At 44.8% G+C, this 236,373-nt stretch overlaps 2 protein-coding genes across 8 annotated transcripts in view; both read left to right on the top strand.

Moving 5' to 3' along the window:
- Window positions 1-3,339: 3,339 nt before the first annotated feature.
- On the top strand, window positions 3,340-200,914 carry timm50 (translocase of inner mitochondrial membrane 50 homolog (S. cerevisiae)). Of its 7 annotated transcripts, none has more exons than XM_041179312.1 (11): window positions 3,345-3,775; window positions 27,861-27,892; window positions 70,136-70,157; window positions 95,497-95,555; window positions 96,928-97,047; window positions 99,335-99,439; window positions 106,782-106,880; window positions 123,410-123,566; window positions 128,783-128,889; window positions 152,593-152,680; window positions 200,705-200,914. In XM_041179312.1, the coding sequence occupies exons 1-11, from the start codon at window positions 3,355-3,357 to the stop codon at window positions 200,788-200,790; spliced, it is 1,296 nt and encodes a 431-aa protein (XP_041035246.1). In that variant the 5' UTR covers window positions 3,345-3,354; the 3' UTR covers window positions 200,791-200,914. The 7 variants fall into 7 exon arrangements, with proteins under 7 accessions (XP_041035244.1, XP_041035246.1, XP_041035245.1 ...); XM_041179311.1 differs by having other exon boundaries at window positions 200,670-200,914; XM_041179310.1 differs by lacking the exon at window positions 200,705-200,914 and having other exon boundaries at window positions 3,340-3,775; window positions 152,593-152,820.
- A 34,746-nt stretch (window positions 200,915-235,660) lies between these two features.
- The window catches only part of dlc (deltaC), a 21,390-nt gene continuing 20,677 nt past the window's right edge, over window positions 235,661-236,373 (top strand). The window contains exons 1-2 of the mRNA XM_041179096.1: window positions 235,661-236,073; window positions 236,367-236,373. The exon at window positions 236,367-236,373 is cut by the window's right edge and continues 245 nt beyond it. Coding sequence (XP_041035030.1) covers window positions 236,002-236,073; window positions 236,367-236,373 — 79 coding nt within the window. The 5' untranslated portion in view covers window positions 235,661-236,001. The remainder of the gene's footprint in view (window positions 236,074-236,366) is intronic.

The following is a 236,373-nucleotide window of genomic DNA, read 5'->3' as shown; positions in this document are numbered from 1 at the left end:
GTGGGTCTCTATTCTGTTTATAAGAAATTGGAGCAGGAGTAGGCTTATACAACCTCTCAAGCCTTCACCACCACTCATTAAGATCATGTATGAACTTCTACATCGACTCCAATTACTGCCCTATCCCATATCCTTTGATTCCCTTAGTGCTCAAAATCTATTGGTCTTAGCCTTGAATATACTCTTGAATATACTCTGACTAAGCTACCACAACCCTCTCCAGTTGAGCGTTTCCAAGGTTCACAAATCTCTGTAGAAATTTCTCAACTCAGACCTAAATCCTTATCCTGAGACTGAGCCTCCATCTCTGCCTCACATTCATGTCCATGGAGTTTCCAGGAAGGAGTTGATGGAAAGAAGCCAAAAACAAGGAATCCAAGTTCCCCCTCCTTCCCTGACCTTTGAATGCTGAGGGAATTACAGGTGAGAGCAATTCCCCACACACACACACTGGGAGCTAAACTTTGGACCTCCCTGGTCTCAATGGCTGAGTCTTGCTGGGTAGGTGATGTTTTTACCGAATTAGCCCTTGGGAGGCTAAGGTGAGGATTCCGTTGCAGTCTGGACAGACACACCAGATTTACACCACAAGCTCAGTGTTCAGATTACTTATTCTTTCAATACTGATTTTCCAAAGAAAAAGTGGGCCCTGAGCTCTGACAGACCTGTCCAAAAAAAATAATTTCTTTGAATTTGAAGTAGTTAGAATAATCTACTTCAGAGTGGTCTTCGGATGAGTGACTTTAGCCCCGATGCAGAAAAAGAGTGAGCTGTTGAGATAGTATTGTGCAGTGGATTGGGATGTGGGTGTCACTGGCAAGGCCAGCATTGCCCATTCCTAATTGCCCTTGAACAGAGTGGTTTGTTTGGCCGTTTCAGAGGGGCAGTTAAGAGTGGACCACATTGCTGTGGGTCTGGAGTCACGTGCAGGCCAGACCATGTAAGGACGGCAGATTTCCCTCCCTAAAGGGGCATCAGTGAATCAGAAGGGTTTTTACAGTAGTCGATGATTGTTCGTCATGGTCACCGTTACTGAGACTAGCTTTCAATTCCAGAGTTTGTTAATTGAATTTAAATTCCACCAGTTGCTCTGGTGTTGGGAGCATTAGCCCGGATCTCTGGATACTAGATCAGTGATTTAACCAGTACACCATCTCCCAGTACAACATTGTTGCCCTGTTCCACTGCATTCTATGTTGAGGGGAGGTGGTTAGTGGAACCAGGGTTTGTAGCTTCTTGGTCATGGCTTGTGGCTCAGAGGGGATGAAAATCTGGAGGGTTATGTTTTCGATGACTCTCACTAGGGGTTGCAGTTCTACAGGTGGTGACACCCTCTTTGCACCTGAACAATAACTTGCATTTACATGGCATGCCAAAGAAGGAGACGCTAGGACAGGTGGACCAACTGGGCCAAAGAGGTAGGCTTTAAGTTGGAGGACGAGGTAGAGAGGTGGAAAAAGTTAAGTTGGGAATTCCAGGGTTTGAGGTCGAGGCAACTTGAGGGTACAGTTGCAACTTGGTTGCTGGGGTGGTGGCTGGCAAAGGATGTTGGGGGTACAGAAGAGGTCAGATGAATGGTTGTCAGGCAGGGGGAAGATTAGAGGGTGAGGCCATGGGGGGATTTGAACAAAGTGGTGTGTTTAAATAGCCACCTTCACATGAACCTAATCAGCCTGTGTTGGAAGGCTACTCAAAACGATGGATGGCACCTGAATCAAGTCTGGCACTGTTCACTCTCCAGCATTTGGATGTGGGATCACTGGGTAAAAGGAGCATGGATTTGGGGTCATGGATTTTCCCCATGAATGTCAATTGTAATGCCCCATCTAGTTTCTTGACTCAAGAAACATCTCAAACTTGACCAAGGATCATGCTGTACCTCGGAGCTTCTGGTTTGTACAACTTGACTTGTGTTTAACACTGTAAAAGGTTCATGGTAATTGGAATGGGCAGTAGTTGGGAGTGGAGGGTTAGGGGAGGTGAATGAAGTTTTGGTTCAAACAGTTTTGAAGGGGAGAAATTTCGGAAGAAAATTCCGCAGCACCAAGGTCGGCTTTGCCAGTGATGAATGGGGAATTGCACTAAATCCAGTGGTTACTAATCGGGTGAGTGCCTGAGAGAGGCAAAAAAAAATCTCAAAACTAACAAGGGGAAAAAATAGTCTGGAATCCCTCTGACCTCATTGCATTCATATAGCACCTTTCACAATGCCAGGACATTCCAATTAAGTTTCCTACATTGTTGAGTTAGTGCAAATACCAATTTGCATGAAACAAGACCTTATAAACAATTATGAAAATGATCAGATAATCTGTAATAAAAGCAGAAAATGCTGGAAATACACAGCAGGTTTGGCAGCATCTGATGAGAGAGAAACAGAGTTAAGGTTTTGAGTCGAATATGACTTCTTCAGAACTGCTAGACAATATGTTGGTTGAGGGATTAAACATCAGCCAAGACATTGCTCCACTGCTCTTCAAAATAGCACCACAGAATCTGTTAGCACCACCTGAGAGAACAGGCATGACCTTGGTGTTAACGCTTCATTTGAAAGATGGCACCTCAACAGGGCAGTGTTCCTTCAGTACTGCATGTGGATTGTCAGCCTGGATTTTGTGCTTAAGTCTCTTGAGTGGGACTTGACCCTATGTCTTTCTGACCTAGTGGCAAGCACTCTACAAACTTGGCCACAGCTGACGCCCTATATGCCACGCTATATCTGCCAGTATTCATTTAATGTCAAGTATCCCACTTTGGTGACTCACACTTCGTTCCTCCCCTCAAATCCTTTTAAATGCTTCTTTTTCAAAGATTTTCCCATTTCCTTTTTTGAAAACTATGCATTTTGCTTCCTTCAACTGTTTTGGTTGTGCCATAACTCTTTGGAATCTCTGCAGAATGTATTCTTCATTGGCCTTTAGGGGATGATTTTGAATTGGTGCCCTCTGGTTAACATTCTCTAACCAGTCTCTATTTAATTTATTAAGGCTGTGAGAGCTCTCGAATTCATGTTTTTAACAACAACAAAAAAAAAAGAAAAAAAAATATTTGTTAATGTTGCTTGGCCCTTATTTATATTTATCCCAACTTTAGGTGTTTTGAATTGGGTTTTGCTTTATGCTTTCAGGGCGTGTTTGTCCTTCTTCGCCCACTGTGGTGACCTTTGGCAGGGTCGGGCTCGCAATCAACCTAGTTTGCTGACAGTCAGGTCGTCTCTATCCTTGCTCTGATTGGGTGGATGACGTCACTGGATGCAAGCATCGCGGCTTCCCATTGGCCAAGTCCCACGTCAATCAAACGAGATGGGAGTTAGGCTGACCGGGAGGGGAGAAAGGGGCGGGAGATCGGCCCAAGATGGCGGCGTCGCTCTCCTGCATGTGTAGCCGCTCAACGCTGAACCTGTGCGGGAACTTTTTACGCTGCCGGCTCGGGACCGGCCGCAAAAGATTCGCGCTGAAAAGTTATGAGGTAAAGCCGGGCTCCCCGGTGGCGTGGCGGGCGCTGTCGGCGGAGAGAGGCCGCGGGCCGAGCGGCGCCGGGGCGGGCGGGCTGGCTCAGGCCATCCTGCAGGAGAAGCTTCAGCAACAGCAGCGGGAACGGGCCAAGGAGGAAGCCGGCGGCGGCAAGGCAGGGGCCGGGAGCGGCGGCGACGCGGGCACCGAGCAGGAACAGAAGCAGAAGCAGAAGCAGAACGCCGCCTATGCCAAGAAAATGGTGCTGAGGCTGGCGGGGCTGCTGGGGGCGGGAAGCGCCTTCGGGGTGGTCTACGTCTTCGGTGAGTGTGCGGCAGTTCAGTGTCCACATCTGGAAAAAAATCCCGCCCTCGAGTCTCCTGCTGATCGGTTATTATTGCCTGCAGTTCCCATTCAGTTTGGCTATGTCAACAGTCACGCCGCAGTTGCGGACCGCGGCCACTGGAGGGCGCTGTGGCGCGGCTTTCTGAAGTGGCTTCCAACTCGGCAATCCTGAACGTCCAACTGACCTGGGGAAGGTCCACAAGCTGTCTAGTATTAACATGCTGTTGTTAGACTGTAATTAAAAACTCAGTGAATAGGTGTGTAATTCAGCCACACTCTTCAGTATTGCTGAAAGGAGAGACGTTGCCAAAGTTCTTTTGTTTTATTCTCACCAGGACAAACTCAAGAATGCCAAATTTCAAACAGCCACCACAACTTATATTACAGGAGAAAAGAGTGCTGATTGGCTGAGGCGTTACCATGGAGAAAGCAGCAGGGAGTTTATAGGCTACCTAAGCTCCCAGGTAATTCAAAAAAGGCACAAGGCCGCATTTGTAAAAACCCAAACCAAAGCGTCATGTGATTCTGCAATTAGTCAGCACTTGTTGAACAACCCTGAGTGTGCTACTAGCTACACTAATAACCAGTTGAAGATAATTGGTTGCACTCTTATGCTTGTCAGGAGTGACATACATTCACATGCAGCAATTCTCCTCTGCAAACAAAAGGAATGTGTTCAAGGCCTGCAATTTTTTAAATTACCCCGGAATTTCGGGAGCTTATCATTCCCTGTTGCTTTTTCCGTGGCAATGCCTTGGCCAATCTGAGTTCACTTGCCAACCAACCAGCACCCTTTTTCTCCTGTAGTATAACTTGTGATTATTTGAAATTTTGGCATTGTTGAGTTTGTCCTGATGTATGCAAGATGAAAAGCTTTGGCTTAATATCTCTTTCAGCAATATTCACGTTCTGCACTACCAAACGACTGTTTATTAGTTATTTGCTGTGCAGTACAGCTGTCAAATGTTTCTTTAGTTTTTAAAATCGGTTGGCTCATTTCTAAAAATAAACACACTCCCATGTATTTAAATGAGCCTCTGATTTTGGTAGCATGTAATGTTATGACCCTCAGCTGAGGTTACCCCTGGACAAGCCCGATCCCAGGGTGGAACCCAGCTTGATAGATCCGAACTTTTATTTGTTTGTTTAGATACATGGAGAGAGGCTACTGAAGAGTCACCAGAATCAGCTAGTGAACTTTTAACAAAAGCATAAAACATTTATTAAACAAGAAAAGATAAGCAATATTACAATACTCCTTCACCCATACCCACACCTTTAGATATATACAGAGTTGTAAGGATAACACAGGTTACAAAGCTATCTTATATTCTAATGTTCACAGTAAGTACAGTCCATGTAAACCAATTGGCAACCTGTGGTCAGACACACCACACTCTGAAACCAAGTGACAGATGCCACCCCAGACAGATGCTATGGATCTCTCCTCAGCTCCCCACCCCAGGCGCTTGTCATACCTTGAGCCAACCAGTCTCACTGAACTTCGCCTTTCACACGAGGGTTTCCAATCTCCACTCTCGAAGGATTCGCTTTGGAATCATCTCTCAAACTGATGCTTTTTCTCAGACTCCTTCTGTAAGGGTCACCTCCAGGCTTTTGAACTCTTTCTGATGTTCCTCTCCTCCAGGTCATCACATGTACTCAAGCTGTCTTCCACACACTCTCTCTCTCTCTCTCATTGACGCAGCCGTCAACAGTGCAGCATGGCTTCACATGCCCGTAGCAAAGAGTCACAGACCTTCAGCTGTCTCTTTGGACCTTCTTGCCTCTTGCAAGTTGTTCTCAATTTAAATCTGCTTTCTGCAGCTTTTATCACTTTGAATCTTAAGCTTGGAGCCTTTCCCTCTGCCCCTCACTCTTCACTTAACAGGACCTTTTTTCCAGGTTCCTGTCCATCCCTTGACTGGAAGTCTGCGTGGGACTTTCTCCTGTTCCATTCCCTGGATTTGGGGTCTTTCCTTTAGCCTGGGATAGTCTTTCCTGGCAGCTACTTTCAAAACTAACTGAACTCAAAACAGCTTCCGAATCAAATTGCTGTTTCTAGTTTCTTCTGTGTGTGTATGTGGGAGGGACCTGCTTCTCTGGATCCCCCCAGTTTCTCTATTCTTGTTTGTTTAACTTAGCTGCAACAGTCATAAAAATCTCATTAGAAATGTAGGCACCTTTTAAAGTGAAACTAAAACTCAATTTGACCTTTTCTTAAACACAGATACAGAAATACAAATCAAATTTAAACTTTAAAGCTAAAACTCATTCCTAAACCCCACAAATACAAATATAACTCACTTAAACTATTTCCTAACAGTAATAAATCATCTATCAACTTCCAGCTGTTGCTACATGTATCCTGTCCAGCTTGTCTATCGCTCGTAACTTTGCTGATGTGTATTGCCTCTGCTTGTCCCAGTACAGTAATTTTTCATTTTGGGTTTTGAGCCTCTTCATTGCTAGAGCCCAACCTCTGCAATCTGTCTGCCTCTCTTTTTCAATATGGGTCTCGACTTTTCTTTCCCCCGGCAACCATTTGCACGCCTGCACAGATTTGATAGCTCAGCCTGGATACAAGCTCAGATCTCGGCTTAAAAGAGCAGTGAGGAATTATGTTCCCAAATTGTTCCTCATTTCATAGTGAGGTGTGCCTGTTACTGGTCTCTATAGTAACTGAATTTACGTGGAATTTTACGGTGAGGAAAGGGCTATTTAGCTCAGTTGGTCCGTGCTGGTGTTTATGCACGTGAGCACCCTACTTCATCTAGCCCCATCAGCATATCCTTCTACTCTTTTTTTTCTCCCTCGCATATTTATCTAGCTTCCACTTAAAAGCATCTATACTAATTGCCTCAATTACTCTCTGTGGTAGAGTTCACATTGTAAGCACTCTCTGGGTTGAGTTTCTCCTGAATTCCATATTGGATTTATTAGTGACTATCTTATTTATGGGGTGCTTGTTTTTATTTTCTCCCACGTGTAAACACTGCATAGACAGTATGCCCTAACACAGTAAGCACTTCGGATGCCTGTGTGTTAGGGCATGCAATGCTTTGATGGCTGTCACTGTACCAGTTCCAGATTTGGTGGGACATCAGTGTGCTTTCAGCAGTGTGGGAGGCTCAAAGTGACACAGGAAAGAGTTGATGACATTTGCTGCTGTTCTGTGCGTGTTTAATTACGTTGTAGATCAGTCACCATCAGTAGTGAAAGATCAAGGGGACTGTGCAGCAGGCTGTTCAGTATCTAAAAGAGGGAGGACAGGTTATCATGTCGGGTGAGACTTCTGATCAGAAAACTTTTTCTTTTCCCTGTTTTCCACAATCCTGGAACCCTACCTGAAATATTAATCTGCCTTTCTGTCAGTTGCTGAGTGACCTGTGACACACTTTGAACATTTACTGATTGTATTTCAGTTTTGTTTTTCTTTACAAACGGTTTGCTGTGTTGTGTTAGAACAGTTTTAATGTTGCTTTATGTTTCTCTCAGTAAGTGTATGTGTGGCGGGGTAGGGGGTGTGATGGGGGAATAAATTGTTGGGGAAAGATGTACCAAAGAAATAAATGACACTTGTGATGGTTCGTTCGGGGAGTGCGGCCAGAGCCAAAGCCAAATCCATGGTACTGTGGCTGGCTCAGCTGTACAGGGGGGTATGAAGAAGACTGGAAGAGCGATAGTGATAGGTATTTGGATTGGAGTTTCTGTGGCCGCAGATGTGAGGATTTCCCTCCCTGGTGCCAGGGTCAAGGATGTCGCTGAACAGCTGAAGAACTCCCTGAGGGCAGAGGGTGAACAGCTAGCAGTCGTGGTCCACATCGGTACCAATGACATAGGTGGAAAGAGGGATGTGGTCCTGCTGTCTGAATTTAGGGAGCTAGGTAGGAAATTAGCAAACAGAACTTCTGAAGTAGTAACCTCTGGATAATTCCTGCTACCATGTGCAAGTGAGTATAGAAATGGGAGGATGAAGCAGATGCATGTGTGGCTGGAGAGATCGTGCAGGAGGGGCTTTAGATTCCTGGGATATTGGGACCGGTTCCAGGGAAGTTGGGACCTGCGTAGGCTGCTCCAATTACACCTAAACAGAGCAGGGACCAATTACACCCAAACAGAGCCGGGACCAATCTCCTAGTAGGGTGATTTGTTAGTGGGGGACAGTTTAAACTACCTTGGCAGGGGTGTGGGAATCAGGAGGTAATATCAGAGAGGAATGCAAAGGTGCACAGAACACTGGGGCTAAACAGATAGTGGTAGAGTTGGAAATTGTAAGCTATTAGGTGTATTTCGCAGAAGAGGGTAAGTAATAAAGTCTAAATTAGGGTTACTGTGTATGTATTTGTCTGCACAGAGTGTGGTAAATAAGATTGGTGAGCTGCAAGTGCACATAGCCACGTGGAAATATGATGCTGTGGCGATGACAAGGACCTGACTCAATGAAGGACAGGACTGGATACTAAATAATCCTGGGTACAAGGGGAGACAGTGGTGTAGTGATAATGTCACCAGACTAGTAATCCAGAGACCCAGACTAAATGTTCTGGGGACATGGGTTCAAATCCCACCACAGTAGATTTGAGGGCTCAGATTTAAGGTAATTAGCAAAAGAAGTAATGGTGACATGAGGAAAAACTTTTTCATGCAGCAAATGAAGAAGATGTGGAATGTACTGCCAGAGAATGTGGTGGAGGCAGGTTCAATCAAGGCTTTCAAATGGAGATTAGATTATCTGAAAAGGAAAAAAATTGCAGGGCAATGAGGAAGTTTTAAGTGCGTAGCTTCTTCAGACAGCCAGCACAGGCACACATGGCCTCCTGTGCTGTAAGCATTCTAAGATTCAATACATTTAAAAAAAAACACACATTTCAGCAGCAGAATGAAAAATTAAGTGGGCTATTTAAAAAAGATATAAAATAGAATAATTGAAATTTAAGAATGAAAATGTGATGATTCCCTGCTTTGAGACCATGTTACCTCTCCATCCTTTCATTTTTCCAGATGTTTTCTGCTTTTAAAATGCCTTCCAGTGTAACCACAGTTCCCATTGCCTTTGTGTGAGATGTTTCTGACTGAAATAGTTACCTCAGTCTTCAATGTAGTGGATTGCGTAAAGTTTGGTCCTTTTTCAGCTTTTGTCAGCTACGAAACACTGAAATAATTTTTTATCTTAAGTTTGGCAGCCGCTGTATTTTTTTCAAACACTGTTTTCTGAACACAAATTTTTAACCTTTTACTGTTCTTGTACAATTTTCTGCTCTCTAATTCTGAAGGTCATGTATTTGGATCCATTTCCGGTGACTTGCTCAGTTGATCATTCCTCGTCCGCATATTTCCGATATGTGGATGATAAGTTTGCTATATTTAAATACGCAGCTGCGTGTAATAGTTTCCTTGCATGTCTTACTGAGCTCCATTCTGCACTCAAATTCACTTTTGAAATGGAGCAGTCAAATGAGCTCCCTTTCTTTGACATACTGGTTGAGAAATCTGCCAGGGGATTCTCTACCATGGTCTACTGCAAGCCGACCTTCACTGGGCAATGTACATGTTGGAATTCTTACAGTTCCACGCGCTATAAGATTGGTCTTATCGGCAACCTTGTAAATAGGGCCAGAGCCATTTGCTCACCATGCAAGCTTGATGCTGAAATAGGCACATCAAAGACATCCTGCAGGATAATGGCTCCCTGATCAGATCATTTCACACTTTGTATCTCACAAACTCATGAACGGGTCTAAGGGCGACACTTTCGGTCCTGAAAAGTGCCCAGTCTACCTCAAGTTACCCTGGAAGGGCAAGGTATCTCAAAAATATGAGCAACAGGTGAAGCTGGCTGTTTCACACTGCTACAGTGCAGTAGCAACATGAGTGGTATTCACCACTAACAAGATGCTGCCATCAAGTCAAAAAGACATTCTGCCTATCTCACAAATGGGTACTGTGGTATATGAATTTCAGTGCCAGTGTGATGCTGGGTATGTAGGCCGTATGTTCCAGAAATTGAAGGATCGTATCGAACAGCATGTCCCAGCCACTGGTCGCAACGGGCAAGATACAGACTGTACCCAACCAGCCTGCGCTTCAGTAAAATTCAAAAAATAGTGTCCAACATTAGATGTGATTGGACAATGTTTGCTAAATAATCCTCGTTGTGCTAACAATTATGCTGACAACCAATTAAAGATGGTCAGTCAGTCTTGCAGTGTGACGTTTTTGCATGTACTGGAAGCTACATATATTAATACACAGGGTCCTGTTCTTTGCAGACAGGAAGAACATGTACACACATTACGCCTGTTTCATCTAAACAAATAAGTGACAGCCATTCGCTGAATTAATCCTCAGGGCAATGCCTTGACTACTAAGGGTCAAGCTGCCTGATTTAAATTTCAAACAATGCTCGGCAGTTAACTGTCAGTCACCATCAATCAGTGCGTTCTCCATGGCAACACCGCTACTAATCAGAGCCCACTTGTCAACCAATCAGCACTCTCTTCTCATGCAGTGTAAATTGTTATTTTCCCCTTATATTGGTGGTCTTGCAAAGTGTCCTGGCACATTCAAGATGAAAAGCTTTGACATGTCTCTTTTCAGTAAATTTCCTCAAGCATTAACATGGGTGGTAAAGCTGCCAAGTTATTTGAATGTAGCAGGGCCTTTAGTAATGGGCCTGATGTCAGCTTGACTCAGTGGTATCACTCTCACCTCCTGTGTTAAAGGTTGCATGGTCAACTTCAGGTACTCGAGCACATAATCTGGCCAGACACTCCAGTGCCGTAATGAGGGGTTGGATGAGATGTTAAACCAAGGCTCCATCTATCCTCTCAGGTCGCTGTAAAAGATTTCATGAGACAAAGAGGTTTCTCTTGACATCCTGGCTATCATTTGCCCCTTATGAAGCAATGCTAATCTAGTCATTATCCCATTGCTGTTTGTGGGATCTTGTGTGTCAGTTGATTGCCACATTTACTACATTACAATTGTGACTACACTTCAAAAGTACTTCATTGATTGTAGAGTGCTTTGGGATGTCCTGAGGTCCTGAAAGGGGCTATGTAAAAGTTCCACTCATCTCAGGACATGAGATTGAAACTGGGAACATTTTGCCCACTGAATCTGTTCACTGGATAAACTGGTCGGGTATTTGGGGCATTCTGGGGAAATGTAGCGTTGCCTATGGCAGCCATGCCATAAAGTCTAGCTAAAAAACAAGGGGATTAGCATTGTGCTGCTTGTAGTTTTGGTGGAGTGGAGTGTGGCTGGATAGGACTCAGAAAAGTCATTGTGCTTTTTAACCTTTTCACAGTTCCTGTGTTAGGAATGGGAAGGTGAGCAAGCAACCACCACCCTGGGTTCAACTATCCTTAAGCAGTTGCCAGTAGGTACTGAAAATGCTGTGGGCACATCTATTCTGCCCTGCAGCCATCTCCAGTCTGCTTGGTTTACTCACCCCACACTGACTATCATCTATTCTGTTTCCTGTTTAATGAACTGCCTCTGCATTATATTTATCAATGTGACCTGGAGCAGTATCTGTGCAGCACTTTCTTTGCTAATGTCTGGTGTTCTGTACCAGAAAGCCAGTTGCTGAAGTATCATACTGGAGCCAATCTTTACTTGGTCTTGGAAAAACTCAGCAGGTAGAAAGAGACAAAATTTCTTGTTAAGGGGTTAGATGAGATGAAGAATAAAATGAAACTGAGGGCAAGGACAGCTTTGAGATAGGGTGAGTCGGTGCTGCTGGAGGGAGAGGTTGTGTGTTCATATGGCATAGAAAGAGACACAGTTTCTTTTGTTTTTGTTTCAGATTTCCAGCATCCGCAGTATTTTGCCTTTACTTGGTCTTGTGTTTGTTTACAGAGTGGAACGTTACAAGCATCAGTTTCTCCTAACTCAACCGCATCAGTTTCAGTAAACATATCTTTACATGTGTTCAAGTGAAACAGCCAATTAATGCCCTTCACCTGCATATAATTAAGCATAATTGATATATAATTAATATCTGGGACCTGTCGTTTTCTAATCTTCTCACATCCACATTGGTCTACCTCCCTCTTCATTTGTCTGACACCTGCATGCTTTGAAAGGTAGCAGGGAAGCTTATTATTCAAAGTCTAATGAGGCACACAACCTTCATTTGGAGATACGTGCCAGAGAGTTCTATTCCCTCAGGTAGCCTACTGTTATTTTGTTGAGTGGCTTCAGTACTCTCTCTTATTTTGGGATTCTGCACGCCTTCCATTTTAGGAAGGGTGAAGACTTGAGCATCGATAACGCTTATTCTGTTTACAGGTTTCTAGAAACATTAAACTGACTGGCCTGCCATTTTAATATATTGCCTCTGATTATGCTACAATAACAATTTATATAGCATGTTAATGTAGAGAAATGTGCCAAGATGTTGCAGAAAGGTGTCATCCACGGAGTTGCTCCTTCAGAGGGCAAAGGAGTGATTGAGAGCTTGTTCGGAAAGCTGTGTTTTAAGGAGGATCTTCAAGGTAGTAAGAGAGGCTTGGGGAGGGAAATTCTGTTGTTTTGTTCAAGGTAGTTGAAAGCACGGCTGCCAATGGTGGAGTGAAGGAGGCAGGCAGGAGATGTGAAAGGGGCCAGATTTGGAGGAATTGTGTGGTGGTGGTGGTGTGGGTGAGTGTATGTTTGGAGAAGGTTACAGACTCCTGCTGGGGGACAGTTCAACAGCCCTTCCAAACTTTCGGTGATTTTTAACCGAATTCAACCGTGTGTGTGGCATCACAGCCAGGCCTCGATCTGACATGCAGACCACTTTTTTTTCCAAAAGCATTTTGTTTCCTACTTTTTCCTGCTGTTCCTTCGGTGTCCTGATTTCTTCCGTTACGTCCCTGTGACGACACCTTGCTTGTTTTGGATCTGTGTTGGTGTCCTCGAAACAAAATTCTTTACATTTGCTGGAATGTGTTGAGTATTGTATGGTGTAATGCTCGCTTTATTAAACGGAACATAGACTTATGGAATAGAACCATGGAATGGTTGCAGCATGGAAGAGGCCGTTCAGCCTGTCATTTGCTCACTCTCTGAAGGAGCCATTCATCTAATGTCACTCCCCTGCCTTTTTCCTGGAGTCCTGCAAAGCTTTCCTTTTCCGATAATGATCCAATTTCCTTTTGAGGAATCGGCCTCCACCACACTTTAAGGCAGCGCATTCCAGACCCTGTTTTTTTCATGGGGTGAGGGCACATATGTTGCCCATCTCTAATTGCCCTTGCTCATTCAGCCATTTCAGGGGGAAGTTAAGAGTCAACCACTTTGCTGTGGGCCTGGAGTTGCAAGTAGTAGATTTCCTTCCTTAAAGGACATTAGTGAACTAGATGGGTTTTTACAACAATGATAGTCTCAGTACTGATGACCGTGAAATCAGCTTTCAATTCCAGATTTTATTATGGCATGGTGGGATTTGAACCCATGTCCTCAGGATATTATCCTGAGCTTCTGGATTACTAGTTCAGTGGCATTACCACTACACCACCATCTCCCCTAGCCGGTGGATGAGCAAGAGGCCAGAATAGAGTTGTAGGACTGAAGGAGGTTACAGAGACCAGGAGGCCTGAGGCCATGGAGCACTGTACTATTGATATTGTTAAGAACAATGTATGGCTTTAATTTTTAATTTATATTTTTATTTGGGTGTTAAGAAAGGTGCAACTTGGTTTTAGTTTCATTTTAGAGGCTTTTGTGAGCTGGGTGCCAGGTAGTTGGGGCCCTTTTTGTATACATGCGTTTTTATTGAGGATTTACAACTTTTGAAGCGAAGAGATGGGTTACCAAGGGGTTAGTAGTTTAGTGAAGTTTTTTTTTAAAAAAAACATAAAATAGAAAAAATGGTGCTGTTATCTGTCAACAGGGATACAGGGAAACGGAGGTCAGTTAGTGTGTGTGTGTTTACATGAGCGTGCAGGCAGAAGGTCTAATCTGCCTTATATATATCCTACAAGTCTGCTGGAGGACTGAGTTTAGGGAACTTGTGTTTGCTCTGACGTTGAAGCAGTAATGAGTTTTGTGGTTTTTGGGGTGTCTCGGAGAGATACCAACTGAAGAGAAGCATCTGGTGAGTGCTCAGAAGTCCTCCAGGAGAAAACTGTTTGAAACTGAGCAAATCCAAGCAAGAAACCTTGTTGTTGAGGCAGTGGTAAATCTTCACTGGGGTTTTGTGTCTCTAAGGGTTGTTGGGATAAATGGAATAGTGTGAGTTTGAATCATTTTCTGATATCTGTATTGAAATCTTTCCAACCTTTTTTGTCTATTGTACTATAGTTCATTTTTTCTTGTTTTAATAAATGTTTTATTCTTTGTGTTAACAGTGCGCTCTTAAACTCTTGTGAATGTGTTCAGTAACTGACCGCCGTGGTTTCTTAAGAAAAGAAAAGTTAGGCTTTACCAAGTCAGGTTTCACTCTGGGATCTGACTTGTCTCGTGTTAACATCAGCTGGGCTCATGACAATATGAACAACATTTCACCTTGTTGAAATCTGATCTCATCGCACTACTTGTGAATGTGTTGCTCCTTCCTCAGGACCAGGATTCTGCCTTACCCAGCCAGCTTGTAGAACATTGGAATACTTTGACGCAGTTGAGACTACTGCATCTTTTAAGAGAAAAATGGATGAATATTTGTAGGTATGGGTAGGTAGTAGAGCAGTTTGGGTTTGTTTTGAATTATTCTTGCAAAGCGAGCCAGTATAAATATGATGGGCTGAGTGGTGTCTTTCTGTATTGTAAACATCTGCTTTTCCTTCCATCTCCCCTTCCTTTGATAACCTACTGGCTTTTAAAGAACATTCCTGGCATCGCAGAATAGCTACTTCCTAATTTGTCTTTCCTATTCTCCTCAGCCTTGATGGTTGTTTCCTACTTTCTGGACAATGGGTCTTCAGCTAGGTTTCAAAATTTTAAAGCTTAGGTAAGTTGAGTCCAAAGGCAGTAATTTTATCCCTTTTAATAAGGTGTTATTTTTGTCGTGTGGAGAACGCCAGGAGATATTCTCAAGTATTAAAGGATTACCTTGGTGGAAATGAGCAGCTCAAAGCTGCAAACTGCAGGGAAGAAAGCAGATCTAGATATTGAAATGTGTGAATTGGACATTAAAATCCCAGGGAGTTTGGTTATCGTGCAGTCTGTTTACTCTGAAGAAACCACACTGTTTTGCTTTAGATGTGGGCTACTTAATTTAACAGATAAAAAGCGGGGGGGGTGGTGGGGGAAAAAAACAATCCAAGTACTGAAATCAAAACAGAAAATTCTGGAAATGTGCTGTGGGCCACTTGTGGTGCTGTCAATCTTGGGGTTAAGCCTTTTTGTAAGTGTGAAACCATTTAAAACCAAACAAATTTCTTGAAACGTGAGCCAGCGATGCAGTACTTTGTCCCTCGGTAGCGCATTATGTAAATGTTTCTTCTTCCAGTCCTCTGCTTTCATTGCAGTGGCCTGTGCCCAACCTGAAGTGTTTTGCTTTAGGTTCTGGGAGACTGGTGTTTGTGTGAATCAGCTCACTTGTTTCCACTGCTTAATCTGGCTCCTCCTTCCTGCAAATATATTTGTAGACTCAAGATAAGACTCCAGATTAAACTGGGCCTGGGAGTCTGCTGCTAGGATCAGGGAGCTGGATTTGGTAGTATCAATTCCAGGGGCCAGCTCTGGACAGAAGGGCAGTGTTTGAAGAGAGAGTTATGTTGTTGCTGGGCTTGTCATTGGAGCTGTGAACCTACCTCTGTTAGTCCCGGGCAGCAGACTTTTCAAAATTGGATCCACATGTATGGTGTCTGTGAGGATAGGAAATCAAGCTGTTCACACTGAAACATCTGAATATGATTTAGTGCAGTTTGAATCTGTTTAGGAGATTTTTTTGCTGGAAATTGACACCAAGTTGAGGCATTGCGGGTTTTCACAGCTCATGCGACCCAATATTTCTGACTTGCACTGTAAATATCAATTCCAATTTATTTGTCGGCCAAACTGGCGGGGCTACATGGGAAAAGCAGCAGAGAGGGACGAATTGGATGGTTCCTTTAAAGGGCTGCACAGACACAATGGGCTGAATGTTTTCTTCCTGCACTGAAATCTTTTTATTCCTTCATGGGATGCAGGTGTCGCTGGATAGGCCAGCATTTATTGTCCATCCCTAATTGCCCTTGAGAAGGTGGTGGTGAGCTACCTTCTTGAATCCATGTGGTGCAGGTACACCCACAGTGCTGTTAGGGAGGAGTTCCAGGATTTTGACCCAGTGACAGTGAAGGAATGGCGATTATATTTCCAAGTCAGGATGATGAGTGACTTGGAGGGGAACTTCCAGGTGGTGGTGTTCCCATGTGTCTGCTCCCCTTGTCCTTCTAGATGGTAGTCGTGGATTTGGAAGGTGCTGCCTAGGGAGCATTGGTGAGTTCCTGCAGTGCATCTTGTTGATGTTACACACTGCTGCTACTGTGCATCAGCGTTTTTAAATAGCTTGAGTACAGTCTGTACTTTGGGCAGTACTGTCGATTGGGATATGGAGGAATTAAAAATCAACAGAATAGTAATTGAGAAAGCAATGTCCTGAATATTTAAAAAATTTTTTGTATAAATTTTCAGCCTGCAATATCAATTTTGCTATGTATGATAAATCAATTTGAGAACTAGTTAATGGTGCAGGATTGGTCAGAGGGGCTTGTGGACAGGCAGCTATTCAATTAGGAAGAATTGAAGACTGAAGTATTTCACATAGAGTTCCTTAAATTACTCATTTGTCAAAAATTGTTCTGGTGTGAAATTTGGATTGAAATTTGGGACGGCCATTATGCAAACGGAGTCTTGACTATAGTAAATCTACATCTTCTGGTGCCCAGAACGCTGATTTCTGGACAATCGGTTGCGTGGAAGTGCCTCCCTGAGCTGGTAACCAGGCTCCTAACCTGAAATGGCCCAACCTCCTTTCAACTGGCGAGAATCGAATCTCCTCGTCATCAATCAACAAAACCAAGAGAAAGTTCAAACTCACAGCCGAAAGAATGGGTAAATTAACAAAGGCCTGACCAACTCTTGAGGACTGCACCGAGTCCTAGTTGAGACACAGAGAGGGGGCACAAGCTTTGGAATCTGGGAGAAAGAGCCACTGGTCTTGTAGATTTGAGTTACAGTGAAACTTGGGCTTTTCACTACAGTGATCTCATACAGATATACACAATAGCTTAGGGTATGGAAATGGTCAATCTCAAATAAGATTTCAAATTGGGTGAATTAAGACAAATAGAACCACAGGTTGAAATAGTTTACAGTGTCATTAATGACATGATATAAATGCAGAAAAAAGTCCCAGTCAGTTGTTCAGCAGTGAAAGGAAACAAATGGCCACAGGGCCAAAAAAGAGATCTGTAGAATATATAAAGCTTCATCAAAGATTTGTGTGTCAGGGACATGGAGGATTGAAGAGATGGAGGGCTTTCGGGAGGGAATTCCAGAGCATGGGGCCTGGAAACCTGATGGTGTGACCTTGGTCACCAGTGATAGGGTGAAGAGAGGCAGGACAGTGAAGAGACTTGAGTCACGAGAATGGAGTATTTGGGAATGAAGGGAATGTGGGGGGAGCAGTTGGTGATCTGGGATTCTAGGGCTGGAGGAGGTGGGTGAGACAAGGTGGTCTAAGTAAGAGGATCCGAATTTTAAATTTGAGGTGCTGAAGGACCGGGTGTGGATGTAGGCCTGTGAGGACGAGGTAATGGGTGAGTGGGACCTGGTGCAGGATGACGTGCAGGCAGTGAAACTTTTGATGAGCCAAAGCTGCAGTTTGACAGTGTTTCAGCTGCATCGAATGGTTGGCCTGAAGCAGGTGCTTAGGACAATGCTACGGAGGTGAAAATTGGAGGGCTTTTGTGATGAAGAGTTCTGCTCCGAGTCAAATGGGGCACTATGGTTGTGAATGGCCTGGCTTAACCTGAGACGGTGGCCAGGAAGAGGGATGGAATTGGTGGCAAAGGAATTGAAAAGTGTGATGGGACTGATGACGGCTTTGGCCTTTCCAGTGAGCGCTGTCAAAGGAGCAGCCTCGTGGGGGAAGGTGGGTGTGAGTGCAGGAGCAGGGAATTCTGCTGGTGGTAGAATCACTTATTGTGTCAGTAATGAACGGCTGGTTTGAGTTCAGTGCTTTGAAGGCTTCACACTTTCCTCAAACATGAATGAATGTAGTTCCAGGTATTCCACTATTTGGGACTATTCCACGATGAGGGAACAGGAACTACGTTCCCCCAGCCGCTTGTAACCTGACCCTGTTTGCGACCAATGTGTGCTACAAGGACATGCATGACCGATTCATACAAAACACGTCCAGTATTATTTTCTTCAAAAACTATTTGATTTGTTCAACATAAAACACATACTTTCACCGTGTCTGAGTGTCTGTAACTAAAACATGCACATTTGGTCATACTTAATCAGAATGCAGTTGGTTGTATTCTCAAAACCCAGCCACCCACATTATTATTTTTCCCAGCTGAAGTGTGGATGATGTCCACTGGATGGCAGCACACACCTTGTATTTGGACACAGGCCTTACACCAATGCTGGATCAAAAGTGATGCCAGGTTTGTTCTTGGCCACTCTGGTTTGCGAAGGGATCAGCCGCTCTAGCAAGTACGTTGGGCACTTGTTCATCCCTGGAATCATGGAATATGCCTAAATTTGAAAGGATTTGTTGTCAGACCCTGGCAGATGGAAATGGGGCACAGTCCTCTGCCAATAATCGAGAGAGCATGATTAAACCAAAAGCATAACTCAGGCAATTTTTAAGTGGTGTTGATGTATTGTGACCCAGGGGTTTAATTGATGAGATGGGATAGTAGGTCTTCAGCTGTTGCTGCTTTGAACTCCAGCGCGAGATGGTTTTCAGCTATGCCCGAGCCTACCTCTTTGTTTTAATATTGTGAGAACTGTTGAAAGATACCATGCAGGCAGGATGTTGAATCCCAGTGTGCCAAACTGATGGCTGACTATAGTACAGCATGGGAATTGTGCGGTAAAGATGGTGGTTCACAAACATCGGCCGGATCCAGTGAAGACGCCATTTTCTTTTTGCTCGGTTTTGTTTATTTGTGTGTGTGTGTGGGTGTCTCTGTCTCTAATTTTGTTGATGAATACGCTACACGCCAGCCTAGGTATGCTACGTAGCTGTGTGTTGGTATCCTCGGGGTTAAGTAAACTCCAGCAGAAGGGGTGTGCTCCTTCCATGTGATGCTCCGTTTGCCTGTGGTCCAACTAGAAGCGATGTTAACTTGTATGCAGCATTTTCAAGGGCTGTGGTTTTCACGGAAAAATAAATGCAAACATACAAGAAATATTTCAGCCTTCAAGTCTGCCCCACACGGCCTTGTTGTATCTACGCAACAGGACCTCCACCGAGGACCTCATCATGCTCCCATCCACCGTCCCCCCATTCCCAAACCCTTATCCCCTCCATTTAAGAAGGGAACTTGGCCAGTTCAGGGGAAGAAACCATTCAGGAACACCTGTTTTCAGCTTCAAAGCAAAATGGAGTTCTAGGAGATAGCACTGACCATGAGGTACGTCACCCAGTATCCCACCTCTCCTTCGTAAGCAGTGATATCCATTTCCATCATGAACTTGTCCAGCTCCCATTTGAACAGGCGTGATGAATTTTCACTTGTAGCATGAGCTGGTAACTTATTCCAAAGATTAGTGACCATTTGAAAAAGGAGAAACAACCTGCTATCTAACCTAGCTTTATACTCAAATAGCAAGTATGCATGCTGCTTCATTCTCCTTAACTTGTCTAGTTAAAATAACCTTACCACAAGTACACAGTCTGGTCCCTGTAATATTTAAATACAGTATTTTCAGTGAACTCTCCCCAAAGTTTCTAGAGTAAAAGGACTCGAGTTTCCTAAGGCTATTATGGGAGGTGAGAGCTTTGAATTGGGTGTTAATCTGGTGGCATTTAAACCTTTTCCAGGACTGACATATCTCCCACCTTGCAAGGGGCCCAGAACTAAGCACAGTGTTCCAGATGGGCCTAACCAAGATCTTGTACAAAGACTTGTTGGTCTGTTCTTGACCAGCCTAGCTATTCGTCCTCTGACTCATTTGATTTGCCACAGCCTCTCGCCACTGGTCATTGACTTTTAGAGACATAAGTTCAGGGGTTAGCTTGATAGATGCATCCCTTCTGTTAAATGTGAGCTTATTCCACCCCCCCCCCCCACCACCACCACCACCACCACCACCACCACCACCACCACCACCACCATCAAATCTAAATCGGATTCATTTTTCTTTTGCTGCTCGAAGGTTCTGATGCCAGTGCAGATTGCGCCGTTCTGCGACTAGCAGGCAGAACCCCGACACACCCTTCACATTGTTGCTGTAGGTCATGGAGGAATGAACCTAAACTCGGCCCCTGCAGGGCTGCTCTTTTTCTGTTCTTTCTGAGGGGCTGCTATCATTAATGAAAATCCCCTGCCTGAGAATGCAACCTCTTCCTCCAATCCGCGGCCTGCCCTTCAATCCCACAGGGTTACCTCAAACTATGTGTGGCACCTTATGTCTATCAGGGGTATCTTCATCCATCAAACTGGTAACCTCAAAGAATTCAGCTAGATTAGTAAGATGTGACAGGAACAGGAATAGTCTCCTCAATGCTGTTCCGTCACTCAGATTATGGCTAACTTGTGTCTTAACTTCTGTCTACCCACCTTGTTGCGGTAAGCCCAATACCCTTACCTAACAAGAATAATATTTTTTTTTCAAGAAGCGATGTCGTGTATTCCTAATAACACCTTTGACATCTCTGTCAAAGTGATCCCAAAACACTGGTCAAAGCCCTGGAATTTCTATATAATGGAATTGGACTTAATTTGACAGCTTGAAACACAGGTTTTCAAATGCTGGCCTTATCAAGCACTGTCAAGCACAATCTAGGTGATCACGTTTTTGTCTCTCTGCCAGCAGATTCCTGTATTTGTTGACGGGCTTGTGCACCATGTTTGGTAATTAATACGTGTTTGATCCGATGCTGCCACATTTTTTCCTCCTGGGTAGTTGTCACTGATGTATATCCAAAGGTGCTCACACACATAACCCCTTGAAACCAACTGGCTTAAATCAATGGCGCTGATTGGAGGAAACGTCAGTTATTTCATAGGTTACAGGCAAGGTAACTTGCTTCTGTTCAACAATTCCATCCATTTTTCCCAAGCAATCACCAGAGCTTCGTGTCATAACAGCTGAACAATTTTTTCAGTCACCTTAAACTCTGATCTTGAGCATTCTTTTTGTGCTTTGCCAGGTTGTAGCATTTGTTTAGATTCAGTTGATGTTCCAAACCATTCTGCCCATCTTGCGTTAAATAGTCAATAACATTTAGTGTGCATTAATAACAGTCCCATTGTTTGTGGGTAAAACATTAGCCAGTGTGGCACTAAGTCCCAGTCTCTAATTAAGCACACCTCATTTGGTGTGGCAGTTTGGGCTAATGTTGAGCTGGACTGCGGAGAGCAGGAGACCATCAGAACTACGTAGTGATCTATGTTGGAAAGTATGGAAATTAGGTGAAGTTAGGGCATATCTTGGCTGTTGATTTCCCTTCCCCTGCTTTGACAGCCTGCCAGTGCTCCTCATCTCAGATGAAAACGTGAAAAGTGGCATCTATGTGAGTTATCAGAGACTGTCGATCTGTACCTTAGGGCGAGTCAACACCTTCAGAAAAGGGAGACTTGAATTTTATCTTCACCTCGTTCAGAAATTCAAGTTGCTCCTGGATCTCAGTGTCCTAATATTGAGTGTCCATAAAACTGTCTCCTCCCCATCTTCTTGTCCTAGCCCCCAAACTCTCATCCACCCCCATGTTCTGAATTTTTGCTTATTTGCAGCTTCAACTCTTTATCTTCCCTCACCAATCTCTTCAAGCACATCTAAAAGATTGAACCTTCCCTCCCTCAATTCCCTCTGCAGTGATTATTAATTACCTTATTCCCCTTCTGGACTCCATGTTGCCCTTGGATTTTCCCCACATCTTTCACAACTCAGTATCAACCTCCTCAAAGATGTCTCGACGAATTTGTCCCCTCCAATGACAGCCCATCTTCAGTCCCCCTTTCCTGTCAAATATCCAGCTCTGTCCTAACCTCCTGAAACTCCCTGTTCAAATCCATCTTATCCAGCTTCTACCCTTGCTACAGCATTGCACAGCCATATCCAAAGTCAAGAATAGTATTCTCTGTACCATGACACTTTTGATCTTCCTCATCTTTCTCGATTTCTCCACTGTTGACCGTGCCATCCTCCTTTATCCTTAACATTCAGTTTAATTGGACTCCCTTTGTAGGATTCTATTTCTAAGATCATCTTTAGCAATGGGCTCTCCTCCCCTACCTGCAATAATCATAAAAGACCCTTCTCTGGCTTCCTTTTCTTTGTCAAATGCATGCTGGATCATTGTGATATGCTGGCAGGCAGTAGACTTTGGCATGCGTAGCAATGTTGTTGAGCTCTACTTTTCCACTGCCTTTCTCGACCTCTTTGCTGCCTCTGTGTTGTTAGACTGTTTGTCTAACGCCAAGTCTTAGATGAGCTACCATCCCCTCTCATCCTTGGGATAACTGAAACCCCTGTCACAGGCTCCACTCCCTTGCCATTGATTTCATGCACCTTCCTGACTATTCTCTGGAATAGGCCATTCACAACTGTGGCACCCAATTCCACCCTGAGCTAAGATTTAAATCCCGCTTCCGTGTCCTACGCAACATCACCAGGATCGCACACTTGCCACCTCTTAAAGCTCCCAACCTCCACCTTTATCACACACTCTCCTTTGCTGAAACCTTAATTATGAGCCTTTGTTACTTCCCAATTCACAACTATAATACTCTAAGTCTTCTTTGCCAATCTTCCATTCTGAAGCAGGTGGAACTTTTCCTAAGTTTTGCAGCCTGTATCCTGGACTAGATTGTCTTGCTTATCTTCGCTGACCCCCTGTGTCCAAACACATTGAATTCAAAACCTTTGTCTTTGGCGATCCCTCTGTAACGGACTCTTTCTCTGCAATATCCTCTTGCCTACTCTCCTTTCCAGGGAATTTAATTGCTTTGCTTCTTGTCTTTTGCACATTGCACCCTCAGTCCTTCTCAGGAGCTCCCTTGTTAAACTTTTCTACCTCCCTTGCTATATCTCTTCACCTTTTGAAAATTTCAGCATATCCTTTTAACCTTGTTTTCATTCGCTGTCACCTAATTGTTCTTTTTCCCGCTTGACATCTCTTCCCCCTTATTTGTGAAGCCTCCTGAGATATTTTACTGTGTTGAATGTATGACTAAACACAAGTTGTTATTTTAAATAAAAATCACCACTGTGGAGGGGACATGTACATTAAAAATAGTGAAGAAGGTAATTTGTCTTAGTGAGAAGAGAGCTGCCTAGTGAGCAGGTATGGTTTATTAAAGCAGCACCATCTTAGTTATGATGGCTAGTAAATAGATTTATCCTCACGAGTTGCCAAAGGGCCATTGTACCTTGCTGCCGTTGTTAAGCATCCTAATCCTTGGGCTGTTTCTACTTTACCAGCAAGTTGTGAATTTGTGGATTTCTTGACCTTTTCCAATCGAGGAGCAAACAGTTTGTGTTTCATTTAAATGAGTTTGACGACAAATCTGCCAAAGGCTTGCTGCCATGTGTTAGTGTGCGAGTGCCAGCAGTTAAAGCTAACAGAAGTATTAGCACCCCTGCATGTGGCACTCTGTCTGCTCTCCTGCTGCTGCCCTGCGGTCCCATCTGCTTCACCAGCTAACTTAATTGGTTCCTTTTGTTTTACATTTTTGTTGAGGAATACAAATCTTTCCCTATCATTAACCCCTTTGAGAACTGCTGTAACATTTCTTTTCTCCAACGATATAACGCGTGCAATTATTGCCAGGAAGGTAAACACTGAGCCACAGGAGAGCTTCAATTGTGAACTGAGTCCTTGTTTTCCCAAAAAGAAGAGGAGAAAAATCAATTTGATCTATTTTAAAGACTTTGCACACTGGATATTTTATTTCCAGCAGTATAATTCCTATCCCCACAATGTGATGCTTTTATTCAAAAATTGCAAGATAGTGAGGTTTACATTTCTTCATAGAATCTAAGTTTTTAAGACCAAAGTCTGGCACTGCTTTAACTATATCTCCTGATTTAGCTTGTCTCAAAATACATGTGCTCATATGGCATCTTATCACACTGAAATACCTTGACACTTCCACACAGTGTAGCACCCTTTAGCTACAGTAGCCTGTGTAAGTAGAGCTTGTAAAGTTGCCCTGTGTTGTGCATTTTGCTTTATTCTCTGAGGTGTCCTTCAACGTGGGCCTTGGCCTTTACATCAAGTCCCCTCGAATTTAAAAATAGTAGCTGAATTCCCTTTTCTTTTTTCACTTGGCTTGCTAAAGGTTTGTCTGGAAACCTGGATGAACTCTTCTTCTTTCCAATAAACATATTGCACAGAGCAGTCGTGGGTGTCAAAAGACCCAAGTTAGGGAGAGAGCCATTGCTGGGCCAATTCCAAGGCATGTGCAGTCTTGTAACTATAAACTGGTGGGTGAATTCTTCCCGAGTGTTTGTTGCTAGTTTGCCAAGTGTGTGTTTATCTTTGTTACCTTTGTCAAAATGTGCCAAAGTTTGAAAAGCTCCTATTAAAAAAGATTTCATAACGGACGATGTACTCAGCGTCTACTGTTAGAATCTTTTACGATTGCATAATTTAAGCAGACAGAAGTGGAACTTTGCCTGGAAATCACTGAATGCCCATTGGGCAGAAGTGGAGGAAGCAGTTTGAGCTCGTGCTCCTGTATTATTGATCTTGGCTTTTTGCCTAGCGCAATAATAAAAGTAAGTGAGAGGTTAGCATCAAGCAGTTGGAAGCTCGGTGAAAGGTCTAGAAAAGAGACTGAGAAACTATCTGATTACTAATTTATGATATTGGTGTCATTTGTGATTTGGTGTGTCTTAAGGTTTTTTTTCAGTGAAAACTGTCTTCGTATTGGTTAAAATAAAACAAAATCAGTTCTTTCCCCATGCTTTCCTGCTCTCAATACAGCAAGAATAGCTGTGTGGAAATGTGTCTGCCTTTCCCACAGTTGGAGTGCTACATGTTCCCAAAATGATTAGTAGTACATGTTGACTTTGTTCTTGGAAGACAGTTTAACCAAGATCTGATGAGGAGAACATTTCTATTAAATAGACCTTTTGGAAATCCTGACAAAAGCATGTTTCAATGAGCGATTCTCTCATGGTTTCCTTTATCAGAGAGCAAAGTATAAAATACGCACAATGAATTTGAGGGTCTGATAACTGTTTTGCTTACCGCGACACTAGTTTTGTGCTGACAAAGGAAAGATGATTTTTATAAGCAGACCAAGTCTGCTATGATCTCAACTTTGCTCCTAGAACTAATATTTACCTTCTGCCATCAGCTCCCCTACCCCACCCAATCCAACCCAACCCATGAACACTGAACCGAATTGTAATGATTCCTTGGCTTACTAGCTTTGTGATAGGTAATTGAACTTCGGACCTTGCTGATCTCTGGCTCAGTTATCCAGTCAGCTGAGTCATGAGAGGAATCTGTTTAGCCTTTCACATTCATCTTATTTGAGGAAGATGTGACATTGGAGCTAGACCATAGCCTAACAGGGAGCACATTTCTATGCACTGGACCTACTGAGAAACATCATAAAAGCAAGTTAATCACATGATGAATTTATCAGAGAGCAAAGCCTGGAATATACTCTAGATTCGATACATTTTAATATTCTGTAAATTTCATGTTTCATACTTAATTGTTCGTACAAAAGAAAAATGCAGCTCAACATTTTTATATGTACAAGTCCCATGGGAGTTGCTGTGTATTGGTACTACAACATTGGAGCTATTGTCATGGTGGGTTACGGCAGTCCATAGAGTGCTGGCACAGAAGCCCTCTGTCTCTTTCTGCACAGGGAGTTCTTGATCTTAGCCAATTGATTGGAGGAATTTGTAAGGGGAGGTGAGGCACTTCCATGTGAAATAGAGTGGGAAGGATGTCCATGCACTGCCTAAGGATCGGTAAGGAATGGTACTGAGCTCTGGGCTCAGCTTCCATGTGTTGAATCTTGAGTGGTGTGAGGAGGCCTCATTTTGAAGGCAAAATCCTCTCTCTAAATTGATGAGTGGCGAGTGTGATGTTATAATTGACAATGAACTGGGTTTCCCAGTTGCTTGCATACGATACCATCATGACAGCAGTGATGCATGGCTACTCTTGGATTTCAAGTTGGTGCCTTGCTATTTCTAAGCCTTGATCTTTCTGATAATTTCCCACACATGTTATGCAATTGAAGATACGGGCATATAATTGGCACTTTACCACCCATCTCTGATATCACCTGGAACTGAAGTGTGGTGCCACTGGCAGTGAGTGACCCGAAAGTTGCAGCCAAATAGCCATTATTCAGATATAGGCTTTGACAATGATAATTAATGGATTAAAAGCAAAATACTGCGGATGCTGGAAATGTGAAACAAAAACAGAAAATGCTGGAAAAACTCAGCAGGTCTGACAGCATCTGTGGAGAGAAAAAACAGAGTTAACGTTTCGAGTCCTTATGACTCTTCGGAGCTCTGAAAAAGAGTCATAAGGACTCGAAACGTTAACTTATTTTTTTCTCTCCGTAGTTAATGGATTATTTGGCTGTCAAAGAAGAGATTCTGTCCTTGAGGGCTCCACAAGGAGTTCCTGTCAGAATCACAAGAAAAACCTGGCACGTTTTTTTTCTTGCTAACCCCAAAAAAAAAAACTTGAGTTTAAACAATTTGGCACCGAACAGGAAATTTAAATGACTTTTTAAAGGGTCGGGGTGGTCTATTGTTGAAAAACTCCTGTCAGTCGAGTCCCCATGACTGAGGTGTTTTTGCAGAAATCCTGTTTGTTTTGCTTAACACTTTTTTGTAAAAAGAAACACAAGTGTTTTGGCAGCATAATCAGGAAATCTGTGCAGTAATTATTTTTGTCACTTAGACACGTGTGTTTGTATTTTGCTACTTTGCAGTATAAACGTGTCATGTAAATATTGCTTTTCAGTAAAACTGCTGAGCCAATTAATCTCTGCAGTGAAAGGCAACACTAATACCTCCAATACTGACATGAGGGCAATTCTGCAATGCTGCTTTTCCCCTCCCCTTCTCTCCTGAAGGTGCTGATTCATGCTGAGGGGAGCAGTTCGGCAACGCCAACAGCCAGGTACCCTGCCTGAGTGACGGTTGTTCCTGTGCAAGCCTAGACAGCAAGTGCTGGCAGATTGTTCTAATGTTCAGGGACATGGCAGCTGAGCCAGTTCCTGACCAGATGTAGTCACAATCCGGCACAGAATGGTCCCGATGCTGCTCCCCCATACACAAGCACTCTGTCCCACAGCAGTCAATGGATAGCTGCTGTTTCTTCCCCCTCTACAGGCTGATAGCAGTTATTGCAGATGTCCACTGCCCTACCTGGTAGCAGCGAACTCATGTGGGGGAATCAAACCATGCAATCTTCCACGTTTGTGTGGCTACCTGCAACACTGGGTTAGCACGAATGTGTGGGTGACTTAACCCAGTGGCGTAACTGAAAAGCTTTCACGTAAAAGTTTTTCAAAAATTAACTACAGGTTGAGAGCGAGTGGACTTGAGCAATAAGGAATGAGTACCGAATATGTCAAGTCCAGCTGGTGGTGATAACGGTGACTATAGGCATCCATTTAATATTGTACAGTATGAGCAAGGCTATGTAACCTGAATAAAAGATGCAATTGTTCCAAAAAAAATGCAATACTCCATGAGTCTTTTCACATGAATATGAAGTACCATGCTGAATTTTATTTTTAATAATGCATATTCAGTCTTAATTGTATAAAATATCCCCTCATTCTAACTTAACACATTTTAAAACATCTAATTGTTGCTTTTTGTTGTCAATAACTAATGTATTTCTTTTCTTTCTCCGTTTCTCCCACCCCCCCCTGCCCCCCCCCCCCCACCTCAAATTTTATTTTGCAGGTAGTAATTCAATAGATGAAGCTGGAAATAAGGTAAGAAATCTTTGATTTTGCTCGCTAACACTGGGTATATGTCCACAAGGAATTCAGTGCTATGGAGCATGTTGTCATCTTTCAGAGATTTGGAAGAATTTTATGCTGAAACAGCTGAGAACTGCTTAGCAAGAGAAAAGCCATTTCACTTTTCATGGGGCAGGCTACAATAACCAGGGATATTGTGAGAGATAATTAAAATCATTTTTTTTTTTTTATCTTTCGCTGTTGCTCTCCCCTCCGGGCTCTTTCCTTCACACAGGCTCTTAGCTCTGGTGATGGTTGAACAGATGTACGCTCTGCACTAACTCTCGTTCTTCTCCACGTTCAGTTGACAGTAGCTGTAGGCTGGGTTTATTTGCATTCTGACTGCTGCAAAGTTGACTTTTTTTTTCAACTCTCGAGTTGTCCATTCTTCACCTTGAGTGGAATGGATCAATATTCCCTAGAGTTTAGAAGAATGTGAGGTAATCTTTTTGATATATATAAAATCCTTGGAGGGCTTGACAAAGTAGGTGCTGACGTGTTGTTTTCCCTTGGTTGGAGAGTCTAGAACTTAGAGGCATAGTCTCAGGATTGGTGGCTGGCCATTTAGGACTGAGGTGCGGAGAAATTTCTTCACTCAGGTTTGTGAATCTTTGGAATGGCCTACCCTAGAGGGTGGTGCGTGCTGCATCATTGAGCACATTCAAGGCTGAGGTCGACACCTTTTTGGACTCTTAAGGGATATGGAGATAGGGCAGGAAAGTGGTGTTCAGGTAGAAGATCAAGCATGCTCTTATTGAATGGTGGACCAGGCTCAAAGTGCTGTTTGACCTACTTCTCCCATTCCTTACGTTCTTATATTCCTAAGCTGTGTGCAGCCACCTGATATTGACTTTGACTTACTCGTTTACACAGTTTGGTTCATTTCCCTTAAAAGAAAATAATTAGTGAAATGAGCTGAAAAATATTTGCTTAATAAAGTTCCCCCTCTCATTTGGGGATGTGGGAGGGCAGGTTTACAAATATTTAAAAATCAATCAAACATTCAGCCATTTTGGGGTTTAAACTTTCCACAGAGATGTCATGTTAGGTTGCAGATGTCTCCCCACTTACTGTCTTTCCTAGTGATTTTCGGCTTTGTCACCTTGTGATGTTAGCTGTTATCCCTCAACCAATATCACTAAAAATGATAACACAAAACAAAATACTGCGGACGCTGGAATAAAAACAAAATGCTGAAAATACTCAACAGGTCTAGCAGCATCTGTGCAGAGAGAAGCAGTTAACATTTCAGATCTGTGACCTTTCATCAGATGGATGGTGATAATCTCATTAGTATTTTCTGTTTTTATTTCAATAAGATGGGCTTGTCTGGTTAATTAGCGCATTGCTGTTTATGGGAGCTCTCTGTGTGCAAATTGGCTGCCATGCTTCCAACATTATTACAATAACTACACTTCCAAATATACTCCATTGGCTTTAATGCATTTTGGAGACATTGACGTTATGGAAAGCACTTTAATATAAAAGACTTGCATTTATAGAGACTAGAAAACCTGAGCTTTGAGTTCTGTGTATTCTTTATACACCGTCAGTGAATTTCCCTCATCATTTATGGTGTAGACTGGATTTTTTTTGTGCATCCTGAGCTAAAAATTCTGACTGTTGCAAAATTGACTTTTCGTTTTCAACTAAGTTGCCCATTGTTCCCTCTCCCCTTTCACCACTATCTCCCCTGTCTCCCATGGCTGACACTGTGAGAGACACAGGCAGGTGCAAAAGCAAAGGGAAAAGGATAACTGTAATTTATTCCAGATCTTACTATGTAGGCAAAGTTTCTGCGTATGAAGTTTCTGGTCTCCTTACCTAAAGGTTCAGTAGATTGATTACTGTGAGATGAGTGGGCTGAGAGGAGAGGTTGAATGCAATGGGTCAATATTCCCTAGGTTTTTTTTCTGATCTCTAATAAAAAAGATTTGTATTTATAAAGTGCTTTCCACAACATCAATATATCTCAAATGCTTTACAGCCAATTGGGTATATTTTGCAGTGTAGTTACTGTAATAGTGTTTGAAACACGGCAGCCAATTTGCACACAGAGAGCTCCCACAAACAGCAATGAGGTAATTTGCTAAAGTATGCTGATCTGGTTAAAAACAGAAAATGCTGGAAATACAGGAGCTGTGTTTTGTTATTTATCTTACAGTTTATGCCACAATGAGCTCCTCCTTGTCCGCTCACTGATGCCTTGACCTTGCATTGTGTTGCCCCTTTTCCAAACTAAGCAACAGTCTCCTCAATGTTGCCAATATGCTCTCCCCTTGCTTCCTTTGTGCCCTTTGTACCCATCTCCACCCCAATTGAGGCTTTAAAAAAAAGTAAATGCTTATTTTCAACCTTTCATTGACTTGTTTGGAAAGAGCTTGGACCAGCTTCTCCTTAATGATGAAATGCAGCAGGAACACAGGCAATAGGTGGGTGAACCAATGGACAAGCAAGACAGGGATACCAATGCAACATCTTCCTTCATCGGCAGCCCCCAGACTTGCCCAGTCCCTTGTTAGTGGCCCCTAACCAGGTATATCTCCTCGTTTAGAACCATTACAAAGTGGCACACTGAGCTTGTTGAATCCATTTTTATGGGGATGTTACTTCCAACCAAAATCCATATCCCAGGTTGTGCTGTTCAACATTGCTAAATCTGACTTCCCTATTGTTATGCAAAACATTTTATTTTTGTGTGTTTGAGACTGCAGGTCAAGCAGCAGCCAGATTTATCTTTGTGGATTTCAAATTCTGAATGAAAACATTGCCAATTTAAAGGCAACTTGAATGGCTGATGTAGGCGTCAACGTCTGACTTTATTGCACTACGAGCAAAGTTATGACTTGCACTTCATCAACATGATATTGTACTATAACTCGCAAGTGGCTGCCACGATGGAGTGATTAGAAATCTAAATCGTATCCATTATACATTCTTAAATGCTAAACAAAATATAGGGGTTCTTCCCTGGAATGTTTCTGATGTTTACAGCAGAATGGCATCAGAGTATAAAAAGGGGAAAAAAAGTGCCAGAAATCCGATTTGTTTCTCAGTATTTCCTTTTAAATAATATAAAGTGTTCCCACCCTCTTCCTGCTATGTGTGCTGAAAAGGAATCATGAGATATTTCATCCGTCAGATATTCAAACTTGTATCTTTTCCTCCTCCTCATTGAAGGTTGTCCAGTTTTTGACTTGTCCCATTGCCCTGAGCTGCTGCCGTTGGCGGTGAGTGGGTGCGAGTGGTGAGCAGCGAATGTTTCGTAAACTTGTTTCTCAGGATGTTTGTGCTGCTGGCAAGACTACTTTTATTGCCTATCCATCATTGGCCTGAGATGGTTGTGGTAGGCTGATATAGTCGCAGTTATAGGCTCATTACTTGCTTATTTTCTACAGCCGGGTGATTATTGGCCCATTTTGGAGGGCATCAGGAGTCCCTTACATAGTGTGGGACTGGAGTCAAATGTAGGTCAGACCAGGTAGGAAATGGCAGGGTTCCTGCATTAAAAGATTCAGTGAACAGATGGGTTCTTAAGGATGATCTGAAAGCTTTCATAAAAACAAAAAACTGCGGATGCTGGAAATCCAAAACAAAAACAGAATTACCTGGAAAAGCTGAGCAGGTCTGGCAGCATCGGCGGAGAATAGCAAAGTTGACGTTTCGAGTCCTCATGACCCTTCTGAGGACTCGAAACTTCAACTTTGCTCTTCTCCGCCGATGCTGCCAGACCTGCTCAGCTTTTCCAGGTAATTCTGTTTTTGTTTTGAAAGCTTTTATGTTCTTTTGCTCCTGACGCCAATGAACGGCTCCATGGATCAGCACACAGACAGATCTTAGAAACCATACTCTCATGACTGTATCACAGTTCATATCTACATGTAGCATTTAAAAATTGAATACCTCTGTCCAAGAATATGAATCTATTGTAAATAGAGCTATTATTAATACAGTGGAAGCTGGCATCAAACTGACTCTTTAAGTACTATTTGTTCCCAATTCAAGCTGAAGTTCTGATTTGCTTAATTTAAAAAAACAACTTTGCATTTTCCCACTTACCCAAGCCTTTTGAAGAAGGACAAGGATATAGTGCACTGTGTGGGAACAGAGTCTGTGGAACAGAACCTGTCAAACAGAGTTATCATTAAGTTGCTCTGAAGTACATTCACAGGTTGTTGTTACACTGTTCAAAAGCATTGTGTTGTGTTAAACTTTCAGACTAGGAGTTGCAATGTCTCGACATTTTGCAACACTTTAAGTATCATTAATGGTCAGACAAGATCAGAGGCATACTGCGAGAAGTGTGCCTCCTGGCACACTTCCTGCAGCACTGTGAAAAACAGCGTTTGCCCTTTGAGTTTGAGCTAATCATCAACAGCAGTTCGTGAGCTGGTGCTAACAGACATGGGAAATGCTCAGACCCCCTCTCTCATCTCATAGTTCACATAGACTCTAAGCACACTCTGTCTCCTCCTCCCCCACCCCCCAGACCCACTGCTAATAGTCTTAAGTGGCAAACCTCAGCCTTAGATCCACTTATCTGCTTAAGAAACTAGGGTTTGATTTTCGCAGGTTTCCCATGGTCAAGTCGTCATCTCTGATATATAAAGGTCTCATTGTTACCTGCCTATAGAATGACACCGCAGAAAGCAGGCCATTTGGCCCATCATGCCTGGGTCAGCTCTTTGAAGGAGCTACCAATTAGTCTCGTTCTGCTCTTCCCCCAGCCCTGCAAATTTTGCATTTTCAAGTATATATCCAGTTCCTATTTGACAGTTATGATTGAATCTGCTTCCACCATCCTTTTAGGAAGTGTTTTCAATTAAATGTTAAATCTGCTCTTTGGGCAGGAGGTCTGTGTATTTGTTTTAATTTGTCAAATAGGTGCCATTCCCTGTGTTATATTTTCTGTCCTTGATATGTGCATACTTGTGTAGTTATTACGGCTTTCATCTTACTCCTGTTCACAGTGCACTTTTGGATTTCTGCTTTTAAATAAGATGAATTCCTCCCTGCTCCTTCCCAATCCTTGGTTTTGTGAACCGTACTCCCAACTGTTATCGAAAAGGGTTCCATGTTTTCAGTTGAAGTTAGCTGCTCTGGTTCATAGGAGACTGGTTCAAAGGTAGTTCTCCCTGCTGTTCCCGTCCCAACACCTCACCCGAAAGATTTACTTCAGTCTCTCCTCAGCTGTTCCTCACAACGATGCAGGTGGAGCTGATAACTTGGCTTTAGAACATACGCCTTTGAACCCCACACTACCACTCATCTGCTTTTATGTTTTTTGTTCAAACTATTGGAGAGTGACACCACCCCAAACCATGTTGCTGAGCTGAAACTGGCTTCATTATCCTGATGTTGCAATCGTAGACCCACAAAAAGGGAGGTCTCCAATCCTGCTGCCTACTTAAAGGGGTCTTAGCAATGAAAATGCTTCCTCAGATTAAACGAGATAAATGAGTATAATGGTGCTGTAACCACCTCAGCAATTGTAAGCTTATTCTCAGATGGGCATGCTTGACCCTTTTATTGATTTTTTTTTTTTAATACTACAAATTAAAACATGTCTTCCAAATGGTAGCCTTCAAAAATTTCTTCCAATTTGACATATTAAAATTTTAAATTTGAAGCATTTGCTGCCAGCATGTGGCAGATGCAGCATGAGCACTATGCTCTAGATGTCCCACAGCCCTGATGACAAGGATTCACATTGTTTTAGGCTCCTTTAGGTGCTTTCATCGACAAATTTGTATTCTAGTAATTGCACTGGCAGTTGTGCAACATGGTTCTATGTTCCAGATGTCAACTTAATATTGGATGCTTGCCCCAGTCCTCTGGAGTGTTTGTGCTGATGTTTCTGTCAATGCTACATCACTGAACCTAAAAAGGATTAGCTTCGGGCAGTTCTTACAGTCACCACCTTCCCCAGTGCTTGTGCCTCTGGCAATGAGCTTTTCATGGAGCTGAACCAATCTCACTGGTACAGGACTTGAACTTGGTCCCAAACTGGAATATCTTATTGTAGTCTTATTTTTCCAGGATTCTCCCTCCTAACGTTAAATTTGGTCCAGCAAATCTCCAGTCAATTTTCCTTAGCCCCAGTCAGGAAACTTTGGTTGTGGGTTTCACTGACTCCTCTGTGATTTAACCTCACTCAGCATTTGAAGTTTGCTAGTCCTGGAAATAAAGGACATCTTTGTGGTTCCAGACACCAGGCTCTTTAAGATGTAGTTGCAAGCAGACCTTCTAACATGCTGGTCTCTGAGGTACTGCTTCACTCAGGATGTAAAATCAGCCAGGAGCTAGTGAGGGTTTTTTCTGGCGATTTTAAGACATTGCAAACCCTGCTATCATTGTCAAGACCTGCTGGAAAAGGTTTAGGAGCCAAAGAAAGGACATTTTGGCACATATCGGTAAGCAGTTTGGAGTGAGATATGGTGTCCACAATTTTATAAAAGATTCGGTCAGATAGATTTGGAGAAACTATTTCTATTTTCTCTGGGAAATCGATGAGATTTGGTCTTAAAGTTAGAGCTGGCTCACTCAGGAGTAAAATGAAGAAACATTTTTTCACAGTGGAGTAGAATTTTGGAACAATTTTCCCCTAAAAGGCTGTGGATGCTGGTGGGGATGTTGCAACAAAGATGAGAAGATAAAATTGAGGCATAGGTCAGACATGATCTGACTGAATGGTGGAGCAGGTCAGAGGGACTGAACAACCTGCTCACCATCCTATGTAAGGTCATCTCTAGAGCATTAACCTTCAAAATTAGATTACCTGCTCTGTAGTTGTCTACTTTGAAAATAGTTGATGGCTGATCTGAGGCAGTAACTGTTATGTATGGTAGCAGCAGGAAAGTATCATGTGGCTCCTGACGGTGAGACCTCCACCTCCCTTATATATGTTGGAGTGTCATACTGTTGAGGAAGGAAGAATGGTCGATATTGTTGCCATGGCCAGGCTGAGTAGCTGCAGAACTTTGGCCCATCTCTGTGCAAGTATCAAAACTTGTCACCAGGTCCTGTACCTTCACCAAGGGAAGGAAGGAAAAAGGCACCATTATTGAACAAGGCAATTGCAAAGAGCAGCTTTCAAATGTCTCTCTGTGCACAGCCTTGTGCAGGGCGCAGGTTTGATATTTTAACAGGCTGTCTGAGAAGCCTCCTGGAAACAAGGCGCTTTTATATCAAATGGGTCTTGGGATTTTTGTGCCAAACTGATGCCTGCGTGCAGCTCTGCTACATTTATATTGTCTTTGATTTGACGTTCCTGTTGGCAACGGGTTCAGAAAATGGGAGCTCAGTTCTTCACAGTTTTAGGAAAGGATGAAAAGCAATTATCAAGCTGGTAAGTTTGTTTAATGTTGGAATTGTCAACCTAACATTGGATGTGATTACGCCTGGAGCTTGAAGTCGGGCTGGTCACCTGCACCGGTCTGTTCTTTCTTGCAGTGCTGTTGTACCACAATGCAGCAAAGGTGACTTGGAGAATGTGTTTGTTGAGGAGCTCATTGTTATCGTAATGATTGGTAGTCTTGTGAAAAAGTGAATCTTGGCTGATGTTAGCTGAATAGTTATCAGTCTGTTTACTCTGAAGAGGGCCGTTAACTTCAGGCAATCCACATTGGCAGTCAGCAGCACTCTCACTTAAGCTCCAGGCAATGCTGTTTCCATAGTCGCTGCTAGTGGACATTTTTCACTATAAATAAGCAACATGCATAGATTTGGAATTTTAAATCATACACATCACATCCCAAAAGTTTCAAGGAGGTATTTAGAATAAAAATCATATTGTGTGAGCTGATCGGTGTCCTGCAACTGGCCTGAACTCCCCTGGGCCTAGCAATGTGAAAAATTACCCAGGGCTCTTGATCTTAATTGCCATCTATTGAGCACTGCTAGAAAAGTTTGTTTGTGGATATTGAGATTAATGCCCTGTGCAAATTCAAGTCTGTTGATAAAGAATGGCAGTATGGATGAGGTACTGGGAGGGTGTGCTACATCCGTGGAATTATACCAGCAAAACGAATGCATTCACAGAGCACTTTTACACTCGACTGAAAGTAACAGTTTTTGTTGGCTTGAAAACCAGAGGTTCTCACAGGTTCACCTGCAGCTAGTGTTTCACATGTGCCTGAGGCGGAAGTGCTAACACCTAATTCACAGTGTTACATTATACTCAGCACATGCCGGCAACACTCCATTAGGTGAGTCTGTGAACCTTGGCACTACCTAAGAGATTGAAGTGGTGCTATTGGGCAGTTCACAAAACCCTTTGATATACAGTCGCTTTGAAATAGTGACCAGTCATCAAAGAAAAGCTTTGATTCTCGCTAACATTGCAAGAAGTTCCCATTTGTGCAAGAATTTCCCAAGAGCTTTTTTTTTGTAAAAAGATACATCGCTTCTCGAGGTTTACCATGGGAACATGCATTACTTAAATAATAGACGGCTGCAAAGGAGCAGTGTCATGAAAGATGTGTTGGTCCTATGTGTCCATAATAATTTGTACATCTTTCTCTTAAATTTCTCCCCTCCTTTCCTCAAGGCACTGAATCTCACTGGGCTATAGGTCCAGAGACACTGACTCGCACTAAGGTGCGTTCTATAGGTACTGGCACCCATCTGATACCTCGCCCAAATCCAAGACTTCATGTGTGAGCCAGTGATTATCTAAAAGCTGAGTTGAGTTCCATCCTTTTCTTTCTTGCTTTACAAATATGGTTACTTTTAAACTGCAGGCACTGGATGGTAAGCAGTCAAATAGAGGTTTTTAATAGCTGTTCTTAATGTTCTCAGCATCGAAGCTGATTCTTTGCCCAAAGAGGATGAGTAGCAAGTGACCTGCCAATGCCACTCGTCCACAGGTTTAATTACTTCTGTTCTTTTATTCCGTGCTGTCATTCTGCACCTCCACTTGGCAGCAGGAGTGAGATTAAAGTGGTAGGATGTGGGAAATTGTCAACACAAACCTGCTGCAAGAACAACGTACCTGTAGTAGATGTGTCCTCTGAGCGTCACCAGGTGATGACGGGCTTCTTCACACGTATAATTGTTGCATGTTGTCTGATTTATTTTAGTGGGAATAGAAGTTTGTTTCCTCAAGAATTAAGTGCAACTTTGTAGACTCTCATCTTATCATCAAGTAGGCAGATGGGAACAACAAGAAGTTCATTGGGAAGAAAAACTTGCATTTATATAGTGCTTTTCATGTCCTCAGGATACTCCAATGAACTTCAAGCCAGTTAGGTCCTTTTAAAGTGTTGCAAGGTAATTAGTTTGTGCACAGCAAGGTCCCACAAACAGCAATGAGATAAATGACAGGATAACTTGTTTAAGGTGTTGGTTGAGGGATAAATATTGGCCAGGATGCCAGCCAGAGCTAGCCTCCCCTCTGGTAAGTGCCATGGAATTTTTTTTTTATATATCCAACTAAGAGGTCAGATGGGGTTTCGGTTTGGCACCTCATCCAAAAGGTGGCAGTGCAGCACTCCCTCAGCAATTCACTGGAGTGTCAGTCTCACTATTCTACTTGTCTCTAGATTGGGATTTGAACCAATGTACTTCTCAATCTGAGGTGAGCGTGCTACCTCTCAGTCACAGCTAACACTGAATAGGTCTTGAAACCTTAGTCACAGTTGTGTGAAGCCAATCCATTTAATAATTAACATTTCCCAGACCATTTACTGTAAGTGTTGTAATAAGCATGTAAACAGTTAATTAGGGGTTATGCCCATGGCATGAAGAATGGCCATTTGGATGCAAAGTAGAGGGTAGCCAGTACCTGTTGAGTTGTATTCCTCCACCTTTAGGAAAGGAGGGGTAAAAATTGGAAGAAGGAGATGAAAGATTCTATCCTACTCTTCAGATAAGAGCATGGAAATTCTAGTGCCATGCCCAACATTTATCCCTTGGTCAACAAAGTCATTTACTTGGTTGTTTGTAAATAAATTGGTGACAGTGTTTGCCTCCATAACGGTGACCACACTGCATATATAATTCATTAGCTGTGACTCACTTTTGGATATCATGTGGGCATGAAAGGTATTTTGCATAAATGTGCTATCTTTCTTTAGAAAGAAAGGACAATTTGGCACTTTATTCCGAAGGACAACCTTTTTAAGGGATAGGAATGGAGAAAAGGCAGATTTTGGGAATAAGAGAGACTGATGAGATGACGTAGAATGGACAGCTTTGGAGCCATACATGTTGCCGTCTTGACCATCAGTGGATACACTCAGTATCTGAAGGTTCATTGGAGTCTAAACAAGTGGATGATTTGGCATTACCAGCTTGGATAAAACTGGTCCTAGCAAGAGTCACAGGCTTCAAGAGAGGGCAAAGCCAAATACTTGAGGTGAAAGGATTTACAGAACTATGATGAAAGAGCAGGGGAATGGATGTAAGGAGTTGGCACAGACTCGCCAGGATGAATGCCAAATTTTTTAAAATGGTAGCAATTGCAAAACATCTGAAAGACTGTGGAGCGAAGCAGGTGACTGTTCGGGAATTTGAAAACTGAGCAAGCTATGTTGTGACTCCACTGCAACTTGGTTCTCACACTCGCACATCCACATTAGCTGGGGTTAAAGAATCAAGGTTTTTGTGCCTGTATGCGTGTGAGTTTGCAGCACACTTCTTGCATTCAGCTGTAAAAGTGACTTCCCCTTTGAACCTTTGGGTTGTAAATAACACCCTCCTCTTTAGAATGCAACACCCTCCTTACAGCAGATCTGAGTGCAGTTAAATCCCTGGAAAAGAATAGAAATAGAATGAACGAAATGAATGTTCACACTTGAGGTCACTTGTTGAATTCAATAATCTGTATCTGATGATTATTTAAACTCTGAGGAAGTGGTACTGTTTAAAGTACTTGCTCAAGCTGTAAAAAATTATACCACCTTTGGCACACGCCTTATACCACAATGGAGGTTGGGAGTACTACTGTCAGCTTTTAAAAAAGAATTAATTACAGGCCCATTTGATTACAATTTATGATCCTGCTATCTGGGCATTTAGTATATTGATGTAAGACTGTTAGATTTTTCTGGAGACACCTCCTCAGCATGTGCCAGGTGCTGTTAGAGATTTTGTGCTAACTTTCCCGCGATTCACCCTTTTTAGCAGTAAGCAAACTGGTCTGTTTTAAAACCTCGACAGTTTGCACTTTTAATTATTGAGCACCTTACCAAAACATTCTCTCCTGCCTTTTTCCAGGAAAGAAACTGAATTTCTGATAGTCCGCAGCATCAAAAACTGCAGGCCCCTTATTAAAAAAAAATCCAACTGCATAACAATTAACCACTGGTACAGTGTCTCAAAACCGGTGACCTGGGGACCCAGTCCGTGCCGGATTCCTGACCTGGTTGGTTTTCGGTTTGCAAGGTTTAGGTTGGGTGGTTCATTTCGGGCCGTGTCAGGTCAAAGGTCGCTCGGACCACCCAGCGCGGGAAAAGACAGGCGCGCGAAGCTGATAACTAGTTGGCGTGTTACTGCATCAAAGCAGCACCTAGCCCAACAAGCCATTAAGTTATTTTACTTATCCAATATTAATAAAAATTCATGCCTGGCAGCTTAAAAATAACCCAGTTTTTGGACAATGTTGGTTCTTGGATAGCTGGATTTGAGACACTGTACCCACAGTGTTTTCCTCTTGAAGGAAGGAGATGGCTATTGCTGGAATATGATTCCACTTTTACTGCCAACAAAAGCTGGACCTTCATGCCATTCTTAAGTAACTTCTCACGTATAAATCTTGATGGTAGTTCTGGAGCACATCTGCAGTGGAGGCACCTCCGTCAAAGCCCCCTCTGGCCTCTGCATGTTATCTGGTAAATGTTTCAGTCGGTGTCACTGCTGAAACCTGCTTTCTTTGCACTCCCTCTTTCAGAGGTGCTGAGGCCAAGGAGAGAATTGGGTGAATAGGTCTTTTAGTTTTCCCTTTTCTCCTGAGGACAATAATTGGTAGCCCACAAGTACTGTGCGCAGTTGGCCACTCTTTCCTTTGTGACCGTAAGCTGGTAAGATACTCACCACGGGTGTGATCACATCTCAATCATTGTACATTTCAGCAAACAGCGGGGGTGCAGCAATCAGAAGTGAATCTTGCTGATTTTTTTCCTCCATCCCAGGTATGGCAGTCCATCTGCAGCTTTGGCAGAGATGAGGTGACGAGTCTCACAGCTGGTTTCGAAACTGGGATCATCATGGCTAGCATGGCGCAGAACCACGCTGGACACTGCCATTTGCTGGCTGAGCGAAAGTCAGCCTTTTATGTTCAGTAGAGGAGTTCTGAATGGAAGCCTGGCCTGTCCGTGAGAGTTTCACTTGCATCGCTGAATAATTTTGAGAGGGGAAAAAAGCTTGGTGACAAATGTTCTTCTCCAATTTCATAATATACTCAATACCCTCTCTTGAACTGAGGAATGTTCAGCACAGCTGCCTGTGGTTTCTTACTGGGAGTGAGAGAACACCAAACTCTTCTCACTTTGAGATATTGTTTCTCTTTTGTGTTCCCAAAACCTTCAGTGGTAAGAAAAAGTAAAGGCAAGTTTATTTCTCTAGTTTTTGCTCTCACCCTCTCAAAGACGTTAGTTCCTTGCTTGAGTTCCACAGATTTTCGGTGCTTTTGAGTATCTTACCCGATTGTGTAATGTCATTTTGGTTTCTTCAGCTGTTAAAACCAAAATTAAATTGCAATTTATGGAAATTTCTATTTACTTTACTAGATCAATTTAGATCAATTGGAGGCACTTGCACATTAAAGCCCTCACGCACTGACCACATCCACGGTCCAGGCAACCTATTCGTTGCAATAATAATTACCTCCTCTGAGTAATGCCACAGCCTGCCAGGCCTCATCATACATTGTTTTAGTATTTGGTCATGCAACGTTCTCTACTTCAAATCCTTCTTTTAGTTTGTTTTTGCTGCTGAAGCTTTAGTTAACTGAAAGCACTCTGCTTATGCATGTCTTAATGGCGAGTATCAGTTTGACTCTGGCTTCGCGGATTGAGTGTGAACACATCTTGCATTTCCAGCCTTGTTTGCTGCTTGGGAGCTGGAACATAGGCCGACTTTCCTCTACCGAACCGAGGTTAGCTACAGCTAATCTTAATGCCTCCATCATCCCTCTGCTACTACATTAAGTCCTTGGACTTCTGTAGTGACCCCCAGGTGGCAGGAATACTACTTGGCTTACCATTAGTAAAGGGGTTAATACAGTGAATGCTTAGCATGAATAGAAAAGGGATAAAAGAGAGTTAAGGTAAGGGTGGGGTGGTCTAAAGTTGCCAAGGAGAAGGATTTTGAGGAGCTCGATTCTTTGAGTGCTCTACGAGTTGGGGACTAGACAAGATATTCCAGAGGGCAAGAGTGTAGTGGCTGAACAGTCATCACTGGTGAAGTGAAGAATGCAGAGAACAAGGAAAGGCCTGACATTGGAGACTACTTCAGTTTGGGTCAGGCCTGTCCCATGATCAGTTGCTATAGTCTTTTTAGCTTTTTTATACATGTAAAAAAACAGTATCATTCTAGTAATGCAAGAATCCAAACTTGTGCCCATTTTGACTCCTGAGTTAGCACTGGCACTATCCAGTATGGAACTGCAATACCCAGGTCTTGGTTTTCAGCTCCCTACTCAGTTAAATGTACAGCAGCTAGGTTGAGTGGAAGCATCTCTAGAACAAATTCATTTATCCTTGTTCTGAATTTTTCTCAGGTTATGCAGGAGTGCAGGCTTGGAGACTGACCGCAACAATAGACCAACTGAGCGTGTGCAGCTGATAGCAAGTCATGTTCACACCATGGTCAGGTTCAGGAGGTAGTGCAGTACTTCATATAAAATAGGTTGTCTCAATATCAGTGGTGCTGCATTTGGTTAGATAAGTGCAGGCGATAGAGGTGATAATGTGACAAGATTAAGGAATTGAGTAGGTTGTTGTACATTGAGAACTCATGTTAGCTAGTTAAATTTTAAGGAAGAGCATTGTACTGAAACATTCTTTTCACTCATAAGAGGACTATGTTTGGGCAACATGTAATTGCTCGATAAATTCCAGCATTCTCCTTTCGTCACTCCCAATTGCCCTCAAAGGGTAAATCTAAAATGCATTGCTTTCTTTATAGAAATTACATTCTGTCCAATTAAATTCCTTTGGTGAAACATTATCCTTTGTTGATCATTGTGGATCAGATGTGTAAATGTATCTAACCTCTTCACTAATTAAATTTGGCTCTTTATAGAAAGCTGTGGACACGGTAAATAATAGATTCCATTAATATTGTAATACTTGACTGTCTACCTTGTTTGAAAAAGCAGAAATGTTAAAACAAAGCTCTTGCGACTGTGTGTGAAGGTTTGTACCACTATCTCTTAAAGGCCTGTGTCACTGTAGCTGCTTTGGTATTGCACTTCATACTGCTGGCTCCTGATGTGCAATCCCATGCAGCCAGTGGCAGCCTCAAAGCTAATTTATGAAAACCAGCAGGCAACAAACCATTTTTTTTTAAACAGCATCTTCCTGCTGCCTTTACCTATGCGTGCGATAACTGAATCAACTTGACACTGGGTAGGAGAAAAACTTTCTCTGATACATAGAAATTAAAAACCCACTTATAAAGAATGGGTTTACCATTTGATTAACAAGTCCTCAATGTTCATGCTTTCGATCAGCTATGTCTCTGTGGGTTGGTATCAAATAAAGGTTTGGCTCAAGGGCTATCACGGGTAGGCGGAATGTGGAATTGAGGCCACAATCAAATCAACCATGATCTTATTGAATGGCAGAGCAGGCTCGAGGGGCCGAGTGGCCAACTCCTGCTCCTAATTGGTATGCTGTTCCCCAAACATTCTCCTCAGACTACCCCCTCTCACCTTCTCGCAGATAGTTGAACACTTGCATAGCTGGGAGCTTAGGAACACATCTTGGCTTAGAGGATGGGAAAATCTGATGAGCGACACGGAGATTAGGAAAAGTGAAGAAGGATCGTGTTGTCTATAGTGCAGCAAAGCTGTGTTTGTATCAAAGGTCTTATTTGTATCTTTCAAAATGAAACTTAACCCGTGTTTACTATCACTTGGAGATGTTGATACCTTCAGATTACTGCCATTCTGGAATTGGTGGGTGTGGGCTCTCGCTGGGCCAGGCTTCCACGGGTAAATATAGCCTCTGGCTGTGTGGCAAAATAGCCATTGTAAAATTGCAAACTCTAACCATGAGGCATTGGCTGACAATGGTAACTCTAAACCTCAACATCTACATAAGTTTACTTTCCACCAAGACTTGCTGGAAAGCAATTGAGTGGAAGCTCTAGCTGACAGATTTTTTTTCCTTTTCTAGCTCAGGGCAAGCAGACCAATTGAGACACCCCTATTGCTTAGCCAGCTGACTACACAGGCTAGATAATTCAACCTGGGATCTACGGTCTGCATGCTACCACATTATGCAGTACATTTGTCTACATTGGGAAAAGTGTTAGGCTATTTTATCATTCTCACTTTAGTTTTGCTCGCAGTAGGTGACTTTGTAGGCATCAGCTTGGAAATTCCATGCAATTTGAGTGTGATGACATGCTGAGTGAGTGATTTAATAATTATGATTGAAACTACATCTGGTTTAATGAAGCAAATGTTGCGGTTCGCCACTAGTAACTAGATATATGTCAAGAATTAAACTTCGTTGTTTCTGGGTGATCTCAGCAAATTGTTGGGAATTGGCAGAGATGAGTATTCTAATAGCCTTTTATAATCCAGAGTGCTTGAGTGAATTGAAATTGTTTTGCTATATTCTCTGTATGGTGTATGAATGTGCACACCTATAACTATCATCGCTTTTGGTTCACTTTTCTCTTTCTCGCTGGGGGAATTGGAATCTAATGCATTGTCCAAACTTGCCCCACATTTCAAACAGTGAAGAGCCCTCTGAGATGACGGTGTAAAATGGGGAGGTGTCCTCAACACACTTGTTTGAGTGCTTGGCCTGTAACCAACAGAAGTGATATGATGAGCAATTTTTGGCTGTTAACATTTGTTTGAAATGAGGATCTTTTCTCTTAGTATGCAGGTAGATCCTGTGAGATTTCACGCCACCGTCCCCATTCATTTCTCTTTCATCCTCCATGTGCCTAGTGCTGAACAAGGGGACCCGAAAGTGGGCACAGCACAAGCTCACATTTAGGTGTGAAAGCTATTCTTTTGATCTTGCGCTCGTGCTATCTGCATTTTACAAATGGACATGTTGCCTTTTAGCATGCAGCACACTTCTTTTCATGTACTGTGGGACAATAAGTGAAGGGATAGATGCTGAAGTGTTATTCACACTCCTTTGCCTGTCTGCTGCCATGTTAATTGCCACCATGTCCAGCTAAGGCTAATGGCCCAATTATTTTGCTGCCTGTGGCAACCCTGAAGTCAGGGTATCGCTAAATGAGATGATATTGGCCTGTGCATGCATGTGTTGGTGGAGTTGGTCATGTTTTGTGGCACCCTTGGCCGAGGGACTGAAGTGGTCTTGACGGAGAAGCTTCACTTGTGGTTTCTGAGCTGTCCCAGAGCAGCTGGGAGCTGAATGAACTCTGGCAAAAAAAAATCATAAACCACTTTAAAGATGTTTGACATGACTGAAGTGATACCCCCGGTGATATGTGGAATTTTGCACTGTCCCTGTGTTCCCTAAATGTGTTCACGTTGTTTATTGCACCACTGTGCTTGCATTATAGTGCAAAATGATGACATGATTTGCACAAAATGACACTCTGGACTGGTATGGAGCGGTAATGCATCTGATTTTCTGCTCTCTATGAAGTTGCTGAATGACGCGATATTTGTTTCCTGGAAGTGTCATAACAAAGTGACAATGGAAGCTTTTTCTCTGTGCCCAGTCTCCTTTAACCCTGAAGATAAAAGCACCTTAAACCGTGTTTCTGGCCTTGATATCGACTTATTTCAATGTTGTGTAAATGTAGATTCAGTACTTCAGAAACTGTTCAGAAATAAAATGGGGTAATTCTACAGCGCTGGGAGCTGCTGCCAGAATTTCAGAATCATAGGCAATAACATGTATTTATTTAGCAATTGTTATCTGCAGGGAAGCATCCCAGGAAATGGTTCTGCAGAATACAGACACCATAATTGACCCACTTAGGTAATCTGTGTATGTGTTTGTTCAAATGAGCATAATGTAAACCTCATTTCCTCTCTGAATTATTGAAGGAAATCCAACTTGATTCAGGTGAGGATGAGTAATTTCTCATGGGTAATGTCAGGGTGCGAGAGAGTACATGGTGAAGTGCTCAGTATTGGGGCCACTAACACTGTTTCCTATTTACAAAAACACTTTGATTTTGGTCCTCAAAGCAAACTGGTTAAATAAAGAAAGGCAGTATTGAAGGAAGCTGTCCAGAACTTTCAGGGAAAGTTGTACAGAATGTGTGTGCAGAACAATGCCAGCCAGGTGTAATGTATTGCACAGAGGAAGGAAAGATGGACTCTGTATGTTCTTCATGAATTATGTTGTAATTGCTAAGAATGAAGATGAAAGAGACCCTTGGTGCTTTTAAAATCAACATTCAAGCACTGCAGACAGTGCAGAGGGGACTGGTTCTGAGCATCCCTGTTCCAAATGACAAGGAGAGCATAGTGTGGCAGGCTTTTCCACCTGTAATTTCGCTACTGAGGTGGGTAGCTGAAGTGGAAAATTTCAACAAACAGTTATTCCAAGCGTTTCAACAAACAGCTATTCTAACTGCTGGAAAAGCGGCTGCTCCATCTGGCCTTCAAAGCAATACAGTAGTTTTATAAAACTCTCACTGACACCTGCAGCCTGTGTATTTTTCATTTTTAAAAGGCTGTAGATATAAATAAATTCAGATCATGACAGTTAAACAAACCTGATCTACCCTCAAAGAGCGTTTACAACTACTCCATAAATTTATGACTCCTACATTGTGGGCTAAGGCCCTTGCAACAGCCAAAATGGAGTCGTTTTGAATTCAGCAGGGCAATTTGAACTCAGTGCTGAGTTCAGTTTTTCCTCATGTCTGAATCACACCCCACCCTCTTTCCCCTACTGAGAAAAATTGGATCTGTTGGAAACGGGGACAGGACTTCTGCATTTGTGTCCCACCCGGCCTCTTTTTAAAGGTCCACAGAGTCTTCCTGACTCCACGAAAATCCGACCCTTGGAATGGAATTTCAACAAATTGGTGGAAGTGAACACCATGTAATCATTGATGAAACAACTTGACAATTCGATACAGCAATAGAGGAAGTGGAGGATTGTTATCAATGAGTTAAGGTGGATCAAACAGGTTATTTCTCATTGGGTGTGAAGGGATGATACTGTGCATTCTAATAATCTATGGAGAAGTGGCTGGAATGTGAATGTGTGAATGAATCTTGGACATTGACCTCTGCTCCACTGTGTGGTACAATGTGTTGAAGCTTTGATATGCTGCCTTGAGACTTCAACGTGCCGCACTATACAGTGGTGGGACATTGGTTCTGGAAATTCCCAGTGGTGGGAATTTCTGTCCATGGATTCACAACAAATTCATTTTTCTTCTGAGCAGAAGGCTCAAAATAAACACAAACTGCCCCAGCCTCCTCCATTGATGGAAAGACTTGCATTATGATATTACAACTGAGAAAGCATTATATCCTATTGGACCTAACATGATCCAAAAATGGAGTGGTTCAACATGTCTGCTTCGTAGGAACATAGGCCTTAGGAGCAGGTGTAGGCCATTTGACCTCTGGAGCCTGCTCCCCATTCAGTAAGATCATGGCTGATCTGGCTGTGGTCTCAACTCCGCCTTCCTGTCTGCCCCGATAACCCTTGACTCCTTTTGTCTATTAAAAATCTGTCCAACTCAGCCTTTAATATATTCAATGTTCCAGCCTCCACTGCTTTTTGAGGAAGAGAATTGCACAGACTGACGACCCTCTGAGAGAAAAAAAATTCTCCTCATCTCCACCTTAGAAGGGAGGTCTCTTATTCTTAAATTGTGTCCCCTAGTTCTAGTCTCTGCCACAAGAGGAAACACCCTCCCAGTATCTATCCTATCAAATCCCCTCAGGATCTTATCTGTTTCAGTAAGATCACCTCTCATTCTTCTTAACTCCAATGGGTATCAGCCCACCTGTTCAACCTTTCTTCATAAGATCACACCCTCCCCGCCCATCCCAAGAATGGGTTGAGTGAACCTTCTCTGTACTGCTTTTAACACACTTGTATCATTTTTCAAATAAGGAGACCAAAGCTGCGCACACTACTCCCAGATGTGGTCTCACCAAGACCCTGTAGTACTACAATAAACCTTCCCTACTTTTATATTCCATTTCACTTGCAATAAATGCCAGCATTCCATTTGCCTTCCTAATCACTTGCTATATCTGCATATTGACTTTTTGTGATCCGTGTACCAGGACACCTATATCTCTTTGTACCTCCAAGTTCTGCAGTCTCTCTTCATTTAAACAGTATACTGCTTTTCTTCCGGCAGAAGTGGACAAGTTCACATTTTCCCACATTATACTCCATCTGCCAAATTTTGCCCACTCGCTTATCTGTATCCCTTTGAGGACGCTTTAAGTCCTCTTGACAACTTACTTTCCCTACCTATCTTGATGTCATTGACAAATTTAGCTGCCATACATTCAGTCCCTTCTTCCAAGTCATGGATGTCAATTGTAAACAGTTCAGACTGCAGCACTGATCCCTGTGGCACTCACTAGTTACAGCTTACCAACCTGAAAAATACCCATTTATCCCCACTCTTTGCTTCCTGTTAGCTAACCAATCCTCTATCCAGGATTTTTCTAGATTTCTTCAGAGAATAAGAATGATTATTAGCAAAATGAAATGAATGCAGATGTAATGTTGCCTCCACCTAAAAGTCCTTACAATTGACTGCATTGCCATGAGGTCCTGGTGTACAGGTCTTGCACAGTTGATCAACATAAATTGATTTCACCCTTTCAATGGTTGATAATCATCCCCAACTCCATAACAATACTTCTGCCTCATGATACCTTGACTGTGACAGAGAAAGCTGCTCAAAAACATGCTGAGTTACAGTAAATGCAAGACTTTCAACCCTCAAATAGCTATAGTTGTCTCACTTCATTGACGGGCATTCCGAGCCTTTGTAACGGTGGTCTTCAAAATTGCATTTCTCTATTGAGTGAATTACTTCCACCCTTTGAACCGTTAGGCCTGGACTGGATTTATAAGCCAAGTAACAACAATCCAAGGCAGAATCCCCACCCTCGCCACTTTATTCTTGTGATGAGATTGCAGTTGAGAAGAAAACCATAGTGGATTTAAAACAAGTACCACACTAGTCTCTATTCTGCATCTGTGAAGTTAATAAAGGTGTTGTTTTCATACTGCAGTTCATGTCCTTAGTATGCCGTAAGATGTTTTACAATTCACTTTCAAGTCTGGTCACTGTACACAAATTTGTCAGCAAATTTATGTGCAGCAAGACCCTAGAACACAAATGATCTGTTAGTTTGTTTTTGGTGATGTTGGCCACTATGGGATCTTTTGCACTCTCTCCAGGCAGATGGGGCCTCGGTTTGCCTCATTTGAAAGATGACACCTCTGACAGTGCAGCACTCCATTATTACTCTATTACACTAGTACTGAAGTGTTAGCTTAGTGCCTGCTCTCAAGTTATGATGTTTGAAGCCATGACGCACTGATTCCTAGTGAGAGTAGAGGACACACCAACGGGAATGACCAGAATGGGAGAGTAAAAGTTTCAGTGGAGGCAAAGGATAAAAGCTGAAGTGCAGAGTGATTTAGTACAACAGTTGCAGAAATATGTGGCACATGGAGGGCCGAAGGCTAGTAATTTAGCATCTGAAAGTGTAATTGTAAGTGACTTTGAAATTCATATGTACACTTCCCTTATTGGGGTAGTTGATGAAGCAGCAAGCAACTGATCTATGTAGACCAGAAGGCCCTAGACTAATTTCTGGTCTCTCTTGAATTGTCTAATCTTGGTTAGAATTCTGCAGTTGATCACTATTCTTGGGCTAGGGCGGAGAAAATAATTTGAGATTATCACTCTTGACTACTTATCAGTGACTGAACTGGAAGTGTACAATTCTGAACATAAAGTGAGAGCAAGTCCAGGTCTGGCTGTGATGCCTAATACAACTGCAAGGCTTTTTGATGCATCCTTGCACAAGGCTCTGAAGCTGCCAGTGCCTCCAGAAACGCATCCCACACGGAGTCTGAGAAGAGGAGAAAAGAACGCCCATTTACGTTTCATTCATTTTCTAACTTTGATTACTTGTCAAACATTTAATGTAAATTGAGAATATAATGAAGATTTGCTTTTGAGCAAGGGCATCAGTCTACTCTCAACATGGTTAACTCTTAACTCTTGATCATATGTTCTTTATGGACGCAAGAGATTCCAAATTAGGAGCCTTTTTGTGCTTCCAAATGGGACTAATTGAAGTAATTCAGATCAGAGATGAAGAACGGGGTTAACTTCCTTTCTTTTGTCTCCTTGCTGTCCTTTTATTTCCCATCCCACCCCCTCCCTTTTATAATCCAGCCTGTTTTAAGCACTGACCAAAGACTCCTAACATTGATGTGTGAAGGTGCTTTCTTAATGACCTGCTTAAGTTCCTTTGTACACAGTGAATTTTATAGGTGCAATGCTAGTGACTGTGAGAATCTTCACCTTTTGAGTCTCTCTGGGAAACTAATTTCTATAGTCTCATCGTAATGCATTGAAAATGAGTAAAGTTGAAGAGCCAAGTGTATATTTGATTGAAGCACACTCCTTACAAGGTATTGTGAACATGTTCCCCTACTTTGAACCTGCATTTGTCCTAGTAAATGATGTTCTGTCTCCAATATGTAACACAGGCGTTGCATCAAAGCTTCATGTAGGTGGAACTATGAAAATGGTTCTTTTGAGACCCATTTGTAGGCCTTAAATTTTCAAATCTGTGAAGCCGGATTGGTACTCCCCAGCCCTAATTTTTCTCCCTGCCTCTGCTGACTCTTGCTCAGCATGGTTCCTCTGTTAGCTTGTGCAAGCGCATGTTTTATCTAACATTAAGTTAGGCAGCAAGTTTGACTGCAGAAAGCATCGCAGTCAACCCTTATTTTATCCTCAGCAGGTCTGGCAGCATCTGCGGAGAGGAGCACTGTTAATGTTTCAAGTCCGTATGACTCTTCAACAGAACTAAGTAAAAATAGAAAAGAGTGAAATATAAGCTGGTTTAAGGGGGGGGGGTGGGACAAGTAGAGCTGGATAGAGGGCCAGTGATAGGTGGAGATAGCCAAAAGATGTCATAGATGAAAGGACAATGAGGTGTTGAAGGTGGTGATATTAACTAAGGAATGTGCTAATTAAGGGTAGAAAGCAGGACAAGCAAGGTACAGATAGCCCTAGTGGGGGTGGGGTGAAGGGAAGGGATTGAAATAGGCCAAAAGGTAGAGATAAAACAATGGATGGAAATACATTTAAAAATAATGGAAATAGGTGGGAAAAGAAAAATCTATATAAATTATTGGGGGGGTGGGGGGGGGGGGGGGGGGGGGATTGGAAAGGGGGTGGGGATGGAGGAGAGAGTTCATGATCTAAAATTGTTGAACTCAATATTCAGTCCAGAAGGCTGTAAAGTGCCTAGTCAGAAGATGAGGTGCTGTTCCTCCAGTTTGCGTTGAGCTTCACTGGAACAATGCAGCAGTCCAAGGACAGACATGTGGGCACGAGAGCAGGGTGGAGTGTTGAAATTGCAAGCGACAGGGAGGTCTGGGTCATGCTTGCGGACAGACCGAAGGTGGAATGCAGTAGACTAAGTAGACTTGCTTGTCCTGCTTTCTACCCTTAATGTCACCTATTAGCACATTCCTTAGATAATATCACCACCTTCAACACCTCTTTGTCCTTTTGTCTATGACATCTTTTGGCTATCTCCACCTATCACTGGCCCTCTATCCAGCTGTACCACCCTCCCTTCTTCCCCCGCCCCCCCCAACCAGCTTATATTTCACCTCTTTTCTGTTTTTACTTAGTTCTGTTGAAGATTCATATGGACTCAAAACGTTAACTGTGTTCCTCTCCGCAGATGCTGCCAGACCTGCTGAGTTTTTCCAGGTATTTTTATTTTTGTTCTGGATTTCCAGCATCTGCAGTTTTTTGCTTTTATCTTATTTTATTCTCTCCTGCCTTCCACAAAGATGCGTTTACTAGTAATAGCTACTAGATAAGGACAAGGGAAGACACCCCTGTTGACTTACTCCTCCTCACCCTGTTCCCTTCCTCCTTCCTAAACCTTGATTTCCACCCCTACTTGGGGCCTTTGTAGGTTGACGTAGATGTTCTATCACTGCTTGTTTGTCCCTACACCCACACCACCCCCCTCCACTTCTTTCCCCCCCACCCAAACCCCCTCCCCCCACACACCTTAAACCAGCTTATATTTCACCCCTTCGTTGGATTCACCTAGTTCTGTTGAAGGGTCATGAGGACTCGAAACGTCAACTCCTTTCTTCTCCGCCGATGCTGCCAGACCTGCTGAGTTTTTCCAGGTAATTCTGTTTTTGTTTTGGATTTCCAGCATCCGCAGTTTTTTTGTTTTTAAAAATGTCCTAATGTTTGCAGAAGAAGCCCCTGTCTCTGCCATGATACCAGTACAACTGAGTTCCGATAAACCCTCTGAATTTAATAAAGAAATTCTGTGAGAGTTTTATTATATCCAGATTCCACTGTATTGCATTGCATAAAATGCACAGTGATTCCCTCCTGTACCTGGAATTTTAAACCGGTGCTCCACCATTGAATTACAAATTGGTTTAATTCAGGTACACATGATATTGGGAAACTAGTACAAGATTCCAGAATCATGACATTTCATGGTTCAAAATCTGCTGTCCCTACTGGCTCCCCTTCCTCTCCCAAAGGTACCAACTAAGTCTTGCATGTTATTCCATTGGTATCAGTCACTCTCCAGTAAATTGCCTGAGTGACTGCATGTGAGTGGCTGACCAGACAATTCCTTGTAAGCCATCTAAAGGTATGTACGTTTGGTTGAGCTACCAAAAGATTGGCACCCATTTGACTGTACTCCAATATGAAACAGTTCCTCATGGAACGGTACCCCAATACACCCAATATCTCAGGGAACAGTACCCCAGCACCTCATGGGCCGGTACCTCAGTACGGACTAGCACCTCATGAGCCGGTACCCCAATACGGATCAGCACCTGGACCATTGTTTTTAATTTTAATGCAATTTGTTTTATTGGTCACACAAATTATTGTCCGTTTGGCATCAAGGCTACATCTTCAACTGGCTGTAATACCATTTTCATTTGAAGATTTTGCAATATACTAACTCATCTGAGAATGTAAAATAGCTGCAGTTGTCACTATTTTTACATGTGGGAGAGAATTCTTTCACATCATTAACAACTTGTCATTAGAAACCTTTATAAGTATGGACTGCCACGCTCCTGTATCTATTCTATTGAGATATTTGAAAATGCCTGTTATGTATCTGACACCAAGTTTGGGAGCCTGACACTTGGTCTGTGGGAACACAAATTTCCTCCCGTGCCTTTAGTAAACCTGTGATGACATGTGCTTAGCACTTGCCTGAAGAAACATTCCCTTTGTTTTGATGAACAGTTTATTGTGCTGAATGGAAACTTGTGCCCAAAACTACTGTTCACACACTTTTTACATAGGTGCTCAAAGCTGTTTGTTGTGGTTTAGGCACTTTAAAACTTTAGAGGGAGGGGTTGAATTTTGTCATGTCATAATGTCATTTAGTAGGTCTTCCACAATATGTGTCTCACATGCAGCGATGCTGAATGTGATGCTATTTAATTACAAATGTTAATTAAAATACTGCTGAATGTGTGTTTGTTTCTAAAGGATAGACTTGATGTTTCTAATATCACTACCAGTCAAGCCTCCTGTGCGTTTTGTGCAGGACTCATTGTGACACAGGTACAGTGACACAAAACCAGCAGTCCCAGCACTGAGTTCTGTTGAAGAGTCATGTGGACTTGAAACGTTAACTGTTTTCCTCTCCGCAGATGCTGTCAGACATGCTGAGTTTTTCCAGGTATTTTTGTTTTTGTTTTGGATTTCCGGCATCCGTAGTTTTTTGTTTTTAACCGAGTCCATGCAGGATTTTGGATCTTGCTGGTTTTCAGGTTGAGTCAGACAAATCGAGCTGAGCTGAATCGGGTGGGGTTGAGAGTTGCTTGGACCACCCGGAGTGCGGGAAAAGACTGGCGCGATCCAAAGCTTATAGCTGGTCCAGCATGTCAGTGCGGCACCTAAACAAACAAGCTGGCTAGCTGTTTTACTAATTTAATAAGAATTAAAATTCATGCATGGTAGCTTATAAAAATGTCCGGCTTTCGGATAGCTGAATTTGAGACACAACCTGTATTGGAACTGTGATGCGGTGACAGACCTTAAGCTTTCCTTGTTATGGCTCTAATTCAGGTGAGGAAATGGAGCAAATCTAACATTTGCAACCTTTTCACTTTTAAATTTAAACTCTTGAATGATTTGGAAAGCATAGTCATGAAGATTAGTGTTATTGTGACTGGAGGGTTAAAGCTCTCCACAAAAGTTGGCTGCCAGTGTTTTCCCCCAATGGACACTGAAAGAATGTTTCCCCTTCTGGGAGATACTAGGACTAGGGGACACCATTTAAAAGTAAGGGTCTTCCATTTAAGACAGGGATGAGGAGAAAATTTTTCATAGAGTTGTGAGTCTTTGGAGCCCTCTTCCCCAGAGAGCAGTGGAGGCAGGTTCATTGAATATTTTTAAGGCAGAGGTAGATAGATTCTTGACTAACAAATGGAGTCAAAAGATGTTGGAGGTGGACGGGAATGTGGAGCTAAGACCACAGTCAGTTCAGCCATGAAATCATTGAATGGCTGAGCAGACTTGAGGGACCGAATGGCCTACCCCCTGCTCCTAATTCATATGTTTGTATGTATGTTAATTTGTGTTAAGAGACCGTTAGTCTGACAAAATAGAAATAAACTTTAAGGGCTCCTCAGTTGGCTCGGGCAGCCAGGTAACTCTGACCTATACAAAGCAAGGAATCCTCTGGCTCAATCCCTAATTGTTGCTGAATTCATTATCTCAGCAGGGGTCCAATAATTCAGCATTCCTAGGTTAGTTAGTGGGGGAATAAGCCAGGTTTCCTGCTTCAGTTTATAACAGCTCCTGCAGGGGAAATGCTATGTGTGAATGTCAGGTGAGGGTAGGATTGGCTTTAGGTTGAATACCACTATTACAGCTATGTTCATACATGAAGGAATGCATGGGGAAAAATAACAGGATGGCACTTGTGAGCCTATGACCCAGTAAGGAATCAGCAGCACCAGGAGAGGGGGAAAAAACGTTTTGTTTTAAATAATTGTTAGATCACAATACTACTTTTTTATATAGATGTGTAAACCTGGTCAGCAACCATACACCAGGTTCCTCAGGAATCTCCATACAATTTTGGAGGTGGGTATTAGATTTGTAGATTTGCTATTTGTTCGTGACTGATTAGGGACCATACTGGTACAGACTGTGATCGAAAATTGATTTATTTAGCAACTTAATGGAGGCAGCAATGTTCAGCTATGTCTTTCGTGACTCCGGTGCTTGCTTCCCAGATAGCTGTGGCACTGTCTCCTCAAATATTCTGTTGACTGATGAATTTTGATTATTCTGTCAGTGTGCACCAATGTCTCGAAGTGCTTCACCTATTATCCTCTCTTCTGGTGGTCTACTGTGTAATGGCATTCCCCAATCTTTCTTAGTCTGATGTTATAAACTCTTCACATTTCAGTCCACAGACCCTCAGATTTTCCCTGTTCTTTCTAGCAGTTATTGCAAAAGATTCCAAAGGTCACAACTCTGCAAAGCGTTTCAAAACGTTTCCTATTACAATAAATTTGAAATGTTTGACGAGATGTGAAACCACATTTGCTTCTTGAAGGCATTGATCCATATAGTTAGACCATTAATTCACTTCTCAACATAATGACTTGTTCCTTAAACTTCAACATGTTATAAACCACAATACTATATAATTGTTATTTCAGCATGAGGTGTCAGATAGACCATGTTTGTCAAATGCGTAACTACTTTTGTCTTCGTCACAGCTTGCTTAACCACATTATTCAACAACCACATCTTGACTTTTCAGGACAAGATTAACCATCATACTTTGCAAGTTGACCTTGGCATAAAAAGACAACTAACTTCATCAAAAGATCATAAAAACATATCTCAAAATTACTAAACCCTACAGGAGTGCAAAAAATAAATGCAAGCAGAAGTCCAAATTTTCCTCTTTCACTGTTATTTCTAGTGATTGGTACATTGGCACCACTTATCCACCAATTTCTACCTCTGCCACTCAGTTTTCTTTCCCCTTTCCTGAAGGTTAAATGTTCTGTTCACCCATCTCTCCTCTGCTCACTGACCAATATCGGGTCCCAGTAAAGCCGCACCTTGATTTTAAAATTCTTGTGTTTTAAATGCTCCATGGCCTCGCCTCTCCTATCTTTGTCATCTCCTCTAGAGTCACAACCCTTCAAGATATCTGCAGTCCTAGAATTCTGGTCTCTTGAGAATCTCCGATTGCCATTGGTGGCCATGTCTTCAGCTGCCTAAGCTCTGGAATTCCCTCCCGAAACCCCTCCGCCTCACAACCTCCTTTAAGATGCTTCTTAAAACTACCTGTTTGAAGCTTTTGGCCATTTGTCCCGATATTGTCTTAATGGTTCATGTCCAATTTTGTTTCATAACGCTCTTGGGTCATTTTATTACATTAAAGGTACTATATAAATACAACTTTTTTTGCTGACACTAGGTGCGAAACCTCAAGACCCATGAAAGAATCCTCCACGAGCTTGCAAACCCTAGCATCCCAGTTGCATTCTTGTCAAACTGAAGATTCCCCCATCCACCCAATCCCGATGTCTATCTCCATCTGGTGGCTCTTGCATACCAACTTGCTTTGTATTTTCAGCTTCAAAACAAGTTGGAGAAAAAAATTGCGAAGGCCATTCACTTATGGTCGAGGTAATGGACAGAGTTATGGAATTCGATTTCCAGAACACCAGCAAAATTTCCACAATGCCATTTAATAATAATGGAACATGAATTCTCCAGTCACAAAGTCCATGACCCTCATTATCCTCTACACTACATTAACATCCCACACTTGTTCATAAAGCAACATATCTTTTGATTTGCTGTGCACACCTCCACAAACCACTTACTAATTTTCAGCAGAGGCCAATGGAGACGTCCCTGGCTGAGCTGTGAACCAACCTGGTGTACATTTTTAAGTATTTTTAATACAGTTTCCTGTTCCACAGTGACTTAATGAATGAGGAGAAAGTTTGGAAACAATTAACCTTTATAAGAAACAAGAACAAAAATACCTGGAAAAACTCAGCAGGTCTAACAGCATCTGCGGAGAGGAGCACAGTTAACGTTTTGAGTCCGTATGACTCTTCATCAGAAGTTCTGGTTAAGTCATATGGACTTGAAACATTAACTGTATTCCTCTCTGCAGATGCTGTCAGACCTGCTGAGTTTTTCCAGATATCTTTGTTCTTGTTTCGGATTTGCAGCATCCGCAGTTTTTTGCTTTAACCTTTATAAGACTTTGTTTTTGCATGTGTGAAGTATTTGGGAGGGGTAGAGGCAATCTGGCCTTTTAACAAGGAATCAACAATTCAAATTAGTTATTAGTCAACCTTTATCGTCCTCTTCAATTCGAATTAAATTTCAGGTGTTACACCCTGCCTATGGGCTCAAGCCTATTTATCTCTTGGTGGGACAGTCGCAGATTAAGTAATAATTGGGTAAATAAAAAGAACTGCATTGAGTAATTATTTCCTCTTCTGCTTACTCCATGTCTTTAAACCTGTGCTACTTTTGGAATATGAACCAATTTCATCTGAAATCAGCGGAGTGGTCATTTGCCATTTCTGTTTGTGGGATATTCTGGCGCAGATTGACTGATTTGCCTCCTTACCAATTATGTATATCAAAAGTAATTCATTCCGTACATATGAAAAAATAGGGTAAGGAATATTAGTTATTTAAATATCCCTTAGTTTGTTCCTGGGCAGAGGAGTGGAGGTGGGGAACAAGCAGGAGGGGAAAGTTTCATGAAAGCAAAATACTGCGGATGTGGAAAATCTGAAATAAAAACAGAAAATGCTGCAAAAGCTCAGCAGATCTGACAGCATCTATGGAGAGAGAAGCAGAGTTAATGTTTTGAGCCCATATGACTCTTCAGAGTAGAAGGGGCAAGTTTGAGCTCAGGCAGGGAGAGGTAGGAGGTAATGTAGTGACAGTCAAGCAAAGAGATGAAACAAACAGGTGGGAGAGATGGGAAAGATATACAGGAGGTAGCAGCAAATGACGCTGAGGACTGGTGTCAGGAGCATGTTGGTGGATGTTATACATGTAAGCTTGCCTCTTTTGTCATGTTCGTGGCTGACACCACAAATGAGTTTAGTAGCAAAATGCAATGGTGACTGTAAGGAAATCCAAGCTTTTTTTTTTTAACTTGGTTTCCAGGAATTTTGTGTATTTAAAAAAAGAGTGAACCAGTACAGTACAAGGAAGAGGGAGCCAATGGCCTCAGAGGAAGACTTGAGTTTCTTTTGTCCGTTATAAATGGTTCACTGCTACTGTGAAAAGCTACTTTAATTAACAAAAATATATAAATCTCAGATTTAAAATTAAGAGTTTATCCAGCGTCAATTACTGTTTGCAGAAAAACGTCTACCACCTTTGTGTAAGTGTAGAAGTGTTTCCTAATTTCACTCCACGAATATCTGACGTGTTTCCAAATCCTAGATCCCAACACCTAGCAGAGAGAATTTCTGTCTATCTACCCATCTCTTCCCCTTAATATCTTGAAAACTTCACCAAAGCAGTCATCGAGCCTGAAATTCTAAGGAATACAACCTGTAATTTAACCCTTAGAGTCCAAATATTGTTCTGGTAAACCTTCGCTGTACTCCTTCCAACGCCAATATATCCTTCATAAGGTGCAGTGCCCAGAACTGCTCACAGTACCGGAATGGGTCGGTATCCCTGGGATGGGATAGTAATTTCCAGATAATGGATGTAGGGCTAAGTAAACTATAATTCTCTGCTTTCCCTTTATTATCTTTCTGAGTAGCAGAATGACATAAATAATTTTTCAATTTAAAGTAATGGTTCCTGAGTCAAAAGAACTTTGGACAATTATAGTTAGGGCATCTGCTATGTTCTCGTCCATTTTGTTCCCACCCCAGTGTTTTAAACAATCTGGTTTTGAATTTGTCACTCTCGAGCACCATTATTTTCTTCACAACTGTTTTGATTATATTAGTTTTGCTGAGCACTTGTCCCTGATTCAATATTCGTTTCCTTGGAATATCTGGCATTGTAACCCCATCCTTTACGGTAAATACTGACTCATAATTATTCAACATGTCCACCATCTCCTTATTTTCTTTGACAGTATGTATCACTATTATCAGTTTTCAAGAGGCTCACATTGCTCCCTTTTCCTAATATAGTTGTAAAATTGTTTTGGGTGGATTTTGATATGCCTTGCAAATTTCTTTTCATGCTTCCTTTAATAGCGGTTAATATGTTTGTTACCCTTAGCTGTTTTTTGTTTCTTTCCCATTTTCAGGGTCTGTGCTACTTTTTGTATTTTTTTTTTTAGCTTTTGTGTTGTCTCTTACTTCTTTAGTTGCCCATGGCTTTTTTGTTTATAGCAAATAGAGCTCTTGCCTTTCAGGGGTCTGAACTAGTTCTGCATCAGGTTAAATTCTTTTTTGAACACCTTCCACTTTCTCTCTCTTACCCATTAACAGATTTTGCTCAGTTTACTGGACAATTGAATTATCTAAATCTAGAATCTTAATAGCTGTTTCGTGTTTCTCTCTTTCAAACACTGTTGAACTCAATCATTTTATCATCACTTTTAGATAAATGTTCACACCATGTTAAACTGTTAATTTAATTTGCTTCATTTAATCTAATATATGGCATGCCCTCTTGTTGATTTTAGGACATACTGTTGCAGGAAACCACCTTGGACACACTAGAGAATTTCACTCCCTTTCTGACAAGTGCAAGTCTGCTTATCACAGTCGATATGAATGTCCCAATAAAATTTCCCACACGCTTGTCTATTTTCTTCATCTGTACAATCTATCATTTTACAGCTGCTATCTGTGGGTTATACACAACTCCCACTACAATGTAAAACCCTTTCCTATTTCTTAATTCTGAGTGTGAGAATCGATTTTTAATAAAAAAAATTTTGAGAGAATATTGTGTTATTCTCTGTTACAAAAATACCCAGCCATTTTTTTTTAGTGATTTAATTAAGCTGGGTAAGAGTTTGAAAGGAGTCATGTTGTCTGGGGGTTTGGAAACATGAAAAGGATGAAGATGTTAAGCTGAGGCACAAGTAAATAGGTTAGCTCTAACATTTGCATTTTTAGATAAGTTGTTTGAATTTCAAAGGGGAGTCAGAGGTGCCAAGGAAAATGAAAACAGAAAATGCTGGAAAAGCTCAGCAGGTCTGACAGCATATGTGGAGAGAGAAACAGGGTTAACGTTTTGAGTCTGTGTGACCGTACAGAGCTTTTGCTTTTACCTTAGTGACAAGGAAAATGTTTGCATCTTGCAGGAGTCCATAGGTAAATAGTAGTAGGGATATTATATTTTTATTTACTGGAGCAAAGGTGAGATGGAAGCATGAAAGATCTTAAATTTGGAAGTTATTCCTCTCTGTCTACCACTTTCCCTTTATTACCTGTTGATCTTATACCTGGTATGTTTGAATTTCAAAGAGGTGTGAGAACAACTGGACTAAGATGAAAGGGCAAAAAGGTATATTAGAGTTACCGTGGATAGCTGGAGTTTGCTATTGAACTGGGGAAATGACTGCACAGCTGTACAGCTGGAGATACCTGGAGCTGCCTGAGCCTTTGAGAAGTCTTGGGCTGCAGCAAGCAGTTTTATTCTGAAGTGGATACCATAAAGTGGAAGAGGGTAAAGGTCATGTGATGCACCTTTATTGAAGCTTCAGCAATTTGCCCTGTGTAATACTGAATTTCTTTCATATTTAAACATCTATAAGGGAGTGTTGCCAGGAAGGTGTTTACTTGCGGGTTTGACCAAGTAGAGAGTTTTTGGGGTAATGTTTTGTAAGACTAACCTTAATTGTGTAACTGTGATTTTGTGTGCTGAACTTTTCTTTTTTTCTTTGTTAATAAAACTTTTACTTATAATTTAAAAAAAACTGAAAGTGTTACTGGACCTCTTACTGCTGAAATTGGTGTATTGTCTTCTCATTACCAGAACTCAAAACAAAAAGGTTGGCCCATAAACCAAGTTTCCCTCTGGGATCTGGTTGTGCACATGAATTAACACCGGCTGTGATCATAACACTGAGCATAAAGCCTCCGGTGCCTGTTTACCTCTTATTATTGAAATGATTTTGCCCTTAATCACTCAAGTTATTCCTCTCCTTCTACCACTTTCCCCTTTATTACCTGTTGATCTTATACCCGGTATGTTTAGTTCCCAGTCCTGACTGCCTTGCAGCCATGCCGAAGCAATGACTACCATGTTGTATCGCCCCCCACGTTGAATTTGAGTCTGCATTTCATTTAACTTGTTCCTTATCACAGAATCACTGCAGCACAGGAAAAGACCATTCAACAGATTGTGTCTACACCGGTTCTCTGAGCATTTCACCTAATGCCATTCATTCTCTTGCCTTCTCCCCATAACCTTGCACTTTTTTTTTCAAATAATCATCTAATTCCCTCTTGAATGCCTCAATTGAAACTGCCTGCTCCTTAGCACTCGCTGTGTGAAAAAAATTTTCTAATATCACTTTTTCTTCTTTTGCCAATTACTTTAAACCTGTGGCTTCTTGTTCTCAATCCTTTCATGAGTGGGAACAGCTTCTCCATATCTACTCTGTCCAAACCCCTCATGATTTTGAATACTTCTATCAAATCTCCTCTCAGCCGCCTTATCTCCTAGGAAAAGAGTCCCAAATTCTCCAATCTATCTTCGTAACAGAAGTTTCTCATCCCTGGAATCATTCTCGTAAACCTCTTCTCCACTCCCTCCAATGCCTTCGCAACCTCCCTAAAATGAAGCGCCCAGAACTGTATGCAATATACCAGTTGAGGTCTAACTAGTGTCTTATACAAGCTCAACATAATGTCCTTGCTCTTGTACTTTATTCCTCCTACTGATAAAGCCTAGGATACTGTATGCTTTATTAACAGCTCTATCAAGCTGTCCTGCCACCTTTAATGACTTATGCACATATACACCCAGGTCCCTCTGTTCTTGCATCCTTTAGAGTTGCACCCTTTATTTTGTATTGACTCTCCATGTTCTTCCTACTAGAATATATCACCCCATATTTCCCTGCATTGGACTTCATGTGCCACCTATTCCAGCAAATTGCCTATGTCCTTTTGAAGCTCTACACTGTCATCCTCTTGGTTTACAATGCTTCCAAGTTTTTATCATCTGTAAATTTTGACATTGTTCCCTGTACACCAAGGTCTAGATCATTAATATATATCAGGAAAAGCAAAGGTCCCAATACTGACTCTTGGGGAACTCCACTACAAACCTTTCTCCATCCTGAAAAACATCCCTTAACCATTACTCTCTGTTCCTGTTACTCAGCCAATTTTGTATCCATTACTGCCCCTTTTATTCCATGAACTATAACTTTTCTTACAAGTCTGTTGTGTGGCACTGTATTAAATGCCTTTTGGAAATCCATGTATACCACATTAACAGCATTGTCCTCATCAACCCTTTCTACTACCTCTTCGAAAAAGTTAGCTAAACATGATTTTTCCTTAAGAAATCCATGCAGGCTACCCTTAATTAACCCACATTTGCCCATGTAACTATTAATTCTGTCCCTAATTATAGTTTCTAGAAGTTTCCCCACTACCGAAGTTAAACTGACAGTAGTTGCTGGGCTTATCCTTAATGCCTTCTTTGAATAAGGGTGTAGTGTTTGCAATTTTCCAGTCTCCTGGCACCACCTCTGAGTCTAAGGAAGACTGAAAAATTATGGCTAGTGCTTCTGCAATTTCTACTCTTGCTTTCCTCAGTGTCCTTGGAAGCATCTCACCTAGCCCTAGTGTCTTATCAACTTTAAGTTCAGACAACCTATCCAATACTCCCTCCTTATAAACTTTAAACCCTTCTAGTGACTGAATTTCCTTCTCTTTCACTGTGGCATGGGTAGCATCATCTTCCTTGGTAAAGACATGCAAAGTATTTATTTAATATCTCAACCATGCCGCTTGCCTCCATGCGTAAATCCCCTTTTTGGTCCTTAATCGGCCTTATTCCTCATTTACTATTTATATGTCAATAGAAGACTTTGGTATTTCCTTTTGTTAGCTGCCAACCTCTTTTCATACTCCCTCTTTGCTTCTCTTTTTTGCTTTTTCACCTCCCTTCTGAACCTTCTGTACTCAGCCTGGTTCTCAATTGTATTTTCTGCCTGACACCTGTTGAAGGTACACTTTTTTTTCTTTATCTTAATTTCTACCTCCTTTGTCATCCAGGGAGCTCTGGATTTGTTTGCCTTACCTTTCCTTTTTGAGGGAAAATATCTTGACTATGCCTGAACCACCTGTTCTTTGAAGGTAGCCCTTGTTCACCTATTGTTTTTTCTGTCAACCTCCTGGATTGTTCATTGTCCTTTTCCATAGTCAGTTGAAACATTATGGTACAATGATCACTATCCCCTAAATGTTCTGCCACCTTCACTTGATCTGCCTGGCCCACCTCATTCCCAAGAACCAGGTCTAGCAGTGCCTCCTTCCTCATTGGACTGGCCACATATTGCTGTAGAAAATTCTCCTCAACACACTCTGGGAACTCATGACCCTCTCTGCCCTTTACAGCACCTCTATCCCAGATGATATTTGGATAATTAAAGGTCCCCATTATAACTACTGTATAATTCTTGCACCTCTACAGATTTGTTCTACGTCCTTCCCACTAGTTGGCAGTCTATTGACTACACCGAGCAATATAATTGCACCTTTTTTGTTCATTGGCTCTAGCCAGATTGATTCTGTCCTCGACCCCACTGAGGCATCCTCTTTCTCCAGCACTAGCTAAAACTATGTATTTGTATAAAGAGTGAACCACACACCCTAGCCTGCCATTTTGTTCTAATGTTTTACTCACATGGTTCTTATTCCCTTCTCCTGCTTTAATTCCTTCACATCTTTTAATTTCTCCTTTACTTGTATTACCTAAAACAAAATTTCTGACTGATACTCCACTCACTTCCATTTTAAATTATTGTTTATACCACCTTTTCCCCTTTACTTAGTGTAAAGTCCTTGTGACTGCCTTATTAACACTTCCTCTTTGGGCCCTGCTTCCAGCCCACTTCAGGTGGAAATCCCTCCCAATGGTATGTTTTCTTGTACTGGCACCGTTGACCCCTGGAAGAAAACCACTCCTCTTTAATATTTCCAACCTTGCCATTTTATCAAGTTTGTATGTACTTTCACCCTTTGTCTAGGATTCTCAGCACCAATGTTAAGATATTGTGAGCATGTAGATGATTATTAATATAAAGAGTTCACTAATCATACTGTAGAGGTCCTGAGGTTTCATAAACTGGGCTTGCAAGCAGGGAGTGCTTCCAGTGTTTCACTGGGGAACTTGAACACTTCTACCTTTACTCTACCCTCCCTCTGCCCCCTGAATAAAACATAGCAGTGCACAGAAAGCATCTGAATTGAATATCCAACTGCAGGATTCCCTGGCCAGAAACTGGAAACATTCCACCACCCAATACAGTGACACAAATCAATCAATCCTCCCCAAAGCTGCTAATTAATTAACGTAATGTAATCTTGTGAAAATTGAGTGAAAGTTTGATGTGAATTGATGAGTGAAGTTCTGCAACTTTCTACCAGATCTATGAAAGCTAACATAAATAACGTGTGAAGACTTTGAAAACTGGGCTGCTATTGGGCTTAAGTGTATCGGCTTCCTGTTAAGCTAAATATACAACCTTGAAAAATCATGAACAGAGCTCATGTGTCCTCTGATCAGGAGGATGTCGAAGGGGATGACTGTGACGTGCTCCTCGAAGGCGTGGAGCTAGCAATGAGGCCATCGCACTGGCCAGATGAGGCAGATGCACTCAGGACGCCCTCATAGCTGCAAGATTTGTGGAGGATGATGACGAGGTTCAGTGAGGACAGTCCTGACATTCTTACTCTGCATTTGTGAATATTTGACTCCAGTGTGGCTGTTGGAAGCACACATGCCCTCATTACTCAGGCTCATGTCATGGAGATGCAGCAGAGGCTCTATTTGTTGCTGGATTCCAGAAGGTGGTTGATGATGTGCGTTTGAGATCTGTGATCAGGGTCATATCATGGAGATGCAGCCATAAAACTTTAGATGCGCCTGATCCTTTGTCAGCCTTCAGCACCTGAGCCCTTCGGGAGCACAGTGTCACTGATCACAGATTATGATGAGATGGGGGGGCCAGCCCCACCTCAAAGGTGCAGAGAGCACACACGCATAATAGCGGATACTCTGCGACGCCTGCCCACCACATCCTGACAGCAATAACCAGCACCATTGAGGTGCAGGCATCACTAATGTGTCCAGTGGGTGTGAAACCGGACATCTCTTTGGTCTGAAGGCTACACAGTGCACAGGGAAAAGGCCCTGGACTGAGACACCTGCCTTTACCTTGGGTAGGATTCAAGGTTTCACATCTGAGTGACACGAACACTGCTCATCATAACAAGAACCATAGGCAAGGAGACATTCTTGGGGGTTTATTTATAATAGTGAACATTATGTACAAGTGATTAAACACCTCTGCCCAGGCTGTTTTATCCCAATTTTGTTAATTTAGTTTGATTGTTTTAACTCGAAAGAGTTACATCTTCTTAACCCTACTGTTATGTCTTGGTGCTTCCCTGACACCCACAGCAGAGGTGGAGGCTGACTGCTGTCTGTGATGACCTTGGTCGGCGTCCTCTGGAAGAACGAGACCTGGTCTGCTTTTGGGATCCTGCTGTGTGGCATTGGCACCCTCCTTGGCCGCTGGAGCTGGTGGGGTCACAAGAAGGGATTCAGATAAACCAGAGACTGAGTGGATGGCCCTGGAGTGTGCACCTGCTGATCCTCTTCCCTATGGTTGCCCGAGGGGCCCCTGGCTGAGGGCTCCTCCTTCAGGAGAAGGGGAAGCTGGAGCGAGATTGAGCTGCCCTGCACCCTTCTCGCATTGGCACTGTTGGAGGACAATTATGGCACCAGCAATGGAGCTCAGCCCACGCAGCCATGTAGGACTGATGTCCTGGGCCAAGGTCTCCATGGTGGCTGCCATCCTGCCAGTGTTGGCCTCTGTGTATTAGCATGCCAGTACTATCTCCTCAGACTGAAGGCGGACGGACTCCTCCATCGTGCCTTGCAATCTGAGGAGTGCAGCGGACATCCCTTCCTGATGTACCTGAGCTTGCCTTTGCAGCTTCAGCAACTGTAACACGACCGAGTCCAGAAGCTCCTCATCTGACTCAGACTCAGCAGATTTCTGGCCTCCAGCAGTTCTCCGAATGCCAGAAACCTGGGAAGTCCCTGCCCGCCGCCTGCTGTGGGTCAGACAGTGCGATGTGCTCACCAGATTGTGATCCCGAGGCTACTCTAGAATTAGGTCCCACCGAGGTGTGTGTCCCTGCGCTGGTGGAGGGTGTGGGTGAGCACTGTGATGGGTCTTCCAGTTAGGGTGTCGTCAGCTTTTTCTTCCAAGGTGTCTTCGGGGCTTGAGTGGAGGACCTGGCTCGTGGACCCCTTGACTGCTTCACAGATGTGCCTGTGAAAGCAAGGAGAGAGAATTAGTGCATGGCAGGGATTGTGGAAAAGGGAAACTCACTCACAGTATAGCTGTCTGATGGTTGTTACACTGCTGGATCCTCACTTGGTTGAGGATCTTCGCCAGCCAACCGGATGACTCTGTTTTCAAAGTCTGTGAGGATCTTGATGTCAGACATTCCTCCACCAGCCTGTGGCCTCTCCCTTTTGTTGTGTGCCAGCTTGTCCTGCATGAAGACAGATGGAAGGAGCGTAAGCAGGATGATGCCAGGCCAGATGAGAAGGATGCCTGGCATGTGTGGGTGGTGAGCAGCGCCATGGACCGGATTGGGACACAATCCGCAGGGCGGATCAAGGTGTGCGTGAGAGAGTGAATGGTTATGTCCCTTGAACTGGCAGTGAGTGAGATCCCTGTGGTGTGTGTGGGGTTTGAGGGTGAGAAAGTGAGAGTGATGAGAAGAGTGACTTACCCTGCTCTTTTGGCACAGGGTGGCTGTCCTCTTTTGCAGGGTGATGGCACTGACCATCGATGCCACCGCCTCCCTTGCTGGATTGATGACCTTGTTTGCTGGTCTTCGCCCAGACCCAGGGTAGAGGACTTCATGGCGAGCCTCCACTGCATCCAGTAGGCGCCTGAGGGAAGCGTCACTAAATTTCAGGGCAGCATGTTTCGTCCCTTTGGCAGCCATGATTTTGCAGCAGCTTCCGATCCCTTAGAGAGAGCTAGCTCTGTGCAGCGGCACCCTTTAAATATGGTGCCCGGATTACTGAGGGCCTGAGGTGGCGGTGAGGCAGGTGAAATTGAGACCGCCCCGCCAATGATCTGGTGTGTTTCCCGTATGTATTAATGAAGCCGGGAATGGAATGAGACAGTGCAAAAACTCGCCATTGTGGCCAGTGGTTGAAACGCCCTTTTTCCTGCCCTCTCCTGCACTTTGTGCAAATCTGGGATGATTCCGCCCATAATCTTTGCTGTATTCAGTGTGTTCAACCACTTCTTATATCATATGGAGTGAATAGAATAGGAGGCAGAGATGGACAATCCACTCGGTGCATCTGGCCGAAGATGGCTGTGAACGCTGAAGCCTTGTCTATTGCACTAATGTGCTGGTCTCCTGCTTCATTGAGGACAGGAATGTTAATGGAGCTGCTGCCTCTGGTTAGTAGTTTAATTCTCCAGCACCATTCGCCACTAGATGCACCAGAACTGCAGTGTTTTGACCTGATCTGTTGGTTGTGCGATCGCTGAGCTCTGTCTATTGCATGCTGCATCTGCTGTTTGGCACACAAGTAGTCCTGTGTTGTAGCTTCACCAGGACTGAACCTCATTTTTAGTTGTCTGGTGCTGCCCCTGGCATGTTCTTTGGTACCCTTCGTTGAAGCAGAGTTGATTCCCTGGCTTGGTGGTGATGGTAATGAGAGAATGAAAGATATGTTGGACCATGAGGTTACAGATTGTGGTTGAACGCAGTGCTGCTACTGATGGCCCACAGCACCTGATGAATATGAACAAACCCATCGACTGCATATCCTCAGCCCTCTGGGCAGTGAATTCCAAAGATTCACGATCCTCTGAGTGGAGCAGTTATTCCTCTCAGTTCTAAATGGCTGATCTTTTAGCCTGAGACTATGACCCCTTGTTGTAGATTCTCCAGCCAGAGGAAACAACTGTGTGAAACCCCCTTAGAATTTTATAGGATTCAGTCAAGACAGAGGCCAATTTTGCTCAATTTTTCCTCATAGGCCAACTCTGCCATCCCAGGAATCTACAGTTTTTATATTGTTATGGTGCTGTGTTGTTGCTGCCTGCTTTTAGCATTCAGGTCTCTTACAGCTGCATGTTTATACCTTAAAAGAAAGGCTCTTGTCAATTGTTGTCCTACATGAATCTGCAAATTTCCTTTTAATACCTGAAAGCTGCACTCCAGACTCAGCAGCACCAACACAACACTGGAGAGGTAGACCAATGCCCTGCACCAACTGTACTACCTTAAAAGCTTTAATTTGTAAAGTGCCTTTCAGGATGTCCCAAAGTGCTTTACAGTTGTGCACTTTTTGAAGTGTAGTCATTGTTGCAGAGTAGGATATGTGGCAATAAATCTGCACACAGCAAGCAGCAATCGGCTTATAACCATATAGTTTTTTTTTAATGGCGTTGGTTGAAGAATAAATATTGACCAGGATACATGATCTTCTTTTCAAATAGGGATGAGAAATTTCCACCGTTTGGTGGATTTCAGACATGGGTGTCTGGGAAATCCGCCATCTTAAACACGTGTTCTGACCTTCGAGGCCAGTAAGGGGCTTAAAAATCACAATTGTGCTGTCAGTGTGAGCAGGAACTGACTGTGGAATTGTGATTGGCAGAGCAGTGAGTGCGAGAGAGACAGAGTAGCTCCTTCAGTCACAAATTCTGTCCCTGCCACGCTTGCTGCTTTAGCTCCTCAAACCGCAGGCCCCTTCTCCCCCCACCCCACTTGTGCTTCACCCCCAGAAAGGCAAATTGGAGGAGCAGCAAGGGTGGGAGGAAGAGAACCTGTGATTGGAGGAGCTGGAGCTGTTATTTTAGCCGGTCTCAGCCATCACTTTCGGCTGTGCCATTACAAATTGTTTGACATCTTCTGGGAGGTCCAGGCAAAGAAGCAGAAAATGAAAGAAAGAGGATGGAGTCCCTGCCAGGAATGAAGCCAGAGCAGGCTCAGCGGAGCTTTCACTCAGCCTTGTGCCAGGCCAGACCCAGCTGTCATCTGCGTCTGCAGCATGAACCACTCCTGGGGAACATTAGGGCACTAACTTGGTATCTTTGGCTTCTAATAATACTGCGTCAATCCATTGGTGACTTATCTGTTAACCGGCTATGGGGATGTTGATCAAGGTGACTATTGTGTCGGTGTGTGGGGCAGCTCAGGTATCGGGTCGGCCATGTAGACTTTGTGGGGTGGCAGTTGGAGGAGGGGTGCTATTAGTTAGGGAGGGAGAGAGAAGGAGTGTTTTTTTTATTCATATATTCATATTCATTATGCTTCCAACTTGGCTCTGTACCTACTTCGAAAATCCTCTACCCCCTTCTCCTCCCCCTTGGGCCCCTGGCCCCCTCTTATTGGAAATGCAGCACCTCCAGCCGTGCAGCATTCTCTCAGTACTGCACGCCCGATCCTAACACCGTGCAGTACAGCAGTGGAGTGTCTTCCTAGATTTCTGTCTCATGTCGCTAGAATGGGACTTAGACACATATCCTTCTGAGTCAGTGGCAAGAGTGCTACCACTAATGTTTCCCTTGGCTTGGGTGAGTCGGGGGGGGTCTCAGAATGAGGGGTGGACCATGTAGGAATGAGATGAGGAATTTCTTCACTCAGAGGGTAGTGAATCTTTGGAATTCTCTGCACGAGAGGGCTGTGGAAGTGCAGTCGTTGAGTAAGTTTATGACTGTGATTGACAGATTTCTGCATTTAAAAAAACATAAAGGAATAGCACAGGGAAAGGATATTGAAGTAGAAGATCAGCCATGATCTCGTTGAATGGTGGAGCGAGCTCGAAGGTTGGACAATAAAGCATTACAGGCAATGGGGGGAGTGGGGAGGTGAGCTTGATGGGATGGGGAGGTGGAGGTAGCCAAGTTACTTTGAACTGCTTAGCTCTTAGAAGTCCAAGAGTACAGCTCTTGATGGTTTGGCAACTGCCTAATGTATGAAACCATGAAGACCAGAAGGCGCTGAGTTTTATCCATGTCTGTCCTGTGATTGCTAATTTTATCTACAGCAGCAAATGGGCCATTAAAATTAGCCCTGGGCTTGGAAGGGTGGGGGGAGAAAATCAGCCAAGGCTATCACTCCAGATTGCTATTCAGTGCTTGCCCTTGTTTGGCCAACAGCATTTGGCATGGCTGTATAATGCCTACAAGTAACCTGCGGGCAGTCAGTCAGACACAAAGAATGGCCATTTGGATGAGTTGGTTGCAAAGCCAGCAAGAGCTCCAAAGCCTTCCGGATCGAAAGGGGTGTACAATAAATTTGTGGATTGACTTCCACTGCATGCTGCTAATCAATTCTAGGCCTAGCAGCAGACCTGATTCTAACCATAGTGAGGGTGTTGGCGGTGGTTTGGGAACCAGCTGCTTTCCCCATCCATTGACAGATGTATTTGAATATTCATATGTTTGGCGATTAATTTCTGTCTTAATTGGGAGGATGGTGTTGTGCTATGAATGCTCCCAACCTGCTGGTAAACAGACTGCAGAAACTGATCATTTTTTTTCTCTCTCTTTCCCCTCCACAGATTCCAGATGAATTCGATAATGGTGAGTTAAATCAATTTGGAATTGTTTGCACTGCTGGGTTCAGCTTGGGGTTGGCATGTCGATGCAAGCTTTTTTTCTCCGGGTGGCACAGTCTGGACAAAATGTCCTTTTTTTAATTCTTTAATAAATACTGCAAATGTTGCTTCTGCTCACAGATGGTCCCCTTTGCTAAAGTGGGATTTAAGTATAATAGAAATTGGGGCTCCTTCTGTCTATATTTTGAGCTATCAACTCTGCAAAGTGAACAGTTTGCAGAATGATGCTCCAGCCTCGACAACATAAAATAAATAGGACCTAATGTGTTCAGGGCAGAATATAGCCACTTATTCCTATACTCCCTGCTCCCTGTAACTATTTATACATATAGTGCCCAAAACACCAGCCTGTTTTGACACTGTTTGAAACAGCGACTGTGTCCTCTAGGGGGTGAGAAACAAACATCTTACATTTCAGTATCTGAGCTAACTTTCAGAGTCACAAGTGTGACTTCAGGAGGCAATGATAGATTGGTTTGTACATCTGAAATTTGAAGTTTTGAAATTACATCTATCTTTGAGAAAGCTGGCTTGATCTTTGAACAGGAACTGTATCTAATTCAGCACTAGAGCATGTAAGTGCTGATTTCAGGAGGGACATTACAATTGACTTTCACTCCCATGGACTATGGGAGAGAATTATGATGAAGTTTAACTATTCAGTGACCCCCCCCCCCCCCCGCCCCGCCAAACTGGAAAATACTCTTGTCAAGCTCTAACCAGAATTGAATTGGCTTGGCTGTGCAGCCCCCTCCACCATGGTCCCACTCGTAGCGCTCCTTATCTACATGGGAAAAAGTAACCATATGGGCAAAGCACTAGAATGTGTCCTTTAGAGGCAATGGCAGCAGGGAGAAGCATTGGCAAAGAAACTCGAAATTTGAATGCAGAGTGCTGATACTGCTTTGCGAAAGTGATTTTTGATTTTTTTTTTTCCTCGTACAAGAGTGGAATTGTCATTTTTGACTTAACTGGTGTTGCTGCTTGTAAATGGAAGCAGTTTAGCATTAGGATTTTTGGTGATTAGCTTATCAAGATTTGACCAACCCACGTCTTCTCAACATTTGCAGATCTGGTTGCTCCTCGGTATTTCAGTTTGAAACAAAAAATAATCACCCAGAACAAATAAGGCATAAGCTCATCTTTATGCCATTGAACTCATAACATTGCGTTGTGGAGATCTTAATGGTTTTCTGGAGATTTTACTTTGAGTGAAATGAAATGTGTAAAAGTGGACCCTTGTCTGGACTGTAGCATGGAATTGAGGACAACGCATCCATCTGGTGGATCCCTCTGTTAGTCTGCTGTCCTGAATTCCCCAGTAAAAGTGCAGCCGTCTATTATCACAATTCAATTATTTTTAGCTGGACTGAGCTGTTTCATTTCCCTGGTCTTCTGTAGCTTTCAAATGTTGCTGCCTGGGGCTGAAACAGTACTGGGGAACACTTAATTGATACTGAAATGCTGAAGCGGGTGATAGATTCACCCTACCCCATCACATAATGTACCAACTTAAGAGGGTTTTGCTCAATCAGGACCAATTATTCAGCCAATTTAAATGCTATGTTTTTAAAATCTATGATTGAACATAAAGCATTTTTTGTGTCATTTTCTGTTTCAAAAATATTTTAAAACTGTTTCATGTAAAATTCATTAGGATTTGGTGCTGTAATTGCTCCTTTTCATTTTTGCACAGAGGGCATTGATTATTGGCAAGTATCGTTACTGGTGCCTTTTTCCTAAAAAAGTATTTTCTATTTCAGTGCCGATTTTGGCAGAGCTTTGAGAAGCTGGGGGCGGGTGCACATGCGGTTGGTAAAAGGATGGGAGAATGTTCTGCACGTGCATGGTGAAAGGCCAGATGAGGGTTCCACGTGTGTGCAGTGAAATGCTAGGTCCGCAGTGCTGCGCTCCATTATTTATACTTCTGTGAGTTGCCTGACAGAACTGCAGGCTCCGAGTCCAGTGGCAGCTCTTAATAACCACAGAAAAACTGGGTATCTTTTGCTGTTGGATGAAAATTAATTTTCTAAATATTAGCTGCAATTAGAACTCTTCAGAAATATTCATATCAGCGGCTGCCATTCTAAAATGTAAAAGGCCATTAAGTTAATAATCATCTGCAAACAAACATCAGGTATTGTATAATTTCAGTGTAATTATCTCTTGATAAACCAATGATCATAAATAACTGAATTTAGGAAGAGTTTTGTACACATGGGAGTACATTGAAACCACATTAGATCTATGTCCCTGAGGGTCATATCCATGCTCACATTGGTGTAGTGCAGTGCTTCAAGCATCCTTGTCCACACCTTCGTGAAAAATTTACAAGCAGAGGCGAATAGCTTTTGCACAAGGAGAGAAGAAAATGCAGGTAGAATAGTCACCTCTTCCTCACCTGCCCACAGGCAACAGAATCCTAGAAGATTCTCGAGAACAAATAATGTTACAAATACAATACATTCAAAAAATATAGTTAGAATCGTAGACTATTACAGAACAGAAAATGACCAGTCAGCACAAATGTGTGTCTGCTGCCCCTTGAGAAGAGTTGTCCAATTAGTCCCACTCACTTGTTCTTCCCCCATAGGCCTGCAATGTTTTTCCTTCTCACAGAATCTCAGAATTTTAACGGTACAGAAGGAGGTCATTCAGCCCATCGTGTCTGCATTTTCAAGTGTTTAACCAATTACCTTTTGGAACTTACTGTTGACTCTCTGCTTTCCCCACCCACTTTGTATATTCCTGACCACAGTGACTTGATATAACTGGGGAAATAAAAGCTTCCTTATCCCCCTGTTTCTTTTACCAATTATGTCAAATCTATCTTGTCTAATTACTGACCCCCCCTGAGTGGAAACAGTTTGGAACTTGTTTGTTTCTTTGCTGCTGAGGACGATTGCAGTTTTTGAGTAACTTCATGTATCAAAGATGAATGTATATTCACATCCCATAAGGCATGAGGTGTGTACTTGCAGATCAGCAAGAAGGGGTTAATATAAATAGCATACCCCTTAACACTTCAATCCTAGTATGTGGTTTTGGTTTTCATATTCTCTTATATGGGTGTGTTCTTGTAAGTATTATGCCTTCCAGGGGCCCTACCTTAACTGAATCAAAGACCCACTGAGAATCTGTTCATTCACTTCAGAATACTTTTCCATTAAACAGTAATAATGTGGCTGCAGGTCAGAAAATACTTTGTGTAGGTATTGAGATTTTCCATCCCAATTGTCTTCCCACTTCCTTGGCTTTGGCTGGTTATTCAATAGTGGGGGCAGACTCTTGTCATCCAGCATCCCCCACACATAAATCCTTTCCAGCAGGAATCACTGGATGGTAATTGGGAGCTATTGCTGAGGTCAATTGCAGCCAGCCAGCTGAAATCTGTTTTGTGACATAAGTGCTGTATCTCACCCTGGATATCAGGTATTTTCCAAATACCTTCAGTTGTTGAATGGAAGAGTTGGAAAGGTGCCTTTAGCATGCAGGTGGCTGCCACTGATGTCACAATAGAATATTTATTCGTTATTGTGCTTTTCCATTTATAAATTTTCTCCTAGCGCTCCATCAATGGCTCAGCTGTTTGATTAGATCGCAGGTAACTGAGCCTTACAGGTTTATGCTAAAGGCACCTAACCAAGTCTCCTACATTGTCATTTTAAAAAAAAATCTTGGTTATTGTGGCTGCCATCCAGAATATGCGAATTTTTCTTTGGTGGTGTTCTTGTTGCTTATTATCCATGTGTTATAAGCTGATGGGACAACGCACAACACCAGACAAATTCAGATGCAGCTGTCATTCGGAAAGGGTGGCTATACTTGTGTCAGCGTAGAAGCTTCCGTTACCGTGACACTCACTGAAGGTATAAGAAATGTCTGGGAGAGTGAGAGGAAGTGTAGTCAAGGTTGCTGTGGGAGTCGTCAGGCTTGTAGTAGATAATGGTTGACAGCCTATCCCCAGAAATATGGAGAGAGGAGTCGAGGAAGGGAAGAGTTGGAAATGGACCATGTGAAGGCAAGGGAAAAGTGGAGATTGGAAGCAAAGTTGATCATTTTCAGTTCCGGGTGGGCAGTAAAGAACAGGAAACCGCAGCGATGCAGTCATCGTTGTACCAGAAAAAGAGGTGAGGCAGGGGACTTCTGAGTAGGACCCGAACACAATATGTTCTGTGTAGCCCACGAAAAGACAGCATAGCCAGGACCCATTTGGGTTCCCATAGCAACACCTTTTATTTGAAGGAAGTGAGTAGAGTCAAAGGAGAATTTGTTCACTGCAAGGACAAGTTCTGTTAGATGGTGGTGGATGGCGATTGACTAGACCTCCTTTCAGGGAAGAAGCAGAGAGTCCTCAGGAATGGAAATCTGGAACTGGATGTTCATGGTGAAATGCAAATAATTAGGGCCAGGAAAATGTTGGAATGGCAATGGGTATTGGAAATGACTTGGATGAGTGTGGGAAGAGACTGGGTAGAGGAGAAAAAAATAGTCAAGGTAGTAAAAAACAAGTTCTGTGGGACATGAACAGTGAGCTTTATTTATATAGAATTACATAGAATGCACAGTTGCGAACCAGCCCATTTGACCTGGCTGATGCAGTGTTTCACCTCTACTTCGATGGCGATGGTGGTAATGTCACTGGACTAGTAACCCAGAGGCCCAGGCTACTGTTTTGGGAGCATGGGTTCAAATCCCACCATGTCAGCCGGTGGAATTTAAATTCAGTTAATAAATCTGGAATTGAAAGCTAGTCTCACTGTGACTCATGGTGACTATAAAACTATCATCAATTTTTGTAAAAGCCTATCTGGTTTACTAATGTCCTTTAGGGAAGGAAATCTGCTGTCCTTGCCTGACCTGGCCTACGTGTGACTCTAGACACACAGCAATGTGGTTGACTTGCCCTCTGAAATGGCCTCACAAGCCACTCAGTACAAGGGCAGTTAGGGATGGGCAACAAATGCTGGCCTTGCCAGCGATGCCCACATCCCATGAAAGAATAAATTATAAAAAAACCTCACCCTATCTACATATTCTTCTTTTCCTTTCTCCTTCAATGTGCTGGTTTAGCTTCCCCATAAATGCTTTGACTAGAGGGACTGCTTTTGATGTCTTGTGAACCTGAACTTTGAAATTTCTTTGCTCTTCCACTTCACCTAACCTTCCCCATTTAAAATATAATCATAAAAAAATGTTTTAACCAACCTCACGCCACCATCGGCCACTTCGTCCATTCCCCATCTTATCAATGGGACCTATTCTGTTTCCTTTGGTACTCGATTTACTTTGCCCCTTAGTTCAATATTGTCTGCAAATGTTACCACCATTCTTTTCATTCTTGTATCCAAATTACTCATAAACACAATCAACAGAAGTGCTTCCAGAGCACAGCTTCCCACTTACAACTACTCTGAGAAACTGCTGGAACTATTTCTTGCCGTTTCCTCCCTTCTCAACAAGCGTTGATCCACGTTGCCTTTCTTCCGCTAATGCCTCATGTCCCACCCTTCAACTGTGGTAATTTGTGTTTTCTCCAATATATATACTGCGTTCGCTGCATTACCCTCATTCAGTGCTTCTGACGCCACCTCAAAGAACTTAATTTGACAAGTATGACCCTTCAGTCTGAAAACGGTCTGCTTGCACCGCCCTTTTCAGGCAGTGCATTCCAGATCACAACAACTCACTGTGTAAAAAATATTCTCATCTCTTTTTTTCATGAATTACTTAAGTTTGTCTCCTCTGGCTACTGACCCTCCTGTCATTGGAAACTCTGTCAAAACCCTTAACTTTCAACTCCTGTATTAAATCTTGCTTTAACCATCTCAAGTCTAAGCAACACAATCCTTGCTTCTCTAGTTTTCACATAATTCAAATCCCTCATCCCTGGTACCATTATAGTTAATCTCCTGCACACTGTCCATCCTTCCTTGGTGTGGCATCCAGAATTGAACATAATACTCTGCCTAACCACCGACTTAGAAAGATTTAAGCATAACTTCTTTTGTATTCCATACCTCTGTTTATAAAACTAAGGACATTGTGTGCTTTTTTAAAAAACTAGTCCTGCCATTTGTGTACATAAATCTCTAGATCGCTCTGTTTCTTCTTTTCCTGTTCCCCTTTAATATTATACCCTTTAGTGAATATTGTCTCTCCATAACCTTCCAAATACAGTGCTTTCTTTAGTTTCTCTATTGTCTTATTTTTATTGTTCCTGTAGGCTGACACTATTGTGGCTAGTTCAGGTGGTGCAGTCACACACTGAGTCATCAAAAAGAAAAATGCTTTTTTTTTTAAGGGGAAGTCAAAGGTGAATGATGAGCAGCATATTTCATCAGCCGCCTTTAGTAATTTTGGAGGACATTTGGCAGGTATAAATAATTTGTTGCTTAAATATGACGCATAATTTGAGTCAATAGCAGAAACTTATTGGGAAATATTAGTTTAAGATGTGTTCGTTGATTGTGATTACAATCTAAAATAATTCATGTACCTTGATGGTCTGGTCCAGGTTGTTGTAGAAATGATAACTCTTCTGGGAAAATGAAACTCCAGCAGTCCTTGAGTTCCACCATTTGAGGCCAGTGCTGTGTTGGCATATTTTCTGCAGCTAGCAGCATCTAATGGCAGGACCTGAGTAGTGCAAAAATGCAGGACTGGAGGAAGCACATAAATGTTTTATAGATGTTCTGATATGTCTGGATGGGGAGCAGAAATTAAAGCTTCCCCTATCTTTGGAGTTTGACCATCATAGTATGTAGTCGTTACTTGAGAACGTGTGTAGACCCAGAGTTCATGAGAGACTTGTTCCAGACCTCTCCCACTGCTGTTTTTCTTACCTTGCTGTTATGGATGTAGGCAATGCAAATTGTAACTCTACGTTCAGCTTCACTCAGTTCTCTCTTCTAACCGTTTCCCATTACCAGCCCCCAAGAGATAACTTGCATTCAACTGGGTCTTTTTCCTACCAACCCATTTTTTTTTCCCCCGTATGTATTAATGCATTGAGAAAGGGCAAGGCTCAAGTGACCATCTGCAAGGAGCACTGCTCCTAGCAGATATAATGCTGTAAGAGCTGCAAAAGGGGAATACAAAAAGAAACTCATGTGGGTTATCAAGATTGGCAGAGTTTTTACAATTATATTAGAAGTAAACGGGTTGTCATGGATAGCTGGGTCTGTTCCTGTTCCTAAGTTTCTATGGCAGTGTAACATTTGTGACATTGGCAGCCAACCCAGAGGTTATGTTTGCATTCCATTGTGGGAAGTTGTGAAATTGAGTTTGGTAAATCTGATAATTCGAATCTTGGAAGCAGAGGGGGAAAAATGGGCATTTTGCTGTTTAAAAACTTAACTGGTTTACTTCGGGGAGTGGGGGTGGTGGGGGGGTGGTCCCTTTCTAACGTGTCTCGCGTAAATGTAACTCCATTCCTACACTTTGTCATGACTCTGAACGCCCCCTGAATTGGCCTAGTAAGCCACTGAGCTGCCAAGCAACCAGAGCAACAAGCAGGTGTGTAATAAACATTACCTTGCAGTGGTACCCAAGAAGCACTAGAGGAGCTTATTGAGGCAGGAGAGTGAACTAGTGTTTGCTATATATGATCACTCCAGTGTAGTGATATATATATGTAAAGCCACTGTCAGACTGGTAGCTTGCCTTATTAAGGAACTGGAGGAGCAAACTTGTGCTACTTCGCTGTACCTGTTTGGTACAGAGACAACATCTGTACTTGACACCTTCTTTGTTATAGAGTACTGGTTGTGGTGAAATGGCTGCAGTAATAGGGAAGAAAAATCTGCTCCGCATGAATCACAGTAAAAACATAGTGATTCTGGCAGCCTTAATCTTCAGAAAAGGACAAAATTGCCTGGAGTTATTTTTGTTTTTTTTAACAAATGCTGGTAGTAATTATTGGTGCACACAGTCTGGCTACTTTTAACAGACTCATTTTCCTTACTGTTACACATTCAGACAAAAAAAAACTCATAAAAAAAAATTAGACTGGCAACAGAACAAAACCACCCAACTAATTAATCACTACCTCATTGTTACCAAAATCCTTTCAATTTGCATATTAATTAGCTGCAGATTAATACCATGATTAAAACGAGATGAATTGATTTTAATAGATTAACATGAAATGATCAAACTCAGATGTGTGTTTGCCTGCATGGCGCTCGTTCATTGTGTTATAGATGTTGTCATGTGTGACTGGAGGGCCTGAACATAGTAGGCTTGCCTTTCAGATTTGTTCTTCAGAATAGGCATTCAAGCTGTGACATAGCTGCTGCAGGTTGGAGCCTGGGTTAGAGAAAAGGTTATTTAGATAGAGGCGGCTGCAGGAATACATTATATTAACCTGAAAAAAACAAAGGGATAACCCTGGTAGCCTAGCTGTTCGAGATGGTTGCTTCATAATCCTGATGTTGCCATTTTGTCCAGAGTTGAACCATTTGCCGTTGGCTTACTGAATTGTGCAGCAGTTTGCCAGGTGGTTTGAAGGCACGGATATCCAGCCTTTACTTTGCAGGGATGCCTCTGACGACAAAAGAGATGTCACAAGCAACCCAGCAGTACGACTGGTGCAGTCAGACTAGCAGGTAGAAAATAAATGGCCAATTTTGGTGCCGCTTCTATCGGCCGAACTCAGAAGTTCCCGGCCAGAATAATTTTACTTCCGATCAGCTGTGCTCAAGCAAATCTTGCGCGTTCACTGCTTGGTTGTTAGTGTATCTGCTATTAGCATAAACAGAGTAGATTCAGCAACTATTGAAATGGCTTTGTGTTTTAAATATGGTATCAGCTGACCTCGGCCAAGATGGCAGTAAAAAGAAAACTTACGTTGATGTAGAGCCTTTCACAAACTCAGTGTCCCAAAGTGTTTTACAGCCAGTGAAGTACTTTTGAAATGTAATCACAGTTTTAACATAGGAAATGACATATGTAGTTTTAATACTCTCAAATTGCCCTTTACACCCTTGGGATAGCCCCCTACTGCTTTTCCTCTTTTCATACAGCACTGGAGGCCATTCAGCCCATCGTGTTTGCACTAGCTCTCCGTAGAAGAATTTACCAAGTGCCACTCACCTGCCTTTTCCCTGTAACCCTGCACATTCTTCTTTTTCAGATAAGAATCCAATTCCTTGGACACCTCGATTGACCCTGTCTCCACCACACTCTCAGGCAGCGCGTTTCAGATCCTAAGTTTTCCCTCATGTCGCCATTGTTTCTTTTACCAATCGCCTTAAATCTGTGCCTTCTTGTTCTTTATCTTTCTTCCAATGGGAATAATTTCTCCCTATCTACTCTGTCCAGACCCCTCATGCATTTGAATACCTCTATTAAATCTCCTCCCAACCTTGTCTTTGCCAAGGAAAACAGTCCCAACTTTTCCAATCTATCAGTGTAGCAGAAGCTCCTCATCCCTGGAACCATTCCTGTGAATCTTTTTTGCAATCTTTCTGAATGCCTTCACATCTTTCCTGAAGTGTGGCACCCGGTACTCCAGTTGAGGTCAAACCAGTGTTCTGTACAGGTTTAACACAACTTCCCTGCTCTTGTACCCTGTGCCCTGATTAATAAAGCCTAGGATGCCATCTGCTTTATTAACCACTCTCTCAACTCACCCTGCCACCTTCAATGACTTATGCACATATGCACCCTGGTCCCTCTGCTGCTGCACCTTTTTTGAATTGTACCTTTTATTTTATATTGTCTGCGTTCTTCCTACCAAAATGAATTACCTCACAGTTCTTTGCATTAGATTTCATCTCCCACTTGTCTGCCCATTCCACCGACTTGTCTATGTCCTTTTGAAGTTTTACACTATCTTCCTCATAGTTTACAATGTTTCTAAGTTTCGTATCATCTGAAAATTGTGATCTGTACAACAAGGTCTAGGTCATTAATATATATCAGGAAGAGCAAGGGTTGACCCCTGGGGAACTCCACTGCACACCTTTCTCCAGCCTGAAAAACATCCATTAACCACAACTCTGTTTCCTGTCACTCAGTTAATTTTGTGTTCATATTGGTACTGTCCCTCTTATTCCACGTGCTATAACTTTGCTCCCAAGTCTGTTGTGTGGCACTGTATCAGATGCTTCTATTATACTGTGCACTGCTCCGTCCTGTAGCTCAGTGAAGAGCTGGAAAAACTAACGTTAATCTCTCCTATGCTGGAGACCTAGTTTCGTGACTATCCTGAATATGCTGCGCTGTTCCAGCATATAACCCTGTCAGACTTCTAAAAACATGATGTATCAGGTGGATTGTTTAATGTATTCTAAATCTTGCAGTCATCAAGTTGGAACCATACCTGTGCAACCTGGTGCTGTTAGATTTTTGATGTTGACAGGTAACCTGTCCTTGTTCCACAAGCCATGTCACTTTGTTAGTCCTCCAGGTAGTCTTCAGCACGATCTACTCAGCTTCAGCTATCAGCTGTTGCTTTCATTTAAATTTTAACTATATGTTCCTTTGTGTAGATTAGGTGTGTGAAATTCAGTACTTGGCCCAGCTGTGGCTCAGTGGTAGGTAGCACTCGCCGCTGATTCTGAAGGTTTTGGGTTCAAATTCCACTTGAGAGACTTGCACTGGAAGCTCAGCGTAGATTGTGAGAGCCAGTACTGAGGGAGTGCTGTATTGTCAAAAGGTACTATCTCTTAGAGGAGATGGAACCAAGACCTGTCTGCCTTTTCAGGTGGAAATAAAGGATCCCATAGCGCTACTGGGAGAGTTGCAGGGGACCTCTCGCCTACGTCCTTGTCAATATCTATCCCTCAACCAACACCACTAAAATCGATAATGTGGCCATTATCACATTGCTGTTCCTGGGATCTTGCTATGTGCAAGTTGGCTGCCGCATGTCCTCCAACAGTGACTGCAATACAAAAACACTTTTATTCATTCATAGGATGCGGGCTTCACTGGCCAGGCCAGCATTTATTTGCCCATCCCTAATTGCCCTTGAGAAGGCAGTGGTGAGCTGCCTTCTTGAGCCGCCGCAGTGCATGTAGTGTAGGTGATTGGCTGTAAAGCATTTAGGACGTGCTGATGTCATGAAATGTGCTCTAGAAATTCAAGCACTTTTCTTTTAAGTATAGCTGGGCTGGAAACAGGAGCTTGAGTACTGTTTGCTGGGGATGGTGAGGGGTAAATCGACCAGGATTCCTCGTCACTCTTTGCGTTTTTAAGTGACACTTGAGAGTTTGGGGAAATTGAACAAGGATGGGATTGAACCTGAGCCGTGTCTCGGAGTGGAGTGATGTGCTGACACTCATCGTCTAGACTCGCCTGAAAATAATGGCACTTGGACCAGGTGTCCATGAAACTGCAGTCAGGCTGAGTTATTGGCTTCAGGACAGGAAGGAAGAAAATTGGGATGGTTATGGGGGTTTGAGGGGTGGAAAATCAGTCCATATGAGTATATGCATTGTGTATGGCTAAAAATATTTCTACAGGCAAACTGCCCCACAGAGGGTGTGCAGTTTAACAGGGTCAGTTCTGCTCAATCTGTCTATGCAAATTTAATATACTGAGTCTGTATTACACCTCCTGGTCTCGGTATAAGCATCCTATTATATTCTTTTATGAAATGGACAAAAACTCACTGCAGGGGCCCTGGGTTTGATTTATGGTATTTACACACGGGATGAAGCCAGTCTAATCCCTTTCCCAGCACAGCAGCAGAATGCTTAACTCACTAGTCTCAATAATGTAAACTATAGAAGCAAAGAGCTCTCCTAATGTACCTTCAGGTAACTAGTATTGATTGTGAATCAGGTACGAGTGTATAATTAAAGCTCTCGTGACAAACGTTGAGTTTGAGTGCCTGGTTAGCTAGGAAATGAACTTGTAACCCATTTGGGAGCCTGGTGTTAATAGTATATATTCTTCATTACTTTACTAATGTATGTTTTAAATATTTAACAAAGCTGAATTTTTAAACTGAGAAGCATGAGAATTCAGTGTGAAGATAATTCACAGTTTAGTTTAAGCACACACTGTAAATGCAAAATACCTACCAGGCTTAAATGAGCCTTCTGGTGTATGTGTTCAAAGGCTTTCTCATGGTAAGTAACTAACACAAGAAAGCCAGAGCAGAGAAATGCACTTTACAATTCTAATAAGATTTACGAAACATTGGATAAAGGAGCTGTTTACACTGCGCTGAGGGAACAGCTGTAGTTCTGCATTAACAGCGCTTGACCCAGTGTAAGGACAGCAGGTCAGGGTGAAGAAGAGGCCTGCCGTGGCTCCACATTGCCCTTTAGGCATGGCTACAGGGAGCATGGTGGCAAATGGTGTAATGAAGCATAATGGGGACCTTTGGGGGCTGAGGTAAAATGGCGATCCCCAAGGGCCCAGAGCTCAGGCCTCCCAGCTGCTTTGCTGTAACATATTGCACAGCAGAAACACAAATTTTGAAACATTCTCCCACAGGAGTCCAAATGCTGTTTAGGACTGGGGTCCGAGGCTGCACCAAAGGCATTAGAGATGTAAAAGCAACTGGTTTAGCAGAGAGTGGAGTGATTTGATTTAAGACTGCTTTGTGAATGTTTGAAGTATGAAAGGGAGTTGCTTCACCTGCTAAGTATGACAAGGTCAGCATATGTTGTACTGAGTGTGAGGCATTAATGAATCAGTAGATCATTGTGCACTGTCCATGCAAGCCTCTGGTCCTTTTAATATTTGAATGTCTTGCTACTAAGATGTTATCTGCAGTTACTGATTTTTTGCAATTTGGTAAATACTAGATGGTAAATACTAGATGCCTTGAGGTCAAGTTTAGATGCTTCATTTAATTTGGATTGAGCCTGAGCCTGTATAATTTTGAAACCTTTGAAGGTTTTTGAAAATATTTTTCAAAATAAGTAAACCTCTTTCCCTCCCCTGCCTCCACCCTCCCCAGGAAAAAAATCTGTTCTGCCCACTTCAGTGTGAAAGCAGTTCTGCAGCTGTGTCAGTTTCAAAATTTGCCACATTTCACCCATTTGTCCTGCAGCAATAAATAGAGGGACTTTGGTGCACTTGCAGTTACAATCAAGGTCCTGTTTGCAACTTTGTCATTCTGGCCACGCACCCTCTTCAGCGCTGAACAAAGTTTGCAAAAGTGCATTGCTGACCTTTTGTGGGCAGGTTGACACCTGAGCCTACACCCAGACTCAGGTTGTTGCACCCAACAAATGTGTAGGGCGGTCATTTGTCCAGTTTTATACTGGACAGTCCTGGTTTTCAACTGGCCTGTTCCCGTCCGGACTGGGCGCTGCTGTGTCCGGCATTTTTATTCTTGGCCACCCGGCTGGGCCGTGAGCTGCAGCTTCGACACCGATCATATCGAATCGGACCCGCGGTTCCGGAGTGCAACGCAGAGAAAGGGAATAGCGCTGCACCTGACAGCAGGGGGTGCCACTGTGCCTGCACGGGGGTCACTGGAAAGCCTGGCCTTAACGTTTTTGCGTGGTGGTTGCCAGGAGTGTGTCCAGTATTTTTGAGCTCCACCGGTGGCCATCCTACAAAATGGGTCAACACTGGCTATCTCACTCCCTGTCTTGTTCTTTTGCTGACCCACTGTCCAATTTGCTCTTTTCCCTCTCTAACCCCTTTCTTTTTGATTCTCCTTTCTCTCAGTCTCTCTCTCTCTCAATCTCTCACTGCTGCCCCTCTATCTCTGTTTTTTTTCTCTATTCCTTGTGTATATGTACCTTCTCTCCCACTTTCCCCATCCCTCTCTCACTTATTCCTTCTACCTCATCTTGTTCCCTTTCCTCTTTGCACCTGTGACTCCTTAGTACGGTGAACACACTCCCTCCTTGTGTACCTCTCACCTCACCCTTGCACGCCCTCACCCTTGCACGCCCTCACCCTTGCACGCCCTCACGCTTTCTCCCTCTCCACACACAGGTTAACACCTGAAACCCTATTTGGAATCATTAAGCAGTCGTCTGTTTCAGCTGTTCCTCAGCATTAACATTAGAATAAAAAACAAATCAGGGATCATTCAGCAGGACTCCGAATGATTGATTAACACTTCTTTTTTGTTTGAATAAGATCAGCCGCCAAAATGCTAATACTCACTCTCAAAGGAGCATTTAGTAATCACTGCGCAGTCAGTACTGCCAAGCTGGCTCCTCCTCCCAGCCACACATGGAGGAAGAGAATGGCACAGAGAATCACCAGCTGTACCTAGATTAGCAGTATACTGCTCTCCATTGTCTGACGTAGACAATCATATAAAACTCGGGCCTGTTTGCTCAGATCGTTTAACCCCTTCACTCATGAGTTTACTGGTTATTTCCTTGTCTGCAATGATGGGACCTGTTTGTTTTCTAAGTAACAATTTTCTTATCAGTTGAAGATGATGACTTAGGTTGGGCTAAGTTTCCAGGGACACCGACTGCCACTGGTATTTGAGTAGTTCTAAAAGTGGTCATTCATCATACACTGGTGAGTGTCAGTGGACTATTTGATTATAAAGGCATGACAGTTGAACTTGGTCCACAAACACGTGTTGGTGTTCTCATCTCAGTCCTCATCAACCTACAACTGAGTTTCAACCTCATGCCTTGTTTATCACTGAAACCCCCAATATTTAACTCCAGAAGATAGCCAGTTTAACCATTGTTACCACTGAAACTCTCATCCTCACCTTTATAAACCACCTTTATAAATCCAAATTCTATAGCCTGAGTCTTCTGCCATGCAAAGGCTGCCCTTCCCGTCAGCTTCTCATCACCAGGCTCTGTCAATTCACATGCAGAAAAGAATCAATTTTCAGAATCCTCACCCTAGGTTACAAACCCTCCCACAGACTGATATCATTCTTAATAAAAATCCTTTCTATTGGTACAGCATCTGATTATTAGTACTTCACCTCAGCATCCAAGGCTGTTCTTTCACCCAAGAAACTCTGAACTTTGGAATTGTATCTGAAACCCCTTTGCATTCCTACCTATTCCTCTACCTTTAAATGTCGATTTAAAAACCAATCTCTTTGAATATGCCGCCTCCTGTCTCAATATCGCCCCCGTGCTTCATAAAGTAGCCCAAGATTTTTGAAGACTATATCATAAATCACAATTGCTGTTGGCACGATCAAGATTAGGAGCCTTAGCTGATTTGTTTTTAATTTTGCTTCTTCCGCAGTTATGGATGCTGAGGCCATTTGTAGTTCCCCAGATGGGAGCACGGACCAGGAATCGAACCTAATTAACGCTCTCCCATTCACCAAGCAGCAAAGACTTAAATCCTAGCAACTCAGTGGTTGCACACTCATCTCTGATGGAGAAGATTGTGGGTGCAAGTCCACCCCAGAGATCTGAGTACAAAAATCCAGGCTGCACTGTCCGGAGTGCCATATTGCAGATGAGATGTTAAACCAAGCCCCTGCCTGCCCTCTCAAGTGGACATTAAAGATACCAAGATTCTATTGTAGAGATGAGCAGGGGAGGTGTCCTTGTGTCCTTGCCAATATTGATCCCTCAGCCTTACTCATTAAAACCGACTATCTGATCTTTAGAACATTACTGCCTGTGAGATCTTCCTGTATGCAAATCAGCAGTCATATTTCTGACATTTACAACAGTGTCTATATTTCATTGGCTGTCAAGTGCTTTGGGCTGTCCTGAAGATATGAAAAGCATTACAGAATTACAAGACTTTCTTTCTCACTCTGAATCTTACTTGTCCATATCAGCACTGTGATTAGTTATTGCATCATGGTAAAAGCCTTTAATTGTGCAGTGTGCACATCTTTGTTCACTTACCCTGAGACCAAAATGTTTTCTTTAAAATTTAGTTGTAAGTGCCCGTTTTTCTTAGTGTCCGCTCCCTTTAAATTATTTTATATGGCCACGTGCGCACACTGTTTATCACAGCACAAGACCTGCACAGTGCATTGTAGGTCGCTGTGCAGCCGAATAGCTTAGTGGGAATATTGTGACAGCTCTTCTGATAACTCAACGCAATATCAGCATGGTGTAATGTGGAGCTAAACAACAATATTTCAATTGCTTCTCATTCCGGACCTGATTCTATTATTTTTAAAAAAGCACTTCCATTTATACAGTGCCTTTCACAACCTCAGGATATGTCAAAGTGCCTCCTGGACAAAAGATTACCTTTGAAACGTAGTCACTGTCAATGTGGGGGAATATAGCAGCCAGATTGTACACAGCAAGCCTTAGGCCCATCTGTCCTGTTTGTTCCTCTTCCTGTCATCCAGTCTTGCCATCTTTCATTTCATCCCTCTTGGATACTTGACCCCACCCATTCATACCCAATCTTTTATGACTTACTTGCCTCTCCAGTTTGTCCCCTCACTAACCTCATGACTTTGATTGAATCTAGACCTTCTCTTTCACCCCTGCCTGCATTTTCTCTCTTGCACATGCGGACTCAACTTCATGTGCACATTTTCTGTTTTTCTGGTTCTCTTACTATTCCCTTGCTCCTGTTTCTTTTACTGCTGTGTTAGCTCTCACTGGCCTTCACAGATTTCCTCGTGGTTTTTCTCTACTTTTGTTTCTTTCTTTGTTCTCTCCTTCACCCATTGTATTTTTCTCTCTGCTTCAACTCCCTTCCCTCCTTTTCATGACTTTCTTCTGTCCTTCCTTTATGGTCACATTCTCTGTTATTTTCATCTCTCTCCGTCCTTGCTTCTCCCAACTGAGTTTTACATGTGCTGACTTTCTCTCACGCTTACCCTTCCCCACCCCATTCTCCTTTCTCCTTCCTTTTCCTTTTCTCCTCTTGCTTACCTTCTTCCCTTTCAAACTACTTTTTCACTCATCCCACAGCAATGAAGTTTCTATTTAGGAGCAGCATGAGGAAGTTGAGGTACCCAGAGAATGGGCCTCTACTCGATTAGCCAGGAAATGGGACTTTCAGAAGAGATTGAGGAGGCAACAGACTGGGGCTTCTGCAACAACTGAGAGAGGAGCTTTCAAAAGAGAATGGTTGGGGGCGGGGGTTGGGGTGGGGGGGGGGTGGACTTGGATATAAAGTGGGAGAAGTGATTTTAAAGACGTGCAGAGGTGTAGGAAATTGACTAACTGATCCTTCTACACTTTGGGACTGTTCTGACTGTTTCACACCACAATTGTGCTCTTCAATATTAAATCAGTCGTTCTGGGAGGTGTGTGTGCATGCAGGTTTATGAGGATGGAGGGGTGTAAACCCCTCCCCCACCCACCCTTCCCTTCGCTACCAAAGCCAACCAACATTAACGGTCAAGAGATCATACATTGTTGGATGTGAGGCATTGGAAAGTGACTGGTACCTTTGGATCAATACCCTAGCACAAGCACAAACAGAAAAAATGAGAATAGAACAGTGTCAAACCAACCTGGGATAAAGTAATTTTACCTACTGAGGTTAAGCACACTCACACTTGTTTTTTTTGCAAGTTCAAGGTGTACTTAGTCACCTGTGAACTGACCTATTGTGGCTATTGTAGAGCTTTTTGTATGTAAGGATAATAGATAACTAGAAGTGTGTCAGGTTATCTGAGACCTTCAGTGCATTACTACCTCCAAGCTAACTGCTATACTTTTCTTTCTCTAAATACAAAATTAAAACAATCGAGCAATGCATCAAAGTGGAGGAGGAATTGGGTGAGTGACACAAATGGGGGGTGGAGGCGGGAAATGGTTCAAGCTGAAATTAAGTTTTATTCTGTGATTAATACCATGATTTTAATTGTTAGCTGCATTGAATTGTAATTTAAAAAAAAAAATCTAAAACTGATATATGGAATCTTTTCCTCCTGGAATTTGCTTTGTTTCTTTCCCTCAAAAGACGTTGACCATTCCTGGACTCCTGTTTCATGGCTGCTGGTTTCTCCCCAGTACCTAGTTGAAATGGCCGCTTGTTGTTTGTAATCTGAGGCACGGGTACCGAAACTACGACCTTGGTTTCTGGGACACACACAACCCCAGAACTTCCATCCCTAGTCTCACTTAATGTTTACATGGAATCCACAGCATCAAAACAAGCCATGCTTCGCAGGCGTTTATGCTCTGGGCGAGTCTCCTCCCAGAAACCCTTCCCTCCTCTTAGCTACCAGCGTATCCTTCTATTCCTCTCTCAGTTGTGTTTATCTAGCCTCTCCTTCAATGCTTCTATGCATTTTTCACCTCACCCACTCCATGTGGATGTAAATTCCACATTCTTATTACTTTGTGGGTAAAGAAGTTTCTCCTGAATTCACTAAGTTTTCTTCTGTTATCCCTGCACCCCCCTCCCCACACACAAGCAGAAACAGCTGGTCTGTGTTTACCCTGCCAATTCCCTTCATAATTTTAAAGACTTCTATCAGGTCGCCCTTCCTTTTTGAGAAAAAATGTCCACTTTGCTGCTCTGCTTTCTTTTTCCCATTTGACTTTGATGGCCCTGAATGTTTCAAAAGGTCTTTTCTCAAACCTGCTCCTTCACTGATGGATAAACCCTAAATCTGAAAGGCAAGGTAAATAGGCATTGGTAACTTGACATCTGTGCACATTAATGGAAACAGTCGCTTGAATTTAATTTGACCTGGCAGGACCCTGTGGTCCACACTAGATGGTCTGTGAAAACTAATTTTCCCACTGAGTCCACAGCCAACCTGGGATCTTCCTCCAGTGTTCACACAAATATACTCTGCAGTGGACATGACAAGATGGCAGTCAAAGTTCTGAGCAGGAATGACTGGGTAACAATCCAGTTGCTAAACATTGTAAAGAGTCCCAGTAGCTAATGTATCCAGAGATGTGACACGTTGGAGATTTTTAGGATGGGCTGTGTGTCTCATCCACTCCTGAGTTGGTTACTTTTCCGTTATGACCTGATTAATAAAGAAACGACATAATTATTTTAAACCAATAGAATCTTCTCAAGCTACCATTTACTGTTTTTTTTTCCCAGTATGTTGTTTGCCTTTGTGACAGTGTAGCAATAATAATATATCACAATCAGCACATCACTTCTCCCTATATTTACATTAATTGACCCACGTTTAGAAATTCAGGGCATTGGAAATTGCCCATTATTTTTCCTTCCTCACAAAAAAGTTCTTCTGAAATCGTTGACTCCATACCCGGGTAACGTCCACTATCTTGCTGAAGTGGCCGTTGTTGCTGACCATGAGAGCTTAGTGCTGTTGGCCTCCATTGTGTGAGGCTGTGCAGCAAGCAACAACCCCAAAATGAACTTAGCGGCTCGCTAAGACCACGGCCAAGAAGACCTGTTCCCAGTTCTGGGCGTTCTCAGGCAGGTGGCCTTAACAAATCTAGTACATTTCTCTGGATTGGCAGCAGCTGCATGAACATCTTGAGTCAATGGCATGAAAGCCCAATGTAAAAGCAGCTTTAGAAATTCTAGGCACAAAATTCACTCTTGTCAAGTATTTCAGAGAATTTTGCCTTTTTCAAAAGCTCTTTCATCCCTCAAAATATTGGCTCCTACTGACAGTCCCCCTGCTACCACAGCTGAATCCAATTTTGTCCTCACTCCAGTAAGTTTCTAACGACAGCCTTAACTGAGATCAAATTGTCCGTGGCTCTGTATTAAGAAAGAGCAAACTTGCATTTATATAGCACAAAAGCAAAATACTGCAGGTGCTGGAACTCTAAAAACAGCAAAAGCTCAGCAGGTCTGGCAGCATCTGTGGAGAGAGAAATAGAGTTAATGTGTCAGGTCGTTGACCTTTCAACAGAACTGGGAAAAATAATTACCTGGAAAAACTCAGCAGGTCTGGCAGCATCGGCGGAGAAGAAAAGAGTTGACGTTTCAAGTCCTCGTGACCCTTCAACAGAACATTCTGTCGAAGGGTCACGAGGACTCGAAACGTCAACTCTTTTCTTCTCCGCCGATGCTGCCAGACCTGCTGAGTTTTTCCAGGTAATTCTGTTTTTGTTTTGGATTTCCAGCATCCGCAGTTTTTTGTTTTTATCTCTGGGAAAAATAATTACTGTTTCCCTGGCTCTGCCCAATTAATGTTTCCTGTCTTCTGCCCTATCAGAGACCTCTTTTTGTTCTTTTTCCACCCTGCCCCATTTTGCCTACTTTAAACCCATTACATTTCTAACTCTCCCCAGTTCTGATGACTGAAGAGTCTGATTCTGTTTATGTTCACTGGAATTTTCTGGCCCTGCTGTTGTCGGGCGTCATGGTGGGTGGCGCTGGACCATATGGCAGAAGGCCAAAGATTTGTTTCATGTGGGCATGGAAGCAGAGCAGAGTCATCCAGTGGTGTTCGCCATGGACAGGGGCTGGTGTGAACCTGCTTTGCTTCCCCCACGCCAGATTACGCCGGCGGGAAAACGCGCTGGCCCAGAACATGTCTGGACAAGCGTGACGTGCAAAAGTCGGGACTTATTGTGAGGGCGTTGCTCAGAACTTGGACTCATCTGAGGAGCAGAAAACGCTGGAGCCCGACAGCTACCGGACCCAGTGGGAACACGTGCATCGCATGTTGGGTGGATTCTCATGGACATGGATCCACCGCGAAGCAGCTCACGGGAGGTGGGAGGTCACCGTTTACGTCTGGGGTCTGCTTTGGAAGATCCCAGTCTTGGCTATGAGCTGCCACGGGTGATCGGCGAGTGGGGGGAAAGGTAGGTCCAGCTCTGAGTGGGAGAGGAAGGTGTACCAGGGTGGGTAGGAGAGGGCGGTATACTTTGGGGATGGGGAGCGGGGGTGCAGAAGGTGTCGGGAGGGTGGGGAGGTTGGAAGTGGGGAGCCAAAATGTTGGTGGGGATGTGAGGTTGGGAAGCGGGAGGAGGGAGTACGAGGGGAGAAGAGTGTAATGGGGAGAATGTGGATGTGGCAAGTGGTGGGGTAGGTGTTAGGGGGAGGAAGGTATAAGGGAGAGAGTCCGGTGGGGGTGGGGGGAACGACATGTCCAAGTGAATATGCAAAGGAGGGGTCTGTGGAGTCAATGACTTCCTCCTGGAGACGCACTGAGGGTGGGTGTGGTAGGAGGGAATGGTGAGTTTTAGAGGGGGCTGTCAAAATCAAAAGTGAGCGGAGCCTCATATTGAACGGGCACACATGCTGCATGGGAGTGCGATCGGTGGGCGGGTGGAGTTTATGTCAGCTCAGACAGTTGAAAGATAATCCCAGCAGGCAGCATTGATAATGCTCAGGACAGTGAGATGAGTGTGGTGGATGAAGGCTTCGTGTGTGCGGGAGTGTGTTTGCATGAGGCTTAGAAAAGCCCTGTCATGCACACATTTCTCCCTCCAGAATCACTTGCGGTCCAGCTATGTGCAGCTGACCTGCTAGTGAGGGGGTTGGAAGGGGATGCAGTGGGAGGACTCGCAAAACCTGTCAATGAAGCTGAGAGACAACATTACACATTATTCAGTGAAAATGAATATCTTTTCAGATTATAAAGTGAGAAAATGTGTTCACCCGTGCAACCACTTGTGATGCCTAGACTGGGCGAGTGAGTTGTCTTATGAGGAAAGATTGGACAGACTAGGCTTGTATCAGCTGGAGTTTAGAAGAGTAAGAGGTGACTTGATTGTAACATGAGATCCTGGGGGGTATTGACAGGATGGATGTGAAGAGGATGATTCTCTTGTGGAAAAATCTAGAACTAAGGGTCACTGTTGAAAAATAAAGAGTGAAATTTTTTCACAGAGTTGAGTGTCTTTGGAACTCTCTTCCTGAAAAGGTGGTGGAAGCAGAGTCATTGAATATTTTTAAGACAGAGGTGGATAGACTCTTGGTAAGCAAGGGGGTGATAGATTATCGGGGGTAGGTGGGATGCAGATTTCAGGTTACTATCAGATCAGCCATGATCTTATTAAATGATGGAGCAGGCTCGAGGGGCTGAATGGCCTACTGCTCCTTGTCCCTATGTTAATTTTTCTAGGTCTATCACTTCTAGGTCCTGCCCTGAAATCCGCAGCAGGGATAGAGACAGCCTGTGCATTGGTTGGCCCTGTTGCCTCTGATGGCTTCAGCATGTGTCCGTTAGTGAGCTGAGGCCTTGAGGGCCCTGGCCTGCTTTTGCTGTCCTTCTGTGGGCCTGCTGCTCCCTCTGCGATGACAGAGGTTGAGGTTGAGGAGGCCACAGGCAAAGGGGATGCAGAGGGAGTGGACAGCCCTTGAGATTCTTGAGTGCATTACATAGGGGTGTCCAGCTGCAGCAGCTCCTCCCTTTGGGTGCCTGAGAGCCCTGGTCTGACTCCTTGCTGGGGGAAGGAGCAGCTGGGGGGGGATGTCGAAACCTGCATCCCACCTCCCCCCGATAACCTATCTCCCCCTTGTTTACCAAGAATATATCCACTTCTGCCTTCAAAATATTCAAAGACTCTGTTTCCACCACCTTTCCAGGAAGAGAGTTCCAAAGACACTCAATCCTCAGTGAAAAAATTTTGCCTCATCTCTATTTTAAATGGGCAACCCCTTATTTTTAAACAGTGACCCCTAGTTCTAGATTTTTCCATAAGAGGAAACATCCTCTCCATAACCACCCTGTCAAGTCCCCTCAGGATCTTTTGTGTTATAATCACTGTTGCCGCTGCAAAAACTCACCCATGGCTACCGCGATGGAGTGCAGATCTGCGTGCATCTCTGCGTTCTGTTGGACCAGGGTCTCCATGGCGTCTGCCATCCTGCCCATGGAGACTTCCATATGTGCACATGGGCACCACTTCACAGCTGGTGGCAGGCGGACGCACTCCTCCAACTCATGTTGAGGGCTTCCAGCAGCTCTGTGTGATGCTCCCCCGCATCCTGCTGTCTCTCCACGATGATTTGGAAAGTTAAATCCAGAAGCTCTTCATCTGACTCGCACCTCACAGATGCCTCTTCACCAGCGATCTTCTGAGTGCCGTCAAGCTTGTCTGAACCTGCCTCCTCCTGCTGTGACACGTGTAGGTACAGTGACCATCAGATTTGTCTACCCGAGCCTGCTCTAGATCTAGGTCCCATCGAGGTGTGTGTCTCTGCACTGGTGCAGGATGTGGATAAGCGCTGTGATGGATCTTCCAGGCTGCTTATTTCCTGCACTCCAATGGAAGGGTGCTGTTTTGGCTGGAGGTGAGTTCGTGGATGGAGCTGAGAGACTGGCTGGCTGAGGGTGTCGGTCACTTTGCAGAGCTCCCTGTGAACCAAAATAGAGATAATTGGTTTATGGCAGCAGAGTCCAAAGCATGCAAGAGAGCTCTGTTATGTTGAGCAAGGGATGATGTACTGCAGAATCCTCAGTGTTTGCCGCTGACCTCACTGACTGCTACAGGCACAAAACACATCCTCACCAGTCAGCACGTCACAAAGTGAGTGAGGGGGCCTAATGTGGGCCACTCCAACCTGATCTGGGACCTCTCCCTGCTGTTGTGAGTCAGCTTCTCCTGCATGAAAACAGATAGTGTGAGCAGGAGGCATGGCATTGCATGGAATGTTTGTGTGGTGAGCAGAGCAATGGATGGTATGAGGACATGAGCTCCAGAGGATATAAGCCTGATGGAGATGTGGGGGTGTGTGTGAGAGTTAGCGATGTTGTCTCTTGAGGTGTGAGATCCCTGTGGATGTGTGATGGGTTTGAGAGTGTGAGTTGAGAACCTCTCTCTCGTGCTTGTGCGCCCCCCTTTCTGTCTCTTTCTCGCTTGCGCACCCTCTGTCTCTGCCTCTCTCTTTCTCGCTCGCGCGCCCTCTGTCTCTTGCTCATGCACTCAACACGTGTACACACCTGCACATTTATGCAAGCACCCAGGCCTGTGAGATTTGCACGCTTTAACTCAACAGGACCTCCTGCCATTTGGTAGCATTCTTGGACTCCACCCGCTCCGTAGACCGGGCCTCTGCCTCTCACTCCGCGGGCTTTCCTAACTTCCTCCCAACTGCTGAACACTTGTCACCATTCCTTCTTGCCACCCTCTCGCAGCCCCTCTCCTGAGCCCTTGCTTGGGAAGGCTGTGGAGCGATCAACACAATCAGGAAGCAGCATGACTTCATCTCATGTTCTCAGCCACCTCTCTGTGTATTTGTTTGCAGATTTTGATATTTTTGTTTTTCTTTAAATACGTCTGTGATCAATTAAATAGCAAACAACAAAGAGCGAGAGACACAGCCAAAGAAGCATATTCAGGTGAGGCTGTGGACTAGATGCTATTTGGTAGTTGATTGCCTGAAATGAACCAGACTTAAACAACTACATTGGAAAGAAAGTTCAGTGGTTGTCATGGTGCAGAATCGTGCTCCCTCTCTGTCCTGTCAGAGACTGCTGCTGCCATGGGCGGGTGGGCACTGGTCAGTCACTGTTGCTACGACTCTGCTTTTCCCCATGACCACCCTAACCAGTTCCGCCATCTTGGCCCTGTGCTCCTTTAGGCTGTCAGTGCCTGCACAGGAGGATGAGAGAGAGAGAGCGCACATTGTGTAAAGAAAGGAGAAGCCACTCATCTTCACACTGCTTGCTGCTCCTCCAATCATGGACTGCTTCTCTACCACATTTACTGCTGACACACTCGCCAGTGAGCCTATCAGCAGCAAACACAGGAAAGAAATGGCCTGTGATTGGAGAAACAGCTCCACACAAATCTTTCATTGACCTTACCCACAGTTTGAACAGTGAGTCCACGACCCAGATGCAGTGCCTTTGGGGGCCGGGTTGTGGCCTGTGGGCCAAGGGTTAGACAAGCTTGGCATAGATGGGCCTTGAAACATGCTGAACCAAGTTTAGTGCTTGCTTATGCAGTGCAGAAGTTTGGAAGGATCTTTTTAGTGTCCTCGTATTGTTTGTACTGACCACCTTGATTCTGTTTGCCCTGAGACAGTTCCCCATGGACGATCTGTTTCAGGATTCTGTTATCGTCCATGCGGGAGACATGGACTGTCCATCCCAGTTGAATTTTCTGGAAGGTGAACTCTATGGTGTTGAGCCCAAAACAACGAAAGACCTTGTTTGTGATTTTGCCCTGCCATCGAATTCTCATGATGGGCCTTGGATGCCTTTGTGGAAGCATTCTAGAGCTTTGATGTGGCACCTATAGCTGAGCCAGGATTCTGCGTCTTACATTCTTACATAGCGCTTACCTAGAATTACATGGAATATACTGTGCTGAAGTAGGCCATTCGACCCAACTGGTCCATGCCAGTATTTATATGTAAACACTGATCCTTTCTCCACCCTTGTGTCAGAGGTGCAAGTTTATGCCCTGGCTTGAATGTGGTATTTTCCTAGCAGCTTGTAAAGTCATTGCTGTTGCTTTATTGGAATTGTTTACAGTTCATTTAAAATGTTTTGTCCATTAAACAATTGTGAATAAAGTGTGCACTCAGTAGAATGCTTCTGCCCCTTGCAGATCCTCCCGTTGTACAGCAGTTACGAAGGACGTTTCGCTACTTCAAAGATTATAGACAGGTGGGTGAGTCGAGATCATACAGTATGTGCAACAGAACTTTCTACTATTCAGGCAGAACTTCATGGTACATTTATTCGGTAAACTTGTAGGTGCAGTTCAGAATGTGTTCATGGTTATATATTCTCTGTGAGTCAGCAGGCAAGTTTCTAACATCACAAGTCACTATCCATAAAGGCGATGAGAACTGTTGTGCAATAATGAAAATATTTGGCGGGTTGAGGTTTCACATTTGACAGTTTGCCAGGTGGAATTTGGGAACACTGGCCTGGGATCTACCTTCCCTATCTGTTGCTAATTATGGCCTCACCCTGCAACTGCCAATATTTGTCAAATCTCTTCATCTTCTGTCCAAATGCATCTTTAATCATCCCACTCTCCATTTACTCTTCTGAAACCTGAGATTCTGATTTCTTTTTTTGAGTCTCCTTTTTCCAGATTTCTTTCTGGCCCTTGAAAATTCCCTAAAGTAGCAGTTTTTATATGAAACAGAGGCCCCTAAGATGGATATCAAGAGTGCCAACTTTGTATCTCACTTGATATGGGGATAGAGGGGTGGTTCTCACCTCCAGCCCATGCGGTGTAATTGGATCTTGCTATTATGAACTTCTGAGGAACAAAATTTATTTGGAGCTGTTCTGCCAGTGCAAGAAGCCGGCTTGTTAGTTGGGATCCATACCTTTAATAAGTCTTTTCTGCTATCTTGCTGGCAAAACCAGGACAGCCATTTACAGCCTTTTTTTACTCACCGTTGTATTTTCGCTGGGGGTGGGGGGAGGTGGTGCCTGTTAAAATGATGACTTTGTTAATGCTGTGTAACCAATTCCATTGTCGATAACATTGAAATGAACTGAGTGGCCCTGATGATGTTGGGGTCAGAGGGAGATGCATCTGACCTCCGACGTGGAAATCACATTACTGACCGGCTAGGTTGAAGGCCTGGCGCAGAACAGCATCCCAGCAATCCGAACGCCAATTGCTGCTTTGCCTCTGGAGGCAGAGAGCAAAGCCAGCTGCATGGGTAATACCCACAGTCAATGGGGTATTAGGATTACTCATGCTAGCATCGACGGTTATTAAGATCCTGCTGTGTTTGGTTGTCCTGTGGTGCACGTCAAGGCTCAGGTGTGTAGTAATCCTCTGACAGCTGGGACCTGGACTCACATGCAGCAGATTCATGAGTGCAACAATAGAAAGCCAGTAGCATTGAGGTTGTCATCAATAGGTGGGAGGGAAGTTCTGAAAAGAAACTCTCCTTTCCCTGCCTCTTTAGACAGATCAAAGTATATTTTTTTTACAAATTTGCCCTTGTAACATAAGCTGTTGCACGTTTCTTTGATCCTACCCTTTTCCTTTCATTCCTTTTTTCCCCAGATGATAATTGAGCCCACCAGTCAGAAGTTGTTGCCAGACCCCCTTAAAGAGCCATATTACCAGCCACCGTATACTGTTGTGTTAGAGCTAACAGATGTGCTGCTGCACCCAGAGTGGTCGGTAAGTTTATCAACACCTGGCCGGACAGCATCTCTCGGCAACACTTGCCATGGTGAACACTCCTGCAACGAGTCGCCGGCTTGGGAAGGTTACTTTAAAGAAGGAAGAAAGTCTAAGGAAATTGCTTTCTGTTCAAAATATCCTTTCATTATTCCAACTGAAAGAAAACTTTTAAAAAATTTACCTTTAGGCCAACATCACTAAAATGCATTATCTGGTCATTTATCTAATTCACACATTGGCTTCTGCTCTTCCCTACACGGTCACAGTAGCCAGTTCTTCAAAAGTGCTTCACTGGCTCCTGACTTTCTGAAAAGCACCATATGACCAAGTTATTTCTGTTGATTTTGGGCTTTTCTTTTCATAAATGGAAACTATTTCAATTCCCAGGAAGACATTGCCAATTTGGCATCTCACAGCTTTTTTTGCCGATTCTGTTTCTGAAGGCGTTGCATCATACTGAGAGAGCTCAAGCACCACCTCTGCCATCCTTGTTTTGCCCCAAATCTCCCATCTTTTGTGTGTGTTGATCCAACCACTTGTGTGTTAGTCTTGTGGGCATCGAAGCTGAGCCTGCTCCCATTCCCAACCAGTAGCCCACGCAGAGTTTCAGTCAATGCTTTGGAGCAGGAGACGTGGCTGGTTTTGCTTCTCTCCCGCACGCACCGGGGTCCTGAGACCAATTGCCAGGCCTCGGCTGCCACCCCATGTTAAGCCTGGAATCGCCTGACTACACAAGACTGTGCAGTCGATACTCCTTGTGTCAGTGTGCCTAAGTGTTCCATTGTAACTGTTGAAACCCACACCTGTTGAGTGGGCAGTCCATTGTAATGTGGACACCTGAGTATGGAGCAGGTGGTTGAAAGGACTGAGGACTCCCCATATGGTGCTCTTCAGAGGGGAGAGATAGCAGTGATATGTATTACAGTACTTTTCCACAATGTAGAGGCAGAATGAAAGCATTTTCCCTTGGGCAAGATTAGTTTTTTTTATTATTTGATGTTTCTGGAAATGTTTTTTTAAAAATTGTATTGTCTTTGTGTTTACAGTTTGTTATAAGTTTCGGCAGTTTTGCTCCATTGCTTTTTAGAAACACTGTGAGCCATGTGGAGTCATTCCACCTGACTACATTGCATCACTTGCCTTCGGGGTGCAGATTGTCACACAGCAGCACGGCTCCATTTCAAAGGGCTGACTTGTATAGTCCTTCTGTATATTAAATGTGAAGATTGGATAGATGTTTAAAAAAAACATTTCACTTCTCTTGCCTGCTTCCACTGTTTCGCCTGCTGTTTGCACTTCTTGGATTTTGCCCTGGTTTAGTTAATGCTTGGAGAATGCGAATATTGGAGAAAAGGGACCCAACCAGGAATAACCGTGTGAGATTTTGTAGCTACAAAAGATAATGGAGCAAGATCTCCAAAATTTTGTAATCAGCCTTGGCCAGCTGTATTTCCTAAACAATGGTTAAAGCTGGGCAATAATGCTTTGGGTATTGAATGTCTGTGCAAAAGGTGTCCAAACTATGGCTCCTGGGCCCCATGTGTGCCCCAGTTTGTTCAGTCCTTTAAGCCTAAGCAATTCATTTATTTTTGCATTTGTAGTTCATCCTCACTTGCACTTCCTGTCAGAATTTCACGGCCTAGAAATTTCGAGAAAGCATTGTAGTCTACTAGATAGATAATCTTAAATAGGAAAATCAAGATTTGTTAGTATCCACCTCTTGAGAAACATATGAATGAATGAGAATGTGATTTAGACTCCTAATGTGGCCGTTAAGCAAGGCTCCATGAAATGCAGTAAGTGACCCACAGAAACAAAGCTTTGAATGCTCCACGTTATGTCACCAGCTAGTAATCACACTTCGCTTTCACAATATCTTTATTTGTGTATTGCCAAATTGGGATCATTTAAGATGCCTATTGCTTCCAGATGGTGGTATTTTGCTACTCTAGGTAAATAACAAGATAATCTCTTTTAGTGATGTTGATTGAGGGATAAATATTGGCCAAGACATTTGGCTTTCTCCCCTGCTTTTAATTGGGATCTTTTACATCCACTAGAGAGGGGAGACAGGGCCTTGGAAGAGAAGGCACATCTGACTGTGCAACTCTCCCTCAGCGCTACTCTGATGGTCAGCCTTGATTATATCCTCAGCTCTCTGGAACGGAATTGACCTTCCAACTCTGATGAGAGTGCTACCACTGAGCCAAGGCTGCACCTAAACCTTATTTCAAAAATTATTACCAGTAAAGCGACTCACTCTGTCCCTTACCTTTCTTTCAAGTTAGTCACAGGCTGGCGGTTTAAGAAGAGGCCAGGTATAGACTACTTTTTCCAGCAGTTGGCTCCGCTGTACGAAATTGTTATCTTCACCACAGAAACGGGAATGGTGAGTATCATTTATGCTCTGACTGGCGCCACAAGTGGTTCACAATCCTTCATGCAATTGTCTTCATGTTGATGTTTTTTTTTTCTCCTTTAACCTTGTTCCCTTTGGATGAGATGGTGAGTAACTGAGCAATGAATAGCGAGGTCCCAGGAGCAATCTCAAATCTATGCTGAATTAGCTGATCTCAGCTGGAATGTGAAGATGAATACATTGCTTAGGAAAGAATTAACTACTTCTGGATTTTTTTTTAAAGTGACAGGTTGCCATTCAAAACTGAAAAATAACCACATTTTCTTAATTTCTGATTCTTGAATAGCCCAGTCACAATGTTGTAAAAAACTGCAGTACAGATTGTAGTCAGTCTGCTAAATCTGACATTTGATTGCACTTATGTAATGCCATCTATGTTGTAAAAGTAAGATTTTTTTTGTTGTAAATACTTCAAAATTCAAACCCTCGGGGAGGAGGCACTAATTTGTTAGCGTTTACTGCTGATCATTATGCTGTAGGGAGGTGCTTTTATGTTTTAAAAGCTGCAGCTAACAACAAATGTGCAGCTCTTTCACCAGTTGCTGTTAGAAATACAAACTGTCCCAATTTCACGTTTTCCACCAGTGGCAGATCTCACTGTTTCATGGCGCTTGCTGCTGTGAGGTTCATGGGCTGCCCTCCTGCCTGGCAGTGGGTGAGGACTGGCAGTAGGTGAGGACTGGCAGTGGGTGAGGACTGGCAGTGGGTGGATTTTAAGTGGGGAGAAGCAGCGTCAGGCCAGTGCAGCGGCTCTGCCCTTCAACAAGTACTGCATTGCAAAAGCCCCTTCAATGTGACCATTTCATACAAGTGCTTTGAATCTGCCTATTTGTATATGTTTAAGAGAAATCATCTTTCAGTGCCTACTCAAATTAAAATCTGTGTTGATAATGTGCTTTGGGCAGCCTGCACTGATTTTAAAAACTAGGTTAGAGTGTGCCATCCAATTGACGACACAGGAATGAAGACTGGACAGATTAGATTGATAATTGGCTTGTCGAAAAATCATAGTGGTACATGCCAAATTGTGGTGACAATACAAATCATCATAATTCATAACATATTTATAGACAATCATTAAAGTATAAAATAATAAAAGAATTGCACAATTATGAACACTTAATTATATAAACAATTACAATACATTGCAAAATGCAGGCCTCCCTAATTCACAGAAGGGAAATGAAAGATTGACTGCACTCTGTTTTGTATTAAAGTCCATAGGTCATATGTTGTTAGGTTGAGTGTATTAAATTCTCAATCATTTACATACTATTTATAAGTTCTGTAGTTTGGGATTGGGCTGTCTCATGGCCTATTTGTTCTATATCTTATTTGCGGGATGGTGACTTTTCTCCTTAATTCCATTGCACATTTACTTGGGTATGGTTGTGGCAAGAGATGGTGGAAATGGGAGGTGAAGACCGGACAGAGCTTTTCCTGCCCTTCAGCAAGGGAACACCTATCCAGATGTTTGATTGTGTTAGAGTAGCTTTGGTAAGTGGTTTCAATATCAGTTTCAATATTATTTTCTGAAGGCTTGTTCACATGGCTTTTTGGTAAGTTCAGTTAAACTGGCTGTGCATACCCAACAATAAGGAATATATGTAATGGTTCAGTGGATTGGAAGATGAGGGACCATTATATAAGTTAGAGAAAATGACATTTGTGGGTGAGCGAAACATGATACAAGATAGGCTCCTGGTGTCTGAACTTTAGACAAATTGAAGGTTATGGAGGATGGCAAATGTAAGGCTGACAAAGAGGATTTTGGAGAAGTGCCTATGGAGGCGGTGGCGTAGTGGTATTGTCACTGGACTAGTAATCCAGAGACGCAGGGTAATGCTCTGGTAGAATTTGAATTCAATAAAATATCTGGAATTGCCTAAATGTCAGTTGTCGTAAAAACCCATCTGGGGCACTAATGTTCTTTAGGGAAGAAAATCTTTCATCCTTACCTGGTCTGGCCTACATGTGACTCTGAAATGGCCTAGCAAGCCACTCAGTTGTATCAAACCAGGTGAAACTGGATCAGCCACACAGCATCGACCTCAGCACAGGAAATGACAACGGCAATCACAGCCCTGTCGACCCTGCACAGTCCTGCTTACTAACACCTGGGGCTAGTGCAAAAATTGGGAGAGCTGTCTCACAGGCTAGTCAAGCAACAGCCTGACATCGTCGTACTCACAGAATCATACCTTACAGATAATGTCCCAGACACCACCATCACCATCCCTGGGTATATCCTGTCCCACTGGCAGGACAGACCCGGCAGAGTTGGCGGCACAGCGTTATACAGTCGGGAGGGAGTTGCCCTGGGAGTCCTCAACATCGACTCTGGACCCCATGAAGACTCATGGCATCAGGTCAAACATGGGCAAGGAAACCTCCTGCTGATTACCACATACCGCCCTCCCTCAACTGATGAATCAGTACTCATCCATGTTGAACAGCACTTGGAGGAAGCACTGAGGGTGGCAAGAGCACAGAATATACTCTGGGTGGGGGACTTCAATGTCCATCATCAATAGTGGCTTGTTAGCCTCACTACAGACCGAGCATTTCCTCCACTCTACCATTGCCATCAAGCCAGGGGATCAACCCTGGTTCAGTGAAGAGTGCAGGAGCAGCACCAGGCATATCTAAAAATGAGGTGTCAACCTGGTGAAGCTATAACCCAGTATAAGCATCAAGTGATAGGCAGAGCTAAGCGATCTCACAACCAACAGATTAGATCAAAGCGTTATGGATGGTGGTGGACAATTAAACAACTCACTGGAGGAGGAAGCTCCACAAATATCCCCATCCTCAATGTTGGAGGAACTCGGCACATCAGTGCAAAAGATAAAGCTGAAGCATTTGCTACAATCTTCAGCCAGGAGTGCCGAGTGTATGATCCATTTCTGCCTTCTCCGGAGGTCCCCAGTATCGCAGATGCCAGTCTTCAGCCAATTCGATTCACTTCATTTGATATGAAGAAACTGCTGAAGGCACTGGATGCTGCAAAGGCTATGGGCCCTGGCAATATTCTGGCAATAGTACTGAAGACTTGTGCTCCAGAACTTGCCACGCCCATAGCCAAGCTGTTCCAGTACAGCTACAACACTGGCATCTACCTGGCTATGTGGAAAATTGTCCAGCTATGTCCTGTACACAAAAAACAAGACAAATCCAACCTGGCCAATTACCGTCCCATCAGTCTACTCTCTGTCATCAGTAAAGTAATGGAAGGGGTCATCAACAGTGCTATCAAGTGGCATTTGCTTAGCAATAACCTGCTCACTGATGCCCAGTTTGGGTTCCGCCAGGGCCACTCTGCTCCGACCTCATTACAGCCTGGGTTCAAACATGGACAAAAGAGCTGATCTCCCGAGTGAGGTGAGAGTGACTGTTCTCGACATCAAGGCAGCATTTGACTGATGTGGCACCAAGGAGCCCTAGCAAAACTGGAGTCAATGGGAACTGGGGGAAAACTCTCCACTGGTTGGAGTCATAGCTAGCACAAAGGAAGACAGTTGTGGTTGTTGGAGATCAGTCATCTCAACCCCAGGACATCGCCGCAGGAGTTCCTTAGGTTAGTGCCCTCGGCCCAATCATCTTCAGCTGCTTCATCAAGCGACCTTCCTTCCATCATATAGATAGAAGTGGGGATGTTCGCCGATGATTGCACGATGTTCACCGTTCGTGACTCCTCAGATACTGAAGCAGTCCATGTCCAAAGACAGCAGGACCTAAACAATATACAGGCTTGGGCTGACAAAGAGCAAATAACATTCGCGCCACATAAGTGTCAAGCAATGACCATTTCCAACAAGAGAGAATCCAGCCATTGCCCCTTGACGTTCAACGGTATTACCATCGCTGAATCCCCCACTATCAAATTCTGGGGGTTACTGTTGACCAGAAACTGAACTGGACTAACCATATAAATACTGTGGCTACAAGAGTAGGTCAGAGGCTAGGATCGTGCAACGAGTAACTCACCTCCTGAATCCCCAAAGCCTGTCCACTATCTACAAGGCACAAGTCAGGAATGTGATGGAGTACTCTCCACTTGCCTGGATGAGTGCAGCTCCCACAACACTCAAGAAGCTTGACACCGTCCAGGACAAAGCAGTGCACTTGATCGGCCCACATCCAGAAACGTTCACACCCTCCACCACTGACACACAGTAGCAGCAGTGTGTACCGTCTAAAAGATGCACTGCAGGAATTCACCAAGGCTCCTTTGACAGCACCTTCCAAACGCATGACCACTACCATCTAGAAGGACAAGGGCAGCATTTAGATGGGAACAACACCACCTGCAAGTTCCCCTCCAAGTCACTCATTATCCTGACATGGAAACATATCGCTGTTCCTTCACTGTTGCTGGGTCAAAATCCTGGAACTCCCTCTCTAACAGCACTGTGGGTGTACCTACAGTACATGGACTGCAGCGATTCAAGGAGGCAGCTCACCACCACCACCTCAAGGGCAACTAGGGATGGGCAGTAGATGCTGGCCCAGCCAGCAAAGCCCACATCGTCTGAATGAATAAAAAAAAGTGCAGAGGAGATTCACCAGGATGTTGCCTGGGCTGGAGTGCTTCAGCTATGAAGAGAGACTGGATAGGCTTGGATTGATTTCCTTAGAGTAGAGAAGGCTGAGGGGGGTACCTGATTGAGGTGTACAAAATTATGAGGGGCATAGACAGGATAAATAGGAAGAAAATTTTCCCCTTAGTGGGAGGGGTCAATAACCAGGGGGCATAGATTTAAGGCAAGGCGCCGAAGGTTTAGAGGCAATTTGATGAAAAATGTTTTCACCCAGAGTGTGTGTGTGTGTGTGTGGTTGGGGGGGGCGGGGGGTGTATCTGGAACTCTCTGCCTGAAAGGGTGGTAGAAGCAGGAACCCTAACAACATTTAAGAAGTATTTAGATGAACACTTGAGATGCCATAGCATATAGGGCTACGGACCAAGTGTTGGAAAATGAGATTAAAGTAGATAGGGGCTTGATGACTGGCGCGGACACGATGAGCCGAAGGACCGCTTTCCATGCCATAAAGCTCTGTGACTCTATGACAATGAGATGATAACCTTCTAAAATGACTTTGGGTGAGGGATAAATATTTGCCTGTATGCTGGAAAGACCTCTCCTGCCGCTCTTTAACTAATGTCGTATTTTACGTCCACCTGAGAGGACAGACGAGGCCTTGGTTTAATGTCACATCCAAAAGATGGCACCTCTCTCAGTGCAGCACTCCCTCAGGCTTGGAAGTTTTGGAGTGCCAGCCTGGATTATGTTGACTGGTCTCAGGAGTGGGGCTTGATCCTGCTGCTTTCTTACTCGAAGGTTACCCATTGAATAATTGAATATAGTCAGTGTTTAGAAAATCTCTGTTTCTGGTAAAGGCTGTCAGTGTGGCACAGAAAAAGCTCTGTTGCAATGGATTCAGTTCCACATGAGGCAGCCTCAACTGCTAAAAATTTCAATAATGTCCTTTAGAGCATGATTTGAAACTTAAGTGAAGCAAATCAAATATATATGTTCTGGAATAGATAATGGTGAATGTGTACCTGCCTGGCAGGTTTTGGCCTGTCTCATGCAGAAGGACTGGTTTGTTTGCTAATTGCTACATGCTTATCTTACACTAAACCGCAGCACGAAACAGATTCTATATAATTACTGCAGCATAAACACTTTTTTTAACTCTACATTTCTCATCTCGTACTTAGTTCCAACGATTGTTAGTAATTTAAAGTCATTGTTTCCGGAATGCAGTTCAAAAATGCTTGCAATTACTTTGCACCTTTCACAACCTCAGGACTTCCCATAGGGCTTCACCGCCCATCATGTGCTTCTTTATTTTTTGAAGTGTGGTCGCTGTTGTAAGGCAGGAAAACACGGCAGCCAGTTTGCACACGGCAAGGCCCCACAAACAGCAATGAGATAATGAACAAATAAATTATTTTTTTTTAAGTGTTGAGGGATAAACACTGAATCACTGTGCAGGACACCAGGGAGAACTCCTTCAAAGTATCACCATGGGATCTTTTATGTCCACCTGAGAGCCGACGGGGCCTCAGTTTAACGTCTCTCCTGAAAGACGTTTAATGTATCCACACGGCAATATTATCATGCCTCTGCAGATTACTGCTCGCTGCTTTTAGCTCCCCTTGGAGGAGAAGTGAAGCTCGAGCAGTATTTTTCACTGTTCTGCCCTGATCTCTCTCTAGAAGCGGCGTTTTCCTAGGATTCAATAGCACTGGCTCATCACTTTGAAGCTTCTTTTCCTTCATTGTGACAAATTCAGCTACTAAAGGCCACATTGGTTCCTCTCAATCAGTGAGGTCACTGGAGTGATCTGGAGGCAAGGGGACATGACATGGAGGGGCTGCATTGTGATTGAAGGCAGTTGTTTCTAAAACGTGAAATGGGATTTTTTTAATAGTAATTTGTAAATCGCTAAATACTTCTTGAAATGGAAAGAAAAAACATTTCCACTTAGGAGGATCAACAATTAGAGGACACAGTTTAAAGGTGTTTGGAAAAAGAACCAGATGGGAGATGAGCATTTTTTTTTTCCTGTTATGTATTGTGATGATCAGAATACGGCTCTTGAAAGGATTTTGGAAGCAGATTCAATAATAACTTTCAAAAGGGAATAGGAGATATACTTGAAGTGAAAAAAGGTTGCAAGGCTATATAGATGCAGAGTAGGGGAATAGGCCCAATTGGAGTACCTTTTCAAAGAGCTGGCATGATGGCCTCCTGTGTTGTCGGCTTCTATGATCCCTACATCCTATTATAGCTTAGATTCTCCTTGTTTTATCCCTGAGAGTAAGGCTGGAGAAGTTACGTTATTGATTAGGATCTCCAAAGATCTTGGAGTAGCATCATACTAGCTGAGAGTATTATTTGGGGACACTAGCCCCTTTGTTAGATCAGTATCTTTGAATTTGCTTGTGGCCCCAGGTCTCAATTCATGGGTCCTGCGCCCCTGGCAAAATAAATTTCCAGACTTTTTATTGAGGCTTGTGGCTTGGAAGAGGCACAGTCTTCCTAGTTGCTGCCATTGGGGAATCCCAGCAAGTTTGTTTCTCAGTTGTAGGTGGCTGCACAGCCCTAGCACCAAGTTTCACATGGTATGAAAGCATGTTTATGTTTGAGCTTCAGATAGCACATAGATGCAGTGGTTAAACGGTGGGGGAGATTTTCGCATGTTAGGATGGGCTTACATCGCCTAGCTTCTGATTTGTTTTGATCTGAACTTGAAATTATATTCAGGGTGGTTACTGACAACTCTCCATGTTTCTCTTTTACAGACAGCATATCCACTTATTGACAGTGTGGATCCACATGGATTCATTATGTACCGTCTGTTCAGGGACGCAACACGGTACATGGAAGGTCACCATGTGAAGGTATTTTTGCCCTTTCTGCTTTTGCACTTTGTAGTGTTAAAATAGCAGTTGTGCCTCTGCAACATGGAGGTGTAGCTCCCTAGGATGTTTGACCCTAAAACATGTAATTTGTCAGTGAAAAACATCCTCCTGACCATCTTGGCATGAGCTGTAGTGGGCAATTCAATTGTAGAGCACTTGGGTTGGTGAGGGGCAAGTAGTTCTTTCCTGTTATCCCACCCACCTAAATAAAGTGACATTCCAACTTTTTGCACTGAGGAAGCATCATTATGTTGAGTGGGAGGGAGAACGGTATGTACCCTTTCATTGGCAGCCAAAATGAACATTGAATCACTATGGGACAACGTGTTGGTGCCATTGTGATTTGGAGCACTTTGTTGTATAGTCACCATTTTATTTAAAATAAATTCTGTCTCCTTGAAGAACTTAAACTTATAGAAATTTCAGCACGAGGAACTATTTGATCGAAAAGCAAAATATTACAGATGCTAGAAACCTGAACAAAAAATGCAAAACACTGGAAATACTCAGCAGACCAGACAGCATCTGCGGAAAGAAAAACAAGAGTTGATGTTTCAGGTCATGACCTTTCATCCGAACTGAGATGTCAGACCTGAAACATTAACTGTTGTTTCTGTCTCCACTGATGCTGCCAGACCTGCTGAGTATTTCGAGACTTTTTGGTCCACTGTTTAACCTCGATGCAAATTGTACGTGTACTCATCGTGGAAAGAATACCCAAGAAAATTGTCAAACACACTGAAAAGTTGAGTGACTAGATGACTTGTGTGCTTGATGTCAGAGATGCATTGCTGATTTTCAAGCCACTGAATCTTGAGCTCACTTAATTCTACAGGGATACACACTGGTTTGAGAATCTCAGGAAACCATTTCACTATAAGTGCTTTTGTTTTCCTGTTGCTGCCTCTCTACAGAGTGACCTGTCTGATTCTCTTCCCATTTACCTTGGGCATTGTGTGTCATTCTCCATTGGCATTCAGAACTCTGTGTATTGTAGGAACCCAGATCCTGACAGCCTGGGGTCTGCCCAGCTCCATGTCTTTACTTGCTGAGTCAGATGTTTTTAACCAAACGGCAGATTTGTCGACCTATATTTCTCTGAGTCTGAACTGGCTGTTTATCTGTGAGTGGAGAGTGAACCCCAGGTTCCTAGTCAGCTGTGAATATGAACTGAGCCTCCTGTTCCTCACCCAAGTGGGTAATGTCCAGCAAGAGTCAGCACCTTCAGGGGGGGACGGGAGAAAACCAGTAAACAAAGTCTTGTATTTGTTTATGCTGCAAATCTCTAGAAGTCCGTAAAGGGTTAAAGCTCTTAGTAAAGCTCTGTATCCCATCTGTCTGATGCCACTGCCTTCAATTCCACAATACCTGCAGCACAATATTTACAAAGCAGAGGTTTATCGAGGGGGGGGGCGCATGGGATGAGTTGTACATTGCCCATGCTCTGTAATCTGAGCTCCTCTGAAATGACCATGCCTACAATAGTATGTGTGGCCTGCATTACTGCAAGCCTTCTGCCTCGCCTCCTACCTCCCATCTGTTGTCCTGTGGCACCCAGGGAGTCTTTCTGAGCACACACCATCCCCTCGGGCCTCCTGAAAAAGACTGGGGTTTGCCGAGAGCAGCAGCAATGACAGACCTGCTGTGCAGTTAAGATTACGATGGTTTAAAGACTGTTGGTACTATAACCACAGTGTTAGAGACTGATTCCCCAAAGGACCTTTTCATTTCCAGATGAAAGACATGGGTAGTTATAGCCACAAGTGCTTAATTACATATCAATGTCTCTTCAGTACAACCGTTTGTGGCATTTTAGAAAGTGATGTAGAGTTGGCCCAAGTCTCTTGTCTGTCTGTCTCTCTTCCTCTGTTTTTACTTTGGTGTTGCTCATGCTCTTAATACTCAGCATTTTTTTTTTTTTTCATCCTAACTCCACTTTCTTCCTCTGTAATTCTTGGTCCTGAGTTTTTCTTTTCAGTAATATGCGTATTGATTCTGTTCTGTTGGAAGGTTGTGAAACTTAAACTGCTGTATGGGTTAATTACTTGCCTTCACTCCTACTTCATCTTCTGGATTACAATGTTTGTTTAAAATCCAACTTTAATTACAACACTATAGGCGAGGTGGGGTGGGGCGGTGGTGTGGATGCAGACATGTGCATGATAAAGCTGTGGTATAAACCCAAGTATACCCAAAATGAGTGTCTTCATCTAAATGTAAATTAAATGATTAGGTTCAACTGCTGGTATTATGCTGCATGGAAAATTGATACAAAATTGGTGGGGGGGGGGAAACAAGATTTTTCCCCAGTTTTCTCCCTCTTGTTCTTGTGATACTGATGTGGCTACTGGCATATTTTGCTATTGCACTACATAGCCTTTTTTTTAAACATATAACATGGTTAGTGAATGTTGGCAGGCCATCCTTCTGTAAGAATTTTCACAACTGAGCAGGATTTTATTCCTCATCCAACATGCATGCATTACATGTATTTGCATCTGGGTCATCTAGAATAAGAGCCCTGGCCAGTTGGATTGCCCCAAGTGAGATCAAGTAATTCATGGAGTCACAGAATGGTTACAGCACAGAAAGAGGCCATTCAGCCCATTGTGTCTGTGCCAGCTGTCCACAAGAACAGCTCGGCTAGTTCCACTCCCCCACCCATTTCCCCATAGTCCTGCAGCTTTGTTCTCTCGAGCTAATTATCCAAGTCTCTCTTGCAGGCCTTGATTGAATCTGCCTTCACTACACACTCAGGCAGCGCATTTCAGATCCTGCATAAAAATTTTATCTTCATGTCGCCATAGCTTCCAGTCACCTTAATGTGGTGTCCTCTGGTTTTCGATCCTTTTGCCAATGGGAAGGGTTTCTTCTCTATTTACTCTATCTAGGCCTCTCATGGTTTTGAACACCTCTAACAAATCTCCTCTTAACCAAGGAGTACAGCAGCAGCTTCTCCAATCTAGCCACATAACTGAAGTTCTTCATCCATGGAACCATTCTCGTGAACCTTTTCCACTGCCTCTCTAATGCCCTCACATCCTTCCTAAAGTGTGGTGCCTATAGTGGGACACAGTACACCAGTGAAGGCTGAACCAGTGTTTTATGCAAGTTTATCATAACTTCCTTGGCTTTTGTACTGTTTGCTGCTATTTATGAAGCAAGGGATTCCATATATTCTCTGGAGTTTAGGAGAATGAAAAGTGATCTCATTCAAACATACAGAATTCTTACAGGGATCAACAGGGTAGATGCAGGAAGGATCAGAGTAAGGGGCAGGTCATTTAAGACTGAGATGAGGAATTTCTTCACTCAGAGGTTGGTGAAACATTGAAATTCTCTGCCCCAGAGGACTGTGGGTAGTCATTGAGTAAGTCCGAGACTGAGATCGATAGATTTCTACATATTAAAAACACCGAGGGATATGGGGATAGTGCAGGAAAATGGTGTTGAAATAGATTATCAGTCATGATATCATTGAATGATGGAGTGTGCTCGAGGGGCTGAATGGCCTACTACTGCTCCTATTTCTTATGTTCTTGTATGCTTTTAGTTGCTTTCTTTACCTGCCCTGCCACCTTTAGTGATTAATGTATATAAACCCCCAGGTCCCTCTACTTCTGCACCTCCTTTAGAATTGTACCCTTTACTTTATATTGTCTTTCCACATTCTTCCTACCAAATTAAATCACTTCACACATCTCTGCATTAAATTTCATCTACCACTTGTCTGCCATTACACCAATCTGTCTATGTCTGCTGAAGTTTATAACTACCCTTCTTACAGTTCACAATACTTCAAAACTTTGTGTCATGAACAAATTTTGAAATTGTGCCCTATACACCAAGTCTAGTTTATTAACATATATCAAGAAAACTCAGCATTCAAATTAACCCTCTGATCCTTCCTGCATTCTTGAATGCCACACTGCTTGGTAGTACAGAACTTGAATGTTGCTGAAAAAAGAGACATGTCTAAGCTTTTCATCTTGCACTCATCAGGACACTCGCAAGAATGCCAATATAGGGAAGATAACAATTTACACTGTATGTGAAGAGAGTGCTGATTGGTTGCCCAAGTGGCATTACCATGGAGAATGCACCATTGATGGTGACTGACAGTTAACTGCCAAGCATTGTTTGAAATTTAAACTGAGTAGCTTGACCCTGATAGATCAAGAAATTGCCCTGAGGAATGAGTCAGCGAATGGCTGTCACTTACTTTGTTTAGCTGAAACAGGTGCAATGTGTGTACATGTTCCTCCTGTCTGCAAGGAGCAGGGTCCTATGTATTAATATATGTAGCTTCCAGTACAAGCAAATGTGCCACACTGTGAACCCAACTGACAATCTTACATTGGTTGTCAGCGTAATTCTTAGCAAGTTGAGGATTATTCAGCAAATGTTGCGCAATTGTGGAATCACATCTAACATTGGACACTGCATTTTGGGTTTTGCAAACACGAGCTAGTTGGGTAGGGTCTGTACCCTGCCCGTTGCGAACAGCAGCTGGGACATGCTGTTTGATACGATCCGCCAGTCTTTGGGACATGTGGCCTATGTACCTAGCATCACACTGGCACTGAAATTCATTATACTGCATTACTCATTTGTGTGATAGGCAGAACATCTTTTTGGCTTGATGGCAGCATCCTGTTAGTGATGAATGCCACTCGTGTTGCTACTGCATAGTTCACCTGTTCAGCCATTCGCCAACTCTGGCCAAGGCATTGCCCTGAGGAATATCAGGGTCAAGCTGCCTGGTTTTAATTTCAAACAATGCTTAGCAGCTAACTGTCACGCACCATCAATTAGTGCATTCCCCATGGCACTGCTACTTGTCAACCAATCATCACTCTTTTCACATACAGTATAAATTGTTGTCTTCCCTCATATTGGTATTCTTGCGAATGTCTTGATGAGTGCAAGAAGAAAAGCTTAGACATGTCTCTATTCAGCAATACTACACAGCTACTACACCACCATTGGAGCTCTGTTGATTTATGATTTTCGTTTCCAGTTTATCTAAAACATCTATGATCAGACCAGACTAGCTTTATGTGAAGTTATTTCTCAGAGCGAGCAGTGTGATGGTGTGCAATGCTGTAACAGACAACTGAACCTGCTTTCAATCTCTGCCTGGAGGCAGAACAGATTTTCAACTCATGGGAGTAGATCTTCCTATTTTCTGTGGTTGAACAGGTGACCTTTACTGACACATTAAAAAATTTGCACGTTCACCTTGCCCTTTTAAAGGTGTCCCTTATCTTGCTGTCTTAGCTGTCACTCAATGAATAGCACTCTCACTTCTATGTCAAAAGATCATGGATTCCTGTCCCACTACAGAGGCATAAGTATAAAACCTAGGCTGACACTCCTACTGCAGTACTGAGGGAGTCCTGCACTCTCAGAAATGCCATCTTTTGATTGGGATGATGAACCAGCAGGAGGCTTTATTAGAGAGAAAAACCATGGTGCACAGAGAATTGGGAAAAACAGACAGCATTAGAGTAGGAAATAGTAAGGCATTAGGGTCAGGGTAATAGGGAATGTAATAAGGTCTAAAATATGTTTGTCTTGCATGCATGTGAAGGCGCAGAGTGTGGTAAGTAAGGTTGGTGAGCTGTAGGTGCAGATAACCACATAGAAATAATTATGATGTGGTGATAATGAAGACCTCACTCAAAAAAGGGCAGAACTAGGTACTAAATATTCCTGGATGCAAGGTGTTCAAGAAAGATAGGTTAGGAAGAAAAGTGGGAGGGGTGGCAGTATTGATTAAGGAGAACATTGAAGCGCTGTCCCAGAGGAGCTGAGGACCGAATCTTTTTGTTGGAGCTAAGAAACAATAGAGGTACCATTACATTGCTTGGTCTATTCTATAGGCAACCAACTAGTGTGAAAGATATAGAGGAGCGAAGTTGCAAGGAAGTTACAAAGATATACAAGAATTATAGAGTAATTGAAATGGGGGACTTTACTGTCCCAGTCTATATTAGGATAATTAATAGTGTAAAGGGCAGAGAAGAGCAAGAGTTTCTAAGATGTGTCCAGGAGAATTTTCTACATCAGTATGTTGCCTGTCCAATGAGGAAGGTGGCATTGCTGTATCTGGCCTGGGGAGTGAGGTGGGTCAAGTGAATTAGGTGTCAGTAGGGGAATATTTAGGGGACATTGACCATAGCATCATAAGGTTTTAGTTAGCAATGGAAAAGGGCAAAGAGCAATCCAGAGTAAAAATAATTAATTGGGGAGGGCCAATTTCATTGGGATGACAATGGACCTGGCCTAGGTAAATTGGAGTCAAAGATTGGCAGGCAAAACTGTAACAGAACAATGAGCTGCCTATAAAGAGAGAGTGTTTGGGTACATTCAAGGTACATTCCCACGATGGAAAAAGGTAGGGAAAACAAATCCAGAGCTCTCTGGATGATGAAAATGATAGAGGGTAAGGTGAAGCAGAGATAGGGTGCATATGACAGATGTCAGGTTGATAACAGAACTAAGAACCAGGCAGAATATAGTCAGTTCAGAAGAAAAATGAAAAAACAAATAAGAAAAGCAAAGATAAAGTATGAGAAGAGACTGGCAACTAACATAAAAGGAAATCCAAAAAGTCTTCTATAGGCATATAAATAGTAAATAGAGTGATAAAAGGAGTAGTGGGTGGATTAGCAACCAAAAAGCAAATTTGTGCACGGAGGCAAGGGAATGTCTGAGGTACTGAATGAGTACTTTGCTTCTGTCCTTACCAAGGAAGAAGATGTTGTCCAAGTCATGGTGAAAGAGGAAGCAGTTGAGAGGCTGGATGGACTATAAATTGAGAGAGGAGGAGGTATTTGATAGGCTGGCTGTACTTAAAGTTGCTAAGTCACCAGGTCCAGATGAGTTTAGGATATTAAGGGAAAGTAAGCGTGGAAATTGTGGAGGTACTGGCCATAACCTTCAGACGCGGACACAATGGGCTAAATAACCTCCTTCTTTGCTGTAAACGTCTAAGTCTATAATTCTCCTTAGATGCAGGGGTGGTGTTGGAGGACTGGAGAACAGCAAATGTTACACCCTTGTTCAAAAAATGGTGTAAATATAAACCCAGCAATTACTGGTCAGTCAGTTTAACTTCAGTGGTGAGAAAGGTTTCAGAAACAATAATTTGGAGCAACATTAACAGTCACTTGAACAAATGTAAATTCATTAAGGAAAGCCAGCAAGGATTTGTTAAGAACAAGCTGTGTTTAACTGTCCTGCATGAGCTTTTTGATGAGGTAACAGAGAAGATTAGCAAGGATGTGATGCGGTTTACATGGACTTCCAAAAGGCATTTGATGAAGTGCCACATGACAGACTTGTCAGCAAAGTTAAAAGAGTCCGTGGAATAAAAGGGATAGTAGCAGCATGGATATGAAATTGGCTGAGTAACAGAAAACAGTAGTGATGAATAGTGTTTTTCAGACTGGAGGAAGGTACATATTTGTTTCTCCAGGGGTTGGTGTTAGGACCCTTGCTTTTCCTGATATTTATTAATGACCTAGATTTGGGTATACAATTTCAAAATTTGTGCATGACTCAAAACTTGGAAGTATTGTGTACAGGGAGGAGGATAGTGATAGACTTCAAGAGGACATGGATAGGCTAGTGGAAAGCGTGGCCAAAAGGCAGATGAAGTTTAATGCAGAGACTTGTAAAATAATTCAATTTGGTAGGAAGAACGAGGAGAAGCAATATAAAATAGAGGGTATAATTCTAAAGGGAGGTGCAAGAGCAGAGGGACCAGGGATTTATGTGTATAAGTCATTGAAGGTGGCAGAGCGAGTTGAGAGAACCATTAATAAAGCACACAACATCCTAGGCTTTATTAATAGGGGCTACAGTTAGGCTTGTGCCCTCAGACTCTATGGTTCCTGCTTGTGTCCAATATCCAGTGAGCTATATTGGGAAGTACGTATGTGTTTATGTCAGGTGAAGTGAAGATCCGGTTTAGCTGTAATGGCTCCAATGTGTGACTAGCTTGTCAAGGTTTACTGTTTAGGTCTGCAGTTGTAAAATGCACACCTGGGTGACTGACTGCAGGGTAGTAACACCTGGAACTCTTTCTCAGTATGAGTCTGCAACACATTTGGTTGTCATTGGAGAGCATTTGTGAATCTAAGTGTTAACATAGTCCAGTTAGTTGAAATAAGTCATCACCTTGCTGTTCAGATACAAAAATGGATATTTATATATTGTAGTCTTCAACCACTTACAGAATGTGCCTTGTGCAATCCCCTTGCACTGCATAATTTCAGCAAAGTTGGTGATATTCATAAATCACAGCAGTTAACTTTACTATCTGCAGAAGCCGCTCATTAGACCCAGGGTAAGGCGCCGGTGTCTTCCAAAACAGCCCATCGCCCATCTGCCGCCTGACAAAATGCTGCTCTGCTGCCTTCACTGTGCAGCATCTGGCCATGGGCAATCTGTCACCTTTTTTTTTGGCACTGTCAGAAGTCAACCTGCACCAATGGGAACTTCAAACAAGAAGCTTCTGCATTGAAACCCAATCTAACAGACTATGTACGCAACTATTGTGCAACGATACAACATGGGTCAGGAAATGACAGGTTCCAGAGATGTGCACGGCAATTTACATTTTGATGAAGATTTTGTTTTGCCTCCAATTTGCCTTTGTTTTTTGTTTAAACTGGGTGATACCTTCCTTTTTCAAAAGGTTTGAAGGTTGATTTTTCATTTTTGTTATAACCACAAGTATATTCAAGCGGTAATGTATTATTATTAATGTTATCTGGCAAAGAGCTATACCGTGTCATTTTTGGGCACCCCTAACTAGAATAATTCAATCATCTCTAGTGCATTCTTAAATTATGTCTAATGTAATCTGGAATTAGGATAATTTAATCAAAATGTTTCTTCATAAACTGTGTAATGTAAAGTGACAGGCTCTTTCTTTAACATCTATCCTTATTAACCTCTTTTACAGCATGTTCAGTATCATGAGGCAAATGAGAATGATTTGATGGGGGAATAACTTTTACAAATGGCTCTATAAACTCTGATAGGCACTGCGCAAGGGTAATCGCATAGCTTTGGAAAAAAAATCTCCCTCTTCTGTGCCATTTACAGAACTAGAATCTGAGCAAACTGGGTCAAAATCCTGGAACTCCCTTCCAAACAGCACTGTGGCTGTTCCTACAACACATGGACTGCAGTGGTTCAAGAAGGCAGGTCACCACCACCTTCTCAAGGGCAACTAAGAATGGGCAATAAATGCTGGCCCAGCCAGCGATGCCCACATCCCATGAATGAATAAATAAAAAAAGCTGCAGACAGCTAGGTACCTGACCTTCAGTTACCAGCTGGAATTGGATTGCGAGGGCTTTCCCTCTCCCTTCGTGCTTTTTTTGGCTCCTTGCCCTGACAACTGTGGACAGAACATAAACCTACCACATGTTGAGATTCGTTCCCTATCGCTTCCTGACCCACTGGTCAGGTGCATCTATTCCACTGTACTGGCTAATTTCACTTTGTTTTTAGGACAGTAGATTTTTTCATCAAATTAACCAATGGTTTCCTGTAAAGTCGAAGGTTCCATATTTATGAAAGGGGCATAATTTGCGAGTCAGTGCAGTCTTGAGAATGTTCTAGATGGTACTAAGCTTTACACGTACCAACCAGTAAGCCGCAGGTTCATTATCGATCCGGATGCCATAAATCACCTCCACATGAAAATGAGAGAGGCAGTCAGCCATGGTTTCCACTCCTGATTGCTGAGGGAACACCTTGTAGCAAGAACCTGTGTGCGATCTTCTGAAGAGGACTGAATAGGACTTGACTGTCTCCCTGGTTAAATAGCCTGCCAACACTCTGCATTTAGGATCATGTATGAAGATGCTCACTAGGATGAAGTGCTAGATGGGATACTGTTATGAAAATGTGTAATTTTAAGTTGAATTTATACATATGTTTGTGTGTTAAGAAAAGTAAAAAATGTTTTCAGCTTCGGCATTGCTTATGGACCTTGGCGTCTGGGTAGATTTAACACTAAAAGGTTTCGGGTCGTTTGGGTTTGTTTCTATAAATATATTTCTAATGAGGTCTTACAAATCCTGAAGTAAGGGTTGAAAGTTCAGTGATTCTAAAAACAAAACACAAAGTAAAAAAGTCCTGTTACCTAGCTACATTGATTCAGTGACATAGACACAGAAAAGACTGGAACTGAGAGGGAGTGTTCGGCGTGTGTGTCAGAGAGAGAAGACAGGAATTTTGAGCTCTCAGAGAAGAAAAACTACAAGGCTAGTGGGACAGTAGTTAACTGAATAATCAGTTATAGGACTCAGTAATGTGACTGGTTTAGCGGAAGTGCTACTGGAAGACTTTAGAGAAGAGTTTAGGGAATACATTTGTTTACTCTGCAGCTGAAGAAACAGTGAGTTTAGAGTGTGGTTTTTGGGTGCCTCAGGAAGAGATATGAGTTGGGTGAGAAGCATCAAGTGAATGCTCAAAAATGTACTGGAATAAAACCGTTTCTAACTGTGCCAGTCCCAACAAGAAGCTTTTGTGTCAAACTAGTGGTAACTCTTCATTGGTTTCTGTGTCTGTGAAGATATTGTTGGGCTAAAGGAATAGTGGGAGCACTGTCATCTTGTATTTGTATTGCGATCTTTCCAACCTTTTTGTCTGGTGTAGTATAGTTCACTTTCTTTGTTTCCATAAATATTTTATGCTTTGTATTAAAAGTTCATTAGCAGACTGCTGTGAATTTGTTCAGTAATTTTCCCCCATGGTTAGGATCTATCAAGCCAGGTTTCAGCCTGGAATCTGACTTGTCCGGTGTTAACAGCATCTGGGATGATAACAATACAGACAGCCGTGAGGAAGAGTTAGAAGAGGTGACCAAAGTCATGGTCAAGTAGTATGTTCTGTGGACGTATTTTTGAAGGTGAGGAGGGAGCATGGGAAAGAACTGCAGAGAACAGGAGTGTGATAGAGTCACAGGAGAGATGGAGGGTCCTTGAGAGCACTACGCTGGATCTCCCAAATGGTAACTGAAGGCTGGGGCGCTAGCTGCCTGCTTCCCCAGGCTTTTTCTGGAAGCAGTGTAGCAAAAGAGCGATGTATTGTCAAAGTTGTCGCAGCACATTCACCATGTCCACCATGGAGCAAGAGCTACAGAAGAGAGTTGAAACAAAAAATCGGGATGCTGTTGAACAGTTCTTTTCCATGCAGTGTTCTGCATCAATTAGGATTGCCAGCCCTCCAGGATTGGCATGGAACCTCCAGAAATTGAAGATCAATCTCCAGGATACTGTGCACAAGCCTGGAGAAAAATCATCGGGGCATTAAAAAAATTTTTTTTTCTGTCATTTTCTTTGGATATTTCTCTTTACCAGATATAAAAATATTGAAAATGGGGGTGGGGGAAGAATCTGTTTGGCTGACAGTCAAATATCATTCGGTTGGTTAATGAGTCATTTTACTTTCCAATTGGCCTAGAAAGGCAGTACGTCACAAGGATGGATGTGTTAGCTGACGAATGGCTGGAGCATGGGGAAGCTCATGTAATGAAACCTCCAAGAAGACATTTAATCACAATTGGCAACACTAGCGTCAATGCTTTTCCCTTCCTTCCTCTCCTAGCTTTATTGACTCTTTACTGGGGGTGGGTGATTCAATAGATGTTAATTGTCTTCCAGAACCTCACCCAAATGGTGATTGTTCTTGTATAAGGCTTTATGGCAAATCTTGGCAGATTACTCAACAATATGGATCATCACGGCCTAGTCAGATGCATTTAGGCATGCAGTGCACTTTTAGCAGGAGGCATGCAGTTGCATTTAGGTGCAGGCATGTTGGCTGATGTTCTTTCCTGTAACCCAGTTATGCAGTCAATTTTAGTGCTTCCAATGCCACATTCGTGAGATCAGTTAATTCAATTTGGACCAGAGATTGAACCCAGGAGCTACCTAGTCAATGTGGCTCCCTTGCTGTCTGGAGAGATTTACTGTATGTTTATAGGATGCTTACGCAAATAAATTTGAAGTGAAGTTGAAAGTATTTGACGGAAGGATATTTCCATAAAATTAATTCTAATTGAATTCTGCAAAGCAAATTTAACAGTCCGGTAAAAAAGGCTGGCAGATTTTTTAAAAAAAACAAAACTGTGGTGATCCTTTTTGATTAAGTTGGTTTTATGGAGCAACTTGAGGTGGCCAGGATCCAAAGCATAGAATGTTGGTTAAGTTTGATTTTCTTTCGTTCTCTCATTTCCCCTCCCACCTCTCCTCTTCCTTCCTCCCTCCTCCGCCTCCTTCACTTCTGTCCTAGAGGTAATGACCAATGCTTGGATACTGTACCTTTGGTAACTGCTGCCTCGCCTGAGTGGCCATTCTTCATGTGTGAGCTTAGTCATTGAGTATCAACAGGCTGACCTGTCCTTGTTCTATGTCTGTCCACAGGTGAGCACACTTTCCCAGCTTTATTATTCCGTGAGCATCGGGAATGAAAAACTTAGCTGCTCTCCGTTCTGTAGCCCAGGATAGCATGATTCAATTTCCTGGCATGTGCTGGCTTAGTTGATCTTGGCTGGGTCAGCTCCTGGGCTAGAGAAGGGAAACACCAGCTGGATTTCCACTCCAATCACTAGCCACTGACCTCTGCAGAAACGGGTGAATTTTGGATGAGAATAGGGTTGGGCTTCACTGTGATTAGCCTCATAGAGCCTGCTGAAGCTTGTTGTCTAGGCCAGTTGGGCAAGTTGCCAATGGAACTGTCCCACAGAAAAAAACCATCGCCTTCAGAAGAGATGGGAAAAATTAGGCTGAATAAATAACGTGGCAAACAGCACCATTGTGAGATTGTGGTTGGAGATCATAGAGCCTTAAAATATCACAGCAGGGAGACCATTTGGCCCATCGTGCCTGATAGAGCTATTCAGTTAATTCCCGCTCTTATTCTTTACCCAGAATCCTGTAAATGCTTTTCCCTTCAGGAATTTATCCAATTTGCTTTTGAAATTTAGTATTGAATCTGCTTACACTGCCATTTCACAAAGCATATTCCAGATCGTCACAACTCTCTGCAAAAAAAATGTTTCCCCATGTCACCACTGGTTCTTTTGCCAATTATCTTAAATCTGCATCCACTGATTACTGATCCTTTTTCCCCTGCGACTTTGGATACTTCTATCAAATCTCTGCTTAATTTTCTCTGTTCTAAAGGGAACAACCTCAGCTTTTCAACATAAACAAAGTCCCTCATCCCTGGTACCATTCCAGTAAATCTCATCTGCACCCTCTCTTAAGTTCTTGACACGTTTGTTCCCAATTACTCAATGGCATATTGCATGATGGTGGCTACAAACAGACTGGTGATGCTTCTCGATATGGACAAAGCCCAAGCAACGATGTTTCAAGTTAGGGGCAAGTGCAGTCAGGACTGAATTTTCAATCCTCAGCTTCAGACAATGAGTGGACGAGGATAAGGAAGTGAGATCCCCATAATAGTTATGGGCGTCAACAGTTATATGCAAGTTACAGTGTCAGATTCCCTTAAGCAGCTATGACTCAAAGTCCAAGACGGCATGTGGTATCCCATGGAGGATTTCTGAAGAGGCATGAAGAATAGAAGGAGAGCCAAGGACAGATTCTTGGGGCATAGTGGAGGTGACCATATTGGGCACGGTTAAGGAGCTGTTAGCAGGAAATGTGCTGCGTACTTTGGGAGAGCTAGAAATTGTACCATGAGACAGCAGTGTCACATTGGTGAACCATGGAGAAGGCATGGAATAGTTGTTGCACAAGATAAAGACTCATGGGATTGGGGATGATATACTAACATGGCCATAGGATTGGTTGAAGGATAGAAAATCGAATAGAAGTAATTGGATAATTTTCAGGTAGGCAGGTCTTGATGCTGCAATGGTCAGTTATTTATAATATCAGTGACTTTGATGAAGGAACTGAGTGAAATTTACCCAAGCTTGCTGACGATACAAAGCTGGATGGAAAAGTAAGCTGTGCAGAGAACATAAAAAATGTCTGCAAGGGATAAAGACAGGTTAAGTGAGTCGGCAAGAAGGTGGCAGATGAAGCATAATGTGGAGAAATGTGAGGCTATTCACTTTGGTGAGAAGAATAGAAAAACAGTATCTTTTAAATGGTGAGCAACAATTAAATGTTGGTATTCAGAGGGATTTGGGTGCCCATATACAAAAATCAGAAAGTTAACATGCAGGTGCAGCAAGAAATTTGGATGGCAAATAGCATAAAAACAGAAAATGCTGGAAAAACTCAGCAGGTCTGACAATATGACTTCTTTAGCTCTGAGGAAGAGTCATAAAGACTCGAAATGTTAACTCTGTTTCTCTCTACATAGATGCTGTCAAACCTGCTGAGTTTTTCCAGCATTTTTTGTTTTTATTTCGTATTTCCAGCATCTATAGCATTTTGCTTTTATCTTGAGGCAAATGGCATGTTGACCTTTATTACAACAAAGTTGGAGTACAAGAGTAAGGAAGCCTTCCTGCAATTGTTACAGAGCTTTGGTGAGACCACACCTGGATTCCCGTGTATATTTTGGTGGTCTTCTCTAAAGTGGGTTAAACTCCCTTTGTAGGGAACACAACAAAGGTTCACTGGATTGATTTTTGAAATGTGAAGGTTGTCCTATGAGAAGAGATTTTGTAGAATGTGCCTAAACCCTCGAATGTAGAAGAATGAGTGGTGATGTCATTGAAACATGTAAGATTCTGAGATGGCTTGACAGGGTAGATGCTGAGAGGCTTTTCCCCCTGGGCTGGAGAATCTGAAACTAGGAAGCATTTTCTCAGGGTAAGGGTAACCATTTAGGACTGAGATGAGAAATTTCTTCACTCAGAGGTTTGTGCATCTTTGGAATTCACTATTCCACATTTAAGGCCGAGACCAATAGATTTTTGGACTCTTGAGGGATATGAGAATTGGGCAGAAAAATGAAGTTGTGGTTGAAGAGTCGCCATGAGCTTATTGAATGTCGGAGCAGGATCAAGGAACCATTTGGTCTGCTCCATAGTTTCTTAAAGGGCACTAAGAGGTTAAGAAAGGTGATGAGAAATGCCACGCCATAGTTGCAGCCAAAGTATCGTTGATAGACATGGCCAGGGCAGGCTGTGTTGTGAGTGAGACAGAAACCAGATTTGGGGATCAAGAGGGGACATTGATTATGCAGTTGGGATGCAATGATGCATTCACCCCTACAGTCATCCTTGTTCAGATTAGCTTACTCAACATTGACCTGGGATCAAACCTCACGTCTTCGAGGTATATAAAGCTCAGATGTACACATTTCTTATTTTCAAGTTTATATATCAACACACAACCTGGAGAGCTATTAACATATTCACAAAATGACAGCAGCTGTAAGCCTATTTGTTTCTTATTATGCCATTGAAATGTTACTATAGAAATCTGGTATTATTTTCACACCCTTTGAAGTTTTGCCTTAGTAATGTTCTAGTTTAATATCAGATGTCTGCAAAGTGGAAAAATGCTAACCTTCGACAGATTTCTCTGCAAGATGTCAAACTGCTCCTTTAATAAACTACAGGTTTTTATAGAGTGACTGTAGATTTAATTGTAATTAATTAGGAGGTCCCACCAATGACAGGGTGACATATAACAGCTTTATTAGTATTTGTTTCTGGTCAAGCAATGACTGATGTACTTTGTTTGAGAGCAGATGGGTTTACGATAATTAGATTAAAGAATCTGGCAATCCTATATCTGCAGATGGTAACGGCAGTCTATTAAATATTAATGTTTTTTATTAATATGATATTCACCCTGACTTTGTTTTAGATTTTCTTTCCAATTCTTACCAACTTTCCCTCATTACTAACTTCTCTCACCTTCCATTCCCTCTTTTCCTGACTGTTTTAGACTTCGGATGCCCTTGGCTCCCCTGTGCATGACTCCCTTACCCAAAGTGACCATTCTTCCTCAATAGACCTAGAAAATGTTACACATTATTTACAACCAAGTCCAATTCTGGCCTCACTCAACACCCATGCATGCATTTAAAGAGGAGTCACTGAGTAACTGCAAGGAGCACATACGCTGGCTGATTTTCTCTCCCTTCACCGCCCACCCCCCAAACAACCTTTTCCTCCAGCCTGGGGAGGTGGGGTGCACTTTGTCATGTGCTAGTGCCCAACTGCTGAGATCACTTAACTCAGCTTAGAAAAGGAATTGTTCCAGTTTCTCCTCCTCAAGGGTTGACTGGTGCTGCAATACTTTTCCACAGTTACTATTCGTGCTTCAGCTCCTCCCTCACCCCAAATTACCATCCTCCATCAATGGTGCAGCACAGCCAAGTCTGACCTTGTCTTCACGTACGCACATTGACATTGCCTGAAAGCTTAGACTGAGAATCAAATGCGGGACTTCCTTGCTTGGTACACCACTGTCTTTGCTGAGCCACACTTTGAATACGAATTGTGTTGAATTTTCATAATTTCTTTCCTTCTCCACTTGTAGGACGTGTCGTGTCTGAACAGGGACCCTTCCAAAGTTATTATCGTGGACTGTAAAAAGGAAGCCTTCAGCCTCCAGCCCTTCAATGGTATTGCACTAAAGAAATGGGATGGAAATTCTGATGACCGAACCTTGTATGAACTTGCAGCATTCCTGAAAAGTAAGCTCCCGTCTGCCAGCTGGTAGGCAATGTGGTTTATTCCACGGATTCTGATGAACGAGGTTCCCTCGAAGGTGTTGTGACGCTTAGTCAAATTGGCTGGATAGTTAGGTCATTTTTCTTGAGCCCGAACTTAAACCACCCTCTGTCCCCTTTCTCTCCCCCCGCCCGCCACAAACACCGCCCCCCCCACCCCAACAGCTTCTCTAGTTGAACAAACGCAACCTCTTCAAGTTTGCATAACAAATACTGCAACTGGTACCTTAACAGTTAATCATAGGAAAGCTGCAAGGAGGCATATGTGCCCAGGACCTTTGGGTCAATTATGACAATCTGGTTATTTGGCCTTTGTGTTTTATTAATGTATTTTTTTCCTCCCCTTTTCACTATTGATGTAGATTAACTCATTCACCACGCACTGCCATTGTGATGCCACTTGCTATAGATCATGTCGTTGCAAGCAGCTGCAGTGATGCCATCTGGCATCTCTCTAGGACCAAGGTCCACGGTGGGAACAATGCCAAATGGCCCCTTTAGTTATGAACGAGTTAAATATTTGTTGTTCCTTTGAATGAACTAGAGTAAGAAGGTCACAGAGGCTAAAGAGAAGCTGTGACATTGACGGTTTGAAGAGGATCCGGTGTGTGTTTAAAATTGCATTCTGCTGAGCTAAATTATGTGGTTCTCTCATTAGCATTAAATTTAACATCAAGGAGCCTTAGCGAGAGACCTTTATGGCTCTTTCTATCAGACCATCGCCTCCAGTGGGAAGAGTACCATCAGAGAAAACCCTGTAATGCGAATTACCCGGTGGCCTTTGTGTGTTTAAAAAAAAAAACCAGTACAGGCAGCCTTTCTTAAGATGCTTCTCACTGGAAGTGTCAGAACTAAATAGGCACTAGTGCTTATCTGCTGTGTAGAGGATACCTGTGGGGCGTATGGAGGATGCCTGTGGGCAGACTAACCTGTTCAATTAGTGATTTGGGCAGTACTGTGCTTTCCCCATTGCTGACACGGTTGGATCTTTCCTGACATCAGAAGGCCCTAGCCTGACAGGTAAACCAAATTCATAATAGCTTTAAGAATGTGTTCACAATGTCTGTGCATTGTTCCCTCTTGTTGCCCATTCTACTTTGTGATGAAAAGAGATCATGATTACTGTAATATGAATGAGACACTCTGTCTAGGGGAAAAAGGGTAAAGGGGCAAGAGAGGCTTTGGAGGCAAAGCAGTATGCGTTTTTGAGAAGTGGCAAGATGTGTTTTTTCACATGAGGGCCGGCTTGAAAGTTATGTGCCTTTGATTGAATTGAGAAACTGGACAGAAACCAAACATTTCCTCACAGGAAGATAATAGGTTTTGAGGATGTAAAGCCCACCTCACTTGCGAGACTCCCAGCAAACAGGCGCACACATCCTCCCACATGTCATTGAATTGGAAGAGGTCTGATTTTGCTTTCCTAACTGAGAGCATCTGCACGTTCCCCATCACCCCATCCCCACCATGATTAACTTAGTGACTGAGGGCGCCTATGTTCAGATATCATTTGAAAAGAATGTGGCAGCAAGGACTGAAATGAATTGCTATTTGTCGTGGTGATACAGCACGATTACACCCCAGAATCAGAGTTTTAAGAGTGGAACGGGTGTGGATTTAGTTGCCCGCTCTGCAGTTGCCCAAACCTCAAGGATGTTGCTATAACTAAGTGTCGAGTCGGCAGGAGAAAATTAGCAACCTGCTGTTGCATTGCCTCTTGGTGGTCCAACCGAAAGCATAATTGACTGAGATCTGGAAGAAGGACTCGAGCCTCAAACCTCCCTGCTCTGTGTGGCTTAACACATCAGATGGAGTGATTTCCCACTGAAATACTTAAAGTAATCCCTCTAGTGGAGATGTAAATATCACCTCAATGTTATTTAATTAGTAGGAGAGTAATCTAATGTTTCACTCTGACGCTGTCAGGGCCTCAGTGATGTTATTTTGAGGGCAGGCTCGTCTGTCAATAGTTTGTGATCTTGGTGCAACTTTCAGACGGCAGACAGTAAAGTGTCTTGCTGTTATTGTACAGGCAAGCACAGCAGCAATAACATTCCAGAAACAACATCGAGGTAAATAACCAGTTCATTTGGTCTTGGTTGAGGGATAAATGCTGGCCAAGATAACAGGGGAACTCTCCTCGTCAAGTCTTGGAATCTTTTACAATCCCCTGAGCAGGCCTTGGTTTAAGAGCTCGCCAGGAAGTCATTGCCACACTCCCTCAATGCTGCACTGAAGTTCCAGCCCAGATTTTGTTCTCAAGCACTGGAGTGTGGGTTGAACTTAACTTCTGATTCAGAGGGGTTGTGTGCCATAAGTTGAACCAAAGTTCCACATAATGTAATGCTGAGCCATATAGGTCAGAAGGTCCTGGGATCACTTTCCCCATCTGTGCTGCTATCGAGATGTTACAATTGGCCTGAATCCCTTGAGAATAGGGGGCGGAAGAACAAAGCAGGTTAACTATCTCTGTTAGCCACTCACTGTGCTTGTGCAGACATTGGGGGAGTACAGGTTTGGGCTGACCCTCCTCATATAGCTTGTTGACATTTAATGTATGGGTTTATGTTAGAAAGATGGCTGCTTAACTGAAATATTGGAAAGCTGGTCAGCCCCTGTGGAGCCTTTACACACCAAGATCCTGTATGTGGTGAAATTTAAAAAAAAAATCTTTGATAGTTGCAGCTTTAATTGGCATTGGATAGGTGATGCTTTTCTTTAAAGTTTTATGCAGGAAAGGTACATTATTGATGTTGGATTCCGCTTTCAGTTGGATTAAATTGGTATCTGGTATCCAATTTAAAGAAGTGGATTTAAAAAAAAGACTTGTTCAAAATAATCAGCAGGACAGAGTTCCACAGAACTGAGTGGGAGCAGTGAAACCTGTATAAACAGACACTCCCCCAAAAAAATAGAGGCACTTAGTGAGAGAGCCGAATAACCTGCATGATGAAATATGCATCGAGTCATTCTGAAATCACGGACACCGGCAAATCATGATGAACTACAGTCAGCCTTCAATGTACCAAGTCCTTTTGCAACTTAAAATGCAAGACACCTGGGTGAGCGCAAGGCAGCAACAGGTTTTGTGAAAGAAATGGCTTATGTGGAATGGAGACCTCTTTACCCAGAATCCATAGCAACAGAGAAATTGCCCTATCTCTGGGACTGAGTGCTTGCATGCACTATGCTAGGGATAGAGGGGTTTCTCTGCTGCTCTGGATGTGAGGTAACAAACTTACTCTGACCTGTGGAAATGTATCCCGCTTATTTAAATGCCACCCCCCTCCCCCGCCTCCCCACAATCCACAAAAGCTGCTGCTTCCATGACCCCACTGTTCCTTGGTGTTGCATGCACTGAGCTTACCTGCCTGCTGAATCAAGAAAAGCAGGTGTGAGCAGTGAGAGTGGGGCTGTCCTTTCCCGCCCTAGCACCGTGTCCAGCAGCTGCTGGCTGCTTCTCTATCATCCTGACCCTGCTACCATCGTCTTTCCCTCTGATAATGAATTCGCCACCTTTGAGGAGTTTTGGCTTTGGGCCAGCGGGTGTATAACTATTCCAAGTCTCTGCCTTTCTGCTGCTTTACAGATTGGTGCCTATGAGTCAGGTGCTCTGCTGCTTTACTGCTCAACCAAAAATCTGTACTTTGAACCCTACACTCAACGTAATGTGTGTGTATTCCCGCCCAGATATTCCCAGTTCTTTCAAAAATTTGTCTTTGGCAGCTTCATTACACCAAAACATTTACTCCCTTTTTTTCTTCCTGTGACTGCCCTAATGCTTGTAAGTAGAACTGAGAACAGGCCATTGCTATCCAAAGTGAGAGCAGTTTTAAATTAAACAAGAATTGAGACTGTTATGTGAAGAGAGTTGGTGTGTGGGATGAGGATTCTAAGCCTTGTCGCAGGTGATTAAGTGCTGATTATAATTCTGGTTCGTCGTTCTTGGTTGTTTGGTGTAGCAGTGCCTGCAATGATCATTTTGAAAGTAGGAACAGCTGGAAAAAAAAAAGGACACCTGGTGCCATTCCTGAAGATGTTGTAACTTCGAAGTTTCACTGTATTTTTTTAAAAAAATGTTTAACCTTTCTTTTAATGTTAAACATAGGTGGCATCTGCCTGTTTGTGGAGAAATGTAACTGATCTCTAGAAAGAACTCTAGGCAATTCTCCCAGATCCCTGGCCAACATTCCACCTTCAACACCCCCAGATTATCTGGTCATTGATTTCCTTTGCTGTTTGTGGGGCCTTGCTGTGTGCAAGTTGGCTGCTTTGTTTGCCTGCACAACAGCAGTGACTACAGCTCAAATGTAATCATTGATTGTAATAGTACTTTAGGATGTACTGGGAACAAAGGCATTATACAAATCAAGTTTGTTCTTTCATTTCTCTTCCCTTCTCCCACATTGTCCCTCAGCTATCATCCCTGATAAGCCTGATCCCTTACCTTGACGAATGCAGATTTGAAACTAGCTGTTACTTGGACGATGTCCTCGAGCAGTAGCCCCAGCATTCACCAGAAGAGGAGAAGAAGGAGAAAGATTCCAGGTGTTGTTCCAAGGGTTCACTCCACTTTTTCGATGGCTTGTGTTTATTGCTTGCAATCAGCTGATTCAGCAAAGGCAGGAGTGCAAACCTAAACTGAGCCAGTCTTCTCCTCATCCCCCTACAATCATAATTCTCCTTTCTTCTGAAGACACTGAAACGTATGGACCCATAACCAGTCTTTTACGCCTTGACCAAGTAGGCATTCTTCATGCATGAGCTTAGAATCATGCATGACCTAAATCAAGGTGACCCGGGAGATTATCACAGCCCAATCTGAAGTTCATATAGCAGGGATCATCGGATTGAAAGAGCTAACCTGGCTAATTTTTCCAACTCCCTGAGGCCAGTTGTAGTTCCCCTGCTGTCGCAGTTCAGACTAATTGTATGAACACCGGTCTAACTGTGACTTTGTTAGATCTCACAGTCTATCACCCAAACTGTGTGCGTTTACCCATTGAACTATCAGATGACCTCTTGGAGCCAGTTTTATGAATTCTATGGTCAAACATTCTAGTTCCATGTTGGATTTCAAACTTGCTTTCAATAGCTAATGTGACATTTTAATGTATTTGAGTGGTCGTGCCAGAAATATACCAGCCCTGCCTCACTTTCCTACCTATATTCCATTGCAGCAATTGCAATGAGTGGAGTTGAAGATATCAGAACTGTACTGGAGAACTATGCTTTAGAAGATGATCCAATTGAAGCATTTAAAAAAAGACAAGAGCTGTTAGCACAGGTGAGAGTTCCAAAGTTTATGCCTATATGTAAAATGATCACACAGTGCTGGTATAATGCAATAATGAGCAAGTTCTTTTCTATAATATTGATAAATTTTGTCAGTTTTCTACCTGGATGATCACTGATGCTCACCTTGCTGTTATTAATCACTCGTGTCACTCCAAACACAAGTCACTTGTTTAGTATAAAAGCAAAACATTGCGGATGCTGGAAATCTGAACCAAAAACAAAAATCGCTGGAAAAACTCAGCAGGTCTCGAAACGTTAACACTGACTTTCTCTCCACAGATGCTGTCAGACCTGCTGAGTTTTTCCAGCAATTTTTGTTTTTGGTTCACTTGTTTAGTCGTCTCTTTCTGGTCTCCTTATAACTCTTGCCTGTTGAGAGGTCATGCAACATGTTGCTCTCAATTAGATTGCCAAGAGGTATAGAGGAGTGCCCCTTGTGGTCTTGGCTGTTGACTTTCCCCTCCTCCCACTGGGAGAGTGTCCAGTTTCTCTCCAGTGCCTCTGTTGTTAGCCTTACTGTGGTCAATACCCTGGTGTCCCACGCCGTGCCTGTTGGTACTGTTGTGACGTACCAGAGGGCTGCTTTGAACGGACTTTTTACATCCTTTTTAGAAGTTCATAGAGGTTAGTCGTCCTCGTCAAGGTGATCTGTATTCATGTTTGAGCTCTCATGTTGCATGTCAGCTGATTGACCATGGAAGTATTGCAGGTCAAACCCACAACCATACATGCCGACCACAAGCAAAGGTTGTTGGATAGCGATCGGGAGCTGTAACCAAGTATCCCTTTCTTACCTTGGGGTGGTGAAGTCATTTGTATCATCCCTATTGCCACCCAATTGAGATCAGCTGATTTCACACAGACCAGGGATTGAACATGGGACCTCAGCTATCACTGGAAAAAATCATTCAATTATGCTTTGGCTTTTTTTAATGCCTGGATCCTAAGCTGGACTTTCTCCTCTTAAAAGTGTTTATTCTAATCTTAGGGGCAAGCACCCGTACCAGCATAACCAGGCAATAATTTTGAAGGGAACAAAAACAGCTGGAAAAACTCAGCAGGTCTGACAGCATCTGCGGAGAGGAATACAGTTAATGTTTCGAGTCCATATGGCTCTCCATCAGAATAGTTTTGAAGGGGTCTGTCCTGTAATGCGTATTTTAATAGTAGCAAAAGTCAGTTTTTTTGAGATGATGAGGAGCTTTAAGATTTGCTTTTCACAAGTGTCAGCTCTTACATGTGAATGTTTTTTCAAAATCCTTGAATGGTGGCATATGTTTAGGACAGTAGAAATTAATTTACAAGAAATCAAAAAATTTAATTTGCAGCATTTAAGTGTAGAAGGTTACCAATGCACAAGGGAGGGAAATTGTTTCCAAAATGCTATGAAGTAACCAAATTACTATCTAATTCTAAATAAAAGGACTTAGAAAAATTGTACATTTTTATCAAAGATTTAACTTATTTTGATGATTACCAAAGAATATAAAATGGCTTCACTCGTATCATTTTGCAGCCTAATTTCACACATTTGCAAAATGTACAATTTTTCTGTAAGTCCCTGTATTTGAAATAAAAATACTTGGAAAAACTCAGCAGGTCTGGCAGCATCTGCAGAGAGGAACACAGTTAACGTTTCGAGTCTGTATGATTCTTCAACAGAACTAAGTAAAAATCGAAAAGAGGTGAAATATAAGCAGGTTTGGGGGGGTGATGGTGGGGGACAGATAGAGCTGGTGAGAGGGCCAGTGATAGGTGGAGATTGCCAAAAGATGTCATAGACAAAAGGACAAAGAGGTGTTGAAGGTGGTGATATTATCTAAGGAATGTGGTAATTAAGGGTAGAAAGTAGGACAAACAAGGTACAGATAGCCCTAGTGGGGGTGGGATGGGGTGAAGGGAAGGGATCGAAATAGACTAAAAGGTAGAGATAAAACAATGGATTTAAAACAATACATTTAAAAATAATGGAAATAGGTGGGAAAAGAAAAATCTATATAAATTATTGGAAAAAAAGGCGAGGGCGGATCGGAAAGGGGGTGGGGATGGAGGAGAGAGTTCATGATCTAAAATTGTTGAACTCAATATTCAGTCCAGAAGGCTGTAAAGTGCCTAGTTGGAAGATGAGGTGCTATTCCTCCAGTTTGCGTTTAGCTTCACTGGAACAATGCAGCAGGCCAAGGACGGACTTGTGGGCATGAGAGCAGGGTGGAGTGTTGAAATGGCAAGTGACAGGGAGGTCTGGGTCATGCTTGCGGACACACCGAAGGTGTTCTACAAAGCGGTCACCCAATCTTACTTCTCCAGTGTAGAGGAAACCGTATTGGGAGCAACGAATGTAGTAGACTAAATTGAGGGAAGTGCAAGTGAAATGCTGCTTCACTTGAATGGAGTGTTTGGGCCCTTGAACGGTGAGGAGAGAGGAAGTGAAGGGGCAGGTGTTGCATCTTTTGCGTGGGCATGGGGTGGTGCCTTGGGTGGGGGTTGAGGTGTAGGGGGTAATGGAGGAGTGGACCAGGGTGTCCCGGAGGGAACAATCCCTGCGGAATGCCGTCGGGGGGGGTGAAGGGAAGATGTGTTTGGTGTTGGCATCATGCTGGAGTTGGCGGAAATGGTGGAGGATGATCCTTTGAATGCGGAGGCTGGTGGGGTGATAAGTGAGGACAAGGGGGACCCTATCATGGTTCTGGGAGGGAGAGGAAGGTGTGAGGGCAGATGCATGGGAGATGGGCCGGACACGTTTGAGGGCCCTGTCAACCACCGTGGATGGAAAACGTCGGTTAAGGAAGAAGGAGGACATGTCAGAGGAACTGTTTTTGAAAGTGGCATCATCAGAACAGATGCGATGGAGGCGAAGGAATTGAGAGAATGGGATGGAGTCCTTACAGGAAGTGGGGTGTGAGGAGCTGTAGTCGAGGTAACTGTGGGAGTCGGTAGGCTTGTAATGAATATTGGTGGACAGTCTATCACCAGAGATTGAGACAGAGAGGTCAAGGAAGGGAAGGGAAGTGTCAGAGATGGACCATGTGAAAATGATGGAGGGGTGGAAATTGGAAGCAAAACTAATACATTTTTCTAGGTCCAGACGAGAGCATGAAGCAGCACCAAAGCAATCATCAATGTACCGGAGAAAGTGTTGTGGGAGGGGGCTGGAGTAGGACTGGAACAAGGAATGTTCCACATACCCCATAAAGAGACAGGCATGACTGGGGCCCATGCGGGTACCCATAGCCACACCTTTTATTTGGAAGAACTGAGAGGAGTTTAAGGAGAAATTGTTCACTGTGAGAACAAGTTCAGCCAGACGGAGGAGAGTAGTGGTGGATGGGGATTGTTCGGGCCTCTGTTCGAGGAAGAAGCGGAGAGCCCTCAGACCATCCCAGTGGGGGATGGAGGTGTAGAGGGATTGGACGTCCACATCCATCCAGAACCCTCCACCCCTGCCTGTCCCTCTGTTCCCATCTCGTCTTCCAATCCCAGCCCCGGCCATGTATTCACTATACCCCCTGACCTTCCCCTCTCCGATGCTGAACGTTCAGTGCTCAGCAAAGGACTTAGTTTCACACCCTTACGCCCTCATCTCAATGAATTTCAGGCTCGGCACATGCTGAACTCTTCTTCCGCCGCTTTCGTCTCTGTGCTCACTTCTTTGGGCAGGAGTCTTCTCCCCGTTCAACGGATCCTTTTACCCGCCTCCAATATTCTCCCTCCACCTTGACCCCTCCCTCTGGATTCTTACCTTCTCTTCATCTTTTCATTGAGAACTGTCAGCGTGACGTTAGTCGTTTCAATTTCTCTGCTCCTCTCACCCACTCTAACCTGTCTCTCTCTGACCTTACTGCACTCCGTTCTCTCAGGTCCAACCCTAACATTGTCATCAAACCTGCTGACAAGGATGGTGCTGTTGTTGTCTGGCGCACTGACCTCTACCTCGCAGAGGCTGAGCGTCAACTCGCAGACACTTCCTCCTACCTCTCCCTGGACCATGACTCCATCACTGAACATCAAGCCATTGTTTCCTGGACTATTACTGACCTCTGAAGATCTTCCTTCCACAGCTTCCAACCTCATAATCTCCCAACCTCGGACGGCCTGCTTCTACCTCCTACCCAAAATCCACAAACAGAACTGTCCCGGTAGACTGATCGTGTCAGCCTGTTCCTGCCCCATGGAACTCATTTCTTGCTATCTTGACTCCATTCTCTCTCCCCTTGTCCAGTCCCTTCCCACCTACATCTGTAATTCCTCTGACACCTTACGTCACATCAACAATTTCCAGTTCCCTGGCCCCAACCGCTTCCTCTTCACCATGGATGTCCAATCCCTCTACACCTCCATCCCCCACTGGGATCGTCTGATGGCTCTCCAATTCTTCCTCGAACAGAGGTCTGAACAATCCCCATCCACCACTACTCTCCTCCGTCTGGCTGAACTTGTTCTCACACTGAACAATTTCTCCTTTAACTCCTCTCACTTCCTCCAAATAAAAGGTGTGGCTATGGGTACCCGCATGGGCCCCAGCTATGCCTGTCTCTTTATGGGATATGTGGAACATTCCTTGTTCCAGTCCTACTCCGGCCCCGTCCCACAACACTTTCTCCGGTACATCGATGATTGCTTCAGTGCTGCTTCATGCTCTCGTCTGGACCTAGAAAAATGTATTAATTTTGCTTCCAATTTCCACCCCTCCATGATTTTCACATGGTCCATCTCTGAACTTCTCTTCCCTTCCTTGACCTCTCTGTCTCAATTTCTGGTGATAAACTGTCCACCAATATTTATTTCAAGCCTACCGACTCCCACAGCTACCTCGACTACAGCTCCTCACACCCCGCTTCCTGTAAGGACTCCATCCCATTCTCTCAATTCCTTCGCCTCCATCGCATCTGTTCTGATGATGCCACTTTCAAAAACAGTTTCTCTGACATGTCTTCCTTCTTCCTTAACCGACGTTTTCCACCCACGGTGGTTGACAGGGCCCTCAACCGTGTCCAGCCCATCTCCCGCACATCCGCCCTTCCTCTCCCTCCCATAGCCACGATAGGGTCCCCCTTGTCCTCACTTATCACCCCACCAGCCTCCGCATTCAAAGGATCATCCTCTGCCATTTCCACCAACTCTAGCATGATGCCACTACCAAACACATCTTCCCTTCACCCCCCCCGGCGGCATTCCGCAGGGATTGTTCCCTCCGGGACACCCTTATCCACTCCTCCATCACCCACTACACCTCAACCCTCTCCCACGGCATCTTGCCATGCAATCGCAGAAGGTGCAAAACCTGCCCCTTTACTTCCCCTGTCCTCACCTTCCAAGGGCCCAAACACTCCTTTCAAGTGAAGCAGCATTTCACTTGCACTTCCCTCAATTTAGTCTACTGCATTCGTCGTTCCCATTGCAGTTTCCTCTACATTGGAAAGACCAAATGCAGACTGGGTGACTGCTTTGCAGAACACCTTCGGTCTGTCTTCAAGCATTACCCAGACCTCCCTGTCGCTTGCCATTTCAACACTCCACCCTGCTCTCATGCCCACATGTCCGCCCTTGGCTTGCTGCAATGTTCCAGTGAAGCTCAACGCAAACTGGAGGAACAACACCTCATCTTCTGACTAGGCACTTTACAGCCTTCTGGACTGAATATTGAGTTCAACAATTTTAGATCATGAACTCTCTCCTCCATCCCCACCCCCTTTCTGACCACCCCCCCCCACTTTTTTTTCATTAATTTATATAGATTTTTCTTTTCCCACCTATTTCCATTATTTTTAAACGCATTTCCATCCATTGTTTTATCTCTAACTTTTAGCCTATTTCGATCCCTTCCCTTCACCCCACCCCACCCCCACTAGGGCTATCTGTACCTTGCTCGTCCTGCTTTCTACCCTTAATGTCACCCATTAGAACATTCCTTAGATAACATCACCACCGTCAATACCTCTTTGTCCTTTTGTCTATGACATCTTTTGGTTATCTCCACCTATTTCTGGCCCTCTATCCAGCTCTACCTGTCCCACCCCCCTTAAACCAGCTTATATTTCACCCCTTCTATTTTTACTTAGTTCTGTTGAAGATTTATACGAACTCAAAATGTTAACTGTATTCCTCTCCGCAGATGCTGCCAGACCTGCTGAGTTTTTCCAGGTATTTTTATTTTTGTTTTGGATTTCCAGCATCTGCAGTATTTTACTTTGATGTAGTAATTTGGCTATTTTATAGTATCTTGTAAATAATGTGCTCATGTGTGACCTGGTGCACTTGCGTAATGCAAATAATAAGTAACTGAATGTCTTGAACCAATTTCCACCATCATAAACATATGCCATTATTTGTTGCAAAAGTGTGTTGCCTGGACTCCTTGCCAAAACCATTAAATATTTTGCGAAAGTTACATGTGACTGAGTCCAATATTTGTTCGGTTGGCAGCTCTCTGTTTCAACTTAACACACAGACATATAAATTGTCCTCGAGCTTGTGTGGGCGTCAGTCATGGCTCAATGCAACGAACTCTCACTTTTGAGTCAGAAAGTTGAGCACATAATCCAGGCCAACACTCGAATAAGGTGTGCTGTGCTGTCAAAGGAAGTCATCTTTGGATGAGATGTTAAACCAAGACCCTGTCTGTTCTCTCTAGTAGATATAAAAGATGCTGTTGCATAATTGGAAGAAGAGCAGTCAACTTTTCCCCTCAACAAAAACAGAAATACCTGGAAAAACTCAGCAGGTCTGGCAGCATCGGCGGAGAAGAACAAAGTTGACGTTTTGAGTCCTCATGAAGGGTCATAAGGACTCGAAATGTCAACTGTGCTCTTCGCCGCCGATGCTGCCAGATCTGGGTTTTTCCAGGTATTTCCGTTTTTGTTTTGGATTTCCAGCATCCGCAGTTTTTTGTTTTTAACTTTTCCCCTCTATTCTGGCCAATATTTATTCCTCAACCAACATTACTGAAAAAAATTATCTGGTATTGCAACCTGGTTAGGGACTGTTAACATTTAAATAGAAATCCAAATAACTTGTCTTAACCAATAGAACTATGTCACAAGATAAACGCAAAATACTGCGGATTCTGGAAATCCAAAACAAAAATAAAAATACCTGGAAAAACTCAGGTCTGGCAGCATCTGCGGAGAGGAACACAGTTAACGTTTCGAGTCCGTATGACTCTTCAACAGAACTAAGTAAAAATAGATAAGAGGTGAAAAATAAGCTGGTTTAAGGAGGGGGTGGGACAAGCAAAGCTGGATAGAGGGCCAGTGATAGGTGGAGATAACCAAAAGATGTCATAGACAAAAGGACAAAGAGGTGTTGAAGGTGGTGATATTATCTAAGGAATGTGATAATTGGTGACGTTAAGGGTAGAAAGCAGGATGAGCAAGGTACAGATAGCCCTAGTGGGGGTGGAGTAGGGGGAAGAGATGGAAATAGGCTAAAATGTAGAGATAAAACAATGGATGGAAATACATTTAAAAATAATGGAAATAGGTGGGAAAAGAAAAATCTATATAAATTATTGGGGAAAAGGGGGGATCGGAAAGGGGGTGGGGATAGGGCAATTATGTCTACTAAAAAGGGATTAGAATCTGCTGCAGACTGAGAAACAACGCACCAGAGCAAATCTCTGTATTGAGTGAAGAAGATTTTCAGCTTATACCATGTGTGATCTTGAAATGGAAGACATTTTTAAAAAATAAAATCATTTAAATTTTTTTCTTTCTCTTGCTCAAGATTGACCCAGATGTGATTACACAAATATTAACTTCAGCCAAGTTGCCTCTCATTCTGTATCATCCTAAGGAGTGAGCACTGATAGACAATATGGGGCTGATAATGGCTCCCTCCACAACGAGCAACAAAGAAGGGAGACTCTGGCTGACATTTCCTATCCCTATCCATAGGTCATTGTGGCGAAAGTAATATTTCAGCCATCAGTTGAGGTCAGTTACTATAGCACCAACAAGTTAACTAGGGAAAATAAAAATACCTGGAAAAACGCAGCAGGTCTGGCAGCATTGCGGAGAGGAACACAGTTAACGTTTCAAGTCCGTATGACTCTTCAACAGAACTGAGTAAAAATAGAAAAGAGGTGAAATATAAGCTGGTTTAAGGGGGGGTGGGACAAGTAGAGTTGGATAGAGGGCCAGTGATAGGTGGAGATTGCCAAAAGATGTCATAGACAAAAAGGACAAAAACGTGTTGAAGGTGGTGATATTATCTAAGGAATGTGCTAATTAAGGGTAGAAAGCAGGACAAGCAAGGTATAGATAGCCCTAGTGGGGGTGGGGTGAAGGGAAGGGATTCAAATAGGCTAAAAGGAGAGATAAAATAATGGATGGAAACACATTTAAAAATAATGGAAATAGGTGGGAAGAGAAAAATCTATATAAATTATTGGGAAAAAAGGGAGGGGGGATCGGAAAGGGGGTGGGGATGGAGGAGAGAGTTCATGATCTAAAATTGTTGAACTCAATATTAAGTCTGGAAGGCTGTAAAGTGCCTAGTTGGAAGATGAGGTTCTGTTCCTCCAGTTTGCGTTGAGCTTCCCTGGAACAACGCAGCAGGCCAAGGACGGACATGTGGACATGAGAGCAGGATGGAGTGTTGAAATGGCAAGCGACAGGAAGGTCTGGGTCATGCTTACGGACAGACCAAAGGTGTTCTGCAAAGCGGTCACCCAATCTGCGTTTGGTTTGGGTGACCGCTTTGCAGAACACCTTCGGTCTGTCCACAAGCATTACCCTGTCGCTTGCCATTTCAACACTCCACCCTGCTCTCATGCCCACATGTCCGTCCTTGGCCTGCTGCATTGTTCCAGTGAAGCTCAACGCAAACTGGAGGAACAGCACCTCATCTTCCAACTAGGCACTTTACAGCGTTCTGGACTGAATATCGAGTTCAACAATTTTGGATCATGAGCTCTCTCCTCCATCCCCACCCCCTTTCCGATTCCACCCCCCCCAAAACCAGCTTATATTTCACCTCTTCTATTTTTCCTCGGTTCTGTTGAAGAGTCATACGGACTCGAAACGTTAACTGTGTTCCTCTCCGCAATGCTGCCAGACCTGCTGAGTTTTTCCAGGTATTTTTATTTTCCCTAGTTAACTTGTTGGTGCTGTAGTAACTGACCTCAACTGATGGCTGAAATATTACTTTCGCCACAATGACCTATGGATAGGGATAGGAAACGTCAGCCAGAGTCTCCCTTCTTTGTTGCTCGTTGTGGAGGGAGCCATTATCAGCCCCATATTGTCTATCAGTGCTCACTCCTTAGGATGATACAGAATGAGAGGCAACTTGACTGAAGTTAATATTTGTGTAATCACATCTGGGTCAATCTTGAGCAAGAAAAAGAAAAAAATTTAAATGATTTTTTTTTTACAAAAAATGTCTTCCATTTCAAGATCACACATGGTATAAGCTGAAAATCTTCTTCACTCAACACAGAGATTTGCTCTGGTGCGTTGTTTCTCAGTCTGCAGCAGATTCTAATCCCTTTTTAGTAGAAATAATTGCCCTATCCCCACCCCCTTTCCAATCCCCCCTTTTCCCCAATAATTTATATAGATTTTTCTTTTCCCACCTATTTCCATTATTTTTAAATGTATTTCCATCCATTGTTTTATCTCTACCTTTTAGCCTATTTCCATCCCTTCCCCCTACCCCACCCCCACTAGGGCTATCTGTACCTTGCTCATCCTGCTTTCTACCCTTAACGTCAGCAATTAGCATATTCCTTAGATAATATCACCACCTTCAACACCTCTTTGTCCTTTTGTCTATGACATCATTTGGTTATCTCCACCTATCACTGGCCCTCTATCCAGCTCTACCTGTCCCACCCAGCCCCCCTTAAACCAGCTTATATTTCACCTCTTATCTATTTTTCCTTAGTTCTGTTGAAGAGTCATTCGGACTCGTTAACTGTATTCCTTTCCGCAGATGCTGCCAGACCTGCTGAGTTTTTCCAGGTATTTTTATTTTTGTTATGTCACAAGATTTCACTTTCTAACAAAACAAAGTTTATTGTATATAAAAGAATTAAACAAAGCAAACATGATTCAGTTAATACTATGGCTTCTTAACTACATTATGCACTCAGGTTTACTTCTTACTTCCCTCAAGAATTCTCTTACAAGAAACATCAGCCTTAATTATTTACTTATGTAGGGCCCACCCATAAGTATGCCACAGTGCTTTGGTGAATTCTGCTCAGCTCCAGCTATTATCAGAAGAAAAACGTTAATTTACCCCCTTTCGACTGTGGAAGCCTCTGTCCCTAGTTCTGGTCACCTTTCAATACTTGCACGCTAATTGAGCTGATTACTTTATTTTGCAGTAAGTCACTATGAGGATGACTGAAGATTCTCCCACAAGCTTCAAACTAGGCAATTTTCCAGGTCCTGTTCCCTCACAAGATTCAAACTGAGATTAAACTTCACCTGCATTCCTCACACTCAACTATAACATCAGCTCTTTACTCTGCTTACAGGGCTGGTCTGTCTAACTGTCACTAACTTCTCTGTGAGCTGCAAATTGTAACAGGTTCAAACTGCAACTCTGAAACCCCCATCAATGCCTTTTCCAACTCTAGTTTTGACTATTGCAATGCATTCTTGACAGCCTTCCACATTCTATCTCAGCCAGCATCCAGATAACTTGAAACCAGAGAACCTCCCTAAGCTCCACCCATCTGCATAACAACATAGCTGCTCTTGGCTGTCCTCAAACTGACTTTAGATTAAGTATCCCTCATTTACAATTTGCTCTTTGAAATGATGACATAAATGGGTTTTGCAACCTTTCAGGGTTTACTGAATGTTTTTAAACTGATTTGCCGTTAGTACGAGCTTTGCAGATATCATGTCTCCGGATCTCTAGCTAAGTAAGCCCACCTGCTGTGTTATAGATTTCTTCTCTCTCCTATTCTGACTTTATTAAACAAATATGGGTCTCCTTTTGAGCTGTCAATCCCCAAAGCCCAGAATTGTAATTACCCTATCTTTCTAGCTGAGAACCTCTTAACGCAACATGGCCACAATCTTTTAAGTGTAATAGGCTCCAAGTTTGCTTTAATTGCATTTGCCCATTTCCACAATTAAATATTTAATCCCTAAAACTAAAAATTATATTCTAGAACACGTGAGCCATGAACTAGATGTTTACGACACTGGTAATTATCTTAATTCAGTTTGTAGGGCCTTGTATGCAAATTGGCTGCCAAATTTCCTGTCTTACAATAGGGATTACACTTCATTGACTTCATCATAAAAGGCACTATACAAGTGCAAGTTCTTTTGGAGATTGTTTCAGAGATATCCATAACGCACTGTCCAACTCCACAACAGCCTCAGCTCAGCTCCTGCTGAAACCCCCATCCATGCCTTTTCCATCTCTAGGTTTGACTATTGCAATGCATTCTTGATAGCCTTCCACATTCTACCTTCTTGACATTCAAAACTCTGTTGCATGTGTCCTCACTCGCACCAAATCCTCTTTACCCATCATCCCTTTGCTCGCTGACCTGCATTGGCTCCCGGCTAAACAACTCTTTAAAAACTCCAATAATTAATTTTAAACCCTTCCATGGCCCCTCTTCATCCCTGTAATGTACTCATGCCGTATGACCTCCTGGATATCTGTGGTTCTTCAATTCTGGCCAATTTAATTGCTCCATCATGGTGGCTGTGCCTTTAGCTGCTGAATCCCTAATTGCTGGAATTCCCTCCTTAAATCTCTCCACCTCTTTCTCTCTTTGTTTCTCTCTCTCTTACACACTCACTTACGCTTTTTGTCTCCCTCTGCACCCCACCCGGCCCAGTCTGCCTTGTCTTGCCCCGCCCCCTCATTTAAGATGCCCCGTAAGACTTACCTTGTTGAACAAGCTTTTGGTCACCTGACCTGATATCTCCTTAGATTGCTCAAGTGCTAACATTCGTTAAACGCTCTTGTGAAGTGCCCCGGGGCATTTTTTGTTAAAAGTGCTGTATAAGTACAAGTTGTTGGTATCTCTAGACCTGCCTTTTCTAACGAAAGTCTGTCTGAAACATTTTGAGTAGAATTAGCCAAGGGACGGCACTAAGCTCTTTTGCTTTCTGTTCCCCAACCCCAGGAAGAACAACAGCGAATAACTGATCGATCACAGCAGAAGTCTTCTGGCCTCTCCCTTGGATCCTTGACTAGCAAACTATGGCAAAGGTCCAAACCGCAGTAACTCAAGCCTGACTTCCAGTCCCACCCTCCTGCTCTATTACAGAGCTACCGAAAGTAGTCTGGCCCACTGCTCCGAGCTGGAGTGAGCAATGGTGTTTTCACCCTGAGGCTGTGCATACAGGGAAAGCTGTCCCCGGATGGAGTCCAGTTAAATTCCGTACTCTCCTTTCCCTTTGTCTGGCAGGGTTAGATATGGAAGACAACACAGGGATGGAATACTGGTGATTATAGCCCATTACAAGTCCTGATATTGGCTGCCATTTTAGATGTACCGACACGATTTGAATGCCAAGGAAAAGTCACTGTTGATCCACTTCATTAGCTTGTCATGTGTTTTAGTTCATTGAAGGAATAGGCTTTTTAAAACTGCCATTTTTTTTTTTACGAGCCAGCAGTTCAATGGTGGTTACACTGGGGTGGGGGGGAATCCAATTGTCTTATCATTGTGACTGTAAACAGTACTAAATGTACCAACTATTAAATCTGCACACAGGTTTTTATACAGTGCCTGCAAAATGGAGTCTACCAAAATTTAGCTTTCCTTTTCCTTGTACAATCAATACAATTTCACATCTGTAACATTCTGTAAATGATGTGCATATGAAACAGAATGTAGTTCAGTGAGGTGTTAAATAAAATTATGAAGACGAACAGCAAGAAATTTCAAATTCCACATAAATTTCATGGCAGTTGAAACCAGCGCAGAAGTGTCTGTGGAACCTATTCCATGTTTGTAACTGTACCGTGTTGTTTTGGACAGTCCCAATCTTGCTGTGTTTAAAGTTGTTATAGCATGCAATGCCTATGCTTATTTACACTGAACAATGGGTCCATATGTTTTGCATGTGTTGTATGGGCTACTGAACCTTATCAATGAATTTTCAAAAGCATAAATTTTAAGGGGTATCAACTTGCCCTACTTAACATTTAATTCCTTTCTTACTCCCTATTCAGGATTGCCAATATTGCATACCCTTAGTCCCCAGTGAGGAGATCAGACAGGTGGCCTCTAAGTTTCTGAAGGCACCGTCCACATGTACACTGATAAAAAGAAGCTTGTTTGAAGATTTAAACAAGTGTTTTGGGGTGGATAAGGAAGAAAGAAGTGGGCTTTGGTGAAGAACTATTTGTGTTGTTTTTCATATTTTCAAACGTTAACCGCAGCAAAACTATTTCCTCTGGTGGGGGGATCCAGAACAGTGGGTTGTGGGGCTGGGCATATTTTTAAAATCAGGGCCACTCCATTCAGAAGTGAGATCAGAAAACACTTTTCACACACGTGGTCGTGGAAATCTGGAACACTCCACCCAAAATGCTGTGGATTCTGGCGGTCAGGACAGAGATGATTGTTTGTTCGTTTGGAGGATACGGAAAATCAACAGGCAAATGAAGTTGGTGTGCAGATTAGCGATGGTCTAATTGAATGGTGGAGCAGGCCCGAAAGGCTGAACTCCTGGTCTTCATAATGTGTGTATGATGTTGTATTAAATCTCTGCTTTAATCTAATTGAAGATGCAATTGAGGATCAAATTTATTTTTTTGAGTAAAATGAAGTCAAAATTATACTACTGAGTGGAGGAAAGGCTTATGATTGGTGGAGAAGTGCAACTTAAAGCCCATTACAATCTTAGGAATTGTACATGGCTCCTGCAGCACTTGAGAGTTGGTCTTTAGATGCTAATGTAACTTGCTCCAGTGGATCTTTAAAGCTATTCATTAATTAGTATAGGAAGAGGTCTGGGGTAACTCGCTCTTCGTTCACTCATTCCTCTGATGGTTGAGATTGCAAGTGCATAATTAGGATGTAATAATGTAAATTAGTAGAATGCCATCAGCGTGCTATGCCCCTAGTCCTCCCCTTATATAGAATTTACAGCACAGAAACAGTCCCAGCTGGCCTGTGCCAGTGTTTAATCTCCACATGAGCCTCTCCCTGCTCTTTATAAGAACATTAGAAGTAGGAGCAGGAGTAGGCCATTCAGCCCCTCAAGTCCACTCTGCCATTCAGTGAGGTCATGGCTGATCTTCTATCTCAACATCATTTTCCTGCACTATCTCTCTATCCCTCGATGTTTTTAATATCTAGAGACCTATCGATCTTAGCCGTGAACATATTCAATGACTGAGCCCCCACGGCTCCCTGGGGCAGAGAATTCCAAAGATTCACCACCCTCTGAGTGAAGAAATACCTTCTCATCGCAGTCCTAAATGATGATCTGCTTATTCTGAGAATGTGTCCATTGGTTCTAGAACCCCCACCTCCACCTAGAGGAAACATCCTTCCTATATCTACCCTGTCAAGCCCTGTAAGAAGTTTGTGTTTGAATGAGATCCCCTTTTATTCTTCTAAATCTCACCCTATCACTACATATACTTCTGTTCCTTTCTGCTTGTACTTATTCATCTTCCCATTTAAATGCTTCTGGGCAATTCACATCAGTCGTTCCATGTGGTAGTGAGTTTTCTGTCCTCAATATTTTAATGGGTAAGCAGTCAGGAGTAGTGTATTTGCATCATTTCAAAGGTCCCATTTGATTTCTTTTGGACGTCTCCTTTCTGGTCATTGGTGTGTGAATCTCCCAGCTCTGGCAACGATCCACTACTTTGTACAATCTGGCAGCCTAAACACTAAGTGTTATTAGCCTCTTAGATAAAATGCCTTCTCACAGTCTAATCCTGATGCTTTCCACACTCCTGTATTTACCAGTGATGTTCACTAAAGCACATTCAAGGCCAAGTTACTTTGCTGAATTGTTTTTTCTTTTATCCTAACTACCCATGCAGTTGAACTGATTTGTAGTACTGCTGTGCCTGAGGTCAACAACCCAGTGAAGACTGGGGATTAAACTCTTCCGAACCTATGTACCTCAGTACCATTCCACATTTGGTAGCTACAGCATCAATTATGTGTTCTACAAATTTTCTTTCCTCTTCTCCCAATATCACACAATGCATAGTGTGGGGTGCAGGCTGGTATGAGATCCTTCCAGTCCATATGGCACAGTGCCCTGGTGGAAAGTGGAGCTAAAAGAGTAAGTCAGTGGGTGTTGCTTTTTATGTATGTTTTGTTTTTGCAGTGATACATACCACTTGCCAATAGTCGATCATATTGATGACTCTTGCTACCCTCAGGATATTTGTTTTTTTTATTCTTTCATGGGATGTGGGTGTTGCTGGCAAAACCAGCATTTGTTGCCCATCCCTAATTGCCCTTGAACTGAGTGGCTTTCTAGGCCATTTCAGAGGGCAGTTATGAGGGCCACAACATTGCTATGGGTCTGGAGTTGCATGTAGGCCAGAACGGGTAAGGTCGGCAGATTCCCTTCCCTGAAGGACATTAGTGAACCAGATGGGTTTTTACGACAATCAACAATGGCTTTATGATCACTAGTACTAAGACTAGCTTTTAATTTCAGATTTTATTAATTGAATTTAAATTCCACCAGCTGCCATGGTGGGATTTGAGCCCATGCCCTAGAGCATTAGCTTGGGCCTCTGGATTTCTAGTTCTGTGACACTACAACGCCACCATCTCCCCAAATGATACAGACCTCTGTTAACTGTTTTTACGAAGACAAACCCAACATGAAATTAAGCTACTTTGTAAATTTGAAGGTATTTGTTACCGAGCAATGGGTACCAGGATTATGAGTGGATGTTTCGATGCGGTTACTTGATTTCTTCTGTTTATGATAAACTGGTAAACGCTGTTTGACATGGAACCAGATGCCAAGTTCCGTTGCACTTTGAGCAGAATTATCTGACCTCCGTTGATGTCGATGCTGAGAAGGACATTGGGTGGGGACAACCTTTTACTGTTGCCACCCACCACACTCAGGTGTCTTGGGGCTTTCAGCCACTTATGTAGCTATATCCCATTATGGGTCAACACTTTTGAGGATGGGGGAAAACTACAAAGAATTAACTTCATTAGGCTCTACTCATAATTTTGGACTTTTTCAGTTTGGCTTAGCTGGTGACACTCTTTCCCCCACTCAGTATTGTGGACTCATGTCCCATTAAAACTTGAACAGAGCCTAGCAACTTTAGTGCAGTATGATGGAGCCCTGCGCTGTTGAAGATGCCATCTTCTAGATAAAGTAATTGCATGTGCAAATAAAAAAAATCCAACGTCAGTGTTCAAAGGTGATGAGGGAGTTCTCCTGGTGTTCTGGTCAACATTCCTGGTTATTCACTAGTTCCATGTTGTACTGTCCTAAGACAGGATGGTGCTATATCAATGCAAGTTTTTAACTAATAATGAGTGTGTCTTGTAATCATTTCCAGACAGCCATCATTATATAAAATCTAAGGACCCTTCTTACAAAATGTTGTTTGCACTAAATTTTAAAGTTCGCTCCTGTATCCAACAGTTTCCCAGTTGGCCGATCTAGCAATTGAAAATCTGGCTGAGTCCTGGAACAGGATTGCAATATGTGTCAACCTTATGAAAGAACATATTTTGCCGTCCTTATGTTATAGACTGCATTGCAAACTTTTTTTTTTAACCATTGTGTTAAACTTGCTGCAATGTTGTGCAATAAAACAGCCAGGTGCAGTATTTTAACAGAGGGATTAAGAAATTAGTTGTGATTCTCCCCATCAGAAAGAGGAAGATTACCGCACCTTCGTCTCATGTGCAGTATATTTCCACATCCAGCAGTCTCTTTCTGATGCCTTGTTGATGGCCGTCCCACATTGTAGCAGGAGTAGGTCATTTAGCCCTTTTTGCACTTGTTCCACTATTTGATTTGATCATGGTTGATTTATTAATTAGACCCCTTTACCCTTAATGCCTATAGCTAACAAAAAAATCTGTCTATCATAGTATTGAAATTTACAATTGACCCCCAATTTCCAATGACTAGAAACCGGACATCCATAAGGCACTGTTGGCTGGTAGAATTGTATTCATCACCATCTGTTACCTCATGGACTGGCATATCCCTCATTCTAGCATTGCCATCAAGCAAGGGCTGACCCTGGTTCAATGAGGAGTGTAGGTGAGCATACCAGAAAGACCACCAGGTGTAGCTTAAAATGAGGCCCTGGTCCATTGAGGCTACTGCACTGAAATGCTCGTGTGCTAAACAGTGGAAGCAGCACGCAATACTCACAGCTAAGCAATTTCACTACCAATGGATTAGATCAAAGCTCTGTAACCCTGCCACATGCAGTCATGAAAAATAAGACTTCATGAGCTTCCCGTCATCAATGATAGCAGAACCCAGCCCATGAGTGCAAAAGATGAGGCTGAAGCATTTGCAACCACCTTCAGCTGGAAGATCCATCATGGCCTCCTCCTAAGATCTCTGTAATCACCAGTATCAGCCTTAGGTCAATTTGATTCACTCGACGTGATATCAAGCAGGAGCGGAACACAGTGGATACAGCAAAGGCTATTGGTTCCAACATTCAGCTATAGTGTTTTAAGCTTTGCACTCCAGAACTAGTCTCACTGGTAGCTAAGCTGTTCCAGTACAGCTGCAACACTGGCAAACTGAAAAATTGCCCAGGTACATCTTGTCTGGAAAAAGCTGGATAAGTCCAATCTGGCCAATCATCAGCAAAGTAAAGAAAAGCTTTCAAGCAAAACATATCAACAACCTCACCGATGTTCAGTTTGGTTTTGCTGACAGTTTGGTTCCTGATGGACAAAGGAGCTGAATTTCCAGACGTGAGGTGAGAGTGATTCCTCTTAACATCAAGGCAGTATTTGAGTGAGTGTGGCATCAAGGAGCCCTAGTAAAAGTGAAGTCAATGGGAAATGGGGAAAACTCCACTGGTTAGAGTCACACGTAGCACAAAGAAAGACTGTTACTGGAGGGCAAACACAGCCCATAGGCATCACTGCAGCGTTTCCTCAGACCAGAAACTTAACTAGACCAGCCATATAAATACTGTGGCTACAAGAGCAGGTCAGAAGCTGGGAATTCTGTGATGAGTAACTCACCTCCTGATTCCCCAAAGCCTTTGCCTACAAGGCACAATTCAAGAGTGTGATGGAAAACTCCAATTGCCTGGATCAGTGTTGCTCTATCAGCATTCAAAAGTTTGACAACATCCAGGACAAAACAGGCCACTTGGTTGGCAACTCATCCACCAACTTAAACATTCACTTCCTCCCATCGCCGACACACAGTGGCAGCAGGGTGTACCATCTACAAGGTATACAGCAGCAACTTGCTGAGGCTCCTTTGACGGCACATTCCAAACTGTATCCTCTACAATCTAGAAGACCATGGCTACAGGTGCAAGTTCCCTTCCAAGTCGCACAACATCCTGATTTGCAAACATATCACCACTCTTTCACTGTCACTGGGTCAAAATCCTGGAACTTCCTAACAGCACTGTGGCTGTACCTGCACCACATGGACTGCACTTGTTCAAGAAGGTGGCTCACCACCACCTCAAGGGCAGTTAGGTATGCCCAACACCCATGAATAAAATTTCAAATAAAACAACATTTTTCACTGCCCTTTGAGTGAGTGTCAGGAAACTTATTTGAATGGAGGTCACCATAGTCGAGCCCATTGCCCAATATCCCCACTCATACATTTCCATCAGGAATCGCTGTATGGTGATCGGGAATCCTGACCATTTTTCCTCCTCCATCCAGGGGAACAAACCAGCAACTAACGCTCCTTTCACAGCTGCAGCACTGATCAACTAACTCAACACAGATGTCAAGCCTGGTACCTTCCTAATGGCTTAGCTCAAAAATGGAGCCTGCGGAAGTTTTAATTTTGCATTGGATTTTGCTTCCTGCCCCTCAGCCTGGGAACACTGAGGCCAAATGTAGACCTCCAAATGTCCAATTGAGATCTGTTTGCTCAGCTCAGAATGGAGTGTTGGATTTCCTAGCCCTTATGCCTTAGTGCAGCCCCCTGCAAGTCCTGTGTTTCGGTGCCACATATCAGTGAATTACTGGGTTGGAGGGTTCAAGATGACATCTTGTTTATCAGTCTGACAGCACAAGGTCATTCTATCTGATCTGTAAAATAGTAGATACAAAGAGCCTTTTATTATAAATCACATTTAGAACAAAACAAAGATATGCTGAGGGTTGGATGTGGTGAGGTGGAAGGAGGCTCATGTAGAGCGTTTACCCCAGTGTAGATCAGTCAGGCCAAATGACTTGGTGCTCGACAAGAACATGCCGAAGACCATCAGTGTAATTTCCATAGAAAAGGCAGGAATTATATTTACTGGTACAATAGATTCTGGAAGGATATTTACCCTGGCTTGTGTATCACAAACTAGGGATCACAGTCTCAGAATAAGGGTCACCCATTTAGAATTGAGATCAGAAGAAATCTCTTCATTCAAAAGTGTTGTGACCCATTGGAATCCCCGATCCCAGAGGGTTGTAATTGCTCAGCTGTTGAACATATTTAAGACAGCGATAGATTTTTGGATACTAAGGGAATTTTGAGACGTGGAAATAGTGCAGGTAGGTGGGATTGGGATGGGAGATCAGCTTAGGTCATATTGAATAACATAGGAGGTCTGAATGGACTCCTCCTGCTTTGTTATGTTCTTATCATTGTGGAAACATTTAGGAGCTGTTTTTTCTCTACTTTCCTAAGGATTGGATACTAACCACCTGCCACTCTGAGAACTGGCCATTGTTTGATTTGCAAGTTAAAAGCAAAATACTGCAGATGCTGGAAATCTAGAACAAAAACAAAAATACCTGGAAAAACTCAGCAGGTCTGACAGCATCTGCAGAGAGGAACACAGTTAACATTTTGGGGCCGAATGACTCTTCATCAGAACTAAGGAAAAATAGAAAAGAGGTGAAATATAAGCTGGTTTGGGGGGGCGGGGGGGCGGGTGTGGTGGTACAGGTAGAGCTGGATAGAGGGCCAGTGATAGGTGGACAAAAACAAAAATAAAAATACCTGGAAAAACTCAGCAGGTCTGGCAGCATCTGCAGTGAGGAACACAGTTAACGTTTCGAGTCCGTATGACTCTTCAACAGAACTTTATTTCAGTGATAGGTGGAGATTGCCAAAAGATGTCATAGTCAAAAGGATAAAGAGGTGTTGACAGTGGTGATATTAGCTAAGAAATGTGCTAATGGTGACATTAAGGGTAGAAAGCAGGATGAGCAAGGTACAGATAGCCCTAGTGGGGGTGGGGTGGGGCGAAGGGATCGAAATAGGTTAAAAGGTAGAGATAAAACAATGGATGGAAATACATTTAAAAATAATGGAAATAGGTGAGAAAAGAAAAGTGTTGGTCAATATAGATTATGCACCACAGGTAAGTCCATTGTTACCCTCCCTACGCATTGGAGGTCACTGGATAGCAATCAGGAGCAGGAGCCATTCAGAAATTCCTTCCTCTTTCTTCATAAAAAAACTGTAATTTATATAACACTTTGGATGTCTCAAAGTGCTTTACAGCCAATGAAGTACTTTTGAAGTGTAGCCACTGTTGTCATATCCAAAACGAAAGACACTGGGGAGAACTCCCCTGCTCTTCAAAATAATACCTTGGGATCTTTTACATTCACCCAAGCAGGCAGAAGGGACCTTAGTTTAATGTCTCATCTGAAAGATAGCACCTCCTACGGTGCAGCACTCCCTCATTAATGCGCTAGAGTTCCAGCCTTGATTTCGGTGCTGAAGCACTAAAGTGAGACTTAAACCCAGAACTTTGTAACCCAGAGAGCAAGAGAGAGGAGTGCTGGCAAGTGAGCTAAGCCGACTCATCCTGAGGCACTCGTTCACATGCTGCTGTCCTGGCTGCAATTGTGTAACTCGACACACAAGGTACAGAGCCTGGAATCTCACTGGTCCATAAGCTCGGTACTGCACTGACCTGTGGGAGCCCTTTGAATTTAAGCAAGTGACAGTCAATATGCAGAGTGTGATATTGTACACTTTGGATTTTGTCTTTCGCTTTTCACGGGCTGCGTTCTTTTTTGACGGTCGGAAAGGTGCAAGAAGCGAGCCCTTGGCGTATCCACCGAATGCTCCTGATCAAAACCGGCAGGTTTGTTTCTGGTTTATTCTTTTTCCACGCTCCCCCCTACACAAACGTGCACGCATTGTCCAAATCCACGAATGTGACCTTTCAGTGGAATTAACCACAACTTCACGATTCATTAGCAAAATAATTTCTGGCTGATTCCTGCTCCCTTCTTTCCACCACCCTCCCCGTGTCAGTGAAAACGTGATTAACTTCCATTTTCCAATAATTTTCCTATTGTCCATCAGGAGAAGGGGAGAGTGAGTTCTCCCTGTTTGACAGCTGGCCGGCAGGTGCACAGAGCTAACACACAAAAGGCAATTACTGCAGCATGTTGAGATAGAGAGATAAAACCACTTTTATAGATTTACTCTGCACAGACATTTTAACTAGCAGTTCAAATAAAAAAAATTATGAATGCAGAATGCCCCTTAGACAAGTCAAAACCTTTCTCTCTTTCGCTCCTCTACCCCTGCACAAACTTTGTTAAATTGAAATGCTGAGATTTACACAATCCCAGAACCAGTCTCTGCTTCAAAGGGCTTCAGCCCCTTTGAGCATATTGATTGGTTCACACGGTTGAGAGCACCGACTAAAAGTTTAGAAAATGGGGGAAATTCACATAATGCCCCTTTGCAGAAGCTCCAGTTAATCTGCCTGGTCTTTGTTAACCCAGCGTTTTGACCTGGTATGAAGTGAAAGCCACCTGTTTGATCCCTTGAATGAAACAAAATGGGTTTGTGTGTGATATGTTCTTTTAGGAACAGAAGTTGTGTGATCAACAAGTTGTTGGGCTGCCTCACCAATGGGAGACTCAATACTGGAGACTGCACTATAATCTTACCATAGTGAATCTGTTGTGTTTTCTTTTAAATGGAGATCAGGATAGACTTCTATCAGTGCAATATAAATCAGTCCAGTTCAGATACCTCCCTCCTCAGTCCCACATGTACTGACTTCTTTAACACTTTGTCCAGCATGATCTATTTATGCCACTGTATGCTGGGGGACAGGTCCTTGAGTGCCAGCTGCATCTTCCCAAGTGTGTGTTCTAGTGAGCACCAGATGTCTATTCGACTAAGTACAGCATCACTGCCAAACCCAATCCTATTATACAGCCCACACATGAGTTTCAGGTGGCAGTCGCTGCTGGACTGCTCGAGATCAAGAACAGGAAACCTACATTATTTTTCTCTCCCATAGCCGAGGTCTTCAGTAGCACTAGCAGCACTGTCAGCTCACTGAGTACAGATCACAGATTGGCCCTGACATCTCCACTGTGTAGAAGCAAAATACTGTAGATGTTGGAGTTCTGAAATAAAAACAGAAATTGCTGGCTTGGAAATTCCTGACTTGGAGACGTTCATTCACTGTCGCTGGGTCAAAATCCTGGAACTCCCTTCCTAACAGCACTGTGGGTGTACCTACACCACAAGGACTGCAGCGGTTCAAGAAGGCAGCTCATCACCACATTCCCAAGGGCAACTAGGGATGGGCAATAAATGCTGGCCCAGCCAGTGAAGCCCACATCCTGTGAATGGACTTTAAAAAAACTCAGCAGGTCTGGCAGCACCTGTGAAGAGAGAGAAACAGAGTTCATGTTTTGAGTCCGTATGACTCGTACATCCCTGAAGAAGTCATACAGACTCGAAACGTTAACTCTGTTTTTCTCTTCACTGCGTATCTGCACCAGCAATAGAGCCATGGATGAAGCGCCCATTTCAATTTGTTTTAAAGTCGAGAATGTGTTGCAACTAGCTAATCCTATCTGGTGATTTCTTCCTTTTCCCACAGTAGCTTCCCCTGTCAGCGTTAAGCTGTGTTTCAGTGGGTAACATCTTGTCTCTGAACCAGAAAATTGTTGGTACAGGCCCCCCCACCTGCCCCTCCCCCTCCCCCTTATGAGATTTATAGAGGCTGATACTCCAAGTGGACTACTGAGGGGGAGCTGCACTGTTGGAGGTGCTGTCTTTCAAAGGAATGTTAAACCAAGGCCCAATCTGCTCCCTCCAGTGGTCATGAAAGATTCTTTGCCACCATTTTGAAGAATGGGGGAGTTTCTCCAGGTCACCAGGCCAACCTTCCTCCCTCAGCCAACATTCACTAAAAAAGATTAGCTAGTCATTGTTGCATTGCTGTTGGTGGGATTTTTCTGTGTGCAAGTTGGTTGCCACTTTTCCTACATTACAGCAGAGACTACACTTCAAAAATACTTCATTAGGCATAAAGCACTTTACAAAGCCTTGTGCCCTGAAAGCGTCTCTAGAAATGTGAGTATTTTTAATCCCTTGAATTTATTCTGCTCTAATCTGTTTGAAAGACTGGGTGAAACGCCTGATAAACAACTTTGTAGACTCATTGAAAGGTCACAGACCTTTAACTCTGTCTCTCTCTCTGCACAGATGCTGCCAGACCTGCTGAGTATTTCTAGCACTTTCCTGTTTTGATTTCAGATTCCCAGCATCTACGGTAGTTTATATTTGTCGACTCTTTCTTCCCCTTTCCTTAGATGATTCAGCCTAAACAGGGACAACTGGCCGTAAGGAGAGCTGGTGTTTGGGGATGCCTAGTCGCTGTTGAAGAGGCGAGCTTTGAAGGTTGGCATTTGAAATTGGGAAGAGATGTGCTAAGGCAGCCTAACACTGATAGGGGACGTTATTGTGGGAAAAGGCTTAAGGACATTAGTTCCAGAATTCTGGAGCACAATCCCTGTGGGCTGTGATGCTGCATTTCATCATTATCGAAAACCTTTGCTAGTAAACCCAACTACATAGTGCATGGAAGAACTTGCATTCATGCCCTGTAGGGTTGCCAACTGTCATTAAATGTATTCCTGGAGGTTCCATCACTTGACTTGACCCCCACCTTCTTGAACCGCAGTAGCCCCCACAGAGCTGTTAGGGGGGGAGTGATTAAATGTATTCCTAGAGGTTCCATCACATGACTTGCCCCCACGCTCCAGCCATTAGTCGGCCAGCACGTCCATCCTTGTGATGTACGGCCTTCCTACGCCAATCGGAAAGTAAAAAGACTCATTACCCAATTGGATGATGCTTGACTGTCAGCCAAACCCCATATTCTTATATCTGGTAAAAAGAAATGGTCAAAGGAAGTGACAATAAAAAACCTTTCTGATGATTTCTCTCCAGGGTTGCACACAGCAGTGTCCTGGAGATTGATCTCCAATTCCTGGAGAGTCCAGACCAATCCTGGAGGGTTGGCAAACCTGTTTCCCGTCGTCTCAGAATGCCACAAAATGCTCTGCATCAACTTAACTACCTTTAAAGTGCCCTCAATTGTCGGCTAATATGACAGACAGTGTCTAAAGAAGGAGGATAAGTAAAACACTTGCATTTATATAGCGCCATTCATAACCTCAGGACATCCCAAAGCACTTTACAGCCAAGTGTAGCCGCTGCAGTAATGTAGGAAACATGGAAGCCACATGTACACAGCAAGATCCCATAAAGAGCAATGAGTTATAACAACCAAATAATCTGGTTTTTTTTAAGTCATTGGTTGACGGATAAATATTGGCCAGGAAACTGGGAATAATTCCCCTGTCCTCATTCAAACTAGTCACATGGGATCTTTTACAGTCTTTTCTTTCTTTATGAACATTTCTTAGCTGAGAAACTTAAATGGAGGGTCAAGAACATTAGTTTGGGCTTGAAAGGGTTAAACCATCAGGCCCATTGCATAAGCAAGGCTTGAATTCCCTCAAGTTTGTAAGACTACAGGGTGATCTAATTGAGGAGGTTCGGGTGATTAAAGGAGTCATGAGGGTAGATAGAGGGGTTTGAGAGGGGCAGGCCCACAACAGGGAGACTTAACATTAAACAAGAGCCAGGCCATTCGGGGTGTTTTCAGGAAGAGCTTTTTCACAAAGAGTTGAGTAGAAATATGGAACTCTCTCCGAACTCTCTCTCCGAGGCTGAGGGACAAATGATAATGTCAAAACTAAGATTGACAGACTATTGTTAGGCAAAGGTATTAAGGGGTACAGAATCAAGGTGGGTAAATGGAATTAAGAGATCAACCATAACCTAACTGACCGGTGGAAGGACCGACTCCTGTTCCCATGTAACTGTTGTTAACGGTGACACTGAGATAAATCGAGAAGCGATGATTAGATGGTGCAAAGCTAACATTTTAAGAGCTTGTAGGAAGAAGGTTGAAGGGTTAAATATTCATAAGCATACGTTACTGACAACAAAGCTTGTGACTAAATTAATTACTACCATCGGAAGTTGCACAGGGTTTTCTCCCTGATTCACCATTGTGATGACTGAAAGGGTTAGTTAGGATTCCAGCAGCACAGCTATGTTCAGGCTTCACGCAGGAAATTCAAGGCTAAATCTAGACTCGGTGAGAATGTCGAACCCTCTCCCGAGCTACAAGAAAAACAGGACAGGAAATCGGAACTGGAGCCAAGAAGCAGTGAATGATGGACGGGGCCCCCAGCACATCACCTCTAGCTGCGAGCTGGCAAACAATCGCCTGGGTCTCTAACTGTGCCTCTGACCACATCACCTCCAGCTTTTTAGATGCGTCGCATTGCACATGGGAGGGTTGGTGGCTGTCAGGCTCGTCAGACCTTCTCCCTGAGCGCACTCGAGCTGGTAACTTTGGAAGACCCAGTTATTTCGGGTGTCATCTGTCACCGAGGGCTTTAGTGTGAGAAGGAGCGATGTGGATAAAGCATTTGCGAACCGGAGGAATTACCCCAGTGGGGCACTGTCAGAACCACATGGTGGTGGGGAATTTAACCTCCTCCTTGCCAGGCGGGAAGAGTGCAGTCAGACTTACGGGTGCAGAGTCCCTCCATTCCAGTCACGTACCAGCTCCTCTGCACTGATTTTCAAATCAGCCACTGGAAAGAAGGAGAAATGAAACACTTGCATTTATATAGCGCCTTTCACAACCGCCACACATCTCAAAGTGCTTTACAGCCAGTGAAGTACTTTTTTGGAAGCCTAGTCACTGTAATAATGAAGGGAACGCAGCAGCCAATTTGCACACAGCAAGCTCCCAGAAACAGCGATGTGTTAGTGGCCAGATAACCTGTTTTTGTGATGCTGAGTGAGGATTGATATTGACCAGGACACCCGGGATAACACCCCTGCTGTCCTTTGCACCATGGGATCTTTAACATCCACCCGAGCAGGAAGATGGAGCCTCGGTTTAACACCTCATCTGAAAGATGGCACCTCTGACAGTGCAGCACTCCCTCAGGACTGCACTGGAGTGTCACCATAGGTTCAAACCCTGGACTGGGACTTAAACCCGAAAGTTTGTGACTGAAGGGTGAGCGCTCTGTCAACTGAGCCATGGCTGACACGTAAGACTCTTGGTCAGTGGGGGGCGAGGGGGGGTCTGGGTAGGGACTGTCGTCAGCACAGCAGCACCATTTTAACTACAGTTGGGGACACTACGCCCCCCCTCCCCCAACAAGAGACCCAACAACGCAGCCAGAAGAGCCACGGCCAAGGTATAATTTTGAATTGGGAGGATGTGTCCTTCCTCATCCAGCCCTGATGGTGACTCCTGTTGGTTTCAGACGAGAGGCGGGTGTCAAATACTAAAATTGGGTCCAGAAGTCAAAATCGGCCAGGCCTTGCTCTATTATTGGCTGCATGAGCAACCTCCGCTCATGTATCGATTCCTTACCACGCTAAATTCAGCTCCGAGTTTTCAGTGGTGTTACCCTAGCCTAGGCCCAGCTTTTGATTTTTTTTTCTGTATGAGGTGATAACGTTTCATTCCTGGCCATAGGCGTGTTACTTGCATTGGGCAAATCGACTGCAATCATGCTACTTGATTTTCTACTTGAATATCGATACATCAGGAACTAAAGCTTGGGCTTATATAGTGCCTTAAGTGAAGTAAAATGTCCCAAATTCCTTCACAGGAGAGAGAATCAAACAAAATTCGTCACCAAGCCACCTAAGAAGACATTAGGACATATGGTCAAAAGCTTGGCAAAAGAGTTGGGTTTTAAGGAACGCCTTAAAAGAGGAAAGAAAGGTGGTGGGGCGGAGGGAGGGAATTCAGAAGCTTGGGCCTAGGCAGTATTGAGGCCTGGTTGTCAATAGTGCGCCAAAGGAAATTGGGGATGCACCAAAGTCTCAAATTGGAGGATTATTAAATTTAAAATTTAAAATTGAGGCTTTGCCAGACTGGGAGCTAATGTAGGGTCAGCGAACACACAGGGCAGCTGGGTGAAGGGGACTTGGCGCAAGTTAGGGAACGGGCAGCAGAGTTCTGGATGAGCTCAAGATGGAGAGTGAGAGGCCAGCCAGGAAAGGGCTGGAACAGTCGAGTCTGAGGGGAGAGGAGAGAAGGTATAAAATGCCTGGAGAGAGAAAGAAGCCATTGCGAGATGGTCTCGGAAGGGGGGCAGTGATCAGAGGGGGTTCAGGCCTTCCTAATGCAGCTGAGATCTGGATTCAGTGTCAGAAGGAGTCGGAGGACATGAACCAGCTAACGTCCCACCACTCGAATCTAAATAACCACCAGCACTTCCGATTTTGTTTCATATTTTGGTGGAGAATGTGCGGTGTAACCACAGGGAGATTGAACTCGATCCAAGTCGCTTTGATATGAATGAAAGAACAGCGGTGAGCAGCAGTCTCTGGAAAACAACAGCAGGAAGTGACTGGCTGTCTTTGCTCACTGGGGTTAATGAATGTGACAGGCAGGAGTGTCAGACGCTCATTCAGCCCGACAATCGGTTTGTTACTGGGACATCAAAGCTTCGTCCGCTCTTGGTTGAAGGGCAGACGTTTCCTTTAATTGTCGAGAGATCCTGCATGCAATCAGCATGGTGTTCACAGCAGGTAAGCTATGTATTGCAGGCAGCATCATCCAAAATATGAATTAAGAGGGTTTTTTTTTTTAGTAAGGCTTTGTTTGGAGAGATTTGCCTGTTAAAGTTGAAGGGTCCTGCTTCCTCCTCTTTTCGATGTTTACAGTTAATACCAGAGAATTTGTTGTTATGCTCTGTTTCCCACCGGCCGGTACTCTCTGCTACCTTCCTGATGTGTGTGACTCTGCTGAGCTCTTCTCTGCAGAGATTCAGCAATGTGGCAGCCTGTTTCTCACAGCGAGCTTCCACAAGTAGCACACGAAGGAGCGGCAGATCAGCCTGGTTTTGGTGGTGCTGGTTACAGAATGGACGCTATGTCGACAAATGAGCTTGGCTTTAAGGAGCGACTTAAAGGAGGAAAGAGAGCGGGGGAGGGTTAGGGAAGGAATTCCAGAGCTTAGGGCCCAGGCAGAATCACAGAGTGCAGAAGAGGCCCTTCGGCCCATCGAGTCTGCACCGACACATGAGAAACACCTGACCTACCTACCTAATCTCATTTACCAGCACTTGGCCCACAGCCTTGAATGTTATGACGTGCCGAGTGCTCATCCAGGTACTTTTTAAAGGATGTGAGGCAACCCGCCTCCACCACCCTCCCAGGCAGCGCATTCCAGACTGTCGCCACCCTCTGGGTAAAAAAAAGTTTTTCCTCACATCCCCCCTAAACCTCCTGCCCCTCACCTTGAACTTATGACCTCTTGTGACTGACCCTTCAACTAAGGGGAACAGCTGCTCCCTATCCACCCTATCCATGCCCCTCATAATCTTGTACACCTCGATCAGGTCACCCCTAAGTCTTCTCTGCTCCAACTAAAACAACCCAAGTCTATCCAACCTCTCTTCATAACTTAAATGTTTCATCCCAGGCAACATCCTGGTGAATCTCCTCTGCACCCCCTCCAATGCAATCACATCCTTCCTATAATGTGTTGACCAGAACTGCACACAGTACTCCAGCTGTGGCCTCACCAAGGTTCTATGCACCTCAACATGACCTCCCTACTTTTGTAATCTATGCCTCAATTGATAAAGGCAAGTGTCCCAAATGCCTTTTTCACCACCCCACTAGCTGAAAGTATGCCAGTGGTTGGGTAAAAGAAATTGGGGATGTGCAAGAGGCTAGAATTGGAGGACCCCAGAGGCCTTGGAGGTTTATAGGAGTGGAGGAGGTAACAGAGGAAGGGAATTCGCAGAGGGACTCGAAAACAATGATGAGAATTTTACAATTGAGTCATTACTGGGCCAGGAGCTGGTTCAGGGTCATCGAGCGCAGGGGATTCGTGTGAATGGGACTTAGTGAGAGTTGGGACATGGGCAGCAGGGTTTGGATGCGATCAAGTTTACGGAGGGTAGACAATGGAAGTCCGGTCAGGAATGCATCAGAATAGCCGAGTCTGGAGGGGAGAGGGGAGAAGTGGAGAAATAATTATGTTGACAGAGAAGGAAGTTATTGGATGAATTCATTGCTTTTTAAAATACTTTAGTGGGGATGGCCTATGGTCTATCTGAACAGGCAGATGTGAGCTTAGTTAACGTCTCATCTGATGCCTGGAGAAGTTGTGTTCTCAAATTCATAGTGCGGCTAACAAAATAGGAAAAAATTAGAACAAAATGCAAAGAGGACCTGATAAAATTAGACTGGGCACCTAATCTGCAATTTCATCAGAATACCACATGCAAAGTGCCGGCTAAAACTCAAAAGTTTCTTTCTAACAAAATAAATGGTTCTGATTATTTATCACTGCTCAGGCTGCTTCCTATCTGTTACAAGAGATTATCCCCAGAGGAATATCGGTTGACGGGACTGAGGCCAAGAAGAAGGAAGTATCCCACTTCTTCCGATGATATCTGCAGGGTCAGGTGAATCAACCAAAACTCCCGACAGTCTTTCATCCTTGCCCGTAAAGCTGACTGCTTCCTTTGTCAGCATCTACCTGTAAAATTGCACTTTGCATCCAATTTACAGAATGAGTCACTTGGCCCAGCTGATACATGCTGATGTCCACGTGAGGCTCCTCCCACTCTGTTCCACCTAAACCCTATCACTACTGCCTTCCATTCTTTTTCCCCTCATGTATTTATCAAGATTTCCCTTAATTGTAGCAAGTTTCACATTCTCACCACACTCTGGGTACATATGGAGACCAGAACTGTTCACCACTGAGTGTGATCTAATCAAATTTCTCTAGAAGTTGAACATAATTTTTCTGCCTTTTAAATCTATCCATCTACAATTGAACCCCAGTGGTTTGTTTTTGTTAATGGCCTTATTAACCTATAGACCAGCTAGTTTTAGTGGTTAGTAAAAAGAGATAGATGGATCCCTTTGCTCTACTTCCTTGACTAGGCTCTTGCCCCACAAGCAGTCCAGAACCTCCTTATTCTTTCACCCAAAATACATCACCTAACCCTTAATTATAGGGTAATTAAATTAAATTGCCAATCATAGGCCTATTCTGTGAGCTTATTAATTTTGTGCAATGTTACAGAACAGAAGGTGTCCATTCAACCCATCATGCCTGGTCCAACGCTTTGGTAAAGCTATCCATTAATCCCACTCCCCCATCTCTCTCCCCACTCTCTCTCTCTCTTCAGGTACTGAGAGGGCGGTGGTGACCATGACCTCCATGTTAATCTTGCCCTGGACGTGTGGATCATCTTCATTGGTGATACATTCATCCAATTTGTGAGGCTCTTTGGAAAGATTGTTCTTTGTCTACCTCGATATCTTTTGCCATTGATCTTCCCCATCAGCATCAGACTTTCTAAATCATGATTTCTTATTACGCGCCCAAGGAATTCCACTTGTCTCTTCCTGGATCTTGGTCAGCAGGGTTCTATTGGTCTCAGATTTTACCAGTGTGATTTGTCCAAGATACCTTCATTACTCACCTCAAAAACCACAGCTCTGCTTTTCCCCATAGCCCTGCAAATTTTTCTCTTCACATATTTGTCCAATGCTCTTTTGGACGTGACTATTGAATCTGCTTCCATCACCATTGCAGGGAGCCAATATTGTATTTTGTTACCGTCGTTGTTGATTAACTATAACGCCTCCCCCCCCATTGTGTGGCTCTCACTTAGCTTTTTTGCACCCTCATTTCCTGGAGGTGCAGACTCCTTCTATTGCATGCTTCATCGTGTAGGGTACCACGGCCTGTGTGGAGTGTGTTGCCACAAGTTGCAGCAGGAAAGAGGAGACAACTGGAGAAATGATTATGAGAAGCTAAATTTGAGTTTTAAAGGCTGGGAGAGAAGGAGATATTCCCCAGGCCTTAGATATTCAACTCCCTGAAGCTAGGACACCAAGAACTCTCCTATCATTGTCTTACTTATGTTCATAAGAATTAGGGGCAGGAGTGGGCCATTCAGCCCCTCGAGCCTGCTCCACCATTCAATAAGATCATGGCTGGCCTGATTGGGGCCTCAACTATACTTTCCTACCTACCCCCGATATCCTTTGACTCCCTTGTTAGCCAAGAATCTATCTACCCCTGCCTTAAAAATATTCATTGAGCCTTCCTCTACCAATCTCTGGGGAAGAGGGCTCCAAAAAGATTCATGATCCTCTGAGAGAAAAAAATTCTTCTCATCTCCATCTTAAATGGGAGACCCCTTATTTTCAAACTGTATCCCTGGTTCTAGTCTCCCCTGCAAGGGGGAACATCCTTGCAGCATCCACCCTGTCAAGTCTCCTCAGGATCTTATATATTTCAATAAAGTCACCTCTCAATCTTCTTATCTCCAAAGGATACAGGCCCAACCTGTCCAACCTTTCCTCATAAGAAAAAGCCCCTCCACTGGCTGGTCCAGGTGTCAGTCAACTGAACCTCCTAGTTTACTGAAGCCTCTTAAATTTGAATGTCATGGATTCAAACCCCACTTCAGAGACTTGAGCACAGAATCTAGGCTAACACTCCAGTGCGGTACTGAGGGAGTGCTGCACTGTTGCCTTTCGAATGAGGTGTTAAATTTAGGCTCCCATCTGCCCCCTCACACACACATGGTGGATGCAGTATTAGGTGCAACACTGTTCTGAGCTGATCCTCGGTTATGTCCAAGGAGGTGGTTTTGGGGTGCTGCTCTGTTGTATTTCTGCAGACGGTGGTACCCATGCGCCAGTATAGGAGGTGTCATTAATTCTGGCTGGGTCATCCCAGAGGCTCTGTCCAGAGTTTCTTTAGTGAACACCTGGAGGGCTTGATCATCAATCTGTGCGAGCCACAGGGGGCCATTCAGCTGCTTAATCTTCTCAGAGGAACATAGGAACTGGAGTAAGCCTTTCAATCCCTCACACCTGTCCTGTCACTCAGTTAGATCATGGCTGCTTTGGATCTTAACTCCATTTATCTACGTTAGTTACATTAACCCAATAAGAATCTATTGACGTCAGCTTTTAAAATTTCAGTTGACACCCCAGGCTCAGCAGCTTTTTTAGGGGAGAGGGTTCCAAATTCCCATGACCTTTTGTGTGAAGAAACATCGTCCCTGAATGGCCTGGCTTCAAGTTTGATGTTCTGCCCCTTGTTTTGGATTCTCTCACTAGAGGAAATAGTTTCTCTTTATCTACCCTGTAAAATCCTTTATTCTTATTAAATGCCTCAAGTTGCTGATTTGGTTGATTTTAACTGGGGCAGCAGTAGGTGTGGTATAATTCGCCTCAGTACCACATGGCTGAGTAGGGTCAGGAATACTGTTTGTGGTAGCTATACAGTGACCACGTCTGTGTGTCTGTGTGTGTGCGTGTGTCTGTGTCTGTGTGTTTTGTGTGTGTGTGTGTGTGTGTGTCTGGTGTCTGTGTGTGTGTGTGTGTGTGTGTCTGTGTGTGTGTGCGAGTGTGCGTGTGTCTGTGTGTGTGTGTGTGTGTGTGTGTGTGTGCGAGTGTGCGTGTGTCTGTGTGTGTGTGTGTGTGTGTGTGTGTGCGAGTGTGCGTGTGTGTGTGTGTCTGTGTGTGTGTGCGAGTGTGCGTGTGTGTGTGTGTGTGTGTGTGTGCCTGGTGTCTGTGTCTGCCTGTGTGTGTGTGTGTGTGTGTGTGTGTCTGTGTGTGTGTGTGTGTGTGTGTGTCTGTGTCTGCCTGTGTGTTTGTGTGTGTGTGTATGTCTATGTGCCTGTGTCTGCATGAGTGTGTGTGTGTGTGTGTGTGTGTCTGTCTGTCTGTCTGTCTGCCTGTTTGTGTGTCTGCGTGACTGTGTATGTGTGTATGTGTGTGTGCATGGGTGAGTGAGAGAGAGAGAGAGAGAGTGTGTGTGTGTGTGTGTATGTGTGTATGCCCCACTCCCACATTCCTGCCATTGGTCTCCCATCCTGGAGGTTGAAAAGTGAAGGGATTCCTCATTACCCAATTGGCTGATCCTTGCCTGTCAGTCAAATGACCTCTCCAGTACTTGTTCTAACCAATAGCAGAGGTATCAATGAAAATGGATAAAAGAAACCCCACAATTCTTTTGAATGTCCCTGTGCTTTTCCTCCCTGTGCACCTGCTGCAGAGACTCAGCTTTGACCCCAGGACACTCTGGATCAATCCTGGAGACTTGACAACTCTATTCCAGTCTGTTCCTCCATTCAATTCAATCATGGTTGGCACAGGGTGGAAATTGGATAACAAGAGAATCTAACCATCTCTTCTTGAGAGCCAACGGCATTACCATCACTGAATCCCCACCATCAACATCCTGGGAGTCACCATTGACCAGAATCTTGACTGGACCAACCATATAAATACTGAGGATACAAGAGCAGGACAGAGCATGGGGATTCTGCAGCAAGTAACTCACCTCCTGACTCCCCAAAGCCTTTCCACTAGAGTTGCCAACCTTCCAGGATTGGCCTGGGGTCTCCTGGAATTGAAAATCAATCTCCAGGACACTGCTGTGCGCAACCCTGGAGAAAAATCATTTGGACATAATTTTCTTTGAACGTTTTTCTTCATCCGATATAAAAATATTGAAAATGGGGGCAGGGTGGTGGTAAAAGGCTGTTTGGCTGACAATCAAGCATCATCCAATTGGGTAATGAGTCTTTTTGCTTTCCGATTGGCGTAAGAAGGCCGTACGTCACAAGGATGGACATGTTGGCCGATTAATGGCTGGAGTGTGGGGGCAAGTCAGGTGATGAAACCTCCAGGAATACATTTAATCACTCCCCCCCACTAACAGCACCGTGGGTGTACCTACACCATGGGGGCTACTGCGGTTCAAGAAGGTAGCTCACCGCCCCCTGACCTTCTCAAGGGCAGTTAGCGATGGGCAATAAATGCTGGCCCAGCCAGCGACGCCCACATAGAAACATAGAAACTAGGGGCAGGAGTAGGCCATTCGGCCCTTTGAGCCTGCTCTGCTGTTCATTATGATCATGGCTGATCATCCAACTCAATAGCCTGCTCCCGCTTTCTCCCCTTACCCTTTGATCCCTTTCGCCTCAAGAGCTTTATCTAACTCCTTCTTGAAAGCATACAATATTTTGACCTCAACTACTTTCTGTGGTAGCAAATTCCACAGGTTCACCCCTCTCTGTGTGAAGAAATTTCTCCTCATCTCAGTCCTAAATGGTCTACCCCGTATCCTCAAACTGTCTAATGAATGAACAAAAAAAGCATTGGATTGCCTGCCAACCTTCACTATCAAGGTTCCCACAAGACCAGTGGCCATTTAAAGCAATGTGCTGGAGGCTGTGTGAGGTGACACCAAAACAACGAGTCAACATGTTCATCAGAAAACCAGGGAAGAAGAAATAATGTGAACAGCAGCGTTAAGAGGGCAGTAGAGGCTTACAAATCCTGAGCTGCTCTGGGAACTGCAGTCAGAAAAGGAAGGAAGCATGTTTGTTCTGTGCTTTATGTGGACATGGGGTCATACCAGAGAAAAGAATCGAGCCTCAGCTGCACGTGACATCAGTGTTCAACCATTCACCTCAGTGGGCATGTTCCCAGAGACCACGTGGCCAGGGTGACCTCACATTGAACAGCAGAGGTGCTTCTGATTGAACTCTTCTCTTCCTGGAGGTCACAGCGGGGATGTTAATGGGTTTTTTTTTTGTTTTTATGTTGTGTTGAACAGAGGCAACCCCGAGGTCAGGAGGGAGAAATCATTCTGAAAGTAAATTCCAAACCTCTCTTCTTTTCTAAAAATAACACCCCCCACCGCCCCCCCAACCCCCAGCTCAGTACCGCACACGCTGCTTGATTCATACAACGTTAAGTTGAAACACAAGAAAAATCCTTGGGACTTCCAGAGTCATTGCCAGTGTGACCGTTTACATTTTTTTGGAGTGTGCTATGATTGGAGGTTAAGAGTTGCTCGGTACTGTTATGATCAATGTGCAGCATCCACATTCATAGCCACAGTGAGGAGGGTAGCAACAGACTTCAGGTGAGGGCATAGACAGGTGTAACAGGCAGATGTCTGGCAAATAAATCACTGCAGAGAAGTGTGAAGTGATGCATTTTGGTTGGAAGGGTGAGGAAAGACAATATAAACTAAGTAGTGACTAAGCATGACCCAGACCTCCCTGTCACTTGCCATTTCAACACTCCACCCTGCTCTCATGCCCACATGTCTATCCTTGGCTTGCTGCAATGTTCCAGTGAAGCTCAACACAAACTGGAGAAACAGCACCTCATCTTCCGACTAGGCACCTTACAGCCTTCCGGACTGAACATTCAGTTAATATTGAGTTCAACAGCTTCAGATCATGAACTCTCTCCTCCATCCTCACCCCCTTTTTCAATCCTCCTTTTTTCTGCTTTCATTATTTTTTGCCCACTTTTAAAAATTTATTTTTATTTTTATTCATTTATTCGTCGTTTTATCCCCTTTTATCATCCCCCCTCCCTTTTATTCCGCACCACTGCTCCCTCCCCTCACCCCACCCCCAATAGGGCTATCTGTTACTTGTTCCATGTTGTTCTTTCACACGATGCTACCGTTGTTCTGCTATTATCACATTCTGCTTTCTTACCTTTACGCCACTATCAGCACCTTCTTTAGCCCTTACAACTACCATTAACAGTCCCTTTGTCCTTTAGCTCATGACACCTTTGTCAATCTCTCCTTAGCCCCCACCTATCACTGGCCTTCTATCCAGCTTCACTTGCTCCACCACCCCCCCTTAAAGAGTATAAATTTCACCACATTTCTACTTCTCTTTAGCTTTGAAGTAGAGTCATACGGACTCGAAACATTACCTCTGTTTCTCTCTCCACAGATGCTGCCAGACCTGCTGAGTTTCTCCAGCATTTTCTGTTTCTGTTTCAGATTTCCAGCACCCGCAGCACTTTGCTTTCATGTTATTGTAAACTAAGCATTACAATCTTAAAAGGTTGGGTGCAGGAACAGAGAGACATGAGGGTTTACATTCACAAATCTTTGAAGGTGGCACGATAAGTTGAATCGGCTGTTTTTTTTTTAAAAAAAAGCATTCGGGATCCTTGACTTTATAAATAGGGGCATGGAGTACAAAGGGAAGGAAGTTGTGCTAAACTGTTATAAATCACTGGTTCGCCCTCAGCTGGAGCATTGTCTCCAATTTACAGCACAGCACTTCAGGAAAGATGTCAAGGCCTTGGAGAGGGTGCACAGGAGATTTACTAGAATGTTACCAAGGATGAGGGACTTCAGTTGCCTAGAAAGACTGGGGACGTTGTTCCTAATTGCCCCTTGAGAAGGTGGTGGTGAGCCACCTTCCTGAACCGCTTTGGCCCATGTGGTGTAGGTACACCCACAGTGCTGGAGCTCCACGGTTTTGACCCAGCGTCAGTGAAGGAATGGAGGTATAGTTCCAAGTCAGGATGGTGAGTGGCTTGGAGGGGAACTTGCAGGTGGTGGTGCTCCCTTGCACCTACTGCCCTTGTTCTTCGGGGTTATGCTGCTCAGAGGGGAGAACTTTAAGTGGATATTTAATTGCGGTATTCAAAATCATAAATGGTAATGAATAGAGTAAACACGGAGGAACTGTTCCCACTAACAGGAGAGCAGTAACCTGAGGACACAGATTCAAGATAATTGGTAAAAGGCCTGGGGGTGTGTGGTGTGGGGGACACGGGCATGTGGAGAATTATTTTCATGCAACATATTGTTATGAACTGGAAAGCTCTGCTTGAAAGGGTAAGAAACAGTAAGTTTCAAAATTGAATTAGATATATACTTAATAAGGCTTTAAAAAAAAACTAATAGGGCATTGGGGAGAAAGCAGGAGGGCGGGACTGAATGATCTGCACAAACACGATGGGCTGAATGGCTTCCTTCTGTGCTGTAAGATTTCACGGTTGAAAAGACCATGGCCTTGGTCTCCGAGGCAGACCTGCCCTAAAATATATTTGACCTGTTGCAATAAGAGCACATCCAGTCCAACCATTCAAGCTAAACCGGGTCTCCACAAAGGGTCAAAGAGTTTGACCCCATAATCCCCGATCTGAGTTTTTAATCCCAGCCAGCACAGCCTTAGAGACATAACCCTTGAGCTGAGCACCACTGGATTAGGGAAGGAGGCATCAATCGGAGATCCCACTCTTGATTGTTTTCCAGGGGCTAGTGCTGTAAAGGGAGGTTGTGGCGTAGTGGTTTTGCCAGTGGAAGTCCAGAGGCCCAGGGTAATCCTCTGGGGACCTGGGTTCGAATCCCACCACAGCAGATGGTGAAATTTGAACCCAATAAAAACCTGGAATTAAAAGATTGACCATGAAACTATTGCCGGTTGTTATTAAAACCCCATCTGGTTCAACTAGTGCCCTTTAGGGAAGGAAATCTGCCATCCTTACCTGGTCTGGTAATGTCTCACCATCTGACTCCAGACCCACAGCAATGTGGTTGACTGTTAACTGCCCTCTGAAGAAGGGCAATTGGGGATGAATGAATAAAAAAACCACTTGTGTGCACCTGACAGATGACACCTTGCCCTCTTCTTGGGATGACCTGTGAACACTTCTAAGTATGAAACTGAAACAGAAGTGGGGGTGGAGCCTTGGCATGGAGATTGCACTGACCCATGCCCTCATTACCACCTGGGAATGCCAATACCTCAGAGTTAGGAGCACCTGCACTTTCACAAGGCTGTGAGTTTAAGCCCAGAATCTGAACATGTAAACCCACATTGATACTTCAGTATCGTAGTGAGGGAGTGCTACACTGCCAGAGGTACCATCCTTCAGTTGGGATGTTATACTGAGATTCCTGCTTAGGTCAATCCCACGTCAAGTTTTAAAGAGCACGGGGTTCATACGGTCTCATTTCTGCCTTCTTAAGACCCACCTTTCATCTCTTCACTTGCCCCATTAACATCCCTGTTACCCTCGCACCATCATCCCTTTTGTCTTTTAATGTTTCCTGCTTTCCACCCCATCTTCAGAATTCTCGCTTCATCTCCTCCTCACTAGATCTTTCCATTGAGAACTACCCGCGTGACATCAGCCACCTCAATTTCTCTGCTCCTGTTACTCACTCTAACCTGTCTCTCTCCGAACTTGCAGGCCTAACTGTAGGCTGACACGGTCAGCAGCCTTGTTTATGTTGGCCGAACTGTTGGCTATCACTCCCAGGACCATGATCCAACTACCGGACTTCAAGCCACTGTATCCAGGACTGTCTTTTCCTCTGGAAGGCTTCCTTCCACAGCCTCCAACCTCACAGTCCCACAAACCCGAGCAACCTGCTTCTACTTCCCTACAAGGCCCTACAGCAGGACTGCCTTGACAGACCCATCGCTTCAGACTGTTCCTGCCCCACTGAACGTGTGGCCCTACTTTTTGTTCCATTTTCCAGGCTCTTCCCACCTCAATCCACAGCTCTTCCTACACCCGCTGCCACTTCCCAGTTTCCTGGCCCTCACCATCTTCCCTTCACCACGGACAACTGGCCTTTCAACTCCTCCCACCAGGACGGCCAACAGACTCTTCGTTTCTTCCCTGAACGAAGATCCTACCTGTCCCCATCCACCACCACCTTCCCTCCACCCTGCTGAACTTGCTCTCACACTGAACAACCTCTCCTTCCACTCCATTCACTCCCTCCAGCTAAAAAGTGTTTGCTGATGAAACCTGAATGGATCCAGCTACGCCTGTCTTTTTGAGGGGTTTCTGCAATATCCCTTGTTCCAGGCCCCCTCCCCCGCCTCTTTTTCACTATATGTTGCTGCCTGCATCGGTGCTGATTCCTGATCTCGGGATAGAGTGGAAAATTTCACCCACTTTGCTTCCAGCTCCCAGGCTTCCCTCTCCTTCAGATGGTCCATTTCTGTGTAGGTGACTTCACCTCTTCCTTACGTTCAGAGATGGAGAATTACGACTGACACAATCCCACAGTAAATCCAACACCTTTACTGAGAATTTTAAACAAAATAATTTCAATTAAGGTTACCCCTCAGGACGTCAATCTGAGATGACTGTAGGCCGTATTGGAGTGACCTTTGACCAAGATCTTGGTTCACGAAGACTCTTCCCGTTGACAGGTATCCTGTCACCCTTCTTGAACATTGCCTGATGATATGTCTTCCTTCTTGCACACTCCTTGTGTGGGGCTTCTCAGGGGTCTACCTGCAGTTTTTGAAAGAGCTCATTCACAATCCTAATCTGGATGTTGATTGGCTAATTGGGAGCGTGATTGGCTGTTGGTTGGTTAACCTACATAATGTGGGAAAATGTGAGATTGTACATTTTGGCAGGAAGAATAAAAGAGAAGCATATTATCTAAATGGTGAGAGATTGCAGAGCGCCGAGATTCAGAGGGATCTGGGTGTCTTAGTACATGAATTACAAAAGGCTGGTATGCAGGTACATCAAGTAATTATGAAAGCTCATAGAATGTTATCATTTATTGTGAGGGGAATTGAATAGAAAAGTAGGGAGGTTATACTTCAGTTATACTAGTCAGACCACATCTGGAGTACTGTGTACAGTATTAGTCACTTTATTTAATGAAGGCTGTAAATTCGTTGGAAGCAGTTCAGGGAAGGCTTATCAGACTATTACCTGGAATGGGTGGGTTGTCTTATGAGGAAAGGTTGGACAGACTAGGCTTGTATCCACTGGAGTTTAGAAGAGTAAGAGGTGACTTGATTGAAACATATAAAATCCTGAGGGGTCTTGACAGGGCGGATGTGGAGAGAATGTTTCCTCTTGTGGGAGAATCTAGAACTAGAGGTCACTGTTTAAAAATAAGGGGTCGTCCATTTAAAACCGAGTTGAGCAAAATATTTTCTCTCAGTGGCTCGTGAGTCTTTAAAAAGGTGGTGGAAGCAGAGTCTTTGTATATTTTTAAAGCAGAGGTGGATAGATTCTTGGTAAGCAAGGGGGTGATAGGTTATTGGGAGTAGGCGGGATGCAGATTTGAGGTTTGAGGTTACTATCAGATCAGCCATGATCTTACTAAATGGTAGAGCAGCGTCAAGGGACCTGCTCCTTGTTCATATGTTCGTATATCCCAAGTTGTCTTTCATTGGCTTAGCCATATTAGGACTTCTTCTTGTCCCGCTGTGATTACCTCTCTGGCCTCAGTCAGTTTGCTGAGATCAACTGTTATAGTTCAATGTAAATTGTCCTATTCAATTCAGCAACGTCAGCGCAATTAACAAGTATCGATGTAATTAGCAAGAATCGCACCCATTTGGTTTCCATATAACAAACTGCCCTGGACTCGTAGCCTGTTCATTAACCCTTTCCTTACATCTGACTCTTCCCTTCCCTTCTTCAACCTCTTGGTCTCCATTTCTATGGATAGGCTATCGACCATATCCACTATATGCCCACTGACCCCGACAGGTCCCTTTACAATTCCTCACACCCTGTTTCCTGTAAGGACTTTATTCCCAGTTCCTCTGCCTCCGTTGACGATGCCACTTCCCCAACTGTGTCTGTCCTATTTCACACTTGGAGAGTTGGGTAGATGAGTCATTTGGAAGTTTCTGCATTCTCTCTGACGCCTCGACTTTGCCTCTGCAAGTTCCCAATGAAGTCTCTTCATGTGTTTGGTGCCTTGCCGATCAATCCTAATTTAGTGTACTACATAATCAATTTAGTATCCTGTATTCACTGCTTGTGATGTCCCCTCCTCCAGATTGAGGACACAGGTTGGGCAGTCGCTTGGTAGAAAATATCACTTTGCAAGCCTCTGCCTGATCTTCCAATAACCTGTCGTTCTACTTCACTGTCCCACTCTGAGCTCGCTGTCCTCAGTCTCCTACCCTGTTCCAATAAAGCTTAATGAAAGCTGGAGGAAGAGTACTTCATACTTCAATTAGACACTTCACAGCCTTCAGGATTTATAAACTTGGCTGCCATTTTCTTTTCAGGCGTCACCGATTGGTGATAATTCTGCTGTTTCCCATTTCCACCTCCTCTGGACTGATCTCTTGTTTCTTCACTTGTTCCATTACAATTTCATTCTGTTTTACCTCATCATCCCCTTTGGCCATCTAATCTCTCCTGCCTTCCATCCAATCAGCGATCTTCTCTAAGATAAAACCAAAATACTGCGGATGCTGGAAACCTGAGATAAAAACGGAAAATGTTGGAAAAACTCAGCCAGTCTGGCAGCATCTGTGGAGAGAGAAACAGAGTTAACATTTCATGTCTGTATGGCTCCTCTTCAGGTCCCCATACCTTAATACCTGGGATCTCACTTTTCTGAGCAGTCTGCCATGTGGGACCTTGTCAAATACCTTATTAAAATCCATGTAGACAACATCCACTGCACTACCCTCATCAATCCTCCTTGTTACTTCCTCAAACTATTCTATTAAGTTAGTAAGATACAATCTTCCCCTAACAAAACCATGCTGACTGTCCCTGATCAACCTGGGCCTTTCTAAGTGACAGTTTATCCTGTCTCTAAGAATTGATTCCAATACTTTGCCCACTACTGAAGTCAGGCCGACCAGTCTATAATTTTCTGGCCTGTCCCTCACACCCTTTTTAAATAATGTCATGTCCATAACTTTTATTGAAACCTTTCTTAAAAATTTAGACACCCTCATGAAACCACATCCCCCCCTGCCCGCCAACCTTAAGGTTGGAAGGGCAGGTCCATTAATGACATTAATCAGTTTTTCAAGGCCCTCAATTGGCCGTTGACAGATCGGCTGGCGCACAGCTGATTCGGCTGTGCCCCCCGCTGACCTGAAAATTGAAATGACACGGGGTGATGTCGGGGAGTTCCACCTGATGTCATTTTATGTGTTGGCGAGCAGGCCCCACCCCCGCTCGCCAACTGGAGGATCCTGCCCCAAATCTAGAATTGTACCTCCTCTCTGAGAAACAGAAACATAGAAACTAGGAGCAGGAGTAGGTCATTCAGCCCTTCAAGCCTGCTCCACCATTCATTATGATCATGGCTGATCACCCAACTCAATCTCCTGCTCCCGTTTTCTCCCCATATCCTTTGATCACTTTCACCCCAAGAGCTATATCAAACTCCTTCTTGAAAACATACAATGTTTGGCCTCACTGGGGGCTTGTGAGGTTTACGGACAATAAGGTACTTTTTGAAGTGTAGACACTGTTAATATTATTGACAATTACATTGTTAATGTTTAACGACAATTACATTGTTAAACAGGGGATGGGTATTTGTACACCTGTAAATGGGGATAGGTGGGGTGAGCGAGTGTTGACTCTGTACTAAGTCGTTGAACTGTCTCCCTGCAAGGAAAGACTGCCTTAGTTTTGACTTCACCAACTGGCTTGGATCTGGATAACACTCACTGTTGTAATGTAGGAATCAGCCAATTCGCACATAGCAAGATCCCAGAAAGAGCAATGGGGTAATGACTCAGATAATCTGCTTTTTTATGATATTGGGTAAATATTGACCAGGGCACCAGAGACATCTCCCTTGATTTTCTTTGAAATAGTGTCATGGGATATTTAATGCCTACCTGAGAGGAGAGACAGGAGCCTACATTTAACATTCCACACGTGTGACGGCACTTGCGACAGAGCAGCACTCCCTCGGTACTGCACCGAAGCCTGCAACAATGACAGCACTTTGCATTTATATAGCACCTTCTTACATATAGCAAAAGATCCCAAGGAGCTTGTGATTTGAACCCAGCTTCAGAGGCAAGAATGCTGCCACTGAGCCCTGGCTATAAACTACACATAAACTACGGAGTAAATCAATTCCCACATAGTCACACTTTCCCTTCAATCCATGTCCATGGGCTGGATTTTCCAGTGGACACTGGGACCCTGGCGTTAGGTCCTTATGCGGATCCTAAGCCTGCCAATGTTGTCATGGGAGACAGCCTCCTAATTGGCCACCTCCATGCTGGCCAACCTATTGAGGATGCCGAGCTGGCTTCTGAGGCCCAATCAGAGGGTCCGATGTCGGTGATGTCAGGCTGACACGGCCCCGCCAGGAGGGGTAGGTGCTCCTGAGGCGGGTGGGCAAGTGTGAGGGTTACCTCAGCGTGGAGACTCCCAGCTGCCGACATGGAAATGATAAATGAAAGAGTCCTGAGGCCCTGCAAGGGCTTCGGGGAGGTGGGGGAAACCCCTCTGTTGGATTATTAACAGACAGAGCCATAACCTTTCATCCCCACAGCCCCACCATTGGGGCATGGAGCCTCTGGCTCTGATGGATCCTCCCTCCTCCCCTCCAACCCATCTGGGCAGCAGGAGGCTGCCTCGATTGAGCTGGCAGACTCCAAGGAGAGGGCAATCCATCCGGTTCCCAGTCCCATTCGGGGAAAGGTGGGAATGCATTGGGGAGCTCTCCCGATGCAGCGGCCTGCTATTTTCCTGTGGAGTCCGGTTATCCCAGTAGGAATCAGTTATCCCAGCAGGAGCTAGTTATCCCACTAGGAGTCGGTTATCCCAGTGGGAGCTAGTTATCCCAGTGGGAGTCGGTTATCCCAGCAGGAGCTAGTTATCCCAGTGGGAGTTGGTTATCCCAGTGGGAGCCAGTTATCCCAGTGGGAGTTGGTTATCCCAGTGGGAGTCAGTTATCCCAATGGGAGTTGGTTATCCCAGTGGGGGTCGGTTATCCCAGTGGGAGTCAGTTATCCCAGTGGGAGTTAGTGGGAGTCGGTTATCCCAGTGGGGGTCGGTTATCCCAGTGGGGGTCGGTTATCCCAGTGGGAGTCGGTTATCCCAGTGGGAATCGGTTATCCCAGTGGGGGTGGGTTATCCCAGTGGGGGTCGATTATCCCAGTGGGGGTCGGTTATCCCAGTGGGAGTCGGTTATCCCAGTGGGGGTCGGTTATCCCAGTGGGAGTCGGTTATCCCAGTAGGAGCCAATTATCCCAGTGGGAGTCGGTTATCCCAGTGGGAATCGGTTAGCTCAGTTAGATAGATGGCTCGAGTGAGATGCAGAATTACACTAACAGTGCGGGTTCAATCCTTGCATCAGCCCTGCCTCCTCAACTTGCCCCATACTTGTGGAGTTGCTGCCCCCAATCTAGAAATGACCAATTGATTCTCTCTGATGGGGAGAGGTGCCAATGGGGCTTTGTGGACTGTGGGTAGAGACCATTACCTCCCCATGACCACAGGACCAGCAAGATCCCGTGCCGCTTATTAGTTTCTAGCGTGACCATTAACAGAGCTGAGGATACCAGACGCCAGATTAGCAGCAACTAACATTCTCTCAGTTCCTTCGCCTCCATCACATCTGTTCCAGTGATGCCACTTTCCAAAACAGTGCTTCTGACCTGTCCTCCTTCTTCCTTAACTGAGGTTTTCCACCCTCGGTGGTTGACAGGGCCCTCAACCGTGTCCGGCCCATCTCCCGCGTATCTGCCCTCATGCCTTCTCCTCCCTCCCAGAACCATGATAGGGTCCCCATTGTCCTCACTTGTCACCCCACCAGCCTCCGCATTCAAAGGATCATCCTCCGCCATTTCCGCCAATTCCAGCATGATGCCACCACCAAACACATCTTCTCTTCACCCCCCCTATCAGCATTCCATAGGGATCGTTCCCTCCGGGACACCCTGGTCCACTCCTCCATCACCCCCAACACCTCAACCCCCTCCCATGGCACCTTCCCATGCAACCGCAGAAGGTGCAACACCTGCCCCTTTACTTCCCCTCTCCTCACCGTCCAAGGGCCCAAACACTCCTTTCAAGTGAAGCAGCATTTCACTTGCACTTCCCTCAATTTAGTCTCCTGCATTCGCTGCTCTCAATGCGGTTTCCTCTACATTGGAGAGACAAACGCAGACTGGGTGACCGCTTTGCAGAACACCTTCGGTCTTCCGCAAACATGACCCTGACCTCCCTGTCGCTTGCCATTTTAACACTCCACCCTGCTCTCATGCCCACATGAGTGTCCTTGGCCTGCTGCATTGTTCCAGTGAAGCCCAACACAAACTGGAGGAACATCACCTCATCCTCCGACGAGGCACTTTACAACCTTCCAGACTGAATATTGAATTCAACAACTTTAGTTCTTGAACTCCCTCCTCCATCCCCACCCCCTTTCCAATCTCATTTTTTCAATATTTTTTCTCATTTCTTAATTTTTAGTTTCTCGTTTTTTAAGTTTTATTTTTTATCCACTTATTTTTATTTATTTTCATTTTTATTCATTGTTTTATCCCCACCTTTTATTCTATTTTCAATCTTTGTTCCCACCACTGTCCCTTACCCCCACCCCACCCCCACTTGTTACTTGTTCATGTTGTTCTTTCCAGAGAGTTTACCCTGGTCCAGCTATTATCACATCCTGCTTTCTGATCTTAATGCCACCATCGGCGCCTCCCTTTAGCCAGTGCCACTATCATTAACACCCCTTGGTCCTTTTATCCATGACATCTCTGGCAGTCCCTCCTTTGCCTCCACCTATCGCTGGCCGTCTATCCAGCCTCACTTGCTCCACCCACCTTAAACAGTATAAATTTCATCACATTTTGACTTCCCTTAAGCTCTGAAGAAGAATCATTCGGATTTGAAAGGTTAACTCTGTTTCTCTCTCCACAGATGCTGTTAGGCCTGCTGAGTTTTTCCAGCATTTTCTGTTTATGTAGCAGCGCTGTGGTCTGGGGTGATAGACATCATTCCACTGCAACGCACATGGAGATGGGGTCATCATTAGCCTCCCATCCACAAACCTGTAACTAAATAATAATGAATATGCAAATCAGTGAGGCAGAAATTAGCCCGTGCTCCACTCTGGCTGAGCTGAGTGGTCAGTGTGAGGCATTGTGAGCAGTGTCAATTATATTCTCCCTGTGGAGTTTCAGAGTTCGTTCAGCGATGTTGCTGAGATGCTTCTTATGTCCACACAAAAGTGTTTCATACTCCTGCTTGGTTTGATCTTTAAACTTTTTATTATCTTGTTTTTCTCCAGATCCCATTTTGAACAGGTCTTTTCTACTCCTCTTTGAGCAGTGTCAATTATATTCTCCCTGTGGAGGTTCAGAGTTCATTCAAACCCTTCAATTCTTTTGGATATTCCATGAACTATATCATTCCACTCCTTTACAGGTTTTGGATGGTCTTTTGCAAACTCTCCACTTGCCTGGATTCCAACTGCTGTAATTTGTCTATTGGCACCGGCAATCAGTTGTAAATCAGAGTCTCTGGTCACTGACTTTTCCAGACCATTTGGCGATTTCAGTCCTTTTTGTTGGCAATTTTTGATTTCCAATTCTACATGCACATTAGCTGTTTTCATATTGTCCATTACTGTGGTTGATACGTCAATAATTTTACTTTGATCAGCTCCTTCCTCAACAGGACCACAAATAAGCAAAGAGATTTTATTCACAGGAACAACTTTCGAACTGTAATATTCCATGTCACACATCTTCTCCTTCATCTTCTCCAGTTTGCTTTGAAGTTCGAGAATCTCATTGCTCTTTTCCCGACAAAGTTCTAACAGTTCGTTCGTCTTGGTTTTTAATTCTGCATCCAACCAATTATTCTGATTTACCAACAATTCCTTTTCTTGTTTAAGGCATTTTCCACAATATTTCATAGCAACTTCTGATGCTTGAAGTTCGTCAAGTTTTAACTGATTTGTTAAATTTGCTTCTACAGATTTAACATTCAGACATTTCAAGTCCTCAGTCAAGTGTTCCACTTTCTGTGACTGATTCTCAATTGTTCTCACCAATTCTCTTCTTTCATTAGCAAATTCTCCCTTCATACATGAAAGTTGATTTTCTACATGAATCAGGTTTTCCTTCAATTGCTTGTTATCTGTAATAAGTGTTTCATTTTTGGCCACTGTAGTTTCCTGAAATTTGTTAAGATCAACACGATCAACCGCCTGCTCCAATACAGTCGTTGTCACATTACTGTCTCCACTAGCCAAATCATTACCCAGAATAAAATCCAACCCATTCAATAGGCGATTTAGGAATAATCCCCACCATAACAATTCCATCAGTTTACTTTTGGTTAATTCCTGTAAATCAGTCAGAGTTACATTTTCCATCTGTGAAAAAGCCCGAGTAACCTCCAACGCCATTTCAAATTCCAACCTGTGTAATACCTCATAGCAACTCCAATTCCTATGTCCAGTACCCCTTTACGTACATGTATTTGTTAAGAGAATACACAGATACCACCATTACAATCCCATACCCAACCACCTGCTATCCGTGTTTCAAATCCTGGACGAGCCCCCACTTTTTTACGATCCTCAGTGAGGTTATCCACTGGACAACCCTGATGACAGGGTGGAACCCAGCTTGATAGATCCTAACTTTTATTTGTTTGTTTAGATACATGGAGAGTGGCTACTGAACAGAGACGCCCAAGTCAGCTGATGAACTGTAATAAAAAATAAAACAATTATTCAACAAGAAAAGATGAACAATATTAGAATACTCTTTCACCCACAGCTATACCTTTCCAGATATATATATATATATATATAATTATAGATTTGTAAGGATATCACAAGTTACGAAAATTATCTTATACTCTATTGTTCACAGTAAATATACAGTCCATGTACTAATAGGCATCCTGTGGTCAGACACCCCACACTCTGAAACCAGATGCCACCTCAAACAGATGTTATGGATCTCTCCTCAACTCCCCCCAGATGCTTGTCACACCAAGTCTCACTGAACTTCATCTTTCACATGGGTGTTTCCAATCTCCACTCTCCAAGACCTCACCTTGGAATCTTCTCCCAAACTGATGCTTTCACTCAGAGGCCTTCTGCAAGAGTTCACCTCCAGGGTTTCAAACCCTCCTTCTGATGTTCCTCTTCCCTGGGTCACCACACGCATTCAAGATTTCTTCCACGCACTCCCTCTCACTAACTCAGCCATCAACAGTACACCACTGTTTCATATGCCCATAGCAAAGAGACATTGAGCCATCTGTTTGGACTTTCTTGCCTCTTGAAAACTGTTCTTGCTTTAAATGTGTTTTCTGCAGCTTTCGTCTCTTTAAATCTGAAGCTTGGAGCCTTTCTCTCTGCCCCTCACTCTTAACTTCACTTAATAGGATCTCTTCCATGTTCCTGTCCTTCTTTTGACTAGAAGATCTTTTTTGGATTTTCCCCTCTTCCTCTCCCCTGGATTTTTGGGGTTTTCCTTAGCTTGGGACTGGCTCGCTGTCCCCTTTGTTCCAATCTATCCTGGCAGCAACTTTCAGAACCAACTGCACTCAAACAGTTTCCAAATCAAAAACTGCTGTTTCTCTTCTTCTGTGTGTGTGTCTGTGGGAGGGAACTGCCCCCTGTTGCTAGGCAACAGTTCAATTCTTCTATCTATGTTTATTTAACTTAGCTGTAACAGTCATAAAAAAATATTAGAAATGCAAGCACCCTTTTACAATGAAACTAAAACTCAATTTGACCTTTCTTAACACGCAGATACAGAAATACAAATCAAACTTAAGCTTTAAAGTTAAAACTCATTCCTAACATCTACAAACACCAATATAACTTACTTAAACTATCTCTATTTCCTGACAGAGGATGTGAGGGTTTGAGGGTGTGAGGGAGAGGGTGTGTGAGGGTGAGTGAGTATGAGGGTGAGTGTGTGTATGTGTGAGGGTGTGAGTTTGAGGGGGTGTAAGTGTGCAAATGTGTGAGTGTGAGGGTATGTATGTGTGTGAGGTTGTGTGATTGTGAGGGTGTGTAGGTGAGTATGAGTGTGTATGAGGGTGTGTGGTGAGTGTGAGAGTATGGGTGTGAGAGTGCAAGCATGAGGGTGTATGAGGGTGTGTGAAGGTGTGTGTGTGTGTGAGTGTGGGAGTGTAAGCATGAGAGTATGTGTGTGAGGGTGTGTGTGTGTGGTGTGAGTGTGAGCATGGGAGTATAAGCGTGACAGTATGTGTGTGAGGGTGTGTGAGTATGTGTTTGTGTGAGGGTGTGTGTTTGTGTAAGAATGAGTGTGAGTGTGTGTGAATGTGAGTGTGGGAGAGTGTGAGTGTGTGTGAATGTGAGTGTGGGAGAGTGTGAGTGTGTGTGAATGTGAGTATGGGAGAGTGTGAGTGTGAGTGTGTGTGAATGTGAGTGTGGGAGAGTGTGAGTGTGAGTGTGTGTGAATGTGAGTGTGGGAGAGTGTGAGTGTGTGTGAATGTGAGTGTGGGAGAGTGTGAGTGTGAGTGTGTGTGAATGTGAGTGTGGGAGAGTGTGAGTGTGTGTGAATGTGAGTGTGGGAGAGTGTGAGTGTGTGTGAATGTGAGTGTGGGAGAGTGTGAGTGTGTGTGAATGTGAGTGTGGGAGAGTGTGAGTGTGAGTGTGTGTGAATGTGAGTGTGGGAGAGTGTGAGTGTGAGTGTGTGTGAATGTGAGTGTGGGAGAGTGTGAGTGTGAGTGTGTGTGAATGTGAGTGTGGGAGAGTGTGAGTGTGAGTGTGTGTGAATGTGAGTGTGGGAGAGTGTGAGTGTGTGTGAATGTGAGTGTGTGAGTGTGAGTGTGTGTGAATGTGAGTGTGGGAGAGTGTGAGTGTGTGTGAATGTGAGTGTGGGAGAGTGTGAGTGTGAGTGTGTGTGAATGTGAGTGTGGGAGAGTGTGAGTGTGAGTGTGTGTGAATGTGAGTGTGGGAGAGTGTGAGTGTGAGTGTGTGTGAATGTGAGTGTGGGAGAGTGTGAGTGTGTGTGAATGTGAGTGTGGGAGAGTGTGAGTGTGAGTGTGTGTGAATGTGAGTGTGGGAGAGTGTGAATGTGAGTGTGTGTGAATGTGAGTGTGGGAGAGTGTGAGTGTGAGTGTGTGTGAATGTGAGTGTGGGAGAGTGTGAGTGTGAATGTGTGTGAATGTGAGTGTGGGAGAGTGTGAGTGTGAGTGTGTGTGAATGTGAGTGTGGGAGAGTGTGAGTGTGTGTGAATGTGAGTGTGGGAGAGTGTGAGTGTGTGTGAATGTGAGTGTGGGAGAGTGTGAGTGTGAGTGTGTGTGAATGTGAGTGTGGGAGAGTGTGAGTGTGTGTGAATGTGAGTGTGGGAGAGTGTGAGTGTGAGTGTGTGTGAATGTGAGTGTGGGAGAGTGTGAGTGTGAGTGTGTGTGAATGTGAGTGTGGGAGAGTGTGAGTGTGTGTGAATGTGAGTGTGGGAGAGTGTGAGTGTGAGTGTGTGTGAATGTGAGTGTGGGAGAGTGTGAGTGTGAGTGTGTGTGAATGTGAGTGTGGGAGAGTGTGAGTGTGAGTGTGTGTGAATGTGAGTGTGGGAGAGTGTGAGTGTGAGTGTGTGTGAATGTGAGTGTGGGAGAGTGTGAGTGTGTGTGAATGTGAGTGTGGGAGAGTGTGAGTGTGTGTGAATGTGAGTGTGGGAGAGTGTGAGTGTGAGTGTGTGTGAATGTGAGTGTGGGAGAGTGTGAGTGTGTGTGAATGTGTGTGTGGGAGAGTGTGAGTGTGAGTGTGTGTGAATGTGAGTGTGGGAGAGTGTGAGTGTGAGTGTGTGTGAATGTGAGTGTGGGAGAGTGTGAGTGTGTGTGAATGTGAGTGTGGGAGAGTGTGAGTGTGAGTGTGTGTGAATGTGAGTGTGGGAGAGTGTGAGTGTGAGTGTGTGTGAATGTGAGTGTGGGAGAGTGTGAGTGTGTGTGAATGTGAGTGTGGGAGAGTGAGTGTGTGTGAATGTGAGTGTGGGAGAGTGTGAGTGTGAGTGTGTATGAATGTGAGTGTGGGAGAGTGTGAGTGTGAGTGTGTGTGAATGTGAGTGTGGGAGAGTGTGAGTGTGAGTGTGTGTGAATGTGAGTGTGGGAGAGTGTGAGTGTGAGTGTGTGTGAATGTGAGTGTGGGAGAGTGTGAGTGTGTGTGAATGTGAGTGTGGGAGAGTGTGAGTGTGTGTGAATGTGAGTGTGGGAGAGTGTGAGTGTGAGTGTGTGTGAATGTGAGTGTGGGAGAGTGTGAGTGTGTGTGAATGTGAGTGTGGGAGAGTGTGAGTGTGAGTGTGTGTGAATGTGAGTGTGGGAGAGTGTGAGTGTGAGTGTGTGTGAATGTGAGTGTGGGAGAGTGTGAGTGTGAGTGTGTGTGAATGTGAGTGTGGGAGAGTGTGAGTGTGAGTGTGTGTGAATGTGAGTGTGGGAGAGTGTGAGTGTGAGTGTGTGTGAATGTGAGTGTGGGAGAGTGTGAGTGTGTGTGAATGTGAGTGTGGGAGAGTGTGAGTGTGTGTGAATGTGAGTGTGGGAGAGTGTGAGTGTGAGTGTGTGTGAATGTGAGTGTGGGAGAGTGTGAGTGTGTGTGAATGTGAGTGTGGGAGAGTGTGAGTGTGAGTGTGTGTGAATGTGAGTGTGGGAGAGTGTGAGTGTGAGTGTGTGTGAATGTGAGTGTGGGAGAGTGTGAGTGTGAGTGTGTGTGAATGTGAGTGTGGGAGAGTGTGAGTGTGAGTGTGTGTGAATGTGAGTGTGGGAGAGTGTGAGTGTGAGTGTGTGTGAATGTGAGTGTGGGAGAGTGTGAGTGTGAGTGTGTGTGAATGTGAGTGTGGGAGAGTGTGAGTGTGTGTGAATGTGAGTGTGGGAGAGTGTGAGTGTGTGTGAATGTGAGTGTGGGAGAGTGTGCATGCTGTCGGACTTCCCATTTCCCCAGTCCTCCGCAGGATCCAGGTCTATTGCCGCCACGTTAGCTTTTGAAGAACTGTGAGAAAAGAGATCTCCAGGAAGTGATGTACGAACTCTGACAATAACACGGGCCCTAGTGAGGTTTCTGTATCACTCGAGATAAAGGAGCAGCCAGCAGCTCTGAAATAGCCTCCTTTATATGTGGAAAGGTCAGGCCACAAGGACCAGTAACTTTCTTGGCTTTATTTCAAGATTGTACTGAGATTTTTATATTTTAAAAGAAATCTCTAGATAATTTCTTTTGTCAGTTTTTGGTCCCCAGCCCAGCTCTCTCCGTTCCAGCACCGATCTCCATGTTGGAGCCTGAACTGTATAGACGAGCAAGAGACTGCTCCTCTTCCTACTGCAGTCACTGGATCACTAACACTGCCTGTTTCCACCTCTGTAACATCACCCGACTCCACCCCCTGCCTCAGCTCAGCAACTGTGGAAACCCTCAGTCTTACCCTCATCCCCTCTAGACTTGTTGGCCTCCCACTTGCTACCCTCTCTAAACCTGAGGTCACCCACAACTCTACTTACTGCCTGTGGACAAGTCAAATCCGGTTCACCTATCACCATCCCCCCTCCCCCTGTCTGTCCTCCCTGACCTACATTGGCTCCCCTCCCGGCAACACCTCCATTTTTAAATGCTCAACTTTTGGGTCCAAACCCCTCCATGGCCTTGCCCACCTCTCTTACTCTTTGACCCCTTCCAGCCCCACAACCCTCCGAGATCTCTGCTCTCCTCAAACTCTGGCATCTTGCGCGCCCCCTGATTTTAATCTTTCCGCCATTAATGGCCGTGCCTTCAGCCCCTGGGCCCTGAGTTCCAGAAGCCTCCTGCAGCCCCCCCACCTCTAATGGCTCCTTAAAACCTACCCCTTTGACCAAGAGTTTGGTCCCGTGGCTCAATCTCTAATTATGTAAAGCCCTTTGGCGAATTTTTACCACATCAAAGGCACTAACTTATCAGGAATGGAATTCTGAATGACATATTGTTCCGTAGCTTACCCTGGAGTGGGGGTGGAGGGTGGAGGTGGTGGGTGGGGGTGGGGGTGGGGGTGGTGGGTCAACACGATCCCCCCTGGTGTGATCAGTTATCCGAAAGATTGAAACTGGTGCCCCCCTTACTCTGCACAGTTCTGTAAAATTCTAAAGAGATGTTTTTGGACAATGTCAGAAGTGTAAAAGAGAGGATTTCACCATCAGGAACGCTGCTTAAAATCATGGAAAGATCCTACAGTCAAGCTGAGCCTTCTTTGTGCATTTACATAGAAAGGACAGCAGGGAGGCCATTCAGCCCAAACAGTCAGGGTTAGCGTTCATCCACCACGCCGACATTTTTTCAGTCACAGAATTACAGAATCACACAGTGCAGGAGAGGCCCTTTGGCCCATCGAGTCTGCACCGACACGTGAGAAACACCTGACCTACCTACCTAATCCCATTTACCAGCACTTGGCCATAGCCTTGAATGTTATGATGTGCCAAGTGCTCATCCAGGTACTTTTTAAAGGATGTGAGGCAACCCGCCTCCACCACCCTCCCAGGCAGCGCATTCCAGACCGTCACCACCCTCTGGGTAAAAAAGTTTTTCCTCACATCCCCCCTAAACCTCCTGCCCCTCACCTTGAACTTGTGTCCCCTTGTGACTGACCCTTCAACTAAGGGGAACAGCTGCTCCCTATCCACCCTGTCCATGCCCCTGTCTTCCTGAGTTTGTGGGAGTATAGATAATGCTGGTGGAGATATCAGCTGAGGCTCTGAATGGTGAAGTTGTGTCCTGCTTTCAGATTCCGGTATTGAAGGCTGATGCCTCAGTGCAGGAATGAGGGAGCACAACATTGTTGGAGGTGCTTAGGGGTGTCACATAACCCATGCCTATGGTGTAGAGTCTTGAACCCATGCAGGTGCCCTGAGGGGATCTGACACTCAGCTCGTCCCCTGAGTTAGAATTGTTGTGAGTTCAATCCCACTGCAGAGACTTGGACACAAAGTCCAGTACTGAGGGAGTGCTGCACTGCTGTCTTGCAGATGAGACATTAAATTGCTTTCTCAGGTCAGTGAAAGAGATCCCATGACACTTCTTTGAAGAAGTGCAAATGCCCTGGCCAACATTACTCACTATAACTGATAAACTGAACATTATCACGTTACAATTTATGCAGCATTACAGCAATGACTGGACTTCAAAAGAAGTGAAGCTTCAATTGAGATTGGCTGTAAAGTGCCTTGGGGCATCCTGAGATTGTGAATCACACAATGTTTACAGCACAGAAGGAGGACATTCAGCCCATTGTGTCTGCACTGGCTCTCCCAATGAGTAACACACCTAGTGCCATCCCCCCATAACCCTGCACATTCTTCCTTTTCAGATAGTTCTCCAATTCCCTCTTGAATGCCTCGATTGACCTTGTCTCCACCACACTCTCAGGCAGCGCACTCCAGATCCTAACCACTCGATTGACCCTACCTTCATCACAACCTCAGGCAGCGCACTCCAGATCCTACTCACTCGATTGACCCTGTCTCCACCACACTCTCAGGCAGCACATTCCAGATCCTAACCACTCGATTGACCCTGTCTCCACCACACTCTCAGGCAGCACATTCCAGATCCTAACCACTCGATTGACCCTGTCTCCACCACACTCTCAGGCAGCACATTCCAGATCCTAACCACTCGATTGACCCTGCCTCCACCACACTCTCAGGCAGCGCACTCCAGATCTCCAAGTCAGGAAGGTGAGTGACTTGGAGGAGAACTTCCAGGCGGTGATGTTCCCATCTATCTGCTGCCCTTGTCCTTCTAGATGGTAGCGGTCGTGGGTTTGGAAGGTGCTGTCTAAGGAGCCTTGGTGGGTTCCTGCAGTGAACTTTCCACAGCCCAAGCCCCTTCATGTCCTCATCTGAAATGCACACAGGTGGTATTTTCACTCAGAGTCACTAGTTAACAGTCAGACAGCTTGGCTACTGTTTCCCATGCACGGCTCAACTTGTCAATCCTCCGGGGATTAATCCCTGAGCAGCCCAGGATTTTAAAAAAAAACCTTGGCTAAAATTGAGTGTTTTTCTTTCATTTTCTTTGAACATTTTCGCTCATTGTGTTCTTAACCTATTGGAGTTTGGGGGAGAAAAGGGCTGTTTGACCAGGTGGGGCATTTGGAGACGGGGGGGTGACCAGAGGTGATGAGACCTCCAGGACGATGACCGATCAGAGGTGGCAGCAGTGGAGCTAGTTGGAACACTGATGCAGTCGCTGATTGGGATCAGCTCAGAGCACACAATGAATCTGGTCCTTCCTGCCATGAATAACTTACTCACACACCGAGCTATTATTCACCAAATAGACTGACACTGGCTGACTCCACATGACTTGATCTGAGACTGAAGGTCACCTCGCCCTCTTTAATGGACACACTGACACCCACCACAACAACAACGTGTACTTATATGGCGCCTCCAATGTAGCGCAACATCCCAAGGCAGGAGTGTCATCGAACAGAATTTGACGGTGAACCGCAAAGGAGAGGCTTAGAACAGGTGAGGTGGGTTTTAAGGAGCGTCTTAAAGGAGGAGGGAGAGGCGGAGGGGTTAGGAAGTCCCAGAGACTGAAGGTAGGGCCACCGATGGTGGAGTGAAGAGATTTAGGGATGTGCAGGAGCTTCGAATCGGTGGACCATGGATACCTCACAGGAGACGACAGAGGTGGGTGGTGGGGGTGGGGGGTCGAAGACGTGCAGAGGTTTGAAAGCAAGGATGTGAAGTTTAAATCGGGGCGATTGCTGGATCTGGGGACAGTGTAGGTCAGTGAGCATGGGGTGGGCTGGTGTGAGCAGAGAGTTGGAGTTTACGGAGGTCACAAGATGGGAGGCTGGCAAGGAGAGCATTGGAACAGTGGAGCCTCCGAGACGTGGGATGATTTTGCCACCGAAATTGAAATGAAAATATCACCCATTGTTTGTTCACAACTTCCTCTTGTTCCCTCTCTCTCCCACTTGTCCACAATAGTGCTCTACATTTTGTCATAATGAGGTAAGGCCACTGTAGGAAATTGCTTCATTGAAACCAAAAGGCAGGAAACAATGAGACCAGACCTTGGCAGCCCAAGGGAGCATTTTGCTTATTGCAACATCAAGAGAAGCAATATAAATCACTCCAATATTACCAACATCTCCTGCCATTCTACCCTGGTGACTGACTGTGGGAAAAAACTCATTCAGTTAAATGACCGGTAATTGGGGTGTGTCACAGGGTCTGGCCAACATGTGTCCTTTATAAAGAATCAGTTAAAAGGTTAAGATGGAGGAGATGAAAGGGATGGAGGAGGATTTTCTCTTAATTGGGAGCTGCCGATGATGCCCTCTTTGCTATCTCTGTAATAGCAAAAAGAGAGTTAAGAAGCAAGAAAGTTATATTAAACATACATCGGTTACACGGTTAGACCACAGCTATTGTATTGTGCAGAGTTCTGGTCTCCCTATTACAAATAGGATATAGAGGCGTTGGAGAAGCTGCAACAATGATTGAGGTTAAAACCACCAGGAAAGACCAGAGAAGAGAAAGCTGAGGACTGGCCAGATCCAGGTTTGATAGGCTGGATTTAGAAAAGGCCGGAATTTTCTAGCCCCTCACGCCGGAGGGATCTTCCGGTCCCGCTGATGTGAATTGAGATTTCAATGGCTCGGGGAACCTGACGAGGTGGTAGGGGTTGGTCTAGGAAATTCCGGCCGATGTTTCCATCGATCTAAGATATTCATTAATAAATCCAATCAGGAATTCAGGAGAAACGTCGTTACCCAGTGAGCGGTGGGAATGTGGAACTTGCTACTGCAGGGAGTAGTTGAGACGAATGGTGTAGATGTATTTAAGGGCAATCTGGGTAAACACAGGGAGAAGTAGGAATGCAAGGTTATGGCAAAACAGGAGCAGAAAATGCTGGAAATATTCAGCAGACGCGGCAGCATCTGTGGAGACAGGAAGTTAGAAAACTGAGTAGTTCCAGCGTTGTCTGATTTTATTTCAGACTTCGAGCATTTGCATTTTGTTTCTGTAGAAGGTTCTGCTGAGGAGGTGGGGGGGTTAGATGAATTAATGTAAGACGAGGCTTGTTAGCAGCATCAGTGCTTCCTGGGCCGAGTGGCCTGTTTGTGTGGATTAGTGTCACCTCCTGTTTCTGCAGGCCTGAATTTTCAGCTCAGAGGATGGGTGCGATTGGCAGGTCTGGGATGGGCTGGGAAACGGGACCGCTGATGCGATCGGCCCCCGAGCGCCACTTCACGCAGGCTGGCCGATTCACGGGCGCTGGAAAGCTCAGCGTTGCCAGGGTTGAGGGGGTGGGGGGTGACAGGAAGCCCCCTGAAGGCAGAGAGCTGCCTCTGGGGAGCGGCAGACCCGAAACAGGAAAAATAAAGGTTTCAAAATTGGAAGTGAAAAGTATCCATGGATCATTGTCAGTCACCTGAAAGTTGTAGCGAATAAAAACCCTGTCCGCAGAGATTTATTTATATTTTATTTCATGGCGGAAATCTCATCCTGCCTATGGGTGAGGTTTGCTGAAAAGTGTGAAGGCTGCCTGGCCGATTTGCCCAGGTTGGTTGGCCTACGTAAAATGACAGACAAATTGCGTCAGTAATGGATTAATTTCCTTCTTAATTGTAAGAGGGCGCACTTCCCACTTCTGCGCGCACCCGCCCACTGAAATATCAGGCGAGCGCGGGATGACATCATCTCACGTGATTTCTCGCCAATCGGGTCGGGCACCACACCCACCCAATCAGGGTAAAATTCAGCCCATAAAGTTTCAAACTCCAGCTGCCTCGTCCACCCCCTCAACCACAACTGTCTGACTTTATAGACATCTGCCCCTTACCCCACCTGTAAGAGCTTCCTTAAAACCCATTTTCCTTTGTGTAGACTTTTACTCGTCCTTTTTTAAGCATTTTTTACTCAGCTCATTGTCCATGTTTGCTCCCACGACATTAAAGTACATTGGAATGTTTCTCTACGTTAAGAGTGTTAGTGGAATACAAGCTGTTAATATTGTTGTTGTGTTGGTGGTGGAACTCACTGTGGAGAGGAAGGGGAGTACCAATCCCATGGGGAGGTGGTGGTGTAGTGGTAACATCACTGGACTAGTAATCCAGAGGTCCAGGCTAATGCTCTGGGGGCGTGGGTTCAAATCCCACTACAGCAGCTGGTAGAATTTAAATTCAGTTAATAAACCTGGAATTGAAAAGAAGCTGTGGAAATCTGCTGTCCTTACCTGGTCCAGCCTCCGTGTAACTCCAGACCCACAGCAATGTGGTTGACTCTTAGCCACACTCTGAAATGGCCCAGCAAGCCACTTGATTCAAGGGTAATTAGGGATGGGCAACAAATGCTGGCCTTGCCGAGTGATGCCCACATTGTGTGAAAGAATACCCACCTCATGCCCTTTCTCAGCCAAGGACTTGCCAAGCAAACTTCAAGGACACAAGGGTTCCTGGCAGAAGAGGTGGTGTGGCTTCTATTTGTGGAGTTGCACTGCTTATTCTTGGTGTTCCGACATCTATCTACAGTAAGTGCTTTATCTGGACTTTTGCAGCAAAGCAAGAGGCAACCTTACTCCATTTATTTTCTAGCACAGCCCCCTTGCTGAAATGGGAATGTCAGTGCCCTGAAAAAGGATCAGAAACAGGGAAATAGGAGAAAATGTGCCCTGGTTTATCTATGTGTGCGATGTGCCTCCACATCAATGGGCACAGACTAGTTTTGTTCTTTATTGTGCCTACCTGGGATAGAATGGCCAACAGAAATAATCTCCCTGATCAAATCCTCCAATCTCTGACTATAGAGGGGACTGATGGTGCCAAACAGCGCTGAAGGAGACTATTTGGCCCACAGTGTCCATGCTGGCTCTTTGAAAGATCTATCCAATGAAGACCACTCCCCCTGCTCTCCACCACCCCCCGCACACCCCCATCACCCTGCAAATTTCTCTTTTTCAGGTATTTAACTAATTTTCTTTTGAAAGTTGCTGTTGAATCTGCTTCCACTGCCCTTTCAGGCAGTATGCCCCAGACCACAATAACTTGCTGTAAAAAAGTTGCTCCTCATTTCGCACCCCTCCCCCACCCTTTTGTTTGCCAATTATCACGAACCTGTTGGTTTCTAGTGGTTGATCCCTGGCAGTGTATATAATCTTTCACTACTCACTCTATTAGAAACCTTCATAATTAAATCTCCCCTTAACCTTCACTGTTTTGAGAGGAACAATTCCATAATGATGCTGGTGAGATTTTAACAATACCCACCCACTTAAAATTGGGCCTAATACTCCAGTTGAAGCCTATATGGAATTTTATAAAGTTTTAGCGAACCTTCCTTGCTTTTGTAAAAAAAAAACAAAAAACTGCGGATGCTGGAAATCCAAAACAAAACCAGAAACAGAAATGCCTGGAAAAACTCAGCAGGTCTGGCAGCAGCGGTGGAGAAGAGCACAGTTGACGTTTCGAGTCCTCATGACCCTTCAACAGAACTAAGTAAAATTAGGAAAGGGGTGAAATATAAGCTGGTTTAAGGGGGTGGGGTGGGGGTGGGGGGGGGGGTCGGTGGTGGTTTGGGACAAGCAGCCAGTGATAGGTGGAGATAACCAAAAGCTGTCACAGACAAAAGAACAAAGAGGTGTTGAAGGTGGTGATATTATCTAAAGGCATGTGCTAATTAAGAGCATAAGACAGGACAGATAAGGTACAGATAGCTCTAGTGGGGATGGGGAATACTAAAAGGTAGAAATAAACAATGGTGGAAATACATTTAAAACATAAATGTCACTTATAAGTAGTGGGAAACCTTCCTGATCCATGACAGGCCAGAGAGATGGTATAGTATAGCATTCAAAGTGAAAAACTAATTCACAAACCAGTCCTGATACTCACCCATGGGAGACACCACTGCATTGACCCCTTTGGTCAACACTTCTGTTGAAGGGTCATGAGGACTCGAAACGTCAACTCTTTTCTTCTCCGCCGATGCTGCCAGACCTGCTGAGTTTTTCCAGGTAATTCTGTTTTTGTTTTGGATTTCCAGCATCCGCAGTTTTTTTGTTTTTACTTCATCAATGCTCTCTACCTGATGTCTTAGCTCAAGTTTTGTAACCATTGTTCCTTTACTCCCATGGCTTCTACGTTTGTGAATGGTGATGATGAAAACAACTGGGGAGGGCCCCAAGATGCTTCCCAAAAGGGGCAAATTTGTCATGTACCAACCAGGAGTTGGCAGAGATTATCTTGGTGTGGTGAAAGAGATGGGATTTGAGGACGTATTTGAAGGTAGCGAAAGATATGGCAAGGTGGGAAGGGATGGGGTTAGGGAGACAGGATATGATCCCTGAAGGTACTGGTTCTAAGGAAGGAATTTCTTCTCTAAAAGGGCAGTGAATGTCTGGAATTCTCTACCCCAGAGAGTTGTGGAGGCTAGATCACTGAAAGCATTTAAAGAGGAGGTAGATAGATTTTTGAAATATTGGGGAGTTGAGGGCTATGAGGAGCTGGCATGAAAGAGTTGAGGCCTGGGGCAGATCTGCCATGATCTTGTTGAATCTTGAGGGGCCGAATGGCCTGCTCCTATTTCTTATGTTCTTATGTTTTATTGGTGGGACAGAGGAGATGGGGGATACATTGCTGGTCAGAGTTAGAGGAAAAGAGGGTGCAAGTTGAAATGTTGGGCTAGAGAAGGTTCCGGAGACAACTGGGGAAGGTCATGGATATATTTGTGAATTAAGGTGAAGGTTTTGAAATAAAAGCAGCAGGAGTGAGGAGACAATGAGGGAACAGGAGTGATGGGTCAGTGAGAAAATGCAAGGATTAGGGTAGATCAATGGAGTTTTGCATCATTTGGAGTATGTGCAGGGTGAAGGGAGAGAGGTGAAGAATTCGAGGCTGGAAGGGATGGTGGGATTGATGGCAGTTTCACTGGGAGTTAGGTAAGAGAGAAGGAGTTGGGGTTATTGATGGAGATAGAGATTGTGACAGATTACAATGGCTTCAAACTTCCTTGAACATTTCCTCCCTGACAATGTCTCAGGGTAAACCGGCCAAGAGTGAAAACCAGCCCTGCCGGTATCCTGAGAATCTCAGCGTCTGGGCCCTTGTTCACTTTACCAGCCGACAGGCTGCTACATTAGACCTGTTCTTCTCATCTTGGAGGAGCCAAGATTACCCCAACATCCCCCTGCCCACCCACTCTCCTACACTTCCACCTTGTGGGAGAGTTTGAGGTGCAGGTGCTCTAAGAAAATGTGCTGGCCATATAACTTTTCGATCTACTATTACATTGTTTTCCTAATCATTTGAGTCCCCAAACGTCAATAAATCTATGCTTTTAGGTAAAAAATATTAGTACCGGTAGTTATTTTATTTTGATCCATGTGGTATTTTGAATCATTAGTCTTTAGCATAACTAGAATTTCATTATGCAAGTTTAATTATTTAATTCAAGCCTATTAAAAACATGAATTACAGAAAGTTTTACTTACTTCTGGCCGGGGGATGGTATATAGAGGGCCACTGCTTTCCTTGATTTATATTAATAACCTAGACCTGTGTGCACAGGGCACAATTTCAACATTTGAAGAAGGCACAAGACTTGGAAGTTTTGTGAACTGTGAGGAGGATAGTGATCGACTTGAAGAGGATCTAGGCAGGCTGGTGGACACATGGCAGATGAGATTTAATGTAAGGGGAGGGTGAGGGAAGGAATTGGGGAGAGGAGGGGGGAGAACGGGGCATGGAAGAGGAGAGGGAAAGAATATGGGGTGGGAGAGGACAGGGGGAGGAATGGGATGGGGAAGGATGTGGAGGGAGGTGAAGAAGTATGATGGATTCTGGAGGGGGGGTGGAGGGAATGGAGAGGTGAGGAAGGGTGGAGTGGGGGGAGAAATGATTGGGAGCGAGGAAGGAAGGGGGTGGATTCTGACCCGCTTCTCCAGGATAGAGGGTTGTGGGGTGTGGAGCAGCCTCTGGGAGAGTGTATTTAAATACAGGGCGCAAATCCTGCAGTCAGGAGTTAGGGCTGAGGAACTGTCATGAAGCAAGAGTCCTCAGATACGAGGCTTCATCATTTACTGGATGAACAAAGCACAGTGCAAAGTATTGTCCTCCTTAGAGCTGACTTCGCCCCTTAATAACACCAGAGCCAACACCAGAAACAAAACACACAAGTGCAAAACAGATGCTGCAATTCTGAATATCTTTGGAAAAGAGAAATTACTTCAAACACTTAGCAGGTTTGGAAGCATCAGTGCCGGGAGAAACAGAATGGCTTCAGGTCCATGACCTTTCCGAAGTGCAGCGCTGGGAAATGTTTAAGAGAAGCAACAGTTCACAGCATATCAGGGCTGGGCTAAGTGAAACTTTTACAAACATGGAAACATCTCAGTATGAAAGTGACCAGAAAAAGTAAAGTTCCAAGAATGGACTCAGGTGCCTGAACAGATCTCCAGAACTGCCTGTCTTGGTTGTCCAGTCTGTCAGTCATGTGACACTCACTCAGCCATCAGACAAATGCAGAATATGGAACTCAAAAGATAAAAACAAAAAAACTGCGGATGCTGGAAATCCAAAACAAAAACAGAATTACCTGGAAAAACTCAGCAGGTCTGGCAGCATTGATGCTGCCAGACCTGCTGAGATTTTCCCAGGTAATTCTGTTTTTGTTATGGAACTCAAATGTTACTCTGAATGCAAAGGGAGGCAAAGTCATGGAAGATGATCCCCACTCCCCCCAATACACAGTGAACTCAGCCTTAATACAAGACTCACAACCCATGAAGCAAAGTGTATTTACTCGAACAAACTTTTCCTGTTAATCACTCATAGCTTTTATGGTGGTGTTAGGAGGGAAAGTGAAACTGCTCCATTGAACTGGTACTATTCTTTCTGTCATTAAACAGTCAGTCAACTAAGTTATTTTTTTATAAATAAAATAAACAAAATGCTTCCGATTAAAGCTGCCTGGGAGCTTCCTGAATTTGAAACACTGGAAAAGTGCACGGGGAGTGAGGCTCACCTTCTTGGCCCTGCTCCTCCGACCCCGCCCCCCTGTGAAACTTCTTCACCAATCGGGATGCTTGCAGAAACTTTTTCTGACCAGTCAGAACGCACGTAACTTTCGGAGCGTAAAATTGGTCGGGGGAAGCTGCGCGCAAAAGCGATAGGGACACTGGTTTAAACATAGCTGCATCCTCCCCCACTCCTGTCACCTCCAGGGCACATAGAAATTGTTTTATACTTGGCACCGTAGTCTATGTGGATATTTTTTTTGGGGGGGGGTGGAATTAATATTTCCCTAATTGCTTTAAAACCGTAAATCGCATTCAGGTCCCCGATCTCTGACGTCTGCATGTTTTGGATGGTTACACATTCTAATTCAAAAACAAAAACAGAATTACCAGGAAAAACTCAGCAGGTCTGACAGCATCTGCAGAGAGGAACACAGTTAACATTTCGAGTCCGTATGACTCTTCAACAGAACTAAGGAAAAATAGAAAAGAGGTGAAATATAAGCTGGTTTAAGGGGGGGGGGGGTGGGACAGATAGAGCTGGATAGAGGGCCAGGGATAGGTAGAGATAGCCAAATGATGTCATAGACAAAAAGGACAAAGACGTGTTGAAGGTGGTGATATTATCTAAGGAATGTGTTAATTAAGGGTAGAAAGCAGGACAAGCAAGGTACAGACAGTCCTAGTGGGGGTGGGGTGGAGTGAAGGAACCGCAAAAGGCTAAAAGGTAGAGATAAAACAACGGATGGAAATACATTTAAAAATAATGGAAATAGGTGGGAAAAGAAAAATCTATATAAATTATTGGAGAAAACGGGGGGGATCGGAAAGGGGGTGGGGATGGAGGGGAGAGTTTAAGATCTAAAATTGTTGAACTCAATATTCAGTCTGGAAGGCTGTAAAGTGCCTAGTCGGAAGATGAGGTGCTGTTCCTCCAGTTTGTGTTGAGCTTCACTGGAACAATGCAGCAGGCCAAGGACGGACATGTGGGCACGAGAGCAGGGTGGAGTGTTGAAATGGCAAGCGACAGGGAGGTCTGGGTCATGCTTACGGACAGACCGAAGATGTTTTAAAAGGACAAACTGAATCGAAACGCTTTCCGCTTCAAGTCTTTACTGTGCACTCTTCCAGAACATAAAGAAACCATTCCACCTTTGGAAAAAAATTCCATCAATATTTTTGAGAAAATTACAGAAAAACATATCGGCCGAAATTTCCCGTTCTCGTTGGCATCAGGCATCATGACCGGACAATATGACAAGAAAGCCAAAAACCGGTTTCACGACATTGTGAAGCCAGTTTGCGATTGTCCACTCCACCTGTCCATGCCGTTTCCCGCCACTCGACATTGGGAAGGACATTTCAATACATCAGCATCTCGTTATAATCCCAGCTCACCGGAATCATCTCCTCATCCGGGCACATTGGCGAGATCGCGTGCTGATGCTTCACAACACCACTTACAGTACCGGTGAAGAAGGGCCATACAGACTCGAAAGGTTAACTCCGTTTCTCTCTCCACAGAGGCTGTCAGACCTGCTGAGCTTTTCCAGCATTTTCTGTTTTTATTTCAGATTCCCAGCATCTGCAGGATTTTGCTTTTATATCAGGATCTTGGTGTGTGGTGACCTAGCTGTGTGCCTCATGGCTAACAGGGAGTGGAGACGAAGGAAAAGACAGCAGTGGAGGTGCCCAGCTTGGTAGAGGGAGGAGCAGCACCCTCTGGAAGAAGGGGCGGCTGGGCCTCCAGCGCATGCTGCTGAAGATCCACAGTGAGCCGTCGCTGGGTGGGTTTACAGACGGCACTTGTCATTCCTGCAGGTGACCGAGAACCAGTGTCGCCAAAGACTGCACATACCCAGGGAATTGGTCAGTCACATCTGCCAGCGGCTGCAGGATTTGGTGCCACGGGGACATGGAGGGCATCCACTGCCAGTGGCTGTGAAAGTGACCATGGTGCACAATTTCTACCCCAGTGGCTTCTTTCAGGGCTCCACAGGCGACCCCTGTGGGATCTCACAAGCCACCACCCACTAATGCATCCACGAGGTCACGGATGCCATCTTCACAAGGGCAACACAACTTTGTGTGTTTCACCCAGAGAGCCAGGGTGTAAGAGCGATTGGATTTGCCCAGATCTTGGGTTTCCCACAGGTGTAGGGTGCGATCGACTGCACTCATGTGGCGCTCAGATCTCTGTCATAACACATGGTCAACTATGCCAACCACAAGGTCTTCCATTCACTGAATGTGCAGCTGGTACAACTATTACAAACACATCCTACAGGTCTGCGCACGGTTTCCAGGGAGTGACCATGACTCCTACATCCTTAGCAGGTCTCAGATCCCTGACATCTTCCAGGGTCCACAGAGGCTGCAGGGATGGCTCCTCAGGGAATAAGACTCCCCACAGAGGCCGTGACTGATGACACCCGTGCAGCAGCCTCAGACTGCAGCAGAGCGACGCTATAATGAGGCTCACGCTGCAACTTGCAGTTTGGTGGAGCAAATGAGGCTCCGGTGCCTGGACCGGTCTGGTGGGGCCCTGCAATACAGTCCGCAGAGGGTGTCACACATCATCGTCACCTGCTACACCCTTCACAATCTGGTGCTGCGATGGGGAGAGGAACTGCCTGAGGAGGAGATGGAGGAGATGGAAGTCTCCTCTGATGAGGAGGACGCTGATGGGGATGAGGGTGAGGAGGTCCTCAATGATGAGGATGATGGAGATGAGGGTGTTGCACTGGCCAGATGAGGCAGGCGCACTTGGGAGGCCCTCATAGCTGCTAGTAAGGGCTGAAGAAGGAAGCTTTCTTACCTTAACGCCACTATCAGCACCTTCCTTAGCCTTCACCATGAACACTCCCTTTGTCTTGTGTCCATGACGTTTTTGTCAATCTCTCCTTAACCCCCACCTATCACTGACCTTCTGTCCTGCTTTACCTGCTCCACCCTCCCTTAAACAATATAAATTCCATCACATTTCTACTTCTCTTTAGCTTTGAAGAAGAGCCATACGGACTCGAAACGTTAACTCTGTTTCTCTCTCCACAGAGGCTGTCAGACCTGCTGAGTTTTCCAGCATTTCCTGTTTTTAGTTTAAAGATGGTGCCTGGTTTACTGAGGGCCTGAGGGTGATAATGAGGCGGGTGAATCAGAGCTGCACTGTCTGCGACCCTGTGTGTTTCCCGGGAATGTATTATTAGTGAGGTGGGATTGGGATGATAGGGTGTGAAAAGCCGCCATTGTGGCTGGTGGGTAAAACGCCCCTTTTCCCGCCCACAAGAACATTTAGCACCAATCGGGGTCGGTTCCACCCTGAGTTTACCTGTGATTTGCTTAATTGTAAAGTTGACATTTATAGAACCAAACGATGGTTCCGACTCCCCTCACTCCCAACCCCCTCCCCCCACCCCTCCCCCTCCACTCCACCCCAACCCCACCACCCCCTCCCCCCACCTCCACCCCTCCACTCCACCCCAACCCCACCACCCCCTCCCCCCACCTCCACCCCTCCACTCCACCCCAACCCCACCACCCCCTCCCCCCACCTCCACCCCTCCACTCCACCCCAACCCCACCACCCCCTCCCCCCACCTCCACCCCTCCACTCCACCCCAACCCCACCACCCCCTCCCCCCACCTCCACCCCTCCACTCCACCCCAACCCCACCACCCCCTCCCCCCACCCCTCCCCCTCCACTCTACCCCAATCCCACCACCCCCTCCCCCCACCCCTCCCCCTCCACTCCACCCCAATCCCCACCACCCCCTCCCCCCACCTCCACCCCTCCACTCCACCCCAACCCCACCACCCCCCTCCCCCCACCTCCACCCCTCCACTCCACCCCAACCCCACCACCCCCTCCCCCCACCCCTCCCCCTCCACTCCACCCCAACCCCACCACCCCCCTCCCCCCACCCCTCCCCCTCCACTCCACCCCAACCCCACCACCCCCTCCCCCCACCCCTCCCCCTCCACTCCACCCCAATCCCACCACCCCCTCCCCCCACCCCTCCCCCTCCACTCCACCCCAATCCCACCACCCCCTCCCCCCACCCCTCCCCCTCCACTCCACCCCAACCCCACCACCCCCTCCCCCCACCCCTCCCCCTCCACTCCACCCCAACCCCACCACCCCCTCCCCCCACCTCCACCCCTCCACTCCACCCCAACCCCACCACCCCCTCCCCCCACCTCCACCCCTCCACTCCACCCCAACCCCACCACCCCCTCCCCCCACCCCCACACCTCCACCTCCACTCCACCCCAACCCCACCACCCCCTCCCCCCACCTCCACCCCTCCACTCCACCCCAACCCCACCACCCCCTCCCCCCACCCCTCCCCCTCCACTCCACCCCAACCCCACCACCCCCCTCCCCCCACCCCTCCCCCTCCACTCCACCCCAACCCCACCACCCCCCTCCCCCCACCTCCACCCCTCCACTCCACCCCAACCCCACCACCCCCTCCCCCCACCTCCACCCCTCCACTCCACCCCAACCCCACCACCCCCTCCCCCCACCCCTCCCCCTCCACTCCACCCCAACCCCACCACCCCCTCCCCCCACCTCCACCCCTCCCCCTCCACTCCACCCCAACCCCACCACCCCCACCCCCACCCCTCCCCCTCCACTCCACCCCAACCCCACCACCCTCTCCCCCCACCTCTACCCCTCCACTCCACCCCAATCCCACCACCCCCTCCCCCCACCTCCACCCCTCCACTCCACCCCAACCCCAATCCCCACCCCCACCCCCACCCCCACCCCTCCCCCTCCACCCCAACACCAATACCCTCATCCCACTCAACCCCACCCGTCCCCCACCCCTCCACCCCAACCCCAACCCCCTCCCCCCACCCCCCACCCCCCACCCCTCCCCTCCACTCCACCCCAACACCAACCCCCTCCCCCACCCCCACCCCTCCCCCACCCCTCCACCCCAACCCCAATACCCTCACCCCACACTTCCCCCACCCCTCCACCCCAACACCAACCCCCTCCGCCCACCACCCACCCCACCCCAACCCCTCCACCCCAACCCCAATACCCTCACCCACCCCTCCCCCAACCCTCCACCTCAACCCTAACCCCCTCCCCCACCCTCCCCCACCGCTCCACCACAACCCCCTCTGCCATCCCCCAATTCCTCAACCAACCCCTCCCCCACCCCAACCCCTACCCCCACCCCCAACCCTGTCCCCCCACCCCCACCCACAACCCCTCCCACACCCCCAAACCTACCCCCACCCCCAACCCTGTCCCCCCACCCCCACCCCTCCCCAACCCCTCCACCCCAACCCCAACACCCTCACCCCACCCCTCCCCCACCCCTCCACCCCAACCCCCTCTGCTGTCCCCCAATTCCTCCACCAACCCCTCCCCACCCCCAACCACTCCCACACCCCTCCCCCACCCCAAACCCCGCCCAACACCTCCCCCCACCCCCAACTCCTCCCCCATCCCCAACACCTCCCCAAACCCCTCCCCCCACCCCCCACACAGGTAGCGCTGAGCGTTGCCGCTCCTGTTTCATGCTGGACAGGCCTCAATTGGCCTGCGGTCCGGCCCTGATTGCGGGCGGCGGTCAGCTTCCCGACTGCCCCCACCCACCCCCACCCGCCGAGCCCACCCCCACCCGCCAAGGGCAAAATTCTGCCCCAAGTTCCAATTTTTTAAAGCCGGTCTAGGATTGGCCGCTCAGAGTGAATTATGAAAACTCCTGTTTATAACACTGAGCCCGGGCTCATACCCCCAATTCCCCACGTCCCCCTACTGTCCCCCCCGCCAATGTCCAGGCCCCCCTAATGACCGGGCCCCCCAAATGCCTTGGCACAAACCCCCGTCTCCCCACGTCCTCCCCCACCGGGCCCTGGTCAGAGGTGCTGGGGTGGTGCTCCGGGGCCCTCCGGCAGCTTCTATACCATTGCCTCCACCCGTTCCCCCTCCCCCCACCTATTACCTGCCCCCACCACATTCCCTACCCTCCCTTCTCTTTCCCACCCACTTCCCAACCCTCCCCCTCCCCATTGAAACTGTCCCATTCCACATGCACACCCCTCCCCTTACCCCTTCCCTCTCTCCCACCCCCTTCTCTTCCTCTCCTCCCGCACCCCTCCCTCGCCCTTCCCCCCACCTCTCACCCTCCCTTCTCTCCCCCACCCCTCTCTCCCAACCCCACCTCTCTCCCTCCTTCCGCTCCCCCACCTCTCTCCCTCCTTCCGCTCCCCCACCTCTCTCCCTCCTTCCGCTCCCCCACCTCTCTCCCTCCTTCCGCTCCCCCACCTCTCTCCCTCCTTCCGCTCCCCCACCTCTCTCCCTCCTTCCCGTCCCCCACCTCTCTCCCTCCTTCCGCTCCCCCACCTCTCTCCCTCCTTCCCGTCGCCCACCTCTCTCCCTCCTTCCGCTCCCCCACCTCTCTCCCTCCTTCCGCTCCCCCACCTCTCTCCCTCCTTCCGCTCCCCCACCTCTCTCCCTCCTTCCCGTCCCCCACCTCTCTCCCTCCTTCCGCTCCCCCACCTCTCTCCCTCCTTCCCGTCCCCCACCTCTCTCCCTCCTTCCGCTCCCCCACCTCTCTCCCTCCTTCCGCTCCCCCACCTCTCTCCCTCCTTCCGCTCCCCCACCTCTCTCCCTCCTTCCGCTCCCCCACCTCTCTCCCTCCTTCCCGTCCCCCACCTCTCTCCCTCCTTCCGCTCCCCCACCTCTCTCCCTCCTTCCCGTCCCCCACCTCTCTCCCTCCTTCCGCTCCCCCACCTCTCTCCCTCCTTCCGCTCCCCCACCTCTCTCCCTCCTTCCGCTCCCCCACCTCTCTCCCTCCTTCCGCTCCCCCACCTCTCTCCCTCCTTCCCGTCCCCCACCTCTCTCCCTCCTTCCGCTCCCCCACCTCTCTCCCTCCTTCCCGTCGCCCACCTCTCTCCCTCCTTCCGCTCCCCCACCTCTCTCCCTCCTTCCGCTCCCCCACCTCTCTCCCTCCTTCCGCTCCCCCACCTCTCTCCCTCCTTCCCGTCCCCCACCTCTCTCCCTCCTTCCGCTCCCCCACCTCTCTCCCTCCTTCCGCTCCCCCACCTCTCTCCCTCCTTCCGCTCCCCCACCTCTCTCCCTCCTTCCGCTCCCCCACCTCTCTCCCTCCTTCCGCTCCCCCACCTCTCTCCCTCCTTCCGCTCCCCCACCTCTCTCCCTCCTTCCCGTCCCCCACCTCTCTCCCTCCTTCCGCTCCCCCACCTCTCTCCCTCCTTCCGCTCCCCCACCTCTCTCCCTCCTTCCGCTCCCCCACCTCTCTCCCTCCTTCCGCTCCCCCACCTCTCTCCCTCCTTCCGCACCCCCACCTCTCTCCCTCCTTCCGCTCCCCCACCTCTCTCCCTCCTTCCGCTCCCCCACCTCTCTCCCTCCTTCCGCTCCCCCACCTCTCTCCCTCCTTCCCGTCCCCCACCTCTCTCCCTCCTTCCGCTCCCCCACCTCTCTCCCTCCTTCCCGTCCCCCACCTCTCTCCCTCCTTCCGCTCCCCCACCTCTCTCCCTCCTTCCGCTCCCCCACCTCTCTCCCTCCTTCCGCTCCCCCACCTCTCTCCCTCCTTCCGCTCCCCCACCTCTCTCCCTCCTTCCCGTCCCCCACCTCTCTCCCTCCTTCCGCTCCCCCACCTCTCTCCCTCCTTCCCGTCGCCCACCTCTCTCCCTCCTTCCGCTCCCCCACCTCTCTCCCTCCTTCCGCTCCCCCACCTCTCTCCCTCCTTCCGCTCCCCCACCTCTCTCCCTCCTTCCCGTCCCCACCTCTCTCCCTCCTTCCGCTCCCCCACCTCTCTCCCTCCTTCCGCTCCCCCACCTCTCTCCCTCCTTCCGCTCCCCCACCTCTCTCCCTCCTTCCCGTCCCCCACCTCTCTCCCTCCTTCCGCTCCCCCACCTCTCTCCCTCCTTCCGCTCCCCCACCTCTCTCCCTCCTTCCCGTCCCCCACCTCTCTCCCTCCTTCCGCTCCCCCACCTCTCTCCCTCCTTCCGCTCCCCCACCTCTCTCCCTCCTTCCGCTCCCCCACCTCTCTCCCTCCTTCCGCTCCCCCACCTCTCTCCCTCCTTCCGCACCCCCACCTCTCTCCCTCCTTCCGCTCCCCCACCTCTCTCCCTCCTTCCGCTCCCCCACCTCTCTCCCTCCTTCCGCTCCCCCACCTCTCTCCCTCCTTCCGCTCCCCCACCTCTCTCCCTCCTTCCGCTCCCCCACCTCTCTCCCTCCTTCCGCTCCCCCACCTCTCTCCCTCCTTCCGCTCCCCCACCTCTCTCCCTCCTTCCGCTCCCCCACCTTTCTCCCTCCTTCCGCTCCCCCACCTCTCTCCCTCCTTCCGCTCCCCCACCTCTCTCCCTCCTTCCGCTCCCCCACCTCTCTCCCTCCTTCCCGTCCCCCACACCTCCCTCCCCTCCCCTCTACCTCTCTCCCCTCCCCCTACCGCTCCATCCCTCCCCTCCATCCTTCCTCTCTCCCTCCCAACATGGTAATTAGGGATCAAATTTACAATCGGCCGGCTTCAGAGGGAAAATGGCCGAACCCTTTCGCGGGGAACCCACTGGCTGGACCCGATAATGGTGCCTCGTTGTAGACACGTTAAACTGGGAATAAATTCAACCATAGACCAAGCGAAGGGGTTCCAAACATTGTCATCATCAGGAAACGTTAAACAGCCTTTGTATTTCAATTATCTTTCATCTCTCAGTCACATCCAATCAATGACCTTTTGTCGTATTAATGTATTTTTAATCAGATTGTTGTTATAACATGGATTCCGTGGTGATTCAGGCTACAGGGACTCCCGGGAGAGCCTCACGCTTCCCACCCGCCATTCGTTTTTGTGTCAGTTGAAAAACGGCAAGAAAAGGAACTGAGATCTGGAAGGAGAGACTTGTCTTCGTCGAGGAGCTCGCCGACATCTCTCAGGAACGCTTGAACTGCGCACTGGGTAACACTGCCAGCTCTGAACCCAGAAAGTCGCGCTCCAGAGGCTTGAGCAATGGGGGTCTCGTGTTCCCAGCGCAGGACCGAGGGAGTGCTGCACTGCCTGAGGTGCTGGCTTTCAGGGGAGGCGTTAAACCCACTGTCCCAGACCCCTTTGGAATTACCTTTGAGGAAGGGCAGGCAGCAGAATTCTCCCCCAGCGTCCCGCTCAATGTTTATCCCTCAAGCGGAATAAATAAGCAAAAACAGAAAAGCCTGGGAATACTCAGCAGGCCAGGAGCACCTGTGGAGAGAGGAACAGAGTTAACGTTCCAGGTTGTTGCCCTTGTGCTCAGGTGAAAGCCCATCGACCCTGAGACATTTACTCTGTTCCTCACCCCACAGACGCAGCCTGGCCTGCTGAGTACTTCCAGAATTTTCTGTCCTCTGTTTCAGATTTTGAGAATTTGCAGCGTAAAGAAACAGACTACCTGATTGTTTTCAAGTTGCTGTTGGTGGGAGCTTGCTGTGTGCAGATTGGCTGCAGCCGTTCTTACATTCCAACAGCGGCCAGACTTCAGTCATTATTGCTTGATTACAAAGCTTTTGTACAAACTTCTATTGGACAAGCCTTCTCTACTGGTGCTGGTGCAGTTTGGTTCCCAGTGTCAATAAACCAGTTGAAACACATTTGCCTTGTTAATTATTAAAAACGATTCTTTCACAGGATGAGAGATGGACAGCGGCTACTGGCCGTGCCTGTGATGCCCACTTAAATTAAAAAAAGAATGTTTCTTAAGCAGCGGCATCAACCGACTCATTAATGGGAAAAGTCTGTACCGAACTTTTACACATAACTCCACAACTCTTGGATACAGCTCCTGCCTGTTACAAACCTTTAAACAGCTGGATTTAAATACCGTTTGTCCTGAGTTAAGGATTGGGGAGTGTAATATTTTACAGGCTGCTGTGCCCCTCTCTGCTGGAGGGAAAAATTAAACGAAAGACTTGTATTTACATAGCACTTTTCACCACCCCAGAATGACCCCCCCCAAAGCACTTTACACAGCTGGTAGTCACCAGTTGGAATGTAAAAGGAAGCAAGAGCATATTTGGGCAGAGCAAGGTCCACACATCTTGAGCTGGCAAGAGTGTGGCAATGCTCAAAGGAGCCAGAGGGATACGGGGCTCTATTGCAAGGTTGAGCAGCAGTTTGATGTCCAAATACACATGAAAGCAGAGGGATGGATGGTAGGCTTTAGATAGAACCTAAAATACAACGCGAACCCGAGAAAGAACAAGCACTTGCATTTATATAGTGCCCTTAGCATAACCAAATGTCCCAAGGCAGCGCTATCTAACAAAGCCTGACAGCAAGCCACACGTGGAGGTAATAGCTCGGTCAAAGGGGTAGGTCTTAACGAGTATCTTAAAAGTGGAGAGAGGGGCGGAGAGGGTATAGGAAGACAAGTCCAGACCACCAATGGTGGGGATGCTCAAGAGGCCAGAATCGGAGGAATGCAGAGACCTCGGAGGGTTGCAGGGCTGGATGGAGTCAGAGAGGGAGGGAGGGGAGCCAGGAAGGATCGGAGCACAAGGATAAGAATTCCAGATTTGAGGCATTGCTGGAGCGGGAGCCAGTGTACATCAGTGAGCACAGCGAGTGATGACGGCATGCAGCTGCCTCATCAATTATTCGTTTAAATCCTGAAGCAGCTTTGAGCAGGGAAATTGTTGGCTCTGGGGTCCTTTGTGTTTTGACGAGCAGTTTGCGGGACACAGAAATCCTGAGCATGCCACCCACCAACAGCCTCAGGCAAGTACCTGCCGACAGGCAGAGAAATGGAGAAAATAAATCAAGCAGGACATGAATGATTGATGGAGCGAGTTGGGTATCTGAGATATAACCGAAGAATTAAAAGGAAATGGTTGTATTTAATATCCCAAGAGAGGGAACATGTTTTGAAGGGGTCTCAGTGCGAATGGCTCCAATCATATTCCTGAACTCTGATAAAAATTAAGCAGAGGCGGGTGGTTTTGGAGAAGGTTGTGGGGGGTTGGGGGGAGGGGTTAATGAGAACCCGAAAGGTCAAGGTAAGGGTCATCCTAAAGTCTCAGGCCCAGCGAGGCTTAAATTGCCCAGGATGTAGGTAACACGTTTTTCCAACATGGCTTTAAAAACCGGAGCTTCAGGACAGCAGTTAGGAGTCACTTGGTCAGACTGAGGATCTTTGGCGCCTCCCCGATTGAGCCTCCTCCATTTTGTTTGATTACAAGGCTGGGGTTCCCATGAGTCAGTGAGGGTGGTTTGACCTTTTCAGGGCTGCTTTGAGGAAATCCCTAAAATGTTCCTGCTGCTTCCTTGGGATTCTCCCACTGCGAGCGAGTAGAGCAGTTGCTTCGGGACTCCGATGTTAGGTACACCGTACAAAATGTCCTAAGCAGCTGAGATGGTCTTGGGGGGAATCATCTTTCAATGCTGGGTGTGCTGGCTTGGAAGAGAACGCCGCTCATTCTCGCCACTGGATTTGGAGGGTCATGTCAAGCCGTGACTGGTGGCACCTCTCCAGTGCTTTAGGAACATAGAAACGAAGGAGCAGGAGTAGGCCATTCAGCCCGTCAAGCCTGCTCTGCTGCTCAGTTAGATCATGGCTGATCGTCTACCTCAGTGCCTCTTTCCCACGCTATCCCTTGATGTCATTAGTCTCCAGAAATCTATCGATTTCTGTCTTGAACACGCCCTATGATTGAACGCTCACAGCCCTCTGGAGTGGAGAACTCCAAAGACTCACCACCCTCTGAGGTACCCGCTGTAGGTTCTCCATGTCTCCGAGGCATGTTGGAACGCGTGGATCACTGCTGTCTGATCACCCATGACCTTAATCTTCGGCTCCTTCTCTCCTTCTCACTAAGGCATCAATTCCTTGCTGAGCTACAGTTCTATTTGAATGTGTCTTGTCTAAATGGGCTTGAGCTATGACTGTCTGATCAGGTTATTTGACTCTGAGAGGCCTCACCTATCGACTGGCCACTTTCCCATTGAACCCGCTGGGGAGGGATGGGGAGATGAATTGTAGCCATTTGAGTTCAGCTAACTGAGCTCAAATTGGGTTCCGTTTATCAATCTATGTTACCCAGCCTGGGGAGCTGACCAGCCGCTTCCCCCCCGACATTCAACCTCCCTCACCTCAACCGTCCTTTCCTGAAAAATAACGGGGCGGGGGGGAAAGAAATGACACGCTGGAAACACAGAGCAAGTCAGTCAGCATCCGACGGAGAGAACAATTTGGGTGGGGGTCTTTCGTCTGAACCCATTGCATGGTCAGAATTTGGACAGGGAAAATTTGCAAGACTGTGTGAGGAGAGAGCAAGGGAGTGGGGCTAAGTGAACCGCTCCTTCAAAGGGTGGACATAGGCTCGAGGGGCTGAATGGCCTCCTCCTGCTCTGTAAAATTGGAAAATAAGAGCCTGAATGGGAGAAAGGAGGAAAGGGGATACAGATACATGAATTACTAGAAGTGACAATTTAGGTTAATGAAACATAATTAAAACAAACAAGACACCAAGATTTATTCCTCGAGGGATAGAATTGAAAAGTGGAGAAACTATGGTAAACTCGTGAAGAATCTTGCTTGGATCACACTGGGAGTACGGTGACCAGTTCTGGACCACGCTGGGAGTACAGTGACCAGCTCTGGTTTCCATATTATAAAAAGACTAATTGAGGCACCTAAGAAGATGCGGAAAGCAATTTACCAGAATGATAGTAAATTCGAGAGGTTATACTTACCAGGAAAGGTGAATAAGGCCAGAGATCTTTTCTCTAGTAAGGTGGAGTTTGAGGGATAAACTAATAGGGCTCTTCAAAATGACAGGGCTTGATAGGGTAGACATAGAGAAGACATTTCTGCTTTTGGACAGACTGAAGCTAAGGGTTATGAATATAAGATAGTCACTAATAAATCCAGAAGGATGCTCAGGAGAAGCTTCTTCAGCCTGAGGATGTGGAACTTGCTTCAGAGAAGCCACAGGAGGGGGTCGGGGCGGTGGGGGGGGGTAGTAATAGAAGGTTATACTGATAGGGTGAGATGGCTTCGGGTGTGAGGTGCTTAAACACTGCATAGCCTTGCCCGCTCCCTGTCCCTGTAATCTCAAATCGCACAACTCCCCGAGATATCTGCGCTCCCCTAATTCTGGTCTCTACTACATTCCCGTTGTTGGCTGTGTCTTCAGTTTTTGAGGCTCAAAGCCCTGGAATTTTCCCACATTAAACAGCTCTGTCTCGCTACCTCGCTTCCCACCTTTAAGCCACTTGACCTCCCTGACCAAGTTTTTGATCATCTGACCTAGCATTACCTTATGTGGCTCGGTGTCGTACTTTGTTTAAAAACGTTCCTGTGAAGCACCATGGGACGTTTCACTATGTTCAAGGCGCTATATGAATGTAAGTTGTTGCAGTAGGCCAGTTGGGCTGAATGGGCATTCTCAGGGCCGCACACCATCCATGTAACAGTTTACAGTTGGGCCGCTGAATCTCCGGGCGATTGTTTTCATTGGAGGAGGTTTCTGGGGCCGGCAGACTCTACTTACTGATATCGAAGCAAAATACTGCGGGTGCTGGGGGCCCGAAACAAAAACAGATGGTGCCGGAAAAACTCAGCAGGTCTGGCAGCATCTGTGGAGAGAGAAACAGGGCTGACGTTTTGAGTCCGTATCACTCTCCTTTAGAGCTGAGGGGGGGCAGAGATGTGAAGGGTTTTCTGCTGTTGAAGGGGAGGGTGAGGGGCAGCTGGAGCAAAAAGGGAAGGTCAGGGATAGGTTAGAGATTAAATGACAAAGATTTCATGGAACAAGGCAAAGAGAGTGGCAATTGTAGTAGTGAAGGAACAAAACTTTGGTCCAGAGTAGGTGTCAATAGCAGAATAAAGGTCACCGCTGTTTAAAAGTAAGACACGAGAATAAGATACAGACTGGCACTCGGTGGGGGGGGTGGGGAACATACAAAATGGAGGACACAGCTCATGGTCTGAGGTTGTTGCGCTCTAATAACCGGCTTGGCTGAGAGGAGGTGTAAGTGTGCAGAGCAGGGTGTGTGGCACTTCCCAGGTCTCCTTGGCATGCGCCCCTCCCCCTCCCCCACCACCTCCAGCCCTCCTCCCCATGGGGTGGGGAGCTCAGCTGTTAAACAGCTACACTGGGGGACTAAGCGACAGAAGTGCAATGCCTGGGAAGTGTGGAGCCCGTTCTATTGTGGGATGTGAATGCCAGGAATTGTGTGCATGGACTTCGATGATAATGGATTCTGGCTTCAGCTGCACCTCCAGATTCTTTTTGTTTACATAGGAATACTTTAATTTCCACCATGTATCAGTGACAGCTGCCACTGTAGCTTCTGATAGCTAGGAACAGCAGAGCAAATCAAAAATAATAAACTCTGAAATACTTCCTACTATTCAGGTCCTGTTTGGGAACTCAGCAGCCCACATAGCCCAAGGCTTGTTTTTTTTTGAATTTCAGCATGTGTCATTTCCTTGCTGTGTTTGTTCACTCACACACACATTTCCATAACTCCGGCAACCAAGTGGGATCCTTCTTAGAAAAGGGAAGCTGATGGCAGAGCTCAAAGCCTAGTTATTCCTGGAGGTACATCATTTGCCTCCTTTTTCTGAAGGTTTTTTTTGGCCTGGAGTCAGAATATCTTGTCGCTGGTCACCTTCCACTGCATCACTTACCTGGCAGGCCAGGAGATGCCAGATGTGCTTCACTGAGTCATGCTCTTGCCCCTAAGTTAGAAAAGTTGTGGACTCAGCTCCCATTCCAGTGATGTAAACGCGTCATCCAATGCTAATACACACCAGTACAGCACTGAAGGAGTGTTGCACTGTCAAAGGAGCCATTTTTCATCTGAATCCCTGTCTGCCCATTCTCTTGGACGTAAAAGAAAGTGTATTGTTGAAAAAAGAGACAAACTGTCAAAACTTTTCATCTTGCACTCATCAGGACAGATTTGAAAGAATACCAAAGCTCGAAGCGAACAACAATCAATACTGCATGAGAAGAGGATGCTGATTGGTTGGCAAGTCAGCAAGACAAAGGTAGCAGAGACATGGGAACACCATCACCTGGAAGTTCCCCTCCAAGCCATTGCTGTTAGAGAGGGAGTTCCAGGATTTTGACCCAGTGACAGTGAAGGAACGGCCGATATATTTCCAAATCAGGATGGTAGAGGTCGCAAGTTTATAAGGTGCTGTCGAAGGAGCCTTGGTGAGTTGTTGCAGCACATCTTGTCGACACATCCCTCAGGTGCAGCTCGAACCTGTGCTGCAAGGGAGGGAACAAAACAAAACTCTGCAGATGCTGGAAATCTGAAATACATATCGGCCTGAAACATTAACTCTGTTCCTCTCTGATACTGCCTGACCTGCTGAATATTTCCAGAGGGACTGACTCTCTGCCGTGTGGATATTTACAAGGAGCATGAGAACTATCCCTTGGGAGACATTAAGGGGAATGATGTGAAGCTTTGCAGCACACCTTCATCCTGACATGTGTGAGCTACATGTAAGGACACATAGGCGTGGCAAATCTTTCAATTTACCCCATGTGCAGGGTCCTGGGGCAAAGCAGATTGCAGCCTCTCTCCGTAGTAATGTGATAAACCCAAAAACAAATGAAGCCTCAACACAAATCACAGAGGAAGGAAGATTCTGGAACATTTCTAGTGTTTCCCAAGATTCAATTTTTAAGAAAAAAAAATCATTCTGGGATGTGGGCTTCGCTGGCTGGGCCAGTGTTTATTGCCCATCCCTAGTTTCATTTTCCTCTTTCTCAAGTCCCTAGTGTTACGTGTTCAACCTCCCCTTAAGTTAACATAACAAGAGTCAATCAGGATTCCTCAAGGACAGGTTATCATCTACATGGCAACTTGTTGAATTATCATGTTGTTCCAATATTCATCTTCAGAACATGTTGAAACTCATTGTGACAGTTTTACAATTGAGTACAACCAGCAGCCAGCATTCTACCTAGTGCTTTTTTCATACATTCATTTACAGTATGTGGGCATCACTGGCTAGACTGACATTTATCACCCATTCCTAATTGCCCCTTGAGAAGGTGGTGGGTGAGCTGCCTCCTTGAACCGCTGCAGTCCATGTGCTGTAGGTACACCCACAGTGCTGTTAGGGAGGGAGTTCCAGGATTTTGACTCAGTGACAGTGAAGGAACAGTGATATATTTCCAAGTCAGGATGGTGAGTGACTTGGAGGGGAACTTCCAGGTGGTGTTGTTCCCATGTATCTGCTGTACTTGTCCTTCTAGGTGGTAGAGGTAATGGGTTTGGAAGGTGCTGTCTAAGGAGCCTTGGTGAGATCCTGCAGTGCATCTTGTAGATGGTACACACTGCTGCTACTGAGCATTGGTGGTGGAGGGAGTGAATGTTTGTGGATGGGGTGCCATTCAAATGGGCTATGTTGTTCTGGATGGTGTCGAGCTTCTTGAGTATTGTGGGAGTTGCATTCATTCAGGCAAGTGGGGAGTATTCCATCACATTCCTGACTTGTGCCTTGTAGATGGTGGACAGGCTTTGGGGAGTCAGGAGGTGAGTTACTCACTGCAGGATTCCTGGTCTCTGACCTGCTTTTGTAGCCACAGTATTTATATGGCTAGTCTAGTTCAGTTCCTGGTCAATAGTAACCCCCAGATGTTGATAGTGGGGGATTCAGTGATGGTAATGCCATTGAATGTCAAGGGTGATAGCTAGATTCTCCCTTGTTGGAGATGATCATTGCCTGACACTTGTGTGGCACGAATGTTACTTGTTACTTGTCAGCCCAAGGCTGGATATTGTCTAGGTCTTGCTGTATTTGGACATGGACTGCTTCAGTATCTGAGGAGCTGTGAATGGTGCTGAACATTGTGCAATCATCAGCGAACATCCCCACTTCTGACCTTACGATGGAAGGAAGGTCATTGATGAAGCAGCTGAAGATGGTTGGGCCAAGGACACTACCCTGAGGAACTCCTGCAGTGATGTCCTGGAGCTGAGATGACTGACCTCCAACAACCACAACCATCTTCCTTTGTGCTAGGTATGATTCCAACCAGCGGAGAGTTTTCCCCCTGATTCCCATTGACTCCAGTTTTGCTGGGGCTCCTTGATGTCACAATCGGTCAAATGCTGCCTTGATGTCAAGGGCAGTCACTCTCACCTCAGCTTGGGAGCTCAGCTCTTTTGTCCATGTTTGAACCAAAGCTGTAATGAGGTCAGGAGCTGAGAGGCCCTGGCAGAACCACCATCAGTGAACAGGTTATTGATAAGCAAGTGCTGCTTGATTGCACTGTTGATATCCCCTTCCATTACTTTACTGATGATGGAGAGTTGACTGATGGGGCGGTAATTGGTCGAGTTGGATTTGTCCTGCTTTTTGTGTACAGGACATACCTGGGTAATTTTCCACATAGCTGGGTAGATGCCAGTGTTGTAGCTGCACTGGAACAGCTTGGCTAGGGGTGTGACAAGATCTGGAGCGGAAGTCTTCAGTACTATTGCTGGAATATTGTCAGGGCCCATAGGCTTTGCCGAATCAGTTACCCCGGCCTGGACACCGCACTGTTTTTACACAGGTGCTGTGCTGCTTTTCCAGGCAGGATGCAGGTGTCTGCCATCCACACCTGTAATCATAGAATGATACAACTGAGAGGGAAGCCATTCAGCCCATTGTGCTTATGCTGGCTCTTTGAAAGAGCCCTTCAATCAGTTCCATTTACCAGCAATTTGTCCATAGCCCAGCAACTTCCTCCTTTTTCAAGTACTTATTCAATTCCCATTTGAACCTGCTCCCACTGCCCTTTCAGGCAGCGCATCAGATTTTGGTTAAATTCTGGAAATTCAGGTCTGAAGCATTAACTATTCTTTCTCTCCCCATAGACACTTGTTGCCAGAGCGGCTGAGTATTTCCAGCAACAGAATTGTTGAGACAGTATTTTTGTGAGTCTCGGATTCAGCTGCTTGGATAGGAAGCACAGTTAGCGTTGGAAGCGGTGGTGTAGTGGTATTGTACCTGGCCTAATAAACCCAAGGTGCTAAGCTTGGTGCTCAGGGGCCATGGTTCAAATCTCATCATAGCAGCTTGTGAAATATAAATTCAATGAATAAATCTGGGATTGAAAACTAGTCTCAGTGATGGTGACCATCAAACTATCACTGATTGTAGTAAAAACCCTTTTGGTTCACTGATGGGAAGGAAATCTGCCATTCTTACCTGGTCTCTTTCCACTTAGATTAGGAGAGATAAACACGAGAGGACATGGCTTTAGGGTGAAAGGAGAAAGGTGTAGGGGGAACTTCTTCACTCAGAGAGTGGTGAGAGTGTGGAACGAGCTGCCATCTGACGTGGTAAATGCGGGCTCACTCTTAAGTTTTAAGAATAAATTGGATAGATACACGGATGGGAGAGGTCTGGAGGGTTATGGACTAGGTGCAGGTCAATGGGATTAGCGGAATAATATTTCGGCACAGACTAAAAGGGCCGAATGGCCTGTTTTCTGTGCTGTAGTGTTCTATGGTTCTATGGTCTGCCCTACATTTGACTCCAGACCCACAGCAATGTGGTTAATTCTTAACTGCCCCCGGAATCAGAGTGGATTTTCGGGAACTGTCCCTGAATTTGGCTTTCTGTTCAGGGTCTGAGCTTCCTGAGATGCTGGATTTCTGCACATGAGTAGACCTGAGGCCCACACGACCACGAGGGACCAGACGGAGCACTGGCCAGCATTCTCTTCTCAAAGTTGCCCAAATTTGGCAGGTGGGTGGTTTGGTTTGGGGGCCGGAGGGTATCCAGTGGCTCTCCGGGAGAGGATGGGGTCCCAGCCAGTGGTAGCGGCCTCATGCCCAATTCGCATTGGGGGGGTGGGGCAGGCGCGGGGGGGGTGGTGAAGGGGTATGGGTGGCTCCGAAGTTGGGGCAGGAGGCAGCGGGTATAGACTCAGGCTCAGAACTGGAACCATTGCCCCACACCCCAGCACCCGCCTCGGCTCTCCCCCACTCCTACCAGGCCCCAAGGCAAAGTGTTCCTTACTATTTTTTCACCCAGAGTTGGTCACCCTGTGTGAAATGGTCTAGCAAGCTGCTCAGTTCAAGGACAATTCGGCATGTGCGGCAAATGCTGGCCTTTCCACTAACGCCCACATCCCATGAAAGAATAAAGAAAAAGATCCCAGGGCTTGAGGCATTCTAGGGTCAGGAAGGGTGCTATATAAATGCAAGTTCTTTCTAGCCATGAGAGAAAGACTTGCATTTATATAGCACCTTTCAGGACCACTGGACATCACAAAGTGCTTTACAGCCAGTGAAGTATGGTCACTATTGTAATAAAGGGAACAGGGAGAATTCCCCTGCTCTTTTTCAAAATAGCCCCAGAAGGCCTCTTACAGCCACCCAAGCAAGCAGAGCCTTGGTTTAATGTCTCATCTGAGAGACACCATCTCTGACAGTGCAGCACTCCCTCAGTACTGCACTTGGAGTGTCAGTCTTGATTCTTGTGTTCAAGTGCTGGAGTGGGACTTGAACCCAGAACCTCATGATTCAGATGTGCAGGCACTACAGACTGAGCCATGGCTGATCAAGATAGAAGTCATTGCTGGAACAAATATGACATAAACAACTGATGATACAGTCGGACATGTTAGAAACTAATTGGTTAGAGAAGATACTTGTGCCACCAAAGGTGGGTTCAGGAAGCACACTTTCTGCACCCCGAATATAGTGGAGTACTTGGATCCATTCAGATTCAATTAGCCCGTTCAGACAGGCACTCGGGATTTTTTTTTGGCTTATTTGTACCGTCTGCACTTATATGTATATGGACTGGGCACAGCTGGAGAGAAATGGGTTCATGATGGGACCCGAGTCAGCTGAGAAGAGCAGGGGAGTTCTGTCCAATGTTTACCCCTCAGTCAGGATTGCAGTTGTGAGAGTTTGCTAAACTCAAATTAATGTGACTCATCCCTGGCTTGAGGGGCTCATCTTCTGAAGAAAGGTTGAGCAAGCTGGGCCTATATCCATTGGAGTTTAGAAGAATGAGAGATGATCTTATTGAAACATATAAGATCCTGAGGGGACCTGATAGGATGGATACCTGGAAGATGTTTCTACTTGTGGGAGAGACTAGAACCAGGGACACAGTTGAAGAATAAGAGGTCTACTGTTTAAAGCAGAGGTGAGGAGAATTTTTTTCTCTCAAAGGGTCATTATGATGGAGAATTCTCTTCCCCAGAGAGCAGTGGAGGCTGGATCATTGAATATGTTCAAGGCTGAAGTAGAAAGATATTTGATAAGGAGCTATGGGGGTGAGGGGGTACAGACAGGAAAGTGGAGAAGCCATGATCTTATTTAACCGGGAAGCAGGCTCAGAAGGCTGAATGGCCTTCTCCTGCTCTTAAATGCTGTGTTCCTATGAACCCAGACATGCATTGTCTACCATTAGTGGAAGGCACATTTGATCATGGAGACCCTGAATTGGGTGGGACAACCTCACTGAGACCTCAACACTTCACAAAAAAGAGGTGTTGGTGGACCAGCATCTCAGAATCAGAGAGGGGTTGCCAGATTACAATGGTTTTTGAGCACAGGCAGCCTCAATTTCCAATGGGAGATAGGCTGCACTGTAACCTGAACTGTCCACAGTGATAGCTGTCCAGTTTTCTGTAGTCCCGATAGCAGAAAACAAAATTCCCAGGATTTTGTCCAATTTCGGAATGAAGGATGTAATGTCATTAAAAATGTTCCCGGTGAGCTTCCACATTGTTCTATAAATAATGTTTCATCCTGTGGTTTTTTAAAAAAAATCTTGATTCAATAACTTCATCCATTGGAAGGAGTTGACCATCCAGTACAGAGGGGGTGCTGCACTGTCGGAGAAGCCATCTTCCAGATTAAGAAATAATTGTAGAGGTAACATTTTATCAACATCTACTAACAGATATATTAAAAGCCTAAAAGTACCACTGCACCTGTCTAAGAACAGTGAAAGGGACAGCTTAGTCCATTGACATTCTAAAAGATTTTGTAGCTCCGTTAAGCTTTTGTGCCAATGAACCTCATGTTACTATGTCAAAGAAGAATTCTCCCCGGTGTACTGACCGAAATTTATTCATCAATCAACATCACTAAAATAGATTAACTGGTCATTATCGCTGTGCTGCTTGTGGGATCTTGCTGTGTGCAAATGCCACATCACATAACTACTTAAGTACTTCTTTGGCTGTAAAGTGCTGTAGGGCATCCTGGGGTCATGTTAAGTGCAAGTCGTTCTTTCTCATCTTTCTAATTCCAAGATGGTGAAACATTTCAATTGAAGTTAGGTACTTTGGCAAGGACCAGGGAGCTGGTGCTGGATGAGCTGGTACTGGATGAGCTGGTGCTGGATGAGCTGGTGCTGGATGAGCTGGTACTGGATGAGCTGGTGCTGGATGAGCTGGTGCTGGATGAGCTGGTGCTGAATGTGCTTGTACTGACTGGTTTTCGGAGCCAGTGAATCAGTCACTCATTTTTACATTGACTCCTTAATCCTTCTTCCTTTCCAGCTGGGGGGTGGGGTGGAGGGGGGAGAGGGGGGTCGGTGGGACTCGGCTGCGATATCTTCCATGGGCGAATAGCCTCCAAGCTGTTACCAATAGTGACCCCTTGAACAGCGTTTCAGGCAGCAAGGCGAACAACCTGTGCAAGGTAGGGGAGAATACTAGCAACAAAAAGAAACTCTTTTGTTTATGCAGCACTTTTCACGGCCACCATACATCTCAAATTGCTTTACAGTCAATGAAGTGCATGTTTTTTGTGACTGTTGTAATGCAGGAGTGGGCCATTCAGCCCCTTGAGCCTGCTTCCCCATTCAATAAGCTCATGGCTGATCTGATGGTGGTCACTATTCCATTTTTCTCTCTGCACCCTCTCACCCCCATAGCCCTTTATCAAATATCTATCTAACTCAGCCTTGAATAAATTCAATGACCCAGCCTCCACTACTTCTGGGGAAGAGAATTCCACACACTAACCAACCTCTGAGATAAAAAAGATTTCTCCTCATCTCAGTTTTAAAAGGGAGAACACTCATTCTCAAACTGTGTCCCTTGGTTCTAGTCTCTCCCACAAGTAGAAACATCCTCCAGGTATCCATCCTATCAGGTCCCCTCAGGATCTTATATGTTTCAATAAGATCATCTCTCATTCTTCTAAACTCCAATGGGTATAGGCCCAGCTTGCTCAACCTTTCTACGGAAGATAAACCCCTCAAGCCAGGAATGAGTCACATTAATTTGAGCTCAGCAAACTGTAAAACAAAAACAGAATTACCTGGAAAAACTCAGCAGGTCTGGCAGCATCGGCGGAGAAGAAAAGAGTTGACGTTTCGAGTCCTCATGACCCTTCAGCAGAACTGAGTAATATTAGGGGAGGGGTGAAATATAAGCTGGTTTAAGGTGGGGGAGGGGGTTTGGGGGGAGAGAAGTTGGGGGGGGTGGTGTAGGGACAAGGTGTCCACTACTTTATCATCCCCTACTCCTCAACCCCTACCTATGGCACCACCCCATGCCCATGCAAAAGATGCAACACCTGCCCCTTCACTTCCTCTCTCCTCACTGTCCAAGGGCCCAAACACTCCTTTCAAGTGAAGCAGCATTTCACTTGCATTTCCCCTAACTTAGTCTACCGTATTCGTTGCTCCCAATGCGATCTCCTCTACATTGGAGAGACCAAACGTAAACTGGGTGACTGCTTTGCAGAACACCTTCGGTCTGTCCGCAAGAATGACCCAAACCTCCCTGTCGCTTGCCATTTTAACACTCCACCCTGCTCTCTTGCCCACATGTCTGTGCTTGGCTTGCTGCATTGTTCCAGTGAAGCCCAACGCAAACTGGAGGAACAACACCTCATCTTCCGACTAGGCACTTTACAGCCTTCCGGACTGAATATTGAATTCAACAACTTTAGATCTTGAACTCCCTTCTCCATTCCCACCCCCTTTCTGTTTCTTCCCCCTTCCTTTTGTTTTTTCCAATAATTTATATGGATTTTTCTTTTCCCACCTATATCCATTATTTTTAAATCTATACCTTTTATGCCCTGTTAGTCTTTCCACCCCACCCCCACTAGAGCTGTACCTTGAGTGCCCTGCCATCCATTCTTAATTAGCACATTCGTTTAGATAATATCACCACCTTCAACACCTCTTCGTTCTTTTGTCTGTGACATCTTTTGATTATCTGCTCCTATCACAGCTTGCTTGTCCCTACAAACCACCACCCCCCCAACTTCTCTCGCCCCACCCCCACCCCACCACCTTAAACCAGCTTATAGTTCACCCCTCCCCTAATATTACTCAGTTCTGCTGAAGGGTCATGAGGACTCGAAATGTCAATTCTTTTCTTCTCCGCCGATGCTGCCAGACCTGCTGAATTTTTCCAGGTATTTCTGTTTTTGTTTTGGATTTCCAGCATCCGTAGTTTTTAGTTTTTATCTCACAATTGTAATCCTGACTGAGGGGTAAACATTGGACTGAACTCCCCTGCTGTTCTTTGCAATCGTGTTGGTGGGATTGTTCACATCCACCCAGGAAAGCAGACGGGGCCCTCGGTTTAACATTTCATCCCGCACCTCTGACAGTGCAGCACTCCCTCGGTACTGCACTGGGAGTGTCAGCCTTGTTTATTGCCCTCAAGTCCTGGAGTGGGACATGAATCCAGAAGCTGGGGATTCAGAGGTGAAATGCCTACGAACTGAGCCGTGGTGGACACATTCCAACAATGTAACATAAAAAGAACAGAATGAGGCCATTTGGCCCATTGTACCTGTGCTGGCTCTTTGGAAGAGCTATTAATTAATCCCACAGCCCTGCGTTTTTCAGCAGCCCCATATAAATTTGAGTATTTTATGATTTGTATGATTTCACTTTTAATAACAATAGGGTTTATGTTCCTGAGTTTCCTGTAAGGTAATAGAAAGGGGCCCGTTATTAAAAGGAAGTTGAACAGTTGCCAAGCTACATATGTTTGGACTGTGAGCACAGCTGGTTGAGGAGGAGGCGATGAAAGTTCAGATAATTTGTTTCGTTTTGGATAGAGGTAAGAGATGAAAAGAAAAGCGACAAACAAATTAAAATGGCAAATTAGCTCCCCTCCAAATCATCAAAAATCAAAAATCGAAAGCAGGTCTGTTGTCCATCCCTCCTTACAACACAGGGGTCCATTCTGTACACCTGAGACCCTGGCAGCTCTTCATAGCCCGAGTCACGGGTTTGCAGTGACTGACTAATTCAGATCTGATTTTCTAGAAGGAATCCCTGGTATTTTTCTTATTCGCAATTCCATAATCCTGCTGGGTGCTCTGTGAAAATTCCAACCCTTGTTTGTAGGAGGTAACCCTTTCTGCTCAGCTGGTAACTGCTCTGCTCGGTGTCAAACAGACCAGAATTCTGAACTTTCTTCCCTCTTCTTCGGTCCCAGTTCTCTCCCTGCAAGATATCGACACTTTGTTGGAATGCAGTCACCGTCCAGCACCACACTTTCCTTCACCCGCCAGTCTTGACAGCATCAGCTGACTATCCAACTGTACACACAAACACACAAACTAGGAGCAGGAGTAGGCCACTCAGCCCCTTGAGCCTGCTCCACCATTCAATAAGATCGTGGCTGATCTGATTGTGACCTCAACTCCACATTCCCACCTACCCCCGATAATCTTTCACCCCTTTACTTATCAAGAACCTATCTCGCTGTGCCTCAAAAATATTCAAAGACTCTGCTTCCACCACCTATTGAGGAAGAGAATTCCAGAGACTCATGAGAGAAAAAAAATTCTCCTCATCTCTGCCTTCAGTGGGCGACCTCATATTTTTAAGCTGTGACCCCTAGTTCTAGATTCTCCCACAAGAGGAAACATCCCCTCCACATCCACCCTGTCAAGACCCCTCAGGGTCATATGCATTTCAACCGAGTCGCCTCTTACTCTTCTAAACTCCAGCAGATACAAGTGTAGCCTGTAGGGGGCATCTCAGCATGCAAATGACGTGTTTGTTTTCAGTGGGTCTGGGGATGGAAGGAGGTCAATGGCTGGTGATCAGGACCAGTAAACAACGGACACTTACCTCTGCCTTAACTGAGTGGAAGCTCAATCACTGAGCATGTTCAAGACAGATGCATATAGATTTCTGGATTCTAATGACATTAAGGGGTATGGGGTTAGCGCTGGAAAGCGGTGTCGAGCTAGATGGTCAGCCATGATCTAATTCAATAGCGAAGCAGGCTTGATGGGCTGAATGGCCTACTCCTTTTCCTATGTAACTCGAGGGGCCAAGGACAGAATCTATTTGATTAAGTAGCTAAGAAACCTAGATGTGCCAATACATTACTGGGTATATTCTATAGGTAACTGGTGAGAAAGATATGGGGAAGCAAATCTGCAAGGAAATTCCAAACAGAAGAAAAGCTATGGAGTAGTTAAAATGGGGGACTTCAATCATCCTAACATAGACTGGGATAGTAATATTATAAAGGGTAGAGAGGAGGGAGGCTTTCTAAAGTGTGAGCAGGAGAATATTTTGCATCCGTATGTTTCCAGTCCAATGAAGGAGGAGGCATCACTGGAGCTGGTTCTGGGGATTCAGGTGGGTCAAGTGGATCAGATGTAAGTTGGGGAACATCTAGGGGACAGTGATCATAGGATCAAAGATTTTCAGGCAAAAACAGAACAATGAGGGCAATAGTTAGGGTACAGTCGCGATACACTGTCATGATGGGGAAAGGTAAGACAACCAGAGCCATACCTCCCTGGATAATGGAGGCGACAGACTAAAACGAATCAAAAGAGGTCAGACTGAAAATGCAAAAGAGAACCCGGCTGGGTATAGAAAGTTCAAAGGGGAAGTGAGAAAACAGATAGGAGAAGCAAAGAGAGAGTATGAGAAAAGACTGGCAGTTAACAGGAAAAGGAGTCTAAAAGTCTTCTATAGGCAAAATAGTAGTAGAGAGGTAGAGTTGACTGGGGACAAAAAAGGGATTTATGTATAGAGGCTGAGGGACTAAATTAGTACTTTACATCCATCTTTACTAAGGAAGACGATGTTGTTGAAGTCATAAATAAAGAGGAGTTAGCTAAGACAATGAATGGGCCAAAGATTGATAAAGCAGCAGTAATAGAAAGGCTGGCAGTACTTCAAGTGATAAATCACCAGGACTGGATGAGGTGTATTCAAGGATACTGAGGGAAGCAAGGATGAGAATTGTGGAGGCACTGGCCATAATCTGCCAATTGTCCTTAGATACAAGGGTGATGCCAGAGGACTGGAGGATGACATATGTTACCCCCCTTACACAAAGAAAGGTCATAAGGGTAAGATCAGCAAGTGCAGGCCAGTCAGTTTAGCCTCAGTAGTGGGAAAGCTTTCAGAAACAATGACCCGGGACAAAACTAACAGCCGCTTGGATAAATCGGCATTAATTATGGAGAGCCAGCATGGATTTGTTGAAGGAAATTCGAGTTTAACTAACTTCATTGAGTTTTTGATGAATTAACAAAGAGGGGCCAGGAGGATAGTGCGTGTGGTGTGGCGGGCATAGACTAAAGACATCTGATAAAGTGCCATAAATTAGGCTTGTCAGCCAAGTTAATTCAGGCAGTGTAAGCATGGATACAAAATTAGTTGAGTGACAGAAAACAGGGAGGAACTGTGAATGAAAGCGGAACACTGCAGGCGCTTGGAATCTGAAATAAAAACAGAAAATGCGGGTATAACTCAGCAGGTCTGGCAGTGTCTGTGGAGGGAGGAACAGAGGTAACGTTTCCAGTCTGCGTGAATCTTCGCCAGAGCTAAAGAGGAGCAGAAATGTGAGGGATTTTTAAGAGGGGTTGGAGCAGGTGGAGCAAGATAGAGGGTCAGTGATAGGTGGGGGCTCAAGAGGGATTGACAAAGATGTCATGGACACAAGACAAAGGGAGTGGTGAATGGTTGTTGCCCAGACTGCAGGAAGGTTTGTAATCGTGTCCCCCAAGATCCAACACTTGGATAGCTGCTTTTCTTGATATATATTAATGACCTTGACTTTGGTGTACAGGGCACAGTTATAAAATTTGCTGATGATACAAAGCTCGGAAATATTGTGAACTGTGAGGAGGACAGTGGAAATCTTCAAGAGGCTGGTGGAATGGGCAGACAAGTAGAGGATGAGTTTTAATGTAGAGAAGCGTAAAGTGAGATATTTCGGCAGGAAGGATGAGGAGAGACATTATAAAGTAAAGGGTACAATTTCAAAGAGGGTGCAAGAAGAGAGAGAACTGGGGATACATCTGCACAAATCATTCCAGCTGACAGGGCAGGCTGAGAGAGAGGTAAATAAAGCATATGGGACCCTGGAGCTTTAAATATGGAGGTATAGAGTACAAAAGCAAGGGAGTTATGATAAACCTTCATAAAACACTGGCTCAGCCTCAACTGGAGTATTGTCTCCAGTTCTGGGGAAAACACTTTAGGAAGGATGTGACAGCTTTAGAGAGGATGTAGAAAAGGTTTATGAGAATGGCTCCATGGATGAGGGGCATCAGTTGTATGTACAGATTAGAGAAACTGGGGTCGTTCTTGCAGAGGAGAAGGTTGAGAGGAGATTTGACAGAGGTGTTCAAAATCGTAAAGGAACTGGACAGAATAGGTAGGGAGAAATTGTTCCCATTGGTGGAAGGATCAAGTCACAGAGGGCACAGGTTTAATGTGATTGACAAAAGAAGCAACGACGACATGAGGAATTATTTTTTTAACGCAGCCTGTGGTTAGGATCTGGAATGATCTGAGAGTGTGGTGGAGGCAAGTTCAGTCGTGGTTTTCAAAAGAGAATTGGACAATTATCTGAAAAGATTTGCAGGGCTACAGGGAAATGGTGGGCAAGTGGGATGAGCAGAATTGCAGAGAGCTGACATATTCACGACGGGCTGAATGGCCTCCTTCTGTGCTGTAACCATTCTATGATTGCATGTTCTCTTCCATTCTCTTCCACTCAATCCTCTGACTCCATTGCTCAACCCCCTGGTAATTCATCTGAATGGTCAGTCTTCATAAGCGACGCAAGGTGGGGAGTGTTGGGAAGCTATCTGGCCGTGGAAGGCATCTCAATCAATCCCAATCCTGTCATCACCCAAGCAGCATGACTGCAGAATGAGCCACTGGAAGGTGAGTGGAGCACTAGTGACATCTCCCACCCTCCGGCATCATGGATACATTCACCGAGGCTGGATATAGCAGTGGCACAACCATCCTAGCTGGAGCACACAGTAAGGGAGGGATCTGGAACTTCCTACATCAAGATGTCCGCCATGGTTCCTTGGGTGGCACTCTCACCTCCCAGTCAGATTCAAGCTCCACTCCAGAGACTTGAGTACAAAATGTAGCCTGACACTCAGTGCAGTCCTGAGGGAGTGCCACGCTGTTGGAGGTGCTAGCTTTTGTATGAGATATGAAACCAAAGCGCCAGCTCCAGCAACTCAAGAAGCTCGACACCATCCAGGACAAAGCAGCCGCTTAATTGGCACCCCATCCACCACCTTCAACATCCACTCCATCCACCACTGATGCACAGTAGCAGCAGTCTGTACCATCTACAGAATGCACTGCAGCAACTCCTTCAACAGCACCTTCCAAACCCACGACTGCTACCACCTAGAAGGACAAGGGCAGGAGACACATGGGGAACACCACCAGCTGAACATTCCCCTTCAACTCACTCACCATCCTGACTTGGAAATATATCACCGTTCTTTCACTGTCATTGGGTCAAAATCCTGGAACTCCCTCCCTAAGAGCACTGTGGGTGTACCTACACCACATAAACTGCAGCAGCTCAAGAAGGCAGCTCATCACCACCTTCTCAAGGGCAATTAGGAATGGGCAATAATGGCGCTGGCCCAGCTATCGAGGTGCACATCCCATAAATGAATTTTTAGAAAATCTGCCCTCTTGGGTAGATGTAAGAAATGTAAGAGAGAGAGAGAGATGTGTGTGAGAGAGAGAGATGTGTGAGAGAGATGTAAGAGAGAGAGAGAGAGAGATGTAAGAGGTGTAAGAGACAGAGAGAGAGATGTGTGTGCGAGAGAGATGTGTGAGAGAGAGAGAGATGTAAAAGAGAGAGAGATGTAAGAGGTGTAAGAGAGAGAGAGATGTGAGAGCGAGAGAGAGATGTAAGAGAAAGAGAGAGATGTAAGAAATCCCATGGCACTACTTTGAAGAATACCAGGGGAGTTCTGCTCGGTGTCCTGGCCAATATTTATCCTCCAACCAATGTCAATAAAAATAAAGATGATTTGTTGAATCTTGCTGTGCTCAAATTGGCTGTTATGTTTCTAGAATTTACTCATAGAATTTACAGGTGTCTCAGGCTGGACCAGCATATAAAGCCCATGTTGAATGTGACTGACATTACAACTGTGACCACACTCCAAACATACCTCTTTGGCTGCAAAGCACATCCTGGGGTCGTGAAAGGCGCTATACAAATGCAGGTTTGGCTCAGGACCACACAGATCGCCGCATTAACTCGCAAAATAATCAGGAAGCCAAGACTTTAAGTTTATATGAAGAACTGCTAAACAAAGCTGGAAGCACATTTCTTTTTTGATCAGGTACTTTGCTTAGAATGAACGGAGATAATATTATCCAAATGTGTTTTGTTTTTGACGGCTGAGACTTTGAGGAAGAAAAATAGACTTTCTTCAGAACACACAAGGAAATAACACTTGTTGAAGTTCGACGAATTCCAAGAGCCAGACCTTCATTGTTCCATTGTATGTAAAAACATGTGCCCCATTGTTGCTTATAATGGACAAACCTTTCTCTCTCTATAAGGGCCGTTATTTTATTATTATTTAAAACACTGGAATTGTGCCTGAGAGAGAAGTGTGTGGGGGTGTTGTGGGAGGGGGAGGGGAAGGGGGGGAGGGTAGGTGGTGAGGGGGAGGAAGTAGAGCCTCCTGGAGTGGGACATGAAGTCAGAGTGGGAGTGCAGCCAGCAGCAGGGGGAACTGTGCATAATACACGGAATCTCGCTGCTTTCTGTGACTTCACCCGTTTGCTAACTATTGTGAGTTGCCTGATTTACTGTCCCACTCCAGATCTGAACAAACAACACTAAATAGCGGGTTGCATCATTTCTCCCAAAGCACTAATTAAATCCTGCTGCACTCAATAATCTGTTACTAATAGCCTCTCTGTTAGGCACTATATTTGCTTGTTACAGAAAGGTCCTCAACATTCCCCTCCCCCCCCATCCCAAACCATAATTACACCTTGCACCAAATCTACAGGCCATTCGGCCCATCTGGTCCAATCGTGCTCCACATGAGCCCCTTCCCATCCCTCTTCATCTAACACCTCCACCATATCCGTCTAATCCCTTCTCCCTCAATTGCTTATCTAGCTTCCCCTTAAATGTACCTACTCTATTCGCCTCAACCACTCAATGTGGTGGAGAGTTCCACTTCTCACTGCTCACTGCTCTCTCAGTAAGGGAGTTCCTCCTAAATGCTCTATTGGGTTTTATTTGTGACTATCTTCTATTTCCGGCACCTACTTTTCATCTCCCCCCAACAGATGGAGGCATCTTCTCTTCACCTGTCTAAATTTTAAAGGGCTCACTCAGATCGGCCCCCTCAGCCTTCTCTTCTTTTTAAAATAGCCCATTTTGCACATCGAACCTCAAGTCTTCCTGTGTTATATTTATGAACCGTAATGACCCCACAGGGCATTTTGGAAGTGCTTGGGGCAAGATTTGGTTTCACTTCTGAGGGACGGTGTGAGTGGAAGTCTGACATGGAGGTCATGGCCAGGTTGGCAGGATGGTGGGGTAGGGTGAGGGTGGGGGTAGGGCGAGGGTGGTGACTGTATCAAGAGTCACTCTGATACCAGGGCATTCATCTCAATAATAAAGGGAGCACCAATACTGGGGAGAGTTTAATGTCACACATTGCCTGTAGAACACTCCGATATAGTAAGATCACTAGGTGGATAAATCGACACATGATTAAATAGACAAGGCAGATAGAGGTTGAATAATAGATGAAAAGAGATGGATAGAAAGAATGAAGCAACTGTATAGAAGGAATTGAATATAAATAATTGGATAGATGTAACTGATGAGCAGATGGGTAAATAAATTGGATAATTGGGTAGAGGGGTGGATGAATATAAGTGGATAGATGAATTCATGAACTGATCAACAAGATAATATTTAACACAAAGATGATAGTGATCAAATAGAACAGGACATAATCTGGCAGTGTTTATTGTGTCTGTGTCTAAGTTTATAAGTAGGTGGCATGTCTGTATCTGTGCATTTGTTGGTGCCTATCTTTATATGTGGGTCTGTGTATTTTTGTACGTGTTTATGCACGTATGCATGTTTATATGCACGTGCGGCTGTGTTTATATGTGTCTGTGATTACATGTATGTTTGCTTGTGTTTATATATGTGTGCTTTTGCCTGTGTATTTGAGTTCATGTGCCTGTATGTGCCTGTGTTTATATGAATGTGTATGGGTCTCTGCTTCTTTGTGTGGTGTGTCAGCAGTTATATGTGGGTGCGCATGTTTCCATATTTGCGTGTTTGTGTACTTACATTTGTGTATGTCTGTCTTTATGTACAAATGTGTCTGTGTTTATATGTGTGTGTCTGTTCATATATATGTGTATCTGTTTATATGTGTGTGTCTCTGTTCATGTATGTGTGTGTTTGTGTCGATGTGTGCGTGTGTCTGTTCATATATGTGTGTGTCTGTGATTATATATGTGTGTGTCTCTGTTTATAGTTGTGTGTGTCTGTGATTACATGTGTGTGTCTCTGTTCATGTATGTGTGTTTGTGTCTATGTGTGCATGTGTATCTGTTCATATATGTGTGTCTGTGATTATATATGTGTGTGTCTGTGATTATATGTGTTTCTGTTCATATGTGTGTGTCTGTTCATATGTGTATGTCTGTGATTATATGCGTGTGTCTGTGATTATATGTGTGTGTCTGTGATTATATGTGTGTGTCTGTGGTTATATGTGTGTCTCTGTGATTATATGTGTGTGTCTGCGATTATATGTGTGTGTCTGCGATTATATGTGTGTGTCTGTGACTATATGTGTGTGTCTGCTCATATATGTGTATGTCTGCTCATATATGTGTGTGTCTGTGGTTATATGTGTGTGACTGTGGTTATATGTGTGTGTCTGCGATTATATGTGTGTGTCTGTGACTATATGTGCGTGTCTGCTCATATATGTGTATGTCTGCTCATATATGTGTGTGTCTTTGGTTATATGTGTGTGACTGTGGTTATATGTGTGTGTCTGTGATTATATGTGTGCGTGTGTGTCTGTGATTATATGTGTGTGTCTGTGATTATATGTGTGTGTGTGTCTGTGATTATATGTGTGTGTGTGATTATATGTGTGTGTGTGTGTGTCTGTGATTATATGTGTGTGTGTGCGTGATTATATGTGTGTGTGTGATTATATGTGTATGTATGTGTGATTATATGTGTGTGTGTGTGAGTGATTATGTGTGTGTGTGTGTGAGTGATTATATGTGTGTGTGTGAGTGATTATATGTGTGTGTGTGTGTGTGATTATATGTGTGTGTGTGTGTGTGTGATTATATGTGTGTGTGTGTCTGTGGTTATATGTGTGTGTCTGCTCATATATGTGTGTGTCTGCTCATATATGTGTGTGTCTGTGATTATATGTGTGTGTGTGTGATTATATGTGTGTGTGTGTGAGTGATTATGTGTGTGTGTGTGTGTGTGATTATATGTGTGTGTGTGTGTGATTATAGGTGTGTGTGTGTGATTATATGTGTGTGTGTGTGATTATATGTGTGTGTCTGTGGTTATATGTGTGTGTCTGCTCATATATGTGTGTGTCTGCTCATATATGTGTATATCTGCTATTATATGTGTGTGTGTGTGATTATATGTGTGTGTGTGTCTGTGGTTATATGTGTGTGTCTGCTCATATATGTGTGTGTCTGCTCATATATGTGTATATCTGCTATTATATGTGTGTGTGTGTGATTATATGTGTGTCTGTGATTAAATGTGTGTGTGTGTGTCTGTGATTATATGTGTGTGTGATTATATGTGTGTGTATGTGATTATATGTGTGTGTGTGATTATATGTGTGAGTGATTATATGTGTGAGTGATTATATGTGTGAGTGATTATATGTGTGTGTATGTGATTATATGTGTGTGTGTGATTATATGTGTGTGTGATTATATGTGTGAGTGATTATATGTGTGTGTGATTATATGTGTGAGTGATTATATGTGTGAGTGATTATATGTGTGTGTGTGATTATGTGTGTGTGTGATTATATGTGTGTGTGATTATATGTGTGTGTGATTATATGTGTGTGATTATATGTGTGATTGATTATATGTGTGAGTGATTCTATGTGTGTGTATGTGATTATATGTGTGTGTGATTATATGTGTGTGTGATTATATGTGTGAGTGATTATATGTGTGTGTATGTGATTATATGTGTGTGTATGTGATTATATGTGTGTGTATGTGATTATATGTGTGTGTATGTGATTATATATGTGTGTGTGATTATATGTGTGTGTGATTATATGTGTGTGTGATTATATGTGTGAGTGATTATATGTGTGAGTGATTATATGTGTGAGTGATTATATGTGTGTGTATGTGATTATAAGTGTGTGTGTGATTATATGTGTGTGTGATTATATGTGTGAGTGATTATATGTGTGAGTGATTATATGTGTGTGTATGTGATTATATGTGTGGGTGTGATTATATGTGTGTGTGATTATATGTGTGAGTGATTATATGTGTGAGTGATTATATGTGTGAGTGATTATATGTGTGAGTGATTATATGTGTGTGTCTGTGATTATATGTGTGTGTCTGTGATTATATGTGTGTGTCTGTGATTATATGTGTGTGTGCTTGTGTTTGTAAGTTTTTTTATCCATTCACAGTATGTGGGTGTCTCTGGCTGGTCCAGCATTTATTGCCCATCCCTAATTGCCCCTTGAGAAGGTGGTGGTGAGCTGCCTTCTTGAACCGCTGCAGTCCATGTGGTGTAGGTACACCCACCGTGCTGTTAGGGAGGGAGTTCCAGTGTAGGACGCCATATGGACTGCAACGGTTCAAGAAGGTGGAGGGAGTGAAAGTTTAAGGTGGTAGGTTTGGTATCAATCAAGTGGGGCTGCTTTGTCCTGGATGGTGTCGAGCTTCTTGAGTGTTGTGGGAACTGCACTCATCCAGGCAAATAGAGAGTATTCCATCGCACTCCTGACTTGTGCCTTGGAGATGGTGGACAGGCTTTGGGGAGTCAGGAGATGAGTTACTCGCTGCAGAATTCTCAGCCTCTGTCCCACTCTTGTAGCCACAGTATTCACATGACTAGTTCAGTTAAGTTTCTGGCCAAGGGTAACCCTCAGGATACTGATGGTGGTGAATTCAGCGAATGTGGGATATTAGTGTGGGAATATTCTAAATGGGATAAGATGTTCCCATGGTCATCACAAAATCAAACAATCTTACAGCACAGAAAGAAGTCATTTGGTCCATCATGCCTGTGCAAGCCCTTTGAAAACATCATAGTCCCACTCCCCTGCTCTATCCCTTTCAAGTTACATAGTTGGTGAAGTCAGTGAGGTGGGGAATTTATGAATTCATGTTAGGTCAGCCCAAGAGTGTTCTGGATCCCAGCACAAAGTGCAGACAATGGGTTGCAGGCCATCTGGACTCCAGAACAAATTTCTCCTCTGTCAACTTTAGGATAAAATACAATGATATTTTGAAAGCAATTTATTCAGCAGCTCTTGTCTCCAAATGAAAATGGATTTACACACAAAAACATACATACTAACACACAGACAAACATACACAACCAAACAGACACACGCACAGAAACACACAAACACACACACACAAACATTACACGGGGCTGAATATTTCCCCATCGGGGGGCAGTTGATGGGCGGGTGTGTACGGACGCGCTTCCGATCGGTGCCCCCAATCGGAGGCGCAGCACCATTTTACGTGGGTGGGCCAATTAAGGCCCGCCCAGCATGACATCCACACAGGCTGTGCGCTCCCTGTGCAGGCCGGGGGTAGGGGGGGTGGATCCCAAAATCGAGAGTGCGCTCTTTCACGCATGCGCACGGAAGAACACACTCATCTCCCTGAGGCTAAGTGCAGCCTCAGGGAGATCGGTTGTACATGTAAAAAAAGATAAAAATAGAAAAATAAAATTTCCCTTACATGTCCCCTCATGTGACAATGACATTGGTTGGGACATGTCCATAATTTTTACAAAACTTTTATTAAAATTTTTTAAAGCCGACAGGAAACCTCCTCCTGCCCGTGGATGAGGTTTCATATTTTCTCTATTTGTCGCCAGAGCTCCTGGCCTGTCCACCAACCTTAAGGTCCCTTAATTACTTAATTGATCCTGTCAATGGCCTCAATTGGCCAATGACAGGGCGGCGGGCGGACAGCTGATTTCGCTGCGCTCCCACCTTCCGAAAAATTTAAATCAGGTGCGGAGACATCGGGAGTTCCCCCCGACGCCACATGCATCATTTTACGTGTTGGCAAGTGGGTCCCACCCCCACTCGCCGACTCATAAAATTCTGCCCATACAAACACATGCAAATACACAAAAACACGCACACACAAAATCACACATAAACACACACAAACACACACAGACCCAAACATAAACACACACAAACACACATGGACCCAAACATAAACACACACAAACACACACGGACCCAAACATAAACACACACAAACACACATGGACCCAAACATACACACACACAAACACACACAATCCTGGCCTCATTACAGCCTGGGTTCAAACATGGACAAAATGCTGAACTCCAGGGGTAAGGGGAGAGTGACATCAAGACAGCATTTGACCGACAGTGGCATTAAGGAGCCCCAGCAAATCTGGAGTCAATGGGAATCAGGGGAAAACTCTCCGGTTAGAGGCATACCTAGCACAAAGGAAGATGGTTGTGGTTGTTGGAGGTCAGTCGTCTCAGGTCCAGGACATCACTGCAGGAGTTCCTCAGGGTAGTGTCCTCGGCCCAACCATCTTCAGCTGCTTCATCAATGACCTTCCTTCCATCATAAGGTCAGAAGTGGGGATGTTCGCTGATGATTGCACAATGTTCAGCATCATTCATAACTCCTCAGATACTGAAGCAGTCCATATCCATGTGCAGCAAGACCTGGACAATATTCAGGCTTGGGCTGATAAGTGGCAAGTAACATTCGCACCACACAAGTGTCAGGCAATGATCATCTCCAACAAGAGAGAATCCAATCATCGCCCCTTGACATTCAATGGCATCACTGAATCCCCCACTATCAATATCCTGGGGGTTACTATTGACCAGAGATTGAACTGCACTAGCCATATAAATACTGTGGCTACAAGAACAGATCAGAGGTTAGGAATCCTGCGGCAAGTAACTCATCTCCTGACTCCCCAAGACCTGTCTACCATCTACAAGGCACAAGTCAGGAGTTTGATGGAATACTCTCCTCTTGCCTGGGTGAGTGCAGCTCCAACAACATTCAAGAACTTTGACACCATCCAGGATAAAGCAGCCCACTTGATTGGCTCCCCTTTCACAAACATTCACTCCCTCCATCACCGACGCACAGTGGCAGCAGTGTGTACCATCTACAAGATGCACTGCAGGAACTCACCAAGGCTCCTCAGACAGCACCTTCCAAACCCACGACCACCACCATCTAGAAGGACAAGGGCAGCAGATAGATGGGAACACCACCACCTGGAAGTTCCCCTCGAAGTCACACATTATCCTGACTTGGAAATATATCACCGTTCCTTCACTGTCGCTGGGTCAAAATCCTGGAACTCCCTTCCTAACAGCACTGTGGGTGTACCTACACCACTGGACTGCAGCGATACAAGAAGGCAGCTCACTTTCTCAAGGGCAATTAGGGATGGGCAATAAATGCTGACCCAGCCAGTGACGCCCTCATCCCAAGAATGAATAATAAACACAAACACACAAACATACGTGCACACACATAAACAAACACACACACAGAAACACACATACATACACAAACACACACACAAACACGCACATACAAAACACACATGGAAACAAAAGCAGATGCACACAAACACACGCACACAAATACACACAAACACATACAAACACAAAAACACACACACAAATACAAACACATACACAAACACGCATACACAAAAACACGCACACACACAGAAACACACAGACACACACACATATACAAAACACACATGGAAACAAAAGCAGACGCACACAAACACATGCTCACAAATACACACAAACACACAAAAACACACACAAACACAAACATATACACAAACACATGCATACACAAAAAACACGCACATGCACAGAAACACACACGTATACAAAACACATTCATAAACAGACACACACAAATACACACACATACACAAACACATAAACACACACAGAAACACACAAATACACATACATAAAAATACACACATGCACACACACACACACACACACACACACACAGACACACACAGGCTGCAATTTGTTCTGTAGATGTTCAGCCTGTGGAACTTGTAGTCCAATGCTCCAGAGCTAAAGAGTTCAAACAGGCACACAAGGAATTCCCTGTTCAATTCAAAACAAAATAATTTCAACATGGCTGCGCATGTGTTAATAATATTTAGATGATGTGTTGGTGTGATGGAGAATGAACACCAGAAATCTTGTCGAAATGCCTATCAATGTATGCCAGCATTCTGCCTTTGTGTCCTGTGTCTATGGTGTTCTTTGCTGTCTATCCTACCTGTTGAGGGTGAGTGCGGGTTATCTCACACTCGTCTTGGCTGCTCTGTCAGTAACTCACTTCTGCAGGATCCTCTAAATCCACTGATTTGTCCAATGGTGAGGAGCTGTCTCTGAACGAAGACTAGGGGCACAGAGCTGAACTGCTTGACTGGACTGCTGCTTCCTGGGATATATGAGGAGTATATAAAGGGGTACATATATATTTATATATATATATATATATATATTCCCATACTTCTGCTGGAAGGGATATATAAAGGCCAGGTCCTCCCACCTCATATCTTGCTGTGTTCTGTATGATTAATGCAATATGTACATAATTATAACCACACTATACACTAACTCTAATTGGGTTCAAACAGCTGGGACTTAAACAGGCTTAAATTAACTCAGAATAGACTGAGGAAAGGGTTATTGCTGAATGAACCAGCTTAGTTTTCCATTCTGATCATTTAATAAGTGTATGATGTGCCAGGACTTTGACTCCTGACCTATTAGTTGGTGCAATAGTAGATATATAAATTTATATTATTCCAATATGTCTCTACGGACTTTTTATGCATCTTTATTTCTATCCATGTGTAATGAACCTATTTATAAAATAGAATCACTATCAGGTGCCACTCAGTCTGAATGACCTCTGCTACTCTGTTCACACTACTGTCCCTGCACGTTGGGCCCTTGGATTAGGGTTTTGGGATTATTAACCTTATATTCATGTCTCCCAGTCATCTCTTACCTCTCCAGCCACAGATAGGTAAACAGAACTCCTTAGACTTCTATCCATTATCTATCCATCCCGTCACTCTCTATACTGACACGTTTAACCCATTACCTCTGTGTGTGTTGACTGAGTGTCTCAACACTGAGAGAATCTAGTGTTGCAATGATGCTCTTTAACGGGGTTTTGGTTCTGCCTGGTTGTTCTATCTGTTGGATGGCTGCTCTGTGCTCTTCTGCAACCCCGGTGGCTGCTCGGGTTACTGCAGCCCCACCTGCCTCCACTGGGAAGGTCTGAGGATGGTGTCAGTGCCAGGCACTGGCTCACTGCCAGCAACTGACACGGGCCACACAGCCGCTGCTTTACCCTTCCCACTCCCCTCCCCTCATTCCCCTCCCCCCTCCTCTCTCTCCTCCACTCTTTGCCCTCTACTCCCTTCCCACTCCTCTTCTCTCTCCTCTCTACCTCCATCCACTCTCTTTCCAGACAACCAGGCCTGTGTGACACTCTATGGGGTGGGAACTACATCCTTGTCCACCCCTATCCATGGGTCTATATGTCTAGACATGCTTCCATGAATCTATTTATCTTCCTTTCTAACTATCATTCAATTTCTGTTGCTTCATCTGTCTGTCTATCTACTGATTGATCTGTCTGTCTCTGTCTGTCTTTCTATCTGCCTATCCATCTGTCTATCTCTCTCTCTACCCGTCTGTCTGCCTGCTTACCTATCTATCTACCAACTTGTCTGTCTCTCTCTATCTGTCTGTCTATCTATCTGTCTTTCTCTCTCTATCTATCTGTCTGTCTCTCTCTATATATATTTATCTATCTATCTGTCTGTCTCTCTACCTGTCTCTCTCTCTCTATCTGCCCCTCTATCTATATATCTCTCTCTGTCCATCTGTCTCTCTGTCTCTATCTGTCTGTCTGTCTCTCTCTCTATCTCTCTCTTTCTCTATGTCTCTCTCTATGTCTCTTTATCTGTCTCTCTCTCTATCTCTCTCTATCTATCTGTCTCTATCTGTCTCTCTCTATATCTCTTGCTATCTCTCTCTCCCTCTCTCTCTCTATGTGTCTCTATCTATCTGTCTCTCTCTCTCTCTCTATCTCCCTCTCTGTCTCTCTACCAAATCTCTCTCTCTATCTGTCTGTCTCTCTATCTTTGTCTCTCTCTCTCTGTCTCTCTCTCTAACTGCTAATAAATCTTTATGAAATCAGTATTTCCCGATGTCAATCTATTTCCCGGGGTAAACCAGTGGTTTTTTCAGCTCCTGACTTTGCACACTTGTATGTGTCCGCCCGGGACATTCCGATCCAGTCCCCACTGCTCATTGACACGTGTGTGTCAGCGGCTGCCATTTGGGTGATACCAGCTCCCGGAACAGAGCAAGGGCCCAAACATTCGCAGTGAGGATGTTAAAGTCCTGGAGAGCCCCACATTAACACCTTGGGGATTTACAGCGCCGGGACACAAATGGTTCTTTACAGGGACAGGCCTTAGTATAAAAAAAAGTGCACAGCATCGGGAATAAATGGTTGGGAAGCCGCAAGTGTTAAAAACTCATTATCAAAGTAATAAATACAGTTAAAAATAAAATGCAGCAGGGACCACAGACCAATCTGGTCATAGAAGACAGAAAAAGCAACATTGCTTTCTCTTTCCAAACTTGGACAATGTGCGCTGATATTAAAACAGATAGATTTCAGTAAGTGCCGGAAATAAATCCAGTATTAACAGCAAAGTTTTTCCTGTGAACGGGATAAAGAGCTATGCATTCCGTCTCACATTAATTAACCTCAAGCCTATTTGTCAATATATATATATACATGTCCTATCCGTGCTCTGTGCGCGTCAGTTCAACACGTAACAACCTTTACTCTCCCTTCCTGTACCCTTTCTCTCACAGAACTGGAACGGCGCAAAAGGAGGCCATTCAGCCCGTCGTGTCTGCACCAGCTCTCCGAATCTGCAGTCCAGTTAGTCCCATTTTCCAACCCCCCTCCCCTGAACCCTGCACATCCATCCTTGTTCAGATAATTCCCTCTTGGAATGTCCGGATTGAACCTGCCTCCACCACACTCTCAGGCAAGTGCATCCCCGACCCTAAGCACTCGCTGTAAGAAAGCTTTTTCTCCCATCACTGCTGCTTCTTTTACCCACTACCTTAAACCTGTGCCCTCTGGTCCTCCACCTTCCCGGAACAGTTCCTCCCTCCCTACCCTGTCCAGACCACCAACCCCACCCCACCGCCCCCCCCACCACCCCCATGATTTTGAACGCGACTATCAAATGCTTTGCATCTATTTTATAATCTGGAATTATACCCCGGAACCCTGCTGGCACGTGCAATGTTTGCAACTCCACGAAATATCACCCAAGTATCCCCCCACCCACCCACTGAGTGACAGAAAACCACCGCTTCCCGAAGCTGCACATTCCTGTCCACCATCGGGGCCGTGGGGATCATTAAAAGTGGACAGAGGACATCCCTGCGTTGTAAGTGAGGTCAGAGGGAGAGCGCTCGAAAGCCCCAGCCTCTGTCCTACCCCCTTCAGTTAAAGCGCTTGTGCCTCCTGATGGGACCACGTGGAACTCGTCCCCTGAGCTGAGAGACGAGGGGGTGAGATAAGGAGATGAAAAAGCCTTTCTGCTCTCTCCGGCCCTATTGTGATACCCTCTCCCACCCCCTGGGGTGAAGCGTGCCTGGCTGCTCCCCCACCACCCCCCCCCACCACTCCCCTCATGTCTATGGGAATATGTGTGGAGGGAGGAGACGGTCAGATGAGGCACGCGTCTCTCTCTCTCTCTCTCTCTCATTACAATGACAATGCCGGAGGGGGCCGAGAGAGTAACAGTTTGCAAGTCTGGTGCCTCTGTCATGTCCCAGTCGATGAACCTCTATCTGAGGGAGCATGTGCACCCTACCCCACCCCCCCCCCCCCAGGAAAAAGGAACCGCGGCAGCAGAATCAATTAATTAAGAGTCCTGTAGAAGCGTGTCCCGTTTAACAAGTTAGGAAGCTCCAGACAAATGCCTCTCGGTGAAACTGGCGATTCCTGCACATTTCAAACGAGCCCCTTGGAAAATTGCTCGTATTTTGCTGTTTAATAAACTCGTGATGATTTTTCAGAAGGTTACCCCCGCCGCTGCTGCCCGTGGAACTGGAGCCGGGACCATTAATGCTGAAGATTATGGGATGTTTTGCGGGAGATGCGAATAAATTCTCTCCCTATGCTACTTTTTCCTCAAATTTGGAATGAGGGTTTGAGGAGTGTTACACTCCCAGAGAAATGTGGAGTGTGATATAAAATAGCTTAGGACAAAAAAGTTATATATATATATATTTATATTACATATAGTTTATATATTATATTTACACATATAATTGTATATTATATTTATATATATTATAATATAAATATAATATATAATTATATGCCATGTTATATAATATGTACTATTATGTAATAATATAATATATATATTTATATATTATATATACATATATATTTTTTATATATAAACCCACCAGGGGCTATGTGCGTTTATTAGTTTTTAATGTATTGATTTCTGATTTCTTCAAAACAGAATATATATAAAAAATGCCACTTTTGACGATTGAATGAGTGGAGACTCGCTCAGCCGTTCGGGATGCTGTAAATGCTGCGAGATGGAACATTATAGTCTGAGCTTCTGGACTGATGCTGGAGGTTTAGAAAAGTGCTCTGTGCGGCTGTGGGTGTGTGGTGGTGGGGGGGGGGGGGGGGGGGGGGGGGTGGTGCCGGTGGTGGAGCGAAGTGAGAGAGAGAGAGGGGGCTTGAAGCAGATGGCTAGCATAATGTCTGAATCTTTAGCTTGTAGCTGCAGGGCTGATAAACCCTAATTCGCCTTTCAGCGCAGGTTCGGGCACAAGCAAAGAATCAGCAGAGCGGAATAACCGACAACTTGTGCCACTATGAAGAGGGGAGGGAGGGAGTGGGTTGGGAGGGGGGCGGGGTGGTGGTGGTGGGGGGAAGGGGTTGGGGAATCAATCGATTAGGATTGTCTAACACCGCTTCTCCTCCAAAAGCACAACAGCTTTTAAGCTAAACACAGGTGAGGGTGGGGGACGATAGCCCAGTGGACTGGTCTGGGGAATGTTTGAATCAACACAGATGCTGCTGGGCGAAGGGTCCAGTAGTAAAATGTTCCACTGCATCGATTGATGGACGTGCTGAGGGAGGGGAGGCTGCCGGAGGAAGAGTTTGTTTCTGGCTGGGCAGGTGCCTATATATTAACATACAGCTGAGTCGAGACAGTAGGAGTACAATTACCTTAACACCAACACCCCCCCCCCATTCCTTTCTATTTCCCCCCAAAAGACAAAGAGTAAAATACCCCCACTGTCCCACAATAACTACCCACTCCAAACATAAAAAAAGCCCAGGATGAATTTGGGCAGGAGTCAAGAACAATTAGGCTCTAATTTCTTTGTTTGAGGCTCCGGACCCCAACCCTCAGAACCTGCTCCCCCCTCAAAAAAAAAGGCAGCTTTGTAAAGACATGAGAGTCAAAGAAAAGTTATTTTAAAAAATATAAACAAGTGTTTTTTTTGGTGGACAGAACCGAGGTTTGTGTCTGTGTGTGTGTGTGTGTGTGTGTGGGGGGGGGGGGATTCCTTTTTAAAATTTAAAATATCTTGTCGCCCCCCCCCCCGCAATAAAACCTCTCAGTTCTGAATAACGAGAGACTCACGTCCGATTCACTGAACAAATACTTTTGGAAGATGAACGATTATTGTTTGAATTTTTGTAAAAGTCCGTCTTCCCCAACAACTCCCCCCCACTCAAAAAAATTGTAGCTGTAAAACTTTCTTGTGATTGGCAAAGTGATTTATTTGTGTGAATCCATGAACAAAATCCCTGTAACGTTTAAAAGTGGGAAAGCTAGGAAGAGACAAACTTTTAGTAAACATGAGGCGAGCGGGACCAAATCAATGGTCTGGAGTCAACAAGGCATGTGGGTTACTGGACTGAAGCAATTTACACCAAGCTCTTCATCAGTTTAAAAATAAAGGCTTTTGGATGTTGGGTTTCACTACTTCGCTGTTTCCTCTTGCTTTCGGTTCTCTTTTTCTCTCTCTCCTGAACCCATTTGGTCGCTCTGGAGGTGCCTGGGCTTTTTATTGAGCAGGATCACAGAATCCCCTGTCACAATGATTGACGGAATCTCACACCCGGCGGAACTATATAAGAGGGGGAAAGGCGGATTGGGCTCCAGTCATACACAGCAGCAGAGACAGACAGACAGGGAGAGAGAGGGAGACAGACAGACAGACAGAGAGGGAGAGAGAGAGAGAGAGGAGCTGCCGGGCACTGCAACAGGAGGGGAGTAACATCTACAGCGACCCCAGAAACAGGAGAGACGTCGCTCATTTTCTACCGCTCAGCTGAGGAGTTCGGAGTATTTCTAAATAAAATCAGTGTGTGTTGTACTAAAAATCTCAGTCGGCTTTGGATATTTTCCCTGGTTCCTGCCTGCCAATGTCGCAGTTTAGACTCAGAATGGTTCCAGTCCTCCTCTTTTACATTGTTTGCACCTTCCCTTTCCCCCAGGTAAGTTGACCTGTACATTGGCTGCTGAATCCTGTCTCTCCCACCCACCTACCCACCCCAAACCTCCTCTCTCTCCCACCCCAAACCTCCTCTCTCTCCCACCCCAAACCTCCTCTCTCTCCCACCCCAAACCTCCTCTCTCTCTCCCTCCCTCCCTCTGCTTTTCCCCCTTAGCGCCACTGTCCCTGTGTAATTTCATTGCTGATTTGTTTAGCGCGCCTAACACATCCCCTGGCCCCTTGTTCTATCTATTCATGTTTCTCTCTCTCTCTCTCTCTCTCCTTGTTTTCCAGACTTCGT

Source organism: Carcharodon carcharias, chromosome 34 (assembly GCF_017639515.1).
Source record: "Carcharodon carcharias isolate sCarCar2 chromosome 34, sCarCar2.pri, whole genome shotgun sequence".
NCBI classification, from domain to species: domain Eukaryota; kingdom Metazoa; phylum Chordata; class Chondrichthyes; order Lamniformes; family Lamnidae; genus Carcharodon; species Carcharodon carcharias.
Note: the sequence above shows the minus strand (reverse complement) of the source record. Positions and strands in the feature narration are given on the sequence as shown.

Bases quoted from the DNA above. Each gene is read 5' to 3' on its own strand.
- timm50 (XM_041179310.1), top strand. From the start codon at position 3,355: ATGGCGGCGTCGCTCTCCTGCATGTGTAGCCGCTCAACGCTGAACCTG. The intron at 123,567-128,782 runs GTAAGCTCCCGT...ATTCCATTGCAG, and splicing joins ACTTGCAGCATTCCTGAAAA to CAATTGCAATGAGTGGAGTT. The intron at 128,890-152,592 runs GTGAGAGTTCCA...CCCTTTCCTTAG, and splicing joins GACAAGAGCTGTTAGCACAG to ATGATTCAGCCTAAACAGGG.